Below are 272,983 nucleotides of genomic sequence, written 5' to 3' on the forward strand. Positions count from 1 at the left end.
GGTTTTCTTTGGAACGAAAGCAAGTGAATCTTTTAGAAATGAAAGCAAGTAGGTAGCAAAGTAAGTTCATTAAAATTTCATCCCAAAACTCACTCCAAAAATGTGATGAAGAAGAAAGGGAATGGTTGAAGCAATTAAAAAATTCTTAAATGACAAATTTGCCCTTATTACTCAAAATGATTTTTTAAATTTAAATGGTAATATTGTAACCAACAATCAACAATATGCTTTCCTTCCAACTCCGGAGCACATTAATGAAACTAGTTTAACTCATTAATTCTCTAAACTCAGTAGCAATTTGTTGAAACCAGCTAAGCCCCATTTCCCTAACTTCCATTTTCATCCATTTGCTTACTCGGGAGTAAGGCTTAAAGCACATATGAGCTCATCATATATTGACTAATAAATTGTATGAGAGATCAAAAGGTGTCAACATTGACTCACAAGTTGTAAGCCGATAGGCCTCAACAAACAGAGGAAGATATGTGTAAGTGACTTACAACTGTGGTATTATATCATGTTTTCTTATTTATAGTATTTTTTAACATTTTTTATCATCAATATACACAAACAAGCCCCGTGTCTTTCTCTAAGCAAACAGCCTCTTCTGAATGAAATCAAGGCCCAGACTCGCTTATGATGCGGGAATACTGGGTTGGTTTATTTACGATATAACTAATGATATAACTAAATTCTAATTAAATTTTTTTAGTAAAATACTCACATCCCATCTGACCATGGTAGAAGCCTGACATCCTCAACTGACAATACAGCCCTCAGATCAGGAGTAGAAACCAACTTTAAACGTGGAACTGGAGGCTTATTTGTAAACTTTCCAACAACTGGAAATATGACCTGCACTAAATGTAAAACCCATCTTATATTGAAAAATCAAAAGAGATGGAGAACGAAAATAACATAAATAAACTCTACATAACTAATCATGTATTGTAAAACACATCTTGGTAGCAAATTGTTGGTTTTAACATATCATATAGAAGTAAAAAAATTACTGTAAAAATCTGAATATGCATATTATCCATGATAATGTCAATAGGCTATATATTGAGCAAAACTAGACAACAAACATTATTATCTAATCTCCCTAATAATCTCCTAAAATTCAAAAGTCAATCAAAACTAGGCCTAATTTGACCAACTATTTAGATACTATAAAAAATCAAATTTAAAAATACAAAACATATTTTCAACACTTCACTCATGTCAGAAACAAGTCTACAAGTTTTTTTTTTATACCAGATTGCTCTCACGCGCAGCTAACATTATTCCTATCCTCATTCTTCATATCCACAAAATTCATAATTAAAATGTCATCAAGCTTCAGCAGAGCATTTCCTGCTTCGGAATTCCTCTTGCATATAATTTCAACTAACACAACCATTGCTAAATTGATTCAAATGGGTTGTGCCTCCTTTACTGCTTTACTGCAGGTTTTCTTCGTGTATATTCTAATTGTGCCTGCTACTTATACTTGTTTTCGCATGCAGGCAATTTAACTTTACCATTTTGTGCATAGATCCACGATGTGTACTTCTTTATAACAAGTCTATGTTTCTACTTGAAACAGATTTAGTAAAGTAACCTGTAGGTATATCTTCTGCTGCTGACGCCAAGAGGAACCAATGACAATTTTGTTGATATCCATCCCCAGTAAAGGCACTGCAAATCTTACCTCTTCTGGCTACGCTAAGATATATAGTTGCAGAAAATATAGTCAAAAGTAGCTTCTTATTAATAGTGTTGTACTTTTGGATACTACTCGAGATAATATAAAAATGAGAAGCATGTGCCTCTTTTTAGGTTACCTTTTCTACTCCGGAGCTCATGTACATCTCAAGTCCCTGCAGCATGACACTTCAGGTTTAGAGAGTAACATAAAAGTTTAGTATATGAAGGCAAACGAAGTATATTTCTATACAATAATATAACAGCACAAGAGTGTTGCAGGCCAGGATTATACTAGTTATATGAATAGATAGTCACAGCTAAAATAATATAATTTTACCTAACAGCCTGTGATTTAATGATGGCAAGTATTTAATTTTGAAACGCAAAGCTTATTGCAAGTCAGTTATCCAAATGGACATAATGCTCTCAGCTCTGCTAATTAAACATTAAGAAGGCTTAAATAAGTGTCCATTTAACATGTAATGAATTCCTTGGTTCCAAACTTCCAAATACATATACAAAGAAATATATGAGCCAGATATGCAAACTCATACATTCACCCCAAGCTAACAACAGCCTCTCGCAATAGGCTTTCTGGTTTTTTAGATCCTAATCTTGAATCAAGCCAACAATATGAATTTAGCAAGAACAAAGATTGGCGTTAAGCTCTAAACTCTAAAATATTAAACATAATCTAAAGCTTAGATAGTATTTCATTATATGTCCAGGTCTTAAATGTTTCGAAGAGCAAGTAACAGTGACATAAGATCCGGATTGGTGTATTATTCGTTATCAAGCAAATAATTTCGTATTAAACAATTGTCAAACAGTTACCTCTTTTGAAATAATGGTACCAAGTTCAAACTTCAGCCTCTCATCATCAACCTCCCCCACACGTTGCTTCTGGTAAACCATATACAAGTCCCTACAAAAATTTAACTCTAAATGTTAGCTAAATACAGATTATAATTAGCATGAACAACCAAAAACACAAAACCTTCCAGACAGAAGAAAAAAAACAAAACCCTAACAGATATAATCAAGTAAAAACCTCACCTCAGTTGAAGAATTAAAGTTAGAAGACAAGCAGGATCTTTGTAGTTCCACTCTAACAGACAGTTCTTTTTCGAGTTTGACAAGCTTTCTTCCCTCATTCCGCGGAATGGGTGGAAAGCCTCATCCTCGGGGCCGAATATAACATCAGGTGCAGCTAAGGGGTTTTGTGCATTGTATATAACATCCCCTAAATTTAGAAGACGAGAATTATTTACTAGATTCATGATCGCAGATACATATGCACAAATAAATACAATTAAAGAAATTAACAAAAGAGTAGAAATTATACTGACATTTGATATAGTCAAGGCAGAAGGGAATGGCTAAGGTGAATCGATCAATTAAGCTAGGGTTTCTGCAACCAGACCACATCTGCTCAACCTGTGAATCAGATGAAATAGAATTAGATAATCTATGTAAATGCTGCCCTAATTATGAATTGATTACCTTGATGGAGAAAGGAGCATTGGATCGGAGATAATTCAGCTGTGCGTTGATCAGAGGAGGTATTGTGTCGACAGCCATGTCGTTTCTACTGCTTTGCGCCGATTCGACTCTCGTCTGCTTCTATATACCACAATACTTTGCTGCTTTTTTTTCTAGACCCAAGAATATCCCCAAAGAATACACTACCGTTATATAAATTCAAAAATATTTTTAGGCCCAGAATTTATCAAAAATATTTTATCTAGGCTCAAAATTTATCAAAAATATTTTTATTAATATATAAAATCAAGTAAAAATTATTTTTTATTGTAAATATAATAGTTATAATAATATCACAGGGGCTACTAAAATCTCTACTAAATTTGATACAGGGAGAATGAAAACCAGGAGGGAGGTGGAGAGCATATATTTAGAATTTTTTGGTATAATCTTGCGTGTAAAGTTTTTTAGAGTTCTTATTTTTCAAAATTGGATAAAATATAATTTAATGGTTTCAATTATAAATTTTTTCTTCTAACATTTTTAAACATCCAACAAGTTCAAGATTATGAACACTGAAATTAGGACTCAAAAAAATTTAACTCTAATTTTAACCTTTAACTCCAAAAAATTGAAAACACTAGTTGCATAGTTGTCTTTAACCTTAAACCTGGTCTTGCAACGAAGAACTATTTTAGTATTATATGTCAAGAAAGTTTTTGATTATGTATATTCTGCAAATTGTGAACTTCTGAAAATTTACTGATAAGTAATATAGCGTTACTTCAAGATGTCTGTTGCTGCAACCTAAGGGCAAAAAATTCCACATGCAAATGCATTACAAATTTGCAACAGATATGAGTCTTCAAGAAACCAGGTATAGATCATACTAACAAGAGAATATAAGGTAAATATGAGGTCAACTAAACTACTTCGCTAATACAAAGATGAAGCACGTTTCAGTTACAACAAAAGACCCCCCACCTTCTGCTTACAATCAATCTATGATCAACTCTTAATGCCCTAAGACCTCGTGGCGTGCAAACTTCTTTTGGGGGTGGTTACTCTTTCAAAACAAGAGATGTGATTAAAAAGTAAAATTCCGTATGCGTAATTTAAAGAGAAACACAGAACACGTACAGACTACAACTCATCCTTAACATCTAAATCTTCTTCTTTAGAAGAATCTGCTTCACTTGTTTTAGATTCAGCTTCAGCTTCAGCTTCAACTTCAACATCCTCTTCCTCTTCAGTTGCAGCATCAGGGCTAATATTTAGACTATTTTTCACTTGGCCATATATACGGGATGCAAAGTCCTTTGGGTCACTGAGAACGAAACCACTCTCCATTAATGCTGTTTGATACATGAGCTCTGCTGTTTGCTTTACATTTGCGTCCTAGATAGGAGATCAAACAACTTTAGTATATCATCTAGGAACTAATAAGCGTATAATTAGGAAGAGCAACATAAATCAAATATTAATGTAAATCTCTCCTGGAATATTTACCTCGGGGTCCTTGACAACCCTCTCCTGGAGCTCCTTGATAATAGGGTGCCTTGGATTGATTTCAAGGACCCTTTTGCCCCGCATATATGCCTGTTTGCTAGCATCTGAAAGTGTCTGTGATTGCATGATCCTCTCCATATTTGAACTCCAGCCATATTTTGATGTTACAACTACACAAGGACTGTCTGACAAACGGTTGCTTATCTTCACATCATCTACATTCTCACTAGCAAGAATACCTTTCCACCATTTGGTCAGATCCTTAAAAGATTCCTTCAATTCTTTGCCTTTTGAATCCTTCCCAAGTTTTAGACCCTCCTTCGACACATTCTGAAACTTCTTGTCTTCATAATCCATTAGGTATTGCATGAGGTACTCATCCACGGGATCTGTGAAGAAAATAACCTGCAAATAATATATGTTCAGAATAAAAGATACATGTATACATGCATACATGTATACAGGAACAGATAACACTGTATTCAACAATACACAAAAACAAAAGTGAATATATCTTATTAAGTTAATCTTCGGAAAAAAATAACAGATTTAAGTTCTCTAAAGTATCTGTCAGGAAGAAGTCAGAAATTCGAACTCTTTAGTTAAAAATTTAACAGGTACCTCATAGTTTTTCTTAATAAGTCTCTCTAGGAATGGAGACTTTTCCAACTGTTCCTTGCTCGTTCCTGTAATGTAAAATATATCCTTCTGCCCAGGTTTCATTCTTTTTATGTACTGATCAAGTGAAGTCAATTTTCCTTCTGACTTTGTGCTGTTAAGTGGCAAAAAAATAACTCGTATGACAAAATAAGCAAAACAGCAAAGTAGGACTTGAAGCGACATATATACTAATAAACAAACAAAACAAATATACCTTTCAAATCTTAGAAGTTTGGCCAAGCGGTTTCTGTTGGCTGCATCCTCAATAATACCAAGTTTTATCGATTTGCCAAACTCATTCCAAAACTTTGTGTACTGACCTTTCTTCTCATTATTGTCATCAGATTCTTCAATATCTGGAGTGTAATTGCGTCACAAATTAAATAAATTGGGATGCAAAAAACCGACATATAGCCACAATCAAAAGAACAATGCAGCACAAAACCGATATATAGCCACAATCAAAAGAACAATGCAGCAGAACATACTTTTTTGTACATGTTAGTATGTTACTATGTGTAAACAAGTAACTAATATTTGCAGTTTATGGTCAGCTTGTGCACATCATTTACATACCTTTCTTCTCTGTGTCATTTGATTCATCAGGATCCTCATCAGCAATCTTCCGAATCATATCAAGGGCTTTTCTGATCAACTTTTTCTTGATTGTTTTCAAACTGCTGTGTTGCTGAAGCATTTCTCGTGATACGTTAAGTGGCAAGGTATCTGAATCAACAAGTCCCTATTGAAAGAAACAAATAGTAAGTATAATTTAAAAAGGTCAACTATGAAATGTTATTGAGGCAATTATTACCATCAGGAAACTAAGATACTTTGGCAGGAGTTCGTCAAATTCATCTGATATGAATACCCGTCGAACATATAACTTCAAGTTAGATTTGTTTGCATTATAGTAACTTTCATACAAATCCTGAGGAGCCTTTGGAGGTACAAAGAGGACGGACTTGAACTCAACATCTCCTTCAGCATTAAAGTGACTCCATGCTAGAGGCTTCTCATCACTAAAGTCCTGCTAAAAAAAAATTATATTTCATTAGATGAAACCAGTTACATATAAGTCTTTAAAAAAATAATAAATCATATATAATTTACCTTTGCGAGAGACTTATAAAATTTCGCATACTCTTCATCTGTCACCTCCTTTGGACTTCGTAGCCATATAGCTTTAACATCATTCAGAAGTTCCCACTCATAAGTAGTTTCTTTAACTGTCTTGGTTTTTGATTTTTTTTCATCTTCGTCTTCTCCTTTCTCAGAATCATCATCGTCCCCTTCCTCCTCGGTGGAGGTTTCTTCGGCTGTTTCAGATTAAAGACAAAACGGCAAATTTTAATGGGACCAATTAATATAAATGACTGATAACAATTGAAAAATAATACAGATGCTTTTCTGGTAGTTGTGCTAGAAGCTATGCCTTTAAATTGAAAGTTATGCAAGCTATTACTTAAGGAAATTTTATTATTGCTACAAGTGGTTTTTTCTGTTCTTATGCCTACTTTAATAACAAAAAAAATCACTTTGGATGCACTCTAATGTAGATTACAAACTCCAATAGTCCTAAACATTTCAAAGAAGGTAATATTTGACCAAATACAAAGTACAAACATGACAACTGATACGATGCAATTTGTGGGTCGTGATGTAACTATAATGATGTGATTCCAAATCAAAAAAAAGGGGATAAAATTCATTGCAAAGATATTGGAGGGACGCTTTCTTGAGGTAGGTCATTGAGGACTAACAATTATTATTGTTAAAACTTGGTTTGCTAATTGACTCTTCCAATTATTTTCCGAACAGAACAATAGTCTAGAAAACATTCTTACGTTTCTCCTCTTCATCACTAGAATCATCTTCATCAGCAGGAACTTCTACATCAACCTCTTTGCTTGCCCAAAGGCGTATAGGGAAATTGATAAACTCAGAGTACTTCTTCACCAATTCCTGCAGTCAAAAATTTCCTTAATAGCCATAACTTGTGATGTTGAAAAGAAATTTTAAGGTTGAAGATATAAAATAAGTTGGTACTTGGTGATAATTCTTATTCAGTTCAATTATTACCATAGACAGCAAAAGACATTGATTGACCAAGGAACTACTCCAAGGTTGTGCAGATTAACATATCATATAGACTGACCACAGACAGCAACATATAAAGTAATGTCTCCCAAAGGACTCAAAAACTAAAGAAAGATTAGCAAGTGCAACAAAAAACACTCAATACAAGTAATCACGAGATCTAAGATATAAAAAAACATAACAATGATTAAATTATAAAGTCACGAGAATAAAATTAGAATTTGCATGCATTACTAAACGTGGAGAAAATGATAGGAAAGAATAGGTAATCGTAAGGAAGTAGAGTTACTTCTTATACATATATCAACATTGAAAGAATTGCCAACACTTGGGTATGCTACATTGTATATCTGGCTCTATCCCTTCAGTGGGCGTAAGAACATGTAAAAGTTAATGATGTAGAAACAGTGTCATAGTTGCCAATTTTTTAAAAATTTATCAGTATAACTGTTAAGTTACGCACCTTTAACTTAGACTCTTCTGCATATTCCCCAGCTTCATCTCTTAAGTGCAATCTGATTTCAGTTCCACGTCCAAGTGGTTCATTCCATGTGTCCTCTGAAATTGCAAAAGCCCCATCAGCCTTTGACTCCCACACATGCCTGAAAAGGGAAGGAAACAATTGAGCAAGTGTCAATGCTTTACTAAGTTGCCCGTGATGAGATTGTCTATTGATATTTGAAAATAGAATAAGTTCTAAAGTCGTACTGCTTGTCATCATTATGCTTGCTTATGACTTCTACATAGTCCGCAACAAGATATACTGAGTAAAACCCAACACCGAACTGGCCAATTAAATTAAGGTCTCCGCTTGTCTGCATTTTCTCCACAAAAGCTAGATAGAAATGAAATATTTGATTAGATCATCAGTAGTTGACACTAATACTAATAGTGTGTTGTACTAAATCAAAAGAAGAAAAGTAATATACCAGAAGTCCCGGATTTGGCTATAGTTCCCAAATTCTTGATCAAATCCTCCTTGGTCATGCCTATACCTCGGTCACGAATTGAAAGTATTTTCTTCTCTTTGTCCAATTTGATCTACACATTATACGAATCAAATAATAAGTTGTGAGTCCTTGTCACTGAATATTGCAGATTATAAGTTGAAAATATACCTGAATCTCAAGCGTAGCATCATCACCTTCACCAAGTATCTCTTTATCAGTGAGCGATAGGAACCTAATCTTGTCCAAAGCCTGGAAATACAATAAACGCATATTAGGAGCCGAATAAACGTGTAGAGTGAGTCTAAACTCTAAAGCAGCAAAATGAAAATAATTAACAATTACATCAGAAGCATTCGAGATCAGCTCCCTCAAGAAGATATCCTTGTTACTGTAAAGCGAATTGATAAGGATGTCCATAAGGCGAGACACCTCGGCCTGAAACTCAAACTTCTGCGCATTACTGCGCAGATTTTTCCTCGACATGGACTCAGATTCTCTACAAATCATCAACTCAACAAGTCAAAACACGAAGAAATAAGTCAAAACTCTAAAAACTAAGCATCGACTCAAAAGTCATTCTCCACCTCTTGGCAACATCGGAATCGGTAGATAAACCATGAGGAACAGCACCGAGCTTATCTTCAATCTTAGGAGGATCCACTAACTCTTCTGATTCAGCTTCAGCATTTACATTAAGCTTCCGTGCTGTAGAATCACATCATTTATAAACATTTTGCGAAGAAATTCACGATCTAAAACAAAAGAATTGATTCTAGTGTACCTTGATCTTGCAGGAGAAAAATGAAGCAGAGGAAAAACAGTAGCGTCCACTTGTTCATAGCTGCAGCTCTCGTCGATCTCGTGTAGATCTTAGGGTTTAGCTGCTTTAATTCAGATTTGTTTAGTGTTATTTATATGTGCTCACACTCGAGGATACACTCGATATGCGCCTTGCTATCCTATTGGGTAACTAATGCCACGCTGGACAATCTGACGGGCTCTTCGATACGTGGCGGTGTGTTATTGGTTCGACTCGCCTCACGCGACGTGGTGCTACTTGAATTTTCTCGATCAGAAATGTAACTTGGGCCAACACAACATTTGTAAGAAATTAAGGGGCTCTTTCGCTTGACTTGAACGTGTTTGACAGGGATGGCAAAATTTTTAGAACCGACGGATATCCGATCGAACCGACTCGAATGGTTTTTACCGAACCCGATTTTTATGGTTTGGTTTTGAGTTTGGTTTTTATTTTTAAAAACCGATTGAATTTGGTACGGGTTTGGTTTTTAGGCCAACCGAACCGGTACCGACCCGAATAGCCGAAACCCGATTCGAATCCGAACCAAACCGAAACCCGACCGAACCCGATATACAATATATATATATATAGGGGAGGGTTCTGGTACAAACTTATAAACTTACAAACTTTTTTTGTTCAACGCACATATAACTTGAGTTCAACATTTTTTCAACATTTTTTGTTGAACATTGACTAAAATAGTGATGGAGAAGCACATAAACCAATTTTTAAATGTAAGAACTAAGGTAAACATGTTATATAACTAATATTTATGTTTCTAGACCCTACCCAAACCCTAGAGGTATAGTTTAAACATATTTTTAGATATATTCAACACAATGATAATTAGTGTTCAACACCCGATGTTGAACCCCAGTTATAAATGTGTTGAAAACGCGATTTATTTATGCGTTATTTTTAAAAATTGTGATGTTTTTTGAAAAAATTTCAACATGGATACTTTATATAACTAAGGATTAACACGATGGGAGAATAAAAAAAAGTTTGTAAGTTTGTAACTTAAAAAAGTTTTTATTTGATCCTATCCCTATATATATATATGTTTGTATATATGTATGTATATATGTGTGTGTATATATATCATATTTATATAAAAATAGTCATTATCAAAAGATGAAAAGATATGTGTAAAAAAGAATAATTATATTGTTATCTTTTTTTTAATAATATTTCATCACTTATTCAAATATTGAATATGATACAAAGTTATTTATAAATACTAAATACATATTCTTATAATTAAATAAACATAATCTAGTATTGAATAATATTTGAACAAAAGAAAAGTATCATCAAAAATTTTGTTCAACTAAATAAATAAAAAAAAAATCCATACAATCTTATATTAGAATATAATGTTTTATTTTCTTGTGTATAGCAATTAACTTACATTTATTTTTAATAAGCTGAATTAATAAAAGGATTTTAAAAAGTTGAATTAATAATACTTTACTAATACTTAAAAAAAAATGAAGCTTCTCTTTAATTATGAATTATTGTAATTGTTAATTTAATCATAAATGTTTTGTAACAAATTGAGGATATGTTAATTTTTGAATAAAAGACTTTTTTATGAACCTATATTTTAAATATATTTTTTTAGAATTTTTTTATATAGTTTTCGGTTTTGGTTTAAACTGAACCGAAACCGAAAACCGGTGGTTCGGGTTTGGTTTTTGAACTTCGGGTTTCGATTCGGTTCGGTTCGGGTTCGGTTCTGAAAAACAATATTCGGTTCGGTTTCGGTTTTCTCTAAAACCAAACCATACCGACCGATTGTCATCCCTAGTGTTTGACCAACAACTTATCATAAATATAAGTTTATATTTTTAAAGAATATATTTTTTATAATTGTTTTTGAATATAAATATTAAAAATGTGCTCCTTAATTTGATAAATTATTAAGAGTTTATTTTAGGAAAAGTGAAATTTCATAATTTTTTTCTTCAAAAAAGAAGCCCTTATTTCAGTAAAATATGATTAGCTAAACGCCCTGCTCACTTGCTCTCCTTCTAAGTTTATAATGAATATACTGCAACAAAAATATATAAAATAGTGAAAAACAAACTCAAATTACATAAACCAAGTAAATTGATTGATATTTAAATAACAGATTCAATTAATCTTTATATTATAAATTTTTATCATTTATATAAATATTAAAATATAAAACTTTGGACGGATCCAAATGTAAAAATATTGTAAAGATGGAAAATATATTATATCTTCCTTTATTGATTTATTTTAGCTATAATTTATCATTAAATTTGACAAATAAAAATTTATTTTATCCTTAAAATATTATATAACTTCCTTGACAATTTGCCACTCCAAGTCCACGAGACGACCAAGAAGACTCTGGGCTTTGGGTCACGGCTCCCTCCATGATTGGATTAGAAAGGGACATCAGAGTATGCAGGGTGAGAAAAAAACCGAATTCAAACCGAAACCGAACCCAAAATCGGTAAAAACCGATAAAATCCGAACCGCATAAAATTGATCCGAACCAAAACTGAAAATTTTAAAACCGAACCGATTCTAATGGATGCGGTTTCGGTTTTAAGTGAAAACCGAACCGCAAAAAATCGAACCGAATCAATTATTAAAAAAATAATAAATATTATTTATTTATATAATTTTATAAGTTAAATGTATAGATTAAATTAATATCTCCAAGTGTACAATGGATTATCAAACGATATGTTAATCATATGCAGTAGAATAATATAGTGAGATATAAGTATGATTGATATATTTTCAGTGAATTAGCACAAACAAAGATTTTAATTATTATAAGCATGATATCATTAAGTTCATTTATATGATTAGGTTTTTGTTTATATTTTTGTTTCATTGGATACGATTAAACATATCATAAACAGTTCCTTGTTCGAGTGATCGTCTAAATTTCAAAATTTCTCCTTAACCATTAAACTAGTTAACCAATTTATTTATTAAATTGGAAGTATGTTCCTTGATTTTATTTTTTGCGGTTTTAAAACCGAAACCGAATCGCTTGAAACCGAACCGGGTGTTTTAAAACCGAAACCGACGGTTCGGTTGTGGTTGCGGTTTTCAATTTTTAAAACCGAGCACTTGCGGTTTCGGTTTCTGTTTCACTCAAAAACGGAACCGATCCGAAGTTTGCTCTTCCCTAAGAGTATGTAAGGGACGAGGGCGACATCCAAATACAAAAATTCAAATTTGTATCACCGCCGGTTAAGGTTTGGGTGAGTATATATTGGGAATAAAGTGTAGGAAAATGATGGATCCATTAATTTTTAAAATTGGAAAGGAAATTACTCTAAAAAAAGGATGGGAAAGAATATCACAAGCAATGTTGAAATACTGTTGTAGATGGTTTAGACATAGGGATTATATCGTTCTTCTATTGATTTATTCTAATTATTGTTTGCTAATAAAGTTATTTTCATTAATGGAAAAAAAAACATTTATCTTTTGTCCATATACACTTTCTTACTTAAAAATAATACTCTCAAATTACTTTTCCCTGCACTTTGCTCAAACTCCCCGAGACGACCAAGAAGACTCCGACTTTTGGGCCAGCCTCCATATTTGATACTTCAACTGCCGTGGAATTAACGTCCGTTCGGGGATGACTAGGAATTTGGTTGGTTAGCATTTAAACCGGTTCAAAAATATTTTTAGTTTTATATTACTCCCTCCGTCTCTGTAGGTTGTTACGTTCACTGTTTGCACGCATTTTGAGACTCTTATAAAGTATAGTTCTGTAATTTTTTATCATAATTTTTTTTTGAATAAAAATTTAAATATCAAATTTTTATTCGGAGCAAATAAATTTAAAAAACATATTATGGAACTATATTTTAAATGAGGGTTGAAAAACGTGCCAAAAAATAACGTAAAGAAATGAGGGGGACAGAAGGAGTATATTTTAGTAAAAGAGTTTATTGTAGTAAAAATGTATTTGAATACCTGCATTAAAACACATTTAAATAAAAACTGAGTTTGATTTTATATATTATGTTCTTATTTTGTATTTGATTGTATCTACTGTATTCAACCCCTTCTAAAGTGGTTTAAGGTCTAACACATCATTCACGAGACGGACAAACATAAGTTTTAGATGTCTTGAAAATATATTGAGAAGCTTAGTTGGTCACAACCAACGCCAATGGGATCAGGCCTCAGCTCAAGCTGGGTTTGTATATGTAAATATATTGAGAAGCTTAGTTGGTCACAACCAATGCCAATGAGATCAGGTCTTAGCTCAAGCTGGGTTTGCATATGATCGATCAACAAGTAGACAACATGAAAAATATGAAAAAGTCTTTTGAGATTGTATATGATTAGAATACTTCTAGTTCATCAGACTTAGCTCCCCTACCAGCTATTAATAATTTCAATGGAGATGCATGCAGTTGATGGAGCTGATCATCTCAAGAAACTACATAAGCATGTCAAATTAAAATTAGTAAAATAAAATGAGAAATGCAAGAAACAAGTGAACAAGTTCAGAAAGTCAGTTGTTTCAATGAGGGTGATCTGGTATGGATTCATCTTCATAAAGAACGCTCCCTAGAGGAAGGTGCGGAAAGTTAAGTTCAAGAGCTGATGTACCATTCAAAGTATTTCAAAGGATTGGTGAAATGCCTACAAGATTGAACTACCTGATAATTATGATGTGTCTGCAACATTGAGTGTTTGATCTCATACATTTCTTAGATAATAACAGCAATAAAGACTCGAGAACGAGTCCTTTTCAATCCGAGGAGAATATTATAGAAAAATTAGAATTTTTGGTGTGTTTTGGTGTGATTCAATGTCCAGGACGTTAGATCTGCCATATTTTTGAGGGATTGATTCAGTGGTAAAGATTTATATGGGATTACAGTTACGATCGATAGCTCAAACGAGTTTTGATGAAATTTTGATGAAGGCTATATGTGTATATATCAATTTCAACAAATCGTTTGATTGTGTCTTTATAAAGACTAGATTAATCAGCGATATGATCTATTTTATGTTTGTTCGACTCGATTGTTCTTGTAGATGCCGTATGGCTTTCCATTATTGAATTAATTTCCTTTTTTCAAAAAAAAAAACAGAATTAATGAAAGACTAGTACTTCTATATAGAGCACATAGCATCAATACCACAATTAAGGTTGTGGACTTGTAGCAACACATACACGTACAGGCTAGCTAGGGTACTTGTGGAAACCCTGGTGACATACTAACATCTCAAAACTTAGCACAAACTATTATTTGTGTATATATAATATATATTGCCAATATACATAAACAACTACATGCTAAAACATCATTTTATTTAGATATATGGATACTGCATATATTGTTGATCAGTAGTGATGGCAGAAGCACATAGCCCTGATCAGTTGGGGATGAGCTTGAAAGGAGGCTTCACAAAAGTTGGTGCTGGATCATAGTTTCCGTAGTCCTTGGTGTTAACCCTAAGAAGCCTTCCATGGACAAAACTTATCTCTTCGCCTTGCTGCATATGCTGGTGCCCCTATATATATATATTCAACGAAGAAAAGACATGATTTATTGATTGATTAAATCTGGTTATGAAACCTAAGTAAAAAATATGTGCACAATGATACTAAAAGACCTTATATGTTGAAGTCATGGCCTCCTTCTCCAGCTTGTTTACAGATCTCAATTGTCTGCCTGTAATTAGAAATTTATTATATAATCAGATATTTAAATTTTTTGAGGAAACATGCAGACATGAGACATGTCTGTGTAAAGCTCATGTATCTGGACTGCATCAAAATCACTGTGACAAGAAGAATAATCAATGTAATCCTGATAAGAGGAACACAACACATAGATATATATACTTTGAAATGAAGATTTTAAAAAAGAGGAAACCAAATAGTTGAAAATAACATCATGTCAACTTTGCTTAGCAAACTTTCAAGTATCTTAGTATTGCTATTTCATGCAAGTCAATCAACTACATTATATACAGACAGAGAGAGGGAGAGAGAGGTAGAGGTAGAGAGAGGGAGAGAGAGAGAGAGAGAGAGAGAGAGAGAGAGAGAGAGAGGGAGAGAGAGGGAGAGGGAGAGGGAGAGGGAGAGGGAGAGGGAGAGAGAGAGAGAGAGAAATCTGGAAGCTGCGAGAGAGAGAGAGAGAGAGAGAGAGAAATCTGGAAGCTGCAAGGAGATTTAATTTGATGTTCTAGACACAAAACCTGCAGAACAAGTTGATGAGAGTGAAGCTGCTGATATGATGAGGAAAAGAATCCAACACTTTTTGAGAAACATGAAAGAACTGCCCATGTTCAGAAACTTTGATTGGCTGATCTGTATCTACTTAATCTTTTCTGCTATCTCGCTGCTGCAGCAAATTTCACATTAAGTTATGACTCCTGTCAGAGACTCAGATACTAGTAATGTTGGTACAAGTGATGAAAATAAGGATTGTTTAATATAAAGAATGAAATCCCTGTACATTCTTTTAGGTATTTAAATATTTTCAAGTTGGGTGGAAAGTTGAGAAAAAGCACTTTAGCTGTTGTTGGGGCTCTAAGTCTAAAGAGTTAGTGGAATGACTAATGAACTTAAACAGTTAAACTAACCTAACACCTATTTGGACTCTCTGCTTACTCAGAGGTGGCATCAATTATATCTCTTCATCACAACACCTTTTTTGCTGTTACTACATATTTCATAAGATGCTTAGTGCAAAGCAAGACATGGTGATAAGAACAATCTTTTCTCAATTCATGTGTACTTTAACCTATATTTATACTTCTGTTCCAGCAAATTCTTTACGTTATTTTTTGATACGAATTTTAAGCCTCCTATACATTATAGTTTTATAATTTTTTTTTGAAATTATCTTTACCTGAATAAAAGTTTGACGTTAAATTAATTTTTATAAAAAATAATAATTAGGGTTATGTTAGAAATTAAGAGTAGAAGGGGAGGTGGTAAGTAAGTAGGGTCATGTTTGTGTTTGATTTCATTAGAAGAAGATAAATTATTATATTTGGAGGAGCAGTGGGTTCAAATTGAAGGATAATGACAAAGATAATGGAGCAAATAATAGCATTTGAGAGGACATTGGTGGAAAATAAAAGAGAAGCACTATTGCACATAAAATATCAAACTTGACCTCTTTTCTAATAAAAGAGTGCAGCTTCCCTAATTCAAGTAAATTGTGTTTTCCATGCTAAATGCAGATTAGGCAATCATACTTCCATCAGATACATATATTAATGTATAAGCTATAACATTTCCTCGCCCTCTTTTCTCCATTGTCTGCTGAGAATTTATCATCATCAGGATATTTATCAAACAAAATTAGAATTAGAAGAATAAGCACAAAAATGAGCAAAGACTGCTCTCTTTGCTGTAAACTGTCTTGGCACTGAACTGTTCATGGCATCAAAACAGATAAAAGGAAATGGAAATTTTCATCCAGTTTGCGCAACTTCCATCAGGAACTAACAGTCAATGTTATTAGTTCAAAAATAAGTGTTTAGACGACTACATTTATAAAAATGTGTGGATAAACACACGTGTGTGAATCTCACTAACTTCATGTTCTTCGTTTGTGCCCAAGTTTCATCTTGCAGATTCGGGGTCTAGATCCGATGTTACTAAAACAAAGTGGGGGATCAAAATAATGCAGCTAAAGCGACAAAGACATCAAAGGACCTAGCAACTCAGACATGGCAGGACAAGAGTTCTGGTTTCAGTCACATATTTAGTCTTCTTGGATTGGTTATGTTGTTTTTGTACATGTTTTTGAACAATGTGTGAATATAATTTTTGTTCATATTAACTGTTGCAGAGGTTAACATCCTGTATTTTACATGTCAAAGTCAAAAAACACAAAAACACGAAATGGTACTATTCATAAAAGCCAATAACACAATGATACCATTGATAATTTCCCATTATTTAGAATGCCGCCTTCATCAAGATTCAAACACTGTCCGACTCATGGGAAAGTCGATACTGCCAAAACTCGGAAGTGGCAAATGAGGTAACAAGACTCTGTTACTACCACTTTGCAAGAATAATCATCTAAAACTGAGATCTGAATAGCTAATTTGCAGGTTTTGCCAATGATAAGGAATATAATATATATATAACAAAATAAAAAAAAAATCTATTACTGTTTTCATTAGCTAAAGAACAGGTCGAATAAGTGACACGCTAAGGTGCGTGCTTCTCTGCACACCTACAGTGTAGCTCGTTGCTTGAATGATTTTGACCAGAACCCCATCTTTCGAGAAGAATGGCCCTCAGATAAGCTTTTGGTCCCCTTCAATCCAAATGAAAAGTGTCTCTTTAAGAAATGTGTCGCAGAGTTACTCTTCATGCTGGACTGTGAGCCTGTCTTAGAACTGCTCAGCCCACAACTTTTCTGACGATTAAATGTAGTATCACCGCTATGATCACTATCCACAACCTTCTTTTTTATTATTTTACTAATCTTATTCTTCAGATGAACAAGAGAGATTTCAGATCGCAATGCTTTTTCAGATAATTTTAGGGTCTGCTTCTCTCCTAGTGTACAAACTGGGCAGGGAGGGTCATACTTGCTAATTTCTGGTGGTGTCATATTCTCCAAACACTCGACATGATAAGCATGCCCGCAAACTAGAACAGCAACCACAGCAACTTCATTTATGCCAATAATGCTGTGTCTCGCCCATGAAGATTTTTCAGTTATTGGCCTTAAGCAAACTCCACAAGTTGTAAGATCAGCAGATGAAGAAAAACTTCGACCACTGGACCGAGTCAGCTTGCTTCGAGTGATGCCCAATGACTCACTATTGAAAGACCACCTATCACTACGAGAAGCTGCCATAAGCTCAGGAAAACCCGGAATAAACCAGTTATCCGAAGATCCTCCGTTGGACCCCCCAATTGTTTCATTGCTCCATGCAGGACGCCCAAAAGTAGAACCGTCTTCAGAAATTGAAAAACTTGGTGACCTGTGTCCTGCAATTCGGTTATCTGATACTTGACATAATAACTGGTGTCCTGGAGAACGGCGAGGGCATCTAGACGGAGTTGAGCTAGCAGGAAGAAAGTGATGTTGATATGACAGAGGAGATGTTTGCAATGGTGAAACTGAACGTGTTGAAGGTGACATCTTTGTGGGAGATGGATCTGAGATTGCTGTAGATTCTTTAACCTGCAGTTAAAAAAGAAAACAAAAGAACACAGATGTTAATTAAAAAGACAAAGAAGAACAAGAAACTAGAGACTCTGCCATACTACATGTTTTCATGCCAATGAATGGAACTGGTTTTATTACCTCTGTTGAATCTTTGAAGTTTGGCTGATCTGCAGGAAAAATATGGTTCGGTCATATATCAAACTAAATAGTATGACGGTAGTATATCAGAAGCCAAACTATATAGTGCTATATTAGGATTGCATTATAATAAAAAAAAAAAAAACTCAAAGACCTATAATTAAGGTCCACCACAGAACTTCAACAAAATCTTTTTCAAAAATGTAGAAAAAACAGCAAAATTGGAATCGAAATATTGTATCCTTCTTTGGCATAAACGAATTTTAATATGCCAGGATGTTTATGAACAATGAAGTCCTGTAATTGCAATTGAAAAACTTAGTCAAGATTTGAGGTAAGCATAATATTGAAAGATATATGTTAATCAATTTAGCAGCAAACAAATTTATTTTTAAGGTACACAAATGTCTTTTAAAGAAATTATGGAAACAATATACAACCTGCCCAATACGACCTATCCGGTTCCTTCTATATAACAATTTAATCATAAACCATGCAGGAGTATTCAAGGATACTTATGTGAATCCCCTTGTATTCGGATCAAGTGCTCATTTACAATGAAAATGTCTGAAGGCACAAAAAGTTAAAATCCCAAACTTTTTTTTTTTCCTATTACAATAAGAAGTACCTGAAGGAGGAACACAGAGAAGTCCTGTATCTCTTTCAAGAATCGGGGATTTTTGCCATGTATATGACCGGAAACTATCCAATGGACTTCCTTCTTCGGATACGAAAGCACTTCCTACAGTTGTACGGTATTTAATATCGAATCCATCGTTTCTGTTGACTCCATCAGATAATGAGTTGACAGACATCTCCTCTCCTGCAACTCGCCGTCGGTTATCCCACCGGAAGCTCCATGATGGCGAATAACGAACATTCCTCTGTAATACCTCACTTCCGGATCTGCTGGTTATAGTTCTATCCTTCGCAGCAACGCAACAAGCAGCCCCCATGCTCAGTCACATTTACAGCATAGAACAGTCGAATGCAAGAAGTATAAGCACCAAGAATTTTATCATAAAATCATTCCCAAAAAACAACTCTAGGCCAAGTTATTCCTCTGCAGCGATGTAAAACATTCTCAATCGACCTTTTATATATTTGCAAATACATGTATAATATATACTTAAATAGTTGTCATAGACAAATGAATTGAGAATGTAAAACCAACTGACAGTGCAAACCCAGAAATATCATCCGAATTATAAAAATAAAAGAACCCAAACATGAAATAGAAGTAAGCACGTCCTCAACAAAACAACAATAAGATGAAAATTATCACACTCTAATGTTGTGTTTGGTTGGGGTGAATGGAAATGGAAGAAAAGGAATGAAATTTGAACTATGTTATGGGCAAATATTTTAAAATTTCATTCGTTCCTCCATTCCATTTCTTAGACCCTATACTAGAACTCACAACCCCCCCCACCCCACCCCACCCCCCCAATTTGGGAAAGAATGCTCCATTCCTTCATATACTCATTTTCTTCTCAAATCTCATCATAACAATTCCGCACTTGCTGAATATTTTTTCAAAACTTTCGTCCTACCTCTACTATTTTCATTTATTTTTAGTTGTTCCATTCCATTCTCCCCAACCAAACACAACATAGTCTAATCCCAGAAACAAACAATACAGTTTCAAAACTCTGGTTTTAAACATCCATCAGAGTTATCCAAACAAAAAATCCCAACTAAAATCACACATAATAATCAATAAAAAGCACATAAAAAGTGAAACAACACAAGTTAATTTACAAGTAATAGAACAGTTCCATTGTTTCAACCTTGATTCAATTTCATATGCTACTTTCCAGGACAGACAGTACTCAAAACTCCGCGCGCAAAAGAGCACGCAGATCCTAAATTAGTAGATGTAATTCAACAAATTATAAGAGATCTCACCAATCATATACAATCATACAGTCTGATGAATTCAATTCACAAAATGTAAAATTCATGAATATAATCATAAAATTTGAAGATAATAAAAAGGTTTAGAGTGATGGAAAAGCAAAGCTCACCCTTTTTCACCAACTGAGGAGAAAGAGGAAGAGGTGTGTGTGTATTATATTTGTAGAGATTGAAAGAGAGAGTTGGAGAATCTGGTTAACATGTCAACAGGAAGATTGGGGAAAGATGAACACCACGGTTGTTTAAACGCCGTCAGAGTTTTTCCACATATTTTGTGACGCCGTTACAAACACATGTTTACGTTTATTTTTTATTTTTTCAATTTTTTTTATACAAAGTGCTAACAAAGATGTATTGGAATTTGGATTGACATTTTAAAGTATTTTTTTTATTCATGAAATCCGAAGGTATTCAATCGGGATTGTTTAAAATTCATTAAAATCAGATGGTATTCAATTGAGATTGTTTAAAATCCATTAAATCTGATGGTATTCAATGCTGATGGATTTTTTTTGAATTTCACAAAATGATGGATTTTGTGGTATTCTTCGATGTATTTTAGAGGGGTGTATTGGATTGGGATTTTAAAGCATTTTTTTGCATTCATGAAATCCGAGGGTATTCGATTGGGATTGTCTGAAATCCATTAAAATCTTGAGGTTTTCAATTGGGATTTCAAATTATACTACAAAATCTGGTGGTATTCAATTGGGATTTTAAATTATACTTTAAAATCCGATGGTATTCAATTGGGATTGTTTAAAATCCATTAAAATCTGATGGTATTCAAATGCTAATGGATTTTTTTGCATTTCATAAAATGATGGATTTTGTGGCATTCTTCAGTGTATTTTAAGTTTTTTGAAATCCCATCAAAATCAATGGGATTTTGAAGCATTGTGCTTAAATCCTATCAACTCTGCGACATTTTATCAAGAATCCGCACAAAATCAAAATCAGGCACAATCCATTAAAATCCATAGACTAAAAACAATCTATTAAAATCCCAATCGAATACACCCCTCTTAAGTTTTTTGGAATCCCACCAAAATCCATGATATTTTGAAGTATTGCGCTTAAATCCCATCAACTCTGCGACATTTTATCAAGAATCTGCACAAAATCAAAATTACATACAATCCATTAAGGGGTCGTTTGGTTCGAGGAGTGGTATGGGGTTGGAATGAGGAATCAGGTTAAGCTGGTATGGGTTTGAGGCATCATATCTGATATAATGTGTTTGATTGAGTGCTGGAATCAATATATATAATTTTGTAGAAAATAAGTTATTAATTTATAATAATTAAAAATATATTAATAAAATTATTATTGTTGTATATGTTTGCATAATTGATTTATTTGTGTATAAAATATTAATATTTCATTACTTAAATAGAGACAAAAAATTAAAAATAAATGCATCTCATACCTACATTTCATACCCACCTCCCCACTTGGGTATCAAAAACCGATACTTTCGGAGTTTAAGGTATGCGTTTGAGATTTTATTTTCTCCAACCAAACAACATGTATGGGTTCGGAATGGACAACCCCATACCTAAGTGAACAAACCCTATACCTGATTTCAGATACCCATGAAGGAAACGACCCCTAAAATCCATAGATTAAAAACAATGATTTAAATACTCAATCAAATACACCCCCTAAATCTATTAATAAAAAACAAATTTTATATAACAACTTTTAATTGATGTCATCTTAAAAATATTAACGAGCCCCTTGTATGGACACTAATTTGTCTAACTAAAATTAACCAATTTGATATATAATAATAATTTATGAAATTAGGCAATTTGATATTTAATAATAATTTTATGTTTTTTATTATTATTTTAATACTATTAAAAAATATAAATGATAAGAAAATTCACTAATTATAATACAATGCATGAATGAATGAATAGAATACCAATTTTACCTGATAAATGTGAATATTTGAATTCTTTTATTAATACTACTCTTTTTTCTCAAAATAAAAGTCGTTTTGACTGTTTACAATTTGAATGGTAAAAAAGCATATTTCTACGTATTACTTTTGAAATTAAAAAAAATAAAAGTTAAATTTTTATTCAGAATAAGAAAAATTAGAAAAATATAAAAAATATTTGTTTTACCTCAAACTACAGGTAGGAAGTCAAAACCACCCTTATTTTGCACTGAGTGTCTACAAAATAAATATATATATACTATATATATAATATATATGTTATATATTATAACATATATAACATATATAAATATTATATTTTTTTTCTAAATGTTTTATGTTATGTCTTAAATTCTAAACTAGTGCATGTGTTTTGTTTTTGTGTTTGATATTTCTGCATTGATTGCAACGTCTAGGGGTGAGCATTCGGTTGGTTCGGTCCAAAACTGGACCGAACCGAATAGACCGAGAATCGAAAATTGAATTTTTTTCGGACCGAACCGGACTGAAGTTTTATAATGGGATAAATATCAAGTTGGTGACTCGTTTCGTCCAAATGTATCAATTGAGTGACTGATTCCTAAATTGACTCAAGTGAGCCACTCATTAGAAAAATTTGTATAAAAAATATCACTCTATCGTTAGTCGAAATTTTGAAAGTATTATATATTGAGTTTCGCACATTTTTTATGAATGATATTACATCTAAATGAAAGATTCCGAGTTCTAATATTTTTAGATTAATAAAAATTTATCTCCTATTTATTTTTATTTAAATCAAATAAAACAATCAAAAAATTAAAAATAAATAGTTGATAAAATTTTAAAAATCTAAAAATATTAGCAAAAATAGTAGGAATCGGAATCTTTCATTTGGATGTAACATCATTCATAAAAAATGTGCGGAACTCAATATATAATATTTTCAAAATTTCGACTAACGATAGAGTGATATTTTTGATACAAATTTTTCTAATGAGTGTCTCATTTGAGTCAATTTGGGAATCAGTCACTGAATTGATATATTTGGACGAAACGAGTCACCAATTTGATATTTATCCCGTTTTATAATGGACCGAACCGGACCGAACCAAAATAATTCGGTTCGGTCCGGTCCGGACCAAAAGAACCGAAATTATTTTAAAAATAATTTTTTTTATTATAAATAAAACTAAAATTCATGATTTATTTTAAAATTTGCATATTAATTAATCACCCCCAATTCATTAAAGATAGATTTAATTAAATTCGGGTTTTATAGTGTGTGGCTAATGCTAAGCACCAACTCTCATGAAAATGACTAAATTTGATTGGTGGAATTGGTGTGAATGCAGGGGGGCCATCAACATTTAATATCCATCCACCAATCAAAAGTTAGTATTCTCATGGGAGTTAGTGACTATTGTGTGCCCATGAGCACACCATAGAAAATTCGAATTAAGTTTACTAATTAGATATTGTAATTATAACATATAAGATATACATAATATAAATTAAAATTAAAATTATATATATTTTGGACTATTCGGTCTATTCGGTCCGGACTGAATTTTTTTTTACGGACCGGACCGGACCGAACTTTATTTCAGTCTATTCGGTCCGGATTGAATGGATCGCATTTTCAGAAATTAGGACCAAACCGAACCGAATTTACACAGTTCAGTTCGGTTTTTCGGTTCCGGTTCGGTTTTGCTCACCCCTAGCAACGTCCAAGAGAATAGCTCGAGTCTCGTATTAGCCAATTCATTTGTCGAATGGAACTCGTTTCCTCCCATCCTCTTTCAGATTCCAGTTACCATCAGATTGAATGAAAGGGATGACCAGCAGATAAGAGCATCTCCAGCAGTGTCTTAGTGTCTTCCTTATAAATATTATAAAATATTGAATCCTAGTGATTTAGGACAAGGTTTTGTATTTCAACTCCAACAATGATCCTTATAATTCATTCCTTATTATTATTATAATAATAAATTTGGAAAGAGATTGATAAAAGATGGAAGGAATAGAGAGAAAATAAGTTACAATAAGAGAGAGAAATGATTTTTTTATTAAAGAAATCAAATAAGGCATGGCTAGTGGTGCCTTATTAATAAGGCATGGAAGGAGGATCCTAGTGATTTAAGGCACCTCTAATACACTGCTGGAGCACTAATTTATGTCACATTCCTTATAATTGGACTTAGGACATGAAATAGGGAAGCTGCTGGAGTTGCTCTAAGAGCAAGGCTAAACAGATTTCAGATTCTCGATCAGATGAGCGATAAAATCTAATGTTTAATCAGATTACAAGCAACATAACAGGCAACAACATGTATTAGACAACAATGAAGTAAACCATAAGTACTTCGTATTATGTCTGACTTAATATTTTTATGCAAGTTTATGGTTCAGTTTTTTATAGGGGCCGTTTGGCTTGGTTTAAAAAAAGTGATTAAAAAAGTGGATTAGAAGTGAGAAGTTGATTTGGACTTATAAGCTACCAGAAGTGTTTGGATACCGTAACTTATAAGTTACCAAAAGTTTTTTTAAGTGTTTGGATAACTTAACTTATAAGTTGGTATTAGTTTGGTGATTTTGTAATATAATAATTTGTTTTTTTAATAAATTATAATTATAAAAGATCTTTTATTGTTAATACATGAAATATTTTACAAGTACAAAATTCAAAACTCTGCATATTTGAAATGAGTACTTATTATTTCTGCAATAAGCCAAACAATACCAAATGCATATAAAAAAAATAATAAAATCAGTGCTTATCAGCAAAAAATCCCTATGCATTACGTGGGAATGATAGTCCCTAAATGTCTTCACTGAAATTAATCAGTTCCAGGCGTGGATCAGCAAAACCAAGAGCATAGAGAAGCAATAACGAGAAGTCGCCGCTGAAGTCGTTTTTCCTAATTTTTTCTGGACTTCTTTTCGCTTAATTAAGCACTTCCTCAGATTTTCCAAAAGGACGGAGGCGGAAGGGGGCTTTTCAGGCTTTTAAGTCCATAAGTCACTCTCCTAAACACCCACATACTTTCCGCTTATTTAATTTTTGGTTGGACATATAATTTTTAATTAAGTTTTATAGTTGTTCATGTATAATAATTTTTTTTTTTTTTCTTTTCTCATACGATTTTTGAACCGAAACCGAACCGATAGCAACCAAATCCGAGATTTTGAAACTGAAACTGATGATGTGGTTCCGGTTGCGGTTTTACCCAAAAACCGCACTGAACCCGCATCCGCTCACCCGTACCAGAAAGTGCCACTCTTATTTTGACACAGAGCAAGTAATAAATTGTGTAGAGCTAAGGTGATGTCTGTCCGTTGCCCCAGGTCATAGTTTGACCCTGATCATAGTTTGACTATGTCTCAACTCGGGAATATGTGATAAGAGATACTCAATTGTAAGGTTACAAGCCACCTCTTGTTTTCAATTTTTACTCTAGTTTTTTTTAATCAAAAAGCAGTTGGTATTGTAAATATTTTAATCGTATCTGAAAAGAAAACCAGAGTGGGTACTCTACAGTATGTTATAACCCCGGTGGTGACGACTGACGGCTAAAATTGTAAATGCAGATTCCAACGCAAATGCTCTCTCAAGCTCGATATCTCTCTGTAAACAAGAACACCACACTCTTTTCTCCCTCTACAAATCCCCCTTCAACCAATTTTAAAACCCCAAAATTATCTTTCAAGTTGCGCAACCCAGTTTATAATTTCACCTCAAAGATGGCCACTCTTTCAGATGGAGCTAACACCCTCTTGGATTTTGATTATAATGATGCGGAGCTTGATGGGTTTGCTCTCGTCGGGAATCAAATCGCTGATGCTGCTGGTGAAGTTATTAGGAAGTATTTTCGCAAGACTTTCGATATTGTTGACAAAGAAGATTTAAGTATGTGATTGTGTTTATTTTGTTGGCCTTTCATATAAAGATCGAATCTTTTTGAAATTTTAATTTCGTGTTCCTAGAATTGCTTAGTGTGTATCGAATGTTGATGATTTGTGTTATTGTTGTTTGGATGTTTGATATTAGGTCCAGTGACAATTGCTGATCAAGAAGCTGAGGCAGCTATGACTTTAATATTGCAACAACATTTTCCTCATCATGCAATGTAAGAAGTGTTCAATGTATTAGCCTCTGACTACCAACACCGATTATCGCTTTTGTTTTGCTACAAATTACTATTCATGGCATTACAACGTAAGTTTCGTGAAAAGCTTAATTAAGTAATATGATGAAGATAATTCAGATTTATAATTCAACTGAATGGATTGAATGAGATTCAGTGATCAGATAAGTCAATTAAGATTGTTCGGTTACTTATTATCTAGGGGCTAATGCAACTATGCATACTTAAATTTATCGAGAAAGTACATAAATTGTGCGCTCCAATGTTTTCATATGTCCATGACGATTCTGCAATCTCAATCATTTATGGACCATTCTTGTTTGATAAATAACTCCCAAGTAATCATCTTTGTGTGCTCCAGGGCCCTATTTACATTATCCTATGTAAATTTGCCCTAAATACCACATTTACAGCATTGACACCTGCGACTTATGTATGTTTCTCTGGTGGACTTCATCAGGCGCAAAGGGGTTTCATGTATTATTATTACATGAGTATTCTTACTAATGTAGTATTATGATTCGTGGAAAATTTATGTAAAGCATATTTGATGCCGACACATTTCTTCCATGATAGAGTACATAATAGCTCGTGCAATATACCACCATTTTTTATGTTTTTATCTTACACATTCCAGAATTGCACATGTAAAGTTGTAAAGGGCTCTCTTCTCTTGTTTCTACTATTGATTTAGTTGGTTTATGTAAGAACTATTTTGTCTGCAGTTTTGGAGAGGAGAATGGATGGAGATGTAAGGAAAAGTTTGCAGACTATGTTTGGGTATTAGATCCAATAGATGGCACGAAGAGCTTCATTACCGGTATGCTATCATATTTATTAAGTAATTACAATTAGGTTTAACTTGTGGAAAACTTCATAACTTCTTGAATCTTTCTAGGAAAACCTTTGTTCGGAACACTCATAGCTCTGCTACATAGAGGAAAACCGGTAAGAATCAGATATCACTTAGTTGTAAGTGGTCACAATGGTTAATTGGATGATAAAGCATAATACAATGTTTTTAACAAAATACATTTTATACAAAGAAGCAAACATTATATAGGGAGATGGTCCCTGACAAGTGATTATTGTCAACAACCTATATGCGGTCTTTCCGCTATAAAAAATAGCGGATAGATTGCTGCAACAATCACTTTCCCGGGACTTGAAATCTGTATGTCACAAGGTAACTCAATATATTTGTGTGTGACGTGCCGCGTGCGAGCATAGATGTATTGATTGCTCGTTCACATGACCATTTTCTTTGTCTGATTATGGCTAGCATAGAAACGGGTTTTTTTTTTTTTTTTTATATTAAAATTTTGCTTTGAATTCCAGATATTTGGAATAATTGATCAGCCTATACTAAGGGAAAGATGGATAGGTATTACTGGAAGAACAACAACGTTGAATGGACAAGAAGTCTCTACACGCAAGTGTGCAAAGCTTTCACAAGCCTATCTGTATGTTCACTTGTATAACATAATTCCCTGTTTGCAAGATATAAAGACGGATTGGTTTGAACATCAAAGGATAGAACAGAAAGTAGCGTAGCATACAAAATTATCAAAATGTTCTCCAGATATATGGAGAAAACCTTCAAGTTTATGAATGTACCCAAGTTTTCTAAAGAGAGCATATGCTTCAATAATATTGTTGATTTAGAAACTTTTCTGATATAGGTACACGACCAGTCCTCATCTTTTCAGTGGTGATGCTGAAGTGGCTTTTGGTCAAGTTAGAAGTAAGGTCTGTTATTGTTGCTTATTTATCTTAGTAATGTTTTTTCAAAGTGCATCGACTCAGAAAGCGAGAAGGAAGTGAGAACACAAACTAGTTCAACTCCTCAGCAAACTATTTTGGCTCAGCATAGCGCCAAATAACCAATGTCTGTTGTTTGACTATAATATAGTGATCTTAAAGGGGGTTTTACTAATGAGATATAGCGACAGGGCATATCTTTATGTTACTTTCTACCTCCTTTTTGACAATTTAAGAGTTGAAACTGAACTTCTAATATTCTTCCCATGTTATCTTGTCTTTTTGTTAGTTTCCATATCGATCTTCTAAATATTAGCTTAAACAGGTAAAAGTGCCACTATATGGCTGTGACTGTTATGCCTACGCCCTTTTGGCCTCTGGATTTGTGGATCTTGTGATTGAATCTGGCCTTAAGGTCAGTATATTTTTTCATTCTCTAGTTGCTTTACGGGATTATTAGGCGTTCTACTCCTGTATGTTTTGAAAAATTTATAATTGTATATAAACCTAGACGAGCATAGCTAATCAGTGATCTTTATTGGCTTTGTTCGAATTTCAATATCAAATGGACAGATGTATGACTTGTGGATATGTATGCAATTAAGTTGCAACTACAGAGCCTGTGTTATACATTGTTAAGCTCTTGCGTTTCATAATAATTTTGGAGGAAATTATTTGTATGACACCAACTCTTTTTTTTTTTTAATTATAAAAATGATCCAGTTATTTTTTTTGCAGCCATATGATTTTCTTTCACTTATACCGGTGATAGAAGGCGCTGGCGGAGTTATAACTGATTGGACTGGATGCCATCTGAATTGGGAAGCTTCTTCAGATTCACATGCACCAAGTACAAATCTTATCTAATTCAATTTATTGTCAGGCTTTTGTCATGTAATTTATATGATTAAACTATGTCAGGATCCAGGGTTTAGAAATGCAGAGATAAAGGTATTTTTGGTGTTTTCTGATTTTTATGCAGAGAATTAACAGATTCTAGGTAGAGTTTACAGAGAAACAGGGATTAAGAGAGAGATTTAAGCTACAGAAATAAAGAATTCAGAGAGATTTGCACACACAAAGGACAGAAATCAGTTGTAGAGAAAGTAAACAGAATTCTAGAGAGAGAAAGAGATTGTGGAAACTAATTCCACTTTCTGATAAAATGTTCAACATCACGGAATTACAAACTTAATTACAGACTGAGTTTGGTATTTATACTAGTCTTTCCTCTATGAATTTGTACTGTTTTAGTAATAGACTAAAATTGAGGGCAATTGACAAAAATAAAAGCTCCAACAGTGTCCTAGAAATGCCTTAAATTGCTAGGACATCTTTCATCTGCCTTATTTCTAAGGCTGCCATACTCGAGCCTCATTTTTTTAATAATAAAATATTATTGTTCCCTTGCCCTCCGCACTTACAGTTCAAATATATTAATATTTAATAATAGGGCTTGTGGATAAGGATTCTTGTTGGAATGAATGTACAAAAATGATGCCATAAACTACTAGGACACTATATTTTATTATATTTACGAGCCAATCACTAGGACACTCTTGGACTTGCTCTAATAGAGCAAATAGCAGATAGGTCATACTACTATTACTAATACTTCATACTACTATTACCAATTCTGCAGCCAACTTCCTAACATTCATTCCCCCTTAAAAAGTCACCATGTCTCCTCATCCTCCCATGTGGCTTCAACCACATTGCAGCCCTGCCATTGAACTAGCAGCTGGTACACCACCTCCTGATCATAGACTAGAGTTCTGCTTTCTAGCTTCCATAGGGGCCTCAATTCAAGTTTTCCTTGCTAGTTGCTCATTAACCTGGCAAAGCTGCCTGTGCACTGTCACCTGACCTACTTCTTTCTTCAATTGAGAAACATGGAACACAGGATGCTCCCAGCTTATAGGCCATGTTTCCAATTTTTTTCACTATAAGTATCTGGTAAGGGCCAAAGTATTGGGCAAGCAATTTTAAGTTCTTTCTTATTGCTACAGTCACCTGCCTATAAGGCTCTAAGTCTCAAATAGACCCAGTCACCCACCACAAACTCCCTTTCAGACCTGTGGGTGTCAGCATAGCTTTTCAATCTCACCTGAGCTGCTTCAAGAACTTCTCTTAAAACACTATATTGTTGCTTTTGTACCAGCATTGCCTCCAAAGAAGATATATTAGTATGAGTTCTTGACAATAACTGTAGATGCCTAGGTGAAAGGCCATAGACTAAGGAGAATAATTTACAGCAGTGTGGAAACTAGTGTTGTACCCCCAGTAGGAAGTCAACCAGCCCAGTTCTTAGGTATCTGACTTGTCGTACTCCTCAAATATTGTTGCAAACATTGATTTACTCTTTCAGTAAAACCATCAGAATAGAGGTGATAGGCTGTACTAATACACACACAATCTGGTGCCTGATATTTTGAATAAAGCTCGCCTTCACCTATGGAAAGACTATCTATATCACTCACAATTGTAGTGGGCATTCCATGCAACTTTTATATGCTTTCGAACATATTCTTTGCTGAAATTGGATGTTGAAGGGCTACAAAGTGTGCAACCCTGCTCAACCTATCAAGTACCACCCAAATGACCTCAAATCCTTTGAATTTAGGGAAACCAGTCTTTAAGTCCGTAGCTATGTCCTTGCTAGGCTCACGAGTTATAGCCAATGGCTGCGCCAGTGGCTGCAGCAAGCCTGTTTTATTTAAAGTCTCTCCTTTGACTGCTTGACTAGTGTCACACTCCCTAACCCACCTACCAATGTCCTGCCTAGGCCAATAGAAATAGTTAGTAATCCTTTTTGTAGTAAACCTAATGCCAGAATAGACTCAGACACCATTACTGTGCAGCTCTGTGAAAATTTGCTGTCTCAATTCTTCTTGACTTCTAATAACCCATTTACCTTGATATTGCAATAAGCCTTGAACTAGATAATAATGCTGAGGACCTGTTATGAGTCCGAGAAAAGGATCTTGTCACATGTCTGTGAGCATGAGAAATCCCTTTCATTTTCCTGTTCTTCGAGGAACCTATCCTTGAACCTGCAACTGTGATTTGTTAATTGTGATCTTTAGGAGATCACCAACTCTTCTTTGACACGTAATTTGAGAGAAATCTGAATGAATTTTTATTCCATCAGTTCCTTCCTTTAAATAGGATTACAAATTATTATAACTGACGTACTCCCCAAGGAATAAAGATACTAGTCCTGGACAATAGGAATTATAGATTTACTTTACCTCCTAAAGTTTAGCTAAGATATCTGGTGGTATTTTCTTTGATATTTCTTTCCAATAAAAGCATCCACAACAGGACCCTGTTTGTAGCAGCTTCAATCATAATTTCGTTCACCTCTTCATCACCCTCATAGCTATGAAGACTTTGCCCCATCCAAGTTGGTACTATGGCTATTTGGTAGCATCGACTTTTTATCTCTAACTGGGACTCTTCATTGAACTCTACTGACCTCCCTTTGCCACAAACAGTAAGCTATGAGCGCCATATTTGCACTTCAAGTCTCCTAATTGTGCTGAACACTGTAGACCTAAGATAATATCCCATTCTTGTAGATCTACTATCCTTACTTCAGCCGCGAATTCCACCCCATCTAGCTTCCAATTGAATTCTGCACAATTGGTACCTTCCACATCTAGCTTCCAATTGAATTCTGCAAAATTTGTAACTTCCACTATCTATTAGTAACTTCACCACTTTGTTGTTATATAATGTTTTAAAATGCAATGGTTGCTTGAACCTGAGGTCTTCCCTTTCCAAGGCTGTCAAAACCACCCCTTCCTCTTGTTCAATCTCTTCATCTTCTGGATACACATCACATCATATCTGGGAGGCTCTTTAATTTCCCTTATCCGCACCGGCTACCATCAAGAAATTTTGAGGTCTTTTGCATTTATGTCCTTTTTTTGAAGCTTTCTCATCACAGTAATAGCACAAACCCTTCTGCCTTCTCTCGTCCCTCTGAGTATAAGTGACAGGTTTAGGTTCAGAATGGATCAATTCTGGTGCTTTACTTGGTATTAGTATGGGACTTCGATCAGCAGTTATCTCCTCATGCTGCTTGTGGAATTTTTGGATTCTAAAGGGTTTGAAGCTCCTGTTTTGTAACTGTTTCCGTAGGTAATATACTTCTTTGGCTTTTGGCTGTCTGCTCATAATATCTTGCCAATCTGAGGACTTGTGCCAAGTTGGGTTCGAGCCGCCTTCTCGTTTCCTTTATCTCATTCTGCGATCCTCCCACAAAGGTTCCAAAAAATATTCAGAGGTCAATCTAGGACTTTCCTTAAGAAGTTGACCTTGCATTTCTCAAACTCATTATAGATCCTCAGCTGATTTGGTTTTGGTTTGCTGCAACCTCTTAAAATTTTCAAACCCCAAGCCAGTGTCCAACACATATCTGGCTATGAAAGCCTCTGTGAATTGCTGCCAGCTAGCGCCATCCGTACCAATTATAAAAGATTTATACCAAGATCTGGGAGTACCAGTAAAATGCATTGCTGCTATAGCTGATCTCTTACTGTCTCCTACTTCATATATATTGAAGTACTCTTCACAGTCTCTCAACCACTCCATGGAATCACTGCCTTCCTTGTACACTGGAAAAAATAGTTTCGAGTGCCTTAGACTTTGAGATTTATGGTGAGTTTTCCTTGATCTACCTATGTTCTGGTTTCCTTCTTCAAACTTAAGTTGAGTATGAAATTTCTGCCTTTCATAAGCAGCGTGCAAGGGATCTCTGAAAACCCCTCTTTGTATAGAGGACTGACATTCTCCTTGTAATCAGCCTCTACCCCATCGTTCCACTCTATTCCTTTTTCATATTATCATTCCTGCTGTTCAAACCTGTCACCAACCTCTCAATTTGCTCTTGCAACTTGTCAATCTTGTCTTCGATGTCTATCATGTGGCCTTGTAAATCCTGTTTAATCATGTTTAGGGTTCCCTGGTGAGAAGTCTCCGCACTCCCTGTGTTGTGTTTGTGACTCATTTCTCTCCGACAATTGATCAGACACCTAGAGTTCACACATTATTCACTCCTTACTACACAACTGCTGTAACTACAATCGACTCCAGTTCACCTTCCACACTACAACTGTACAATCGACTCAAGTTCACCTTCCACACCACAACTGTACTACAGCTTACTCCAAGCAACACAACACCACTGCAATTCGCAATCAACTTCACAGTATACACCTTACACAACAATTCACAAGCCAGAACAGAGTACAAGTGCACAGAACTTCACCAAAACAGATGGCAACACTTCAAACTGTACTGTAATCCAAAGTTTCACAACGCACCACAGCCACTACTTTGACTCCTATGAAATTATGAACTCCACGGAACCTTTTTGACTTCAACACAACTTATTCTTTCGGAGCTGACGTAACAAACTATACGAGGCCCCCTACGAAGCCAACAGAAAACCGATCCAAATAAAAAGAAAAAAGAAGACAAGGTTTGATTATGGTAGTATACCAGCCACCTGTTCTAGAACTTCCAGTTCCAATTGGTGCATATAGACGGTAAATGCTTTTGTATGTATAGCCACTCAACAAACTAGTGTAATCGACTACAGATATACTGAAACATCTCCATTAGCACCCAATTTCAACAGAATTTTCACAGATCTGGAAATATAGATTAAGAAACAGAGCACCTTTACTCTAATAACAAATCTCCGCACTTAAAGGTTGCGATTACTGAGATCCTTAGATTGCTCAGCCCGCCTTGAGTTGCACAACACAAACGAAGCAGATCTTAGTTTGCACCTCTGATACCATTTCAGGATCTTGGGTTTAGAAATGCAGAAATAAAGGTATTTTTGGTGTTTTCCGATTTATATGCAGAGAATTAACAGATTCTAGGTAGAGATTACAGAGAAACAGAGATTAAGAGAGAGATTTAAGCCACGGAGATAGAGAATTCAGAGAGATTTTGCACACACAAAACACAGAAATCGGTCATATAGAGAGAAAGTAAACAGAATTCTAGAGAGAGAAAGAGGTGGTGAAAACTAATTCCATTTTTTGATAAAATGTTCTGCATAACAGAATTTGTTATAAACTGAGTTTGGTATTTAACTAGTCTTCCCTCTACTAGCTTGTACTGTTCTAGTGATAGAATAGAAGATTGTACCCTTCCTATTACTATTAGAGCAAATAGAAGATGGTTCATACCACTATTACTAATACTGCAGCCTGACAAACTACTCGACACCGAGGTACCACTGATAAACTAATTATGCACAAAAGTCTTTCACACATTATATGTAACTATAAGGATTGGCATTGAAAGTACTGTTGACATTCCAAAACCTTCATTATTTTAGAAAAGAAAAACATAGTTGGAAATTTCTATTTTGTTGCAGCTTGAGGTTTAGAAATCAAACTGAATGTTTTTATTGGGTCGCGCTCAAAAGAAACCAATGCTTAAAATAGAACCATAGAACCACTGAGGTTCTGCTGCAGAACCCTATATTTTACATAGATTTTCATGATTCAAATTCAAATACATGTTTTTTTGCATCGTTGTGTGTGCTCAAAAATAATTTCAAAATATAATACATAAATAAGACATTTTTTTCATGTGCAGTTCTGCTAGAACCCTGACTAATACTAGAAATAAGGTAAGGGTTTTATGTCTAATGGTTCTGTGTGGAACATGACCCTGTTTTTATTAAACTGCGGCCCTTGGTCATTTATTTGAAACATAAAAACAATGTCCGTCCATCCTTTGCAAATTTGAAATTCCAGCCTCTAAAATGCAAAAACATATAAAATTCGGCCACCATTTTGGATCTTACTCTTAAATAAATGTATTTCTTTTGTGGTTGCCAAGTATAAAATTGTTGTCTTCTGCTGCTGAAAACTGAAAATTATATTAATCTTCTGTTACTGCCATGGTTTTAAATGTAGATCTAAAGTTAGTTCAGGGGTGGAGCACCACCATCGCTCAAAGATCCTTATTATATAGAGTCTAAAAAGTCCATATCATAATATTATTGATTATTCTTTTCTTTCAGGTTTTAATGTGGTAGCAGCTGGGGACAAAGAACTTCACCAGCAAGCATTGGATTCACTTAAATTGTATTAGTTGCATTGAACCTGCGTCACATGTCACAGGATGCCTTGGTCGAACTCGTGCCCGCCAATCTTTACACATGCCCTACAAGCTACATGTTCATATTTGGGTCTTGTATCTGGAATCTGTTGACTGTCATGTCATATCAGCGGTAGAGAAGATAAGAGAAGGCCAAACTATTCAGGCGAGTTGCTTCCTCACAATATACCACAGCCATTGTAGGGGAGCAACTATATTTAAAATGTATAAACTTTGTTGGGCAGCATATAACAACCTTGAGAAGGTCCATCTTTTTAATTATTCAGTCAACTTCTGAACTCGATCTCTTCTAAATAGCCCATCAGAGATAATATGTGAGAATATGTACCATAAATACTTTGTATGATTTAGAAAAGAGTAAAATAGTTTCTTCAAGTTGGGACAAATCGCAAAGCATGTTAGCAGTAACTACAATGTGTATTCACACTAAGTACTGTAGAAATATTTGGTAAACTGGTTGAACAAATTTAGTAAACATGTATTGCTAACATGCTTTGCAATTTGTCCAAACTTAAGAAACTATATGCAATATAGGCTTATAAGGTGAGCCCAAGCTGAAACCGGTGTTGCGGAATAAAACTGAACCCGGGTGTTCCGGAATAACGTAGGAAAAACGACTTAGGCCATCCATCAGTTCGAGCTGTCAATTTTTATTTTTATTTAATCAGTTCAACATATTAATTTTCAAAAATAAAACAAATTTAGTTTTTAAATAAAAATTATTCGTTCCTTGTCCATTTTCGACTTTCAATAATCAAATTGATCCTTTTTGACCAACTATTAAGGATAATTTTTATTATTCTAAAAAACTGAAAGTTACATTTTAAAATAGATTGTATTACTTTATAATGATACTCCCTCCGTCCCATTTTAACTGCTTTTGACTTTTTTACACGTATTTTAAAAAAATCACATTTAAACATAATTATTGTTTATAAAATTTATATCAAATAAAAGTTTAGAATCTAAACTTTTATTTGATATAAGAATTAAATTTTTTTATCGAGTGTATATACTATTTTTTTACATCTCAATATACGTGTCAAAAAGTCAAACATCAGTTAAAATGGAACAGAGGGAGTACAATTTTATATTTTCATTTATAAAAAATATATGTATAAAGTACAGTTAAACTTTAATCAATGTAACTATTAAAAATTAACTGGACAATTAAAAAGATATTGAATGAATATTTAAATTTGACATCATCTCATCCAAATTTAAAAGTAAATATATACGATATACTACATATTTATATACAATTTATGATTCACTTTCGGATGCTTAAATTTGAAAGTTGGAAATGATTTAAAACACGGACTTAAAACGCAAACTTAAAAAACCAAAATCCAGAAAATTACCTCGTAGTTTCAAATACATTGACAACTCAAATACTCATTTGACAGTGTCCAAAATTTTTATTCCCAAGTAAGATTTTCTTTTTCTAAATTCAAAATTATCAAATTTGAAGATAGATTTAAATATAAATTCGACTTGCCAAATTTTCATTGGTCACTTTAAAATATCATTATAGTTTATAAAGCAGAAACTTGGCTCGTAGACCACTTAAGACAAGACAACACTTGGTAATACTTGCACCAACTGCAAAGCAATGTTTCAGAGCATCTAGGGAGGAAATTTTAAAGCAAAACAAATGGCACTTTGTCTTCAAATAAAAGCAATAGATCTCAACACTTGAAACACTCCAATTCTCCATATTGATTTCTTCATCCTTAAAAACAAAAGCACTTGCTTTCAACCTTTACCGAAAGAATAAAAAGCTTACGTAATATGATAAGAAGTTGATGTGAGACAAGTGATTTCCCAACCACAAAGGTGTACAAAAGCAAGCGCAACAAAGAGCCAATCTTCCCCTGGCAATCTGCTACATCAACTGAAATCACCAGTGTTCATTTCTACTCCTTCCCAAAATCAGTACTGTAATGAGCAGTTGACTCAAGTTTCTTTGCTTCATTCAGTTTGCGGACAGCCTGAGATACGTCAACACATTTCCGCTTAGGCAATCAATTCATAAAAGAAGCAATGCACGCACATTTGATACTATGAACATGGAGGCACTATTTGCTGGGGATAGAACTTAAAAACTAATGTTGTGTTCAGTTGGAGTGAATGAATTTGGAAGGAATGAAATGAAATTTGAACTATATAATCAACAATTGTTGAAAATTTCATTCCACTCCATGCACCCTAAACTAGGGGGCACACCCCCAACTTGGAAGGAATGTTCCATTCTCTCATATACCCAATTTCTTTTCAAACTCATCAAAACAATTTTGCACTCCCTAATTTTTTTATTTTTTTAAATCTTCCCTCCTACCTCTATTTTTTACTCATTTCATTCCATTCTCTCCAACCAAACTCAACATAAGGGAAACATCAGGTGTTTTGTGGTGTAAAATTGTTGAATCTCATTTCCAAATCTTATTGTATAAAGTATATAAGAATCAACAATCAAGCCAAGTAGCAAAAGCTTATCAGGTTTATATTTATTTGTTGATTGTCTGTGACATGACATTGATACAAATAACTTGACAACTTTGAAAAGTTTGAAGTGATTATATTAAAACTGGTGTCCAATTAGTAATCATTATGTTCAACTTAAATGCCAATTACCTTCATGAAATCTTCATGGATGACATAATCTCGTTCCGCACGAATAGCTGACATTCCAGCTTCGGTGCAAACATTACGGAGATCAGCTCCATTGAAACCCTAAAAAATGTGGGTTGTAAATAATAATTCAAGCTATTCCAAAAATTATATCAAAAGGCCACTAATATTAAAAAGGCAACTCACCTCAGCCAGCTTAACAACAGCCTCATAATCGATTTCCCCGTGCTTGGCAATTCCAGCAGCATGAATCTTTAAGATTTCCATTCTTGACTGTTCATTTGGTAACGGAATCTCTATTTTCCTGTCTAATCTGCCTGGACGTAGAAGTGCAGGGTCTAGAACATCTGGTCTATTGGTAGCCATGATCATTTTAACCTATGGCATTAAAAAATAAAACATACTTACATATTTTAAATAGACTGTAAAGGTGAAAAAACCAAGTATTTTACGAAAATAACAAGATAAAAAGCAAATTTATTTAATTGGATCAGAACCTTCCCAAGCTGGTCAAACCCATCTAGCTGGTTAAGCAACTCCATAAGTGTTCTTTGAATTTCACGATCAGCACTGGTTCCCTCGCTGAAACGACGCCCCCCAATGGCATCAATCTCATCCATAAAAATGATGCAGGGCTTCACACACACACACACAAAAAAAAATTCAGAAATTTTGAATAACAAACATACTTCTGTAAACAACGTCTTTAATTCTAATTAGTGAGGATATCCATTAATCTTTTCCTCTAGCCTTACTTGGTGATCACGAGCATAACCAAACATTTCCCTGATCAATCTTGCACTCTCACCAATGTATTTATCAATTATCGCACTAGAAACAACCTGTATCAGTTACCACATAGGTAATGTTATTTTCCTACAAAATGAGCTCTGAAACATATAGAAAAACGAAAAAGGAATATAAGATAGCAACAAAATCTAATGGTCATACCTTTAAAAAGTTAGCATCTATATTGCTAGCAATAGCTCTAGCTAATAATGTCTTGCCTGTTCCAGGAGGTCCATATAGAAGAACACCCTGACATATGACGCAAACTTGAGGTAAGCCACCAATTTCAGTTCAGATAAAGCTGAAGCAAAACTTTTTTATATTACTATTTTGTTACAGCATAGCTTACCTTGGGAGGTTTAATGCCAACCCTTAAGAATAGCTCCGGGTTCATGAGAGGCAATTCTATTGATTCCCTCAGTTCTCGGATCTGATCTGAGAGACCTCCAACAGCTGAATAGCTAACATTTCCAGGATCTTCATGAAGCATGTTATACACAACTGGATCGACCTGATGAAAAAAGAAAACTATTAACAAGGAACTCCTTTTGTTTGTAAGCAAACATTAAAATGAAGACATCAGAAGCAATCAAAAACTAGATGATAATGAATTACTAACTTCACGGGGTAAAGCTCGCATAATTGTAAGAGTAGTCATATCAAGAACCACTCGTGTTCCAGCAGTAAGTTTTTCCTTGTCCACCTTACTACGACAGCCAACCACATACCTTGGACCGCTGCTAGCTTTGACTATCACTGGAATTGTAATATGCATGCATAAACAGAGGATTGATCATCATAAAGAACATTTATACAAAAAAAAAAAAAGATTCATTATAATGAACAAATTGATTAAAGACTAACTTTACATGAAAGACATTACTTACATCGCTCATTATCCAAAGGCCTCAAGACTTCACCGATAATTTGTCCAACACTCTGAAGTGACTTGAGATCATCTTCAGTCTTAGCATACTCCTTTTTCACAGTACGCAAACTATCCCTCACTACATCAAAGCCAAACAAAACAAACTAATCAAAAAGCAAAATTACAGCAACCTCATATAAATCATATAATTCATTAGTCTCGTATAATTGTGACTATAAACATTGAACCCCAACTCAAACAAGCTACAGCACACCTCCACAAATTAATAGCCGGACACAGACTAGAAAAATTCATCAAGTAATAGAGATTATTAACTAACCTAGGCAAAAAGCACCGATACCAACAGACAAAATGTAACAGTTAATCAAGGTCAATTAGTAATTAATCGAGGTTTTAGGTAAAATATATGTTTCCAAACTTAAAATTAAAATTCATATATTGATACACACAATCCAATTAAACATAGTATAAGACAGAATCCATTACAAAGAAACAGCAAACAGTATGAATCTAGGTAAAAGAAAAAGCTCATCTAATCTAGAATATACAAGAGATATAAATATGTTTAAAGGAACTAGGGTTTGGATCTGAGAAAGGGACCTCCGCGAACACGGGACTCGAGCTCCTTGTGTTGGAGTAACTTTTTCCGATAATCGGCGGTTGCGACGCGGCGGCGCACGGCTTCTTCAGTCTCGCCTGACATTTTTGATTCGTTTTTTGAGATGAGAGCAGATTGTTAAGTTGAGTATGTATAAACTCAAATTCCCAACTTGCTCAACAAGATAGTAGCCTATTTAAATTCGATGCCTTCGTGGGTCGGGTCGGGTCGGGTTTTTAACCCCAATTATTTTCAGTTATATTTGTTCGGGTTAAGCACGCTTCGTTTATATTTTTTCTTAACAAAGGATGATCAAATCTTATAGTATCAATATTTATGTTTATAAAATATATGGATCTTTTGCTACGTAACAGTCAAATAGTAAAGAATAATCAAAAAAGTATATTGTACCAAATAAAACATAATGATATCGACATAAAAATGTTTCAGATTAATATCAACTAATATAATAGGAAAATACCACAAAAATTTATAATAACCCCAACTAGGACATACTTTATAAATATATATATTAAATATTTGAAATTTAAAAAAAATATACAAGTGATAAAGTATCTATTCATTCTTTTGTAATAGTCATAATTGTGATTAAGTAGATATTGAGTCTATATTAGTTTGGAAGGAAACTGAAATATGACTAGTTAAATTTTAAAAGTTAATTATATTAAATTTAAGAAAAAATAGCTCGACTAGTTTTATATTCTTTGAGGTTAAATTAGTGAAACCTGTAGTTAAGGTTGTACAAAACCGAATCAGATCGAAATAATGAAGTGAACCGCGCAAATTCGGTCAGTTTTGGTCTGGAGGATCGATTAGAGAAAAAGTCAACACATTTACGAATGTTATAATTAAAAATATGAAAATATCATTAAAAAAATTATCAAACAATTATCTGATTTCTAGAACAGCATTTTTTTTATCAACATTTTTTCTGACTACACATGAATTTTTAACAGAAATAGAACCTAAAAAATTAGTGTGCGAATTGATTTTATAAGTACTCTGCATTGAACATGTACTGTAAAACATATTGATTCTTTGTCATTTTTTTCAACTCTAACAATGAAAAACGTAAAAAAAATCTTTGCATTTTTAAGCTTCAACCATTAATATAATAAAATATTTAATATAACGATAACATATCATATCATATTTGGAATAGAAATTATAAGTTTTATGGATCTGTAAGTCATATTATTATGAAAATTTAATAGCAGTAACTTAATACTGTGAATAATACAAGAAACAATAAATAAGTATGATACATGAATCGACATATTGATGAACATATACATATGAAATCAGACAATTAATCAAATTGAATCAATTTCACTAAAAAAACTCATTAATATTAATATTGTTCATTACTATGTTCATTCTATTATGGACTTTGTTCTGAATTCTATAATATCTCATATTAATAATTTGGATGAGTTTGGATGTTAGATTTCATATATTAAGTTTAATTGATACTTAATTGTGTAATTATAATAAATTAAAATTATTTTTCTATGAAAAATGAGTGTTATGTGATGTTCTTTTCTAGAAATGTTTTTTTTTAAGTCTAACTATATGTTGCTGCATGGGTTTATGGAATGCCAATTTTTAAATGAAGAATTATACCTTAATTTTACTATTTCTAAAAAAAGCTATAGATAATTTATCATACTCCCTCCGTCCCATCCAAATATTTATATTTGATTTGGACACAAAGTTTAAGAAAATAAGTAAAATAAGAATGAGAAGTAAATATATTGGAGAAAAGTTGTGGGTAATTAATTTTTAAGAATTTAACAAAATTACCACGTTGACTAAGTTTTTTTTTTTTTTTTTTTTGCGATTTTACTATCTTTTAAAAATATTTGCAAACATACCAGTTTTTAAAAATATATTTGTAAAAATACAATCTGCAACTAGATTTAACTTCACTTAATTGACCCCGTAGGTAGGGACGGAGCTAGACTTTTGAAGTAGTGGGGGCAAGATATACTCCTTTCGTCCCCTTTTACATGTTTATTTTAGTTTTCGAGAAGTCAAATTGACCAATTTTTGACTAAACATTACAAATTATTTATTCATTATTTTTAATGAATAGACTTTTGAAGCAGTGGGGGCAAAATATACTCCCCCCATCCCCTTTTACATGTTTATTTTAGTTTTCGAGAATTCAAATTGACCAATTTTTGACTAAACATTACAAATTATCTATTCATTATTTTTAAAATCCGAAAGTTGCATATTAAAATAGACTAAATATACTTTCTAATGATATAGTTATTATTATTTTTTTCTATTATATAATACATGCAAATTTCAGTTAAAATATAGTCAATTTGACTGGTCAAAAGTCAAAATGGACATATAAAAGGGGATGGAGGGAGTAATAGGGTGAGAAAGAAAGGAAGGGGGCAAAAAATTTGGTATAAAAGAAGGACACCTCCTTGGTTAAGATAAAACACCTCAACCATGGAGGCAAATAAACAATTTGATGAGAATAGTAATATAAATATATCTATATTATGGGAGTCAGTGGGGTAAGTACCCCCACATCCCCTTCTAAATTCGTCCCTTCCCGCAGGTGTTGCAAGTATGATGTATCTGATTGCAAGTATATTTGCATGTGATTGCAACGGTTGCATACAATATTTTTGCAAATATTTTTAAAAGTTTGTTGATTTTGCGAAATTGTTAGAAGCACTTAATTCGTACCGTTTGTGTAAAAAGTCAAGAAGCACTTATAAAAAGTTAGGAATGCTGGCTTTTGTTTCAGGATTTCTACTTATTTTCCAAACACTTTAATCACTTATAAGTATTAACTTGTTTCTAACTTCTACTCTACTTTTTTATTTTAAGCAAGAAACACTTATTTTAATCTCATCCAAACGGCCCCTTAATATTTTTATAAAAACGTATTTTGAAATTATATATTTACGAAAAAATTCCTTAATTTTTTATATTATAAAAATTTATTTTGAAATGTAAAGAATTTGAATAGACGTCTAAAATAAATGTGTAAAGAACTCTTTTGGCGATAGTATGTTCTTAAAGTTATTTTATATTTACTTTGATACAACTTTAACGTGAAAAAAGTCAAAAACATAAAAGAAGCACCGCGTGTATTTTTATTTTTATTTTTGTCACAAAGCACCGCGTGTATTTGATTGTATTGCAACCTGAAACACCCCCTCACCACTCACCAGTGTCGCCGACGGCGTGAATGGTAAATTCTGCTCTTTTAAGCCTATGTCTCAACTTTCAATTTCAAATACTTGCATTTATTATATTGTTATTAAGTCATCACTAAATTTATACATATTAGATTTCTGTGTATATGTTTAGATGCACAATTTAATTGCTTTCTTTCTTAAGTAAATTCTCGTGTTTATCGAAATTTACAGATTAGAGAATTTGATGTGTTACGACTAGAATTTGTGACGCTATAATGTATCAGCTTATTATGAATCAGATGCTACAGTGGAATCAAAATTATCAGATACTAGGTCCAACATCTCTCTGTATCTTGTTGGGAGAGCTTTCGAGTTCTAATCCCGTAATATTCCTCATTTCGACACTTAACACAATTTATTTTGGCCCCAACTGATATACTATTCCATACGAGATGATATGGGCTTTTGAGTTGGGGGGGGGGGGGGGGGTTGTTATGGATAAGAGAACTGCTAACTTAACACATGATGATTCTGGAGTTTTTTCATTTGGATTTCTTAAGTGTTTTGTTAGGCAGCAGACTCTTACCACTTATTTTATTGCACGGCTGCATTTTATGTTGGTTTTTTGGTAAGACGCCAAATTTATTGTTTATCTTATTATCTGGTTAGATGGTTGCTTCACTGAAATATTTTCTTTATTTGCTGATTGAGGACAGTTCTGTTGTATTGTTTTCCTTATATTGTCGAGCAAACTAGTTCAGTTGTTGCAGTAATTTATATAAAGTAACTTTATGTTATTATAAGTGAACGTAGTTACATTTGGTATGTTTTTATCTCTTCCATTTTGTGTCGTAGCTAGCCTGTTCTAAATTGAGAAATGATCTGTTATAGGTCTAACTGACTTGATTTCTAGTGTATGTTTAACAGCATAAGATGGCTTTCTATTCAAGGGAACAGGAAAAAAAAATAAAATCTTGGAAACTTGGTTTTGGTTTTCTTGTTGATGAGGTTGTTTTAAGTCTTCACTGGGACAGCTGATTTTCTTGATTTGCTTTCTATTGTTGTACTGATCATTGCTTTGTCTTCTGTAAAGAAATCCCGACATGGTTCACCCAATTAAGCTTGTGGTTTTGTCACTATGTTTAAATTTGCTACTTGTAAATGTTTTCATATCTTGTCATTCACACAAGATGAATCAGTTATGAACTCTTAAAGAACCTGGTATCTATCTCCTCAAATATATTCCTGTAATTATAGAGCTCAATATGTCTTACACAGGTGCCAAAGTCAAATTCAAACATGAGTACGAATCTGGGCACAGGAAATCCACTGTTGAAGCCAGTTGTAACTAAAACAGGAACAGCCAGTAAAGGAACAGTTGGAGCTTCTCTTGGTAAGGTTGATATCAGCGCAAGTGAAAAAGCCTACAGTTTCCAAGTTGCTTTGGCTGGTGTCTGTGGCAACCAAAGTGAGTAGTTAACCTTATCTCAGTTTTTTTTGCCTCATTTAACCTGAATATCTATGTATACGTAGTACAAACACTATGTTCATGTATTGTTCATTTCAAATTAAGCTTATCTATGTTGTAAATATTAAGTGATATATATTCCGCGTTGATATGATTGAAGTTGGAGAGAACTTTTAATAAATAACAACATAAAGCTGAGACTGAACTTGATACCCCTTCTTAAGGGGGATATCACAAGGTCATGTGTCAAGCGTATGTGTAAGAAGAAATATATATGTAAAATCATTCTAGTTCACATTTGATGGATTGCTGAGTTTATCAGATTTCCTCACCTCCTCACCATGAGGTAGGAAGAGAAACCACTTTCTTTTTTGTGGCTATTACCTCACCATTGACCTTGAAAGAGACAACTTTGGTTCTGTTACATGCTAATGATCTTAAAACATAGATACCAGTTGGGGCTTTGCCCTATTTAGTATAGTACAAGCCAATCAATACCAGCTTTTGCCGAAATAATATAATTTCTGAAACTTACTCACTTCAGAACATAGGTAACAAATAGATGTATTATTTCCTAATTTGTTTTTTACAATTTCTGCAGCTATAAACCATCACATTTATGTGTTTATTTTAGCTCAACAGCTTTGAACTTGTTTTGATCATGATTTAATGGGTAACTCCTGCCTAAACAATAATTTTTTTTAAAGAGCATAATGCCTATTGAGGGGGATTGGTTAATGGAATCAACTTGGTTTTCATAAATTGGAATGTCATTGCCATGTTTAGATGTTTGGTGGGGATTTAATGTCATTACATTCTCATTTCCATTTCCCATTCACGTCTTTGATCCAAATGGCCCTGAAACTGTTGCCAAGTCTAAGCCTCAATCATCAGCATGATCCTCATTCCATATTTCTGATACTTTACTGCCAGAAGTAGCTGATAAACAAATCCCCATCTCGAATATGCGACAGTTCCATTAAAGGAAAACTTAATACTGATGGTTTTTGAAACCATAATCTACTTAGTCCTGAACAACTAATGAATAAACCATGACTACATCTGCGGCTGTGGTACTCGCAATGTTATCAATCTCAATTTCCAGGATTACAGGGCCAGGGCCATGGAATAGCTCCGCTGGTTAAAGGTGTTCAAGAACCCGCTTTAGAGTTAAGATCTGTGAATAGTATTTCTATACAGGGTAGGAATGTTTTTTTTTTTTGGGAGGGAGGGGGGTTGGGTTGTTGCCACCACTCAATTGCCAGCTTTCTGTGGAGAGCTACGTTACCCGGACTCTTCTTTTTGCCTCGAATACCCGTGTCGGACACTCGACCCCGGACATGGGTGTGGACACTCTGACACTTATTTTAGGCCAAAAACATGTAAAATTTTCAAAATATTGCCGAGTCCGACACTCGGACACGTATCCAGTTTGGACACTTTCAGACGAGTCCGGATAACATAGGTGGAGAGAATACAGGACAGCTGGAAAGGATAGGTTTGTGCCAACCCCTAGACCCAATAGTATGCGAAAGCATTTACTTATTGTCTATGGCATATTGTGTGTGTGTATTTGCATGTATTATATGTGCTCCCCAATTTTGTCATATTGGTCATATGCTCTATGATACTGCAGTGGTCATAAATCAGTTATATTTTCATGTAGTGATACATATATGCTTCATTAGCAGACTTGTGAATTTTTTTTCCCCTTCAATACACTAGGTAACATGAAATGTAGTGTCCGGGACGACGGAAGGGTGAAAATAGAAGGCGTTGTCACAGATTCTAGTCTTCGAAGTGACGGGGTCTTGTATGAGGTGAAAGTGCAAGAGTTTTCCCCGCCAGGACCTTTCTCCATTTCCTTTGATTTGCCGGGACCTGTTGATCCCAGGTTGACTGCTTTCGATTTTAAACATGGTATCCTGGATGCTACTGTGATGAAATTCAGAATACCATATTTTCCAAACAACCATTGATTTTCATCTCAACGTAGAAAGCAAACTTGTTAAGCATATTGCAATTAGACCGAGTATCTCATTTAGGATTTTTCTCACATATTTCAGTAGGGATTTTGATAAAGATGCTGATATGATGCATCCTCATCATACTGTCGTCCATGAGTAATTGTCAGGTGTACTTTTGTCAGTTCTGGATCTCAATTGAAGATATTATCATGGTTTTAATCGCTGACAGTTTTATCTTAAAGCATTTGTGTTGGAGCAAATTAGACAATGTCTCGCAATTACTTGGCAGTTGTAATTCAAGATCAAATTTCAACTCTGATTACACACTTTATGGTACAAAAGTGAAAGCAAAAGTAGAGAAAATAGCCGAATTGCCATATTGTGAAGAACAAGCAGGGCAGATAGCAGGAGAAGCAGCAGTGGTAAGAGAAGGTAAGTATTAGCACTTGAGGGTGTGGTTACTTATTTTTTGCAGGAAAAGATCCTAAGCTGTATATTCCACAAATGCCTTCGCTCATGCCAATATTTCTCCTCATTCGAATGTAGCCTTTTTCTCCCCACTTGGGTCCCCATGAGTTCTTAACAATGATGTAGTCCAAATCCTTTGTTGTTCCATACCCAACTGCAGTCACTCCATGGTCCACCCGAAATCCACAAAACCCGTCAAAAACACCCTACAAGAAACAAAGAACCATTGTTACAAGGTCTGACTACTTGACTATGTACGTGTCCGGGTATATGTGTATATGCTTCTATAAATTATGTAGTGTCTTCCAAATGTATGAGTTAGGAGGAGGCTTACTCCTCTGTAAAACTGGAAATCACGTCCAGAAGCCGAGATACCCACACTTATGGGCTGGTGAGCAAGTGCCTTCAACATGCTTTCTTCGTTATTCTTTGGTAACTTATGGTACCCGTTAATACTTACTAGCTCAGTTTGTTCCTGAAATATGATCTATTAGGAAAGACTATAGTTCATATTATCTTCTTACAAATAAAGCATACATCTAGCTAAAATACCTTCTTCTCCTTACAAGTTCCTTCTTTCATGACATAAGGATAGTCTTCCTCTTTACGAAGCCCGCCATGAGTCATGATGTAGGTGAATGCATGTTCCATGAGACCTCCATGGCAACCTTTGTTCAAGGAGGTATCACAATCAACTAGCTCTTGCTCAGATAACGACGTTAAATTTCCGGTCACGATTTGGTTTATTCCCTCAACAGCAGCTACTGCTGAGAAGGCCCAGCAACTTCCTGCATACAATGTTTCAACTTGTAAGTGTTTCTTGGACTAGCCATCTTTCAAGTCATGATTATACAAAGAGTTTGTGACATATATACTTACCACAAGAACCTTGGTTCTTGACATTAGTGACAGCTCCATTCTCCCTCCAGTCAATAGATTTCGGCAAACTCACAACATCCTTGTATACGAAATCTTCAGGACTTGATTCCTCTTGCTTCTCGAGGTAGTCCACATTGAGCCCCAAATACCTGTTTCTGAACTCTTCCTGGCTTAAATCAGCAAACTCATTCAATCCAAGCCAGTAGTTCCTAGTTTTCTTGTTTGTTTCGTCAATGTGCATAAGGTTTTCCTTGAAAATCTCAAACCTATGCAACTTGTCGTCAATACTCTCATAAAACTTGCCATGCTCTGCACCCCATGATTCAAATAAGGTATTCAGTTTTAGAGTGCACTTCAAATCATCTGGTGAGTAACCCAAAATTGAGAAGTCTCGAGCTAATGCGTAGTAGGCAAAATCCGCGCAAGAAAAACACAGAACAAGTAATGACAATGTTGATGAAAAAAGTGTCATCACCCCCCTTCAATTGACTGAATGTTAAGAAGTATAGAAAGAAGAAGATGATATAAAGATGGATGAGGGCATGGGTTTATATATGGTTTTGCACTTGGTAAATACTCTCGCCTGTCCTAATTCTTTTGTCTTGTTTGACTTTTTGCGGTCAAATTGACCAAATTTTGACCGGTAATAAATAATTATTCTTACATGATCTCTATAAATTGAAAAATATATCTTAAAGTAGAATAAATGTAGATTTTAGTAATATATTTTTTATAATTTTTTTAAAATATTGATATATGTAAATTTTAGTTAAAATTTAGTCAATTTGACCACAAAAAGTCAAATAAGACAAAAAAATTGGGACGGATGGAGTAGTAAAGTTGTTGAAATGTACACAACTGAACAATAGGAGGCGTTAAGGTTGGATTTCTTCTGGTTAAACTTTAGGAACAAGCATGTCCTGTTCTGATTGTAATATTATTATAAGATGATTAAACGAAAAAGTTGATGTTGAAATGTACAACTCTCGTAGAGATTAGAAGACTATTGCCGCCTACTTTGTTGCTTATATGAGTTGTGTTGAAAATATGGAACATTGTGGCCACATGTTTATATTATTGTTGCTTATATTTATTTTTATACAATAAATATGTAAATATTTTGAAGTTATGATTAATGTGATAAAATTTGTGTAAAAACTATATTAAAATTATTTATGTAATATACATTTTTTTGATAAAAGATCCCACATTTAAATTTAGCCTAAGAAATATTTTTTTGATTGAGCTGGCGTGTCCTCATCTTTCTCAATCTTTCTCAATCCGGCTTCCTCTGGACTGTTTTTCAACTTATCACCAGTCATTACCTGCTACTACAGTCCAAGTGCTTTTGTTTACTATAATTAGCTCCTGGTGGCACTAGAGAAAATTTGCTCCTCTCATTTCTCTTTTTTCGGCAATTAATTCAAGAACCTCTAATTTGGAGGGGGACTTACCGGTTTTTTCCGTACTATTAATTTAAGAAAATGAGGCTTTGGCAGAGGTTTGATCCAAATCATGAAGTATAACAAAGTTTTTATTATTTTATTATTTAATTTATCTATCGTGAAGATGATAATTATAATTAGTCTTATTTGATTAAAGTTGATTTATAAAAAAAAACTATTTACTAATTAATCAGTACAATAACACCCAACAAATATATATTAACTCAAACACGTTTAGTAATTACTGTATTTAATTATGCACTTGCTTGCATATCTAACTTGGGTTTTTGTTGTTTTAGAAAATTAGTACTTCTATTATATATTTATATCTACTGCTTGATACTCATTTATAGCCTACGAGAGGCTTTACATACTGAGTATATGATTTAGTTGTGACTATCTTTATGCTCTCTTCGATCTTCATTTTGTAGTCCTTGCTGCCAACCTGAACCTGCAATTCTGAAACTTGTGTATTCAGAATTCGGAAGATATATTACTGACAAGCTACAGCAAACTTGTGTATTCAGAATTCCAAATATATAGGAGTATCACTTGACAAGCTAAGAGTTTATGATTTAATGTAATTTAAATAATAAGCTAAGAGTTTAAAATGTCTATGTGCATAATTTAAACTTATTAATGATTTATAAATTATTCATAAAAATAAAAGAAATTTATAAATAATTTATGATTTAGGGATAATTTTTATTATAAAAAAGATGGAAAAAAAATTAAGTTAATAAAAAAAAAACTCCAAACTGATTTCTAACTCTGAAATCTGAATCAATTTTTGACTCGATTACATAGGGGTGACAGACACGACCCGAACCCGAAACCCAACACGAACCCGACCCAACCCAAAATCCAATTTACTAGACAAATGCCCAAAAGTGATCCGAAAATCACCCAATTGACCCAAGATGGACCCAAAATTAGAATTTCATTTCTAATAACTTCAATATTCAGTTTTATTCAATTTTAAGTGATTTTAGCTTGACCCGAAATCGACATGATTGCTGACACAAACATGACCTGTTACCCGAAATTATCACCTCTACGATTACACAATAATTACACAAATAGACATTTTTCGAAATACGTTAAAACTCAGGTTTAGGCCCAGAAAAACATGCTTCTATTAAAACCAACTACAAGAATTATGAAATGAGTTCAAATGGAAAAATAAATAAATTCAGTTTACAAATGAATCCCAAGTCAGATATGGCCGTCTATGCTTTATAGCATTCTCACAGTCTCTTAAAAAAACCCTGCCATATCATCTTTTTTCTTTGCCAAGTCAATATTTATATATTTACAATACAAGACGGAGGAAAAAAAGAACTCTTCACTTTTGTTACAGGATAACCAGCCAATGACATTACCAAGACTTGCATTTACTATTCACATAGAAACATACTTTCATATATCATCTCTTGACTAATCACACTTGAAAATATATTAGCCTCCCATCACAAGTTTATCCTGGGGAACCCAAGCAGTAGATATATAGCAACTACATCCACCAACTAGACAAGCCAAAATACAAGTCACACCAAAGAGAATGTAGTTAGTTTTACCTATCAAAGAAGCCCCCACCAAAAGATACATAAGGAGCATGAACTTTGCATATTAGTAGTACATTACTGTGAACAGTTTCGTTTTTTTATCCATTACTAGTATTGCCATGCAAATTCTCCTCTTCCTTCCCTTAAACTTCTCCCTCTTCTGTAATCAACTTCAGCGTCAGAGCTTGACAAACCCTTTTTATACTTTCGGCTAATTCTGGATGTCCCCATCTTTGAGAAAATGTCTTCACTATCGCTTAGTCCATTGTCATCCTCTCCAAGTAGCCTCCTTGATCCCTGATCTGGATCATAATAATTATTTTTTTATAAAAAGAGGGAACATTAGTGCAAGTAGGAAATAGGACCAGAAAGAAAAGATGCAACTGTTTTAAGTAACTGCAAAATAGTCTTTAGATGCAATGCAATAGTCAATAATGAATAAACACCATCGAAATTCACCTTCAAAATCAGTGCATGGACTTGCTGCATTGGAATGTTTCTCCACATTTATGTATCCATTTGATTTGCATGTTTTCACACTTGGTAAGTTCACATGTATTGTTCCAGCCTTTGGTCTAATCTCTGTTGGAAAATTTGCAAGTGTTTCTTCCCCGTATGACTTATCAGAGGTATAAGGCATGATGGTAAATGAACCATCCATAACATCAGATATTTCATGATACTGAGGTGTAGTGACAAGCTCATCAGCACTGAATCCAAAGGATGCTCGGTAAGCTTCAATTTCCTCAACATCTTGTTTGCTAGCTTTGCTATGTCTATTTTGGTGTCCGTTTCCACCATTAGAGTGAACATCTGTCTCCTTGGAGACACTTAGCCTCCCACCAGACTGAGAAAGCGAAGATTGGTCGAGATAGAATTGTGCAAATGTTTCAGGGCAGAAGAAATTAGAGTCATGAGACAGCTTGGAAGCACTGGCTGTATCAAGTCCATATACTCTGCCTGACTCAGACCTTGGGTGATTCAGTTCTTGAGAAACGGAGGGATCCCACTGAAGCAAGTCACGGTCAGGATAAGGTGATGACAAACCTGAGGTCCTAGAAATAGGCGACCTGAGGCTACTAGCTGGGCTTCCAGGATAAAGAGAATATGATGCATGAAGGTCATTGGCAGCAATGTAATTCCCCTTTTCACGGTTTCTGAAATTGGCTGAAGATGAAAGCAACTTCGCGAAAGGGACATCCGGGGAAGATGGATTGGTCACATGTGCCAATTCAGGTGGAGGGGTGTAAGGAGCAGTTGAGGGTTCAGTTGTGTATGTAGAGAAAACAGGAGGAGATACAAGTTGAGTTTCATGTGCATACGGCCCGGTACGGAACATAGTAGATGAAGGACCACCAGGTGAGTTGGCAGACATAGACAAGAAACAGTTAGGAGACTGAGCTGTTGACTGGAGAGCAGAATTTGAAAATGAAGCTGGAGAAGAAGGTGGAGCTAAAAGAGATGGATGGATTGCTGTAGTTTGATTATTTATCCCGACAGCTTGAGATCCATTTGGCTGATTTGCCTCTTGACGTGATGCAGGTACAACACGCTTTCCGCCCTTTTGTGTACCAAAACAAGACAATCCACCCCAGCATCCTCCCCATCTTTTGCTCTGTCAATACAGTAACAATTATCAGATTTAGTCAGATCAGTTTCCTTATTGCAAATGAAGGTTCCCCCGAGTTATAATAAAGGCAAGCAGATCAATTTAAAGCAGTATGGTGAGTTGGTTACCTATATATATATATATTGCACACTCTCTAGTTCAATGGTTCTACACAATATCTATTAATATCTTTCATTAACTTTGTGACATGATCCTTGTGCTCCATTGGTATTCACATTGTAAGGTTGTCTCATAATCATTCTTACTCACATACCATCAAACAAGTCAACACCGCGCAATTTTGCTTTCAATCACTATCACAAATCTACTAAGCAAAATTGCCTATGCACTATGCAGTATGGAAGCAAGCTAAGAAAGTTCACCAAAAAATAAGTCGAGACAGTTAAATGTGCCTATTATATTAATCCAAAGTGCAGTAATATACTCTGCTTACTTTAATCAAAAATAGTGTTTTATAACTAAAAGAACTAATTTATGTTAGGAAATCTTGTGCAATCTCGTCATATATTAGGTTCCTCAAATTAACATTAAAAAGTCATTTGGCGTCCGGATGGAAAGAGATAGATTCAACCATTTGACTGACCTGTCACACTCAATTCTACATACATGGATTGAGAGAATTGCAATTGCAAGTCCATTTAATTATATGCCCATATAATATATAAAATACACATTATATTGAAATGATAAGATACTAAAGAAAACACCTGAAAGCAAGATCCATGTTATATAGAGTATATGGTTAGATCCAAAGAGAAGCAAGTATTCGTGGTTTACTATGAGCTTAAAAGCAGAAAAGGAAGCAGATCTGAGCAAGCATTGTGAACAACAAGAAGCAATGAAGAAAGTAGCTTCTTCCAATCCAATTGTAAACACTTAAAAGTTGTCATACACACACAATTGCACTCAAATCTTTTACATACAGCAGATCTAAAGCTCGAAGAACAGAGGTGTAAGCATAATGTGGTGCTTACCACTGTGCTTTATGTGCTAGATTAGGTCACAAACAACAACAGGAAGAGATGAAAATGGTATTTATTAATTAAAAAAATAATAAAGAAATGGGCAAGTGTTGCAGATCTGGGGAGAGAGACATACCCTTGGAGCAGGAGGAGGAGGTTGTTGGTGTGGAAATCTGTTCTGCTCAGACCCCATTACCCTTTACCAACTGGGCTCAGTTCAACCCGACCCGACCCGAAATTGGTTGAGGTGGGAGAGATAAGTGAAACTGGAGAGATAAGTGAAATTGATTTGGGTGGGTGGGTTGGAAAGCCTGCGTTAGTTTGTGTCGCAATCGCTTTCCCAAATATGCTAGTGATATGCAGAGAGAGAGAGAGAGAGAGAGAGATTGGAGTAATTAAAGAAAAGAGAGTAGAAGCTGACAGTTAGTAGATTTTACACTAGTAGGGAAAGAGATAGAGAGAGAGAGAGATCTGATTATTAATAAACTAGTTAAATAAATATAAACTAGGGGAGATGGATGGATAATTGGATCCTAATCAATCAAGAAAGACAAAAACTGCTACTATTATACTAGTAGTATATCAGAGAGAGAGAGAGGCTGCTTGTTTTCAACTTATATAATAAAGTATATTTGTAACAATATGTAATTCTAGGGTTGCAGAAAAATGGTGTTGATGAAGAAAGGAGAATATATTATTATTATTATTAATAATTATTATTAAAAATTTATTACAACAATGAACAAACAAGTGTGAATATGGGTTTATGTAAGATGCAGCTGCTTGCTTGCTGTGTGTGTAAAAGTGTGTGTATTTTGGCTGCTCACTAAACTTTATCCGCGCGTCACTGCACTTTTCCTACTTCTTCATCTTTCTTTTCTTCTGCCCTTTTTCTTTTCCTTTTACACCCTCATGATAATAATATTATAATAACAATAATAATATGAAAATGCAATTTTCCTATCCTTTTCTGCCTTTATCTTTTCCCTTTTCTTTTTGTCATCATCTGTCTCCTCGCTGCTTCGTTACTCTGTAGGCTAAACCAGATCGGTTCATGCCCGGCTCGTCCTATGTTTTCGTGAAATAGGAATTATAATTAGGGGTTAAATGACTAATTCATAACTAAGCTAGTTTAAAACTTGCAGTTTGGTCATATTGTTAAAAAAACTCACAGTCAACTAATGAAGTGTTTAAAAACTTGCATATCAGTAATTCTCATGAACTCCGTTAAAAACATTAACGGAAATAAGTCATCTTTCAAAAAGATCACCAGAACAAACACAATAATGCAAAAACATCATCCCAAACATAATAAGCATCACGCTCCTGCAGTTACAAAGGTGGCCACCAACTGCAGTTCAAGCCGCAGCAGCCACACCGCTACTCAACTTCCTTTCCGCCGCGAAACTCAACTCCGTGCCCCCGCCGGAATTTTCAACACCGCTGACCTCCCCAACACAACTCCTTCACGTCTCAATCAAACTCAAGCAAGCATACACCGGTAATATACAGAGATTATAGAAGGAGTGTAGAGCAACAAAATATTAAAGAGTTACCTTTAATTTCGTTTGATTTTCGATTGGCCGCCCTTTGTAATCTTGAACCATAACATAACACGGTCGAACATATACATGACTGTTAGTATGGAACAAACATAAAAAATTTCTCTGATGAAAAGTTATTGTAAAAAAAATGAAAACGGAACGAAGGACGCTATTTTTGTAAAGGAAAATGCTACATGCACAGAATTGGGTATAGAAATATTCACAGAATGAATATGTGTTAACTTGTGATTGGAATGAGCCCCTGCACATGCATTAATAGCACCAATTAAAACTCACCACCTAAATTGCCATGTCATTTTGTGTAAAATTATGTATCGAATTTTGTGCATGTAGCACTACTTTTTTGTAAACTAAACAAGGAGGGTGGCCACGGCCCACACTTGTGAAGAAGCCATAGCTGAGAAATGCATAAACCTACATGTTGGTTTGGATTTATATTACATATACATGGGGATTACCACTTTTCACAGAAAGAAGCAAGTGTAACTTGTCCATATGATGGAACCTACCGCCCTAAAAATGGACTTTCTCCTATCGTGGAAGTAGCCGCAGTCCAGAATAAAAAACCATTAGGTCACAATATAAGTTGGTTAAGGTCAATGTCATGAATATTAGTGACATGCTTGTGGTGTAGCGGCAGCGTCATTTTTCTTGCTGGCCGAAGTACTAATATGCTTGCCTTCGTTGGTTAGATGCTAGCATTCATAAGATACCAAAAGGTTATTAAAGAGCATTCAATCGCGCTTGTAAATTATTATTTAAAATAATGTAATTTATGATTCCCAACAAGTCAATATATTGAATTCGCTAAAATTTTAACCTTGTTTTTTATATTTGCTCTTTGTTCATGTTTTTTATTATTTGATGGAAAAGTTGGAGAAAAATAATTAGATAAAATTAGAAGAAAGTGAATACCGTATTAAATCTATACTATACTATAATAAGCCAACATGGGTATAATTTGTCGTCGTACAAATTTTTGGTTTGGTCATGTTGATTTGGTATTCACTTTATAACTAAAAGTCTGCTACACATAGAGTTCTCATAGTCTTACATCTCTAAACAGTTTGATATAATATAAGATAAAAACTCCACCGTTATTCTTTTAAATATAATTTATAATAAGTTAAAAAATAAAAAAAGTAAATTTACTATTATTAATATATATATATATTACTATTATATAATAATTAATAATTAGTTTAAAATTATATAGCCGTCCGTGCTTTGCACGGGTTTAAGGCTAGTAATAATAAGTTATGAACACCTACATATATTTTAAACTAGAGGAAAAAGAGGAAATTTCTACATCTCAAAGAGCAACTAGGAGTTCACTGCAATACTGATTTTTAGCATTTTTTTTAAATTTTAGAATTAATTAAGTGCATATTCGAAGAGCAGATTGGAACTACTCTAAGGGGTCATTTGTTAAATCTGAACGAAAGATTCTGAATGAGAGAACATCTGGATGATCTGGATGGTCAGTAAATTTGAGTTTCTGGATGAATGATGCTGTTTGTTTGAGTTTCTACTGATTTATATGGATGATGATAATTTACAGATTTATCCTGTTAAATGATTAATATTATATGAAATTATATTTTGATTGAATACATTAGAACAATATATACTTATTTATCGAGGATAAAAAAAATAGCAAACGTCTGTTATTATTAGACTATAATCACCGATTACAAGCATTGTATAATCTTAACACACAGAACAAAACTATAAGTAGTGATAACTCAAGCAATACACATTATGTAAAAACAATAGACAGAGGAAACAAGAATATACTAGCTAGTTTATACAATTTAGGTCGAGAAAGATTCATACCTGCAGATAGAATTAGAAGTGATGAGAAGAGACAAGGATGAGAAGAAGCCAACTGAATACCTAAATAGGAGAGTGATAAGATTAGGCGCCAAAACCCTAAAAATCCCGCGAATGAGTATAAGATAGCAGCGGGTTACCCTAGGAATCGAACGTATGGGGAGAGATCTGGACGATTGAGCGAGATACGTGAGGCTGCCTCGTCCAGCTGTTTTTTGCGTGTCGTCCAGAGAATTTTTCAGTGTCCAGTCCAGATAAAGTGTTACCAAACAATCTTAACAAAGCCCATTCTGGACGAGCCCGTAATATTTGTCATCTAGGGGTTATCAAATGACCCCTAAGTATTTAAACTTACATATCACTATCTTTACTTTATAAACTATGTTCCTTTGTACGAATATAATCCACCGCTTAGGCCGGCTGCACTTGTTTTTCTGTCTAAATTATGTGCTAACGCCAAGTGTTTCCTCACTAAATTTAGTGTAGAAAATTAAGTACTCTTGGATGGAACCTTAATGCCTACTAAATTGCAACTGAAGACCTGATAAGGATTGCTATCAATGTGCTAACTAAACGGAACAATCGTGAATTCATCAACTTTGCTGACAGAGTTAGATGCGGATCCAGAGAGTCGGACATGACCGACATGATACATCCTAACTTATTTCTTAACTTACTTCTCAATATATTAACGGAGGCAGTAGCTAGACGTGAATTATTAGGGCATCTGTCCATGACACACTATAGAAAAACCGTTATTTAAAACATAGATGCACCATGTCCGAGTAACATGCCTAACCAAATATCCCAAGTTAAACGATTCCTCCAATCTCAAAACTTATAATAATAAGACAAAAATTATAGCAAGGCAAGCAAACGATCATAGATCCCAACGCCTATGCTTACTCTTTTATCTATATATACAAGTGAAGTCAAGTGGCATTGCACACCACACTTGAGGCTATAGACTTGTGCAAAAGAATGACGAAAGTTGAGATCATCTCTAGTGAAAACATCAAACCATCTTTCCCCACACCACAACACTTGAAAACCTTCAAGCTTTCTTTGTTGGATCAGCTCATTCCAGCACCTTATGCTCCCATTGTCGTGTTTTATCCCAACACGGATGGTGCTGATCATTCTAAAGTTGAAGAGAGATTAGTACTTCTCAAGGAATCATTATCCGAGACCTTGACAAGGTTTTACCCCTTAGCTGGACTAATACAAGATGATCTTTCCATCAATTGTAATGATCAAGGAGCTTTTTTCACAGTTGCTGTGGTTAATTCTCTGCTGTCTGATTTTTTAGTCAATCCTGATTTGCAGTTCATACAAAAATTCCTTCCCTGTCAAAATAGTTTTGATGGGTCTACTAGAGAGGCCCGGGTGACGAGTATTCAAGTGAATGTTTTTGAGTGCGGTGGCATGGCCATTGGCTTGTGCGTTTCACACAAGATAGTTGATGGCGCTGGATTGAGCACGTTCTTGCAAGCATGGGCTGCAACAAATTCAAGATCCGACGAGGTCATCTACCCTGATTTCATTGCGCCTACTATCTTCCCGGCTGATGACTTATGGCTGCGTGACACGTCAATGGTAGTCTGGGGATCATTGTTCAAGAAAGGCAAGTGTGCTACAAGGAGACTCGTGCTTGGTCCCTCAGCCATAGCCAGCCTCAAGGCTGATGCTAGTGGCTTAAATTTGGAAAACCCTACTCGCGTAGAAGTCGTTTCTGCTTTTCTTTGGAAATGTGCTATGGCTGCCACAGAAAAGAATTCTGGATCCAGGAGACCTTCACTTGTTACTCACATAGTGAACCTCCGAAAAAGATTTTCACCAGCTCTGTCTGGTAATTCTCTAGGAAACTTAATCTGGACAGCAAGTGCAAAGTGCAAAGCAACGTGTGAACCAGTACGACTAGATTCATTGGTGAGCAAAGTAAGAAAAGGAATCCATGAAATCAACAGCGACTTTGTGAAGAAACTGAGGGGTGACAAAGGCCCTGCAACTATGTGCAAATCACTCCAGGGGATTGGGAATTTTGGGTCCAAAACAGGGGTGGACTATTATGGATTTACAAGCTGGTGCAAAATGGGATTTTACGACGCAGATTTTGGATGGGGAAAGCCTGCTTGGGTAAGTAGCATGGCCCTCAATTGTGAGGTGTTTATGAATCTGGTTATTCTGATGGACACAAAATGTGGAGAGGGAATAGAAGCTTGGGTGACGCTGGATGAACCAGAAATGAGAATCTTGGAGCAAGATCCAACGCTTCTTTCTTTGGCTTCTTTGGATCCAAGTCCTACTAATTACTAGCTTTCTTCTTTTGTTTCCTGAGTTTAATTAACAGTCAAGCATATCAAACAGGTTATATATCTTTGCCTGGAATATGTACTCGGTGTATATAGTTGTGTTATTTTACTCAAATGTGTATACATGAATAAAATAACCAGCCGGTTGCAACTTGCAAGCACGTAGATACCTGGCTTTTTTAATTTTCGTAATACTAGCCTGTAACTGCGCCATGCATCGATACATTTTGAAAATTAAAATTTATTTTAATAATTCGTATGATGTTCCGGTTCCTCAACGAGATGCTAGAGACAGAGTGGCCTGGGTGGACTCTATAGATGGGCAGTACAGTGTTAAGACAGGATATAAACACTGGCTCAAGCAACATGGTGAAAACATAAATGTAGTGCAAAGCGAAGGATGGAAGAAGATCTGGAAGTTGGAGTTGCCTCATAAGGTCAGAGTGTTTTTGTGGCGGTTTTGTCGTAGTAATATTCCTGTTAGAATTCGGTTACGATCTAAAGGAGTACGTCCCCCTGTTATTTGTCCTATGTGCAATGTGGATGTCGAGCATGTACTGCATCTATTTTTTGATTGTCCTTTTGCGACCCAATGTTGGAATCATATGGGTGTCTCGTATGATATGCATGATGTAACATATGCCCCTGATTGGCTACTTCAAAAACTTGGTACTGGTTCCAAAGCCGAACTAACAAAGATCGCTATGGTTCTTTGGGGTATTTGGTGTTGGCGAAATAATAGAGTTTGGGAAGACATACACGTACCACCTGGTATAGCTATGGAATGGAGTCAAAGAGTGGTGGCAGACTGGCAGAAGGCTAACAGGAATATCTCCAACAGGAGCACGAATCAAAATATTGCTTTTCAACGATGGAAACCTCCGGAGATGGGGTGTGTTAAGGTCAATGTAGATGCCTCAGTATTTGCAGAAGCTGAATTTTTCTCTATTGGTATGGTATTGCGAGACTGTGAAGGACAATATCTTGAAGCTAAAACTATCAGATTGCCTAAAATTACTTCGGTTTTGGAGGCTGAGACTATGGGAGTTAGTGAGGCTTTGTCCTGGTTGGAATCAAAAGACTTAATGCATGCGATAGTAGAAACAGACTCCTTGAATACAATCCGAGCTTTGAAGAAGCAATGTATAAATCGGCTAGAAGTTGGCCACATTGTGCAGGATTGCAGAGCAAAGCTTCATTCAAATCCGGGGTTCACAGTTTCTTTTTGTCAAAAAGTGTGCTAACAAGGTGGCTCATAAGTTAGCTAGAATACCTCGTATGCTCAACTGCTATATTGTTTTTACATCTCTTCCGCCTTTAGTGTTGGAGAGTCTATTGTATGATTCATCTTTTTAATGGAAAGTTTGCATTATTTCAAAAAAAAAAATTCGTATGATGTATAAGTATTTTTAATATATATATTTGTATTAATATATATTATGTAATATATTATTGTTTGATTTATTTTATAATTATCTTATTTATATCACATACACTGATTTATACACAATTAGAGTCAAGATTTTAATATGAGTGAAAATAAAATAATTTAGTGATAATTTAGTAATTATATATGAATTAGAACAAAAAAAAAGAAATTTGAAAAATGGTTAGATCGCCGATAATTCATCCATGATGCAATCGAGTAAATTTTTTTGAGTTCTCATTTCAGTAGAGTCTTGCGGTGCTCATTTTTCAAAATTGGATAAAATATAATATAGTGGTTTTAATTTTAATTTTTTTCTTACAATATTTTTAAATATCCAACAAGCTAAATATTATGTTTAACAACGTAATCAATATGCACAACAATTCATGACAAAAAAAATACGCACAACAATTAATTTTATAAATTACAGGACATATTAAACATAATGTAGAATATAGTGTCGCGTGATTTAGAAAAACAATTGTTATGCATATTGATTATGTTGTGGAATCCTTAGCTTGACGGATGTTTAAAAGTATCGTGAAACAAAAATAAATAAATTTGAAACCACTAGATTATATTTTATCCAATTTTGAAGAATAAGGACTTCAAGCAATTATGGAACCTGCTAATTCATTTATGATGCAATTATGGAGCTTATGATTACAAATTTAGAATCAATCTGTAAAGACTGTTGTGTCAATTAATATGTCAATGGATATTCCTTCTATTCCATCGACTCATATTTCTCATTAGTTGATTAGTGCAGAACCATTAATAAAAAGTTTAAACAACTGTATGTTAATATTCCATCGACTCATATTTCTCATTAGTTGATATAAGTGTAGAACCATTAATAAATAGTTTAAACAACAACTATACGTTGATAGCTAAAAATAAACCATCAACGACTATCTCACAGCCGTTGATGATGAATGATTCTCTAATAGTAGTTGATGTTCAACTGTTTTTTTTTTTTTTTTTACTAAAATTAATGTTCAACTGTTGATGATGAATGATTCTCTAATAGTAGTTAATACTCAACTTGAACAATTAACTGCTATCGATGAGAATATCATAGTAAAAGGCAAGGAAAAGAGTGAGAGGCTGGGTTTTCTTAAATTTGTCCTCGCGGGGTTTGGTTTTTCTCCTTTTAGTAGAAGAGCATAATTGAATCCGGATCCTTCCAAGGCCAAGCAAAAGGAGGGCCTCAAAAAGCCTATCATAAGGTTTGCGCAGTACTGTAGGAAAAGTTTAAAAGGTTCACACACGACCGTAAGAAAGGTTTTAACATGATCATAGATATTGAAAAAACCATTTTTGTTTCTGTTGGGCAAAGTGTTTCCTATTGCACTTCCTAACTGCGAGGGTACTGCCCAAGATGGTAGAATGCAAGATATAAACAGTAAATTTCTCCGCTATTATATACTGATACCAAGACACTGGGATCTGGAAACACATTTATGTTATTTTGGTTTATGGCAATTAATTGTCCATGCTAGAGTATGCTAGTGCATATAAGCATACAAAAAGGAGACTAGGCTGCATAAAAATATCCCCCACTCCGGTCTATATGATTTCTACTACTGATCTAGTTATTCTTCCAAGCCCTGCGTACACCTTTAAAAAAATATTGATGAGTAATAACAAACAGCAATGCTATCTTTCTTGTGCTCATTGTAGATTCTTTCTAATTGTCATATGCCCCCATGGTGCCAAAATCTCCGTTTCTGTGAAAGCGCTAAATATTCTCACCAGGAGGTAACTCCGCAAATTTTGGTGGAGTTCCAAGTACACGTTCCATGTCAAAACGAACTTCAATATTGCGAATACCATATCCTACCACCATCAGCCAGTAGAGCAATTTGGCAAGTTCTGGTGCACTTGTCTCCGTTACACTAGTCTGCAAAAAATAAAGGGCCAGACATTGTCCATCAGTTTCCCGCAGTTTCAACTACAGATTGATAATCATAATATAAAAAATTCATAACATGAAGTCAGGCAAAAGCCTAACACTCCTCAAGTTCAACAAAAAAGGTTACATATAAATGTCCAACAACCATAAACAAACTAATAAGTTTCAAACAGAAACCATATAATATAAATTCTCTGTCTGCAATCTTTATTTCACGATGGATATGCCAAGAAGAGAGACTCCACTAGTAAATGCTAGAGGTTAGGGTCACAGATTATCACACAAATCATCAACTACAGTCTACATGTAACTTTCAAGGAAATAAACACAATCAGGTTGATACTGGACCTTCATTTTGTCAGGATCAGATACAGCCAAGAGCCTCTTTATAAATGTATTCATTGCCAATACAACATCTTCTCCAGCAGTACTTGTCAAGTCCTGAAATATAATAATATAATAGCTTGGTTTTAGCAACATCATAGTTACTGATCAAGAATAGTAAGGAACTTAGTAGATCAACACTACGTTTCTTGAACAAGTCATATCATATCCATTCTGGCGCAAAATGATATAATGATAATTCTCAGCCCAAAAGTATGTAATAATACAAGCTAAAATTCCTATAAATCATATTATACAATGTACACTCATAGTTCTATTTGTGACAAAAAAGTTAGGACCAAATATGTAAGATTAGCAAACCATATTGTGACAATCCTGAAGAACTCAGCTCCTAACCTTCAGATTCTGAGGCTCTAATGACTTGAGGTATTCCAACAATTCATTCTGTCCATTGGCAGACTTCCTTCCTACTTGTCGGTTGAGTTCCTCAATTTCTGCTTCTAGTAACTCGATATACTTCGCAGCATCTATTGTCTCGGGACCGGAAACATTATTCCATTTAATGACTTCACCACTAACCTTTTTCTGTGTACCTGGTGCATAATCTGGCCAATCCTGTGAATTAGTGAAAAATTAGTCACCGAACCTTTTTAAATCAGTGTTATCAAGTCGATTTGAGGTGTGCTATAACTAAATTGTCAGCAGACAAATTAGTTATCGTCAGGTAGTTTCAGATGTTGAGAACACAACTAAATTTTAAATCAAAGACGTTGAAACTATATGACTAAACACATGGGTAATGATTGAAAATTTTCATGTTATGGCTTTTATTATTCATCTATTCATCATACGAATTACAAAACACATGATCCATTAAAATCAAAAAGCAACTAATGAGATTGTAAAAAGAAAAATAAGAATATATGCAATTGCCTTCTTCTCTTGTGTGTCCGGAAGAGCAACTTGTTCTAAACTTTGCTGCAATTCAAGCCTGTACTGTGCATTCCTGAACATATACCCAGTCATTAAGACACTGTACATGAGCTGTGCAAGATTTTCTGCAACCTAAACGAATGCAGGGAGATTAGGTGCCAAAATTATTGAACCATTCACATGTGGTTAGTAGAGAATATATATACTTACAGTTGTTACTGTAACTGCAAAGAATTGTGGGGGAAGTGTTCCAATCATATTCGTTACCGTTTGACGCATAGCCTCAACTACCTAGAAGAAAATGAGAAGCTACTTCATTCATAAATTCAAATAAACTTCTAAACACACACAGCAATAGCTATATATAAAATAAATTACCTGTGGTGGAGCTCTTTTTACAAACATCTCCATGAATTCGGGCTGTACATTTTTAACATACTCCAACAGAATTTCCTTCCGGCTTTTTTGCTAGTTCAAAGAGAGAATATCAGAAGTGTGCTTACAGAAAAAATAGATTAGCAATAGCTTCATCCGACACTTTAATATCATTATGCAAACCAAACATAGGGAGCATATATGAGTATAATTTGTCCTCAAATCCTACTACCATAACATAACAAAAAATGACTTGACAAGTTGAGCGCAGGCTCGCCAATAGTCTCTAGAGTCCGTGTCTCTGACATACGAATATTACGGCATACGGTGATTTTTTTTCACCTGATGACCTTAACAAAATTTTTGATGTGAATGGAGGAATTACCTTCGGTGTCATCCAGCAAAACAATACTCATTATATGTTTTCTATCACCAAGCGATATAAGTAAGCTGTTTACCACTAAGCGGATTAAGCTAATCATGTTAATTACAGAATTCTTCACTTGGCGAGTAATAATTCTGATAAACTATTAGGTAAATCTCGATAAACTAGTAGTAATATTTTTACTCGAAATGAAAGCAAGCAGAGCATACCAGGGTCCCATTAGGGGGGTTAGAATCACTGGAAGCGTTGTTGTTGTTGTTGTTGTTATCTTGTTGTGATTGAGCTTTCAAAACTAAATTGCCTCCCCTATAAGCTTTTCTTACGGGGATTGCAACACAATTTGAGAATAATTTGTTACTTCCGGACAATTTAAGCAACGACCTCGAAGAATGTGACAGCAGCACCCAGGGTTTTAAGCTTAACGAATACATTTGGTTACTTTTAGGGCTCTTTATAAACCCTAGACTCTTATGTTGTTATTAGCATCATCCATTGACGATGATGAAGGAGAGGGAGGAAGTTTGGTTCACTGAGTGCGGGTGTAGATAATTCATCTGGGCTAGCCCCTAATCAACGGTTCGTACTCCTTTTCACATTTTGATTCATTTTATATTTGGGCCGAGTGGGCTTCTAGCCTTCCAGGGACTATGATGTGCCGCTCAGCCGCTGTGTCGGCCTTAAACTAAATTTAGCTGTCCACGTTCCGGTTTAACTAACAATTTTCTTTTCAATTTGTCGATAATAAAACGACATACAATATTTAAAATTTTATTTGAGTTGAATAAAAATAAAATAAAAATATTATTGATTAATTCAGTCTTCATAGAAATAGTCATACCATTTGTTGAAATAGTGACCGACGGAAAAGGGATGATACAAACCATATTAGTCTACAAACTAAAAACCAGTTTCTGGTCAGTTTTTTATCACTATTTTTAACTATAGAAATCACTAATTTGTACATAACATATCAATAATTTATATATAGCATATCTCGCGAATATAAACACACAAACACACATATGCAACATATATGATCATCATTTTCACTCGAACTGTAATAATGGACGGACCTATTACCACCATTACCAGACGTTTTCATGACTTGCCACCACTGTCTACCATCACCAATAGTCACATGCATTTTCCATCATGACTTACCAAAACTAATGATTACTTACAACTACCATACAACTTCTCTTACGGCTTCTTAACGTCAAGAATCTTCCTACGACTCAAATTGATCATCTATAATCGATTACCAATAATTTAGGTAAGTAGATTTTCTCAATTTTGATGATAAAAAATGTTGTTTATATACTGTATAAAATAGTGATTAATGCATATAAATTAGTGATGCTCGTAGTTATAAATAATGGTTGGGAAACGAGTTTTTAGTTTGTATTTAAGAGTTGGTTTGTATTTGATCACATGCTTATATATATGGGGTGAGTTCCGGTACAAACTTACAAACTTTATGCGTTCAACACATATATAATTTGAGTTCAACATTTTTTTAACATATATTGTTGAACATCGATTAAAATTGTGTTGGAGAAGTACATAAACTAATTTTTCAATGTAAGAACTAAGTTAAATGTATTATATAACTAATATTTATGTTTCTAGATCCTACTCAAACCCCAGAGGTATAGTTTAAGCATTTTTATAGATATCTTCAACATAATGATAATTGTTTTCTACACCCGATGTTGAACCCCAGTTACAAATATGTTGAATGCGCGATTTATTTCTGCGTTTTTTTTAAAAATTGTGATATTTTTTCAAGAATTTTCAACATGGATACTTTCTATAACTAAGGATTAACACAATGGGAGGATAAAAAAATCAAAAAAAAGTTTGTAAGTTTGTAACTTAAAAAAGTTTTTATTTGATCTTATCCCTGTATATATGTATGCCGGTGATTAAATACAAACCAATACTTAAATAAAAACTAAAAGCCAGCTTAATTTAGTGATATTCTCAACATAACTTAGTGATATTCTCTTTAGAATTTAGTGATTTATGTTGCAAAAATTGATGAAAACTTCCAGAAATTGGTGAAAATATGCAGATTTATTTTCGTACTCGATTCTGGTGGTAGTGGAAATAGTAGAGGTGGGGGGGGGGGGATGAAGGTGGTGGACATGGAAAGTAAAGCATGGGAGATGACAGAGGTGAGGACAACGGAGATGACATGTGGAGGTGGTGGAGGGGAGCAGTAGGGGCGGGGTGGATTTGTTGGTGGTAGAGACGATGGAAGCGGACGTGGCGAACATGAAGTTGTCGGAAGTGGAGATGGATGTAGAGGTCGGGATGGAGAAGGTGCGGTTATTGGAGAATTTAGTGATATTTTCTTTAGACTTTAATGATATTCCAGCTGGGATTCTAATTTGTAGGATACGGAGGTTTGAAATAGAATAAGTTTCTATATACCAAATTGAATATAAAAAAATATATAAAATAAAATGATAATTATAATGAACTATTTTAATTAATATTATTAGTTTTAGACGGTAGTCCATCAATCAATATACTTATATAAAGGAGAAGCGAGTGGGCGTGTAGGTGGCGTCTCTCACCTCGCTCCGTTCTAATTTTCTAATTTTCTAGAATTTTTGTATGAAAAATATCAAAAATTACAACTACCTTTTTTAGTTTCGGATATATTAGAAGCAAGTTTCAAAATCTGATTTTGTTTCAGATTATTTATGGAATATAGTAACTTGAAAGTTTTAATCTGATTTTGTTTCTATATAATGGAGAAGCGAGCGGCGTGTAGGTAGCGCCTCTCACATCGCTCTGTTCTATTTTTCTAATTTTCTAATTTTCTGGAATTTTCAGGTGAAAAATATCAAAAATTAGAACTACCTTTTTTAGTTTTGGGTATATTAGAAACAAGTTTCGGAATCTGATTTTGTTTCCAATTATTTATGGAATATAACAGCTTGAAAGTTTTAATCTGATTTTGTTTCAGATTATTTAATTATGGGAAAGAGTAGCACACAAGTCTCTCTGCACCTATAAATACCCTTATAGGTTGTAGGGTTTTGGATCACCTAAACACAACCTACTCTCTCTCTCAATACCACAATACTACCTCTCTCTGGTGATAGTTCTCTTGCGCGTGTAGGTGGAGCCTCTCACATCGCTCCGTTCTATTTTTCTAATTTTCTGGAATTTTTGGATGAAACATATCAAAAATTAGAACTATCTTTTTTAGTTTCAGGTATATTAGAAGCAAGTTTCAGAATCTGATTTTGTTTCAGATTATTTATGGAATATAGTAGCTTGAAAGTTTTAATTTAATTTTGTTTCAGATTATTTAATTATGAGAAATAGTAGCACACAAGTCTCTCTGCCCCTATAAATACCCATATAGATTGTAGGGTGAGATTGGTGATCTTAGTAGTAGCACACACCAAACAGACAGACATACACAAGATTTGACTTGGTTGGTTTAACTTGGTGATGGTTTTTTCTTCGATCAGATATATAGCATACAACAGGTAGAGAATGCTCCTTGAACCTTCGCTTGAGTAAGTATACCGACTTTACAGGTAGACAGTAGATGTGCTTGTCCTTGAACTGTTCGACCGTTTGTGTAAATGATGATATACTTATCACTATATCCATTCTGACTCGTTCAGCTAGTTCTGAAAGTTTCTTTCAATATATCCTAAACTAAAAAAGACAGTTTTTATTTTTGATATTTTTTCATTCAAGAATTTCATAAAATTAGAATAATAGAACAAGGCTCTCTTAGAGGCGCCACCTAAACGGCCCATGCAGAACAGGAAGAGCTGGTTAGATCCTTGGAAAATACTCTAGCCCACCAATCTTTCTTATGGAAGGTATTGTTTGTATTGTTTGATGTTGCCATTTAAATTATGTGGGAAACTTATGATCGAATATAATTTATTTTAAATGAGTTTCCATATTTGTAGAGTCTTATATTTGAAACTTAATTATTACCATTTAAATTAACCAAAGTAGATTCAAAAATGGAGATGAACAAATACTAAAACTTGAGAGTTGGTTAAGAGTGGAACTAAAAGGGGTGTTTGTGGAAGGTTTAGAAGTCTGAGTTCTGGATTTATAAGTTAAAAACACTTAGGGGCCGTTTGGGTGAGCTTAAAATAAGTGCTTTTTGCTTAAAATAAAAAAGTGGAGTAGAAGTCAGAAGCAAGTTAAGACTTATAAGTGATTAAACTGTTTGGGAAATAAGCAGAAGTCCTGAAACAAAAGCTAGTAATCCTAACTTCTTTTAAGTGTTTCTTGACTTTTTACACAAACGGTACAAATAAGTGCTTATAACTTATAAACCAGAAGTCGACTTATAAATGTCATGCCAAACACCACCTTAATTTTCTAGAATTTTTGGATGAAAAATATCAAAACTAAAAATTACCTTTTTTAGTTTCGAATCTAAGCAAGTTTCAGAACTGCCTTTTCAAAATATGGAATTTTTGGATGAATAATATTAAAAATAAAAACTATTTTTTTTTAGTTTCGGATGTATTAGAAGCAAATTTTAGAACTACATTTTTTTTAATTCAAAAAAAAAAGAACTACATTTTTTTAAATATCAAAAAATAAAATCTACTTACTTTTTTTTATTATCAAAATTATTGGAAGAAAATCTCAAATTATGTTTTGATTTTAAAAATATCAAAAATAAACATTACGTTTTGTAGTTTCAGATATATCGGAAGAAAGTCTCAAACTACCATTTTCAATATATCAAAAATAAAACTACCGACCATAATAAATATCAAATCGTAATAACTGAAATTTCTTTTCAATTATTTTGATACCGAAAAAGGCTTACTTTTATTCCAAGACTATGACCATATTTTTGGAAAAGGTGTATATCAAAAATATAAAATATATTTGATAAGCTAGTTCTCAAATCATCCCTATAAATTGAGGCTGGACATTATAAGATTTAATATAAACAATTATTTGTGCCTATTTATCTTCTCCATCTAATACAATAATGAGTCGCACTACTAGATGCTTTGAATGTCGATAGCGATGATTATGTAATAAGAGTATGAGTTTGTTTAATATGGGAGTAAGAGGCTGGACATTTGTCAAATATGGGAGTCGACAAATCCAAATACGGGGGAGAAAAATATAATCTTAACATGATATTGATGGAAGATTGATGTAAGTTTCTTTGTTGATTTTTCTGATGATATGTGAGTTTATTGATTATTTTTTTTGGTTTAGTAACTAATCTTTGAATGCTGTGTTATTTTGAATTGTGATGGGTCCAAAGGAGATAAAGTTTACGAGGTACATAAAATTAATATATGACTCATCGTATTTTGACAAAATGGCTTCGCTGGAGGGCCGCTACTGGTGTGTTGTGTGACAAAAATGTACCTTTGAAGTTGAAAGGTAAATTTTATCGAGTGGCAATCAGACCGTCATTACTATATGATTTTGAGGGTTGATCATTGCGAAAAGCTCAGGAGCGTCGACTAGAGACAACAGAATTGCGCATGTGGCGTTGGATTTGTGGTAACACCATGACAAATTATATACCGAATGTTACTTTTCGACGTCTTTTAGGTGTGGAGTCTATATGTAGAAATATAAGGGAGGGGCGTTTACGTTGGTATTGACATGTTCGACTTAAATGTAATTCAGCCCCAGGTCGAAGAGTTGAACACATATCAGTTCGAGGCAAGAGAAAGAGAGGTCGGCTCCGTCGGACGTGGTCTGATCAATTGAGTTTAGATTTGGGAGCCCTAAATCTAACGGGGATATGACATTAGATAAGAATGATTGGCGACAGTGTATTAGAGTAGTTGAGATGCGGTCTCGTGACTTACAGATGTTTTGAGTTATGGTTTAATGCTTTTAAGAAGAGGTTTGCACCAATCTCTCGTCTCCCACGCCTTTAAACTTGCAATCATTCTTGATTTCTCCATTCATTACCTTCACTGGACTTCGCCACCGACAATGAAGAATCTTTAGGTAAGTCCCATGTGAAGTAGGTCATAATTTAAGGTATTATAGTCATATTGTATCACAGCTATTTTATTTATTGTACATTAAACCGGGTCGTCACGAAAACCGCTTCTCTGCTTGGGCAGGGGCAGGACTGCGTAATTTACATAAATACGAACCTGAGATCTTTGTCGTTATCAAAGTAAGTCGGCAAAGGTAATAAGAAAAAGAAAAAACGTTAGGTAACGTCCGTCAGGTAAGATGAGTGACACAATGGTAAAATTAACCCAATTGATTCACATTAACATCGCCATCCGCTCCCCTCTTTACTTATTCCCTCCCTTTTCTCTCACTTTGATTATTTTTTTTTATTTTGTTTTATACTCACTTGCCTCAATCCTATCACCGCCTTATTATGCCTCCTCACCGGCGGCGCCACCGTCACCACCACCATCACAACCGTTTTCGTTTTGTTATTCCGGCTATCTCTGTACTCTCTGGCATCATACTCCTCCTCTTCGCTTTTATTTCTTTTCTAGCTCCTCCTGCCACTGATCACCGCCAGGTACTCTCTCTCTCTCTCTCTCTCTCTCTCTCTCTCTCCCTCTCTCTCCCTCCCTCCCTCCATAGAAGTGTGTATTTGTTATGTGTTACGCTAAGTTTAAATTTATATATGCAGTTGCGGAATGGTGCTAGTTATGGTGAGAAATTGCAAAGGTTTCGCACTCCGGTTAGGGCTGACTCTATTCTTTTCTATTTGTCTTAGTTGAAGTTATTGTGATATGAAATGCTGTAAAATAGTTCTGATTGGATCTGAGATTTTTCGAATTAAATATGATTGTCGGTTTTTAGAACAATGGCCAGTTAAGTGATCGTGATATCTGGAACTCAAAGATGTCCAAATTCTATTACGGATGCAGTAATGCCAGCAGTAACTTTGCAAGTGAGATATATGCTTTATAATATAATCTAATACTTGTTGATTTACTTGATAACAATATACTCCTTCTCGTTATTCATTTACTTTGGGACTCGTCGAATAACAGAAGCTAAAGAAGTTACACATGCTAATCGGTACTTGTTGATTGCGACCAGTGGTGGCTTAAACCAACAAAGAACGGGGGTAAGGTTTCTCACTGTTTATATTTTATGAAATTATATGAAAAATTAATTGTAATATCCCCTCTGGTATTTTTAATTCATTTTGGTGGTATGATATAATTATACCGTCCTTGAAAACAAACTGAAATCGAGGTCTCCTGCTTTCCCCTGATCTGCAGTGGTGAATTTAAGCTTGTTTAATTACTTCCTAGGAAATTAGTTGTTTTATATTATAATGTCTAGATGCAGGTTACTATATTAATTAGCTTACTCCTTACTATATTAGAATATTTAGTTATTATAGATGTTTTGTGCCTAGTGTTTATGCCAGTAGCATACTTTATCTATAGAAGGAAGCAAATTGGTGGATCGGTTTAAATCCAGAATTCTCCAGCTAGGCTAGATAGTAATGGCAGGCACAGGACAAAGAAATTGTTGATTTCTGCTGTTTCCTAGGGTCTCTCTACCCACCTTTGCTCTCCATGCACACACGAGTGCGGCTCCTGTGCACGCATAGGGGCTGACGTACATACATCCAGGCTTACCCATCAAGTGAGTACCTGGGATTCTGCGACCTTTCATGATATTATAACACATTTACACTGCTCTTCTTCTTTTACCCCTTTTTATGTTTAGTGCAGTTAAGCAGATTATATTTTACTTGCATAAATATGACCTTTTCAAATCAATAATCTTTGTTGATTTGTAATTCATATCCGTTAGTTATTAATAGACATGCAAAGAATTGAAAAAAAAAACACAATAAGATACTTTTGTTAGATAATGAGAATAAGTTTCCTGAAGAAGCAATATCAGGGAACTTTCCTGAGGTAATCTCAGGAAACTTTTGTGGGATAACTTATTAAAATCATGTATATATGAGGCAGTTCTAGTCAGTCTTCTACGATTATCAAACCATGTAATGAGGTTGACAGAATCTTGTCATGTGATGTTGCCAGTTACATCATGAGATAGCTGTCTTCTTTATTCTTCATTGTGATTGTGGAATAATTTCCTTTTGACGTGAGTAGCAAAATTCGAGTATGGTTGACTTTTTGGATACACGATCCATGTTAAGACACAGAACCAACATGCCAATAATATTTAGTTCTCATAAAAGTTATAGCAGATAGGGAATATGTGATTGAGTGAGTTTATTGTAGGTAGGACCTGTTTTTCCGTTTAAGATGTCGACAATCATAAAGCTGTATGGTATCTTTGACGTCTTTAATTTTATAATCTGACGGGAGGTTCCTGGTTCCCTTGACATGAATGATGCTAAGACTTTAGACCTAGTCAACTCTTACATCCCTGATGTGTTCATTGGGCTTGTTAGTTCGCCACACACACACACACACACAAATTAATTTTATTTTGTTTGTTACTTATACAGTTATACTTCCTCTATTAGCTGTTATTTATACTTCCCATATTTGGCTTATTGAATATGATCGATGTGCTGTTGCCGTTACTTTATTTTCTTAGGCAAAATAGGTAATAGGTTATTACAGTTCCTACTATGATAATATCTCTTTAGCATTCGCTGTCATCCTAGTTACATCTATATTTTTTTAAAATTTAATTTCTATTAATGGAGCAGGCTGCCTCACAATTACTCAATTTGGTTCTACTTAACCATCCTGATATTGTCTTTCATCCTCTTAAAATGCTGTTGGTATGTTATTGTCTGGTCTGCACAAGATATGAATAGCAACCAGATCTGTGAACCTAATAATGTGAAAAATATATATTAATCTATGCAAGCGTTGCCTGTATTACATATGCTTTAATCAAATTTTATCATTCTTATAATAAATTATATGTAAACTAATAAATTATGTATATAATGTGTAATTGATGATGAAAATAACATATGTGATTTACTAAATAAGTGCAAATAATATTTTTAATGAAAAATAAAATTTAATCATGTCAAGAAAGTAACACATATTTGCTCATAACTATAAACATAACAATCGTATTAATCAAATATTCATAATCTTTTTACTTCATATATGAAAACAATAAAATGTGAGAATTTATATGTTCGTGTTATACATTCTCTGCTATAAACTTATACATAACACAAATAAAAGTATTTATCTTTATTTGAATGTAATGTATTTATATCGTATATAAAGGTACACACATTTAATATATTACACAATAATAATAATAATTATCATATATAAAATGAAATGAATTAATTAAATACATAACTATGATAAGATAAATCCATGTGATTGTTTATGTAACAAAAAAGTTTAAATTATTAATTTATTTTTAACATATGGATGATACATGATATTTACCCAAGAAATCCATATCGGTTCTTATCTTTAATGTTTCTTACAATATTATGTATAGTAATACAACTCTATGTTCAATTTCATCATACTATGGGACCGTTTGGCTGAGCTTAAAATAAGTGCTTCTTGCTTAAAGTAAAGAAGTGAAGTAGAAGTGAGAAGCAAGTTAAGACTTATAAGTGATTAAATTGTTTGGGAAATAAGTAGAAGCCGTGATACAAAAGCTAACATTCCTAGCTTTTTATAAGTGCTTCTTGACTTTTTACACAAACGGTACAAATAATTGTAGAAGTCCGAATTGCTTCCTTGCAATTATAACTTACCTAACACAGGCTTAACTTAGGTTATGGTTGGTGATTGTAGGAGATGGTTTAGTTGAGGAATTAGATATATATTGATGAGCTACAAGTTAATAAATTAAAGTTATACATAGCTCAAGACAGACACTGCCTTCTTTTTTTTCCTTCCTAAATTCTTGCCTTAATGTGTTCATGTGCCTGTTTGCTATGAATGATGAAGGATGTATCGGACTTCATATGATGTCTTTGTCTTCATTAGAACAAAAGTTTGATGTGAGTTCATATTGGTGAGCTAATGTGAATCGTGTGTTCTAGACTCAAGTGTACAAGTGACTGCTTTGACCTGAGCTTGGTTGTTGTAGAAGTTTTAATGTCTTTATTCTGTTTCAATTAGAGTTAGTTTCCGTGCTAAGATTTTTTAAGTCCCATCTCTTTTTGCTTATCCCCAGATTACAGATGCTGTTGTTGCTGCTCGCATATTGAATGCTACTCTTGTCGTTCCAAAGCTGGATGAAAATTCATTTTGGAAGGATTCTAGGTCAGTCATAAATTTCATTACTCCCTATGCCACATCTTTCTCTATTTCCCAAAGCAACTAAACAGATGGTTATTTTGCAATTGACTGTAGGATGTTAGACTACAATAACATGTGCTGTGTTTTGTGCAGTAACTTCTCGCAGATATTTGATGTTGACTGGTTCATATCTCATCTAGCTAATGATGTCCAAATCATAAAAGAACTACCACTAAAGGGTGGGAAGACATGGATTCCGTACACTATGCGTGTTCCAAGAAAGTGTAGCGACAAATGCTATGTGAATCGTGTTCTACCTAATCTTCTAAAGAAGCACGTAAATTATCTGGTTCCTTGTATTATCACTCTATATTCATATAACTGACATCATTCATAGAGAGAAACATCTGTTATGGCATTTATTCTGTGTGTATATATATATATATATATATATATATATATATTCTATGTAACACATAGTTACCTAATAATTTTCTGGTTGGGGAGGTTATTAAGTTTCCATAATTATAAAAATTACCTATCCCTCAGATATCTGTAAGAGCAAGAAAAGAATTGACTATTTCATCTGTTTTCAGTCCATGTCTATATATTAACATATTTTCGTGTGATGTATGTATCAGCAAAGGACATGTTAGCTTACTGAGGCATGCACATTCTCGGCTATGTTTGTTTTGAGGGTCTTTAATTTTCAGACTCTTATCTTAGAGCATCTCCAATGGGTTCTTTAAACAAGCTCTTAATTCTAAATTTAAAGATGTGAAAAATTAGAGCTCCAATGGGCTTCTAGTGGCTGTTTAAAAGTTTAAGAGTTCCTTCTCTCTCCTCTCTTTTAAAAAGCATCTAGGTGCTCTTAACTTCTTATAATTGAATATAATATTCTCTTGTTTCTTTTTATATTCACTTCTCTCTCATTCTCTCTCCAACTTTTCTCTCAAATGATAATAAAATATGAATAAGGAGCAAGTATATAGAGTAGGGTTGGAGTTTGTCACGATATTCAATGTATTAAATTGCTAAGAGCCTATATTATATTATTTTTTAAAGAATGATTTAAGAACACCACTGGAGATGCTCTTATATGCTAAATTTAAAGAACTGTTATTCATAGGACCAGATATCATTGATTCAAGTTTGAAGGACTGTATTAACTCTGCTTACTAGGTATTATAATCCCATAGAAATGAACTAGAAAGATGTTGAAAATGTAGATATATGGGATAATAATCATTTCAATTTGAGATATATAAGGTAATAGTCCCGGCATAATAATCCCTTGCAGTGAACATGGTCTTCAGTGTAGTTATTGATGAGGTAGTTACTCTCAAACATTACCTTACTGGTGTTGGATGATAATGTTCTTTGTAAGGTTCTATGATCCATTTTGTCATGCTTATCTATCCAAATTCACTACTTTTCCTCTCCCTTGTCATCCCTTGTTCTTTCCAGTCACATACTCTCTTCAATAGCCACCTCCCTTTGGCTCAATCGTTGTCAGTTGTTTCTGTTGTGATGTACGTGACTGGTATATTGGAAACCACTTTAGTATTTTAGTTTTAAGCTTACGTCCTATGCAATACACATTTTTGTATAAAATAATGATAATATAAATAGCTATCATATATGTAATAAAGATAGACTTCATTCAAAAATGCCGCCGCCCCTGGATTTTTGAATCGTCATTAAAATATGTGTAGATGTGAAGTATCTTTTTCTTAATCTGTCATATTACATAGTAGGTCATTTGGTAGTTGTCCACAAAAAAAATAAAATACTAGGTTATTTTTTGTAGTTGTCAACAAGTGAACTCACGACCTTTTAAAATTGTAAACTTTAAATCGAACTCAATGATTTCTTTGAAGTTAATTACAAATATGATCTAACTGTAGCTGATATCATTTTATGGCAGGATCATTCGTTGTAATAACAAATTCCATGATGTCATAACTATAAATACTTCTTAATGATATGGTTTTGGCCTCTGGAACCTAAGAAAATAGTCAGTATTATATAATTTGCTTTATCGTTCAGGATTAGAGGTTTTGAGACTTTTTTCAGTTGGTATGTCATGTAGAATTCTGTAACTGTGTCTGTCATGAGCTGGAATGGATTCAATTCCTTTCTCTATTTACAAAATAATGTTTTACAGGCTGTTCGACTTACCAAGTATGACTACAGACTCTCAAATAGGTTGGAGTCAGATTTACAGAAGCTCAGATGTAGAGTGAATTACCATGCCTTAAAGTTCACGGACCCTATTAATGAAATGGGTGAAAAGTTGGTATTCCATATGAGGTCTATGGGCAAGCAGTATATTGCGCTGCACCTGAGGTAGTTTTGGCTGATCTTTCCTATTGATTATCCTGTGTTTTTGATAAATTAATACTATCCGTGCTCCTTAGTTGCCCCTGTTGCTCTCAGTTAATGTTGCTTTTCTGTGATAATTGGGTAATGCAGAATCTGATTACTAGATTACACTGTATACTTTGTGTGATAATGTGTTGATTACTTGATTGTGGGGTTATTAATTACTAGGGTGTTGGGTAGCCTCACTATTAGACTGACACTTGACTGAAGGATATATTCTGGGGAATAAATTTATCACTCAAGTTTTGGTGAACAGTAATTGTTTGATAAAATCATGATTTATCTGCACTAGTAAGGTAAAGGTTCCTATGAACTAGACACCATCGTACATGGTTAGACAAGGGGAGGTAACGTTGTCTTGCTATACTTGTTGCTTTACTATGCATGGTTCTTCAATCTTTTTCCTTCATGTGCTATTCCCCTGACTACTAATTGTGCAACAATTGTGTTCTTTAATTTGCTACGCACTTATACCGAAGTTCATAAAATCACTAAGATTCACCTGGATACCTGTGCTGCCAGTTTATTTATTCCTTTTACTCCAATCATAATTATAATGTGGAGATTTCCTTATGGGACAGTTTGCTTCTTGTGTCAGGTTTGAACCTGATATGCTTGCATTCTCAGGATGCTACTATGGCGGAGGAGAAAGGGAGAGAAATGAACTGGGTAAATTACGAAGAAGGTGGAAAACATTGCATGTATGTCAATCCTAGTTCTAAAGAATGATTAAAATTTGATTTTCGGCATGTTCAGAAATTTCTTTGAAGAACTTTAAAATTATGTGTTAATCGTAGAGTATATCTATGATGAAAGATAAAGGTGCCGTTCAACTTAGTTTAAAAGAAGTTATATATTGCTCAAAATTAAGAAGTTACTTTTAAGTGGAAAGTAACTTTTAATATATGAGTTTGGATAAGTTTATTCATTTGCAACTCATAGCTTGTTACGTATAAAAATTAGTAAGATGATAACAAATTTTAAAAATTATCTTATAAGTTAATATTATATATATGGCCAAGTTTTATAGAGTATATAAAATATTGGAGTACAAAATTGGATAAAATATAATATAGTCATTTTAATTTTAATATTTTTTGTTCTACAATATTTGTAAACATTCGACAACCTGCAGATTATGTTGTAGTAATCATTGTAATCAAAAGATAGAACAATTACTTTTATAAAAGAGAGGATAATATGTTCAACAATAGGAGTAACTTTTAAGCAGAACAACAATTTTAATGATTGTTAAAGTTGAAAGATGTTAATGATTAATGGATAATTATGTTTAAGACTAATTATAAATGATAAATTATATATAAATTTGGCTAATCAAATATAGTGTTTTGCTATTTTTTTTTTAAATTTTGTATTGTTCTACAACAAAACAATAGTGTTCTCAATGTTTTCACGCTAAAATGTGTTCTTCATAGAGCGCGACCCTATATATACACATGCACACACATATATAGCCTATAGGCAAGTGCTCAAATATAAACTAAATTAGTGTACAAACTACAAACCTTAATATAAGCCTTTGTATTAATCTAATCCAATAACCCCCTCGAAGTCATCACACACAATTAATATGCATCCTCCCATAAATGATCCCACAGAATCCCCTCCGTTTTTAATTTTAATTTTCCCGTCAATCGGTGATTTTTTTTTTGAAATCCGACTTCAATGTATTTTTCTTCATCTCCCAACGATCAATTACATACCACATGTGCTTTATTTCGATTTGATTTAGAGATTTTTTTAATTTAGTTTGTAGTTTGTATTCTAAGAAATTTGAGAGAGTTAGGTTCTACGGAGTCTGCATTTAAGCTAGAATATATATATATATATATATATATATATATATATATATATATATATATATATATATATATATATATATATATATATATATATATATATATATATATATATATATATATATATTAATGAAACCAAATATTAAAAAATCAAAATAAGTCAGTAAACGAAGTTAGCATTTTAACTTACAAATATATTTCACAAACGGACCAATAAGCTGATTACTACTTATAAGTAGGAAGCTAAGACAAAGAACCTTAACGCATCCACAATGTTGATGGAAACCTTTTGCTGCTCTTTGTTATAAAACTTATTCTTTTCATGATAGATAATCTATGGATCTTTTTTCTGAACCTGTCCAAGTAGACCAAAGTAATTTCACGGGTTCACGAGTATTGGATTAAAATCTCATATTTAATATACAGAATAGCAACCCAGAAAAAGTAAGAAGGCAAGGGAGATGCCCACTTACTCCTGAAGAAGTAGGTCTGATGTTAAGAGCACTGGGCTATGGTAAAGATGTCCACATATATGTGGCTTCAGGTGAAGTATATCGAGGAGAAGAAACATTGGCTCCCTTAAAGGCACTTTTTCCAAATTTTTATTCAAAAGAGACAATAGCCAGCAAGAAAGAGATGGAACCATTTACTGGATTTTCCTCTCGCATGGCTGCACTGGATTACATTGTATGTGATAGCAGCAATGTATTTGTTACCAACAATAATGGTAATATGGCAAAAATTTTAGCTGGAAGGAGGTACGCTTAGTAGATTTCTTTTTGGAGAATTTAAGCAACTATTTTTATCACTGACTATTGTGTCAATGTTACTTCGGTGAGTGCAGGCGATATTTCGGGCATAAACGTACTATTCGTCCAAATGGAAAAAAACTCTACAGGTTGTTTTTGAACCGTGAGAACATGACTTGGGATGAATTTGCCTCTGGAATTCGTAAGCATCAGAAGGGATTTATGGGCGAACCTAAGGAAGTGAGGCCAGGCAGGGGTGAGTTTCATGAAAACCCTTCTGCCTGCATATGTGAAGATTCAAAGGCCAAAGCAGTGGCGGAGTCAAATCTGCGAAAATTTGGCATGGGAAAGAGCACAACAAAGGCAGATGTGAGTGCCACGGTTGATGGCCAAAGTAATGACAATGAGCCAGAACTTTCTGAGGAGGAGGAGGAGGAAGATGACATGAGTAGCTCCCAAGATATGAATAGCTCCCAAGATAATACTGAGTTCAATGGAACAAGTACTGATTCTGATGCTTCCACATCCGAAGAACCTGAGTTGGAAGAGTTGCTTTCAGATTGATCACTGCAACCTTTTCTCTAAGAATTCAAGGACTCTTAAGGTAACGATTTAGAGTAATTTTTTTGGGATGATTGTTTTGTGCTGCTGGATGAGTCTGTGAACATGTCAAAGTTGTTGAGGATTAAGGAATTCAAGAATTGAATTTCTTGGCGAGAGTACAATGTGATCTGGGAAGCTATTCCTTCCTATTTCTCAGCATGAAAATTTTGGTTCATTCCCAGACATTTGTCTATGCTTGGAGTTTGAGGTGCCTTTGTAGCAGAATTGTACAGAAGTTTGTAGGAGAAATTCACAGAAACATGATAGAAGATCAGGTAAATTAGTGAGTCCTTGATAAAAATTGGGAGTTGGTTTTCTGAGGCTCCAGACAGTGAGAAGTAAGCTGGTAACTAAATTGCTAGTGGTTGGTTTCAAATATTTTTTCTCGGTCCTCTCTCTGTTGGTTGGATAATGGAATCCTCATGTGGCTGTCTTGCAAAGTTGGTGACAAATATCATGCAACTCTTGATAACATCAATCTGATACAACTATACATTTTTGTCTAGCTGAAATCAAATTAAATAGTTTCTTGTTTTATTTTCCCTTTTTATATGATTTTTTTTACAAGTTCAATGTTCATGAATGCAAGTTGAAACATGATATTTTGATGTACTACATTAGCTAGGCATAAAAACAGTAGGTCTTAATACAATTGACATTTCTCCCTTCTGGGAAAAGCAAGAAGCCTACTGTCGATTTGGGCATATAATTAACATTGTTATAAGCCCCTCATTTGATCTTACATTGAACGTAGCACAACTCCTCAGCGCTACAACCTCAGAGCTTATAATGTAATAGATGCCGAACAGACTATCACATTCTTCTTCAATGTTCTAGAGCGAAACCATTGCAACTCGATCAACTTGAACAGTTCTCATGGAGAGTGTGTACTAAGGGGACATGGTTTAAGATACACAAACTGCGGTCGGATGCAATCAAGTTGTAAACCTGCAGTTGTAAAGATAAAGCTTCATGCCTTGAGATACCTTGATACGAAATTAATTAATAGATGATGAAAGTGGGCTTTAAACTAGGCTTTTATCTTATTTGGGTGAATGGGTCTTCAAAAATCTAATCACAATTAGGATTCATTCGAGACTATCGTATATATCCATATGCAGTGTTGTAAAAAGCGCATTAAGCGGCCGTCTAAGCGGAATCGGTCCTAAAACGCTTCGATTTTGTATTAAGCGGGTTTTTAAACGTTTTTGAAAATTAAGCGGACTATTAAGCGGATTAAGCGGTCGTTAAGCAGATTAAGCGGTACTTAAGCGGTCAAAATGATTTTGACTTGCTAATTTTTCAGTTTTAAAATATTTTTTTATATAATATAACTATAATTATATTAAAAAATTAAAAAATATATATATTATTAAAAATTTTAATTCTTACCACAATATAATATTATTTTTGAATATATTAATATTATAATTAAATATTTAATTATATTTTATTAATCCGCTTATTGGCCCGCTTAAGATTCCGCTTAAGCGTCCGCTTTACCGCTTAAGCGCTAGAAGGTCCTTCCACCGCCTAGAGCCGATTTGCGTTTTTCATAACACTGTCCATATGTGAACTAAAATTTAAAAAATATTCAATCTAAAATTTATACCTTACAAAATGTAATGTAAATTTTACAAAAAGAATAACTAAAATAGGAGGTATCTTCAGTGTATTATTGGTTATATATATCGAAATAATTGTTCATTTTTTTATAGTTGATGTGAAATATATTTCAACTATGAAATCTTATTCTCTTTTAAGCATATAAAATGAAATTATCATCCTTTTTGTAATATAAAGATTCATAGATAAACTATAATGTATCGTAAATAATTTAAGCTAAAATTAAAAATAAGAACACAAAAAGAGAATTCAACGTGACCAAAAGAGACTAGTATTATAATAATCTACAGATCCAGACCTAATTATAGCTTATGATGTGGGTTTTATTTCTAATAATGCATAATTTTTTCAATGCCAGCGCGTCTAGTGAAGCTGTGAAGTGCCTAACGTTTACTATTTTTTTCCATTTCCTGTATAAAGCATAGAGAGCTTTACAACGTTATTCCCACTGGTACTTGTTATCACCTCAACTTTGCTTTCAATTATTTGTAGTTTTGTTCCACCGTAAAACGTTACTCCTTGTGATTCTTTTTTCTTTTCCACCTTCGGCACTGTTCATGACACAGAGAGAAATTACTTATTTACGCCTAATGTATTCATATTTACGAGCACCTTAATTCGATGAAATTTTTATATTTACTCATACTAATACGAAATTAAAAATATTAATAATTAAAAATGTGTATTGGTAAGCGTAACAAAAGCAAACATAAAAAATATTTAGAGATGGAGAAGTACAACTTTACTGCGCATGCACGTAAACTAATTGGAGCAGCCCTGAGTGGGGTGTTTAAAAGTTGAACTCATTTTATGCGGGTTAATAAAATTCTTTTTAAAATTTTCAACATAATTCTAATTCTCCCCCATCCTAGTTTTGCTGATCTTCATTTTTTTCTTGTCCATTTTAAGTTAATATAATAAATTATATATTAAGTTGCTAATTTTTCCGAAAATAATATTTTTTTTGAAATTATATAATTTTTTGATGACAAAGAATTTATTTGTTAAAAAGGGTAAGAAAAAACAAGATGGAGGGTATAGTAAGGGGCCGTTTGGATTAACTTAAAAGAAGTGACTTCTTGCTTATAGTAAAGAAGTGGAGTAGAAGTGAGAAGTAAATAAGTTAATAAAGTGTTTGGAAAAAAAACAGAAGCTGTGAGAGAGAAGCTAGCATTCTCGGCTTCTTAAAAGTGCTTATACTTTTTTACACAAACGGGTCAAGAGAAGCAGAAGCCAGAAGCAGTTTCTGCTTCTCTCAGCCAAACAGGCCCTAAGTTTTCATATAAATATATTAGAACTTGAAATAAATGAGCACATTTAGCTTAGAAATATTGGAAAATTATATTATGGGTATAAATGTTCAGCAATAATTGTACGGATAGATTAAATTGTATAAAAAAAAACTAGCACATGAGTGATTAAATATATTGAAAAGGTCCATAAGCCTCCATAATAATAATAGGTGATGTTAATTTTGTGAGCCAAAAAATTCTGAAACTATTTTTCTCCTGTAAAAACATAAAAATAATATTTTATATGATGAAAATAAATAACACACCATATATATAGGTCAATAACGCACGTTAGTCCACCAGTCTCCCTTTTCTTTCTAGTACGAACTTTAGACTAAAAACTTTTGAACATAGCAACTCTGGTCAAAGAATGCATATTCTTTATATAAAGATACACATACACATACTGAACACTAGGTATATTCTTATATAAAGTTACAATAAAGGAAAAAGATCCCACTTCTCTTCACCTACTGTTTCTCGGAAAATCAATGTGGTTTTAATTAACTTATAAAGAAGTAATATTTTAATTTATTGTTTAGATAAATTTATTATATTTATAACTAATAATGTATAAAATTAATAATATAAAATAAACATTACAATGATTGATTTTTAAAGAGAATTATATACATTTAAATTTCAAAAATTAAAACAATTTAGCATCTCCACCCTCCCATATTCAAAATTATTAATCAAAATTTTTATATATAATCTTGTTAATCAAAAACTAACTTATAAATTTATTCCTACGTAAATAAACAGGCTATAAAATTCGGGATATATATTTTACTTTTTCAATATTTTCCCATCACAAACAAATGATTAGAACTCTAAGGGGTCGTTTGGTTCAAGGGTATCAGGAATCAGGTATGGGGTTTGTCCATTCCAAACTCATACCTGGTGTTTGGTTGGAAAAAATAAAATCTGAAACCCATACCTTAAACCCCAAAGGTATGGGTTTTTGATACCCAAGTGGGGAGGTGGGTATGAGATGGGGTATTAGATTCATTCATTTTTTATTTTTTTGTCTCTGTTTTAGTAATCAAATATTAATATTTAATACAAAATTAAATTAATGATGCAAAAATATATAACTATAATAATTTTATTAATATTTTTAATTAATATAAATTAATAACTTATTTTTTTTACAAAAATTGTATATATTGATTTCAGCACTCAACCAAACACATGATATCAGATATGATACCTCAAACCCATACCGATTTAATCCGATTCCTCATTCCAACCCCATACTACTCCTCGAACCAAACGACCCCTAATACTTCTCGGGCTGACCGGGAGTGGGAAGGATATATTTGCTTTGTTTTACTGGTTACTGGCGTCAACCAGCAGGGCAGCGAGCACTATATATAAAATCTTCCAGGGCAAGGAAGATCTATTATTCTATAAATACTGTGGGAAACTCCCACTCAATATCCCACCCAATTAAGTAAGATCAAATTCAAGGGTACGTAACTTAAATGGCAATGATGGGCATGCAGTGGCCGTTTTCAACACCTTCGCCCTCCATAAAATCCGAACCACCAACACCTTTAAGCCCTCTGTCGATGATGACGAGCCCCATGAAGAAGGCTTTTACAAGCATGCAAGGCTACTTGGAAGAAATAGGGCATCTTACTAAACTGGATCCTCAAGAAGCATGGCTTCCCATTACAGAAGCGAGGAATGGTAATGCGTGTTATGCTGCCTTTCACACATTAAGTTCCGGGATCGGAGTTCAAGCCCTTGTTCTTCCCCTTGCCTTTACTTCCCTTGGCTGGTAAGAATTATATATATTATACTCCTTCAGTCCCAGCACGTTCTCTACGTGCATGCAAATAGTGAACGTAAATAACTGCTGAGACGGAGGGGAGTATACATTTAGTGTGATTATATATATTTACCTCTGTTCTAAAAGTCGGTGATTAATCACGATTAATCACCGATTAATCCCTGTTCCGTAACTCGCCGAACTGATTAAATTTCCGATTAATCACCGATCAATTCGATTAATCCCCGATCAATTCAATTAATCCCCGATTAATCCTTGTTCCGTAACTTCACCGATTAAGTCTGATTTCCACTTTTTACAACACTGGTATTTACACACACATGTAATAATTAATATTAATTGTTTTGCTGTTTGCTCAACAGGATTTGGGGAGTCACATGTTTAACGTTGGTGTTTGTGTGGCAACTTTACACATTGTGGTTACTCACTCAACTCCATGAATCCGTCCCCGGGACACGCTATAGCAGATACTTGTGGCTTTCAATGGCGGCTTTCGGTAAGCTTTATCTCATTCATACAACTTTTCACAACAAATCAATCACTATCAATATCATCTGACTAGTAGTGACCGTTTGGCTAAACTTATTTTTCAGAAATAAAGGCTTATATCTGAAAAAATGTACATGAAACCTACTTTTTTGTGAAATAAGCTCTTATTTTTTCACCTATTATTTATATGGATGATTATTCAAATGAAGGTGACAGACTAGGGAAAGTAATGGCGCTGATTCCAACTATGTATCTCTCTGGAGGAACTTGCGTGACCCTCATTATATTCGGAGGAGGAACCTTAAAACTGCTTTTCCAGACAATTTGGGATGCGACAACGACAGAATGGTACCTCGTATTTATGTGCTCTGCCATCGTCCTGTCACAGCTTCCAAACCTCAATTCCATAGCTGGAGTTTCTCTAATCGGTGCAATCACTGCGGTAACTTACTGTACATTAATATGGATACTGTCCCTCACCAAAGGAAGGACGATTGATGAATCATTTCACCAGCTGGAAGCGAAATCCAACATGGCGAGATTGTGTGACATTCTTAATGCGCTCGGAATCATTGCATTTGCTTTTAGAGGCCATAATTTGGTGCTGGAGATTCAGGTTGGTCTTTGCCGATACATGTTTTTGGCTTTCACTGGATTGTTTGCCATTTCCTTTTTGGGATGTCCCACTCATTTCTTTACGTTACAAAACTTTCAAAAAATAGTAAAGTTTTATAATATAAAACTCAATCTCACCCACTACTTTCATCTATTTTTTCAAATCTATCCTTTAAATATAGATGAGTCCCACCAATTTCTCCACTTTTCTTAAACTTTCTTATCATTTTATCCTATTTTATACATTTTTTTAGTCTCCGTGCCCAACCCCAGTGTAAACAATTCACCGGGACGGAGGGACTATATACTTAATTACCATAACTGATAGAGCCTGATGTGAGTGCAGGGGACAATGCCATCTAGTCCAAAACACCCATCTCATCTGCCAATGTGGAGAGGGGTAACATTATCCTATCTTATCATAGCATTTTGTTTGTTCCCACTAGCACTTGTAGGTTATTGGGCTTATGGAAACCTGGTAAGCATCACATATTCACATTACTTGTCTTGCTTTAGTTGCTACCATAAGCCATGATGAACTCTTCTCATACCAAACTAATCATTTTTCAATTTTAGATACCTGCAAATGGAGGATTGCTTAGTGCCTTGTACAAATATCATAGTCAGGACACATCAAAGGTGATTTTACGGATGACAAGCCTGTTTGTGGTCATCAACTGCCTCACCTCCTTCCAAATATACGCGATGCCTGTTTTCGACAACCTGGAGTTCAGATACACAAGCAACATGAACAAGCCTTGTCCCTGGTGGTTGCGCATAGGATTTCGCGTGTTCTTCGGATGCCTGGCATTCTTCATTGCATTTGCGCTCCCATTCCTTCCGAGCTTGGCTGGACTGATAGGGGGAATGGCCTTGCCAATCACCTTGGCATATCCCTGTTTCATGTGGATAATTCTTAAGAAACCTAAGAAACTTGGCGCAATGTGGGTGCTCAACTGGGCTCTAGGTTTCATGGGGATGATCCTCAGCGTATTACTTGTTTTTGGAGCCATTTGGAATATTGTGACAAAAGGGATTGAGGTTCACTTTCTCAAACCCCAGTGATCCCACCATATTTTGAAGACTCGGAAATGCTGTTAAAGAGACTAAACTTATTAACATGTAATTGCTTTACTAAATATATCTAAATCCAACTTTACACTTGCAGAGACCTCTTAATAATAATACATTGCATACCGCAACACAGAATTTCATATTCGTATATTTCCCCTGTTAACCAAGACAAATAAAAGGTGCAATTTTATAGGCTTATCCGTGTTAAAAGAGATGCAATGACAAGTTATTGGGTAATTTCCAACTCGTAGACGAAACTTATGTTTAAGGGGGTGTTTCGCAGGAGCTTATAAGCCCGACTTCTGCTTTTATAAGTTAGAAGCACTTAGTTGTATCGTTTATATAAAAAGTCAAGAGGTACTTAAAAAGGTGGGAATGCTTTTGTTTCGAAGCTTCTTTTTTTCCAAACACTTTAATCACTTATAAGTCTTAGCTTCTTTTAACTTCTACTTCACTTTTTTACTCATCCAAACGACCCCTAAATATCTTGAACGGATCCATACAGACCTAATTGGTCTAATTGGATTTTACTGAACTTTAATATTTCGGGTTTGGGTTCAAGTTTAATTTTAAACCTGAACTATTTTTGGGTCAGGTTCGGTTTTATGACGTACCGTTTCGAACCCGACCCAAAAACTCGAAACCCATTTTGCTCCGACACCCACACATTTCCTTCCAAACTGGGGCACTCAGGACCATATTTGACCTAAGAGTAACTAAACTCCACATGCCTTAAACTTCTGATTATAAAAGAGGGTTTTTTAATATTAGCTTTTCCCTTTTATTTTTAAGTAAAAATAATTTTAAATCTTTTTCTTTTTCTTTTTTAAGTAAAAGTAATTTGGGGATGACAAAAAAGCATGACCAAACCAATTACAACGATGTTTATTGATGGATGTCTATCATTAAAATGTATGTAAAACAGCCGTCAACACAAAAATTAATCACATCACATACATTCTATAATCAGCTTCTCAGGAACAATTAAATACAACAAAAACCAAAAATACAAATGACCAAAGTGAGATGATCACGACACTCTCGGTGTCTTCTTTGACCAGGTTGAGTTACCCTAGAAAATTGGAAACTTAATAAAGTTTCATATGGACAATGGGAGAAGCATCCTCCGTTTCTTTTTCCTGGAAAGCCGTAATTGCTTTGTAACTTTCATGCATAGAAGTAGTAAGAATGTTATGCATACCAAAATAAAGGCAAGTCTTAAATGCCTGAAATATAAGGAGACTGCAGAAAACACCAAGAAGGCTAGAATGACTAATTCCCATAATACAAAGACCACAACATCAACCCTGCATCCAGATAAAAACCAAAACAGCAGATGAGTATTATAAAGGAAAGTAGTATAATGACTAAAGGGATCCTCAAAAAATGTAAGAAGGATCTTAAGTTTGGGCGAAGTACAAGAAGAAACCAAGTCAATGATATCAAGTGAATCAAAAAACTGTGCCTAGTTTCGGTGTTATGATATTGCATCTAGAGTGTAAAGAAAATATCTATTTATTAACTGTATAGCACGAGGCACCTGAGAGGGTGTTTGGCAACTTGAAAGAAGTTACTTAGAAGTCAAAAAGTAAATGCTGGCTACTTAAATGTTTTGGCTCATTTTCAACTTAAATGTTTACTTGAAAGTATATAACCAGACATACTTATTCTAAGTTAATAACATAACGCACTAGCTTTTAGGAGAGCCAAACAAGCTCCAATTTTCATACCAAATATATAGTTGTGAAAACTTAAGGATCCTATTCCACTTCTCATTTTTCTCTTTCTAGTTTTCGTGTAATTATAGATTTGGATCCTCTTAAGTCTTAACCAGTGTTTCTAACTACCATAAAGTGAGTATATTATAAACTTTGCATTATTACCCAAAAAATGTATAATAGCAAGGCTCGTTTCTAATCTCATTCGCTATTCATGAAACCTTGCAAGTATACCTCAAAGATTATTTCTGATAGGGGAGGCACGGGATGATTAGGGTTTTAGCCCATGCTCGTTTCAAAGAGATTATACTCCCAAGACAACTACATCATTTTTTATAAATTCAAAGGACTATAATCCCATATAATTGTATTGCAATCATCTTTTTGATAAAAAAGATGCTTGATTAAATTATAGGCCTGGATGTTATCAGCTTTGCACCATTAAACCAAGATATATCATAAAAATTTGGTTAATTTTCCGTCACTGACCCAACTTTTTAACAACATCGATTGTTACAACATTGGTGCAACTATTAATATCATTACTAGTCCAATGACCATAGAACACAACTTACGATCACATAACACATATAACTCTAGTGTGAAAGATTTGATGGCGTCGTACATATGGATTATTTACCTCGTGTGTTGCTTGCATTAAGGCTGCACAAAGGTCCAAAACCGGACCGGAGACTAGACCTATAATATTTTGTATTTGGACCGGTTATTTTCAGTCTAGTCCGGTCTTGGACCGATAGATCGGGTCTAGTCCAATTTTTCAAGACCAATTTACAGGTCTTGCAGCACTAGCTTGCATAATTCCAACATTAGATTACTAGCCTTCTCTGCATGTTGCCTTCTCTAAATGTTCCTCCGATTTTAAGTTTTCTCAAGTCATTTCAGCATATAAGATCATCAAGATAGATCTTTTTCCATCACAATGACGCTTTTTGGAGGGTTGTAATATCTAGGAGGACAATCAAATGTTGCATGCCGAAGCATTAATAGTTAAAGCATGTGCCCGAATTACTAGCTTGGGATGAAACTGGAACTAAGGCACAATTATATTTGCTAGTGATTGTTTACTAGCCTTTGAAAACACATGTTCACTCTTCTAAATATAGAGTACGAACTCCTCCCAATGCTTTTACTTGTCAGAATGAGCAATTTGAATAATGATGTGGACCATAAAAAAATTATATTAGCTGTTATTTATTCTATATTATTATTTAAATATAAGTATGTTTTGAAATTGATAGTTATATTATTTAAGTTAGTAAAATATTAAAAATATAGTAGTAACTAATTATGGTCCACGTTTAGTAAATATGATAAATTAAGTATTAATTATGTATCATTTTTGAAAAACACAATTTTTTTTAGTAATTATCAGTTTATTTGATATTAGTGGATAAAAGGTGGATTTCTGATTGTGGACAAAATGAATGGGACAGAGGAAGTATTAGACAATAGTTATCAATAGGGATTTTATGCAATTTCTTAGGATCTTACTTGTATACCGAGTATGAGTATCAAATTATATATATGTATTCAAAATAAAAACATGAAACTATTTTTAAAACATATATTTATTTTCCTTTACTTTAAACAACTAACATTATGCCCCCAAGTTTGCACAATTACTTCACCTGCTTTACAGCTCGCCCCATCGTCACGTCAGCACAACACGGCCACGTCAACACAACAATACAACAAAACAGAATCGTCATAAATTCTAAGGGATTTCAGGTGGATCATTAAATTGTCGAGTTTAATCACCAGAATACTATAAGAGTATCGTAATTTAGCAATTGGTGGGCAAGCAAGTGAGTTAAAGACATATCAACGCATTGCAACAGAGTGGTTTTGGCCCCAGACGCACAAGGAAATTGGCCCCTACGTGCAAGCTTGCTAGGTTTGTCAACAATCATAAACTTCTAAGTTCTAACTTCAAAACTAGCTGGGCTACTTCAATTTCTGCCGGTTCCAACCAAGGTATGGGACGATATAATTTCATTGAGGTTTATGCAAGTTGCGATCACACCATCCTTGTGGTCGAGAGATTCAGTATTACGCCCACTTTATGGGGTTAATACACTTATTCATTACATTGATATACATTGATATTAATATTAAAAATTACATTACAATGTTTGATCAATATTAATAATATCATGTCTTCGTTCCGATCTCAAATAAATTATGCAATTGTTAATATAGTATAAATTTAATTAGAAATAGAGGATTCAAGTCAACATAGTATAATATGACTTTTCCTTTATTGTGATTAGCGAATAGAGTTCCAACTATTATTATTAATAAATCAGTTTAATCAAAAAAATTTATATTTATATTATTTTAACAAAATTAATATGGGAAATCACCTGAAATACGCGTTTTAAACAAACATTTTACAAATTTACGGACTTCCCTATTTCATTTCACTTTTACGATTTTGAAGTTTTGCTATTTCATTTTTACGTTTTGCTCTCTATTACATATTACAGTGTACCATCAGCTCTTTTCTTTTTTTTCCAATCAATCGCCGTCTCTCTTTCTTCTTTCTCACGCCCTTTCTCTCTCTTTTATTAATCGAGTATCTCATTGATTCACACCTTTCGTCAGCTTCATCTAATTAATGGATTATTCGTCAATCACCTTCACCATCCCTCTCTCTTAAACATCCATCTCCATTTTTAACACGCATCTCCACCTCCCTCTTTCACCATCACAGATTTCACCGATTTGCGACTGTTTGGGATTCGAAACGGAAGGGTGTGGTGTACACAAGCGGAAGGGATCGGAAGAGAGTGGTGGACTTTCATTTGAGACTGAAAGTACTGAGGTTGATATAGTTTCCGGTTGCTTTTAGTTGATTTTGTGATTGTTTTTAGTTGATTTTTGGGTTGTTTTTGTCTTATTAATACCGGCCCCGCAGGGGCGCTCATTTTTCATCATTTGCAAGCGCTTGCAACTTATTATGCAACTAAATGTAATTTTCAACTGATTCTTTCGAAGTTGCATTTATGGTTGCATATATGATTGCCAGTAGTTTCAGATATGGTTGCATATGCAACCACCGTATTTTTGCAAATTTTTTTGAAAGATAGTATTTTTGCAATTTGTTTTAAAAAATGACAGTATTTTTGCAAAAATTCTTTTAAACTTAGGTATTTATGAAAAAAGCCCAATTAATATCTCAAATTAATGCAGTATTTTATAATTACATATTTTTATAACTTTGAAAAAAATAATTTAACTTTGAACTTGTATTGACAGAAATAAAGGAAATATAACATCAATATTATATATTTATACAGTAAAAGGATCAAGAGTATCATTATTATTAATTATTATTATTATATACTAAAACAAAAATGAAGAATTCACAAAAAGTTTATAGATCAAAACTGAAAAGTCACTTCTCAATAGTAAACTAAAGGCCATCCTTTTTCCGACACAACTTACTTTAAATACACACTACCTACATACATATTCATCCTAATTTTTAACGATCAAAATCAAAGTAAAATCTCAAGTTTTCAGCAGTATGGCATTTCGAAAGAAGGCATCAGCTTAGAGGGAGACAACACAGTCGACAAACCAAACCCAAAATCAAACTGCAAGTCAAACAGAAAATACAAATTTCATAAATTTGGAGGAGGAAAGCAGAGCCCTGGAGGAATATGATGCAAGTCAGGGGATGAGTTTGAATCAGGGGTACAGTTCAGGTAAGTCGTCATTAAATGAAGTTATAATGCTTGAATCACCAAAGGGTAAGAATGCCGTAAAAACTTAAAGATGGAGGTGTAAACACTGTAACAAGACAATTAGCAGCTCATATTCAAGAATTCATTATCACTTTTTTGGGCCACCGGTAGGAGTGAAGGCTGAAAATTGGTCCTTGTACAGCTATGTTATCAAATCGAACATTGCTTCAACAAATAAAGAATAAAGTCCAGAAGAGTTTTATGTCTACAATTAGCTAAATTTCAAGGGAAATAAGGCATATTTGGGACTCTTGCCGTGGGAATTGACACCACTACAATGAGCCCTATATCTTGGTGGTCTACTTAAGGGGCCGAAACATTAGAGCTAGCTAAAATCGCTATGAAAGTACTGTCACAACCTGTAAGCGGTTCATCGGCAAATAGAATAGTATATACTCTTATTCACAATGTCAAAAGAAATAGATTAAATTATGTGTGAGCTGATAAACTAGTGCTCACAAACTAGTGGATGTACACAGCAACATTAGACTCATCTCGCATTTCACAATGAATTACAATGATGAACCATACAGAAAGCGGGATATTAATCCTGAGAAATCTTATCTAGATGATTCATCAACATGACTAGAGGAATTGAGGTGGGCTGAAGGACCTGAATCAGAAAATAAAACACAAGCAGCTAAACGATAGAAATTCTAGACTCTTGGTACTGGCTTTGATCAATTAGAAAAGTCAGGCATCTTTCTATTTATGCACATGAGCATATGTACTTCTTAAAGTTTTAATATATAAACTATATGGATTCAGAAATCTAAACTCTGAGCCAGTGAGTCTGAACAGCTATTAAACATTTATTTATCTCATGGTTTGGAACTTTGAATGTTTAATTTAGCTATTTATTATGATGATGAAATCTTCTTTTGGAGGGAATTAATAATATTCATAATATTTATAGAATTATATTGTACCCTAATCATAACTTTGGAGAGTCTGTGTTGGTTTGTAAATCACCTAACTTTGATTGCATGTTGGCCAGTGGACAGGCTGTTGTCCCTGGTTTATTCCCCCTAAAACCCCCTGTCTTGAAAAATTCTGTATTACCTTTGTCCTTGGTCTTTAAAGTGAATCATACAGATCCATTTTTAATTGAGATGTCTTACTGTGTGTTTCCTCGTACCCTATGCTCCCTTGTACCCGTGCATTCCCTTGTACCTCGGTGTTCCCTCGTACCGCAAACATTTAAGGTAGCCTTCCACGTCTCCGTTTTTGTACCACATTTTTCATCGAACCCGTCTTATATAATCATGATTGTAACTTGTTAGTGCAAAGTATATTATCTAAATTTTAGACATCATAGATGTTTGGTTCGAAAACTAGAGTCAGCATGCAAAAGATTTTTATTAGGTTTCTGCTAACACATATATGTCTTTTGTTTATTAGTTACATCCAAGATGTTGGATGTTCGATATTTTGTCATTGCACTTACAGTTGGGTCAAACACTCAAAATACTAGAAACACCTTTTTGCTAATTTATATAAGCTATTTACTCTTATATGTGTCATGATAGTTTTAAGTGGTGATATCTATAGTTATAATTAATACAAACTTGTAGCAGATACGGGTCCAACATTCTTTTTTCTATTATCGATTACTAAGAGAAAAGAACAAGACTTTTATTTCCCCGCCAAAAAAAAGTGTTTCCTTTCTATCTGTTCTCTCGTGTCATCTTTCTTTTACGAGACAACTTCAAGAACCCAAAATTTCCTTTGAACTTATTAGTTGGATGAAACTCATGAGCCCATCAAGGACTTCTTTCCAAAGGTGGACAGTTCTCATGTTAAAGAAGCAGGTTATTGTCAAATAGTGTTAATGGGTTACTGAAATCCTAAATAATTTTTTAGATGTTTGTTAGCAATCAAGAGTTTACCTATGGTCAAACGTGAGGAATGTTACTGTAGACTTAATGGTCCATATCCACAAATATACCTATTTAGCTATTTGTTGAGACAATAATCTAGTCCATGTAGATGATAAATTGGTATAGGAATTTACCTGAGAGACTTTCTAACACATCAGCGTAATAATATTGAAAATAAACCCACTTTTGATGCTTGAGAATCCATTTTACATATATTAGAATCCCAAAAAAGTAGTAGAAACATCTCTGAGCTTTAGTTTTGGAAACAGAAAACCGTAAGGCATGTAATTAATCAGTAGAAATTCCATCTCAACACAATTAGCAGCTCAAACTCAGGCGAAAAACACGCAATCCTTTACCAGACAGGAAAACAATATGTATATATAAGGAATTAGCAGGTCCAGAACATATCTAAAGTTTTCGCCTTTTACGGTATCGAAAAACCAGAAACAAGGGAGCGTTAATTGGTCGTGACAGGCCAACACATTGGAAAACATAAAGAGGAACGAACACATGATACAAATTACAAATCATATTGACATTGCGCAAAAATTAGCAATAATTAAAAAAAAAACGGAAAGAAGAAATCATACATACCTGGAAGAAGAAAGATTGGAGGTAGAGGAGAAGAAAGAAACGGAAGCCCAATCATGTTTGGATCGAAGCTGATACTCTCGGAGCTGTTCCGCTAGATTTGAACGCGTTATCATCACGCCCCCTCTTGCGTGGTATAGATCGTGAGTGTATTCAATCGAATCTTATATCCCCCAATTTATCATTTCTTCGTGCCGCCGGAGTTGATGCCGATTATTATTATTGAGATCAAAAGAAAGGCAGCACCGCCGATGTATTGTACGTGCCTTTCTTTTCCGTCTCTCTTCGTTTGTTTCCTTCCCCTGTGTGTGTTCGTCGTTTCTTCTTATGCCTCGTTCCTCATGTTTTCTGGTCACGCACTTTTTTTTCACGCACCCATCAGTTATTTATTACTAAATAAAAAAATAATTATATTTCCATTTTCAATCAAATATATTTGAAAATGATTTTTCTTGACACTCAACTGTTATAGGTTTTAGAAAAATACCGCTCAACTACAAAACCTCTTAAAATTTATGATCAAGTCATAAACATACATATCTCATTGGTATTTGACATAATTAAAATCATTTTGTTATTTTTTTATTCATTTCCTTAATTAATTTTGTCATATACGTGCTTAATAGACAATATCAAGCTTGAGATATATCATGGGGTGAATTCAATACAGGGGAAGGGATATATTACTAAAAAAAAAGATAAATGTGATACCATCGATGGGATTGAGATTAATGACCTATTATTGGAGCGTTACTTAACTTCTTTTAATGATATTGGTAATCGAAATGGTCTTAAAATTTATAACAAGAAACATCAGCCCGTAACAAAGAAGTTTACAAATTTGTTGTGGAATCATGAGTCAACTAAAGAGTTCCATGTTATGCAATAAAATCAGATTTTGTCTAAATACATGATGATCATTGTGTTGAAGAGAAGAAAACAATGTTAGTAACATTATTGAACATGACATAAATTTGTTAGATTACGGTGATGAATTAGATGATCCTGATTATAAAAGGGATGATGATAGTGAATGTAGTACTGATGAGAAATTCTTATTTTATGATGATAATGATGTAGAATCTGATGTTGATGTAGAATTAGAGAAAAATAGAGAGAAGAAAAGAATGTTAAGAGAAAGAAAGATTGATCCTTTAAAGGATGGTAATCTTATTGAAATGTACATTAAGAAATGGTGCACAAAATATGACAGTAGAGTCTTTGGATGATCAAGAAATGAAAAGTGAACTTTGGATGATCAAGAAATGAAAAATGAGCGACATGAGAGGCATGAGACTAAAACTACTACAGAGCATATTGTGTATATTAGTATAATGCCTGGATGTAGGGATTTCGTGCAGCATGAGTATGAAATATTTGAAAAATTATTTCCCAAATATGATGATAATCATGAATTTGGATGTTAGAAGGTAGATATAAATATAGATGACAAAGCTGATAGTGATTCGTTTGATGTAACAAGCCTTCAATATTCCGATTCAAGTGACAATGAAGTAGCTAACAACATTGAGGCAATAATGAAACCAAAAAGGAGCAAGAAGAAGCAAAATCAGCCCCATTACCCAACTTTCAATCCAAACACAAAGATGGAACATATAGAGTACGAACCTGGTATTATTTTCACCTTAGGGGAGCAATTGAGAGCTGTAATCAAAAGTTATGGTGTGGCTAGACAAAGAAGAGTGTTCACAAAAAGAAGTGATTTCATAAGGATGCAAGCCAAATGCATAGAGTGATGCAAGTGGGAATTGTAGGTAGGCAGAATGGTAAATGATCAAGCATTTCAGGTAAAGACTTACAAAGAAGAGCAAAATTGCATTATTGTTATCAGGTAAAGAATGGTTAAAGGTAATTGGTTGACAAAAAAGTTTGGGAGTACAATTAAAAGCAACCCCAGATGGAAACTCAAGAACTTTGTAGAAGCCATAAATGTTAAGTATAAGATGCAATGCGCCTTGAATCAATGTTGGTGGGTGATATGGATTGGAAAACGAAGGGTGAGCTTCATGCTTTTATGAATGTTCTCGTGTGCCAAGATGCCTACATATATTCAGTTGCATGAAGAATCAAGTCAAAAATGTAGTTCTAGTTGTGAGGGGTAGAGCCCTTTATATAGAGACCTCAAGAGTTAGAGATCTATTAGAAGTATGTGTTAGTGTTTGACATAGGATGTAACTGATCTTCGATCATTATCCTGAGTCGTTGATGATTATCTAGGACTCTAGATAGTCATCCTTGAAAAGTTAGAATTCATTTAGAACTAGATAATCTGAAAACCCACAGATTAATAGCGAGGACATAGAGCCACACACCAGTGGCGGAGCCATATTGGGCCCAGGACTGCCTGGGCCCCCCCTGAAATTCTTATAAATACATAGTATATAATATATAATCACAAGTGGCCTGTAGATCAGTTGGTACAAGTTTGGGTATGCTATCGCGGAGAGCCATGTTCGATTCCTTTTGGAGTCATTTTTTCTAAAAAATTTCAATATATTTTCTCCCACTCTGATTTTAGTTATGAGGGAAAAAATTGTAGCATATTTTGGCCCTCCCTGGTGATAAGGTCTGGCTCCGCCACTGCCACACACTATTGTTACATAACCATTTAACCCTTTGAACCACAAGAGATAAGTTGCTGAGAGAGTGGGAGATAGTGCCTCTAGTGCACTAGATAAGGATGATTCTGAATCTACAGTCCTGCCTCCTGACTAAAACTACCTAGGGTGGAATTTACTTACAACAGTGTTGTGCATTCTGCGACAGGGAAGTCACTTTCTCTTTGGTTTATACTTTTGTTCTTAATTATGTTGTTGAATTAGTTTGGTTGCCTAAAGCTTCTGAAGTTAGTGTAGCGGCTAAAAGTATAGCTCAAGAAGTTGTATTGTGGAAGAAAGTGTCAAGGCTAAACTTAAAGCTGCGGAAAAGAAGAACAAAGCTGTTGTAGACAAGCGAAGTTATATTCTGAAAGAAAGTGTCAAGGCTAAACTTGAAACTTCGAGAAAGAAGAACAAAGCTGTTGTAGACAAACGAAGAAGATTCAAAGTCTTCAAAGAGGGGCTTGAGGTTATGGTGTTCTTACGCAATGAGAGGTTTCTAGTCGGCACATATAGCAAGTTATAGCCACGAAAATATGGTCCGTTTAATTGGCTCTTCCTGATTTTATGAACATCTCAAATACATTTAAGAGTAAAGTGCATCTTATGTACTCGTATCTTAATCGTGACACCACTATCTATATTAGAGTTTGAAAACAATCAATTAAAATACCAAACTTTAAATTCGTTACAGAATGTGCAATTCCGTCTATCTCAGTTAACGACGTTAGATTTTTTAAGGTATTTTTGTCTTTTCATTCGTCTAACGACTCTCAACCCTATTTAATAGAGCAGACATCCCTCAAATGTTATACAATATTCTGATATAGCCTAATTATCCTGTTGTTAACACCCATACTAAATAGTTAATGAGAGTTGAAGAAGACTTCGTAATATTTTGGGACTTTCTACTTTATTAAATATGCCAGAACAAAAATATGCAAATACCTAAAAAATTAACGGAGCTAACTGGGATAGATCATTTTGCATATTCTTTGAAGACTTTCAAAATTGATATTTCAATTGATTGTTTTTAAACTATAATATTGAAAGTGGTGTCACGACCAAGTACTGGTACACAAAGTACACTAGACTCTACATTTAATGCGGCTGATATTTTGAGTATTATGCTAATTTTGTTCTATATCCAGATGCATATATACGATGACATGATCATGCTAAAGGCTATCACATAAACATCTGAACATGCCAAAAACTAGTAGGTCTTGACGGATGGAGGCTTTGGTCGCATGATCATGCTCAAAGCGACATGATCACGCTTGCTATATTAATATTTGATTTTAATTAGGATTTTTCTTCTTTTTTGTTATGAGGTTTTATATCATTATATAAATAATATTATGATGGATTTTATTATTAAATACTATTGAAATAAAAAATCCTTTAAGAGTTTTCTCATCTTTCTGTGGATTCCAGAATTATCAATAGAATTTATGCTTGCGGATTCAATTTTGTTCGTAAGAATTAAGGGGCCATTTGGATAACCTTAAAAAAAGTGTTTCTTGCTTAAAGAAAAGAAGTGTATTAGAAGTGAAAAGCAAATTAAGATTTACAAGTGATTAAACTGTTTGAGAAAGAAGTAGAAATACCGAAACAAAAAACTAGTATTCTCAGCTTTTTTATAAATATTTCGGATTTTTTTACACTTCTGACGGGTCAGAAAAATAGAAGCTAATTTCTGACGGGAAACCGAAAGTTGGATTGGCCAAACATGCCCTAACACTTGTGTTTCTGCGCTTCCGTGCTGCGTCACCAAGTCTATCCACTTGCAAGAATCTCAGCAGAATTGAAGGTCAACTCTGCCCCTGGTTATCTACTCCCAAAGACAACTCTCATACCCGATCCCTGAAAGCATAAGAAACTTATCACAAGACATCAGCATATGTAGTAACTAGAAAATTTTGAAAAGCACAAAGTTTTATGGTATAAATTTAACAAATATATTTTTTAACCATAAACATTGGAATGGTTGTGTTTTGTTTGTATGAAATTAGAAGGTTGCTGGAGGCACTGAGGGCCACTTCATATTTCTGGTGCCCTACTGTCCGGTACTTTTGATCACTGAATGATTCTGAGTTCGAAGTCGCAAGTACAGGAGAGTTAGCAGTGGCGGAACCAATATTTTTTTCGACCCCGGGCTAAACTATTATTAAAATTTCAGCAAAAAAATTCAAAGTAAATATGCATACCTTAATTGGTTAAGTGGTGACATCTTTACTGTTAGTAACTAATACCAGACCTGAAATTGTACTATTGCAATACCAGACCTGAGAGTTAGTAACTGTAATACCAGACCTGAAATTGTACTATTGTCTTGATCATATGCAAAGGTTGATAATGAACACATGCTACATTTAATAGGCGGACACTTAGACACTGATGATTCTATGCAACAACTATTCTGCTCTGTTATCAGCCATCAGGGGCGCATAAAGAAGCCGCACTCATAAATCTCAGAATCCATTGTCTTTAAGCAAGAAATAGCTAACATTGTAACAACTTGTTCCAACAAGATTATCAATCTGTCATGAGCGCGTGACAGTTAGATGTTAAGTCTGATATATATATCTTAACACGCTTGATTCGGGTTTATGTCCATGTGCTGAGTTACAGATAAAAATCTGATTAGTCGAAGTAGGGGCACTGCATTAACGGTGATAGGGTGACTTCTAATAAAAACTACTTTATCAAACACTCGGCCTTCATTTTTGTAAGAAACATAAAATTATTTTAACATATAGCTAGAGTTGAAAAGTCCCAGCCAATGCAACCCCGTAAAATGGCTTCTAATGCTACCTCTATTGATCAGAAGAGGTCCAGAAGGACGGAAAAGCTCTCATCTATAACGAATCAGAGGAATGCAATTGAGGAAAGCAAATGTGATGTCTCCGGTTCTCCGTACTCCTACAATTGGTGGCCTTCTATGAGATGTTACTCCGTAAACTTGAGTTAATTCTCTACATATTCTGAGGAATATATCAGAAAAATACACTCAGAGCCCAGCAATGGTACATACGGCCTACCAGTCAAACGTTCACTATGAAAACGTTCCAGGCAAAGACTTTGAGTAGTGTGTATGGTAATTTTGTAGGCCATTTGCAACTGGGAACTTATTGTTTGTTATTTGTATGTGGTTACGGTTCCTTGAAAAGTGAAGATAAACTGAACGTAGAAGGCAAGAAAATCAGTAGGTTGCTTACTTGAGAATGTTAAAGCAATGAAGTGGCCTGGTAATCATTTAACACATAGGAATATCATTACCCATTATGTATAATATATAGGACATTGTAGATTAACTGTATCAGATATTCCGTTAATCACTGGTCCTACTTTGCTGTCATAAAGCTTTCGTTCTGTTAGTGGCCCACCCATTTTAGTTTGTAACAATTGTGTTCCTAAACGTGCTTTTAAAGTGGTTGGTTTATCTTCTGTTGTCCGAGAACACTTGAGTTCTGGTTGGTTTATCTTCTGTTGTCCGAGAACACTTGAGTTCAACTCTTAGAACAGATACTCATTTGTAAGGCATACAAGCCTAATTCCTAAACGAAAGAGGGTGATCATGTTTTTCTATTACGATCGTATGATGGTTAGAAAATGGAGTGAGGGCTGAGGAGCTGCGAGTTGCATAGTGGTACAAAATGGGCGGGACCCAAATAATATAGAAAAAGCGATAGTAGTCGCTGCACTTTGAGAATAAACCACACACATCACCCCATTCATTTTGTTCACAGGACAGCACCACCGCTCAAGCTCCCTTTAAAATTCCTCACCATATACACACTCCCACCGCATTTCCCATTCGAAACACTTTACTTTTCCACTCTGTTTCTGCCAAAAATGCAGCTTAGTTTAGCTGCTGTGTTAGTGAGTGCATTAGTAGTAGCTTCGGTCCAAGCAGAGGATCCTTATCGGTACTTCAACTGGAATGTTACTTATGGTGATATTTATCCCCTCGGTGTTCGTCAACAGGTCATTCTTTGCGTTTTTAACTGGATTTCATGCTAGTAGCTAGTATAAGTTGTCCTCTGATTTTTGTAACTTTTTTTTGTTTAGGGAATATTGATCAATGGACAATTTCCTGGTCCTGATATACATTCAGTCACCAATGATAATCTTATCATTAACGTCTTTAACAGCTTAAACCAGCCTTTTCTAATCTCCTGGCAAGTTCTCTATTTTTCAATTGCAATTATGTATAATGTGCTTAAGTTTTCATTGCAGTTAAATACATTGTGGTTAGACTATAATGTACACTCATTCACTGCACTTTTCTTTATTAAAAGCATATTTCAAAGCATTGTTTTGCAATTAATCCGATGACGAGTTACTAAACAACTGGAATGATGTAGGAATGGCATTCAGCAGAGGAGGAATTCATTTGTGGATGGAGTGTACGGGACTACATGCCCCATTCCTCCGGGAAAGAATTACACATACATTCTACAAGTGAAGGATCAGATCGGAAGCTTTTACTATTTTCCTTCCCTTGCATTCCACAAAGCTGCTGGTGGATTTGGAGGTATTAGAATCCTTAGCCGTCCCAGGATTCCTGTCCCATTCCCTGATCCTTCAGGTGATTACACCGTCTTAATTGGAGACTGGTACAAGTCTAATCACATGGTAAGAAACTTATAAACTGGAACATACTTTATTATCAATTGTTCCATTATTCCATTATGTAAATCATATTTTTTGGAAAGACTCAAGTGAGCTTTTGATAGCGGAATGATAATTTGAATTTATAAATGTCTTAAACAAGTGGCTGCAACCTGTACTCTATTTCCACAGAAATTAAAGGCAATTCTCGACAATGGTAGGAAGTTACCTTTTCCAGATGGCGTTCTGATCAACGGGAGGGGTCCAAATGGAGTCTCTTTTAACGTTGAACAAGGTATATTGTCTAATAGTTTTCTTTCAGTATCGTTAATCTGCTACAATAACTGCTTTAAGTATACGTACTTAAGTCTTAATCATAATTTAAAATGACTCGGTGTTAACTGAGGAATCTGATGATAAAATATTCGGGAGGCTTGCTGGAATTATAGTGGTGGTTGATGACCGCGTACGACGGAGTAGAGTTTGTGGAAGACACCACCTAACAATGTTGATGATGCTGAATTTGGCTATAACACTTAGTATTGTTATTCATTTCAATCTGTTTTCTGCAGGTAAAACATACAGGCTCAGAATATCAAATGTTGGACTAGAGAATTCGCTGAACTTCCGGATTCAAGGCCATAAAATGAAACTGGTTGAGGTGGAGGGAACACACACACTACAGTCCACCTATTCATCACTTGATATTCATGTTGGTCAGTCATACTCAGTACTTGTCACCGCCGACCAACCAGCTAAGGATTACTATATTGTTGTGTCATCCCGATTCACCTCTAAAATTCTCACCACCACTGGTATTCTTAAATATAGCAACTCTGCTGCCCCAGTGTCCGGTCCCCTCCCTGGTGGACCAACTACCCAGATTGACTGGTCTTTGAACCAGGCACGATCTATCAGGTTTGGATCTTGGCCCCTTGATATTCTCTCGTCCCATTTTGACTTTTTGATACAAGGTATAAAAAACAACATCTACATTCGATGAAAAAAATTATTATTATATCATATAAAACTTTAGATTCTAAACTTTTACTTATTTGATAAAATACGTGTAAAAAAAATCAAAAGATGTCTGATAACTTAGTACTTAAGCATATCGTTTGCATTTCAGGAGTAATCTCACAGCTAGCGGACCAAGGCCTAATCCACAGGGCTCTTACCATTATGGCATGATAAAAACCAGCCGAACTATCAGGTTGTCGAGTAGTGCTGGTCAAGTCCATGGCAAACAGAGATATGGAATCAACAGCGTTTCCTTTGTCCTAGCTGACACTCCCCTGAAGCTGGCTGACTACTTCAAAATTGGAGGAGTTTTTCGCATTGGCAGCATATCACCAAATCCCACCGGAGGAGGTTTGTATCTGGACACTTCTGTTATGGGCGCTGATTTCCGAGCTTTTGTTGAAATTGTGTTTGAGAACCCGGAAAACATTGTTCAGAGTTACCACCTCGATGGATACTCTTTCTTTGTAGTAGGGTGAGTACATCATAATCTTTATTATAGGCTTATAGCTTAACTGTGAGTACATCATAATCTTTAATCTGGCTTAATTAACTGTCTTACATGTGAGCCTTGCAAGTTAAATTAGTGATAATAAAAACATTCTCTAATTTTCTGATTGGAAATTACAGAATGGATGGAGGACAGTGGAGTTCAGGAAGCAGAAACAACTACAATCTCCGGGATGCAATTGCACGGTGCACCGTTCAGGTAACTACTACCTCCATCCCAAATTAGAGTAATAAGTAAAACTTTACCTTTACTCCCTTAATTAAACCCATGCAAAGGGCTGATATATACTCCCTCCTTTTGAAATATAGTTTCTGGCGCATATTACTAAGTGTTTTCACCGCATAACTAAAATCATAAATTTTTTTTCCTCAAAAAAAAAATCATAAATTTTATAAATATTTTATAAATATAATATTAATCATATTTTCTTATTTAAATTTATTTTTAAAAATAATGATTTTAATTATGCGGTCAAACAACCTCTGGTATTTCAAAACACCCCGACTAATTCAAAATTTTGTTATTTGTAATTATCATTTTATGATTTTTTTTAATATTAATGAATTGAAATTTTATTAAATTATATCAACCGACTGGTTATATTTTTTTCTTGAAAATTAGCTTTTATAATATTTCTTTTATATTGTAAATGATAGTATAAATAATAAAAATACTATTTATCTTTAAATGTTTTTCTAATATTAATCAGTGATAATATGTTTTCGATTATATTTAAATCATATTTTATATATTTCATATATCTTGATTTGTAAGAGAGAAAAAATTATTTATCACTTCTTGTTTCTTGTTTGTCTGAAATGGACAATGTTAAAGTTAAAAAGGGTATGTGTTTGTATTTAAGCACAACATATACATTATAACTAAGAATACACATGTCGGTAAATCTATCATTGTTATATTTTTATAAAAAATTTATATTTAAAATTTATTTTAACGTCATTGTATTCATTTTTATATGAAAAATTATATGATAATGTATTAAAAATTGATAAAATATTATTGATAGATTGATTATGTTTTCTTTAGAGATATAATTGTTATATATTTATTTATATATTGTAAAAAGGTAGTAAAAATACTATATATATATATGTATATATATATATATATATCATCTATTTATAAGTATATTTTAATATTAAAACATCCTCCGTCCTAATCTACATGTCCATTTTGAAAAAATAACGCATATCAAGAATATGTTAGTTGGGTATTTAATTTTTTCGTCTATTCTTGATAGTTGCACTATATTAAAGTGTATTTTGAGTATATGTATACCAGTCAAACATTGAAAATGGTGTTCAAGAGCAATTTAACAAAAATGATTTAAAACGTTATTTTGAAAGAAGAGAGAGACAAATATTTTTTTCAAAAGAGACGTGTAAATTGGGACGGAGGGCTTATATGTCCTTTTTTTAAAAAAATAATGCATATTAAGAAAATGTTAATTGGGTATTTAATTTTCTTGTCTATTCATGATAGTTGAACTAAATTAAAGTGTGTTGTGAGTGTATACTAGTCAAATATTGAAAATTGTATTTCAAGAGCATTTTAACAAAAATGATTTTAAAAAATTGCAATGAAAAGAGAGAGATGAACAAGTATTTTTGAACAAATATTTTTTTACAAAAAAGATATGTATAGGATAGTGGGAATACCAATTTTCTACTATAATTTTTGTGGCCTTACAGGTGTACCCCAGATCATGGACAGCTATTTATGTCCCACTTGATAACGTGGGAATGTGGAATCTAAGGTCGGAGTTTTGGGCACGCCAATATCTTGGACAACAATTTTATGTGCGTGTTTACACAAATTCCAATTCAATCAGAGACGAGTATCCCATTCCCAAGAATGCACGTCTTTGTGGTCGTGCAGCTGGTCGTCACACACGACCCCTTTGAATGACTAAATTCACCGGTCGCGATCACAAGAGGTTCCCGTTTAGCTCGATGAATTAAGAATTTAAATTTAGAGTTAAATGCATAAGGCATATATCCAGAAAATACTTTTTTTTTTTGTAATAGGTGTATCTTTATTATTTATTTAATATATTGTATACCTCATCTACATGACTTGATGGAATTTGGGTTTGCATTACAAGTATCTCTATGATTCATTTAACACATTGTGTACCTCATCTAAACAATTTGGTGCAATCCGTGTTTGCATATCATATATGTCTATTATTAATTTAACATATAGTGTACACTCATCTAAATAACCTGGTGCAATCTGTATATATTAGCCTTAGAGCAACAACATCTTTAGGATTACTTTTCCAATTTTTTCTACCCCACACACTTGAGCCAAGTAAGTGAAATCAATCCCGAACAATAATTGGCTAATTGCTTCCAGACAGAAGGGTCGTTTCACGCTTTTCAAAATAATAATATATTCATATAATAGTTCATGTTAGATCTATTATAATGAACTTCATTTTGTATAATTGAGTAAAAACAATTTAAATTATTTATTCAAGTTTCTAATAAAAAGAATTTAAATTCTAAAATAAGATGATAATTATGATAATCAAATTAAAGTGTTAAAATTTAAAAAAAGTATTAAAATACAAGTTCATTTTGTAGATGATGATATATCCGTTTATCACGTATCTGCATACTGTTTCGAATTTATTTTTCATATGGGACAAAAAGTTCTTCATCCAAGTTTGGTTCCGGTAAGCCATTTATTGCATCATCATCATAAATAGGTAGTGGACCAAATTGAGTGGCATATGTGTCCCTTTTGTCTTCAACAATCATATTATTATGTATTATGATGCACGGTCTCATGATTCTCCCAAGGTTTGTGTTGTCCCGAAAACATGCTGGACTACGTACAATTCGAAACGGGACTGTAACACACCAAATGCTCGTTCAAAATCTTTCGTTGGCTTTCTTGATATTTTAAAACTAATTTTCTTTTCTCACTTTTTGGACGTGGTATTATTTTAACGAATGTTGACCATTTAGGATATATTCCATCGGTTTTTCATTGATAGTAAAATTTACCTCTGGAGCACGACCTTGTAGTACATCATCAAATAATGATGATCGATCTAAAATATTTATGTCATTATTTGATCAAATAACTCCAACAAATGCATATCATATACATAGATTAGATGAAGCAACCGCTTCCAATATAATTGTTGCAACTCTTTTGTGACCACTCATGAAAATTCTTTTCCATGCTTTTGGACAATTTTTTCATTGCTAGTGCATGCAATCAATAATTCCCATCTTATCTGAAAAACCACTAGCCTCACTCATCTGTAATAGGCGTTGCACGCCATTTGAGTTGGGCTTTCATTAGTATTCACCCTCAAATATCGTAATCACATTGGTGACAAATTTTTTCAAGCATTCAACTTCGCTACTCTCTCCAATATGAACGTAGTCATCAACAGCGTTAGCGGATACACAATTTGACAACACATGCATTGCCGCAGTGCATTTTTGTAAAGGTGATAAACCTTTGTCCATATATTATATGAAAGATCGCGACTCGATGATTGTCTTTAGTGTCATCGCAAAACTCTTCAATAAATTCTTCAATGAATTCGTTAGTGAAGCTTTATGATGTAGGTGTTTGATTGATGTGAATTAAAAGAATTGATACATCTTGTTTATACGGAAAGTAAAAATGAATATATTCCGACGACCAACTTACAAACAAATAAAAACATATACTAGCTTCCAAAGACTAGTTTACAGATAAATAAAAACAAATACTAGCTTCCAACGACTAATTTACAAACAAATTAGAAAAATACTAGCTTGCAACATCTAGTTTACAAACAAATAAAACTAACAAGAAAAGACAAAATTCTAGTTTTTTGCCATAATTTTTTCAAGCAACTTTGCATGAGTCTTCCGCTAAGCATATTTATCCATTATGTCCATTTTTTTTTCGTTATTAACTCATACAAATTCCCATTCATAAACTTCTGCAATTGTGGCCTTGACCTTTCCTTTCCATTTAGTTGCAGCTTTTATACCTTTGGGACGAACTGGTTCATATTCATCAGATGGTGGTGTATCATTATTTTTTTCTGATGAGTACGCTCCGGAACTACTTAATTTAGTTCCTTTAGAACTTGCACTAGTTAGAGGAGTTTTCTACTTGGGATGTCTATGATGCTCGCGCCAATGAAGCTTAAAGTTAGACTTCTTGTAATTAGTTAAATGATCTTGGTAAGCCCTTTTCAATTATTTTGTTGAAGTTTGAAACGCTCTCGATTTTTCACTGAGCCTCATCATAAAACACACCAAATTTCTAAGCACATTCATTTATTCTATGCCACAACTCATTTTTTAATGACACTGGGATTATCTTCTTCACAATATTAATGAATTCGGACCCAAAATACTTCGACTTTTTGATCAATATCGATTAGTGGATCAATTGACACATTCAACCATGCACATATTAAGATTCAACTTCAACGCACCTTCCATGACTGGTATTTTTTTTTTTTTTGCAAATCTTCGATTTCTTCGCAATTATCATTTAGATCAATAATGTTTTCGTGATCAAAAGCCGACTTTTGCGCTTTCGGAGAATTTTGGATATTGATTAGTGTCGAATGTAATTAGATTTTAAACAATAAATCATGACTTTTTAAAGTATTGCTTATTTTAATATACAAGATGACATATATTTTGGAGAAAACATAAAGTTTAGTATAATATATTAATTTATTCATTTAATATTTTTTTGTCAAAGCCTTTTTTTTTTTGAAATTTTTTGTCAAAGGCTTACAGGGGTGTATTGGATTAGGATTTTAAAGTATTTTTTTCATTCATGAAATCTGAGGGTTTTCGATTGGGATTGTTTGAAATCCATTAAAATCTTGGGGTATTCAATTGGGATTTTAAATTATGTTACAAAACCTGGTGGTATTCAATTGAGATTTTAAATTATGCTTTAAAATCTGATGGTATTCAATTGGGATTGTTTAAAATCCATCAAAATCGAATGGTATTCAAGTGCTGATGGATTTTTTTGGATTTAATAAAATGATGGATTTTGTGGCATTCTTCAGTGTGTTTTAAGTTTTTTGAAGTCCCACTAAAATCAATGAGATTTTGAAGCATTGTGCTTAAATCCTATCAACTCTGCGACATTTTATCAAGAATCCGCACAAAATCAAAATCACATGCAATCCATTAAAATCCATAGACTAAAAACAATTCATTAAAATCCCAATCGAATACACCCCTGTTAGTATAGCACATTTGTTAGAATATTTGTTAAAAATGGATAATAATAGTTAATGAGGTAATTGCATATCGCACCCCCTAAGTATCGTTCAAAAACGATAGAGTACCTATACTTTAAGAAACTCAACTCGCACCCCTTATCTTTACTTCTCAAAACCGAGATGCACCCCCTGCCGTTAACTTCCGTTAACTCAGTGCACTCCGTTAAGTCACTATATATATAATTGCAATTTGGACCCCCCCTAACTTACGTTCAAAAACGATATTGTACCCGTACTTTTGGAAACCCAAATCGCACCACCTATATTTACATTTCAAGAACGATACGCACCCCCTCCGTTCCTGAGATGTAAAAATAGGGGGTGCGTATCGTTCCTGAGATGTAAAAATAGGGGGTCCGAATTGCAATTATATATATAGTGACTTAACGGAGTGCATTAAGTTAACGGAAGTTAACGGCAAGGGGTGCATCTCGGTTTTGAGAAGTAAAGATAAGAGGTGCGAGTTGAGTTTCTTAAAGTATAGGTACTCTATCATTTTTGAACGATACTTAGAGCATCTCCAGCAGCATCTTAACCCATTCCTTAAATATAATATAAAATATTGGATCATAATGACTTAAGATAATAATAGCTATTCTCACCTCCAACAATATTCCTTATATTCATTCCTTATATACTATTTTATTATTAAAAGTTACCATTATTGCAATAGGTGAAGAGAGAGAACATGTTTGTATTCAAAATTTATTATAAAATAAGATTTAGGAGAGGAGAGAGGTTACCTAAAAATAAGGCATGGCTAGTGGATCTTAGTGATTTAGGGAATCACTAAGAGCAAGTCCAATAGGTGTGCTAAATCAAGTCTTAAATCCAAAAATAGGGAATATGGGATAAAATTGCACTCACTATGCTAGTGATGTGCTAAATCACTAGCACAAGCCTCCCCTTCCCTATTTTTAGAATATGCTAGCCACTTCTAAACTATTTTTATCATTAAAATATTCATTTCCCTCTCTCCTCCACATCATTTCCCTCTCTCTTTTTCCCTCTCTCCTCCACTATTTAATATTATTATAATAATAGGGAATGGATATAGGGAGTACTATTGGAGCTCATGTGCTAAATCTTGTGCTAAATCACTAAGGGGTCGTTTGGTTCGCGAGACGGTATCGATTTGGAATCAGGAATCGGTTTGAGCTGGTATGGGTTTGAGGTATCATTCCTGATAGCATTTGTTTGGTTCAACGCCGGAATGAATTTATGTTATTTGAAATATTTTTATAAAATAATTAAATAAAACTAATTATTGTTAAATAAAAATATTTATTATTCAGGTGAGATTTACCAATTTTAATTTAAAATATTTTTGTAAAGTTTTATAATACTTTATATTAAAAAATAATTAAACTAAAACTGATACCCATACCCCCTTCTCATACCCACCTCCCCCTAGGGTATGAGAAACTCATTCCTGGTGGGTTTCAGGTATGAGTATCAGATTAAAAAAATTTCAACCAAACATCAGGTATGGGGTTGGAATGAACCAAACCCATACCTGATACCAGAAAGGACCCAACCAAACGACCCCTAAGACATATTATTTTATAATATTTTTAGGGAACTTCTTAGCATAGTGTTGGACTTGCTCTAAGATACTGTTGGAGTGGATTATTTTCCCATATTCCTCATATTTTAAAAGGGATAATTAATTCTTACGTCCCTGAATTATAGGCTGTTTATTATATAGATCCCTATCCTATTATTTGTAATAATGCGATCCTTAAACTTTCAAATTTTTCTGATTCAGGTCCTTCCGTTAAAAGTCAACTAACATCTGTTAGTCAATGCTTACGTGGCAAATACGAAAAATTAAAATTAAAACAGTAATAGCTAATTCATCACAGCAATACTCTCTTCTATCACCATCCTGTCTTCTTGATCTCTCTCTCCCCCTCTCCTCTCTCTCCCTCTCTTTCCCTATAGCTCCCTCCCTAGGATATGCAGCAGAAGAATTGAAGGGAGAAACTAAACACAAAACCCATTAATCAGACCTATTAATACAATAATTTGCATTATACATACACACAAATGTTGTGTGTATCTGTGTGCGAGAATGTAAGTATGTGTGTATATATACTCCACAACCTGTTAATATATGTACACTCCCCCGTTTCTTTAGGTCCAAGATCAAGAAGAGAGGATGGTGATGGTTATGGTGACGAAGGAGAGTATTGCTGTGATGAGTTTCTGATCAGTCAGCTATTATTTTTTTAATTTTTATTTTTTATATTTGCCATGTAAGCATTGACTAACGGATGTTAGTTGACTTTTAACGGAAGGATCCGAATCAGAAAATTATGAAAGTTTAAGGATCGTATTAATGTAAAAAATAGGATAGGGACCCGGATAATAAACGACCTATAGTTCAGGGACCTTAGAATTAATTATCCCTATTTTAAAATTTTGGTTTAAGACTCCAAATAGGGAAGCTGCTGGAGTTGCTTTCAGCGGGTGGGATATGCAATTAGCTCCTCAACAGGCACCTGATTCGGTGATTTTAGGGTTAGAAAGTACTGTAAGTGGATAAAAGAGAAAGTGGCAGTGGGTAAGAAAGAAAGAGTTTGATTACAAAAAAATGGAAAAAGAAGCAGCAGCTACACAAGTAGAAGGAGAAGTGAACCCTAAAAAACAGAAAATGTCCTCCGACGAAGTCAGGCCCAAACGCCGCAAAATCGCAATACTATTCGCCTATTGCGGAGTTGGTTATCAAGGAATGCAAAAGAACCCAGGTGCCAAAACCATCGAAGGCGATTTGGAAGAAGCTCTTTTTCAAGCTGGGGCTGTTCCCGAACACGACCGTGGTATCCCCAAGCGTTTCGATTGGGCTCGCTCTGCTCGTACTGATAAGGGTGTGAGTGCTGTTGGTCAAGTTGTTTCTGGTAAATTCTACATTGACCCAACTGATTCTTTTATTCCCCGCTTGCAATCTCATTTGCCCATTCAGTTTAAGATTTTTGGCTATAAGCGTGTCACGGCCTCGTTTAATGCTAAAAAGTTTTGTGATCGTAGGAGGTATGTTTATATGTTGCCTGTTTTTGCACTTGATCCTACTGCACATCGTGATAGAGAGAGTGTGTTAGCTAGTTTTGGCTCTGATGTTCAGCTTCTCAAGTGTTTCCAGTGTTCCGAGAGAGGCCGCAAGGTGTTTGGTGTGATGGGTAAGAGGAGTTTTGGTGCGGTCACATCTGAGTCGGAGAATTTGTCAAACAGTTTGTCTACGGTGTCTGATTTGGGAAGTGAAGATGTTAAATTGATTGATCTGGCTAATGCTGGCGGTGATAATGTTAATGGTAATGACCTTAATGCTGAGCATGTAAAAGAATTTGGGAATGACCAAAATGAGGCAATAGAGGAAATGAAAATTGATGTTGAATTGAATGAGAGCGGGTTTACTTATGGAGAAAAGGAAAAACAGAGGTTTAATAACATCTTGAAAAGTTATGAAGGAACTCACAATTATCACAACTTCACAACTAGAACAAAAGCTGATGATCCCTCTGCTCACCGGTACATTATTTCGTTCAAAGCTGATACCACAGTTACTGTTGATGGTATTGAATTTATCAAGTGTGAGGTTGTAGGACAAAGCTTCATGCTTCATCAAATTCGGAAGATGATTGGTGTGGCCGTTGCAATTATGAGAAATTGTGCTCCAGAATCCTTTATTGACATTGCTCTGCAGAAGTGAGTATTTCAGTTTTTGTTCATATATTTTTTCGTTTTGTCTTTTCTTTCTCCTTTACTAGAATTAAGATCTAATTGTGTTACTTTGACTTGAATGCGAATTTAGGGATATTAATATTACTGTTCCTATGGCCCCGGAAGTTGGATTATATTTGGATGAGTGCTTCTTCACATCATATAACCAGAAATGGAAAGATAGTCATGAAGAAGTGTCTATGAATGATTATGAGGCTGAAGCAGAGGACTTCAAGATCAAACACATATATTCCCATATTGCATCATCAGAACACAAGGACGGAGCTGTTGGCCTTTGGCTGCATTCTCTAAACTACCGCAATTATCCTGATTTACTTGTAACAACTAATGATAAGAAGCCTGTTATGAAAAATGATGAAGTTGAAATTACAACTAATGGGAGAGGTTCTGAAGCTGAAGTCTCTTCTGCAGAAGTTAAGGTCACAACCGAGAAGGATGCCGAGGTGATTGCCTAATGAAGGCATAGAGATCATCTAGTTACAAGGGTGGTGGAACATTCGAACTGTACGCCGTGTTTTTATTATTTATGTAGATTGCTTATACTCTCTCCAAGAACAGTTTTTGTTGTTTGGATCACATGGAGAGAGTGCCATGAGCTGTGGTTTTGGCTCTCTTAAGTTTTTATCTTAACTTGTTAATCGAAAACTTTGCATTATTCACTCAATGTCTTGCAGTTTGATTCGTAAAATTAAAAGTGTGTTGTTTTTATAGCTGGGTCAAGGTCACTAGCCCATGTATGTCAGGGACCTCTTAAACAGCTTACAATTTCCGGTAGTGAGGATTATAACTTATGTAGCGCCTGTCCAGCGGTGGACTTTTTAACTGCCGGACGGATTGTAGACGGGTTAAGAGCTCCCTGGCATACGTATGCTGGGATCAGGACCTTTTATAGCTATTATCAATGGACTTTTTAACCGCTGGACGGAAATTGCAGGTGTTAAGAGGTCCTTGACATACATATGCCGGGACTAGGACCCTTTATAGCTATTACCAGTGTATTTGCAGAGTTTGTTATTGAAGGGTATTCGTGAAAATGCCCCATCATCAATTGATTTTTTGGGTAGGAGAAGTCTGGGTAGAATAATTAAGTGGTCTAACATTTTCCCATGTGATACGTGTATATATCGAGGACCACAGGATTAGATATCCAAGTGTGCTAGAATTTTGACATAGATGCGGCAATCTCGCACATACTATCTAAATAATACTTACAATCTCCCAACCTAAGGGAAAATTAGTAACTAATAACAGATCCTAAGCAAAGCAAGGAGAGAGAAACAGAGGTGTTGCTTGCATCCTCTTCTTCTCATTCTTCTCTCTCCTCTCCTTGTTTTGATTTCTGTTTATGTTTATAATATCCATCCATGAAAATTTGAAACCTCCGACAAACCAAATCGGTCCTGGCCATACTCATCATAGATATGGCCGTGGACTGGTCTGAACTACCTCCTGAATTACTTTACACCATAGCCACCAATCTCAACCATCTCCATGATCGTATCAGATTTCGTTCCGTTTGTCTCACTTGGCGATCATCGACACCCGAAACCCCATTCAATCTCCCCTGTCAACTCCCCTGGCTCATGCTCCCTGCTGATCATTTCTCTTCCAAACCCTCTCATCTTCGTGGCTTCTATAGCCTCTCCACAAACAAAATTCATGCCTTTTCCCTCCCCAGAATCACTCGTAGGAGCCGTCGTTGTGGTTCTTCCCACGGCTGGCTTGCTTTTCTGGAAGAATCACCGTCTGTTCTTCTTTTGAATCCTTTGACACGTGTGGTTGTAAATCTTCCTCCGTTGTCAGAGTTTCCAAATGTTATGAGCTTTGATTATTCCAAGGTGGGGCGTGAGTATACTCTTCGAACTGGGGACGACGATGTTTATAGCTGTAATTTGAAAGAGATGAGGGATTCATATATCAAAAAGGTGATTCTTTCTGCCTCTCCGGCTTCTTGTTCAGATTATATTGTTGTAGCCATAATTAATCAGACGGGCGATCTTGCTTATTGTAAAAATGATGTTCCTACTTGGAAATTCATCGACGAAGCACATGGATATTGTGAGGATGTTGTTTATCACAATGGAATGTTTATGGCTGTGAATAAGAACGGCGAGATTGCTGTCTGTGATTTAAACAGCGATAAGCCTAATGTTTCATTTATTAATACCCCACATCAGGTTGGTGGTGATATGCAATACCTGGTGGCTTGTGAGGGTGAATTGTTGTTGGTTACTAGGTATTTGGAGCTTGAATTCAATGGTGATTCAAATCAACTTGATATTATATACAAGACAACTGAATTTCAGGTGTATAAGTTGGATATGAAAGGGGTAAAGTGGGAGGCCATGAACAGTTTGGGTGATAAGGCTTTGTTTCTTGGGGAAAATTCGTCGTTGGCATTGTCAGCTTCTGAATTTCCCGAATGTAAGGGGAATAGGATATACTTTACAGATGATTACTCAGAGTGGAATTACGATGGTGTTAATGGGGATCATGATTTAGGTGTTTATGATTTGGAAGATGGGAGCATTGAGGCTTTGCCGTGTTACCCCTTCAATTCGCACTCAACGCGTAGTTGGCCTCCGCCTATCTGGGTTACTCCCAATCCATGCTAGCAAGTAAGATCTTCATAATATTTGTATATTCATGTTTCTGAAGCATGGCATCTAGGGGCTTTCCAATTGAAGCACAGCATTATAAATCTGCAGAATCTGAGTGTCCTGTTAATAGTTGGTACTTGGTGCTATGGTGTGGTTTTGTATCATAGATAATTTCAGCTTTGTTCTCCAGTAATCATGTTGTAATTATAATTAGGCTATATCCATTAAGAATATCTGGTAATGTAACTAGTCACAGTGAAGTTGTAATAAATCTTATGTGATGATGCTGTTGATAGAAAATATGCTGGTATTTGATATTAACAACCACCAATTTTCGAAAGACTTGCCATTTTTTAAGTTTCCGATTTTCTAATGTGTATCCATGGGATACACACTAACAACCACTTTTTAGGCAAATGATGCATTTTTATTGACTACAATCTAATTAGTAATGGCAGTCCTGCATGCACAAAAACCTTGCCCAGAATCAAAAGACAGACCATTTAACAAATAAGAATAGAGAATTACATACAAATTAGAAAAAACCAGGATAAAAGAAGTGCTTCTAACTGTATATAAAAAACCATTTTTATGTGATAGTAGGTAAAATTGAACATACTCATTTATTTCTTTCTCCTTTAGCTTATTGCTTCAAACAGAACAGTTATTGAAACACAACTTATTGTCCATCCATTCTGAACTTGCTAGTAATATTGATATCATCAAGCAAGCGAAAAGATTCAAGTCTAGGTAAACCACTCTTGTCTTGATTCATTTTGAGGCAATTGATTTATCATCATTAGGCACTAGCCAATACGCCTTATGGAGAAAGTAGAAATAGGAGATTCCAAATATGCCGCAACACTGTGAACTTGGTTTTTCCGGTCATGGAATTCCAGGCTATAATCCGCCAATGGAAGTCTACGTCGACGACATGAATCAAGCGCTTTGTCATAGTTGCTAATGAACTCTGGCAATTCCATCTCGTTCCTTCTGATGTGCTTCCACAGAAATTGCAATCGACTCATGTAAATCACTTTGGAGTACAACCTGCATTCATTTAGAGTAGAATATTAAATTTAAATGTATCAAATTCTAACCGTCACAGTATTTGTTCGGTTCGTATGCAATGGGTAAGTGCCTCGAATCACCTCTATTTGTTGTATTCTATAAGATGGAAACATAACACACATTCAAACACCAAGAAGAATTTATTTTTTTAAGAGCGAGTTCAAGAGAAGTCTTGTATGATGTCTTATATGATGTCCTAAATTAGAATTTAGAGCATTTTGATGAAAAAAATTGATCCAACAATGTTATAGTGATATCTTATATGTGGTATCTTATATTTTATACTCCTTTTTGTGTCTCTACTTTATGTTCTCCTTCAATGATGATAAAAATCTTTAATAATAAAATATTAAATATATAATGAGGGTAAGGCATTGTTTGAAATTAGTTAAACATGTCCTAAATCCTAAATCAGTAGGACATAATTTCTTATATTATATTTAGGACTCCAACTAGGACATTGATGGATTTGCTCTAATAATAATGTGATTTTCATGTGCCTCACATAATTATTTAGTATTTTATAGTTGATTATTTGATTTCAGATAATATCTTATATTTATTGTGATATATATAGAATTAGCCTATGTATGGTTTTCTTCTCACAAGGGCAAGGAGGATCTGATCTTGAATCCACATTTAATTTTCTCAGATCACAAAAATCACAATTCAAAGTTGTGTGATTTAGTACCATTACTTACCAGGACAGGCCATAGCTCTCCCACTTTTAACTTTTAAGGAGCTTAGACACAATTCAATTCATGCATGTCAAGAATACATATGGTCATGTAAATCAACTTACTCTTGGGAGAAAAGAAGACGACCGAAGGTTGCTAAAAACACGCGGGACTGCAAGTCAGGATGTACAAAATAGATAGCTTGGAGATTACTTCTGATATTCACCGGAATAGCATTGTTGATTGATCGTGCAGCCATTATTCCCGGAAGGTTTTCCCTCCATTCAACTCCCGTGTGCATGTACACTACACTGAACGGCTTCACCTCATCTCCATCATTGCTTAACCTCGGAAACACTTTTTCATTCATGTACTTTCTCAGTACCTCCGCACTCACTAGCCTTGCTGCAAATTCACACACAAAAAAAAAAAAATAAAATAAAATAAAATCTTAATATAATCTTAATATGATGTTACTAAGCCCGTACTACAGAAAGAAAATTAAAGCCTATATTAATATTGTTACCGGGAAAGAGATTTCCAATTATGCGAAGGAGTTTGTGTCCACGTTTATCCTGACCTTGAATCTTGAAGATACTGAGCTTGTCCATGAGTTTTTCTTGTTCATAGGCAGAGAGGATGCATGTACTTGGGGACTTCATATTTCAAGAGGCTTGTCAAGTTCAATCTTAGTGCATAGCTATAGATTGATTATTTGAACCGATAGATATGATGATAAAGACATAGCTCAATATCTTTAATTCAGAGCTAGCTGGTTTGTTTTTTGTTGGAAATTGTCAAAAGAGAATTTAAGTGCAAAAAGACGAAAGAGTTGAGCTAGGATGTGACGGAGATCGAGTCACTCCGTTGCATAATCGAAATAATGTTTAGGCCGTGGTCCGCTTGCCCCTTACAAGGAGGGATTGCAACGGATCAGATGGGTTCGGACAATAAAATATTCAAATTTAAATTTAAATTATTTTTAAAATTTAAATTCAAATCAAAATCTAATCGGATTTCACATATCAAATCTAAATCGAAATTCACCGGTTTCGAATCGGGTTCAATTTTATCCAAAATCTGAATTTCAAAAAGTAAGTTATATTATAATAATTTTATCTTTGATTTTCTCGTACATTAATTTCATTTTTTTAATTATATTTAAACTACATTGATAATAAAGTATGACACATTAATAAAATCTTAAACCGTATCTAATAGTTTCTAGATAAAAAAATTTATTATATGGAGTCTGAAATTTTAAAAAAATTCATTAAGATTAATAGAAAAAGACACCATCACTCAGGAATATACAAATTCGCACTTATCTATACATCTATATACTCTTAATAGTTGCTAGTGAAGGCCCCAAAATACTCCTAAAAATACCCGCTTTTTGCCTGCCCCGTTAACCCATTCACCCGTTAACCCATTTATTCGTTTCTTTCTGTTAATTGATCGTGCGGGCTTTTCTGTTACGTTATCCACCGCCTTCTAAATCTAAATTTTGAATTCAAGATCCAGCAAGAACATCTTCAACCTTATGGATCATATCTGCAATCTTTTAGCAAGATCGCCAGACATGAACAGTGACAGTTTTACTACACCGGCAGCAGCGGGTACAGGTTTGTGATTATCAGAGATTAGCATGGAAATAGTGTAACTAAATCATTCATTCAGATTTTAAATCTCTCTCTGTCGATTTCTTTCCTTCAATTGTATCATTTATTTTGTTATCATTGATTGTATATCCAAATTCGTTAATTGATCTGTACACTAACTGATGTTGTCTTTTTATTTATTTTTTTTACGTAGAGAGGTGATTTCGATTCCAACTATTTTGATGTGTTCTTCGTTTCTATATCTAATCTGCATCATGGGCAATTATACTTTCATTTTCATACATCTCACCGATTTAATTTCTTGCAGTTAACATGTTTGTTTAAAGAATTAAGAGTTTTTTCTAAAATATTGTTTCGATGATTAATGTTAAAGATGAGCATCCAATTTGTGATTATTGGTTTAGTTGTGGGTTTTGTGATCGAGTTCTTCAATTTGGTGGGTTTTATGTTATTGGTGAATTTGGGATCACTGTTTTCAGATTTTTGCGTTTGTGGATGTTGGTTTGATGTAATTGTAAATGGGTGTTTGTGAAATGTGTAGTGTTCAAATTTTATGTTTTTGTTAGTTCTGAATTGATATTGAATTACGTTGATGTTGCAGGTTTCACATATACAGAATCTTAAGTTTAGATTATAACTTACATTGTAAGCCTCAAAACCCAATTTCAAATCTCTAAGTTTGTATTATCAAATTTTATTACCTTGCTTTCTAAGTGTTTGATAAAAGTCCTGACATATATTTTTGTTTCCTTTATAGATTTAATGTCTTACAAGGTTAGTTTAGATCATATGTTTGCACTCAAATTTTTATTTTCACGATTGATATAAATCATTAACTTTTTAATACTCGGCGTAATGTTTGTTAAGTTCATGCTTAGGAGGAGAAATGTTTTGGGCGTTTGAGGAGATTAAGAAATGACTTTATCATCATCACAAATCTATACACGAGGAGATAGAGAATCATCCCTACGTAACGCAGACTCTGCCTCTAGGGGTAAGCACAGAGCCTGGACTCATTTTCAAATTCATTATAGTCTGTAAACATCATGGTATGTACTAATATTACCTTGCATCCAAGTGTTACCTGTGTTGGTCGCGGTCATGTTAGTGGTAAAACAATCAATGTTAAGTATTAGGAAATTTTAATGTTTTAATGTTTTGATGTTTGTTGGAAGATATCCTAACGAAGCGAAGGAACTCAACTGGTATGAGCGACCTGGAGCTTACTGAAGTCGGCATACAGAATTTTGCTCTTTCAGGTTAGTTATTTAATCAGTTATATGATGTGTATTTGCTGCCATGGTATAGGTCAGTTGCAAGTTGTTAATTATTTCACCAGTTTTATGCTTCAATCTTAAAGTGGTAGTTGTAGATTTGTATATATTTTGGAATAGTGTATTCTGCTTTGCAGGTACATAATTCTCACTTGATTTAGTAAGTGAAAAATCTTATTCTGCTGAGATGATATGAATATAACTATACGGATGTGGTTTCCCTCGAGTAATGTACACCATGGAATGCTTGATTTTGGTCTTCATCTACCTTCTCTTATAATTTTATGCAAACCTCATTTATGATTAGCTTATCTAGGAACCTCAGTGAAGTTAAAGTATTATAGCTAAAAGTGAATTTTAAAAATATATACGTTAGCAGATGGAAGCCAGCTACCTTCATTAAATACTACTGTTGTGTGTACCTTTTGGCTGCACTTTACACTAAAAAGAGTACGATTGTGATAAGTACATGCTATTTGAGTAATTGATGCGCACTTTTCGACATAATGTAGTGTTGCTTCATTGTTGTCGATGTTTCCGTTATGTAATGTGTGTAACAAAAACTTAGAATACTATAGTTACCAAAGTCAATGGATAATGTCCTGTATTTTCTGTTGCAGTCTGTGGCTAAGCTACTGTCACTCTATTTATTTTTTATAATCAAATTTGAAATCATACTATATATAATCATGTCCTCATGTTTTATGTACAAAGATAACATAATTTATTTATATATACCATTCAGAGAATATGAGATTAACAAAATGAGACTCTGTAAATACATTTCCTCAATAGCTATGTGTAATGGCTATAATTGCAAAGGAACAGATGTATGATTCTGTAGAGTCTCATATTAGTGGTTGTCATTTGCATTTCTTCAACCGAGCACCTATAAATATAATAACCCATCAATAGTATATGCACCTCAAATTGAGCTCCACTAAGATGGGAAGCCAGTAGTTCTGTCAAGTCCATTTGATAAGATAAATTATCCATTAAGCAGTGCAAGGTTTAGGTCATTAATCTTAATAAAGCTAATAAATAGACTAAGGAATGAATTTCGAGTCCATCATCCGTTTTATCTATAATTTTATAAGAAGGCTATAAGGCAGGTACCTTTGTATCTTGGAGCCAGCTGTTAGATTAAGGCACCAAGGTTAAAAAATCAGATTGATTTAGGTAGACATTTATAGTTTTATGAAGTTGCTTATGTTTTTTAATTTTATATATAATAACATCCCTATATGTATCCTGGGAAAAAACTGCCAAGGTGTGCAGTAGTACATGAAGTACATCTGCCAAGGTGTGCAGTAGTATATGAAGTACATCAAATCCCAAGATTCACATTCAGTGTATTAGAGTTCACTAGACTGTCTGTATTCATCTTATTGAGAGTTCTATCGTGTAAAATTTAGCAAGATTAGATTATTATGCTCTTTTAAAAAAATTCTATTGCATTTTGGCATTTAAAGGATCATAGTCAGAAATCCATAAAATGAATTAAAAGATGCTGTACCTTTTGGTTAATATTTGGTTTAAGTTTAAGACATTTTGATACACAAAAACATGTTTCCATTGACTAATAATAATAATGCATGATGCACCTCTCTACAACTCTTTGTCCTTTGTTGCTTATAAATATTCAGCATTTATGATCACTTATGTGCAAGTATTTGGAGTCCATCTTTACATACCCAGTTTGGAAGATAAATAAGTATATAACAGGGTTCAAGTACTCTGTTAGTGGCCTTCTCAAGACTTCAGGATTTACATTAATAGAGCTAATAACTAATCTAACATGTAACGGTTCAAATATTATATGTCAATCATATAAGCTTTCTACTAGAAGGGCAGTACAGGGAAGTTTTGAAGCTATCAGTATCTTTAAAATGTGTACAGAATAACACATGGCAAAACATAGGAAAGGGGAAGATCGACATTACAAGATGATGCATAATAGTGGATTTTAGTTCCTGTAGCCCGAGCGCAGATAGTACAAAACAGTATGGTTAAGTGTCTAATTAACCCATATAAGTTGAAAACCTTATTCCACTATAGTTATGCCGTTTCTGTATATTTTTGGTATAAGTTTTTGAGAGTTTGAAACTATGTGGCAATGCAGCGTGCTACCAATAGTATATCAGGTTCATTTACAAATAGCATTTGTCTAATTAACCCATATAAGTTGAAAACCTTATTCCACTATAGGTATGTTGCTTCTGTAAATTTTTGGTATAAATTTTTGATAGTTGGGAACTATGTGGCAGTGCAGCGTGCTTCCAATAGTATGTCAGGTTCATTTAATAATAGCATGTGTAATCAGATGGTATAAGCAGAAATAATTGCTTCTGTCACAATTCCAGGAAAGAACATTCATGATATATGATTTGTGCTTCTGAATTATTAATTATGTGATTCAGCTGCATTTTCCTCTCTTTTTTGCTTATTAATATGAAATCTCTGTGAATCTTATGCATAATCATCTCTGATCTTGGTGTTTAATATAGAATTGTATTTCATCTATTCACAATGTATAGAGTATAGACTGCATGCTGTTATTGTCCAGATGACATTCTAATTCATGTGGCTAGCCATGAATTTATTTCCCCTCTCTAATGTGGATTTCTTGCAGAAATTGAGAGGTAAACAGATATTTTTAATATTGTTTTTTTCTAAAAATTGTGACTGCTACAATAAATAGCATCCACTATGATTTAGACATCATTAATATTAAAAACAAATTAATATCGTGTCATTATATTATTGAAGTATATTAATGTCAATATTTTTAAATATATGATTTTAATTTGTTTGAAATATATATTAATATTTAGGTTTAATTAGTGTATAATGATTTAGCCCTTCTGGGCTCAAATCTTTTGGGTTTGTTAAACAGTACATGTCATTGTGTGACTACTGCTTATCATACATTTGATATAAGTATCTGCAAATAGAGAACAGACTAATGTAAGAAGTCGATGCAGTGATGCAACAATGAACAAATGACAAGCATGCAAACGTGCACAATTTGATGGCTTATCTATTATATTGCGCAGACTGACTCCCACCGGCAGACTTCATAAAGAAAAAGTTCGCATTCAAGACCTATTTTGACATGCGGATATTCCACAAGAGAACTGCTACCTCAGAAGTTATAGTGTCACTCATTGCATTATCACACTATGTGAAAACTAAAACTTAAAACACGCCATTGTCATGGTGAATGGTTAGGCTACATTCATGAAATATGCCCAATGAATTTACAATTAAAATTGACATCTTCACATAGGAATGTCAGGTTTGTCTAAAAGGGAAAATTAAAATCAATGTTTTAATTATTTTCCTTTCCATCATCATCTCAATTCATAGGTAAATAAAGGCATGGAAATTACTATAAACATTTGTCATTGCAGATGCTGCGGTGCTCCTTTTGGAGAGCTGCAAATATTGGAAAGCATCTCAAATCCATCAGGTAAATGTTTACTAAAAGTGTCCGTTTCCATGACTTCTAATTTGCTGATATGTATTTACCTATCTCAGATATCAATTCTTGCACAGGTTCAATGCATGACGATAAAGAAAACAATCCATCTGGCCAAGGTATCTTATTCTTATTATTATCTAATCATCTTTATATTTGTTATATTATAAGATTGGAATGACAATTTAATCTTATATTTATGCTTGCAAATTAAATACATTAATGTTTTATGTAAATTTATGTAACCAGGGTCCTTAGATCCTTGGAAACAATAGATCATATATTATTAGTTAACCAATATAAGTTACTGCATGATTCAAGAGTTCTGTTATTTCTATTGTTATAACTTATTTTTTGTACTTAGGCTTCCAAGAAGGAGATGAAACAACAGATTATGGTTGGAAGGGTTACCTGTAAGTTGGTTCGCCAAAGTGTAGATCTAATAAGTACTATTTGAAGTATTAATTGAAGAGCATATCTGGGATTTGTTTCTGATGCATGGATAAATTAAAAAAAAAATGCATTCAGTGAATGAAAATTATGTTTGCATAAACTCAAGTAAAAAACATGCAATCTCTAAAACAAAAATCTCAAGATAAAAGAAGACTGGTGGAAAGCCTGAATCTCCCTCAAAAGCAGATCCTAACACGAAGTATGCAGTAGATCCTATGAAGTCTCAAGATGTAAGTTTTCTTCCCTCTCCCCTTAACCTGGCTCACATACCACACTCACAGTGATGTTTAACTAATCCTTTTTCTATGGTGGATGAATATAAAAGGAATTTTAATAGTAAGTACTTTTATTATATATTTGTGTCGAGAAACTAATGTCTATATATACTATATACACTTGGTTAAACAAAAGTCGCAGTGTTGCATAATGAATCCTATTTTTTTAATCATTAAGTATAGGATTCATGCGTATCCCTCTCTTTCCATGCTTTGATGTGTCAGCTTTTTGACATCATAAATCTTGGCAGTTACGAAATGGTTAGAAAATGGCTTCAAACCCTCTGTCTCTTTCATTCAATCATCACACCCTCCTCTCTTTCTCTATAAATTCATCTTCTAAGTCTTCTAACATGTTATTCACACACAGGAGTTTGTCTCGCATATGATACTCACACGGTTTTACTCAATTTTACTGCGTACACATGGATGGCGTTTGGATTGATTCTCAAATATAATTACTAAAAAACAACAACGCCAGAGAGAGGGGGGAAGAGAGGGAGAGGGAGAGAAAGAGAGAGAACAAGGAGGGAGAGAGAGGGGGAGAGAGAGAGAGAGAGAGAGAGGGAGAGAGGGAGGGAGGGAGGGATTCCGGTGGTAATGGAAAGTCTCATCAGCGGCATTGCATCAGGAGTTGGTTCAGTTATTTCAAAAATATTTGGGTCTCCCCTTGATTTCCTTTCAGAAAATTTTGCAGATACCCCTTACTGATCAAACATTTATGCTACAAAATATTTGCTTCCTTCTTTATCTAAACTATATTGTATTAATTTGTACGGACGCAAAGTTATGTACATCATTGATTGGGCGTTCTGATGAAAAAGATAGTTTATGTATCATTTAGACGCTTTGTAAAATTTCATGTTCATGGTTTGTGGTTCGGCTCAGTATTTGCCCCCAACATGTGATTTCATTTGTTATGTCGAAAATTTCTGCATTTCCCAGTAATTAATAACTAATTATTAGGAAGTAATTGAAGTAATAATCTTAGGAAAACTATTGACAAGGATTAAAGGCACTATGCATGTTCAACTGAAATGGTAGCAAGAACAGCATGTATATAATCAAATACTATGTCTTCGCCTCGCTCTTACAGAAGAAAGAGATAAACCAGAACATGAAACATAAAAGAGCTGAATATAGTGGACATTGGCGCTCATTTGTATAATCAGAAAACAAATATGAAAATTAAATTTGTATTAAAGTTTTAAAATATGCATGTCCTACTCAATTATGATGATATTTTTCAGCATAATTTCAATTTTTTGTGATTTAACTTTTCTGTAATGATCATATTAATTTCTAATTACTCTTTATTATTTGGAATATGTTCGATTCTCCCATATTACTACTCTGTGCCCCAATTCATTCCTTACGGTATGTTTCTCTCTTGGTTGAACTAACAATCATTGTAAAAGCAATTCAATTCTAGATTTTGTATTTTCTTATCATTTATGTCGAGATTCTAGATTTTAATCTCTGGTTTGTCAAAATGATTTTACAGGTCATGGAATGGATATAATCTCAATTCTTGGCTTAAACAACTAAGGTAATTAACAATTATTTGAAAATCAGCTATAATATTATTCGAGTTTGTAATATTAATTGATAAGTCTTAATTTTTAGTACAAGGGATCCGTCTCAAAATTCAGAATTGTAACCTTTATTTCTTGAAGTGCACCATATGCTAGAAACAATCAGATTTGTTTAATATGCTACCACTGTTCTGCAGGTAGAAAAGGATATGGAGGTCAAACCAACAGTTGTCGTTAGGTCTTATACTGGAAGTAGGCAATACTGCATTTGAAAAGATTGGTGTGATGAAAGATGCAGGTGTTATGATCAACTGTGGTATGGTCAGTTTAACTAGGTTGCCTGAAGTAATTTGTCATGTATGGCACTGATTTAATGTTTATGTTCTTGCTTGGGCGATATCTGCAAATAGTCAAGTGACATTGTGCATTGAATGATTGAAGTCCGCCTGCTAATAATTTTTTTATTAGTGCAGTGTTTGAGAGAGAAGTATGTGTACATTATTGGAGAATGCAGTATTCATGCCAGTAAGCAGTTCACATTTTATCTAATATTTTTCAATATAAGGCTAATTTGAGGATCACAAGCTGATTAAATCCAGAGACCTTACTCCATCACGAAAAGTGAGGCAAATAACATGGCCAGGAATGGAATGAACCCAGAGCACTTTATGCATCAGAGATTAAATATGTTGTCGGGAAAAATTCACACTCTAGCATATAGCAGGATCAAGATTATTAAGTATTAATGATGTTGAGGGATTAATCAAGCTAATTACTGAGGATGAGAGACAAATAAGGTATTTGACAGCAAGAGAGGATATTGCATTCACATGCCATGCACATATTAACAAAGGATGAGTCCTTGAGATTTAAGGATCAATCACAACATCTCTAATATATATCTTGCATATTTGACTGTAACTAGGATTATGTAAGCAAGGACTCACCTAATTTTGTCATAACATCAATTTTAATTTTCGAAAATCTTTCATGATAATAAGTTTTTTTTTCATGATAATAATTTTAAGATATAAGTACTGAAAATAATGTTAAAATTGTATATGTAAAAGGATTTGGGAATAGAGCAGACGATTGTTTAGCTCACTCATCTAATTCAAGTCCGGGTAGTATAGTCAGAGGGATCCGGGATCCTGGATCATCATTTCATATTAGATCAAACTTGCTTTGATAAAACTTATACAATTCTTAGAAAAAGTATTACCCATAATGTATTCTTTTGTCTGTTTTTGATTGAAATTTACTAAAACTTGCATAAAATTAATATTTGATAACCTTGAAAGACATTCTCCGAGAGTAGATAATGTTGGTCGGGAAATAACCAAGAGTGACACGATCACACTAATGTTACATAAAAATGATTTAAACATGAGGCTGTTTTTTAATTTTTCAACCAATTTTCCTTGAACCCAATAATTTGCCATCCAACATAGTTTCATCAAAAAAAAATTATTAAAAAATAATAATGTTTAAATATCAGATATGAAAATAACGATAATTTTTAAATAATGGATATGAATTTATAAGCAAAATGTGTTAAGTAAATTTTTGCGTCAATACTACGAATAAGTATAAACCTTTAGTTTTTCTCAATAATATTTTTGCCTGTCAGATCAATATGGATAAATATGAATTATACATAGTAAGGAGTGTAATCATAGTCATCGTTGCTGATGTAATTATTCTTAATAATATTATAAATTCGCATACGCTTCATTTTTATAAAACAAATTCGTCATGCATCAATTTTAATCAATTATTAAACAATTTTGATGGGAGCTCGCGAAGCGCGGGCATAATTCCCTAGTATTATAAACAAAAGAGATTTTTGCACTTTCTATCCTTGGACTTTAGTTCATTAGCAAATGAGTACCCACACTTTAAAACGTGGTAGTTCGTGACCCATAGTTTGTCGTAGCTTTCAGTTTATAACCATGATCAACCATTCTGTTAAAAACCAACGTTAACGTTAAGTATTTCAGAGGTAACAGTGTGTATATTAGTTTCTAACAGCTATTTCACCCCTTGTGACCCCTCAAAGTTTATGTATTATATTTTGAAATTAATTCTGAACACACACAACGTTCGGGTCTAAAAATCAAATTCAAATCCAAAATATCAGGTTCGGTAAAAATCCATTCGGGTCGAAAACGGTCGGGTATTCATTTAGAACGGATTTTTCTGCCATCGCTACTTGGAAAAAACCAATTTGTTCAACTCGAAATCAATGGGATATCCTCAAGCATCTTCTTAGTTTTGCTTTCTAATTTTGATAAAAATCACCTTCACAGGCCAATAAATTGTATCAAAATATAATATACATAAGAACATGAAATTTTTTTTATATAAAAATACTTAACATCTCACAGAAAGACATGTAAAATTATCCTTGTCATTTTACATAATAAAAATTTCATATCTGAAAATAGAACAAACCGAAATAGAGAAGACAGATATTATCATCAGTTTCTAAAATACAAATTAATATCTTATATATAACATATGTACACAAGTGTTCAAACACAAAACTATATTAAAATACAAATTACAGACTAATACGAGCGCTTGGATCAATTTGCATACTATATATATGCTATATTTCGACGTGATTTCGAGATTTTTTTATTTAAATTGGTAGTGTTTATTTTAGAAAAGGTTTGTAGTGGAGTATGATCATGTATGTATATATTGATTGTGTCTTATTCTACTTTCCCAAACTAAAAACCGAACAGAATATCAATAAAAGATTATGTTGAAGAGAGAACCATTAGAAAAAGAATCATGGAAGCCTTACCTTATTTCTAGTGTTAGGTAGGGTTCTGCTGCAGAACTTAATTATTAGTTGGGGTTCTGCAGCAGATATTCACATGCAAAAAAATGTCAATATCTATGTATTATATTTTAAAATTATTTTTGAACACGCACAACGATGAAAAAACATGAAAAAAAAAACATGTATTTAAATTTAGATCCTAAAAATCTATTTAAAATTTAGGGTTCTGCAGCAGAACCTTAGTGGTTCTATGGTTCTATTTTAAGGACTGGTTCTCTCTTGAGCGCGACCCTATCAATAATTATAAAGCGAATATAACTAATTTATAAAATGAATATTATTTCTTAAATATTATGGATTTAATCAGCTATAAATGTCTGTCTTATTATATTTAAATAAAATATATAGTAAATCATATATTAGTTTTAATCAAATAATATATAAATATCGACTATCGTTTCGAAAATCACAAAATGCAATTCCGGATCCCAATTTCTGAACAAAAAATCTGAACAATTTGAGTTTAGTATCATCGAAATTTGTATCAATTTCGATCTGATCTTGTTTATGAGTATTGCATAATATAATAATTAAATTATATCAATTATTTATTTGTATTATATGCTAAAAAATTATGATTGTTATTTCATGGTTAACTGGTGGTTAATACCTTTTATTAAAATTTAATAGAAGAAAAGGTAAATAATGAATATTATTGGTCTACAATTTTGGGGTAGCATCTAATTGATTATAATTCCTATTTTCTTATTGATTTAGTAACAATTTTTAACTAAATTTATACCTAAAAATATTGTGAAATTGGAAATTTGGGGTACTTAATTGTCAATGGTAGGGTTGTCCCGTGCATAATATGATAAATAGTTAAGTACTCCGTCGGTCTCAGCAGGTTTTTTATATTATTTTTGACATGCATTTTGAGACTCCTATAAAATATAGTTTCATAATATTTTGTAAAATTTTATTTTCCTACATAAAAGTTTGATGTTTAATTTTTTATTAAGCTTATTGCCAAAAAACCCATCAATCTTTTCACTATTTTGCTAATTAACCAACAACGTTTTTTTACTAACAAGTTTAACCAACAATCTTTTCAAAATTAAGTAAATTTTAATCATGGTTAATTTAAAATCTCACATGGCTGATGTTTACCACATCACTACTCCACCTACTTGCCACATGCAAATTATAAAAAATAACAATAAAATCAATAATTCATTAAAATTAAAATCAAAATATCAAAAGAACATCTGAAACCTCTATTGCCCTCTCATTCTCCCACAACTCTCTTATTCTACTGTTGAAACCCTACCCAATGACCACCTTACTGCACTCATTTTAATCGTTGCTCTTCGATTGATACGGTAATTTATCTTCGATTCTTCCTTTCATCTGGTTTATATACTCATCTTGTAATTAGAGTTTTTGAATTCGATTAGTGTTCTTCTGATTTGGGTTAATTTGGGTTTCTGAATTCGATTAGTGCCATATATTATGGAAATAGTCATCCAGATGATTTTGTGCATGAGTGCTATATGAAGGACAAATATAAGAAGATTTTAGTGGTTACTTGCAACCAATGGAAGGCTCCAACTCCTGACAAAAAAAAAAAGAAGGCTCCAACATATGGCCTAAAAGTAGCATACAATCTGTACTTCCACATGTGGAGAGAAGACTACCAGGCGGACCAAAGAAAGCTAGAAGAAAGGAATTCGATGAAGATGGAAAAAGCAGTGCCAAACCAACTACAGATACGCTCAAAGTCAGCAAAAGAAATCTACAAATAACATGTAGTCACTGTGGAGTCCCTGGACACAAAAAAAAAACATGTAAAAATCCACCGAAAGTGGTGAACCCTCAACTAAATAAGAAACCTAGCAGGCCAAGAGTGGAGAAGCCTACAACATCTGTTGCTCCAAAGATAAAACAAGTAAGAAAGTTTACAAACATAGGAGCTGGCTTGTACATTGATCCAAGGACCGGAAAAACATATTTGAATGTAAGTTTGTATGCCTTGTTTTTTTGTCTTCAATCTGTCTTTATTTGTGTCTATGTGTCTTGCATAGTTTTTAGACATGTAATGTATTCTTTCACATGTTATTCTAACAGGGTTATTTGATACCAAGTGGAGAAACTAATGTCGGAGAAGCTCAATCTCAAATTTCGAATCCTGCCATTGTTATTTAATCGGAAGATGGTCCTTCAGCTTTACAACCCAATTAGTAGAATATTTGATTTGTTGATTATCACCGGAAACAGCTTATTTTATCTTTTAATCTGAATGTAAAAATTTGTCCTAATGATAAGTTTTTGGTTCAAATATGAATGATTTGAAGGAATTTGTGGATTTTATGTTCAAATGATTGAAATGAATTTATGATTTTTATGTCCGGATGATTCGAAAAATTCATGAATTTTGTCTTATTAATTTTGTTTTATGAATTTATAACATACAATAGAATTTGTTGTACTGTAATTATGCTCGTACTCAGTTACTCAAATTGAATAAAATTGTTTTTGACAATATCATGTTGTTTGTTGGTTATTTTCACAAACTAACGGGTCTAATTAATCTTCCGTGCCACGTGGACTATCTTGGTTTGCCACATCAGTTGTCATTAACCATGATTAGTCCATTAACCGTTTTTTGCATGATTTTGAAAAGATTGTTGGTTAAACTTGTTAGTAAAAAACATTGTTGAAGTTAATCATTAATGGGTTTTTTGGCAATAAGCTCATTTTTTTTAATAAACATGATTAAAAAAATCGTTATGGAACTATATACTTTACAGGAATCTCAAAATACATGCAAACAGTGAATCGTGAACGTAAACAACCTGGTGGGACAGAGGGATAATAATCTTCTAACTAAATTTTTGTTAAGTTTTTAAAGAACGAAATATAAGTATAAATTAACCTAAATTAAAATTAAATAAATATTGATTAATCATGTTCTGATAGAGTCAGATGTTAGTCTTTTAACTTGTTTATGAAACAGTATAAATTATTAAATTTAACAATATTGATTTATATTTTCTAATTCGATATTTGCACATGTGATTAATATTTTGGTTAAAATTAAATATAAAAAAAAGTTGAATAATGAATATCATTGATGTAAAATTTAGGGATGGCCTAGAATTGGTGCTTACATAATCCATTTTCGATTAATTAACTGCATATGGTAGACTCATTTATTTAATAAATAATTCAAGATATTATGCGTGTTGACAGAGTCAAATTATTTTACCTAAAAAATGAAAATATTTTTATTTTTAAAAAACTTATTTTTTATTTCGAGAAATTAAATACTTCCTCAATCTCTTAATACTTTTCATGTTTGGCTTTATCACGTATGCCAACACATCAAAATATCATATAAATCTGTCTTTCTTTTTTTAATATATCAAAATTACATTTTCATTCGAATAAAATCATTAATTACCAATAGCCGTGGGCCCGTGGCCTTTTAGCCCAAGCAAATTACTGTAATATACAAGCAGATGCTAGTAATAATATTATCGGCTGATTGTCTCTACAGCTACTGCAGGAAGAACATAGATAGAGAAGCTGGTTTGGCAGGGGGATAGAGATAGACAGAGAGTGATTATAATAAATAAGAATGCAACAAGCAATGGTGTTCTTCAAGTCCTCCTTTGTTTCACCTCCATCCCCTTTTCATTTCAGGTTCATCTTTTCCCACTTGGGTTTGTATAAGCTCATTCTATATGTTCATATACACAACACACACACACACATATTTTCTATTTATCTGGGTATGTATAAATAACCTGACTTTGGGCTTGATTTTTATGACCAAACCCCTTTTTAGTGTTTGATTTTGAATTGGTGAAGTTTATATAATTTCGATTCCTAATTTAGTTTTGTTATATTGCTTAAATCTGTGCTGGTTACTAATATAAAATTAATTTAAAATTGTGGTTTGGTTCTCATTTACCATATTATCTGCCTTGGAATTGTCCAGTTAATTTATGTTACTGTTAAGTCGGAAGACGGGGTTTATTAAATAATTGAGTGTTGTTTATATAGTTGAGCAGAGGAATAGCCACAATGCTGCGTAAATTCAGGATATAAATTAATTAATCACGCGGGGTTGTTTTGTTTTTGGTATTCTGAGGTTGAAATTCCTGCCATTAATCTAATTAAAAAATACCTGATAGAATAAATGTTTATATGTACTTGTGAGTTCAAATTGGTCAATTAATCTCACCTTGACTGTTTTGGTATGCGAATATGGTAATAATATGTGTTTGTGTCCCAGCAAACAGAATATGGTTGGTAGTTCTGTTGATTCCTGTGTCAAAATTCATAAAAGAGTGGAGATAGTTTGTCTTGGTATGCTGGCCCCTCGAAAATTCATGCAGAAGAGGAAGAAAATAGAAGTATTCAAGGATGCTAATGATGAAGCAGATCAGAAGAACTGGAGGAAGTTGATGACTGAGATTGAAGAGTCTGACTCTGCAGTTTCTGTACTCAGAAGTAAAAGGATCAGGAATGAGGCTCTTCCAAAACATCTAATTCTTGGTACTTTGGTTAGATTTAAGCAGCTGAAGAAATGGAAACTTGTTGGTGAGGTATGTAGGACTTCTGTTTCCTGTCTTCTCTTGTACAGAGTAATTAAACTTACAGAGGACTTCAGGGACGCATCAGCTCATCTTGGTCAACGGCGTGATTTTTTTTATTGTTAATCTTTTTCATTTAAATGTGAGGACATATTAACGGTGGTGCTAATGTGGAGTTACAAATTGTATCAAATATATTTCTAATAAACTTTTCAATTTCTTGCATCACCAAAAAAATGATATGATAAAACAAGTGAAGCATAGATAATGAGAATGCAAATATTTTCTTGCCCTTGTGATAAAAATATATGTTAAATTTCTTGAGGATTGCTCTAACTAATTAGGTTCAGATTTCCAAGTTTTTTCAATATATTTAGTTTCTAAAAGAAATAGTCTTTATTCACCAACTTCTCATGTTTCGAGTTTAATTTTCATTTCACTTGCTTTTGCTAATACTTTTTTTTGTTGCGTGAACCTGCTTCTCCAGATTCTTGAATGGCTGCGATCTCAACATTGGTGGGATTTCAATGAGATGGATTCTCTGATGCTCATTACATCATATGGAAAGCAGGGGGACTTTAACAAGGCTGAAAGAATTTTAGGGTACATGAGTAAAAGAGGGTATCCTTCTGGTGTGATATCACACACAGCACTTATGGAAGCATATGGGAAAGGAGGTCAATATAAGAAGGCAGAAGCAATTTTCCGAAGGATGCAATCTTCAGGACCTGAACCTTCTGCTGTAACATATCAAATAATTCTTAAAACGTTTGTGGAGGTAACTAGGTTTTCCTATATCATTCTTCCATAAATAAAGTTGGCAGAGACGATGCATTCAAGATATCAGACAACAGTATATGTCCAAAGTCTAAACGAATTTGTTCATCAAATCCTAACTTAAGGTGTATGAATGAGAATGTGGCCTAGAATTGTGTTAATATTCTCTGTACATATCACTTCCCATTAGTAATATTTTTCTGTGCTTCGCTAACACTACTTGTATTAGAAAATCAGTTGCAATTAAGCCTCATAGGCAAGACTCAGTTTATAAGAAATTAAAAATATCTCTCAATTTAAGTTCTTTGGATAGGAAATCAGAGGTAGCAAAGAAAATTCTGTTTGAGGTCATTTTTCAAGGTTATGATTCAACATGCGAAGTACTCTTTAATAAAAATTATGTTGCAAAGGTAAAACAATACCATATATAAAACCTGGTGGTTATACACCCGTGGATGCATTGTCTTGTGGAATTACTAACTTTGCCAACATAACCTCTTAAACATATCATACACATAAGTGGTATTCTAAATTTTAGAGGGTATGCTAAAGGTACCTCTTGGTTCTCTCTGACTACGGCCCTCCTCACCCCAGCAAAGGAAATTCTGTTTGAGGTCATTTTTCAAGGTTATGATGCAACCTGCGAAGTACTCTTTAAAAAAAATTATGTTGCAAAGGTAAAACAACACCATATATAAAACCTGGTGGTTATACACCCGTGGATGCATTGTCTTGTGGAATTACTAACTTTGCCAACATAACCTCTTAAACATATCATACACGTAAGTGGTATTCTAACTTTTAGAGGGTATGCCAAAGGTACCTCTTGGTTCTCTCTGACTACGCCCCCCCCCCCCCCCCCCCCCCCCCCCCCCCCCCCCCCAAAAGCAAAGAAAATCTAATTATCTGCATGAGTTATATTGCTGATCCACATGATGATTTATATGTCTGTTGCCCACAGAACCTGTCTGCTTATAGTTTATAATGGTTGCGAAGTAGCTTATTAACTTAGCTTTGCTGCTTTGTCTGATTTTGAAAGTTGAACCTCATTATTGCAACCGGTCATATTGCAGGGAGACAAGTTCAAAGAAGCCGAAGAGATCTTTGAAACCCTTCTGAACAAGGATGAATCACCTTGTAAACCGGATCAGAAAATGTTCCACATGATGATTTATATGCATAAGAAGGCTGGGCACTACGATAAAGCTCGTAAGTTATTTGCACTAATGGCTGATCGAGGCATTCAGCATACTACGGTTACATATAATAGCTTGATGTCATATGAAACTAATTACAAGGAGGTTGCAAATATATATGATCAGGTAAACTAATTATATTATGCGGTTGTCTCTTCTTCTTTTCAATATATAAAGTCTTAACGCATAGCCATTTAGAAAATGGCAGTCATAATTTCAATGGCCTGAAAGGAGTTGACATGAACCTGCATCATCAGCGCACTATTTTAAACACAAATTAAAATTACAGCAGCAGTTCATTGATACAATGTAACTACACAAGTCACCACATTATGGCCAACAGTTAGAAACATAGACAACTTAATTAGAAGTCATTACAAAGCTAGTCTTTGGACTCCTCGTCCTCGGGTCGTACTAGCTACAAACTCATATCCGCTAAAACTGGGTCTGGATATACTTAAATACCTGTAATATTAATTTAAAAGAAAATACATAATCCTGGAAGATGATTGAATGTGTATCTGAAACAATATATGTGTGTATTGTAAGAAAGCTTCATTATTTATTTGAAATATCATCAAATCACATTGAAAACACATGATGCTGTTCCTTACACTTACACCCCCACAAATAGATTCATCAACTTTTAACTTATCACTTCGACAAAGGTCATGTTGTAGTACACATGACAAACAAATTAGCACTCACTCCTGTCAAATTCCTTGCAGTCCAGGTCTAGTGATACGAAGCACCATTAGTCAAGGCCCTTGCGCAAAATATTATATCAATTTAAACCGGGAACTTAATATATGTGATATTATTAATTCAAAGATAGACACGGTATATCTGCATGAATAAATGATTATGATTTAAATATGTTTAAAATAATATTTCATATTTAAAAATCTGAGTATTTAGAATTCTCGGCAAGCTCACAGTATAAAATATTTTACTAATAAATTATGAATTTGAAATATAACAAAATAGTAATCAAATACAGACTTTTAGAAATGGAGGTGGAGCACTTCCGCTCACCCTTCACTGGGTTACTAGGAGAATTTTGATTATCATGAATCTGTGAGGTGTTAGAGACCTTAATATAACCATAATTTTCCTTACTATTACAACAACTTAATATATATAAAACAGAAAGGTAAAAAGGTGACTAAAAAGAAGAAAAGGAACGTGATATTAATACCTTAGAGAATTCTCTAAACTTAGAGAATTCTCTAAACTTAGAAAATACAATTTACTGACAAGGGGTGGCTATGATAGGAGTAGTGCACCGCCTCTTGGGTCATTATCATTTAATATAACTCAATAATATTTTTTTCTAGTTACAACAAGTAATAAATATCTCTGGGATACATGTCTGCCTAGTAGTCTCTTCAACTGCCACGTTACAGTACTTAGGCCCATCACCTTCTACAACATTTCATCAACTGACTTGTATATAATTAATGTAGAAATTAGATTCTTAAAATAATATGTAAATAATTTACTTGCTAATTACTTGTACTCAGGTTATATGTACGTATTCATTTGCACACATATTATATAAGAATATTCTTTTTGCCTATTATTTCTTACAATACAATAGCATAGATCAATTACGTAAATAAGAAGACTAATAAAAAATAAAACTAGATGGCAACTCCCTATAGAATTTCCCCATTATCTGCTGATAAGATTATAGATGTCTCTATTACATCCACTGACAAGTCTTTCTATTGTACTTAGATTTGTTAATGACCTGATCTTCAGTAGCATCATATCTAGGAGGGTACCTTCATGAAAATTGATGAGAACTGTAATGTGGCCAAATTGCTATGCACAACTATTGTGTAATAACCTTTTCAGTTGCGACTTAATCTGGTTCTTGGTTACGCTCTTTAATGTAATATGTACCCAACTAAACAGCAGCTGTACATGGTAAACCTTGGGTAATCAGTATATGTTCTGCATTTCAATTCCTTTTCATTTGAACCGACTATGATTTCATCATAGTAATATCCTAATTTCAGATGCAAAGAGCTGGTCATCGACCTGATGTTGTGAGTTATGCATTACTTATTAGTGCCTATGGGAAGGCTAGAAGAGAAGAGGAGGCATTGGCTGTTTTTGAGGAAATGCTCGATGCTGGTGTAAGGTTAGTTAACTTGGCACAACCTTTATCACTGCATTAGAAAAGAACACAAGTTATTCTCTTTTTTCTATTTACAGGCCAACACAAAAGGCTTACAATATTTTACTGGATGCATTCGCAATATCGGGAATGGTGGATCAAGCTCGGATTATCTTCAAGAGCATGCGAAGAGACAGGTATTATATATTTGCCTGATTAAGAATCCCTTTGCGGTGCGAATTTGTGATTATCTAGTATGTCAGTTCAGAGATTTCAGTTTTGATCTTAACTAGCTCACACACAGCGCACAACTACAAGATTCATTACAATAAAAAAAAATGACCATTTTAACTGGGTCGGGTAACAAAGTAAGATACCTAACCTTTTCATTTTTCAATAAAGTTTAGTTTGGGAGGAATGTTATGAAAATTCTTGCAAGATATCTGAAGTAGCAATAAAGAATCTTGTACCTTTTTATAAGTAATTATAGAAATCATGCACTTTATTTTATTGAAGGGATTGGGAGTTACAATTGTTAATACACTTTATTTTATTGAAAGGTGGAGGGCAGATACTGGAAGTAGAATAGAGTTCTCGGACCATGAATATTTTTCTTTGTTTTTTAGAACATCCTGTACATAAAGCTCACATGCAAAACTTACTTTTTACATCTGATAGGTGTACACCAGATCTTTGCTCTTACACAACAATGTTATCAGCATATGTCAATGCATCTGATATGGATGGTGCTGAGAAATTCTTCAAAAGAATAAAACATGATGGCTTTGATCCAAGTGTTGTTACATACGGAAATCTTATCAAAGGGTATGCTAAGATCAATGATTTAGAAAAAATGATGATGAAATATGAAGAAATGTGTGTACACGGCATTAAAGCTAACCAGACTGTCTTCACTACCATCATGGATGCATATGGTAAGAACAAGGACTTTGGAAGTGCTGTAATTTGGTTCAAAGAAATGGAATCTTCTGGGGTTCCTCCAGATCAGAAAGCCAAGAATATACTTCTTTCTTTAGCATCAACACCAGAAGAACAAAGGGAAGCTTATCAGCTGGTAGGGCAAGACGACCATCTCCTCAACTATGGAAAGAGTGTTAAATTTTCAAATAATATTGATGATTTTGATGATGATGATGATGATGATGATGATGATGAAGATGACAACGAAGATGATGATTTAATTGAAGATGTTGATTACGGTGATGCTGACAATATAGATCAGATCTCAGCTGGTATAACAGAAGACGGTTTAATAGTTTCTGGCAGTGTTAATGAAGAAAACCATGAAGCCTCAATTCTGAATTTATAGTCACTAGTTTTTATGTTTGTACTTGTATTATTCTTTCTTGTAAGTTATGCAAATGCTCAGAATATCTTTGATATGGAATTGCATCTTCCGCAAATACATACATGGTTATATATAAAATATATAATTAGTTAGAGTCAAGTTCTATGGAGTACAAAAAATATTGGAGTATTGGAGTACAAAATTGATACAATATAATCTAGTCACTTTAATCTTATTTTTTTTGTTCTACAATATTTGTAAACATCCGACAACCTGCAGATTATGTTCTACAACATAAATATTGTAACCAAAAGATAAAACAGTGACTTTTATAAATCGTAGGACATTATGTTCTGCAATATAACTTATAAGCAGAACAACAATCTTAATGCTTGTTAAAGTTGAAAGATATTAATGATTAATTGACAATTATGTTTAATACTACATATAAATGATAAATTATATATAAATTTGGGTAATCATAGATATTATTTATAATTAAACCAAAAAATTATTATTTGTACTCCAATACTCCAATGTTTTAATGTACTCCATAGAACTTAACTCTAATTAGTTAATATTTTAATATATACAAATAAATATCATATCATATTTTGTTATATAACATAAAAAATATATTTCAAATTTGGACTTATATGAATAAATTATGCATATATATCTTTTAGTGGATGTTTTTTCTCGTAATAATTAATACTTAAAACAAAATGTTGAATATTTTTTACAACTAAATTTATTTACTTTTTAATTTCCAACATTAATTTGTGGTCGATTCACTATATATCACAATATCTATGTTTTCTTGTAAAATTCAAATGTCCAATTATTTTTTATATATACTAATGACCGTGAAATTCTAAGTACATACATATATCTATTATTTACTTAATATTTATTTATTGAGCAATATTTTATCATTAACGGATAAATGCAAGAAATAATTAAGCGATTTATTTAATTATTTACAATTGATGATGAAAGATATTTAAATGTATGAACATATGTTTAAATAAATAAATATGATATTCCATCGTTTCCAAGACATTGACTAAAGATATCGAAATAAAAAATTTATAGAACTAAATAAATCTTGGTATGTGCACCTTTTTTAAATTGAACATAAAACAAAAGGAATACCTATTCATATAACTAGCTAAATTCCCTCCAAAACTCTATTGTTTCACGCAGAATCTACAAACAACTAAATTTTGGATAGAAGATCACAACCCTAACTTGGGATCCAGACAAAACTGTCACAAGACCATATATATGACACATGGAAAATGAACATAACTTACAACTTAGACTGCTCAATTTCAATAACCTTGAGAGGAGTGTGCTCCACTCCCTCTTTCAATAGTCTAATATCTTCATCTGTCAAATTACTTTTTATGTGGTGGGGTGCAATCTTGGCCTTCTTTTCCAGCTCAACTGCCCAACTGTATATTACCATTCCCGCAACAGCAATAACCATTCCCATTACGTTCTTCAATGTCAGCACCGAATCGAATAACACCCATCCCAGTATTAGAACACATACTGTTTTCATGTGACCAAGAACCTGGAATGAAACTGCTGAGAAACGCCCGATGCAGAGATACTGACTTATGTTGCAGAACACTGCCAAGGAGCATGAAAGGAATAGACATGCCTGCAATTTTTGTTATATATGTAAGTAGAAGCAGCAGCGGTGAGTAACTTTCTGTGTTACACTGGGGACAGAAGAGTGCTTACAAAAAAACCGTAAGAGAGGCTGTAATTAAGTATAACGTTGCCACTAAGAGAGTAATCAATGAAGGGGCCTAAAATTAACAGAGAAACTGCTTGAATTGGAGCTGTCTTGCTCAACAGTTCGAAAGATCCTACTGAGTATTTCTTCTGCAAGGAACCTATAGACTGCATCACAAACGAGCAGAATTGTCAGAGTTTCAGGAACTCAGCTCGTGTTACATAACAGACTGGAAATTGAAATCAAAAGGGATTGAATAATGAAGCATAGATCCCTACTAAATTCATTCATTATTGGAAAAAATGTAATGTCTTCGGAGCAAATAATTTAAGGTTTTTGCATTTTTAAGTGTCAAAAAAGTGGGCATTAATCTGTCAATCAACATCTCCATCTTTCAATAATATTACAAGCACAAGTATAACATAATTTGAGGAGAACTATAGCATGTACTCACAATTTGTTGTAATGATGTCGACAGAACAGCTACACAAGCACATACAAAACCTTTGGCATTAACCTTGACATCAGTCACCGTGCAAACACCCACACCTATTACAACAACAAGAACGGACAGCTTAACTTCCCTTGTGTAGTTTTTACTGTGAAGAATCCATTCCATCACGCAGACAACTGGAATCATGCTCAGTTTTGAAATCTACACCAAAAGTGGTTATATTATCAGTTGACTTCAATGGAACAATAAGAAAAAGAACAGGGGAAAAAGCATCTAAACATTTAGGTTTTTAAATCTTTCTGGCACATAAAAGATTTTACTCTGGTCGTCAAAAGTGAAGGAGCAAATTCCAAAGTATTCACTTAAACAAAATATCATATAATTATGTGTTCTGTTGATTTAGTATATCTTTGTCCCTAGTGTATGCATGCTCACCCAACATCTTATTTGAGTTATCATATATGAAATAAGCACATTCTTATTATTGGTTTATCAAAACTAAAGTAATATTTGATTTTCTGAGATGATCCTTTCATAACTAAGAAAAAGTTTGGCTCATACGGTCCAGAGGAACACGATTCTAATAACTTGTTGTTTCAAAAGACGAATTAGTTTCTCCTCTACTGTTCCACTTCCACATATCTTGCCTACAACATATAGAGTGCCAATGCACTAGACTAACTATATGAGGCATTTAATCAAAATTACAGTTTCTGAGACTTCCACATCCCTACCTCTCTTCTTATGTAGCAAGCATTATGACATTTGAGACATTTTTCTGTGTTTCTTTTATGAGATGAAACATAATACTAGGCATTATTTCAAATAATTCAAGTCCAACTCTAAAAGGGGAGTAAGGGCTTTCTATAATGTGCATCCATGCCAAATTATTGATAATTTAGATGATCGGGGTGATGGCAGATAGTAATAATAGTGAATTTTTAATCTGTCGCCAAGACCAAAAACAAATTACAGGCAATGTACTCAGCTCAAACCCAAGCAGCATAATATATAGGGAAATGATTTTGATACTTGACACAATAAAGATGAACTAAGGGCAAACTTGTAAATAAAAAAAAACAAGGGCACAACTAGTAGATGGCATACTTGGTAAAAACCAACAGAGTTTAGCATGAGACTGAAGTTCATCCCTGTGATAGACATGTTGGCAACAACTGAAAACCAGAGGAGTTCCCACAGAGGAACATGCTTCGAGGCAGATAAGCCAGCAGCATTTGACACTGCCCCAACCAGCGCGGTTACGAGGAAGTGAAACCCAGTTAATGTTGTTGCTGGACAAGTCAAATGAAAAGTAAGCTTCGGTTTCAGATTATGATAATTATCAATCATGGGGAAGCAGATACGAGCAGTTTTGTACTAACCAAAGGTGAAAGCATAGCCATTAGAAGACATGAGTTGCTTATTAGCCATAATAATACCCACAGAACTCACAACATTCATACCCCATGCGCCCACGTTCGACACACCTCCTGATTTCCTATCCATCTCCATCCTCTGATCAGGAAGTTGCAAACGCAAATCCCGAAGTCGGTTTGTTTTAATACTTTTCGGGATGAGCGAGAATCAATTCACGTATCCCAGAATCCCAGAACAACAGAGGATGAACCCGCGAGTTTTAATCGTGTTAATATATAATAATTATAATAAATTGTCACGTACAGACTCCTGCACAAAGGAAGATTATGATATATGGAAAAGTTAATATACAAACACGAGAAAGAGAAAGAAATGATGCGTCAGAGAGCGACAGGGGAAGAAGATGCAGAAAATGTGTTGTAAACCCAGAAACAATGACTTCTCCCCCCACAAGCGTCTCTCCCATTTCAAAAAAATTATCTTCCCCTTTTTATATCCTGTTTATCATTACCTAAAAATATCCCCCTTTCCTTCTGCTTCCTATTTGCGGGCCTAATATTCAGCTCTTCCGCCCCCCTTAATTTTACTTGCATAATATTTTCGGAATCATAATATTCTCGATTTAAATTATTATTATTATTAGGTGCAGGTATGATGGAAATTGCATTGAAAATGTGTAAATAGTCCTATTAATGGAAGGAGTTCTTGTCATATTAATTTAACATATCTAATAATAATGTAATTATATATAAAATTTTAAAATCAGACAGCTTTGTTGCTCCAATCCAGAGGTAATTTCTTCAGGAGCTTAAAACACACACAGTTGAACCACCTAGAAATGGATGCTGTGAACCAAACTGTACAGCTGAGAGCTACCAAGCTTAATTCAGTTACAAGCACTTTATTTGACGCGCAAACATTACGACTATCTTCCACATGGACTCCTTATCTGTGAAGAACCACCAGGAAGCTCTGAAATGCTCTGATAAAATGCTCTAACCTCGAATGTCTCTGCTAAAACATTCTTGTTGATTACCTTGCAAATCGACGTGTCCACTCTGCAGCTAATTCATTATGTTTAGCTTTGTCTTCCAAGTACAAGTGAGCAATACCAGGAACAAGAGGTTTATCTGCAATAATCAATTTCAATTTCAGTTTCAACAAGAGGCGGAAATTTAAAGAAAAGAACTAAGAGAATCTCCAATAGTGTTGGCTACAATGATTGACTAAAATAATAAAAAATACCAATTATGTCAAATTTGTTGAACCTGTAAGGCTTTGCATTCCCATAATATTGGCTATAATGGTTGGCTATATATTGAAAATAATATGTTATTATTATTTCAACTCGTTATAAATAAAATATATTATTTTATTATTGTACTAGATTATGTGGAATCTTCCTGCATGTATCTAAATTAATGTTCGACAAATATAGACAACATCACAGGGTGGGCTAAATTAATTTTTGGACAGGGGGAATGCATGGTTGGAGTATGGAACTTTTTACATATTCTTTCTTACTTTCATTTATGGTATTATTTATCCGATTTTAGCTTAGAAATTTAGAGGGTGGAGATGCTCTAATACATGTGTTGTTTGGCTCAGCACATGCATAAGTATTAACGCAGTCACAAATTCCGTAATCCCCAATACAAAACACGGAATAATAAAATCAATTTGTGTGTATTTTACTTTTTACATCATTATTCAGATTAAAATTAATGATAACTGATCAAGTATTATAACTATATTAAGTATATATTGAAAGATTTATTCAAAAAAAAAAGTATATATTGAAAGATTCTAGATTATAGCAGAAGGATTTGTCTACATTAATGGTCGGAGCTACCGAAAAAATTTAGCGATTTTTTTCATGAAATTACTTGGATCCAAGGTAACTAAGAGCATCTCCTATACCGCCCGGCTAATATGATATAAAATTCTGATTTTTAGCTAAGGGTCTCCCCCTCGGAGATGCTCTAGTTATCTATATAAACTCTTGTAATCTTTAATTATTAAACATATTTGAGATTTATCCTATGCGATTCTATGCAAAGGGAGATTATATCCCTGTTACCTTTTTTTCCAGCATTAAGTAGTTTCAAAAGCCACCATTCGTTAACCAAAACCTTTCATTAAACATTGTGCCTACAATCCAACAAAAAGAGAACAAAAAAAAACATGCTTCAACATGTGGTATCAACGACCACCATTCCTCAACCTAAACCTTTCATCACACCTTCCCCACAATCCAATAAAAAAGAAAACCACAAAAAGAAAAAAACATCCCAAAAGCCACAAGCAACCTCCAATAACCACGGACAGCCATATTCAGCCGCCTGCAGCCAGGGACGTATTCAGCATGGGGGCGGTGGGGGTACTTGCCCCCACTGACCTTCATAATACATATATGTTACTGCTATAATTCTCATCAAATAGTTTGTTTGCCATCATGGTTCAGGTGTTCTATGTTATCCTAGAAAGTAGAGGTTTGATTCTTTCTGGCAGATTTATAGCAAATTTTTTGCCCTCTTTCTTTCTTTCCCTCTATGTTATATTTTGCCCAAAAAGTCTGGCTCCGTCCCTGCCTGCAGCCACCATAAGCACCCGCCAACAGCCCCTATCCAGCCCCACCAGTTTGTCAAAATATCAAGATTATGTCTTCTTATACAAATACTCAAGTACTTAGTGTTCAAGTTTCGGAACTTGGTTAATTACTTAACAGGCACATCCACATAATATGACTATTAGGCAGCTGTTGATAGATACGAAGAATTGGAGATAGACAATGAACAATTGTAACGAATGCTAAAAATCTATGAGGAATCAAGTGGAGCTCTTTAAAGAATCATGCATCAAAGTTGATAAAGCCTATTATGGAGAAATTAAATGTGACGACTCTAACTATTATGATACAAAAGAACACTTTTGGAGATGATTCAGATGTACAAGTTGATGATGAAGAACTAGTTTGTCCTGAAATTGACACACCAAATATACAAGGAACAAACAAGATGAGGTTGTGAAGATTACACATGTGGACATTAAAGATTCAAAGTTACGAGTTAACTCATGAAGACGTCAAAAGAGCTTTCAACCAGCTCAGATTGAAATCATTATTTCTCAATGGTTTTACGAAGTGAAAGATGCTCAGTTGCTTCCGGAGTACATGGTCAACACCTTCGAAGTCATGTATAAAGATAATGAATTCTTCTTCACTATAAAATCGTGGTTGAGAATGGAAAGGAGAATGATAAAATTAATTTTTGATTATTTTACATTATTATTGAAATTAAAATTAATTATATTTGAATAAACATTATAGTTATATTAAATATATTTAGGAAGATTTTAGATTATAATAAAAGGTTCGTTCCCGCTAATCTAGTATGGCAGTAGCTATGGGTTAAGTATCAATTCGACCACTATATAATTAGCAAAGTTTTAAATTTGTCGCTAATAAAATCGGAGTCTCAAATTGGCCACTATCAAGCCCATGGGTCTCAAATTGGCCACTTTTTAAGTCTATCATAAACTAATAAAATATCAAATTTATCCCCGAAAATCAGCAATTTTGTGTGAAAAGTGGCCAATTTGAGACCCCGAATTTGTGAGTGGTAAATTTGAAACTTTGCTGATTATATAGCGGCCAATTTGATGCTTAACCCCAGTAGCTATTGACAGAGATTTAGTTATCTTAGGAGATGACTTGGCTTGGCTCCCAAATAACTAATTATGTGTATAAACACTTGTAGTGATCTTTAATTACTGAATAGAGTTGGACTAAATGTGAGGATTAATTGAGATAGAGTGTTTGCAATATGAAAAACAAATATGCGGTAATTAAATAAATCCTAAGAAAAGAGAGAGGGAAAGAACACATACAGGGATCAGGATTAGAGAGAAGCGATGTTAGAGCCAACAAAAGCTTCGAAATAGTGAGAGCAGGGCTCCAACCATCCTTGAGGATATCGAGAGCGACATTGCCAGCAGAATCAACATTGCAGTGGAAGATGCGAGTTTTGAAAAGCACCTGGGGAGGTCTGAAGGGATAATCAACGGGAAAAGCTATGTCAAGAAAGAAGATCCCACCCTGATAAGGGGTTCCCTGGGGGGCGATGAGAGTGGCGACCCAGTGATAGAGATTATCGCCTTTAGGGCCAGCAGAGGAGTGAGGAGGTGCCTCGAGGTTGAGTTCCCTCATCTCCTTTTGTATTCTCTTGCCTGAACATGATACGGTCGCTGTGGATTGCCAGCTTCTTCCCACTCCTCCCGTGCTGCTGCTCTTCATCCCCGCCCAACTCTGTCTCTCACTACTAAGCTTATTATCAAGGGTCCAGGTCCCCAGCAATCGGTTGCTGGGGGAACTTTAACCAACACACCCCTCGCGAGCCGTCCGATGGCGAGATCAACGGCCACGATTTAAAAAACGTCCAGCGCTTTTTTACCGCTGGACGGACGAGTGATTATTTTTTAGACGTCCAGCGCTAAAAAAGCGCTGTACGAGTGAGATATTTTAACTCGTCCAGCGCTAAAAAACCGCTGGAAACACAGAGAAGTGATCATATACTCACGTACTAGGTCACTTTAGGTTAATGATCTAAAAGCATAAAAATTTATTCGAGAGCTAAAAAACCAAGTGGAGAGCTAGGTTGATCTTTTGGAGCTAAAATAGCAAGTGCATACTCAAGTTTGTGGTAATTTCTAAGTCTAATCTAGTTGTTTACTTCATTTCTGTTGTTCTTATTATGGCGGATTCTTTGTTTGATGATTTTGTTCCAAGAAAAAGAGTTAAAAAAGTTGATAATAACGATTACGTAGATGTAGATGATGTTGTTAAGGTTGATAGTGTTGTAGATCGTGTATTTATTGATTTGAAAGATGATGAAAATGTTGATGGTAAAGAATATGTTAGTGTTGATGAAGATTGTATTGATGCTCGAAATGTTGTTAGTGGTGATGATGAGGTTGATGAGAACGTAGAGAGTGATGATAAAGGAGTGGATAATAAATTTGATGATGAGAATGAAAAAAATAAAAATGTTCAAGTCCCGTATTTGAATCAGAGATTTGATAGTTTAGAAGACGCGGATGGATTTATTAGGTCATATGCCCTTAAGAACGGGTTTGCTGTGAAAATACAACAAACAAATAAACGGGCTAAAGTTGATGAAATATATGCCCGAATGTTTGTTTGTAGACTCGCGGGTGAAAATCAAGACAAAAATGTTGTGGATGAAGAAGTATGTGTAGGCAGTAGTAAGGGCACACGTCGTCGGGATAAACTTTCTAGAAGTGGTTGTAAGGTAAGGATGTTTGTTGTGAAAAAGAAGAAAAAAGATTATTGGGAGTTAACAACAGTTGAATTAGAACACAATCATGATCTTGTATCTCTTAGTAAGATGACTTTGATTCAACGGGAAAGACATGTGACGAGTGCGGCAAGAAATCTTATAAATGTGTTAAATGTGTCGGGTATTCGCCCTAGCCAAACCATGAGTCTTTTTAGCAATATGCAAGGTGGAGTAAGTAATGTTGGTTTTGGAAGCCAAAATATTAGGAATGTAGTGCGAGATGAGCGGAAGAAAAAGATACAAGTGAGTGATGCTCAAGCGGGTTTGGATTTGTTAAGTCGTCTTAAAGAGGAAGGCGGTGGGAAGTTTTTTGTGAAAACTCAAGTGGATGGAGAAAACCGTTTGAAAAATCTAGTATGGGTGGATCCTAAATGTTTGATGGCCTATAGTAATTTTGGAGATGTTGTTGCTTTTGATACGACATACCGAACGAATAGGTATGCCATGCCATTTGTGCCTTTTACAGGGGTCAATCATCATTACCAATCTGTTCTTTTTGGATTTGCACTCATGAGGGATGAAGTAAAAAGTAGTTTCGAATGGGTGCTAAGAACATGGCTTGAAGCGGTTGGCGATAAACACCCGAACGCTATAATCACGGACCAAGATCAAGCTATGGCGGGGGCAATTGCATCCATACTACCCCAAACCCGACATTTGTTATGTTCTTGGCATATAAGCCAGAAGTTCCCCGAAAAATTGAACACCCTTTATATTAAGCATCCGGGAACATTCAAAGTAGATTTCAACAAATGCATATACCATTCATTGACGGAGGATATTTTTGAGGAGAAGTGGAAAGATTTAGTGGTGAAGTATGATTTGAAAGATCATTCATGGTTGCAAGGATTGTATTTGTTGAAGGAGAAATGGATCTCGGCCTATACTAAGAGTACATTCTCTGCGGGTCAGACCACGACATCGAGGAGCGAGGGAATGAATGCATTCTTTGATAGCTATGTTAGTTCTAGTACAGGATTGAAGCAATTTGTTGAGAATGCACAAAAAGCAATTGAAAGACAATTTATGCGGGAGAAGGAGGAGGACAATGACACGAAGAATAAAACCCGTTACTTGAGGTTGAAGACGGCTTTGGAACAAGAAGGGGCTTCCATGTATACCAAGGAGATGTTTCGCCAATTTCAAGTTCAATTGGTGGAAGCCTCTAAATACTTTGTCGAGAAGGATAAAGATCAGTTGACGTTAGGGGATGAAGTCACACATTATAGGTGTTTTAGACCCCTGACCGAAGTCGACAAAAGAACAATGTATGAAGTGAAATTCAACAAAGTGGCCCTAACAGGAAGATGTGTGTGTCGGATGTATGAACATTTAGGAATCCCGTGTCGACACATCATTGCCGTTTTAAACAAGAAAAATGTTGCCCAAATTCCAGTAACATTTATTCAACGTCGTTGGACTAGAGATACTAATAGGGTAGATGGTATGCTACCTTATGCTATGGGTTGCGATGATCCAACATCTACAGAATTGACACCAAGTCAAAGATTCAACCATATGACTTTGTTAACAATGAGTTTTTGTCATAGCAGCATGGTTTCGAAAGAAAGATATGAGTATGCCCTAGAGGTGATGAATCGAGAAATTGCAAATCTTGAGAAAATGGCTGTTGATGATGTTGATGCTGCTCCTAATACAAATACTGAGAATCCCATTGAAGAGAATATTGGTGACGAGTTGAACGAGCCGGTACTTGATCCTATAGTGTCTCAAACGAAGGGTAGGAAGAAGCCACAACGTTTCAAAAATCCAATTGAAGGCCTTAGTAAGAAAAAGAGAAAATGCAAGCAATGTCATGAAGAAGGCCATGATATAAGGACTTGCAAAAAATTTGGAGACCAAAATAACAGTTCTTAGATGTAACTTTTTTAGGTGATTTTATAGGATTTTATGTGAATTTATGTGATTTTATGTGATTTTATATGATTTTATATGATTTTATGTCATCTTGTCACATATGATTTTATGTGCTTTTATATGATTTTATGTGATTTTATATGATTTTATGTGATCTTGGCACATATGATTGTATGTGATTTTGCATGATTTTAGATGATTTAATGTCATTTCGTTTGATTTTATGTGATTTAAAGTGATTTTTTATGATTTTATTTCATATTTATTTGTAGGTGAAAAATGGAAAATGGCCATCAATCTGACAGTAGTGACACACTTACTCATTTTAGTGATTCGCTTTCACCCTCGGAGGAGGCTCTTAGTGAAAGTTGGTTCCGTTCTTGGTCCACCCCGTTGGACAATGAGATGCTTGACATTATTGACCGGTTGCCGTTAGATGGTCCATCGTATGCAAATGGATTCTTGATTGATGCTCCCGTAGTTGAAGAAGAGGATTTCAACTTAGATCCTATGGAGGAAGATATTGAACCCCGTGAATGGGTTGCTAGTGGAGAAATGGAGGCATTAGATTGTCCATCGTATGCAAACGGGTTCTTCATAGATGCTCCCGTAGTTGAAGAAGAAGATTTCAACTTGTACCCTATGGAGGAAGAAATTGAAAGGGAGAGGAGATGGAGTGAAGCGTGTGGATGGTTTGCAAGTGGAGAAATGGAGGCAAAGGCGAGGAGATGCCCGCCACCGTATTTCATTCACATTAGGCTTTTGGGAGCAGACGCTTTGGACAGAGACAAGCGTTTTGTGCTACGTCCTTGGGATGGAGGCGAACTTGTCAATGTCGAGCGAATTGCTGAGATAAACAATTTGAGGCCCCGCGAGACACGTTTCCAAAAAGATCAATTTCGTATCGCATATGTGAAGGGGTTCGTACATAATTTGCAAACGGACAATCTTGATGATAATCCTAATCCGTTTCTTCTTGCAAAGTTTAGATTGTATGACGGGTCCGAGTCTATTCAAGTTTCGCTTGGTGATGACACGAAAGATCATCCAATGATCACGACGGGAGAGGTTCGCGAGGGAAGTGTTTTGGTGTTGTATCAAGCGACTTGTTTCATTAGCATGGACGAAACCCCTCACCATCAACTTTCCATTGGCTACTCCAATATTCTAGGCATTTTCAATTAATTTAACGAATTTGTATGAATTTGTAAGAATTTATTAATTTGTATGAATTTGTAAGAATTTCTTATTTTGTATGAATTTGTAAGAATTGCCTAATTTCCTAATCTGTATTAAATTATATGAATTTTTAGAAGTTTAATACAATTTTTATGAATTTTCATGATTTTGGAGTAATGGTGCAAAAAACAGGTTTCCATGGTACCAAAATGGGCAAAAAACAGGTCAGGGGAGCCAAAATTGTTCCTGCGTTTCCAGCGCTTTTTAAGCGCTGGACACAAAAAACAGTCTCAGACGTCCAGCGGTTTTTAAGCGCTGGACGGCTGAGACTCGTTTTTGTGTCCAGCGCTTAAAAAGCGCTGGAAACACATGAACAATTTTGGCCATATCTCCCCTGTTTTGTCATGCCTGCCTGTAAACCAAAACCAACCAAAATCCAAAATGAAACTCAATCCAAAATCATAACTAAAACTCAATCCAAAATCATAATTGAAACTTGAAAAATGAAACTCAATCCAAAATCATAACTAAAACTCAATCCAAAATCATAACTGAAACTTGAAAAATGAAACTCAAACCAAAATCAAAACTAAAACTCAATCCAAAATCAAAACCAATAATTAACAAGAATAATCACAACTGAATTTCGGGGAAGGGAATAGGACACGGTTGTTAAACAACCGATATAAATGAAGGTTGCATTATATAGATAACTGAATGAGGTTCTACAAAAGGCAATAGAATTGAAGTTCTAAGTACAAAATTATTCCTACAACTGAAAAAGAACATAACAAAACAACTAAGCCCTAGAAGCATTCTCCAGCCTTTGCTTCATGATGAACCCCGGGATCATTCTTGCTTTTCCCCTTTGAATCTCCTTCGCAATCCTATACCGGAAAGTCTCAACATCAGAACTCGTCCAAGTCATTGACTGTAAATGGAATCCTTGCAACATATAGTCCATATACTTCATGACAAAAATACCGCAGTCAGTGTGGTTGCTTTGCTTTGGCCTTCTCATCAAGGCACTAATTTGAGCCGGGCCCTCTGGAAAAACCTCTTGCCGCCTCTCGCAGAATCTAATCAAATCGGGCAACATCTCCGTCTGAAATATGTTTAATCAAGTCAGTACTAATTATAAACATACTCGAAAACATATTCAATAATGACATAAGTGGGTGCATTAAGTGTATACGTACCACTATTTCTTCCTCCTCCGGGTAACTTGAGTCATCATATAAAGGATCCAATATGACAACGCCCCATGTCTTCACGGAGAAGACAAATAGAATCCAGTGATTCTCCTCTACGCAAGTCGGGAGGAAGATGAAATCAACTTTGTTGATCGTCGGCCCCACTTCAGCACTTCCATAATCGCAGTAGAAGTTATGCAACTTCACGTAGGACTCGGGGTTCTTCCAATTCTTCGTCTTCGCAAGGGGAATGAAGAATGGATCCATAAAATAGTATGTTGGCTTCCTATCATGAAGCCTAGCAATTTCCTCCTCCCTATCACGTAACAACATCTGTGGCATGAACAGAGTTAGTAAGCAGAAATATGTACAGAAACCACATTACTTAACACACGTAACATAATTGTTTTGAATTACATAATAATTCAAAACGGAATACACATAGAGGTCTAGGAACGTACCATATACGCATAAATAATCCGGTCATCTATCCAAGATCCCGGAGCCAGTGTCTGCAAATTGACAGGCTTCAACTCGTACAATGCATTCTTCACCCCCCCCCCCCCCCGTCTAGCTTCACCACACCATCTTTCCAACCCCATTCTGTAGCTATTGTATCTTGCTTTGTGGGAGAAAGGGGCTTGTTCATCTTCCATTTCCCCTTCCTCAGACTAACAAGTGCCAGCTTGTCTGGACGGGACGAAGATGCTGGTTGTTCAGGGATATGCTGCGAAGGCTGAGTCATGGGAATGATGTCCTGCTCAGCGACACCTGCCAACCCTGTCCCAGACAAGTCTTCCCGATCTAGATGCTCGAAGACTGGAGGGGTGAATCCCGGCCCCTTCACAGTCTTCATGAAGCGAGTGTATCGGTCGACAAACTTAGGTGCAAGTTGTCGAAACTCGGGGACAAAACTAGAAGGCATACGCGCATCCAACTGCCTGACTAGGTCCATAGCTGACTCAATCTGCAAATAACCAAAAGTCAATACAACATGGATGTACCAAACAAATAATACAGTAATTGCAAAAACTTGAGATAACTAAACACTTACAAGCTGGAAGGCCTCGTAGTTGTCAAACAACTCACGACTCGAATAATCTGATTGAGGCTTGGGCTTTGGCTTCCCTACTCGCCTCCTGGACACCTCCATGTACCAATCCATGTACGCAGCCTCCGAAGTGTACCCTAAATCATCACACAGGGCTATGTCAGGCCGGTCACAAAAGCGCCTCCACCGCCCAATCTCTGCGAACCACACAGCCATCCAATTCTCTGCACGGAATCTCTGCTTCGGCGTCCTATACGCAGTCATGTCTACAGGTGCCCTCGGAATGCACGGCCTCAATCCAAATTGCCTCAAAACCCTGTCAGAATGCTGGAACTCACAAATGTCGAAGCAGAGAAGTGGAAGCCTGGACTGTCCGGCAAACTGTGCCTCAATGTGATCCCAATCAAGATGTGGAATCACAGGGGGCTCATTCTCGTCTCCATAAACCTCCTCTGGCTCCTCATCATAAGGTGTCCACCTCACTCGATCAGACCCGACTCCATCAAACTCAGCCCTATAGTATGGCAAGTTGTGATGAGGACCCTTAGAACCCCGGCGCCGCTTCCCAAGCACCGGCTTCACCACAACCTCTTCTGCCTTTCCACCTTCCTTATCCTCGAGTAGAACACTCTTCGTCTTTGGATAAGCCCAATAAAGCGCAGCCGGAAATCTCACAGCCTGAGGAAAAGGACAAGGCAACCCGATATCAAACCGCTCATAACTCCAAATCTGAAGTAGCAGCATACAACCGGCAATGTGTGTGTTATCCTTCCTGACAGCCATCCCCAAAGCCCTATACAGATATGCCAAGACACCAGAACCCCAGGAGTACGTATGAATCTGTGAAATATCACGAAGGAGCCCAATGTACCTCGGGTGAACAACACTCCTACTCCTCGTAGGGAACAGAACAGCCCCAAGAACCAGCATAAGGTAAGCCTGCGTGTGAATTGCAATCCACTCAGGGTCACCCTCCACACCTGCCCGTCCATATCTATGATAAAGCCATGTGAACTTGATGTCTGACTTATTCCAACCAGCCTCATAATCTTCATCACTCAGTGGCTCGAACCAAAATCTTCGAAACCACGGCCCCGGGCACTGTATGGCTGGCCCTCCCAAGGGTTGCCCAAGAATAGGCAGGCCCAGAATATAACTCACATCCTTGAGAGTAATAGTCATCTCACCCTGGCGCATGAAGAAGGTGTTGGTCTCAGGCCTCCACCGCTCCACGAGTGCAGAGACTAATGCCGTGTCATTCTGTACCCCCACATCCTGGTTAGCAAACAATCCAAAACCCACGACGTGCAACAACTCCTTCTGTGCCTCAGACAAAACCCAAACATGAAGTAGACGGCTCGCACCAAAGCACTCTAGAGGCCCCCTATCTGTACCTCTCCATACATTATCACTGACATGGTAAGCATTGTCAGTGATAACCACCCGGCTGCTCGGTCCTGGCAATATGTCCTCCATCTCTGCAGATCCCAAACACAAAAAATCACTTACAAATTCATAAATTACCCTTACAAATTCAGTGCAAATTCACTTACAAATTCATACATTACACAACAGATAACATATATCGACAATAAATCAGTGACGCTTAATGACAATACAACACAACAGATATCGACAAATAAATCAGCATCACTCAAACAGCCTAAATTCACTTACAAATTCATACATTATAACCGTACAAAATCAGTGCAAATTCAAGTATATACTAACTTAAACTAAAGCATACAACACATTGCAATGAACCATAACATAAATTCATGACAACAAAGCATTGCATAACATAAATCAGAGTTTGCAATCAACCTGTTCTAAGAGGCATTTAAACAAACAGCAACCAGCATATTCAAAGGGGCATTTTATCAAACAAGTTGCATTCACTACGAAAAAGCAAGGTTTTTATTCACTACAAAGTATAATCGAAGCCATACAAACATCCTAAACCTAACAGCAACCAAATAGGTACGAGGTTGAAGGGGTGAGATTACCCGATAGAGTAGGTCTCCTTCGACTCCACTGCCTTCAATCCAACGCACTGGTAAAGCACGATAATCAACTGGTAAAGCACGATTCTACAGATATTCTACTGGTAAAGCACGATTCGATCGAAGAAGGGGTGATTGCAGTGGTAAAGCACGATTGAAATCGCTCCGCTCGCTCCGTTTTTCAAATGTTTGCAGTGGTATACGTTATGTCTGTGTTTTCACGCTTATATATGTGTCTCTGTCTTTCCAGCGCTTTTTTAGCGCTGGACGTCTAAAAAATAGTCACTCGTCCAGCGTTTTTTTAGCGTTGGACGGTAGTCGTCCAGCGGTAAAAAAGCGCTGGACGTTTTTTAAATCGTGGCCGTTGATCTCGCCATCGGACGGCTCGTGAGGGGTGTGTTGGTTAAAGGTCCCCCAACAACCGATTGCTGGGGACCTGGACCCTATTATCAATTTCATTTCTTTTTATCTTTGAACTTTATCTTGTTTTCGTTTAACATAAATCATTTTTTTTTGTCACAAGATATTTTCTCATATGAAGAAGAGTCATGTTCCCTAGCAACCGCGTGTTAGATAAGGGTTATCTAACTCACCGTACGAGGGCCGTTAGATTTATATTTCAAGGGCTCAGATCCAATCATGGGTTTTTAATGTATCCGCGAATATTTTACGCAGAAGGGAAAACTCCTTATCCGCGGATATTTTCCGCGGAAGGTAGTTTTCCCTATCCGCGGATATTTATAGCGGATACATTAAAATCTCAAATTGGATCTGAGCCCTTGAAATATAGATCTAACGGCTCCCGTAGTTAGATAACCCTTATCTAACACGCGGTTGCTAGGGAACAGGACCCTATAAAGAATTGTTCCAGAATTGGATAGCTGCTGTCAGAAGTCCTTTTCGTTTAAGAAAGTTTATCATGTTACACTCAGACATGCAGTGATGATCGAGTATACTAAACAATAAAATTTTGATGTTCGATATGAAAACACCCATAAGAAGTTCCCGCTTACAATTTCCTTCCACTCGCGTATCCTGAAAAAATACAATACAAAAGTAGACCTAATAAGTTCAAACAAACAAGAAAGTAATAAAACTTTCTAAAACTATAGAGGAAAGAGTCGGCAAACTCATAATTAAAAAAGATATAAATATAATATAATTTTGTAAGAATAATCTTTTAGTCATTTTTTTTTGAAAGTATCTTTTAGTCAATTTTTGTAATATAAAAAACCTTTGATTAAACCGATTAATAATTTTAACACATTTCAATTATTAATTAATATAAATTATGCGTTGAGAGATACTTTTTGTATGTATATTACTAATTAATTTAACTTTTAAATTAGATAAAGTCTAATATGAGATTTGATATATAATCAAAATATATTATTCTTTATTTGAAAGAATATCAATACATATTTTTTTTTAGAAATTTGCATAATAATTTCATATAATAAACTATCAATTATCAAAGTAAGGTTTAGTGAAGGCAACACAAGCGCATCTGGCTATATAATGATGAAGATATATATTACATATATAAATATAAAATTACGTTGACCTTGGTTAATCCTCTTGCTCATATATATAGTATATAAAAAACTATTATATTTAAAACAAATATCAAATATTTTAATTATTTCTTCGATAATACTTTTGATTAATCCACAATCGATGTTTTAATCAATTGAGTCCAAATTTTAAGTCAGAGTCATGTATTCTGGAAACTACATCAACAAGTGGCTAACATAATAAATTACAATATGATGTGTGTTATTTACATTCAAAATATAATTTATATCATTATTCATGCTTTGATGTTTATAGTGATAATTCAACACCGTAGCAAGACAGGAAATAATAAATAAGTTTGATGTTGGAATCAACAAATCGCGGAATAGGTATGTTACGTAGGAAGATTCATCCATGCATCAGTAGATCATCATAATGAAGCGACAAAAAAACAATACAGTTGACAAAACTGATATCCGCATCACAAACTGATGGAACCTTGTTAGTATGCGGATACTTGGTCAGTATCAAGTATTATCAGTATCTGGAGATCGAGTTTGACAAGGAAAGAAAGAAAATTAATACTAAAGAGCTTATTTATAGAGAGGTATTCTATCACGTATGATATATATTGAAACGGATTGTTATTGATAGAATATATCTTGTTAGTAATTGTAGTAGCTGTGTATAATATAAACACAGAGATTAGTTTGCTAAAAGCAAGAAAATACACAACACGAGTAATATATGTGTAACCTAGAAGCTCTTGAGAACGGTTGTGTTTTCTTGAGAGAGTTTTGTAACAGTTCTTGTATGATCAATAAGAGCTGAGTTGATTTGAATCTTTTTGGTTTTTTATATTCATAAATCAGACATTCGATTAAACAATAGATTAATTTCGCTTAAGTCTATTGTGTAAATCGCGACCTAACAAGTTACATACAGAATTAGACGATCAATGAAATTGAAGTAATCACGAAGTCACTGGAAAAAATTCATTAATACATTAAGAGGCCTCAGTGAAGAATAAAGTTCAAGTTGTTTCAGGGTTCAGAAGTTGTCAACTAATTCATTATGAAGTCCCAGTTAATTCTAGTATCGTCAACTTGATTAATCGTAATGAAATATAAAACATTTTTAACCTGGAATGAAATGATCTATACTAGTTGATAGACGTTACGAAGTTCAATTTCAGTATTAGCCATTTATAAACCAGACCAGTACACTAAACGTCAACATGTATGAAGTTGTTTGTCGTATCTATTAATCGAATAATTAATCAAGTCAACTGAAATCGATACTTGTTCCAAGACAAGCTTATGATTTTATTTCTAGGAGGCAACAGGTTCAAACCTCTGATCAATATATGAAATGGCGCCAAAAAAATAAACACACACATATATACACACACCCACTTCGATATGACGCCAAGTGCCATGAACCTAGAAATTTCTCTGAGTTAATCGTTCTCGACTATACCAACATTCTGTATACTAATATGATTTACAGTGTACTGATATGATTCATAAGTGATTAACACTAATATATTAAAGTTTAAAATCTAATATTCGGAGACTCAACCTTCAAGATCAAACAAACAACACTGCTAATAAGAACTTCAGACTACGAAGATATTTTATGTTAGACACCTACTACAAATTTGAATCTTAATATTTATCAGTGGATAGTGTATTTTTGATAGCGAGTTAGAATACAAAATCAATAGATCAGAACTCATCAGACTTTAAAATTGTCGATTCATTAAAATTTGTATATATTCTCTATCACAGGCTCTACATGATTGTACCCAGATCAAGCAACTATATAAATTGTGGATCTTCACCTAGTTTATCACATAAAAATGAGTTTGCTGGAATTATTATTGTAACATCCCACATCGATTAGTTGAAGAGTATTTGGGCCTTTTATAAGGGCAAACAAATAACTAATGTATACCAATTTGCTAGCACTTTTGGGCCGACCTGTGGTGGGTTGTTGGGTCCGGTGTGCATCTAGTTGTGGGCTTATGTGACAACCCGGGTCAAATCCCGAGTCTTTTTCGAAAATCGGGTCAAGTCTCGAATTCCGAATCCGAATATAAGCTGAAATAAACTGGCCCAACTGCAACAACTTGGGTAATCCACAAGCCCACCACAGGCCCCAAAAGATGATGATTTGTTGGTAGTAGTACTTATGCTTATAAACTGAACAAATGTCTCCGATCTCCTCGACGTGGGACTGGGCCTCACCATTATATATACAATTATATTCTATTATATACACATGTAAGTGAATATACTCTATATTTATATATATAATTAATATAAAGATATCTCGTAAGTGAGGTAATTAAAAAAAATTGGTGACTAAATAAGTATTGAGGATGTTCCATGTTTTTCAATCCATAAGCACTTACCCATTATTCCCTGTATACTTAAATGCAAAAAGGAAAGCGAGAAAAAAGAAAAGAAAGTGTGCTCCGCCGTACTGTACAGCTCAGCTGTTGATATAAAAAAAATAAAAATGACAATAATAAAACGGTTTGTCTAGTGTGTGCCCATGAGCACATGCTAAGCGCGGAAATTTTTGTATTTTGGAGATTTTGATTGGGGTGGTTAGTGTATTTGCAGGGGGTCCACCATTATCAAGAGAGAAAAACCAATCAAAATGATCTAAGCACAAAATTTTCCGCGCTTAGCACGTGCCCATGGCACAAAAACCGATAATAAAAATATAATAGTGTAACCTACCCCCAAAACACAAAGCACAGCCAGTAACGAGCCTTTCGTCAACTCTCATTCTTCTTCGCCGTCCCTTGTCCTTTCTCTTTGTCACTCACCATTCTCATCTCTTTTCACAACTCTCGCGCTTTTAATCTTTTTATTATTATAATTATTATTATTATTATTTTCACCTCATTTTCTTGGTGCTTGTTGAACTAAAAATATATTAATCCCCATCCACTTCCAGTACAATGCTTTTCTAGGTCTAATTATTTAACTGCTCTGCCCATATCTCAGTAGCTTCAATTACTTGGGGTCTCAGCTTGATTAGGGTTTGTTTGGCTTAGAGCTATGGTGAGAAAACATGGATGGCAATTACCAGCTCATACATTTCAGGTCAATTCTTGACTTTCTCTTTTCCTTCTTGTGTTTGATATGTTGTTTCACTTGTACTGTTAAGATTTAGTACAATTTTTTCTAATTCATTTGGTAAAAATGTAGTCTTTTTACAGTGGTTACTTCTAAAGTTCCGATTTTTATGATTGGAATCTGCTGGAAATCTTGGCTGCTGTTTTTGGATCCGGACTTGTGCATACAAATTTCGATTTTCTTGGTTTTATTTTTTGCTTGTGCAATACTGAATTACTGATATTAGCAGTATATAGTGTATACACATTACTCTTTGTGCTGTTTCTACCTATGCCGATCTTGGCATTACAGGGTTCTACATGATCTCGTAGTGGTTCCAAATCCATAACTTTTCTCTAACTCTGGTACAAGTTTAGATAGAATGTGTTCATAATGGCTGCTAATAAAACCGGAGTTAAACTCTTATATAGGCTTGTGCTTTTGTCCTGCTATATTTGTGGTGTTTTTCCATAGCACATGATTGAAACTGATTTATTGTTATGTGACAAAAGAAGGGTTACAAGGGGTTTTTGTTTTTGCTAAAAACAAGCACTTTAGTTTTAAAAGAAGTACCAAGACAGGTGCTTATCCAATAGACAAGTGTTTAATATTTGAAATTTAGCTAAAACTAGAACCTTCATATGTGTACTTATAGGTAATGGGTTCACAATTAAATATTTACAATTTGTCGGATATAAGATGTTTTTGCAGTTCTTGGTATGTGTTTATATAACGTAATTTGACATGTACACTTTTCTGAATAATATACCTTTTTCTTGATAGGTTGTCGCCATTACAGTATATTGCCTGTTGGTTGTTGCATTCTATGCATTTTTTGCTCCTTTTCTTGGAGGCCGGATCTGGGAATATAGTTTGATTGGCACGTATTCTGCAGTGGTAAGTGTATCAACTTGATAAAAACAACTGCTTTTGTACTGGTTATGTTAATGGATTGCATACATTGTTGATAAAATTTAGGGCTCAAAACTGAGACGTACTTTCCACAATATGATCTTTAACGTATTAAAAAATAATATCTACAGAACTACTAAAAAAGTGTATATTAACTGTGATGAACATATATTTGGTTTGTGAACAGCGATTTAAACATGCTTAGAGTGATGTTGTACTAAATTAAGTTGGCTCACTCAATGAAAAGTCAGTTTCAAAATAGTTGGGAAGCTTAAGTTAGTTGACTTGGACGCAATGCAAAGGAACCCATGCTGAAACACTCCGCACCCCCTCCTCTTCTGCATGGATTTATGTAGCACCTAAATCTTTTTATTTTCCACTGTAACGAACTCTAAACTAGGTTCTTGTTCCGCATACTCCGATTGTGAAATACATCATCCTTCTCAACTTTCTCTGGGCAATATGATTTTGGTCGGTCGGTATTTTAATTATAACAAGGTGGAGTTGCCATGTAGTTGGAAATTGCCTTCCTTTATAAGGTTTAATGATTTTCTTGTCCACTTTGCTACTCTGCCGTGTTCTTTTTTGGTCTAAGCAAACCTGATCTAGATTACTGGAGTAATTACTAGGTTACAACAAAGTGCTGCTTTACATTGTTCCTAGCTGAGGTGTTACCAAGTTCTTGTGAGAGTAAATCACTTATCTGCCTGCTATTGAATCCCTCGTAATGGTGCCACTAGGTCACAAACTGCATTATCCTCTTTACCCACTTGTCTTTTCCAAAATTACTACCTCATCTTTGTTCATGGTATTATCTGCAGAGTAATTTACCTATAATCTTATCAGAATATGATTTTATTTCAGGCACTGCTTGTTTTCGTTCTGTATGTTCGTAGTACTGCAATTAATCCTGCAGATCCTGGTATTATGTTTAAGTTTGACTCAAAGATAGTAAATCAGTATGATCAGAAACATGGTTTGTTGGCTAAGGATCAGGCAAAAAATTATGATGAACATAGTGCCGGGGGACATTCTTCTGTATCATCAGCTTCAATCAGTTCATTACCTGTACCAAACTCCTCCCGAAAAGGTTCAGTTGGAGGAAGTGGTAGAACTGGTACACAGGTGGAAATTCGGAAAACATTTTGCAGTTTTGGATGGATATTCTGTGCCTTGTTTGTTTATGAAGATTGTCGAAAAGAGGAGGGCACAGCTGAGCAGGATGGCACAGCTGAGGAAGCATTGTTCTGCACATTATGCAATTCTGAGGTATAACTGAATCCCACATGCATTATTTAAGTATATGATACTCCTTTCGCTCTGAAAAATGTTAGCTCCATACTACATTTACTAATTAAGGAGCACAACTAATCCTTATTTAGTTATATTATATAAAACTTGTTTAGCCGTCCCTTTCATGAGAACATTTTTGGAGTGTAAGCCAACTTCCATAAACCGAAGGCGACGATGGATATAATTACGAATGATACTATTTGTTTTTTAGTTTGCTGTGCATGTATCTCAGATAAATCAGACGCTAGACTATGTACAGTGTCAATTGTCAAATTACATTTAACATACAGTTCACCCATAAAGTGTGTGAAGCACCAAAAATTAGTTTTCCAACTTTGCACTTACTATTTTGGAGTATGTAACAACTTCAATGAAGTGATATAAGACTGGGAGGTGAAACCTCATCTCCTTTAATTGATTAAAGTGCCTTATAATGTATAAGAATAATAATTTTTCAGTACTTTGCTTGTGGCAACCCGGTGGAGTGCCAATGTCATATAGCCTAGAATCTCCAGCCTCCCTTTAGTTTCCTGCTTCTACATGTTGTACCTTAAATTTTCATTTTCCTTTCTATATATGTATCAGCTTCATAGCCACTGGATCTTTAATACCAATTACTCTAACAGCAAACCATGGAACTCGCATAATTTTATTAGTTAATAATATACTGAATACAAAATAAGATAAAAAAAGAGGTGGTGCTGTGCATATTGGCATAAACTTTCACCCATCTCTAGTTGGTTAGTTGTCCTGATCCACCGAGGATAAGACACCAATGCGTTGTTAGAAGTAATTATCCAAAGTTGTTTCCTGCAATGCATAGACATTTTCATGAGCTGGGCGTTTCCTGTGAAGCTAGCATATTTGATATCAATACTATAAAAAGGTGAAAATGAAACTTAGTTGAAAGCTCAACTATTTTGCATTGCTTTGCATTACTGGCACAACTTCGAAAAAGTTTAGTGCCATATGGATTTAATAATTGATTATTATAAATAAATGCAACTCGTAGGAGATTCACAACAAATTTGGGTATAAGTTTGTTCTGAAAATGCACTGAGAATTTCTAGCAAGGAGCAGAATGGAAATACATTGTATTAGTAAATATTTTGGCATCTGTCATACATATATTTTATGGGATTTGTCCTTGCATAATTCGATAAGATACATTTTACTTCTTAGTGGAGAGTCCATCTGACTTTAGGGCTTCTCGATGACTGCAAATCTTCTAATGCAGGTCCGCAAGTTTAGCAAACATTGTAGAAGTTGTGACAAATGTGTCGATGGGTTTGATCATCATTGCCGGGTATATATTTTTGTGATACTACAGTATAAAAATAATTGTTATTTAATAATTTGAAGATGATAATATTTTATAAATGCAGCTAACGTTTTATATCTGATTTGCAGTGGCTTAACAACTGTGTTGGCCGGAAAAATTATCTGACTTTTATATCTCTTATGGCCACAAGTGTCCTTTGGGTATGTTTAGAAATAAATCACCCGTTTATCAGCAATGCTTGAGTAGCTAATAATTCGATCTCTTTCTTTCTCAGCTCCTTATAGAGGCTGGAGTCGGTATTGCTGTTTTAGTGCGTTGCTTTGTCAGTAAGCATAGCATGGAGGCCGAGATAGTTGATAGATTAGGAAATGGTTTCTCTCGTGCTCCATTTGCAGCCGTTGTGGTAAGCTCATGTCAGTTTGTCTATATCAACATGAATAAAGTTCTTACGTGGTTGATTGAGCTTCTTTTTTGCAGGCTGTATGTACAGCAGTTTCTTTGCTAGCATGTGTACCCTTGGGTGAACTTTTCTTTTTCCACATGATACTAATTAGGAAGGTTGGTTATGGTTCCGTATATTGCTGTTCATTTAATGTGCTTTATATAGTTAGACTTTAGTACCAGTGTTTCAAGCAAGAATATAGTTCATATTTCTTGGTCCTGAGTACAGAACACAGTAATTATGTAAAGCAATTAGTTAGATTTGAACATATCTTCTGTTAAATACACTATCAAGAAGAGTCCAACAATTCCTCTTCAAGGTTGTTCAGTTTTTTCTTTAAGAAAAAGGCTTTTTTTTTTGCCCAATTACAAACTTTTGGGCTAAATACATAATTTTATGCAAGTGACATTGTTAATTTGGCATTGCCTCATCACTGCTTTATCTTGACTATGTTGAATCTTCCAGGACCCTCTTTACAAAAAGATGCAATTGTGATACGGACATGTGTTTACTATATTTATAAGATTTGCCTAAGGGAAATTGTCTAAGATTTTGTGACCAGTGCATATTTTCTGTACAGTTTGTTCCTCGGTTAAATATTTGCTACGAAATGCCATTAAAAAATGTTTTATGCAAGAGAATGCACATTTAAGCTTGGATCTCAGTTATAACTGACGAGCTATCCCATTTGGCAATTGGCATCCATGAATTGGTTTTAGAACTTATGTCGTTCGTATATTGGAGCCTTCAATTGTATTTGAGTTAGAACCTAACTTTTCTGTTTTGGTTCTGGCTTCTATCGTCTTTCTCAGGGTATAACAACCTATGAGTATGTTGTTGCTATGAGGGCAATGAGTGAGGCCCCTGCTGGAGCATCTGTAGACGAGGATTTGCCTAATGTATTATATTCCCCATCTGGATCTGCTACAACTGGTTACAGTGGTGGGAGTTCTATTGGTCTACAATACAAAGGAGCATGGTGCACTCCTCCTAGAGTTTTCGTTGATTATCAGGTTAGTTTAAATGTTTGTTGCAACTTCAATACAGTTTGTAATGGACAGGCCATCTTTAATGTGTTCTATTGGGAGGGTCTTGTATTTGCAACTTTGCACCAACTTCTCCTTGCAGAGTAGAGCTTTGAACAGTGATGTTTTTTTATCTTTCTTAGCCATAATTGCTGATTGTTAATTCTCAGGCCTCATTACGAATTTGAATTCTGATTTAAGACATTTAGTGAATTACTATATGAAATTGCCTTATCTCCTTGATACTTGTCTGTTGTAGAGGTGAGAGTAAGATATATATTTAGACATTAACACTTTTTTCGTTCCACCCCTTGATATATTTTAAAAAAGGGGCTCTAAAAGAAAAAAGCTATCCCCAGAATCCTGATACCTTAGCATGTAGACTTGCCAGTTGGTTTATCTAGATACTCAACAGTTAGTAACCAGCATAGCTGGACCAGGTAGTTGAGTGAAATGAACTTTGCAAGATACACCATATGTGTGTATGCACATAAAATTTCTTTTTTCTTATTATTGTAATAGGTGTAATATAGTTTTGATCAATGTCATACAGCCAATTCATATTATTGCGTGTCTATCTATGCTATATTGCCTTGTTTTGTTGATATTGAAGTTTTAAAAGTTACTCATTTGCAGACCTGGCATTCTGTATAGCTGAATCGATGAATAATACACCTCTATTGCATTTTTTATTTATGTTAGTAGCGATCTGATATAAATATATGTTTTTTTAATACTCTAAAGCCGCTGCCAAATACTTGCAAGTTCTGTTGGTTGCTTCCAGTTTATTTCTAATATGTGGAAAAATATAGCTGGCTGCACTAGTGTTCCATTGATGAGTTTCCATCATGTCTTTTATGTCATTTGGTTGACTTTTATAAAAGCAATGAGGTTATATTTCGAATAAAACATATTGATAGTTTTTATTACTAATCTTAAATCAGGAAGAAGTTGCACCTCAGTTAGAACCTGGAGTGTTACCGTCAACAGTTGATCCTGATGCAGTTGGATTTGCAGAAAGGGGCAACAAAATGCCCAAAAGGCCTGTTCGGATCAGTGCTTGGAAGCTTGCAAAGTTAGATTCAAATGAGGCTGCGAGAGTAGCAGCAAAAGCTAGGGCATCTTCTTCTATTCTACGTCCTGTGGATAACCGTCGCATTCCTGATGTTGAAATGAGCTCTAGCGGAAACATGAGCGTCAGAAGTAGTTTGAGTGCTGATACCGGAGCGAACAGAGATTTAAAAAATGAAATGGGAATATCTTCTATGAGAAACTCTTTTGCTCCAAGCCAGGGGAGCAGAGATGAATACGAAACAGGCACGCAGAGTGCAAGTAGCTTCAGTAGTCCAGGTCATGTTCATGAGTCTGTCACCTTAAGTCCTCTCCCACATGCACATGGGTTGACCCAGATCAAAGCATCTAATCCTGTTTCTGGCCTATTCCAAAATCAGTCCATAGTTCCAAAGGCAACTTTCCCTACAAACAAGAATCCAGTAATGCACACTTCCTCTGGATTTGATGATATGGTACAAAAGGGTGCCAGTGCTGATCATGTTATACAGTCTGCCCCAGGTCAAGCTCAATCAAGTTCTCTTTTTAGAGATGTTAAAAAGACCTCTGTTGTGTGGGACCAAGAAGCTGGAAGATATGTGTCAGTTCCTGTATCTGCTTCAGAAACTCGACCAAAATCATCCATGCAGATAGGATTAGCAAACTCCAATGCAGGAAATAATGATAGAAGGTCAGCTGCTTTTCCATCTCGAGAGCCTTCTCAAGTAGAGCAAGGAGAGAAGCTAATGTACACGGGAGAATCTATTTTCTTTGGGGGGCCGCTATTTAGCCAGCCTAGTAAAGATGGTTTAAGAAATGAGAGGGGTTCAGGCTCACGAGATGGCCAGGATAGGTTACCATGGAATCTACCTCGGGATTCAAGATTTAAAAGGGATGCTACGTCAAACCAGCTTCCTGTCTTTATCCCTGGCGGCTTTGAGCAGAGTACCCCATCTAAATCAGGTCCCTCGTAGTTACTTGCATTTGGTAGTTATTAATATAGCAGTATAACTTGAAATGTACTCTTTTTGAGGTGTTGTATGAGCAGCAGGGCTAAGCAACTTCATATTTGAGCTGCTTTCGACCCCTCAGGAACCTCACTGTCAGAAAGAGCTACTAGCACTTTCCAAATTGACTGAGGTTCCTATGGGTTCTTCTAGACCAGATGTATGGTATCTGTGTATATTTGAGACACTTTCCTCACTCAGTTGTAGCTGTAAGAGTTTAGCAAGCAAGTTTTTTAATCTGTTTTGTACAACTAAGCTTCCACTAAAGTGCTGAAAATATTGCAAGCTAGCCAGGGGCAAAGCTTCTTATATTTCCATTTTTTTTATTTTTTTTGACTAATATGGCTTGTAACCTTGAGCATCCGTTCTAAGATATTCTCGAGGCAGTTAGAGTCTAACCTAGGATTTGGGCCAACAGAGGATAACATTTGGATAACATTGTACCTGCAACTAAATAGCATTGTTGTAGAACAGTTAATCAGTTCTCACTTCTAATTCATGTGATGACCTCATAACAATTAATTGGGAAATACATTAATGAATGTACTAATTCATTGGATTATACCCAGTGACTCGGTGTTAATAAATTTAAAATTTTATTGGTTGCATTAACAACTCCATCTCACTGGGGTTTTCTAAAGTGTTTTGAAATATAAGTAATTGCGAGGAACTTTTTTAAAAAAATGTATAAAAAGATAACATGCAACATATGAAGTTTATAATTTAAATTTTTACTCAAGATGAAATTATAAAAATTATTTGTAAAATTATATTCATTGAATATGTAACATCCCACATCGATTAGTTAAAAGAGTATTTGGGACCTTTATAGGTACAATCAAATAATCAATATATACCAATTTGCTAGCATTTTTGGCCTACCTGGGTCCGGTATGCATCCATGCAAACGAGTCGATTATTCAGGGCCCGGTATGCATCCATTATAAATGCTATCAAAACTGTACATGGCCGAAAGCTCAAAACTCAACCTGGCGTGAAGTGCAAGGCACTGCCCGGGTTTTATAAATTTGATTGTGGGCTCATCGATTAGATAAGAGAGTATTTGGGCCTTTATAAGTTGAAATACATATTTGGGCCTTTATAAGTTGGAAGACATATGTTCCTCAATGCACTAATAATCTTTTGTGGCATGTTCAGGAGTTCAAAAGATATAAAATTTCTATACTTTATGTTGATGGAGGAATTTGGTAATCAACAAAGATGAGGTTCATGGTCGGAATCAAAATCTGTGACGGTGGTTTTAGCTGTCGGAGTGTGGTGGTTGTGTGTTTCAGGGGGTGGCTGAGATTAGGGTTTTGAGTTGCCTCCTTGTGCTCTCAACTCATGATCCCCCAATGTGCCTACGTACCCCTATATTTATAGGGGATCAAGCCATACGTAGTTCTGTTGAACCAAGACTCCTAGTTTGATCAGGACTAGGCCTCTTGGGGATAAGATCAACCTTGAGCCGGTGACTTATCACTTAGAATCCTACTCTAGTTAGAATCAAGCCTTGAGGCAACTACCTTAGATTCCTAGTCCAAGTACATCACGGATACAGCATTATCTCCGCTGCGAGAGATAACACTAACCGCTACTTTTCGTAGCATGGAGGAGACGTCCGATAGAGCCGTGACCTATTCCTTGAGGTGTAGGGACGCGCCCTTACCCCCTAGTGAAGGTTTTCACTAAGAGGTAAGACCATTGAGGAGCCAAGTTACACGATCGTCTCAATCCTCCAATGAGGGCTAACTCACCAGAATACAGGATTCAGACATATGACCGGCCTTCGTGTCACCCCTGAGGGCCTTCAACAATCATGATCACCTCAAGCCCCCACACGAGGGTAACTCGGCAGATAGCAGGATTGAGGATTATAGATCATGCCCGGATTTAGCCCGGTAACTACCAGATGAGCCTGATAACTACCAGATGAGCCCGGCACTAGTCTTCATGTCCCTCGGAAGAGTAAGTTTTTGTATCCCTCGGAAGGGTCGTCATCAAGACTCACTCATCCTCCCACACAATGGATTTACCTGTGGACGCGACCCCGGAGGGCGCGCCCTTTGTCTTCGTTGTCTTGTCCCATTAGTCGTTTCAACAACACGTCTGACCTGTCTTCCAATACCAGAAGGCCGCACCCCCGGGGACGCCCCGTGATGGGCACACCCTTGTCTTCACCTCGTGCCCAATTTCCACTATAACATGGGATGAGCCATCTGAGGGCCGCGCCCTATCACATAGGCCGAGCCCTCCGAGGGCTACGCTCTTTTATAGAGGTCAAGCCTTCCGAGGGCTACGCCCTCTCATAGAGGTCAAGCCTTCCGAGGGCTATGCCCTCTCATAGAGGTCACACCTCTCATAGAGGTCAAGCCCTCCGAGGGCCGCGCACTCTCATAGAGGTCAAGCCTCTCATAGAGGTCACATCTCCGAGGGCCGCGCCCTCTCATAGAGTTCACACCTCCGAGGGTTGCGCCCTCTCATAGAGGTCACACCTCCGAGGGCCGCGCCTTCTCATAGAGGTCACACCTCTCATAGAGGTCAAGCCTCTCATAGAGGTCACACCTCCGAGGGTCGCGCCCTCTCATAGAGGTCACACCTCTCATAGAGGTCGCACCTCCGAGGGTTGCGCCCTCTCATAGAGGTCACACCTCCGAGGGTTGCGCCCTCTCATAGAGGTCAAGCCCTTAGAGGGTCGTACCTTTTCATATATACTCATAGTCAAGTTTTGGGCATAACACTTTATTTATTCAAAATATTCCATTTTATGATGAAGAACTTACAAGACGAAGACTCGACGAACAAGCAACATTTGAATTGTTTAATTGTCGAAGAATATTTGATTCAACTAGATACAGATAAACCAGACAGTAAATCTGTGTATTAGCTACTCTGATTAAATATTCAACGTCATGTAAAGGTGGTAGTTCAGTCGATTGACAATTCAAGACGAAGATATTAAAAGTTTAAAGAAGACGAAGGCCTCTCTGCTCAAGAAAAGATGGTTGAGTATTTAATAGATTATCATTTCACTCATCCTATAATTATATTAAATGTATAATGTATTTTTTGGATTATTTCACTCTCGAATTAATTTAATTTATGAATCTATGCGATTAGTTTAATTAAGAGAATGATTTTCTATTTCAATATTTAAATCAATTGGCTTATAAATCATTTAATCTACTCGGCAAGACAAACCACTGAGCTGTTGGTATGACTCAAGAGAACACAGCAAGACAAACAAATTCATTGTCCTACTGTGTCCTCTCTAGCAGCCAAGACAATGTAATATATTGCCCTAACGACGCATTGTGTAATGGCCAAGTCAACAGCAAGACAAAGTGTTACTTCGTCCTACCGAAGCAATGCAAGTGGATGATGGAAGCTTCCAAGACAAACTTTGAGTTTGTCCTGCCGAATGAAAGCCTCCAAGACAAACTTTGTGTTTGTCCTACCGACGATGGGATGCTTCTAAGACAAAGTGGTTTATTGTCCAACCGAATGAACTAGTGGCTTCCAAGACATTCTCTTTGATTGTCTTACTGTTGTGAGGTGTAACTTGGTAGACAATCTTGTGGGTTGTCCTACCTTGCCATCATTTGTCTTGCCCATGTAATATTTGTCTTAGCCTTGTCGTTTTTGTCTTTGCAAACATTATTTTGTCTTTCCCACGCTTGTCATTATCTTTTTTTTAGTTGTATTACAAGTTCAAGTGGTTACCTATATATATGGCTTTCATTCTTCATTTCTAAGTGTTCATTCACTTTGCAATCTTAGATCAAGTTGCTATATTTGTTTGTTATATCCACAGTTTTCTGTGCTTGATCACTCGGTTGTTTTAATCATTAGTCTAGAATACATACTGTCGAATTTATTCTACGATCATTAGTGGACATTAAAACTGAACCCCTTTAATTATATACAATCGCTTCCGGACCTAACATAAGTACAATCAAATAACTAATGTTTGTTGGGTCCGCTATGCATCTTGGGCTTATCGATTAGATAAGAAAGTATTTGTGCCTTTATAGATACAAGCAAATAACTAATGTATACCCAATAGTCCTAGCAAATTGGTATACATTAGTTATTTGCTTGTACCTATAAAGAGTCCAAATACTCTTCAACTAATTGATGTGAGATGTTACATAATATATTTAAATTCTAATAGAAAATGAAAAAAACAATTCGAACTTTGTTATGATACTGCTAAATTAGACAACCTTTTGAACCAATAATACTGAAGCTAATATTGTTGGGATCACACAATTTACACAATTTTGTAATTTACATATACATATATATATAGACACACACACACACACACACACACACACACACACACACACACACACACACACGGGGTTCTACAGGGTGGGTTCCACAGGGTCTCTCTCTGATGGTTCTTTGTTGAACATGACCCATGTACATATACATCATTATGTAGTGACATTGAGACACAGATCTAAAATAAATGACATTTCCTTGGTCGGACAAATCTTTATAGCAACATATTTTTAAGAAAATATGTTGTATCCTTGTTACACATCAATTGAATACGCACCCGAATATCATCCCTATGCAATCATAGTATCATCCATCATACATTCCGACTCAATTGGTTCACATACTGACACGAGAGGTACTAATGTTTTTTAGTTTGTCCAAGAAAGTACCCATGACACTTCCCTTAAAATGCAGTCATCAACCAGTGCAACTGATAATGCATTGGCAAACAATGAACTTATTAACCTAAATAACCTAGGGATCTACACCCTTAAAACTATATTCGGGATATCTGAAGGGGGACAAACGCTGGCGTGTCCTCACCCATAACTGGCTGGAATAGATCAACCTCCCCATACCTCTCCAAAACATGCATTCGGCAGTCCTCAGCAGCCAATACTCCAGTGGCGTACGCACCATGTACAGAGCCTGGGTAGTCCATACTTGTAGCTTCCCCCGCAAAGAATAAGTTATCTACAGGAATCCTTAACCTCTCATATAGATCATGGGGTTTTCCTACTATATCGTAGCTATAGGATCCAAGTGAGTCCACATCTGTGCCCCAATGAGAAACAAGATACTGAATCTGCATAATTGTTTACAAGGAAAAATTGAAGGCCGAAATGTGAGTAGACGATCCAAGCTAATATAGAAAAAAGCTAGCATTGCACAAATAAAACGAGCAACTAACAGGATCAGATGCATCTGGAAGGATTTTCTTGAGTTGTGCAAAAGCAAAATTAGCTGCAGCCTCATCTGACATTTTCTCAATGTCACGGGCTAGCTGTCCTGCAGGCATATAGACAAGAACAGCATGACCAGTAGCCTTGTGAAGATTCAAGAAGTAGCTGCATTCATAAGATGTCTCTGCAACCACTCCCAGGAACTCCACATTTGGCCAAAATACCTCTCTGAAGTGCAATATTATTTTGTTCTCAATCCCCACCCCAAGGTCCGCGATAGCTGCTTCCTTCCATTCAGGTAGTCTTGGCTCAAACTTGATGCAATTTGATTTTAAAACACCGAGAGGGACTGCAACAATGGCAGCATCAGCAACGAATGCTCTTCCATCCTCAACAGTTACTTTTACACCATTGTACCGTCTAACTATGTTTGTAACCCTTAAGAAAAGAAATAATGGAATGTAATCACACAATCAGACATGAAAAACACATAAGAAGCCACTATAGCAGTTAACTATATTTACCTGTGACCCAAGCGTATGTCAAGGCCTTTGGCAATTGTATTTATAACAGGAGAATAACCACGGACCATAAGCCCATGCCCACCAGGAAGCAGCTCTTCCTAAGTACCAAAACAAACAAATTAAGAAAACAAGTAGTCTATGTATTTAAATCTCTAATATTTTTTCATTTTACAGCAAATAAAACAAAGATGTGGTAGAAGACAAGTTCTTGCAATTTATATTCATAAAAAACAGGAAGTGTCTAACAACATAACTGGAGATGCAGTTTCATCTCTTTAGAGTTTGCTTGTGCTCTATTCATATCATAGCACATGCAGAAGCTTCTCTTATAATGCAAAAGCAGAAAAAGAGTACCAAACACAGAACATCTTATACTTGGTAATGAAGAAACCTTACAGCTCATCAGGTTTTAGCCTGTTCATGACACGATTTGTAAAGAAAAGGTGCACCTCATGATATTGTGGACTATATAATACTAATATTGTTGACTACAGTTAAGGTTACCAGGGGGGGAAAAACTTGCCTGATCCCAACATTTCAGTGAGATAGTATCAGCATCAGCAGCAAACCAGCCTTCCATTCTGCATAGGTACCACTGCAACACTTTATGAGGCAGTCCATCAAGCCTGCAACAAGACTCTCTTCATATTTCAGAAAAACAAATAGAAAGCAGAATAACAAATCATCATATCATTTGTAAAACCTCAGGTCAGGCCTTCTTTCAAACACAACTGATATTGCACGAGATACGGACATGTCCTCCCTGTTCTCTGCTCTTACTTGGTTTGCCTGAACGAAAAGAGGGTAATATCACAGATTTATAAAATGAATAAAAAAATTAGAATACCAGATTATATGGACAGCAAAACCAAGAGAGAAGACATGCCTCATCCATCATGCTCTTAAAAGCTTCGCCAACCTTCGTCACTAATTCTTGAGGAACTTTATTTCCAGCCATGTCATAGAGAGCATAACTGATTAAAAAAAATAATGTGTTATGAGATATCCCTTATACAAGCATATGTAAAAGCCTGTGAAAGCACGTACTTGATTAATAAAAATTAACATTGTTATATAAGATAACATGTTTTGTAAAACAATCTATATATATTGTAAAATCTATATCTTTTAGAGTTTTGATAATCCTTTGAATCAAAGTTCGAATGACATTGTTATAAACTATTAATATGACAATAAATGGTCATTTTTTTCATCAACAAAGGAATTTACATTAAGGAACTCTGCTTACAAAATTTTAAGCATAAAAACCCCAAGTAATACACCTATGAAAACTGAAAGAAACAAAAGAATTATGATTACCTCTCCAAATCATGGTCATACAATACTGAGTTGTCCCCGCTTGTACGATATAGAGGTAATCCTAATCTTCCGATAATAGGCGCCAAGGGGTTCTCCTCAGAAACCCCATGCAACCTAAAGAAGAGTTTATATTACAGATTTAGGGATCATGTAGTATATTGTAATAAGTTCTTCCAAGATAAACCTTTGACGTCTATATTACCATGAGGCACCCAGATCAACAGGAAACCCAAATGAGTAGTCCGTACAAACTCGACCACCAATTCTATTCCGTGATTCCAAAAGGGTAACCTGAAAAAGAACAAATTCTTAATATATCAGTGTTTTTATAATAATTACTGGTTTGAATAACAATTAATAAGAAACTATTTTCTTGCAGTAGCCAAATGTAGTAAGTTGAGATTATCTTTAACACAGAATGAAATTTTACCAGACACTAGAAATTATCCTTGGATGACATTAACAACATGTATCTAACATATAATTTTCACATTAAAGCACAATATAGGTAGGATATACTAACATAGCATACTCTTCGCTAGCTATTATCTGTGAAGAAAGGTACAGCTGTACACAAATTGTATATATATAGCTAAAATAGGTATTCTACCTTAAATGAAGCATCGTGGAGAGCTCGAGCAGCTGCAATGCCTGCCATGCCACCACCTATGATTATCACAGATGGCGAGGCTGCACCGGTATTTGAATAGCAAAGAACTACAAGTCAAGTATTACTCAGATTAAATTCCAAGTAGTTACAAAATGACAAAACACAAAACATATATCCATATAAAAACATACCAGCCAAATAATATGTAAACGGACAGAGAAAATTATAGTTTAGTTCAAGTAATAGATATAGGTAATTTGGATACATAGGACGCCATTATTATAAAGGCACTAACAGACACAACATACCGAGTTACCTAGTTTACGCGAGAATCCTCGCTTTTGATAGCTTAGAATTGACACCCGATCCTTGTTAAAATTTTAGTTAGTTCTTGATGTTTTAAAAACTTTAGAATTTCACTAAAGTTAAGTAGAAACTGACGCAAACATTTGTCTCCACTACAACTCGAACCCCTCGGTATCTACAAGTAAATTGCACTTTGAGCTGCTGAGTTACATACTTGCATCTCATGAGCTGTGTTGATTTAGCTTTACAAATTTACAAGAACATTTTCGAAACATTATGAAAACAGCAAGATTACAAGGTTCCCAATTTATTTAAAATTTAATACTACAAATTAGTTACAAACATTACTGCTAATTAAGCTAAATCAAGTTCCCATACAAAACAAAAATTTGCATATCACACAAAAAGCTTTAAACTTTGCACAGTACACGCAAAGATTCTAACTAACCTCGATTCAATTGACGATTAGTTTGATCAGCTCTGGATGCCATAATGATTGAGATACAGAAAAGTAAATAAATAGAAATGAAAAATAGGGTTTAAAATTACAAAATAATAACAAGAGCAACAATAATAAATTATTGTTGAACAAGTGAATTGAATTAGAAGAAATCCCCAAACAGCTCATGCGTGGTATTAAGACCCGATCCAATCTTCTTAACAATCCGATCTCTCTCTTCTTCTGCGTAAACACCAGCTTAATCAGATGTATTATCGAAAATAAGATGGATATTTATTCCGATGATAACAAGGTCACACTAACATAAAAGAGGTTAGGCGCTGCTTCAACCTAACAACAGAAACAGTTTCCTTGTGATTTTTATTACGGGTTTGTTTATCGGACCTCAGCAGATGATTATCTCGGTCTTCTTTGTATACAGAGTTACGAGTATAATTGCGTATTGGGATTTTTATTGCTCCCTCCGTTTCATTTTAACTATTTTTGATTTTTTCACACGTATTTTAAAGTGTTAAAACAATCACATCTAAACATATTTATTTTTTATAAAATTTATATCAGATAAAAGTTTAGAATCTAAATTATTATTTGATATAAAAATTGATTTTTTTTACTGAGTGTAGATATTATTTTTTTTCATCTCAGTATACGTGTTAAAAAGTCAAACATCAATTATAATAGGACAGAGCAGAGATGATTTTATTGTTCACATCCTCTTTATACACACATTATGAGGATAATTACAAAATAATCTGATCCGACAAATATCTCCATTCACATCGATTAGATATAACTAAATATAATATTTTGAATATTTTATGTTTAAACACATTTTAAATGCGATCTAAACAAGAAACTGGATGAAATTAATCAATATATTATACTCTCTTTGTTTTGAAATATAATTCGTTGATTTTTTGTCACAAATCTCTAAATTCTTTGACTGTATAATTATAATTATTATTTTTATAAAATTTTAAAATAAAAATATACGATTAATATAATAATTCAAAAGAGAAAATTTTTAATAATAATAATTTTTACGAGATGAAAAAAAATTAAAAATATGTATAAAAAAGTCGAACAATCAATATTTCAAAATAGACAGAGTATATTCTTATTCAAATACAAATCACTTTGATCTGCAAACTAAAAAACTCTGGCCGAGCCCATCACGTGCAAACAAAACTAAAGTCATCGCTAATTTTAAGTTAAATAAAAATATATAAAAAATAATATTACTTGATATATATTAAATAAACTTGATAAAATCTAATATATTATTATAATATTAGAAGTCATAATATTTACATAATTATTTTTATTTTTTAAACTCATGTTTAGAATTACTTATCTCATATTTATTGTCACTTTAATGACTATAATGATGTAAATGATGTTCGTCAAGATCGGTGAATAGAGTGACATATGACATCCACGTGGACCAAAATAAGTACCGCTGCTGCTAGTATCAAAACATTTTGCTACCAAATATTCTACTAGTACCAAAACATTCTGTTATCTAATATTCAAAGTATTGCTTCTGCCTTCTAGCTAGCCACTTGAAATTCAGCCAACCAACAATAATAATGTTCTAACACGTAATTAACAGATTTAGTTACATGAAGTCTTCGATAAATTCAATAGTCTCCAAACACTCTTCATTCTATTCTGCACCTCTTCCTCACCTCACCCGAAGCCTCATCTCCTGCAACCAAAGAATCATGAGAGTTATGTCCATCAAAATCAAGACTCCTCAAAGAGCCTGCAACATGTATCTAATACTGTTTCAGAAATATATAATAGTCGCCAAGCATACTACTTACTTTTATTGTTTCCCTTGATAATAATCCATTTTTTTAGTTGAAACATGCTCTACAAAATTTATGGATGGACCTAACTGTATGTCTTATAGATACTCTTGTCTCTTGCAATAGCGCTATAATTCCACTTGAGATAGATGAGAATTATCAATTCAAACAGATGTTATTCGTACAGCTTTCCTCCCCGTATTCTAGTTTTTGAAGATTATTGAGTCCGACCCTCGGATACGTGTCATATCCGTCACTCTGTATCCAAGTCTGAGTAACATAGGTTCTTATCACTGCACCAATGTGCCTGTTGCTTTGGAGTCTTGATCATTAAATAATTTGTATAGCGCATGTAGCACAGATCTTTTATTTTGATCCAATACTATGCAAGGCAGTAGATAAGACTGCATAAGACTACACTTTGTCTAAATTATCAGTTTGAATTTGCTTCCTATATCCTTCACCGAAAATTATTTTTATCTAACACAAGGTATTTGCCATACTTGGCAATAAACTATCAGCTTTAACTTCTCAGAGAAATCATGCAGGACCGTCGAGTATGACATTCTTATTGACAATAACAAGAGAGGATGACGTGGATGACGCCAATACTGAGAAAACTGATTTAACAAAAAGTATCTCCTCCTGCCCTTCTAATTCTCTGCGTACGAAACTATCCTCAGCAAGTGGGCGCGCCCAAAAGATAGGGCGCGCCCAAAAGATAGGGCGCGCCCTATCTTTTGACAGGGTCACATCGAAATCGTGTTGATCTTGACTCTCCTGGCCCAAATAGACCTTCTTCTGTGGGTCCGGCCCATTTAGTTAATCTTCATAATTTTGCATATAACAACTACCCCCCAGATCTTGGTGGCATTGAAAATGTCGAAGAGATCTTGATGTCCCTCATCCCCTGAGATGTTCAATCTTGGTTGTTCGTCGTTGATGCTGAAGATGTTGACGTTCTTTAACTAGGCGCACCATATGTTGAAGGAGATTCCTCTGAAGCCGACGTTGAAGAAGTTGTTTGAAGATGATGATTATTCTGTTTGACGGAGGTGAAGGCAGTGTTTGCTTGATAGAGACAATTTCAAGGTTGCTGAGGATGAGACCGCGGAAGTCGAGGATGAGTCGATGAAGATGAGGCCGCGAAAGCCGAGGCTGAAGGGGAGATGAAGATGAGGCCGCGGAAGCCGAGACAGATGGAGAGATGAAGAGGAGGCCGCGGAAGCCCAGGATGAAGATGAGCGTGCATTCTACCATGTCTTAGATGAGGATGTGGCGCGCCCTGATGGTGAAGCAAATTCTTCCAATTGTTGCTGACTACGACCTCAGTCCTTGTGATGTTTGATTCATAATCGAACTGGGTGCGCCCTATGTCTTGAAGATGCAGGTTGTTGACGGTTGACAATGATGGATGAAGATGTTGACAAGATGAATGGAGTATGACTGGGTAGATGTGCCGTTTGAAAATTGAAGATTTGTCTAGAGATTGTTGGAGAAGACAGTGTTGCAAAGATGTGTTGTGACATATATTTACTCTGAATCTCATAGCGCGCCCTGTTAGGAGAAGGTGTGCCTCTCGCGAATTTCAAGAGAACTTCCAAAAATTCTTTTTGATTAGACACGTCTTTATCGATAAGGGTATTTCAAGCATGCACGCCCTGTTTTACGACCTGCTACCTCCTGCATCTTCAACCTCTACGATGGATGATATTTCTACAGCGACATCTGCGACGGTGGGACATCACTTCAACGACATTACTCCTTTGACCTTCTTAATTATTATAATTTAATAATAACTTCCTACATGTCCACAGTTGTTTAGTATTTATTAAACTTTCTACCCGGAGGCGCGCCCTCTTTTTAGAAAAATCTTGCTCGTCCGACTCCTTTTTATATTTTCTTGGCAAAGCAACAAACTGCTTGCATCTCTAAGACTTTCTGGTTTTCATTTAAGTTTGCATCATTCTTTCTATTATATGTCGTGTCGCCTTAATCCTCGTTGAGACCCAGACGTTGGCTCATATATCCTTGCCAAACCATCATCTTTATCTTCACCATTACACGTAGTTATACTGTATGCTGCTTTTTCATCTTTGACTTCATATAAACATTTATATTTGCTTGACTCCGGTCTAGGCGCGCATTAGACATTTTCGACTAGGGAAGTGACGATAAGAAGTAAATAAAAGAACAGTCCAACGCAAGTTGATATTGACTTGTCACAGACGACAACATCGCTGATAATAATGATGGGCAGCAACTGGACCTTGATACACGACTATGATCTGAAGGAAGTAGGTGGATTTTCCTGCATTTGTTTGTCTGAAACTCTGAAGCTTTTTTCTCCTGTTGCTTTTCAACATATGACTTCATGTAAATGCTCTCTCGTTTGATTGGTTCGACTCTTAATTCAGGCGCGCCACAGGTCACATGCTTTGAGCTTACTCCCATCAATTACAAGAAGTTTTGGATTATATATATATTAGTTACTTCCAGGGGACATCTTATTAAATATAGAAAATGTTAGAACTCTTCTCTGATAACCATGTCTTGCTACGTTTCCTGTAACCACCAGGCTGCAATCCTCATATTTAAACTGAATAGAGACTGTAGAAATTTTTAGATTTAAATCTTCGTCCGCAATATTATAATAAACTCTTTCATGCACGTGATTGTATGATTTTTATATCCGAGGACGCGCTTCATCTTGAAAAATCTGGCTCTGTCCTCTTTTTGTTTTGCTTGCTTTAACTCTGAGAATCACTTTGCGGGAGATATTATAGTTTTGACTAATTGGATTGTCGCACCCTCACTTGGTGGCTGATAAATTTTCTTCTATCATCTTTTCTTCCTGACTCGACCTTAATAAGTCTCTCTTTTAAATTGATTCGGCTCTTGATTTAAATTCCATGCAAAAACCGACGTTGAACCAGCTTTCTTTTCCATTTAACACTCGAGCAAACATGAGCTTGTACTGATCTCTCTTGTCTTTAGACAACGGGCCCTGTCAACTTGCATGTTAGTCATTAAATGCACCACATAATATTTTCTCTCATATATTCACGGGCATCATGGCTCTTAATACATATATTCAATAGTATCAATCTGTGCTTCATCTTTTCCCGTGGCACCCACACATCACATGCATCTTCAAATATTATTCCATCACCAAGTACCAACCCCACAAGCACAAGTTTTTCACTTTTGTTCACTTATTGCAAGCGGAGCCTACCAGAATCATGGCCATCCTTATAGTCGACATAAAACTTCCTTTCCTGGTTTAGTTCTTCTTGCGCGAGCAAATTCTTATATTTTTTCTTATTAATTCTTCCGAAAGCTCATGTATGACTACATGCTTGTTTTCACACCAGGCGCTCCCTGCTACAACATTCTTCTCAATCTTGTATTGGAGTCTTGTTTCAATGGCTTTTGTCGTAAATTACCGTACAAGCTTCACGTCCTTATTTATTTGTTTTTTTTTAACGAGACGCGCCTTCAGCTCTCTCTTTTTGTTCAATGCTACAGCTCATGCATCATTCTGGTCTCTTCACACACTTGTAGTTCAACTCGCATATTTTCTCAGTTTGCCTCGCAATCACCATGTACACACCGGCACCAGCAATGTAAGAAATATTATAATAATAATAGAGCCCAACACCTCATTTTCATTTGTAATTTATTATTTTTAATAATAACTTCCTGCAACGTGTCCATGGTTGTTTAGTTTAATTTATTCAACTTTGCGTCTTGAATTATTATCTCATGTAGGTAGGTAGATAAGCAAAGCTTATGTCGGCTTCTCTCTATTATTTTTGCACTCTAAAGCCTGCTTCTTATGAGTAGCCCATTTATGCATGTAGTTACGTAATAGTTTGACACATCCTTTCGTATTTCTTTGTTTTAACTCTGTAGAATCACTACTCATAAGTTGAACTGAAGCTGAAACTTCGGGTCTTTCGGTTTGATACTTGACGATGACTGCTTCATATTTTGAAATAAATTCCTACTTTGCTTCAACTACTTTTCGCCTTATTGTCGTAGGCATGCTTTATTGCTTCTCTGCTTCTTCTGATTTATAATATCACTATCGTCATCCTTCATGTCACTTTTCAATTTGACATAGTTCAACTTTTTCATTTGATTAAACCGACTCTTAACTTATAAGGCGCGTTGTAGGTTATAAGCTTCGAACTCACTCCCATAAACTACAAGCAATTTCAGATTTATGTATGTATACTAGTTACTTTCAGGAGACATCTTGAGTAAGGCGCGTCTCATCTTCTTTCGTCGACCAAACTCATCTTCATATATAAATTTTCTCCTTTGCGTGGCTTCACTATATAATCACTGCTTTGTCCTTATATAATTTTTTGAAGCTGGCGCGCCGTATATATTATGTTCCTTTGCTTCGCATCGTATTTATCAAGACTTTTTAAACCCCATGTTCTCCCGGATAAGATTATTCTGCCCTCTCAGACATCACTAGCATGAATAAAATTAAACTCCATGCAAACTCAAAGTTGAAAACTTGAAAAATGATTCCTCTTCCCTTGGCCCTAGTTATTTATTTATCCTCCATCAATATTTCTTGTCACGTCATTCTACTTTGTCAACTTGTTTTAAGTTTCAAATGATTATGTCAATCTGCGGGCCCACCAATGTGTATGTGCATGTTCATCTTTAAATGCACAAGTGTATCTTTCATGCTCCTTTTCTATTTCCGTAGCACACTTTGGTGTCTACCATAATACCACACTTGATGCACATCCCTTGAATCTAATAACTTTTGTCTCATCCTTTAGTGGTCCCCGCACATCACATGTATCATGAATAATATGATTTCACCATCAATGCTTGCATGTTACTTCAACCAAAATTCCTCCGCCCAGTGTCTTAATATATTCACCATTCACCAACCAAGTATATATATTCTTGTACGACTGAGAGTTCATGTTTTCATCTTTTATAATCAAACTTCTCTTGAAGCCAACCTTGTGCGTAAACATGCGTTTGAACGTTAGGCGCGCCCAGCTGCAAAACTTCATGTGCTCAAATTGTTTTTCCGACCCGTCTAGTTTTGTCAAGATGCGTCGAAGTTTGAGATCAAGAACAACTTTCAATTTTGACATTGATTATAGGCGCGTCTGGATCATGATTCTTCGGCATTTTACATCCCGTAATTTGTGTTTAGTAACTTGTTAGGTCTCCGACCTGTACGCGGAACTTGTTCTGCGTCTTCGATCTGCATCTCGGAGCTTGTCATGGATCTTCGGTCTTCGACCTGTATCATCGGGCTTGCCTTGCGTCTTCGCCCTTGATCATCGGGCTTAAGTCTTCGACCTGTATCCCGAGACTTGTCCTGTACTCGGAGCTTACCCTCGTTCTCCGATCTGTACCCCGGAGCATGTCCAGGGTCTTCAGCCCTCAACCTGTATCTTGGAGCTTGCCCTAGGTCTTCTCTCATAATCCTCCAGAGTATATACCTCCGAGACGAGGCTTTCCCTGCAAATGCTCCAAGTGATGTGTCCTTCCAAAGATTTCGCATCTGATTCGATAGGGTTCTTCCCAGTTAGCACTAAACACTCCATGACTTGGCAAGTTCATTTTTGGCATCATCCTGCATAACACTAAGTCCCCCACCTTCAAAGGCTTGACATTCGCCTTACTATTGTGGAATTGAGATGTTCTCTATTGATATGCCGTCTACTAGATTTGTGACTCTCTTCTTACTTCTTCAACCATATCAGGGTGAAGCCTCTGATTAACTTCGTTTGCTCATGCTCGAAGTTATCTCTCCTTAAAGAACCTGCTTCGACCTCGACTAGAACAATTACCTCAAGATCTTTAGAGCAAGTGAACTATGAAAGGATATCTTCGATATAAATTTATTTATATTTGTTTTGGTATTTGTGATAAACATTAAATTTAAATTCACCTAGTAATCCTCCCAATAGGTCATTGATTTAATTGATTAATCAAAGGTTAAGAGTTATTTTTGGCAAGTCATTTTAAAATACTTGTTTATTCCTTCATACTAAAAATACATTTATTTTTAAAGGAATATATTTATTTCGCAATATGCGTGTTGAGGAATCGTAAAATATGATGTCCTTCATCTTCCTATTGCAACATTAAAATACATGAAGCTCGAAAAAGGATTATCCTTGTGTGATATTCTTTAGACCACTCATGTGACATTAAAACAAAAATTTCAATTTAAAGTAATTTATTCCATATTTAAATGTTTTATCTTCTCTCGGAATAAATTATTTTAAATCTTTTAAAATCATAAATCCTTTGATCTTCAATGATTTAACTTTTCTAAATAAAGGATTTATTTTCTCCATATTAATATCGTTTTAAATATACCTTTGGAATATTTTCTCCCAGTCTCTCAAATTCTTTATTTTTCGGAGAAAAATATTCACAATACTTAGAAAGGCTTTTCAATATATCAAAATCATGATTTATCATGAACATTTTATTTCTAAGTATTTTGGTATCAAAGTATTCGTCAAAAGGTCTTCTCGAGTATTTAAAAGACGAATTGTTTCGGTTTTTCATAAACCAGTTTAAATCTTAGAAAATCGGTTTAAATACCTTAAAATAGTTCTCAACCCACTAAAGTATTTTATCTTTATGGGAATATATTTTAAGTATTTATTCAAGTTTTAAGTTTGGCCTAAATCTCTCTTCGGATATTTCAAAAGAATTGTCGTATTTTATTAGAAACCCGAAAGGCTGATTTAATCGTTTTAAATCCAAATAAAATACTTCCACTTGCCAAATTGACTTGAAACTTGAGATTAGCCAGTTATATATTATTCTTAATGCATGGTAAAAGTTTCGGAATTTTTCGAGAACTTTCATTTTTCTGCGTTTTCTGGCTATTTATCCGAACTTCGGCTGAACGTTTGACCAAGCTAGGGTTGACCAAAAATCACCAAAATTTCCAGAGTGCCATTTTCCATTATTCTAAGATTTATCATAATTTTTCTGGAATTTATTTCGCACGTTCGAAAAATCACATTATTTAAGTGTAACGGATTTATTACCGTTATCTCGATTTGCGTGCAACTTCTAGAAGCTTTTTAAAGTGCTGAGAATTCAAAAGGAAGGTGCTAGGTTGCTTCCTTAATTGAGCACATGGGATAAAGGAAGTACTTGGTGGCCAAGTTGCTTGTGTCATGGATGACTTCATCCTTTAATTATGTCATGCATGACATCATCCCCCACCATTTGCCTATAAATACCAAGCCTCCCCCCACCCATTTTCTTCAAGCTAAGAGCCAAATATATGCTGAGATTTTGAAGTGAAAATACTCTCCCAAAGTTTATTCAAGCACCCACCATATTTACTTCATCTTTAAAACCTTCGATTCTTCATATACTTCGTTATATACACAAGGTTTTAAACCCCGAGGCTTCGTTCCACCCAACCTAGCCAAATCTCGCCTAGCTCATTTTCATACCACTCTTGTTGTCCTCCCGAAGGGCTCTCCAAAGTTCGTGTGCAAAGCCAAAATCCGGTCGAACCTCCGACGAATTTTTCCGGCGAACTTTTTGTAAGTGGTTATATTAGCTTCGTTTTTACTCGTGTCTTAACCGACCATTTTTGACAAAGGGTTTTTGAACAAAAATATTCTCTTCATCTTTAAAGCTCTCTTTGTTTACAAAACACACGAGTTAGCCACTCGTTATATATTTGTGTGTGTGTTTTGTCCCGGAACCTAACTCGTATCCTTTGAGATTTCCTCACCAAACTTTGGAGGGATCTTTGCCTTGGCACGGAAAGCCGGATATAAGGCCAAAGGTAATAAGTTAGTTATTGTTGTGCGTGTTATCTGTGCTTAACTGATTATATCCCTACGCCCAACATACCCTTTCTCGTTTGGTGAACGTTTCCATATGTGCTGTGCTTCGTGGAAATACTAACCTTACGAGTTTAGCGGTTCCCGATCCCGTGTGTGTGAGTGTGATTATCGACTGCGTATTATATTTATAAATCACTCCACACTAATTAATATAACTCTCGTAGCTTGCCCGTACGCGGTTTGCTCAGGTTATTAAAATCAATCCGACTTAAAATCAACTATTTATATTTTCCGCGCAATATAAATTGTTGGACTGTTGTTGGACACTTGTTGGACTAATCACCGTTGGACTTGTTTTAATTGACAAACCTTATACCCGACCGTGATTATTGGACTTAATTAGCGGACTAAAATCTTATTAAAACAAGGACATATTTTCGTAGATATTGTGTTCTAACTTTTGCAGTGAGGTGAAGTGAAGTGAGGTGATCTTCGTTCTAAGACCCAAGTCCTTGACGTATTGACGGGGAGTTAATAGTCATTGCACCGTGAAGAAGAGGAAAGACCCGAGATCTAACACCTAAGACCCGAGACCGGCAAAAGGTGTAGAAGTACAAAGACTACACAAGGTTCTACATCGACTTTGAGGAAGTAACGGGGAGTTACGTTCCGAGACAAGCTTTGTAGGTGTTTTTACATTTATAGTGAGGAGGTAACGGGAAGTTACGCTCCAAGATATATATTTGTAAAGGCTTCTCCGCCTACTTTAAAGGAGTATCTTTTTAGTAGAGAAAATCTCGAGTCCGGGGAGGAGCTCGGGGACTGGACTAGGGGTGAGTGGACTCCATCGGTTGAGTTAGCCACCGCGAACCAGGATAAAATCCCTCGTGTGGTATTTTTCTTTCTTTGCTTTTTGCTTCCGCATTTACAACTGCCATTACTCTAGATACAAGCTTTTAAAAAGGGGATAAACTTTTTAAAACGCCATAAAGTTTTTAAACTGGTGATTAAGCTATTCAACCCCCCCTTCTAGCTTAATTATCCCTATATACGAACCTAACAGTTGGTATCAGAGCAGTTGCTTTTATTTGTGCTATTTGATTTTTAAGCACTACAAAAAGTAGATCCGATATGGCTTTTATCAATGCCATCGGTTGTAGTGAAGGTCTCTCAAATTCTAGACCTCCTTTATTTGATGGCACAAACTTTGCCACATGGAAAACAAGATTTCGCATTTATGCTAGAAGTCAAGGTGTCAAAGTTTGGATGGCCATAGAAGATGGTACAATTATTCCGACTAAAATAGTCGACGATATTACTATCGAAAAGAAAGTAAGTGAATATACTCACGATGAGGAAGATAGAATGAATATCGCCGCTAAAGCGGAAATGGTTCTCACAAGTGCACTTGCAGAAAAAGAATATAAACGAGTAAACAATTGCAAGTCCGCACAAGAAATGTGGAACAAGTTAGTAGTAACCTATGAAGGAACTACCGACATAAAAGATTCTCGAATGGATACTTTGATCCAAGAATACGAGAACTTCAAACTCCAAGATGGAGAAAATATCATCGACATGGAAACAAGATTTACTCGTATAGTCGATGAATTAGCTCAACTCGGAAAGAACTATACTCGAAATGAGAAGAATCGTAGAGTTCTTAAATCTTTACCTCCGAGTTGGAAAGTTAAAGTTACAACTATCAAAGAGATGCACAATCTCAATGATTACCACATCGATAACTTATTCGGAAATCTTCGTGCTTACGAAGAAGATAATGTTCCGGATATTGTCGTTCCTAAAGTGGAAGACAAAAAGAAAAATATGGCTTTAAAGTCCATATTAATCGATGAGGATGAAAACGACGAGGAGTTGAATGAAGAACTCCAAAATCTCGATGAAAGCGAGATCGCTCTCTTAACGAGACAACTTCGTCGTGTACTTCAAAGTAAAGCTCAAAGGTATGGAAAAGGCTTCCTTAAATCGAACAATCAACAAAGAGTTTTTAACTCTAATGGAAGGCCTAATTACTCTCAAAACTACACTCCTAATTATAAGAGTAATTTTCCTACTACGGGCTATAACAAAGGCAAAGTCAATCAAAGCCCTAATGCTTATAATCATGCAAATAACAACCATACTTACACTCCTCCTAAACCAAAAGAACAAAATCCGGAGGAAGCACAGGATGTGTGTTTCGAGTGTAAGCAACCCGGTCACTTTAAACGGGAATGTCCTAAACTTTCTAAAGGAAGGATTCTCGTGGCCGAAAATGGTTGGGATTTAAGTGAAGATGAAGAGATCTCGGAAACTAATGAAGAAGTGGTCAACTTGTGCTTGATGGCTCTCGAGGATGATTCTTCGTCATCGGATGTCTCCACTTCAAATGATGAGGTAAGTTCTCGATCTAAAGTTTTACATAACTTACATCTCTTTAGTGAATCTTCATTGCATTTATTGGATTTGAGTAAAAGTGATTTGATTGATTTGGTGATTGAAATAAATAAAATAAGTAGTAGTGCTAATCAACGTACTCTCTCACTATGGTCCGAGAAGGAAAATATTGAAAAGATGAATAAAACTCAAGAAGAAGAGTTATCTCGGATTAAGGAGTTAAATCTTAAAAATGAGGAAGAAATCTCATCTCTTTGTGAACAAAATGATATCTTGAAAAATGAGCATAATAAGAGTAAAGATATTATTATGAGATTGGAAGTTGAAAATGTTTCCTTAGTTCTACAAACCGAGGAATTGGAAAATGAGAAGCTACAATTAAATGGAGATAATACTAAGCTTCATATTGACTTGTTGAATTTGAAAATCCAAAATGAGTCATTAACTCAAGAAAAATCAACCTCGGTTTGTCAAAAAGATAACCTTGAATTAGTTCATGCCTTTAAAGAAAAAGACAAGATATTTGAGTTAGAAACTCACAAGTTGAAGGATGAACATTCCAAGATTTTAACTCATGCCTTAGATCAAGAAAGGATTCTTAATGATAAATTAAATGTCTTGATCAAGGAAAATGAAAATCTTGAAGTTGTAGTTCAAAGGTTCACTAAGGGTAATAAGATGTTAGATAGAATGGTACATTCTAAGACATCATATAATCATGAAGGATTAGGATATGATAAAAATGCTCAACCTAAAAAGTTTGTACAAGACAAGAAACAAACTACCTTTGTTCCCGCTTCACCTAGATATAAATGTTCATATTGCAATAAAGATGGACATACGGTTGAATATTGTAGAATCAAGAATGGTGAGATTAAGGGGAAGTATGTATGGGTTCGTAAAGGAACAAAACCATATCATAAGGTTGATCAAAAAGTGAGAAATAAAAACGTCGATAATGCTCAAAGACAACCACGGTTTAGTTATGTTCAACAACCTATTTCGTATCAACATAGAAACACAAGGTATAATTCAAATGGACAAACTTCTAGAAGTCGTTCTATTCCTAGTCAACATTTCTATCCACAAAATACCATGTATTATCCAAATGATAGAAATAACATGTATCAAGGTGTAAACTTTCAAAGAAACAATCCTTTAAGAAACACAAGATACTATGACTATTCTAGGAATGTTGCATCTAGAAACTCCTATGTGCCTAATCATGATTATGCTATGCCTAGTTTCTATCGTACGAACTCGAATGCTTATAATGATACACTAACCCGAGGACCCTTAAGACGAAAGGGTACCTATAAATTTAATTGATTTGTTTTGTAGGTGTGCCTTGTTACTAAGCATGATATGTGGTACCTTGATAGTGGTTGTTCAAGACACATGACCGGTAATAAGTCTCTCTTGAATGGCATTAGAAAGGTTGCTGCTGGAAGTGTCACGTTTGGAGATAGTAGCAAGGGTAGTATCATTGGTATTGGAGATATTGGTAATGAACATTTCAAGATTGCTAATGTACAACTAGTTACGGGACTTAAGTATAATCTTCTCTCCATTAGTCAACTTTGTGATAATGGATATAAGGTAATTTTCTATCCTACTCATTGTTCTATTTTAAATAAGGATGGAAAATTGATGCTTACTTGTCCTCGTAGCAAAAATGTGTACACATGTGATATTAGCAAACATTCAAATGTGTGTCTATTTTCTACTCTTGATGATCCATGGTTGTGGCATCGTAGATTAGGACATGCGAATATGAAATTAATTAAAAGTATTTCAACTAATGATCATGTTAGGGGTATACCAAAGTTAAACTTTAAAAAGGATCATATTTGTGAAGCTTGTGAAATTGGAAAGCAAATTCGAGCATCTCACAAAGCTAAGTTTATGGTATCTACCTCTAGACCTCTCGAACTATTACATATGGATTTAATTGGACCGGTTCCGGTACAAAGTCTTGGAGGTTGTTCATATACCTTGGTCATTGTTGATGATTTTTCACGATATACGTGGACAGAATTTCTCAAAGCTAAAAGCGATGCTTTTGAATCATTCTCTTCTTTATGCAAAAAGATTCAAAATCAACAAAATAATACCATTGTCTATATAAGGACTGACCATGGTAAGGAATTTGAGAATTCTAGTTTTACTACGTTTTGTGAGTCTAATGGAATCACACATAACTTTTCTGCACCTTATACTCCTCAATCTAATGGAGTTGTAGAAAGGAAAAATAGGACTTTACAAGAAATGGCAAGTACTATGCTTAATGAATATCGTCGTCCTAAATATTTTTGGGCCGAAGCTATGTCTACCGCTTGTCATATCTTAAATCGAGTATTATTACGTCCTATGACTCAAAAGACTCCCTATGAATTGTATTATGGTAAAACTCCTAAAGTTAGTTATTTTAGAGTTTTCGGGAGCAAATGCTTTATTTTAAATTCTAAAGAATACCTTACAAAATTTGATCCTAAATCAAATGAAGGTATATTTCTTGGTTATTCTACCAATAGTAAAGCATATCGTGTATTTAATCTTAAAACTCTTGTGGTGGAAGAATCTATGAATGTTGCTTTTGATGAATCAAAACCACCCTCGAAGTATATTGATCTTGTGGATAAAGAAGATGCCGAACAAGATGGTGTCGAAGATGTTATCCGTCAATTCGAAAATATGGATATAGGAATTTCCCCTCCTAATAATCCATTAGAATTGTTACAAACCGATGAAGAACTTCCTAAAGAAATCCCGGTTATTAGAAGTCATCCTTTGGATAATGTTTTAGGGGATTTGACTAAAGGAGTTCAAACTCGGTCACAAGTTCAAAATGTTGTAAATCATCTTAGTTTTCTTTCGCAAATTGAGCCTAAAACTGCTAAAGAGGCTTTGCTTGACGAGGATTGGATATCCGCAATGCAAGATGAATTAACACAATTCTCTCGTAGCAAAGTATGGGAACTCGTTCCACTACCCGAAAATACTTCCATAATTGGAACTAAATGGGTATTTAGAAATAAATTAGATGAGAATGGAACGGTTGTTCGAAACAAAGCACGTTTAGTGGCTCAAGGATATACTCAAATGGAAGGTATTGATTTTGATGAAACTTATGCACCCGTAGCTAGAATCGAGTCTATTCGTATGTTTTTAGCTTTTGCATGTCATAAGGATTTCAAAGTATATCAAATGGATGTTAAATCTGCATTCTTAAACGGGATATTAGAAGAAGAAGTTTATGTTAAACAACCTCCCGGTTTTGAAGATGCAACTAATCCCGAGTATGTATACAAGCTATATAAGGCTTTATACGGATTAAAACAAGCTCCGAGAGCTTGGTATGAAAGGCTTAGTAAGTTCCTATTAGAGAATAATTTTAAGATGGGAACGGCCGATAAAACTCTATTTACGCGACAAGAAAAAGATGATATATTACTTGTCCAAATTTACGTAGATGACATTATTTTTGGATCAACAAATAATGATCTATGTAAAGAATTCTCTGAAAATATGAGTAAAGAATTCGAGATGAGTATGATGGGTGAATTAAATTTCTTTTTGGGTTTGCAAATTAGGCAATCCGATGAGGGCATTCATATTTCTCAATCTAAATATTGCAAAGAGATGCTCAAGAAATTTGAAATGGAAAATGCTAGACCCATATCATCTCCTATGTCTACTTCCGATAAATTAACGGAAGATCCTAAAGGGATTCCTGTCGACACTAAGAAATATCGGGGAATGATTGGAAGTTTATTGTATATTACTGCAAGTAGACCCGATATTCAATATAGTGTTTGTAAGTGTGCTAGATTTCAAGTTGCACCAAAGGAATCTCATTTATCTGCTGTTAAAAGAATTTTACGATACTTAAAAGGCACTGTTGATCTAGGCCTTTGGTATCCAAAAGGAGTACCTTTTGATCTAGTATGCTTTTCTGATTCGGATTATGCCGGACATTTGGTTGATAGAAAAAGTACTAGTGGTACGTGTCAATTTCTTGGTGGATGTTTAGTTTCGTGGTTTTCAAAGAAACAAAATTCCGTATCTATTTCTACCACTGAAGCTGAATATATTGCCGCCGCAAAATGTTGTGCACAAATATTATGGATGAAGCAAACATTAGAGGATTACAATGTTAAATTTGATGTTATATCTATTTTATGCGATAACACGAGTGCAATTGATTTAAGTAAAAATCCCGTGTTACATTCAAGATCTAAGCATATAGATATAAGACATCACTTTTTGCGTGATCATGTCAATAAAGGCGACATAAAAATGACTCATATCGAAACTGAGTATAATATCGCAGACATTTTCACAAAGCCTTTAGGTTCCGAAAGATTCGCTAAACTCCGATTGGATTTAGGAATGCTGGAACACAATAAGTAATATTTTGGCCTATTATTCATTAAATATTCTTGGTAGAATATTTATCATGTTTTTAGTCATCTTACGTGTAAGAAATATTGTCAATTAATTTTCTTGTGTGCACTCTGAAAATTCAGATTTGTCAATAAAGAAATTTATTGATCGGATGTTCATGAGCTATCACTAGAGAATTTTAAGTATTGATGATCATTCTTAGGCGAGCGAATACTTTTGATTTATCAAAAATATTTTTAAGATACTAATTATATGGCATTTGTTCTATTTATAAAAGAATTATCTTTTGCCAAAATATTTGCTTTTTATATTTAAATATACCATATTTAATATATTTATCCGGATATTCAATTATTTATTTCAAGAGGATAAATATTTTTTATGGATATATATATGAGAAGGAGAATTAATATTAGTTTTGCTAGCAAGTTTATCCAATAATATTTTAAATATATTATCTTTCGAGAATTGGATAAATTTGTACTGTAATGCAAAATATTATTTATTCCTGTAATTAATTGTTTTAGATATTTAGGATTAATATCTATAGACTATTGCTCTTTATAATATTTTATCCAGTATTTTCTTCAAAATACATCATTCTTCAAAATTGGATAATTTATTACAATAAGAGGATAGTTTATTATTTATTAATATTTTTGAGTTATATATATTTTATTCCGAAAATCTTCAAATATATATCTTTCGAAATCGGGTGGAATATTGCTTTTGGACTGTGAATAAAAGTCTTCAAAATTTCAATTTCATTAAAACTAAAGCCCAGGAGATTTTTTTTCAGTCCAAATCTTATTCACTCGGTCCAAATCTGTACCAACCCAGCTCAAAATTCGTTTAACCCGGCCCAGCTTTTACTTTCTGATCTCAGCCGTGCAAACTAACCCTACTTCATCCTAGCCATCGATTTGTGTTTATATATATATTAACAGTGTTACTCCACTGTACACACAAAACCCTCGCCTCATTTTCTTTATTTTTCTCTCGGCTTTGCTCGATGACTCGAGAACTCCTTTGAGTCTCCGATCAAAATCCGATGGGATCTTTCGGTGTTTTCTCCTAAAACTCTTCAGATATACACTCCCTCTCTTGAGTTTTATCATCAGTTTCGATAAACCTCTTCAATTTGTTATGGGTTTGGTAAGAGAAAAAGTGGTCTTCAACCTCCGTACTCGCCGGCGTCGTAATCGACGGCGAGATAAGGTTGGAGCCAGACAGCTATATATATATATAGTCCCGCTTTGATGATCTATAGTTCGATTTTTGAAACCCTGTTTTGAGGGTTTGACTCTTGGATGTATACTAATGTTTTTCTTGAGTGTTTTTGCAGGAAATCACTCGATCTAAAGCTTTGGAGCTCGCGTAAACGTTAATCTTTGAGTTTTTGCAGATTTTAATTTTTAGGGTTTTCAAACCCTAATCGGAGACGAGTCTAATTGATGCTTTGTTGGTGTTTTCTGGGCTTAATGATGCCTCGTATCGAACTCGAGAAGCAATTCAGATGTCTTTGAGAGTTAGGGTTTTCACTCCCTAACTCGATCTCGAGTCGACGACGAGTATTTGATGTGTGTTTGATCGTTTAAGCCTCTGACTCGGCCCTATCATCTCTCTCGAGGGCGATTTAATCGCGTTGAGAGTTTGGGGTTTTCAAACCCTAACTCGATCTTGAGTTGAGTTTGATAGCTGTGCAAAGATTCTTGACTCGGCGAAGCGATTTGGAACGAATCTGAGCCTGTCGATGCTTGTAGCTCGCTTAAAGATTTCAACCTCTCCATCTAACTTAAATCAGTCCACTGGTAAGTCCAAGAGATTCGATGCCTTGGCTCAGGTAAGTCAATCTTACTCCATATCTGTGTATGTTATCTGTTTTATATGATGTATGCCACAACATGCTAATATATACATCTGATCCGATTTATATGTTATATGCGACTTATACTGAGATATGTATTTTGAAATATAAAACAACAAAATATCCATAATTTTGCTTGCTGGTATTTTGATTCGACTTGTGAATTACAGTTTTATGCATATTCGATGTTTGTATGCTTGTAGCTTGCTGATACATGTCTGGTTGGGCGTATGAGATGACTTGACTAAACTGGTTCTGTAATCATAATGTAATATGTGGTTGGCTTGGGTATAGAGAATTGATTACGGGCATGCTTAAATTAATTGAATTTGTTCTTAATATTGATAAATCTGTGATATTCTGTTTATTGACTGAGAAAATTGTATGCATGACACTCGCAAGTTTTCTTGAAGATTAAAACATGGTTGATTTTTGGTAACAATTTGTTATGTGCAAATTTTGTTTTTAAGCCGCTTAATTTGGTACGTGACTTTGTCTGTTTGAAACTTGCTTAGAACATAGGGGTGCCACTATCTATTCTGCAGATTTGCTACTTTGGAAACTGTAAATTTGGGTTTATGTGTGACAATTGGTTTCTACCTGATAAATTGAATCGTGATAATATCGATCTTTGCATATTAACATGGATTTTCTGCTCAATCTGTTACTCAAATCTGTGATAACCATGATTTGTTATGCCATGTCTCTTGAATCTTGCTTGTTAGAAATTTATGAAAGCTGTCATGGTCTATATGATAAAATTCTGGAAAACTCTTTGTAAAACGTTGATAAAATGAAATTTTGCATGAGACAGTTAGATATGACCGACTAATTCCTTTTAATCTGTTTCAAAATGGTTAAAAATCTAGTGTCCACTATCTAACTTATGTGTTGAGAGTTTTTGCAGGTGGTGAATTTTCGGGAAGGATGGATTTTATTGGGATTTATGCATGACAAGCATATTTTTAAAATTGTGATGGACTGTTCGAATTTATGCTGTATGCTGCTTTATTGTTTGAAAAATCGATTTCATGAAAACTTAAACGTTTTTTTTCGACTTTTTCATAAAACTCTATTCGACTGATTTTGATAAATTGAATAAACTGTTTTTACAAAATGTCGAACAAGATATGCCTTAAGCTTTCCAATCTCAATATATTAAGAAATTGGAATTTCGTTAAAACTGGATTGGCTACTAAACTTGCATGTTAAAATGAAAATCTTCGATTTCTGCTTAATCTGTTGCCTGAACTTGCTAGTTGTAATGTCAGTCTGTGATTTTTGAAAATCTTGTCCCTAAGGTGCATGAAATCTCTGACTTGTATTAATTGCATTTCAAAATGGTTGTATGAAAATTTTGTGACAAGCTGAATGTGTTAAAACTTTGTGTATTCTGGCTTAATAAATCGATGCATGATTAAAATCAAATACACAAAACACACACTTGCCTAGCACTCTAAGACTTGGCTGGGAATCCCTGAGATTTCCAGTATCTGGAACACTGGGGTGTAACATGGCCACATAGATTTAGGAGTTTTCCCAAGAGATTTGAGCGAACGGATTTTAATTAAAATGGATGGACAAGTGTTTAACATTTTTTAAAAACTGGAATTATGTGCTTCGATTCTTATGTGCAAAAGTGGAGTTTTCAAAAGTCTTGATGCTTATCACATCAGTCAGTCCAATTGATTTTCAAAAACTTAATCAGAAGATTTTTTAATACTAAAAATGGCTAAGTGGCGCCTTGACTTGGAGAAGTTTCTCCTCTGAACCTTGCCAGAGATGTCCTTTGTGCATCTCTTGCTTACCTCACCTTGTCCTTTGCCAGTTGGAGCATTTAAGAAGAGTTAATGCTTCACTTTTGGATATGACCCCACACACACAAAGGAACAAATTTAAACCAACACACACATTCACAGACACTCGGCAGTGTCTTTTTCAACTTATTCCCTTATTCCCTTACCCAAACAGCACCTTATTTATTGCCTATTTAAGGCAACTGCCCAATCACTTTCACCTTTACACCAAAAACCATACACTATCACTATCACCTTTCCCCTAACCATGGAGTTTAAACAACTCTCCAACCCTAACCCTAACCGTGACCCTGTCTACCACCCTGATTTACTTGAACCTCAACCTCATTCCCTTAACCATAACAGAAACTACCACCAAACCCAATCCTCACACCCTAAAAGACACAAAACCAACCACCACCTTAACCCAAATGCCAAACCCTACCACCCTATCACTAACCCTAATCCACTACACAATCATCCTTTTCCCAACTTTTATCCCACGGGATATAATGTCGGGACTCCACCAGCCCCTGCATTTCCCTACTACCCCAACCAAAAACCTCACAAACACAACTATCCTAACCCTCCTGCCCCTACCTTAACCTATCAGAGGAGGAAAAATAATCTGAGTCACATGGTGCCGCGTTTGGTGAATCTGTCTAACGTTGGGAAATTAGGAAAAATGATGAAGGCTATCCAGCCCGGGATGATGGCTTACGTGCCTAAGCAGTGTCCTGCCTTCAACATACTGATGAATAGTAAGTGGGGTAATATTATTTTTTATCGGGGACAGAGTTACCATCCACATTTAATGGGTGAATTTTATGCTAATATGGTAACTAAAAAGGATGATAATGGGATATTTGATATAAGTTCAGTGGTTAATAATCAAGAAATACACGTGAACTTTCATGTTATGTGTAGGGCTTTACAACTTAGTCCCGAACTATTCCCCCAAACATGCTCAAATATCTATGAATTATTTAAATTCAATCAAACTGAATTTGAAAAATTTATTAGCTTTTTCTGTGGGGAGCTTGTGCCAACTGGACTAAGTGTTGCTGATTGTGGGATACCCTTTAAGCATTTTTTGCCCGAATATCAACAACTTGCTATGATTATTAGGGCTAATATTCTGCCGAAACCGGATAATGATCAATATTTCGACTTTGCTGATTTAAAAGTGATGTATCAGTTAGTTACTAACAAAGTTGAGTTCAACATTATCTATGTGCTTATCTTGCATATGTTTCTGGCTTATCAATTGGATTTTATGCCTTACGGGTTGCTGTTAACTGCGGTTTTTGAGCTGTATAGTATACCTATGCCTAGGGGACATGCTAATAGGATTGACTACTGTAATGTTGAAAAGATAGTAGTTCCTAAGGTCCCACTTGAGGAAATTAAACCGTATAGGAGCATTCCTGTAGGTAGAGCTAAGGAAGAAATCACGCATGATTACATGAGGGAAAATGAAATCCTTAAAATAATGCTAAAAGATTCAAATGATAAGATTAAGGATTTAAAGACTAAATATTTGGAAGTAACTACTGAGCTAGATAAGGCTAAGGGAAAAAGAGTAGCACAAGAAATTACTTATGAGGAAGTTAACTCTGAGATTAATAAAATGATTAAGGAAAAAGAGTTAATTGCCTCTACTGTTGTAGATGATACTGGGTCCCTGCCTGAGATAACTGATTTCTCATCTGAGCTTGGAGTGGTTACTGATGTTCCCTAAAGTTGTTATGTGCACGTGGCTGTTGGGTGACTGGATGTTTGTTACTGTTGGTTGACTCTCTTTTGGTACTGTTGGTTCAAGAAAAGTTCTGTCTGTCTGCTTTTGTTTCTGTATCAGGATATTATCAGCTCGTGGAGCATTGTATCTATATAACCCATGCAGGTTATTTATTCTTCTTAAATCAGTGAACCACACTGATCTAGAAGAATTAATTTTGGTACTATATATTAAAAATCCTGCTTTATATATTCTGTCTCGTTATTTATACTTTACACATGCACACACATTTACTTTATGCGTGTGGGAATATAATGGATGGATTTTTTAATTCGATTGATAGAGAAATATTATATAAAATTCAAATTCTCTCAATCTTAAATATTGAATATTATTCGAAAATCGATTGATTTCCAAAAGAAAAGGAAAATTCGTAATAGAGAAAACGGAAAAGGAAAGTCGAATCCCTTATACAAATTCGAATATGTTCAAGAAAAAGGATCATTGGAATATTCTGAAAATTCGAGATTCGAATCTTTAATTCGAATAAAAGAAAAAGGAAAAGAAATTCGAATACGTTATTCATATTTTGTTTTTCGAATCAGCAATCTCCTCGAATTATTCCAACAAATATACAGTCAGCTCATATGACTTCAAGCATATGCATAGAATCTTTTATCCTATGGAAATTCGAGTTAAGTTCTATGTAGTCCACATATTTACTGTAGTACCGTAGACCACGTATGTTCTGCAACTATAAAATGGCATAAAAACATTGCAAAATGTATGAAATTTGTTATTTTGTGAAGTACATTCTATAAATATCATCATTTCATGAAAAATATTGAAAATCATTTATGTTCGACAAGTAGAACATATATGTTCTGTAATATGTAGATATGTTCTGCAAACTTAACATGTTTTGCAGAATAATGTGTTTTTCACTATTTAACTTGTAGAATGTTTAGGATTGTCAAAATTTTTAACAAAATAATGATGTTTATAGAACATGATTTGCAAAATAACACATTTTGCAATGTTTTTATGACATTCTATAGTTGCAGAACATACGTGGTCTACGGTACTACAGTAAATATGTGGACTACATGGAACTTTGTTCATGGAAATTCAAATATATGTTTTAAACTTATATTTGGGACTTATTTCAAAGGGACGGATGTTTTAAGATATGTTTTTGGTACCTTTATCAAATAAAAGGGGAAGAGAAAACGTCAACATTATTACAGAAAAAGAAGATATGTTGAACGTTCAAAATTTAAAATTTTGATACTTCCAAAAATAACGATCTATTTTAAATGCACTAATCAATGTTTTTTTTTCAGAAATTGTCCTAAATGCCTTGAAGGATTACTTGCTCCTATTTGTGTAGATAAAAATGTTTTTATTCATGCATACACGCAGGGGAAGCACACACTTTTAAAATTTAAATTTTATGTTTATTTGACAAGTACCAAAAAGGGGAAGATTGAAAGGATATCTTCGATATAAATTTATTTATATTTGTTTTGGTATTTGTGATAAACATTAAATTTAAATTCACCTAGTAATCCTCCCAATAGGTCATTGATTTAATTGATTAATCAAAGGTTAAGAGTTATTTTTGGCAAGTCATTTTAAAATACTTGTTTATTCCTTCATACTAAAAATACATTTATTTTTAAAGGAATATATTTATTTCGCAATATGCGTGTTGAGGAATCGTAAAATATGATGTCCTTCATCTTCCTATTGCAACATTAAAATACATGAAGCTCGAAAAAGGATTATCCTTGTGTGATATTCTTTAGACCACTCATGTGACATTAAAACAAAAATTTCAATTTAAAGTAATTTATTCCATATTTAAATGTTTTATCTTCTCTCGGAATAAATTATTTTAAATCTTTTAAAATCATAAATCCTTTGATCTTCAATGATTTAACTTTTCTAAATAAAGGATTTATTTTCTCCATATTAATATCGTTTTAAATATACCTTTGGAATATTTTCTCCCAGTCTCTCAAATTCTTTATTTTTCGGAGAAAAATATTCACAATACTTAGAAAGGCTTTTCAATATATCAAAATCATGATTTATCATGAACATTTTATTTCTAAGTATTTTGGTATCAAAGTATTCGTCAAAAGGTCTTCTCGAGTATTTAAAAGACGAATTGTTTCGGTTTTTCATAAACCAGTTTAAATCTTAGAAAATCGGTTTAAATACCTTAAAATAGTTCTCAACCCACTAAAGTATTTTATCTTTATGGGAATATATTTTAAGTATTTATTCAAGTTTTAAGTTTGGCCTAAATCTCTCTTCGGATATTTCAAAAGAATTGTCGTATTTTATTAGAAACCCGAAAGGCTGATTTAATCGTTTTAAATCCAAATAAAATACTTCCACTTGCCAAATTGACTTGAAACTTGAGATTAGCCAGTTATATATTATTCTTAATGCATGGTAAAAGTTTCGGAATTTTTCGAGAACTTTCATTTTTCTGCGTTTTCTGGCTATTTATCCGAACTTCGGCTGAACGTTTGACCAAGCTAGGGTTGACCAAAAATCACCAAAATTTCCAGAGTGCCATTTTCCATTATTCTAAGATTTATCATAATTTTTCTGGAATTTATTTCGCACGTTCGAAAAATCACATTATTTAAGTGTAACGGATTTATTACCGTTATCTCGATTTGCGTGCAACTTCTAGAAGCTTTTTAAAGTGCTGAGAATTCAAAAGGAAGGTGCTAGGTTGCTTCCTTAATTGAGCACATGGGATAAAGGAAGTACTTGGTGGCCAAGTTGCTTGTGTCATGGATGACTTCATCCTTTAATTATGTCATGCATGACATCATCCCCCACCATTTGCCTATAAATACCAAGCCTCCCCCCACCCATTTTCTTCAAGCTAAGAGCCAAATATATGCTGAGATTTTGAAGTGAAAATACTCTCCCAAAGTTTATTCAAGCACCCACCATATTTACTTCATCTTTAAAACCTTCGATTCTTCATATACTTCGTTATATACACAAGGTTTTAAACCCCGAGGCTTCGTTCCACCCAACCTAGCCAAATCTCGCCTAGCTCATTTTCATACCACTCTTGTTGTCCTCCCGAAGGGCTCTCCAAAGTTCGTGTGCAAAGCCAAAATCCGGTCGAACCTCCGACGAATTTTTCCGGCGAACTTTTTGTAAGTGGTTATATTAGCTTCGTTTTTACTCGTGTCTTAACCGACCATTTTTGACAAAGGGTTTTTGAACAAAAATATTCTCTTCATCTTTAAAGCTCTCTTTGTTTACAAAACACACGAGTTAGCCACTCGTTATATATTTGTGCGTGTGTTTTGTCCCGGAACCTAACTCGTATCCTTTGAGATTTCCTCACCAAACTTTGGAGGGATCTTTGCCTTGGCACGGAAAGCCGGATATAAGGCCAAAGGTAATAAGTTAGTTATTGTTGTGCGTGTTATCTGTGCTTAACTGATTATATCCCTACGCCCAACATACCCTTTCTCGTTTGGTGAACGTTTCCATATGTGCTGTGCTTCGTGGAAATACTAACCTTACGAGTTTAGCGGTTCCCGATCCCGTGTGTGTGAGTGTGATTATCGACTGCGTATTATATTTATAAATCACTCCACACTAATTAATATAACTCTCGTAGCTTGCCCGTACGCGGTTTGCTCAGGTTATTAAAATCAATCCGACTTAAAATCAACTATTTATATTTTCCGCGCAATATAAATTGTTGGACTGTTGTTGGACACTTGTTGGACTAATCACCGTTGGACTTGTTTTAATTGACAAACCTTATACCCGACCGTGATTATTGGACTTAATTAGCGGACTAAAATCTTATTAAAACAAGGACATATTTTCGTAGATATTGTGTTCTAACTTTTGCAGTGAGGTGAAGTGAAGTGAGGTGATCTTCGTTCTAAGACCCAAGTCCTTGACGTATTGACGGGGAGTTAATAGTCATTGCACCGTGAAGAAGAGGAAAGACCCGAGATCTAACACCTAAGACCCGAGACCGGCAAAAGGTGTAGAAGTACAAAGACTACACAAGGTTCTACATCGACTTTGAGGAAGTAACGGGGAGTTACGTTCCGAGACAAGCTTTGTAGGTGTTTTTACATTTATAGTGAGGAGGTAACGGGAAGTTACGCTCCAAGATATATATTTGTAAAGGCTTCTCCGCCTACTTTAAAGGAGTATCTTTTTAGTAGAGAAAATCTCGAGTCCGGGGAGGAGCTCGGGGACTGGACTAGGGGTGAGTGGACTCCATCGGTTGAGTTAGCCACCGCGAACCAGGATAAAATCCCTCGTGTGGTATTTTTCTTTCTTTGCTTTTTGCTTCCGCATTTACAACTGCCATTACTCTAGATACAAGCTTTTAAAAAGGGGATAAACTTTTTAAAACGCCATAAAGTTTTTAAACTGGTGATTAAGCTATTCAACCCCCCCTTCTAGCTTAATTATCCCTATATACGGACCTAACAAACTACCCCCCGAGTGATTGTCATATATTTCTTCATGAACTTCTCTCGTCTACCAAGAAGACAATGGTACTGGTCCTCGGAAAAATCCTTTGTTGTGGTTGACTTCAAAGATTTGTTCATGAAGAGTCTCTCTTTCCTATTGTTTGATGTTAGCCAAAGTCGTGACAGGTGGAGCGTATTTGACCGTGGCCTGGAACTGAGTGAGGAACCATTGATAAGCGCTATTTCTGGAAGTGGCTGCGGGAAGTCGACATCGAACAAGATCGGGTATCTGGTAGACCCCCATCTCGACATTGAACCTGCCAAGAAACTCAACAACATCGGAGTTGCCATGAAATTTAGGATATGGTGTCGTGTTTCTGTAGTTGGTGGGTAGAGGAGCTTCGATTACTTCAGCGGAGAATGGTAAGAAGGCCTGACTTAGAAGTGACGTCTGATCTCCTTCGAAGTGTGCCAAGATTTTCCTAAGGTTGTTGATATTGACATCACCGATCCCTGAATGTTCTGGATATTAGGTTGGACATGCGTTGTAGATGGGATTCCTCCTGTAGCTATGAGGTCGCTTGGCGGCGGAGCAAGGAGATTCGACGTGGCAAGATTTGATGATGGAGCATGAGTTGATGATGGAGCGAGAGAATTGGCCGATGAAGAAGCTAGAAGAGTTGACAGTGTCAGAGCTTGCTGATGATGAGGCGTGAAGAACTGATGGTGTCGGAGCGAGATGATTTGCTGATGTCTGTTCTCGAGTTGTTTGTTGATCTGAGCATCCATGAAATTGAAGTGAAGCAAGTCTGTGCCTTAGGGCGTGCCCTATCAGGGGGATGCGCGCTTCTCGATATATTATTCCTTCTTGCAAGGGATAGAACCAACACAATATACGGTATACAAGTATCAAGGAGAACGTTTACCTTAAGGCGCGCCCTGTTAGGGGCAGGCGCGCTTATACTAACATTCTTCCTCCCTGCAAAGGATCCAATCAACACAACATGTCGTATACAAGTAATAAGAAGAATGTTTACCTTAAGGCGCGCCCAGTCAGGGGAAGGCGCGCTCCTCGATATCTTGTGTCAGCCATGGGACTTGCTTCCTTTCGAAACCCTTAAAAAGTCTCCAGATCCGAAAATCACGCTTCCCTCATGTGTTGACCTCTGGAACCTTCGCTCCGATCTTGCCTTCATCTTTCGCCCTCACAACCTTGCCTTGTTCAATATCGATAACAAACAACCATGTTTACCGTCGTCTTTCCTCTCTGAACATACTTCTCCATCGAACCCGTCTTCTTTTCCCTCGTAACGGACTTCTCCTTCGATCCCGTCTTCTTCTCTTTTGAACAGACTTCTCAGATAATTCATCGTTACTCACCATGATTGCCGGCGACTAGGCGATCGTCCGTCGTAGACTGACGTTGTCTCCATCTGTTATCACAATTGCCTGTTCCTGGGGAGTGCTTCCGACCGGTGTATAATCGACGGGAGTATTATTGCCTCCTCCTGATCTTGGATCGGGCGGTTGGTTCCCGTCGGGCGTCGTCTCGCCGTGGTTCGACATCTTTCTCCTTGATGGAAAATCTTGAACTACCCCTCCTTCTAGCGCCAATTTGTTAACGGAGAAAACTGGTAGGTTAACGAAGATGAGGTTCGCGGCGTGGATCAAGATTCTTGTTGGCGAGAATGTAGGAAGCGGTTGGTTGTTTGTTATAGTGGTGGCTGCAATTGTAAGCAAAGGGTTCAAGATTGCTAATTGGAATAGCTCTCAAGAATGGTCGATGCCTACAATCTGCCTACGTACCCCTATTTATAGGGGATCAAGCCGGCACGTAGTTCTTTCTCCTAAGAGACCCATGTGGGCTGGGCCTCCCCTTCTAGAATCTTCCTCCCGAAAGGAGCCCAATACGATGAGGCCTAGCTCTAAAGCTTACCCCAAATGCATGGGCACTACCCTACTCCCCGACAGGGACAACCCGCCAGACTACAGAGATAGGACCCTTCAGGGTGTGTCTTCTCTTCATCCTCTACCTCCCAAGGGGGACAACCCCTCAGACTACAAGGTAGGGCTTTCATATTTCAACAGTAGGATCTACTTATACTTAAGGGCGTCCTCCTAAACAAAAAGTATCTCTTCCTGCCCTTATAATTCTCTGCGTACGAAACTATCCTCAGCAAGTGGGCGCGCCCAAAAGATAGGGCGCGCCCTATCTTTTGACAGGGTCACTTCGAAATCGTGTTGATCTTGACTCTCCTGGCCCAAATAGACCTTCTTCTGTGGGCCCGACCCATTTAGTTAATCTTCATAATTTTGCATATAACAAGAGGCATAAGCAAAAGCAACAAAATGAATCATTGTTTTTTTAAATCAAAATTTTAGCAGAATCAAGTCTCTTACAATACAATTGATAAAAACCAAGACATATCAACATAAGAACTATGCTTTTTTATATCTTTAAAAAGAAAAACTTGCATAGAATTCAATCAGAAAAGTATAACAAACTCATATTGCAGCAAGAACGATACTACAAACAAGAAGTTTCAGTCACCCAGATTATAAAAGTTTACCTGTAAATTTATATTTAACATGTCTCGTCCACAGCCATTGAGTCATGCAGCACGAAGAAAGACAACCTAAACAATCTGAACGAGTGACTTGTCCAGTAAAAGCCATTCAGATCCTCATTTACTTGTTAACAAATGAGGCCTTACTGGTGTAATGCACACTTTGCCTGAAATTTAAACTTTTAGCATTTAAAAATAATAAAAAGTCGCTCATCGAGAAGGAAAAAAGAGGTTATTTCGAATATTGCGTCTCTTATACAGAAATAAGTACACGTTATATGATATTTTTGTACCAACTGCACTTGAAAGATGCCAAAATCTTCAGGTTCACCTTGTTATATTCTAACACTATTGTGCAATGTAATTTTACATTTTACCTGTATACATCGCTATACATGTATCTGAAAATGTGTACAGTATATATAGGCAGAACTGGTAAGTTCTACAATTTCTCAACTGGAAATCCTATCACGGGTTTTGTTTCAGTTGCCAATGCGCGAAGCTCATCAATCTCTTCTGTGTTGAGTATCCACCCGAGTGCTCCACCAAACTCTTTCGCCTGCTCTGCGTTTTTAGCCCCTGGAATAGGGATAACATTCTCCTGGGCTATGAGCCAATTTAGGGCTACCTGTCGAGGGCATTCGATTTATTAGCAAATTTTTATCTCAGAATGTGTGTGTGTGTGTGTGTGTGTGTGTGTGTGTGTGTGTGTGTGTGTGTATTAACATTAAATTTGGCACATTACTTAAGATACGAAAGATTTTGTTTGTGTATACCATTGAAATAGCTGTTAAAGTATTTAAAATGTCTACTCAACTCAGTGTTACACAATAGATTCACGCAAAATAAATTTTTGGGGCCAAAATTTTATTCAATTTAACATCAGCAAGCATGTCAAGCATTTTTATTCATAACACCACCAAAATAGTTCTTATGAATACATGGGAAGAGTATCCCAAAAAAATGAGCTACTACCCAATGGCATCACAGTTGTTTCAAATGATTATTTGAACAACTTTATAATTAAAGCATTTTTCCCCTTCTAATATATCACAGTATAACAAATATGCTGAACTGAAGTTTTGTGATATGGTAATAGTAATAGTTAGTAATGGCACAAGAGGGAACCTGTGTAGGGGTCTTATTATATTTCTCCCCGATCTCCTTTATTCTGCTTACTAGAGGTTGGAGCTGCATAGCGCAAATATACTCTCAGACATTGAATTAGGAAGCTGGACTGCTGGATGCCTATATTCTTATACATTAAAATCATCTTACCTTCGTTAAAAATTCGGGTGTATAAATCCTTCCTCGGGGACCACTTGGAGGATTATCTGGTGTATACTTTCCTGTCAGCGCACCTGCATGGTAGGAAGGGCTATGAATATACTATAAATAGTCTTGAAAAGAATATATTGTCTGTGCATGAACGATTCATATATCATAAGTATGTAGTTTAACTTTTCACCTTGAGCAATAGGTGAATAGGCAATTAAACTGACCCCAAGTTCATCACAGGTAGCCTTCACACCATTCTCCTCTGGTATCCTGTATATGAGACTGTAATTTACTTGATTGGAAGCAAGTGGGATGCCTCTCTTTTTAAGCTGCTCATATGCACCCCGAAGACGCTTTTCTAGATTCAGCATTAATTTTGAAAGTATTTAGCACACGTTTCATAATATACCATGGGATAAGTTGTGCCGTGTAGAGACAAGAGCAGTAAAGAAAAAATGCTCAAGGGTGATACCAAAGTAGATCTGACTAGTAAAATACGAGAGCTATCTAAAGATCTCCAGTTTGAAGGATAATATACCACTATAGTTCGATACGCCAACAGCCTTCACAAGACCCTGCTCCACAGCATCTCCAAGACCATCAAGATATCCTGAGGTTCATACTCCAACATAATATGCCACTTTATATCTATTCATGTCTTTGCATTAAAATAATTGCTAAATAGCATATAGAAAATAACCTTCATTTCCCCATATTCCTGGCCTGAAAATCAGAATAAAGACACTGGGATGAGTTACTGTTTAATATATAGTCTATCTGAGGAGATTGAGTACAAACCAATGCAATTGATAGAGCTCCACTGAAGAAAGCTCTAGCCTGGAGAGAGAATCTTTTAGAGCAGCTAGGACACTCTGACGACCAAGTCTCCATGGCAATGCTGCAAATTTAGTAGCAACAGCTACATCAACTCCTGGATCCCGTTCCTTCCTCTCCTTAATAAATCTTCAGCAGAATGATTAATTTATAAAACAAGGAAAGACCGAAGCGAGTTCAAGCGTAATTAAATTATAGGTTTTCAGGTATCCAAAAAAAGTGAGAGAATTCTTGAATTACCTTCCTAGCAATGTTTCAGAATTTATTGCACCAAAAGAGAACTGAAAGCACAGAACATAAATAGATTTTATTTTCAGAGACCTTTTACATAGAAAATTGTATAAATGCGAGAAGCACTGTCATGAAAATTTCTCACCCGTAATTAGGAAAAAAACAAAAGAAAAGGAGAATCATTTCTCACCCTTGATCCATAAACTTCAGCAGTATCAAAGAACGTAATACCAGAATCCACACTGACATCAAAAGCAGCTTTGGCTGCTTTCATCATTCTATCTGCCATAATAAGAAAGAACGGAATAAGCAGCGTGCAACTAAAGTATTACAGGCTACTTGCAAAAATAAAGGAAAGTATTTTAGCATGTCCAACATCACTCCCAGCTTAAGTTTGATTTTAGAGTAAAAAGGAAAAAAATAAGAGCAAGTCCAATAGGTGTGCTAAATCAAGTCTTAAATCCGAAAATAGGGAATATGGGATAAAATTGTATTCCAACACTATGCTAGTGATGTGCTAAATCACTAGCACAAGCCTCCCCTTCCCTATTTTTAGAATATGCTAGCCACTTCTAAACTATTTTTATCATTAAAATATTCATTTCCCTCTCTCCTCCACATCATTTCCCTCTCTCTTTTTTCCTCTTTCCCTCTTTTTTAATATTATTATAATAATAGGGAATGGATATAGGGAGTACTATTGGAGCTCATGTACTAAATCTTGTGCTAAATCACTAAGACATATTATTTTATAATATTTTTAGGGAACCTCTTAGCATAGTGTTGGACTTGCTCTAATGTAGGGCATTCCTTCCCAAAAGTGTGAAAACTTGGAGAAAGAGAGAAGCATGAAAATAGTTCAGACACAATAAACACTGTCCATCATAGTAAAAAGTGTATGTCTCCTTTATGTCTGAAACTTTTATATTGTCTATTTCGAATAGTTAAGAGACAAAGGAAACACTACTTCCAAGTTCTTACCCTTCATTTTCTGTTAGGTGGTTTACTTTTCATTTATCTACCTTCAAGACTTGGATGATATTATATTATATCGTTAAGCACACACGAAAAATTGATGTCATGTTTAAATAGAATCTAAGCCATTACAGTTAGAGCTTAACATTTTTTTTCAATCCTAATGACCCCATTATTTATGTCTGGCATTCACCCTACGATGCCTAAGTAGAAGTATGATGATACTTCCATATTTAATCCACGAGGAAAACAGTAATAACTCCTACTATGGCATGAACAAGCTGGATCTTCATGCATTGAACTTATTGCGATGTGAAGATATTATAAGAAATCATAGACTACACTCTCTACTTTGATTGTTATCAACAGATCCAACACATAAGCATGATCCACATTTTAAGCAAGCAGAACTATTCCGACCCATGGCTCTAAAGTTTAAATGATGAAGGCCCAATATTTGCAGCAACGAGAAAAGAAAGAATTTGAACACTATGGAAAGTTGGTAACATATATCAAAGTTAATTAACCTGGATAAAACAGAAAGAAGGTATTATTAATTGAAAAAGACTAAAATATAGCACTGTGATTTAAAAAAAAAAAAAAGGAGTGAACGAGAAAGGGAGAGGGAGAGGGTGAGAGGGAGAGGGAGGGGGAGGGGGAGGGGGAGAGAGAGAGAGAGAGAGAGAGAGAGAGAGGGGGGGGGGAGAGAGGGAGAGGGGGAGAGGGGGAGGGGGAGGGGGAGAGGGGGTGCCGAGAGAGAGAGAGACCATCCCATTCAAAGTTGTTCCAGTAGCTAGTATCACCCCAAGACCAAGCACCAATCCCAAGCTTTGTGACCTTCAAATCAGAATTACCCAACTTGACTTTATCTTGGTTCACTGTACTGGTGGTAGCAGCGTATTCTTCGGAAGCAACTGCTCTGATTCTTTGGTGAAATTTTCTTTGGCTACTCAAAGCATGAAAGCAAGCACTGCTGCTCATGTACATAGCCATTGAAACAAAATTTTCAAGTGAATGTGTGATTACATATCCAGAGACATAGAGATATGCTCAACAACTCGTTGGTCTCGGACTCGACACGTTTAGACACCAAAATTTATATCAAAATGGTTTCGGCCACAAATAATATACTACGACACTGCTATTGTTTCTCGGGTCCGGGTCTCGGTCCGCCAGGATTATATTAAAACTTTAATATTTCCAACGAAAGCGCTGGACGACTAGCGCTGGATATGAGAATCTCCGTTCAGCGCTAAAAAAGCGCTAGACATGTTAAACTTTTAGTATGATCCTAATCGCTTAGATATTCATCAAACGACCCAAAGCCTATATGTTGGTTAACTGCTCCACAGCAATTAATGGCTGTGGACCGCTGCCCTTGTTTCTCTAATCTCTAACTAGATGGATGTACTTCCCGCACATTAAAATTGAGTTAATAGGCAAAATGATCACTGAATTCTTGACCAACTTGCAATTGGGTCACTAAACTCAAAAAGTTTGCAAACGGATCATAGAACTAAATTTAAATTGCAGTCAACTCACTGAACCAATAAAATGCTGCATTTAGGTCACTGCGTCGTTAAGTATCAGTTGACTTTAACGGAATCCGTTAGAAAAATTAAAAATAACTTTGAAAAAAAAGTATAAAATTTTGATTTTTATAAAAAAAATTGAAAACTTAAAAAAATCTGAAATTTTTGAAAAAACTTTCGAAAATATGTAATTTTTTAAAAAATATGAAAAAATGTAAAAACTTCAAAAAAATCTTGAAAATTTGAAAATTTAAAACTTCGATAAAATTTGAAATATTGGAAAAAATTCTGAATTTTTTTTAATTTCAAAATTTTTTTAAAATTCGATAAACTTTCATATTTTTTAAAAGTTTCATATTTTTAAAGTTTTTTCAAAATTTTCAGACTTTCTTTTAAGTTTTCAGAATTTTTAAGAAAATAAATTTTTAATATTTTTTCCAGAGTTTTTTCAATATTTTTTAACGGATTCCGTTAAAGTCAACCGATACTTAACGGCGTAGTGACCTAAATGCAAACTTTATTAGTTCAGTGAGTTGACTGCAAATTAAATTTAGCTCTGTGACCCGTTTGCAAATTTTTTGAGTTCAATGACCCGACTGCAAATTGGCCATGAGTGCAGTTACCTTTTTGCCTATTAACCCCATTAAAATTTAAAGGTTTGCAATTTTTTTTTTACACTGAAATTCCCAAATAACTTATTAAGGCTATCGTCCCCTATTTCAAAAAAAAAAAAAAAAAAAAGGCTATTGTTCCTATTGGTATTGATAGTGCTCCCAAAGTTGATTTTGCTTTTTGGTAAAATCTTTTATTTATAAAAAAAAGATAGACCGAAATATACTCATCTATCATCAATATTTTAACTCAGTTGATTTAATCCTCGATTTATTGATTATGTATCAAGTAACCTCGTACGTGCATAAATGATAAAACGGTATATAAAAGGAGGGCATGCTTGACATTTTATAATAAGGTAAATAATTTCTCCCTTTTAAAATCTGAAAAACTGTTAATACATCGAGCATATTATTATAAGCATTTGCAGAAGAAAGTATGGTCCAACTCGTGCAAAACAATATATGTGTTTGTGTGTATAGTCGAAGTAACAGAATAAGAATGAAAGGAGACAGATTAAACGAATGATATAAACGAAAATCTGAGTCCAGTGCGAAACTGTCTCCTTAAAGCGTATTCGCCTCCTCACCGTATGTGTGGAACGAAAGCTTCCCATGATAAAACGGATTACGATGCTGTGCAGCACCTGCAGCGAGCGTGAACAGGTTAGGAACTATCACTAACAAAGAACGAGAAGATGAGAGGCAGGAAGAGTAGGATTTTTTGATGTGTGGCTGTATTATTTTTCGATAATCCTAATGACTCTATAATATCGTATTATATAGAGACGCTGGAAGACTTGTGCGCTACTCCTCGTAATTAATTAAACGCGTTAATTAATCGAGGCGTTTACGAATTAAATTCGTAATCAAAATGAATTAATTTAAACCAAACAATTAATCCGAAATCAAATCAGAATTAGTTTCTATCAATTTAATTGAGCACAAACCAAGTGAAAAATAAAAATCAACAAAACTAGTTCGTGATTATTCGGGCCTAGATTAGATTTTACTGCATTCGTGTCCACAGGACACACACACGGAAAGCCCGAAGCCTCATAATGGTCCTCCGGAATCCCCTGATTCAGGCGTGGGTATTGGAGCAGTATGTTGGTAACACATGTGAACACTCCATAAGTGTTTTGTTGTATAAAGCCAATTACTCTCCTTTGCAATATCAATTTGGGACTTCTAACACATTCCTCATTTTTCCACTTCTAACTTCTAAGAGACCAACGTTGGATACTATTATCTCATTCATCTCTTAGTCATTTTGAGTGATTCAAAGTGTCTTGGAAAGATACTCCGATAGAGAACGCGCTCCAAGCGTCACTCGTTGTGCGCACATAACAATCGTTACTCAAAATGTGACTCAAAATCGACAAATTCGACAAGTTAATCAAAAATTTAATCAGTTCGACAAGTTACGATTAAATTTCCTTTTTTTAATCAGTGTTATAAAGTCTGCGATTAATCGTTGTTCGGACGGAATACGTCTGGATTAATCGTTAATCGGATGAAAAATCATTTTTAAATAAAAAAATCAGTGAAAATCGGTAAAACCGATCAAATGTCCGCAAAAAATCGGTAAATTATAAAAAAAATATTTTTTAATTAAAATTTATTCATATAAAAATTATAAAATAATTAAAAATTACTCACTATGTCCTAACCATTTATTTACACTTTCGTTTTTGCGATGTTTCGTACAATTATTTACACTTCAAAACTTACCGAAAATTGTCAATAAGTCTCACTACTTGTTCACTTTTCTTCGCTTTTCACGCTACTTTTACTCCACTGTCTTTTTTTTAGGGTTTTATATCAAATTGCCCACCGCACTCAACAAAATATATCAAATAGCTACCCGATCTCCACGGCGACTCATTTAAACCACTATAATACTGCTATATATCACTTCGTTAACTTATAAAAAAAACCGAACGGCAGAGTTGACAGAAATGCTGATGTAGCATAGTAGTGTGGATTATTCCTTTATACATGCCAATATATATAATATTAGCTTAACAGTAAGTACCATGCAATCTATAACTTTGATATTGAAAATAGAATACACAACAGACTTTTGTTTTTGTATAGATAAAGCTACGACTTATTTTATTTACACATACATGGCTACGGCCTTTTTCTCACAATCCAGGACACAGAGCTTCTTCTCTTGTTTTGTTTCAACTATTTAAGTGTAATATCTGAGACCAAATGTGCGGTGCTGGTGTTTGAAACCTTTACTCCTGAGACCTCCACGAACCCCTCCCCTTTCCACACACAAGGGCCTCAGAATGCCTCAGACACTGATATTTATCTCGCAGAGGATTTCCTTGGGACTTGTATCCTGGAAGACACTCACAACCTTGAGCACCAACATCGGCCGGATTGCAAGTACTGAATGCACCAAAATGCCTATAAAAGTCACAGGAATCTTCTGACCCTGTCCAGAATGGATACCATTTTTGCGTGACTGGATCCCAATTAAACCTTTGCGCTAGGCCTCTTGTCTCATTCAGTACAAATATTGAAATATTTGCAGGATTATTTATAGTATAGTACCAAAAGATCTCTTCTTCATTGTCAGTATATATCAGCTTGGAGACTTGATCAGCACCACTTACTGTAAATTCTGGATAACCACTAAAGGTAACGCCATTCCAGGGTCCCATTCGCATCAACCTTTCAGCACCACTGTAAATGAACACTTGGGGATTATTTTCTACGGTCTTTTTGTTCCACCCTATCCTCATTCCTGGAAGATGTGTATTCGTCGGATGGTCAAATCCTTGCCAGATGACATTCTTTTCGCTGTATTCATCCTTGAACAAAACAAAATTTCACGTATTCAGTATCTTAGCTGAGAACCGGCTATCTCCGGATCCTGAAACACTACTTGACCAGATTAAAACTTGTTGTAAAATAGAACAAGCTGTCCTGTTCCATCTATAGACGGAACACCAGAAGTGTTTTTCACAGGATTATCTCTATTAGCCACCCAGACAACATTTTTTTCCAGAATCTGGTAAAACAACAAAGTACACCAGTACGTTCTTTCCAGTGTACATGCTCTGTTTACAAAATAAAATTCAACATTGTCGTAGCAAATTAAATGCCAACATTGTTTTGGCAAAATAAACCACATAGTCAAGACGAAATAGAAAAGTTTAGACAAAAATTGCAGAGCACAGTTTACATGAGCAAAAAGGAAATACTGATAACTTAAAATTGACGTCAATAGTCATCTAGATTAAGAGCATATTCTGAGCCTGTTGATGCTCTTCCTTGAAGGGTTAGAAGCTGCTTTAGTTGTTGTAGATTAAGGCAGTTTCGGAGCATTTGGAGGCACTTTTGCTGGGGCCGGTAATGTTCTAATCTCTACAATTTTTGAACTTAACGTTTGTTGTTAGGGCTTTTTTTGAAGTTAACGGAATGATATATAGCAGTATTATAGTTGTTTAAATGAGTCGTCATGGAGATCGGGTAGCTATTTAATATATTTTGCTGAGTTCGGTGGGCAATTTGATATAAAACCCCTTTTTTTATACATTAAAAATCAGTGGGTCCACCACTTCATCCACTTTTCTTTTTTTTTCACTACTTTATACATATTTTTTAATCTCCGTACTCAACCCATTTTATATAAATGGGAGGGACGGGAGTATAAAATATCAAAATTATTCAATTATAACTTTATTGATTATGAAAAAATATAGTTACGTATTATATACAATTTTTTATTAGATTATGTCATGTTATTATGCAACATACTTTAACATATATATTTTTTGTATGTGCTAATTATACATGTGTGTGTTTTTTATTTGTAGTATATAAATATTTGCTATTCTGTTCATATAAAATTACAAATCTATAATTTATACACATATTATTAAAAATAATATTAAATTAATTCCGATTATTGATCCAATTAATCATTCTGATTATTCCCAATTATTCGATTAATCCCTGGATAGTGCTTCCACCAACTCTGATTCCCGCTTTTTATAACACTGTTTGAAACAGAGTAAAAAAGTGAGATTCATTTCTTATCTTTTTCCATCCACTCATTTCCGCCTACTTCACTTTTTGATCTCACCATTTACCTCAACTGTGTTCAAATATATTGTTCACTATTACATCATATTTTATTATATTTATAAAGATTATATTTTCACGGAATACACTACATATTTTTTATCTTTGCCCTAAACATATATATATATAGATAGGCAAGTGCTCAAATACAAACTCTTTAGTGTACAAACGTACAAACAATCACTAAATGACTTGAACAGAATCACTAAATGATTGAACAAAATCACTAAATCTATCAGGGGGTCTGATGGAGAGATAAGGGGAGGGGAGCACTTACAGGGCGACATAGCCGAGTGCTGGTGCAGCGCGGCGCGAGGGTAGTGCTAGAAACACGATTGAGACAGAGAGACACGATTGTGTGTATAGCACAGGTAGGTGAGCGAACAACCAGAGTGAGCTGCTGGCAGTGGTGGTGGTGGTGGGTGGTGAGAGAAAGAGGCGCTGGGCAGTGGTGGTTGATGGTGACTGGTGGAGAGAGAGAGGCGCAGTGGTGGTTGGCGGTGGTGGTGATGGATGTATGTATTTGTTATATTAAAATCTGCTAATCACAAAATATTATTGCCATAATCACTGGTTTGTACGTTTGTACAGTAAAGAGTTTGTACTGGAGTAAGACCCTAGATAGATATATAAGGGTCTTTGTTCCAATGAAAATGAGAACCAATCCTTAGAATTAATCATGCTGCAAAATAAATTTATAGGTGCAGTATACACAGTTCGAGACACCGTACCAAAATAAATATTTGGTTTGTCTGGTCAAGTTTTTCCCCGGTTCTATTATTCTGGATAGGACTGATTGAAGATATACGTATCTAGGGATGGCAAACGGGTCGGTCGAAACGGGTTTTGTAAAAACCAAACCCGAACCCGATTTTATATCATAAACCCGAAACCGAATCCGAACCCGAAAAACCCGAATTATGTAAACCCAAACCCGAACCCGTCGGGTTTTATTCGGGTTCGGGTTTACCCGAAACCCGAAAAATATATTTATTTAAAAAAATGAAAATTCAGCAGATTAAAATAAAAATACCAAAAATCCTGAATATTTGAAAGCAAATTATTATTTAAGCACGGCAAAAGCATATGGCACATTCGTTGCAAGGCAGCAACATTACCTGTATGCAGTCTGCCTCTGATATATAGTTTGTAAACAGAGGGAATGAAGCGCTAATCAGATTAATGACTTAATAAATACTAATAAAGAATAAATATTAAAAATTAGTAATATTATGGTATACTATATATGTACATGTTACTAATAAATATTAATAATATAAAAAAATATATATACACACACACGGGTTTCGGGTCGGATTCGGGTTCGGGTTCGGTTTGAAACGGGTTTCGGGTTTTCGGGTCGGGTTCGAAACGGTATGCCATAAACCCGAACCCGACCCGAAAATAGTTCGGGTTTAAAAATTAAACCCGAACCCGAACCCAAACCCGAATATTTCGGGTTCGCTAAAACCCAATCGGATCGGTATGGATCGGGTATCCATCGGTTCGGTACAAATTGCCATCCCTGTAACGTATCATAAAGAAAAACATCAACTTTCTATACGAATGAGAACTTATATATAAAACAACATAGTGCCAAAAAGAATTCAAACTGCATATCTCAAAGAACACAACTATTGCCAGCATTAAATTCAAACAAGTTTCTAGTCGCTCATTCCCCTCTCAACCCCGGGGTTGAGAACACATCTCCACTCTCCAGCGGATCTTGCACCTGAGTAACTAGCAATCAGGCTTTTCTTTCCCCTGCATAAAGATTAAACGTTTTAGTTTTATTATATTTTATATTTGAGGGCAATTGAAAGGTTAATTGCTACAAGTAACAACATAAACATGCGACACAGAGGTAATGGTTAGTCACACAATTTAGTGGCACACACTGATAACACATCTGCAGTTCCTTGCATGCACAATTGCATATATATACACACACAAAACCCTCATGTCTACACATCAAATATGCACAGATACACCAACAATAAAACTGTACTTATGTCTACACATCACAAATATGGAGGCAACTTTTGTGCTTTGGCGTCTCTCAAACTTTTCCTAACCCAGGGCCGAGCACCCTATTTGAGGAAAAATAGAATAGCAGGAACTTATTTTACCACTTGGTAACTGGCTGAGATGAATTTTCATGCATGGTTTTGAATGAGAGAGACCGCTTGCACACGGGGCAAGGCTGCATAGGGAAGGGGGCTGCCCATGTAACTCTCCTTTCTCAAGGTAAGCTTCCTATGAGGTAATTATCTATCTGCCAAAAATCTGCAGTTCCTATTGGAATAGGCAGTTAGACACAGTCTAACTTTAGTTCCATATACACAACTCCCAGTCTCATCGAAATGCTAATCTTCAGCAAGAATAATAAACGGAGCACACCGCCGAAAGATTCTAAATAGCAGAAGTCCCCTTTGGATTCGAGAAGAAGGGCGACACATAAACAAACAAAAATATGTAATAAATATATGATAAACCAAGTACCATACATCAGCTTAACAGAGGTATATCATTAGATTTCATGCATTATTATGATCTAAAAGTGCAGCATATATAGAATGTAATTTGCTATAAAAAAAAATTGTACACTGACTAATATTTATGTAATCTTTCCGTATGTACGGTTGGATTTTCAAAAAAAATGTTAAAAAATATCAATTTGAGGTGCTTCAGTAGAGAATTTTTCTACAAATGACTGGTAGAATCCCATAGCCATTACATATCACTATACAGTAGAACCCCTATAAATTAATAATCTCTTAAGTGATGAACTCTCTAAACTGATAAAAAGTTGGTCCCAACCAGTATCAAAATTTAATAACCCCTCTAATGTGATAATTAATAAACTTTAAGAAAATCTTAATGTTAAATATCGATCCCAACTTTCCCATAAAGTGACATTTTTTACTATATACATATTTTTAGACTCTCTTTTAACACGGAAATTATTTTAATACAGATTTGTAAAATTATTTCTTCTTGAATAACTTTCACCATTCCACTCCATTTATTATCATCCAAGTTGCCTCCAATTCGTCTTTGTGATATCTTTTATGCTATGTTGCAACAATTTTATTAATGTAGGGAATGATATCAAATTTAAATGTGTTATTTTGAACCTGAAAGTGTTAATCCACATAGATGTTAGTATATCACTTGAAAATATGTATATGATATGTATTAGTATGTGACATATTAATTATAATAATTTTAATTATTGTGATGAGACCTCTCTTATATGAAACCTCTTTAAAGTGATAAGTTTCTTATATAAATCTATTTTTGAAGTGATAAATTTTTATGGTCTCACTTTAGAGGACTCCTACTGTAGTTGTTCTAGACTTCTAGTTATCTATTTTATAACTCTCTCCGTCCCCTTTTACATGTCCCTTTTGAAGAAATAACTTATCCCAAAACTTGTTCCTTTCTCTTTTCAAAACAACTTTTTGAATATTTTTTCAAAGAATACCCTTCAGATACATGTTCCAATGTTTGACTAATATACTCAATTAATTTATCACAATTATTAGGGGTGGACAAGTAAACAAGAAACTCAACTAACATTTTCTTAATATGCGTAATTTTTTTAAAAAGGAACATGTAAAAGGAGACAGAGGGAGTATAACACAAAATACATGAAAATATTATTACAAATATATATAGTTGAACACTTAAACGTATAATCTGCCTAGTGGTCGCTTAACGAGTGCCTAACTACGGTTGGGGTGATGCAATGGCAATGCCTCTTGAAATGTATCAATCAGTTTGTGTGAACATAAATAAGCTCTCTTTTCTTCTCTCTTTCATAAACTAGTCTATTCAAGTATTTTTACTATATACGCCCAACTCAAGAAATTTTGATACATGAATTTAAATACACATAAAATCAACTTAATACCATACTGGATTTGGACTGGTTGGACCATATACTGATAGTGATATTTCGCCAAATTGTCAATAAAATGTTCTGCAATACAAAAAGAAGGGTTTAAGCATGGTCTCTTTCTTCTCTTTATTTTTCTAAAAGTTTTATTTTATGATATGTCATTATTGTGACTTACTCAATAAGGAGTAATAAACTTATAAATCATTTCAGGTTCTTTAAAGCTCCTTCCTATGGGAGCCGTTCAACATTTCGATATTCAAATTTAAAAGGACTCTGCGAATCTTTGGTCCTATCTAAAAATGGATACACAAATCAGAGGGCAATACTCCTTATAGGATCAACCACGTAGACAGATGTTAACCACAAAATTTATCTTCTCACAGGAAACCAATCTTACGAACAAAAACACAAAACATTCTTTTAAGGATCTATTTTGAGGCTCTTGGTACCTTTCATAAGCGGAAATTCTGCAGGTAGTCCAACACAATGGTGGGGATGGATAATAGTAGTTCACAACTCCCACATCAGAAGGATTTAGGCAGGTTCCAACATACGCAACCTCGCCTTTATTGTCCATAAATAGGCCGCTTTAACACATTGGCCTAAGGGATAACAAGTAAGCACTTGACTTATCAAGAAAAGCTCTACATTTTTAATAGAGTAGACAGATACTGGCCTAGATTGCAAAATGTATGATACAAGTTTTATTTAAAACAATTCACCTTAAATTTCAAACAACAAGATCACTGACCAATGCATACATTCACTAATTTGGATGAAACACTGATCCTATAGATGAATAGATACACAACCTTCTTCATTAATAGAACACATACCAGTGAGTTCCAGAAAAAGAGAGTGCAGTTGCATGAATCTATTAGAGTCTACTTAACCACTGCATAGTCGCATAACAAAATGGCTCAAAAAACATTTATTGTAATTTCAAAACATACACAAAAAAAAAAAAAACAGATTCAGATATCTGAGAGAAGTACAGAATACTCAAAACTAATGTTAATATAAGTCACCAGCTTATATTGTGCTCGTAAAGCTAAGGTCAGGGCAACATAAAAGATTAGTTGCAAGAATGATAGCACCACTCTTGAAGGTTAATGAAAAAATAGTTGCAGAGAAAAAGCTAACCTCAAATGATAGCATCATCAATCTTATAAATATTATAATCTTCTGCAGCTTATAGTCTGTGTAACAGTGAATCATTGATAATCATAATCAGAAACACCATTTGAGTTGGAAATTTAACGTCGCCTTGAAATAGAACGATTGTGCAGCTCAGGAAGCTGGTCAAGTGACACCAAGGACCACTTCTCTTCAGTTTGTGCAAACACCTTCTGGTTAAGAGAATCAATTATAATGCTAACATTACCAAAGCCATATATCTGATGACCATCTTGAGTTCTGCCAGGTTTAGGCTTAAACAATAATCCATTCTGCTGCGCATAAAACTCAATAACATCTTTCAAACTCATCTCATTCCCACCGCCTATACCCCCCATCTGTGTTGCACTAACTGGGGTGGCAGAAGCTTGTTGAGCATTATAGGCTGCTGTTTGCGGAGCCCCAAACGGTCTTTGCTCTGGCGGCCTGCGATAATTAATGTTCTCCCTCATACCAGGTTGTACCACCTCTATACCCTCAAAAGCTCTGTTCATCATCTCCAGACCCACATTAAGGCGGTATCGGATATGTTCATTTGCCAGAAGTTCAGGAGGAATAAGCTCCTTCCAACCAACATACCAGCTGGTAACTTCTTCAAAGTTCGGGCGTGAGCATAACCAGTGGTACAGAACTTCTTGCCACTTATTGAAAAACACATCCATTAAATGAAGCATGTGTGAAATTGGAATAGCAGTAGCCCAAGTCCTAACCAGGTAGAACTTATCAAGATTTTGGTTAGCTGGATTTACTTGAAATTCATGCATGACGGTCAACAACTTTGGGATAATATATCGGACCATTAGTTGCTCCCAGCTGGCTGAATCAAATACAGTCTTCCAAGGGGACAATATACAGAATGCAGAAATATCATCAGGCTGCCAAGCATGAAGCACACTTTCCAAACGGATGCGAATTGTGTGGTAGAAAATCTCCAACTTCTGACGTAACCATGGTAACCATGGATGCACCCAAAGATGAATCGGTATTGTTTCCCTGCGGGGATCCCACGAATCAATAGCAGCTGACAACTTGGGCATGACTACATTGTCTAATATGGTCTGCCTAACAGGAATAGGCAGCAGCTCCTCCCATGACTCCAAAAATCGAAGCATCGGCTCTGGTTCCCTTGCTTGCCAAGTATTAGTGCCCGATATCCTAACAGCTGGGAAAACAACTTCCATTATTAGCTGTGTATAAGGTGAACCAGGATCAGTGAGATCACCTTGCAATAGGTTTTTCCACAAGGATATAACTTCCAACCCATGTGCGGGATTCTGGAGTGGGTCCCATCCCTGAAACACCCTTATGAACAAAGGCATAGCAAACGAACAGGCAATGCACGACAAGTTGCACAATTTGTAATCATCAGCATATTGCTTTTGCAAGTTCCCAAATGAGTTTGCAAGAGAGGTCAATGTCAATGTTCCTGACAAGTTTTCATTGCCTATAGTGTCCAAGACAGAAACTATCTCCTCCATATTATCAAGCTGCTGCTTCTGGTTCACTACCTCTTTGTTAAGCCTTTCCTTCTCCTGCTGCAAACTGACCACTGTTTCCCTCTCATTTCTCAAATCTCGATCTAACTTCTGTATATCAAGCTCAGCTAAATCGACAATTAATCTGACATTATGCTGAAGTTCAGGCATTGGGATATCATTTTCCCTAGCCTTCTCTTCAGCATTCAAGTTCTCCAAGTTTGTCAAGATTCGAACCTGCGGTCCCCTCATATCAAACACCTTTTGAACAACTTCCAGTCCCTGCTCTTCTTTCTTCGCCAGCAATTCTTCAGCAGTAACATAATTCATCTTCTTCTTCTTAGATCGTGCTTGCTTAGACCAGAGTTTCTCTTTCGATCGATTTTCTGAGGACTGCACTGCATTGGGGATAGACTTTTTTTCTTCCAGTTCCTTCAATGTAGGCAGAGTAGCTTCCTTGTATTCATTATAACCCATTCCCATTTTCTGAGGCCGCAACTTTGCCTCAACAGGTGCCACAATACCTTGTTCATTTTTTCCAAGCCCGCCTCCTTTGTAACCCATCTTTTCAAGCAACTTCATTCCTATCCCTTTGGTGTGTTGTTCGAATCCACCAATATTGCCATGGTTACTTGATTCCTTCCTTGCCCCTTGGGACGACTTGAGATTAATTTTTGACTTCTCCTTTTCCTTCTCTTGCCGGCGCAATAGTGCACCTTTCTTAATCTTCTCTCCGAAAGATGTCGGCAAATAATCATCTTCCGTTTCAACTTGCACTTCTTCAGCTGGCTTTCCTTTTCCGTCGGAACTAAAACCAAGGCCAGATGAACCAAATCGAGACGCACCTAGCCCTAAACCAGAAGGGGTATCATCATACTGATCTTTATCTTCCTCCTCGGAATTTTTATCAATTTCCTGATTAGGCATGACAACGCCAGTGGACACAAAACTAACAGGCTTAGTGAGGTCAGCTTTTCTAGACAGGTCATTTTTCCGCTTCTTCTTCTTCTTGGAAGAGTAATCATCTGAATCACTATCGTCAGACGCAAAGACGCCATAGAGCACATCATCTTTCGTCTGGGTTCTCTTGTCCTTACGCCTAGCATAATAAAATTCAGCACCTACATACTGCCCCCCCTCAAAATCATTATCCATTCCAAACTTCTCCATCTCCTGATCATCATCCATGTTCCAAGCTATAGAAATTGCAAACTTCTACAAATAAATCGAAAACGCAACACAATTAAAACCCCTATAATCTTAGTAGCTTTACTTAATAGAGGTTGTGGATTAATTACTAAGCTATCAATTACTAGTAACTAAGCATCTACAATAATCTCTTGTTACAAACTCAATCCAAGGATTGTACAAAACAATAACAACGGGAACTACTGCAACATATATATAATAAAACGGGGAGGTAGGAATTACCTGAACTCAAGATGGAAGAATTCGATTTTGAATCCGATGTTCGCCAAAACTAGGGTTTCACAGGTCTTTATATTTCTCTTCCCAAATAAAATTCCCTGTTTGTTTACCAGAAGCAGAAGCTGCTTCTGGCTTCTGCTTTTCTTGACCCGTTTGTGTAAAGAAGTAGAAGCACTTTTAAGAAGCTGAGAATCCTAGCTTCTCTCTCACAACTTCTGCTTCTTTTCCAAAGACTTAATTCACTTATTTACTTCTCACTTCTGCTCCACTTCTCTAGTTTAAGCAAGAAGTCACTTTTTTAAGCTTGCCCAAACGGCCCCTTAATCTCCCCCACCTTCCCTCTCCGCTCTTTTTATTATCTTTTGCTTATGATGATTTCATTCCTTATTATTTACTCCCTCCATTTTTTAATATTTTTTAATATTTGACGTTTTGATTTTTGACACACATCTTTAGATGAGTTGACCGGATAATAAAAATTATTATTTTTAATTGAGTTTTTTTGTGAATTAAAATTTTGATTATATATTTTTATTCAGAAAAAGAAAATTTAAAAAATAATATGTTTAACTACTCGATCAAAGCATTTAAAGATACGTACCCAAAGTCAAAGCGTCTAATATAAAAAACAAAGGGAGTAATTATTTTACTTTAAAAATACAAATATTTAATTTGAAAATACGTTCATCTATATTTATTATTATATTGTATATATATTTATATATGATAAGCAAAGAAATATAATTTAATCGTATGCTCTCAATACTTCAAAAAGTTTATCAACTAATATTTACTTGCATATTTATGATTCTTTTTCCTAATCCAAAACAAATTCTGCCTTTTACATGTTTATGATTTCTTTCTTGAATCCAAATTAAATATTAACCACCAATTTTAATTCTAGAAGCATCAAAATCATACCATTACAAAGTTAATTTTATCTAATATATATTTTTAAACAACATAATAGACAAAATAATATTATTCATAATATTAAATTAATAAAGCGAATTTAATCCTCACATAATAAATATAAAAAAATATGCTTGATTGGCACGTGCGGGAAAAAGCGAATGTGTTCATAAATGTGATTATAAGAAATAAAAATAAATAAATTAAGAGAAAGACGTACCGTGATGAAAGTTGATGTTACATATAAATCCTCCCGTACAAATACAAATCAGCCAAAAAAATTATAGTGAGCAGGATCTTCAACTTCCGTTATAATATCAAAATCTTCCAAACGTAAATGTGGTCAAGATCTTGAACATAAACCGCATCACATTAGGCTCGTAAACTTTGCCTCTCATTTTTATAAAAATTATTATAGAATTTTTTGTTAATATCAAAATATGAATGAGTTGGAGGGATAAAAACAAGCATACGATTTCATGAATAATATATATCAAAAATACATAATAAGATCAGCAAAGAGTTTACTATAATAAACGATATCGCGAATAATACAACAATGCTACCAAACAAGCACGAGTCAAAGATCAAAATTAAGATGTGGTCAAAGGACAAGACAAGAGTTACTAGAGTACAAGTAATTATGACTTAAAAAAATGTTTTTTCATATTTTATTTTTATTTAATTAAAACTTATATTATATTATTGTTAAATATCTTTTCCAACTTTTTCAATATATTAAAAATACAATTTTATAAATTTATTAAAGAGCCCATGTCCATTGCATGGGTTATAAGCTAGTCCTTAGTCTTTAGAGTAGCTCCAATAAGGTTTGTTATAATCGTTAGCTAAATTGGACATTTAAGGCATTATGTAAAATTTGTTGATCATGTGAAACATTGTGCTTTGATGGTATTGATTATATTGGTTGGTTATAATTTAAAAATAGCATGTTATTGATATTTTAGATTGTTATAAATTGAATAGATGAGTTCATTATGGTAATAAATGATGCGTAAACTACAGACTACTTACATGCCGGTAGAGAATTAACAAATATAGTCATCGAGAGGAGGCTAATTATAATTATAGATAAGGGGGAGTATAGTTGGAGTGAGTTTTTTTATAAATAATTTCTATATTTTTTTTATTTATATTATATATTAATGATTTTTAACTAAGGGTTTTATATTGTTGGAGATGATCTTATATATACTTAAACGCTATTTGTTAAATACGAATACTTATTTCTGGATGAGTATAAAATTGAATATAAAAACTTTCACAAGTGACATTTGCTAAGTTTTGATTGAAATGGACCTATTTATATATGGATGTATATTCGGTTGGTTGGGTCCAAAATTGGACCCAAAACCAAAATTTTATTATTTTTCAAACCAAATCAGATCGAGATTATAATATAGACCGGACCGTATCAAATCGAAATAATTCGATTTGGAAGACATTAGGTAAAATTTGTTGAACCCGTAAAACACTATGATTCGACGACATTAACTATATTGGTTGGTTATAATTTAAAAATAACATGTTATTAATATTTAGATTGTTATAAATTAAATAAATGAGTTCAATATGGTAATAAATGATGTGTAATCTTACTACAGATTTCTTACAGGCCTGCAGAAGATTGACAAATATAGTCATCCATTGGGGCTTGACTATAATTATATACTAGGGGAGAGTATGACTGGAGTGAGTTTTTTTTACATAATTTCTATATTTTGTATTTATAGTATATAACTATATAATTTCTATTTTTTGTATTTATAATATATAACTATATATTAATGATTTTTAGCTAAGGGTTTTTCATTGTTGAAGATGCTATATATATATATATATATATATATATATATATATATATATATATACTTAAACTCTATTTGTTAAATACGAATACTTATTTTCGAAGAGTATAAAATTGAATATAAAATCTCACAAATGAAGTGTGCTAAATTTTGGTTGAAATGGGCCTATTTATATCAGGGTGTATATTCGGTTGGTTCGGTCCAAAATTGATCCGAAAACCAAAATTTTATTTTTTTTTAAAACCAAATCATACTGTAATTTTATTATAGACCAGACCGTATCAAACCGAAATAATCCGGTTTCGGTCCGGACCGGACCAAAATAACCAAATTTTTTTTAAAAAAAGCAAAATATTATATTATAAATTAAATTAAAATTCATAAATTATTAATAAATAATATTATCACTCATCACCGGTTCATCTATTTAAATTTATAAATTAGATATTATAGTTATAGCATATATGTATGTATGTATGTATGTATGTATGTATATATATATATATATATATATATTATTTATATATTATATATATTGTTTGGGTTATTCGTTCAAGACAGAATTATTATTATTTTTAAATCAGACTGAACCTAACCGAATTTTCAGAAAAATTGGACCAAACCAAATTTGCAGTTCAGTTTTCAATTCCGGTTCAGTTTTACTCGCTCCTAGCTACCGGTATAATAACATTAATTAAAACGCTCCACCTCAATTGACACGTCAATTGTGCATAATTTTGTATAAACTTCAGCTGACATATCATTTTATACAAAATTTTGTATAAAACTTCAACAACATGTCATCATGTAAAATTTTAGGAAAATGCTTGGTGCACATAATTGTGTAAAAAAACATGTACATAATGACATATGGCAGGTTTTAATTGGAATAGATCCCTGCATTTACATCAACAACCCTCAAACCAGGCAAGTAACATGTTACAAGACATCAGTGACACAAATATTACACATCACACTTTAACGTTAATCACTGTCCCTCCAACCGCCGAATACCACGCAATAATACAGAGTGGGGAGGAGATAAATATATAGCAAAACCATGAAACAGAGCATGCCATTAGCATGCTATTATTATGCTATTACAATATCAGGGGCGCATTTTATTCTACTAGTCTCTTGAGAAGAACCAACGTTTGTTTTGCTATTCCAGAAGAGTAGGAGCACATTGTGGTGGATTTGTGAGCATGTGAACAACTTCCCTCATGGTAGGCCTGGAGGCACTCTCATCCTCCACGCACATCATCGCAATTTTGAACAGATAAACCACACCACTCAGCGGGTAAGCATTTAACCTGGAGTCCAGGATTGCTAGCACAGAAGCTGCATTAGATGGTTGGGACAATTCTGATGTTGTTTTCTTTATCCACCTCACTATGTCGACGCCGTCGCCAAATTCACCAACTGGCTTCCGCCCTGCTATTAGCTCCAGAAGTACTACTCCGAAGCTGTAGACATCGCTTTTCTCATCCACTTTCAGGGTGTAAGCGTATTCTGTGTTTATTCAAGAGACTTGGTTAGAACATTAGAAATTCATTTTAAAGCGTAATGTTTAGGCATTTAACAAGTTATGAGGTGATTACCAGGAGCAATGTAACCGTAGGATCCAGCGATGGAGGACATGCACTCGGATGCACCAGCATCCTGCAAAAACTTTGCTAGTCCAAAATCAGCAACATGAGCTTCGTAATCAGAATCCAGCAGTATGTTATTCGACTTGACATCCCTGTGGATGATTAATGGCGAACAATCATGATGCAAATAACACAATCCCTTGGCAGCCTCCACAGCAATTCTGTACCTTGTTTCCCACTGCAGATAAGCTCCTTTAGAACCATGTAATATCTCCCCCAAGCTCCCATTCGACATGTACTCGTACAACAACAAATTGGCATCTTTGTTGGAAACGTACCCCAGCAACCTAACAATGTGCCTGTGGCGAATTCTCCCAAGGGTCTGAATCTCAGCTGAGAATCCGTGATCATTGTGTCGGCTCCCAACTAGTCGCTTAATTGCCACGTCAATGCCATCTGGCATGGAACCGCGATAAACAACTCCAGCTCCACCTTTGCCTATTATGTTCTCTTCCTTGAGGCATTCGACAACATCTTCAACTTTAAAATCAAGCCTTTGGAATGCAGTGAGCTTCCATGCTTTTGATTTCTCGAGCCTCCTCTTTCTTATTCTTAGAAACGTAACCACCAACAGTAATCCCAGAAAAACTAATACGATTATGACAATAACAAGATTCGAAGTGCTAAATCTGTGGCCTCTATGAGAGGCGTCAGATGAATTAGTGACTACAGGACAATACTTCTTGTTGGGGGTACAAAGGTTTGGATTTCCGGCCAAGATTCCGTCACTGAAGTCCTTCAATTGCCAATCAACCGGAATCCTGCCAGAAAAATTGTTGTATGAAAGATCCAAGATTGTTAAGCTCTTCATGTATCCCAATTGACGCGGAATTGCACCACTGAGTTGATTTTGAGATAGATTAAGAGAATTCAAATCCGGCAACATTGTAAGTTGAGCGGGAAGTTCAGAATTCAAACTATTCCGACTCAAATCAATAGAGATCAGCTTCGTGCAACGAGCAATTGACGCGGGGATACCACCCGTCAAGTTGTTGGCACTGATATTGATCTTCAAGAGCATCTTCAAATTAGAAATTTCTTTCGGAAACCCCCCTGAAAAGTTGTTCACTTGCAGCTCCAACCGCTCTAACTTGACCAAATTGCCAATACCACTTGGAATTTCCCCCGAAATCAAATTATTAGAAATAACAAGACTCTGAAGTGAATTCCCCGAAATACTGGCAGGAAGTTGTCCCGAAAAGTAGTTACCATTGACTTCCAGTATCTCTAGCTTGGGCATGTTAAAGAACCCTGCAGGAATGCTACCATTGAAGTAGTTATTCTGAATTCGTATCCGAATCAACGACTTACACTCCCCCAGCTCACTCGGAATCGATCCAAGGAAATAATTCTGCATCAAAATCAAAGTCACTAATCTCCCTCCTTTGCACAAATCCCTGGGAATCATCCCAGTAAGATGATTTCCAGTAACATCCACCTGCTTCAACTTGCCATTACTCCCGAGATTCGGAGGTAATTCGAAAGTGAAATTATTCTCCCAAACAGCCAGCACTTCTAAATTAGGAAAATCACCCACAAACTCCGGAATAGGCCCAACAAAGTGATTATCAAACAGATTGAGAAGCGTCAAATTAGTTAAACCAACAAAACTCATCGGAATTTCGCCGGTAAGCTTATTAATCGACAAATCCAAGGACATGAGACTGATCAAACCTGAAAGCTCCCAAGGAATATGACCTGTGAGATTGTTGTACTGAAGGAACAGAGTGTGCAAGAGCTTCAAATTTCCCAGGCTGGCCGGAATCTCGCCTGTTAGATTACAACCACCGAGATCGAGAAGACGAAGATCACTCAGAGTTCCCAGCTCCGACGGAATCCCTCCCAGATACATATTATAATAACCCAAACGCAGAATTTGAAGCTTGGATAACTTGGATAGGCTCCGCGGGATAATCCCGCGGAGACTATTTCCTTGTAAACTCAAGTTCTCTAAGTACTTAAGTTGTGTGTATTCTTCCGGAATGTCGCCGGAGAAATAGTTTCCTCCGAGCGACAGACATTTGAGACTACTCAACCGGCCGAACTCCAGCGGAAGATTGCCGGAGAAGTTGTTGTTGTACGCGTCGAAAGCTTCCAGCTGCGTCATGTTGACGACGATTGCACCGGGGAACTCGCCGGTAAACACATTATACGAGATGTTAATGTGTTTGACGGCGGTTAAGTGGGCCATCTCCGGCGGCAAGGTGCCGGTGAGATTGTCGGAGAAGAGAACGAGAGTGAGGAGGCTGGTGAGCAGGCCGATATGCGGCGAGATGGTGCCGAAGAGAGGCACGTCGGAGATGTTGAGCGCGATGACTCGTGAGTCATCGTCGCATGTGATTCCGGTGAATGAGCAGTGTGATGTGTTGGCAGTCCAGTCAGCAAGGCCTGAGCTGTTGGGCCCCACCAGCGAATCCTTGAGGCTTAGCAAAGCTTCAAGATCTGAAGAAGATGATGATAATTGTATTAAAAGAAGAAGAAGAAGGAGAAGTGTACATGAAAGAAGATGAAATGTTTTCATGGTTGTGTGTGTGTGTTTTTCAGAGACAGAGCGGCGGCATGGGTGGATTTAAAGAGAATCGATATGTTGGAGCATGGAATCGTATACTCCTTCCGTCCCCTCAATTGTTTACATTGGAGGGGGATGCGGAGACCAAGACCATGTATGAAAAATGAGTAAAGTTAGATGAAAAGTGGGTAAAGTGGTGGGACCTATCAATATTTAATAGGGTTAATGCTCTATTTAGTCACTGTACTGGATCAAAACTTTCAGTTAGCCTACCGAGTCAAAAAAGTTTTCATTCAAATAACAAAGCATCTAAAAACTTTCAATTACAAGATTAAACTTAAAAAATATTTCAGCTCCGTTAAATGATCTTTGACTTTAACAGATAAACGTTAATTTTAACGGAATTGCATTTTTTTAACAGATTTGCATAGTTTTTTTGATTAAAAACCCTAAAATCTAACACCCAGCTCCTAAACATATACATACCCACTTCTCTCTGCTTCGATCTGAACAGAATAGTATGGATGCTCGAAGAGCTTTGCTATATGAACTCATGGATGCCGCTATTGCCCTTCTTTCATCCCCCACACAACAGTGGCGGCATCGCCGCCTCCCCCATATGAGCGACAACCTCCGCAGCGACTATCCTTCTCCGCCGCAAAACCTCGATACAGTCACCACCAGAAATCTGTCGCTCCGCCATCCTTATTCCTCCAGCCAAACAATCGCCGCCGTACAATACCCACTCTTCTCCGACACCAACAATCAACCAACACAATAGATGAACACCCATATATAAACACAAACTCATATATGTATATATATATACATCCTTACATGATTCAAGTTTAAAATCAGACCGAAAGAAAGCAACAAAAGTGAAAACCCTAGCCATCTGATTTTCCCCCAAAATTAATTTCTCCTCACCAATGCTGCTGTATACAAACTGATGGCATCGTTTTGTTTTAAAAAGAAAGGACGAGGAGAGAGAATATCTCTGTTAAGAAACTAACGGAATGACCCATTTGAAAGTTTTAAATGGTACAATTAGTTGACTGAAAGCTTTTTTGACTCGGTAGGCCACTTGAAAGTTTTGATCCAGTACAATGACCAAATAGAACATTAACCCATATTTAATAATAGATTTGAGATAGTGGAGGAAAGTAGGGGGTGTAATAGTAGTTTTATTGTTAAATATGAAATAGTGGGGAAGATAATGGGTGTAATGATGAGAAAAACATACTATTTATAGTAACGTAAACAAATGAGAAGGACATCCCAAAATAGTAACTGTAAAGAAATGAGAGGGACAGAGGGAGTACTACTTAGTAGAGATATAAAAGAAGACGAGATTCGGGGGGAGGCTTTTGAGTAACGGAGAGTTACGAAGTGTGCAAAAGAGGCGTTAATATAGACGGAGAGTACGGGCTACATGGTCTACGAGTAATGACTAGTGCTATGAGTAGGCAAGGGGATGAGAGTGGCAGGAGGCTACGTGATGTGTTTTGACGGCGTTTTCTGAGAGCAAAATGACACAACTCATTATGGCTATTGCAGGACCCTTTTGGAGACCGGTCAGTCATGTTCATGACGTGGCTTTACCCTTCTCGCCCGGGAGCATGGGTGTCTTTCATAAACGGGTTTAAACTAATCCAAACGGTCCAATAAAATGTTCGGAAAAGAAGTGGAAGTTGAGAGAGAAAAGTTAGTATTTTCAATTTAATAAAAGTGCTTCTACTTATTTATACAAAGGGGTTAAAAAAAACATAAGGTAAACGCAGCTTCTATTTCTGCTAAAACAAACACCCCCTAAATCACATTATCGAAATAATCCTAACTTATAAATCACCGCCTAATTATTACATATAAATTTACAACAATAACTAACTTTTTGAGTTTCATCAAAACACACCTAAATCAAAATTCTTAAATACTAAATCGTAAAAGATTGAATATGGAAAAATTAAAATAATCGAAACAAGAAATAACAATTGATGGCAAGTGATCATATAGAAACCAATGTTATTCTGAAAACTAGAAACCACTCCCATCATCATTGTTTATAACTACAGATATCACTCATTTATACGCTATTAACCACTGTTTTATGCAGTCAAATTAGCAATTTTTAATGTTGATAATTGAGAAAATTTGCTTATGTTTGCTATTGTTGATCGATTATTGATGATCAATTATAATTGTATGAGGTCTATGATGGTAAAAAAATGACGATATGAGGTGTATGTTGGTCGTAAATAATCACCAGTAATAGCAAGTTATAATGACAAGCGGTGATAAGTCAATCGTGGTTATAAGTGACGGCGTTAACAGTGAAATGGGTTGATAATGATGCTCGGAGGTTCATCAATGTAATATGAGTGAAGATGATGATGATGATGATATATGTATATTTATATATCAATATTTCTGAGATTTTTTGTTGTAGGAAATAGTGATTTGTGAAGTACAAACAAGTGATATTTGCAATTAAAAATAGTGATAAAAAATTGGTCAGATACTAGCTTCTAGTTTCCATGCTAATTTAGTTTCTAATGGGGTATGCCCATATATATATATACACACACTTCATTGAGATATATATCTTTTATTAACTCCAAATTTTCCGTCGGAGAATATAGAACTCTCATAGAACTGGGTTTTCGCAGACTCTACAAACTCGAAGGAACTAGTAGCCGATTTGTTTAAATTTAAAACTGAGCTTAAAACTGTTTCTAACTTTCAACTGAAAATGTTTGATTGTGTAATAAGTCAGAAGTCGGATTATAGTCAGGAATACGTTGGAAACTGAATTAAAGTTAGGAGTTAGTTAGAGTACATTTTTCAGTGACTTGTTTTTTTTAAACTTTTTTTGATAAAAGATAACCATAAGTCATAAATTACTCATAAATCATTTTTATTTTTATTATTATATTTTTAATAACCCATAAATCATTAATAAGTCAAAATTACTCAAACAGACATTTTAAGCTCCTAGATTATCAAATAAGTCACATTAAGTCATAAGTCATAAGCTTAGCCAAACGGAATGGATCAGTTTAAGAGAAAATTCAATGTTGTGCTATATCTTGTTCTATATTAATATCTTGTTGTATATATATATATATATTATATTCCCTCCAACCTAGTCATTTGTTTACAAATGGTTTGGCACGAAGGTTAAGAAATATGTACAGAGTAGTGGAAAAAGAAAAAAAAAGGGTGAAATGGTGGGATCCATTGATTTTTAATATATAAAAACGAGATAGTGGAGTAAAGGTAGTGTGAAAAGTAAAGAAATGTGAGAAAGTGGTGGGACTCATTACCTATTTCTAGTAAGTTACAAAATGCAAAAAAAGAGGATAACACGCCCTAAAAAGAAAAGTGTAAGAAAATGATTAGGGGAGAAGGAGTAGAGCAACTAAAGATCACTATTACAATAGTTTTATATATTTTCTAGTAAGATAGAATAATATTACAGCTTGTTCTAAATATAGAATAAAAGATAGATAGAGTTATAATTGTAAAATGGACCAAAAAATGAAGAAAGTTATATGCTTGTGGTGTTTTGGATCGGTTTAGGACTTGTATTTATTATGAGATAGATTTTTAGTGTTGTAATTTATTTAAAACTTGTACTTATAAGAGATAGATTTTTAGTCTGATAATTGTTTAAGACTTGTACCTATTATGAGATAGATTTCTAGTGTGATTTTTTTTTGTTTTTAGCAAGATAATAATATAAGAATGACTAAAAGAACATGACCAAAGTAAAAAAACATGAACAAAATTTATACAAATTATACTCATGTTAGCTTATTACTCCCTCCGTCCTATTTTAGTTGTCACATTTCTATTTTTGTTGGTCAAATTGACTACTCTTTGACCAAAGATTATAAGTCGCTCTTTCATTATTTTAAAAAACTGAAAATTACATCTTAAAGTAGATTAAAAGTTATTTCTGGTGACATATTTTTTTTTATTTTTTTAATTAATAAAATATTAATAAATTTCAGTCAAACTTTGGTCAATTTGACCGGCACAAACCCAAAGGTGACAACTAAAATGGGACGGAGGGAGTATAATATACTCCCTCCATTCCAAAATGATAGCCGCTTTGACTTTGTGCACGTATTTTGAGGTGTAAAAAAAGCGTATTTTTACACATTATTTTTAAAAATTTCTTTTTCTGAATAAAAATAGAGATGTTAAATTTTTATTTAGAAAAAGAAAATTTCAACAATAATGTGTGGAAGTATGTTTTTTTTACAACTCAAAACACGTGCACAAAGTCAAAGCGACTATTATTTTGGAATGGAGGGAGTAATATAGATTTCATAATTTTATAAAAACGATATCAACAGTATCTACTCCCTCCGTCCCATTTTATGTGAGCTGGTTTGACTTTCACGGAGATTAAGAAAAAAGTAGTAAATGTAGTTGAAAAGTGGGTAAAGTGGTGGGACCTATCAATATTTAATAATAAATTTGAGATGGTGGAGGAAGGTAGTGGGTGTAATAATGTTTATTTAATAAAAAGAGAGTATATCATCTGTCGTCCCAGGTCCTAGGTTCGACACTGGCTCACCCCGAGAGTTTCGTAGAACAGATACTCATTTGTAAGGTTATAAGTCATATTTGTCAAAAAATAAAAAAAGAGTATAAAATATAAAAATAATGGGTGTAATAGCGAAAAGTAATGTTAAAAATAATAAGTATTATGAGTTCATTTTTTTTGAGACATTCCAAAAAAGAAATGAGATCACATAAAATGGGACAAGGGAATAGTATATCTTAGGGAGTAATCCAGAAGGCCAGGCCAAACGCCCCGTAATAATGTAAAGAGGGTCATGTGAAATGGGATAGGACCCTCGATTTAAAGGCGCAGCATGTCTTTTTCCCACACGAACAAGTGAGCATAAAAAAGTCCACTCTCGGAATCAAAGACCCCTCTCACTTTCTCAGCTCTTTTTGTAACCTTGTGAAATCTTCTCCCAGCTGCAGGTTCGTCAAACTGTGGGCCCAGATCTCTTATCTTCCTTCAGTTTCGACTAGTTCCAGTACTAGTAATAATGGTACCAGCACTCTTTAGCTAGCCACCCAGCAATCCTAGAGAGTAGAGAAATGTACTGGTACTCCTAATTTACTCCATTTATTTAGATTTACTGCTGCTGCTCCTACGATCGTCCTTGCCATAGCCTATACAATATGGAGTAGTACTCACTGTATTTATCGAAATCTCACGCATAGTCAGTGTAAGGCTCTGTATGTACTTTAATGGAGTTAGTTTTTTCCTAAGGTTTCGGGTTGTGCAACTTCTACTCCCTCCGTCCCCCTGAGTTATATACATTGGGAGACGAAGATTCGGCACGGACTTTAATACTCTTGGAAAGTATAGTTCTATAACTTATTTTTAAGATTTTCTTTTTCTGAATAAAAGTTTGAATGTTATATTTTTATTCAAGAAAAAAAAAATTTTAAAAATATGTTATAGAACTATATTTTATAAGAGCATTGAAGTGCGTGTCGAGCAGTGAAAAAAAACGTATAGAATTAAATGGGACAAAGAGAGTAAATAATTTAAAAAGGTAACTGCATATCGTCCCTCGTAATTTTATTCAAAAACAATTTTGTATTATAATTATGAACAATTCAAATGGCGTCCTATTATTTTAACTCGCGAAAACAAGAACCGACTCAGCAATAAAGTAAAATAAGCGGTCGTTTAGGTACCTACACATACAACATGTCTATACAAATCAAATGATCAAAACACAGGTTTTTAAAGTTCCATATTAACTCACGAGTTCATACTCGCTTTACGAGAGAATGAGCATAAAGAAAGAGCGTCCAATGGGTGATGCTCAATTCATGCACAAGTACAAGCGTGGACTTTAACAACATTGGTATATATATTACTCCCTCCGCCCCTGAGTAGTATCCATTGCGGTCCGAGGACGCGGCACGGATTTTAATACTCTTGCAAAGTATACTTGCGCAATCTATTTTTAAAATTTTTCTTTTCTGAATTAAAGTTTGGATGTTATATTTTTATACAGAAAAAGAAAATCTTAAAAATAAGTTACGGAACTATATTTTATCAAAGCACTGAAATGCGCGTCGAGCAGTTAAAAAAAACGTATACAATTAAATGGGAAAGAGGGAGTAATAATGTCTGTTTGAAGGAGTGAAGACTAGTGACAGAAAAGATGAAAGCCACAGAAGTTGCGATACTGATTCTGTTTTGGCAAACAATAAACAGTCCACTAACGAAGAAAGCTGGAGGGGAACATATTCAGATTCTTTACTCAACGTAAAGTATATTGGAAGTGGAGACAAGAACTAAAATTGGAATAACATGCAATAGAGAATTAAAAAAAAAAAAAAAAGGCTACCACTTTCCATGCACTAAATGCAACTTGGATGATTGTAATTCATTGACAATTAGTATAATACAAGTTTGTGAACTATTTGGGAATAAGCATCTTCTCCAATGAGATGAGTGCGAAGCTGTTTGCCTCGTATTTTTACCTAACATTCTCAGATTTCTCATTCCACATGCTCTATGCATCGGCTTTCATCATGCGGCAGCACAATATTAGCAATAGCAAAAGTGTGCTAATTCTAGAAAAAGAAAAAAATCCCTGAAAACAGCGATCCCTCCGTCCCACCCATTTCTTATCAAATGGGTTGAGCACGGAGGTTAGGAAATATGTATAAAACAGTGGAAAAGAGGAAGAAAAGTTGGTAAAATGGTGGGACCCATTGATTTTTAATGTATAAAAAAAAGATAGTGGAGTAAAAGTAGTGTGAAAAGGAAAGAAAAGTGGAGAAGTGGTGGGACCCATTGACTATTTTTGGTAAGTTTTGAAATGTAAAGAATTGGGTGGGACACCCCAAAAAGGAAAGTGTAAAGAAATGGGTAGGACGGAGGGAGTAATTTTGATTAACTTCTGAAATCCGAATTCTAGAATTGAAAAGCTCTCTATATTCTCTCTATAAATTTATTGTTGTGACCAAATTTCCATTGGGGATGGTCCTCTGAGAAATTCCGGGTCCAATACACAAAGATTTGCAGTCTTTTAATGGGCTAACCAAGGGAGCCCCTGGTAGCTAGCAAGGATGGACCAACGCTAAGGCAGGGAAAATAAGGGTTGAAGATATATCTTGCAGAGCATGTCTTCAAGCTTATAATAACAATAACTAGGCACCTTCCCTAGCATGGTTGATGAGTGCGGGTGCCAGCGGCGGATCTAGAGACGGAATTTTGGGGAGCACCAATAATTTTGTAAAATTTAGAATGGTGAAAAAATGTAAAAAAAATTTTAGGGGGGGGGGGGACACGTGTTCCCGTGCCTCTTACTAGATCCGCCCCTGGCGGCTGCATGGTACGTGAATACGGAAATTCGTCAAATTTCAAAATATGGGGATAGGGGTGCGGGAAGATACGGCAAATATTAATAATAATATATATAATATACAATATATATATATATAATTTATAAAATTTTCGTAACAATTAAACCATTTATTGCACATTTGTGAATTCAGACCTTTTATTAGTTACTAAAATTAATTTTGGTGCCGGTAGTACTGATCAAATTAATCCTACATGGAATTGAAAGAACCAAAACCCATTAAGTCATTAAGAGTAAATAAAATATTAAAAATTAAATGTGGATATCCTTCAATCCAGGTTCATTTTACATTTACCAAAAGTTATATATACATATACATAAAATACACATATGTATAGATAGGAAAATTCCGATCTCCCTCCTTCGTCTCCCCTCTTCTTCTCCCTCCTTCGTCCCCTACCACACTTCATCGATGTGTGAGTCTGCAACAATATACAACTATTATTTATAGTACCACCTCCCCCTTTCGTCCCCGCCATCATCTGTGAATCTCCGATCATATACAACTATGCAACCATATACAACTATCATTTACGACACCACCTCCATGACTTAGTTAGTCTCGAGTGTATCACATATCTTATACAATATATATATATATATATATATATATATATATATATATATATACACACATACACTGTATCAAGGTGCAGTCAACTCCTTTTTGTTATTTAACAATACTATAAAAAAGATTGTTGAAAGAAAGTCGAATACAACTAAAATTGAAAGTAATTTCATGAAATTAAAGTCTTTGAACACTTAAAAGTCAATCACAAACACTTGATTATATATCTCAAGTTTACAACTTTTTTTAAGCGGAAAATAACATAACTTTCAGTCTGTTGAAAAAGATACATTGATTCCTTATGTTTACTAACTTGAAAAATATTTGTCTTGGTTGACAGAATATTTTGTTAAATACTCTCATATTGTGTAGTTCAAAACATTGGACTTCAAGTTTTTCATTATAGTAGCAGGCCTTTATTTGGCTCAACTTCCAAAACAAATTAAATTTTATCAGATCAACCCATATGATTGTTGACCTTTTTCTTTGTTGTAGTTGTCAACTAATAATGCTTCATTTAGCAATTTATAAGCCAATGTGATAGTCGTTGATAGTTTTCATAACTTAACTTAGCCGTTGATAATTTCTTATTATCACTTGATAGCTTATCTTCATGGTTGAATAACAGTTGATGAAGCTTTATCACTCATCCGTTGATAGTTTAAATTTACATGTTCATCTTCACTTCACCCGCGTAGTTTACATAACTTAAAATATTAACAACTTGACTACCAAACTACACATCATTGATAGATAAAAACAATATCCGTCGATCGACTTATTTATCAAATACTAACTTGTAAATTACCTATTTTGTTAAGATACTTCATCTGTTGATGGACTACATGATCAACAGATACTACAGATAGCATGTTATATGTTGATCATTTTTAATTTACTTAAGTAAAATTATAACAAGTGTTTTCACGGCTAACAAGACTAACTATGACAAAAAAAATAAAAAATTGGGGCTAACAAGGCTAACAGAAACCTTCCAAAATTTATATCCGATGGAATTTCTAATATAAATTGGATCCTTGATGAGAACAAAACACTCTAAGAACATTTACACCATGAGACAACATAATTTAATTTGTATTAAGCTACAGAACAACATTTACATTGAAAATTGGATAACTTGGAATAAGATTGAGTTGAGAAAGTACAGATTTGTGAAGTGGCTCCTCTAGACTGAGCTGATTAATGTATTTTTCTTTCCTTTCGTATTCCTCACTTTCTCTGACTCCTTTTCTTTCCTTGCTCGTCAAGAATGATGTTAATGAATCTCAGCAAGCCTCTTATGAAAACATTTTCTTCCTTATCATCTGCATCCAACTTTGTTTGAAGATATCTAAGAGTATTAATAGCAGCTTTAGAAATAGTACATTTACTGACTGTACAAGATTGGAGCTTTGGAGTTTCAATTTCTTCAACCCTAAATAAACAACAAAGCACATCAAAGATGGCCAGTGAATCAATAAACGCTGAAGACCTCCAATATAAGCTAACAACTTTTCAATATTTGACCTAAAAAATATGAACCTTTTGTTCTTGCAACATATTATGCAAATAAAATCTGTTTGGATAACTTTTATTGTTATGAGAAATAGAGTTGTTAGAAACATAATATAAAATGAGGTTGAATATGTGAATAGTGATATTAATTTTAATTGAATGAAATTATAAAAATTGAATAAGATGTTCAAAAAAAAGAAAGAACCTTCTTCCGACTTTTGACGACAATTTTTTTTTTTTTTTAAATTTAGGTAACTTTCTAACTTAATACACAAACACACTTTCAATTAATTTATATGCGGCATACAGAAAATGTAACATACATTACTTAAACTGAAATAGGCAACACAACAAAAACAGTATTTCAAATCCTTCCATTTTCAACATATCAATTACAACTATGCACACACAGTTGGCTGATCACACAATTAGTGATCCTTTTACTGATAACTAATCCATACTCTCTACAAAAGAATGCAATATGGGTTATGTGATTAATATACTTCCACTTCATATAATATATTGCATACATAAATTTTATGTACACTACTCCGAATTTACTAATATTTTAGCATTTGCTACTAATATTTAGCACTCAAACAAGATTCAAAATATGGAGCCGGAAAGCACTAATTAAGGGCCTTGATATAATAAAACTAAAAACTTTTCCATTCAGAAGGTAACTGACACAATACCTTTACAGCTCTGATATACTGTTGAGGAAAGATGTAGCTCAAGTATGCTGTATATCATCAGTATTTGTGTTGCTTCCAAGAGAATTGCGGGTACAATCTGACTGGGTATGCCTAGATGGACCATTAGAGAGTTTTTCTTCTACCTGATCATCAGGCTTTAATTGTGTTCTAAAGGGCCTCTCAAAATTTTTAGCATTTCCGGCATCGATTGTCAATTTGCTGAATTTCTGGTCCTGCAAATACATATATAGATAATCTTAAGACTTCTGTGTTTTAATAGGTACACAGTCACATCCTAAAAACAAGTACAAATGAACGCCCAGGTTCATGTCAAATGCATAAACAACCCGGTATCTTTCATCCTCATTATTATATATGTTTCAGTTATACAAGTGCAATAATTTAAAAATTTCTAATAGTCGATACTAAGTGCAACTGGTACTTATTGATCACACACACATATAAGGGAGCTGGTACATGGTTGACCTCTGGTCAAATTAGTTAGAGGAAACTATAATCTCAATCCACAAGATGAAAACAGAGATAGCCTTTCATTGAATCTTCCAGAATTATTATGGGCTGAAGAATAATTCCAATTTGTGTCTAAGAAGTGGTGGGGGAATTTATATGTAATGTGTAGTTCAATATGAATATCACGACCATGATGAAGGAGATTTGTCACCGAGTAAGACCTGTATATATTTATATATATATAGGCTCATGATCAAATAGAAACCACTCTTAAAATAAAAACTAGAAACCAGTTTCCCTGCCACTATTTATAATTACGGATATCACTAATTTATACTACACTAATCACTGTTTTTATACAATATGTAAACAACGATTTTTATTATCAAAATTGAGAAAATCTACTTATCTAAACTATTGATAATCGATTATAGATGATCAATTTCATCCGTAAGAAGGTTCTTGACGGTAGGAAGCGGCAAGAGAAGTTGTATGATGATGGGAAGTAGGCGTTAGTTTTGTAAGTTATGATGGAAAGTGTATGTGACTATTGGTGATGATAGATAATGGTGGCAAGTCATAGAAACGTCTGGTAATGGTGGTAAGAGGTCCATTATCACGATTTGGGTGAAGATGATGGTCATATGCGTTGCATATATGTATAATTGTATGTATGTATATATATATATATATATATATATATATATATATATAGAAGAAACTTCTATGGAGACTGGATTATTTGGAGACTGTAGAGACTTAATCCTGGCCATCCAATCATTAAACATCCAACGGCTGCATATATTTTGTCCTGCACGTTTGTTTTCTCTCCCTATCATGTCCTGCACTTCTAAATCGATGAACAACAAGCAGTATTTCTAAATCTTGCATAACATAAAATAATAATTCCATAATATTGGTGTTCAATCACCGAAATCCTAACAAATAAAAATAATAATTGCATACAAAACAAAGATGTGGTTGGACACTGCTATGATTGACACTGAACTCATTGTCATTGTCCTGCAACGAATTGAATTTGTTGCAAGACAAAATAACACTTAGATATATCACAAATATGCGGGGCAAATTATTAATATTACATTACTAGAAATGCAGGACAAGAATAGTGTAAATTACAAACATAGTTTTGAATTAAAATTAAAAACAAGAAATGCAGGACAAGAATATTAATAATACATTACTAGAAATGCAGGATAAGAATAGTGTAAATTATTAATATTACAAAACTAGAAATGCAGGACAAGAAATGCAGGACAAAAAATATTTAATCATGTCCATTAATTGCCATATTATTTAACGGTAGATCCTGTAGTCTCTAATGACTCCAAAATTTTTGGTCTCCATTGAGCCCAACTCTATATATATATATATATATATATATTTATATTCGCGAGATATGCTATATATAAATTAGTGATATGTTATGTACAAATTAGTGATTTCTATAGTTAAAAATAGTGATAAAAAACTGTCCAGAATCTGGTTTTTAGTTTTTAGGCTAATTTGGTTTCTATTGGAGTAGGACTATATATATATATATATAGAGAGAGAGAGAGAGTTTTACTCCAATAAAAACCTCTTTATCCTAGAAACTAAAAACCAAACTGAAATATCACTAAATCCTAAAGCAAATACCACTAAATTTTTAAACAACCCCATCTCCACCTCCATCTTCACCAAACCCACCTCCATCTTCACCAACCCCACCTCCACCGCCACCACCTCCGTCGTCGCCTCCTTCATAATCACTACCACCACTATGCCGCCCGCTCCTTCCATAACCACCACCTCCATCTCCACCTCCACCTCCACCTCCACCTCCATTATTTCTTTAACAACACAACCTCCACCTCCATCTTCACCAGCCCCATCTTAATCGATGTTTCAACCTCCTTCAGCCCCGTTCATACTTCTTTCTCCACCTCGACTCATCTTCAAACGCGGAGCCGCCACTATTCCGGCAACGCTCCAACCCCCTACTTCAAGCCGCCCAAACCTCCGCTACAATCATCTTTCCTCCATCTCCACCTTCACCTCCACCATCTCCACCACTATCACCATCATCTGAATCAAAAACGTGAACAGATCTGGAGATTCTAAGCTGGAACAGATCTGGAGATTAAGTTATCACTAATTTCTGCAACACATATCACTAAATCCTAAAGAGAATATCACTAAATTGTACTGAGAATATCACTAACTTGTATTGGTTTCTAGTTTTTATTTTAAGATTGGTTTCTATTTGATCATGAGCCTATATATATATATGCACATGTACACACACTTCAGTAAATGCAACTTTAAAAAAAAAGCATTCCATGTGTATGAAGATTATCCCTCACAGCATGGACATCATACACTGTTTGGCTCTCAATGAAAATACTTGACCCATAGTCAGGGAGCTCAGGGCCACTCGCTTAGACCCCAAGACTCAAAAATAATTCAGCCCATGCCCACAAACATGTCAAGAAAAAGGGCTAAAAGAACTTACATTTTGTAGTGATTCTAGCTTTTTCTGCAGTGCCTCATGCTCAGCTTTTATACGGAATGGAACACCGTGCTTCTGATACACATTGGTCTGCGCCATATCTTCATCAATGTCACTGACAGTTGTGGCAAATGGGTGATTTGCAGGAATCCACCTAATTGTATCAGGGTCTACGTCAGAGGGTACTGCATCTCCTTCTTTAAGAAATATTGTGGGTCTTTTCCACTGGTAAGCTCGTGACCTCCTTTTTATATGGACATTTTGTTGCTCCCTGGTAAGAGTAACTGGTGCTAATCGATAAACCTTTCCGCACATCTCAACAGTTGAATTAGTCATGCTGATCTTCACCATTGGGTTATTAAACGGATCTTCATATTTGAGAGTACTTGAGCTGGAGAAGTAAAATATAAAGCCAAAATCAAACCAAATGTGTGCGAAACGCGCATTCTAGAGTAAGAAGAATGTGGTAACCCCCAACCAGTTAGAAACAATGTACTTGTTATACATTGAATACTTTTTAAACTCCATAGTACAATTAGAGAAGAAGTCTATCTAAATTTTATTTATAATTTCAGCAAAGCATAGCTAAACACACACTATGCCAAAAGAGAAATGGTTAAGGCTCATACATGCCTCTTCTATCTGATCGCAGCTGCCCACGCCTAACAAGATCAGCTACAGAACCAGGACGACTAGGCCTTGAAATCCTTGACTTATAAACTCGCATTACAATGACTAGAAACATCGTCACAACACATATTCCAACAGCAACATACGAAGTAGATGTTCTCTTTGTCTAGAAAACACACAAAAACAACATAAAGTTATTAACTCAACCACACAAAACCAAATCACATTCACGAAATCTTTCAAATCAGCTTACACTACAACGACTCAAAACAAAACAAAACGCTTGAAACCGAATTTCAACATAGTTAAGAAGGATACATTACCACGAAAATGTGAGGTCGAGAGCAAACGGATTCTCGAAACTTGACAAGAGTGTTTCGGGTATTAACAAACACTATATCTTGAATTGATTTGTCCTGCTTGTCACTATCTCCACTAAGAGCAAGTCGTATAACAAACTTTTTAGCTTTCCGTTGGTCATTTCTAAGATTCAATCGACACGAATCAAACCCCAATTCGGCCCTCCTTAATCCCGTTAAATTTGGTTGAATTAGTCGCTAGACAAGAGCACAATAAGAAACGGCTTACACATACGTAGAAACAATAAACAAAATCGACATAAGTTGAAGCCAGCAGAGTAGTAGTTAATTACCTGATACGAAGATGGGGAAAGTCGAAGAGTCAAAATAGAAGCCATTGCAAGTGGATAGAACAATGTGTTAAAGTAAAGCTGTAGATTTAGGAATATGTAATGACTAGCAATCTGTTACAATCATATACGATTATACAGACATTGATACTAGGTTTACTTTCAATCTTCTTGCCCCAAATTTATATTTTAAATAAAAGATTTTCTTAACTTGAGCTATCACATTTTCATTAATAACGACGATTTTATACATTCCCAAAAAATTTCCTCAATCAAACTTTTTATTTAAATAAAAAATACTGTAATTATTAGCGTGGGTTCATGACACACAAATATTCCTGAAATACGTGAAATTTTTTCCTTTTTTGATTTCCTACATCAGAGCATCTCCAACCATGAAAACCTTTTATCTAAAATTTGCGCTCCAACCATCCTCACCTGTTATCTATAATTATAGCCAACCTCTTATAAATGATTATATTTGTCGATCCGCCACAGGTCTATAAGAAAATCTGTATGAATATTATACATCACTTATTATTACATACTACTTTTAAATTATAACCAACCAATATAGTCAATATCATCGAAGCAAAATGTCTTACCAATTCAGCAAATTTTACATAATGTCTTACTGGTCCAATTTAGCCAACCATTGTAACGCAGTTGGAGATGCTCTTAGAGCATATACATCATCTTACTTATATGTGTCCTAAATTATTATAACAGAGAATATGACATAAAACACGCAAAATCCTAATAATTCTTTTAAAAAACGAGGATACCAACGTTATTCCTTATATTTAAGGATTGCGGAACCATTACTCGTACTATTTTGAATAATAAAATATTTATCTCTCTCTTATTTTCCTCCTTTCTCTCTCCTTATTATAAATTAAATATAATGTTATGATAATAATAGGGAATATAAATAGGGAATGCTGTTAAAGTTCCAATTCAATAAAATATAATAATCTTTTAAAAAAATTCATATTTTATTACTCTATATATTTAGGGAAATAGTTAGGATTGTGCTAGAGATGCTCTTATAGCTTAGGATATTTGATATAAAAAAAGTTATCCACAACAATATCCTAGTGTTAGCATTGTATCCCTAGGACGAACTCTTTGAAACTTATTTTTAAGACAATTTTTCCTTTGCTATATCTTATCTTTTATAATAAATCAATATACACACTCTGTTACGGCTCTACACTCTTCCATTTTCTAAGAAGTCAGCTTCCATTTCTTCTCATCTCCATCAAATAAATCTATCAGGATTTGTATAGATATGACCCAGTCAAGATGTTTATGGCAAGTGCTTCTCAAGAACCTTAGTTAAACTCTACACGAATAAGATGAATTCAGCTTTATTACTTGCCAAGTTGCCATCCAACATTTTTTTTGTTTGTAAGTATTAGTTCTTTCACTGCTGTATTCTGAATATACAAATTCTATAGTTTTTCAAAGGAAAATGTAGAACCATATGAATCTTTAATTATTTCTTGTCGACCAGACTGTCGTGTTTCATGATTCGATGCCTCAAGATCTTCATGATGAATCTCTGACAAGCAGGGCAATGCATTATGAACAATGCTTTCACTTTGATCCGTGCTACTACATTTGTGATTGTGAAGTAAATGAACCGGTGATGAACCTCGACTTGGCGTGTTATTTTCACTACAAGCATATCCTGATGATGCTGCTTCCCTGGCTTTCCTTAGCTTCTTTTGATTGTCTTTTGCAGACTGATGCCACTTCTTAAGAGCCTTTGATGTCTGTTCTTCGAAGATTGATTTTTTCATTTGTGATCCCATCTGCAAATATTCGTAACAGAGTTTATTGCAAGTGCTGACAGATGATACATGAATAGTTTATATATTGGATTTGTGAAATGCTCACTTGGGTGACTAAAGCGTAAAGAGGGAAAGTAATGTAGCTGCACAAAATTTGAAGCCCCACACCGAGCACAACTCTGGTCACAACGGAAGGTAATTTCTGGTGAAAACATGTTTTGTGTCGAAATTCAATCTGCATTGTGTATTTACTTAAATGATTAGGCTTGTAATCTTGAGAATTCAGGGCTGCAGGCTGATCTTTGTAAATCGGGCTCAGAGTCGCTTACCAAAGTGAATAGAAAGAATGCTATCTGAAATGCATTCTGCAAAAGAGGCATGTAGAATTTTTGTTAAAGTTTAATATCATGAACATTTAATATAATACAAAGAGATTTAAGTACCTGAAACAAGGTAAAATGAATCAAGAAGAGAATCCACTTAGGCCGATTAAACCAGAAGAACTGGTTGCTTTGTTGTACCACAGGCGCTCCTCTTACAATGACTGTCCGATCTTGGATTTGTTGTGCCATTTCCATGATCACTAGTTCTAGTTTTGTACCCACTACCAGAAGTATCTTCAAATAAAATGAAATTATGTCTTAGTTAGAAAGATTGATCATGGTGGCTTGGCTGGCTTCAAGATTCAAGAAAATAATATTATACGTTTTAGAGCAGAGAGAGTTAATTTAGTTATACCAGAAGCGGCAACATGGAGAGCCAAACTAGTGTATGCCATTCTGAAGCAACATTCATACATGGATCATTAGTGGTTTAACAACTCAGAAACAGCAATAAGGTTAGAATATGTGGTGTGCCTGTGTGAGAGGAAGGTTACTAACTGTAGACATTTAGAAGCAAGAATACAAGTGCAAAACCCCACAATGGTAAACTGCATCAGCCACATGACAGAATGAGTTAGTAACATGGAGACTAGGAAATTAAAATCACTTAAGAGCCTTTTACCTTATACCCAAAACTTTCTTGAAGTCGTCTTCCATGGATCTTTTGACGTATTTATGGAAATTAAATTGGCCATTTGGAGCAACATTTGCCTGCATTTAGCTGTAAGATTAGTTGAAGATACTAACAAATTACACAAAAAAGCTGAACAATGATATTGATTCTACAAGGATGCCAGAAGTCACACTTGCATTGATAAATCCAGTGCGAATGGCCATGTAATCCACCTTTGATATAGAACCGAAAAATTGTCTGAAGAATGCCACCTGAAACATAACATATATTTTCTTAATAATAGATTATGAACGTGTGTGTCGATAGTAACCTGGCTGCATGAAGATGTAAGTTTTGTACGAAAACGAGGCAGCTCTTTTCAAGAGCAGAGCAGTTCAGTGTACAGAACAACCTGTTTAACCTATAGGTTATCGTTGAAGATAAGATTAAAAGGTGCAAAGCATAACTCACAATCCATTTAGCACCTGGCATTAAAAAGAATATAGCATGACGTTTAACAAAGGATGTCTGGTGACTGAACCTAAATCTTTCTGGATCTGAAACATGTGAACAAGATTATTACTTAAAGATTATTAAGCATTTATTTATGGCTACTGTATGCTTTGATTGTATTGTGGGAACCAACAAGAAAAAGATTATATACCAGTTGTAAACTGGTATTCCAAAGAGGCAGTCTCAGCCTCCCAGCTCTTCCATTTCTTCATCTGCGCAATCTCAAGGAAAATTTTAGCGGACTTTCAAAATGGAAAGCGCAATTTTATGAGTTTTTCATAATTTAGTCGTACTTACTTTAGCTTGGCCTAGAACCACAAGGATAACGCTGTAGAGCACATGTAATAGCGCAAGGATGAATATGAATATATGCAATTGGTGCACCCCCTTGTACGAAATTAATGATACTTTACCCTGAATTGAATCCCCATGAAATAAATGAAAAATTAAGGTTTGCTATTCGGCACATAATTGATGTCAAAGCTGAGGAACACACAAATAGTTTAAAAGGTGGAAATTAGGTAGTTTCCTTACTCTAGCAGCACAATAGTCCTCTCCCTCATCCTCAGATGCTAGAGCTCGACGCCACATAATCTCCTCAGCAAACGAAAGTAGCTTTCTTCGGTCACCCCCTCCATCTCCGCTGCCTCCTTTATTGGAGCTTTTCTTCGTATAGTCCTCACACGGGAGAAAGGTGTCTCCAAGCTTGATTGGGATGCATATTTTAACAACATAAGTTGTTCCAACAGTTAGCAGTAGTGATATGAATCCCAATAGCATCAGTTCTGCATATCAATCACTCACCCCCTTGAAAATCACTTGAATAAAAAAAAAAATTCACACACAAATTCTGTACCTGCTTTGATTTTCTCCAAGGCTTCATTCAAAGCCTTTTTCTTTCGCTTGATGAATAACTGCCCAAGTAGTACAAACCATCAGCAAGTCATTCACAATATACATTATGATAATTCCCCGTCCCCGTGAACCAAACGACCCCTAACATACGATAAACGTACCTTTCCCAGAGAGTGTATTCCATGTTCAATAATAATAGAAATGATCACAAAAACTCCACACACAATTGCAACAGCCCATGTTGGAGTTTCTTGTAGTGACCTATCTTCTGAACCTCCTGCCATAACACGGATTCACTGCTAATCCAAACCAAAACAATTATAAAATTTTGGCAAATCAATGAACCAGCTTCTAGCACTTAATTAGACAGTTTTTTTAAAACAGAATTTAGACAAAGTCTTTGTTTGAATGTAAATTTTAAACTGTGTATACGCGTTATATCTGCATTGTTTTCCCCTACCAATAGTTCATATAGTATATAACGCTGCTAATATTTTCTTTGTCAGCTTTATATATGCCAAATATAGAGATCCGCAACATCTGCGCGGTGGTGACAAAATTTTTTGACTTGTTTTCTTTGAGCATGTACAAATTATTAAAAAAAAAAATATCACTGAAACCTGGACAGTATAGCCTCTGTGCACAAATCATTGTGATATCAGATACTATTGCTTTTACTTTGCTTATTTGTAAACATCATCCATATTAAATTGTGAGAATTCCGGGGGTGACGAAGAGTCGAACATGAGACCTCCGTCAAACTCTGGTACCATGTTGACAACCAGTTCATCTAAAACCTTGAGATATTAGAGGAAGGTCCCAAACAGATCTTATGCTATATTTCAACATGTATGTACTCTGATTAGAATTCCACGTGGCATGTTATTTGCTTCAGTTTCATGCAGAGCGATAAACCAGATATGAGCCACCCGTATTAAAGATTGAGAAATGGGTGGAGAAAGCGTTCTGTGATTCAGATTATCCAGGACCAGAGCCAAAATGTAATCTTATCTACTGTCTGTCCATTCACCACACATTCCTTTACCCAAATTAGATAGATGAGAACTGATTTGAAACCACACTATATAGTGAGGAGGTAATTGTTTATGCAGTCTTTAGTTGCAGCCATGGCCTCGAATGCAGCTATTGCTTCCTCAAGAATTCCCACCACGGCCAGGCTTCCTTCCAAAACCTCGCATTCTTACCCTACTCAATGCTTCTCCAAGGTTCTCTCTTTTCTATACTAATGCATAAAGCAATTTGGGATTTATTTGTTTTCTTGATTTTATAGTTGTATCTTAATTGTGTAGAGACTCGATGTAGCTGAATTTTCTGGCCTTCGATCCAGTGTCTCCCTGACATACTCCAGGAGTGCTAGGGAAGGGTCTTTCTTTGATGTGGTGGCGGCTCAACTTACACCTAAGGTCAGCCTGTTCTGTAGGCGTATATAAATTAGTTATAATAAAATAATTCTCTTCTAAAATCACTACATCGATAATTTTTGCTTTTGCTTTTCTGGAATACTAGACTACAGGAACATTGGCTGTTAAAGGAGAGACAGTTGCCAAATTGAAAGTTGCCATCAATGGTTTTGGCCGCATAGGCAGAAACTTTCTCCGCTGCTGGCATGGGCGCAAAGACTCTCCACTTGAAGTCATCGTTGTCAATGACAGTGGCGGTGTCAAGAATGTGAGTGGTTTTATTGAGTTTTAGTACTAGGATAATCCCTGAAACTCAATTTTTTTTATTTGGTGAAAGTAAAATCTCTTACAAGTTGATGATTGAATAATTTGTTTTGCAAGTGCAGGCATCACACTTGCTCAAGTATGACTCTATGTTGGGTACTTTCAAGGCCGATGTTAAAATAGTAGACAATCAAACGATCAGTGTTGATGGAAAGCTCATCAAAGTTGTCTCTAACAGAGACCCTCTCCAGCTTCCATGGGCAGAGCTCGGAATTGACATTGTCATCGAGGTATGAGTTTAATTTACAGAACACCCTATTAATTTTCATTCACTATCCCTGCTTTAGATATTAAGCGGTTACTAAAATAAAATACGACGTGTAGGGGACAGGTGTGTTTGTGGATGGCCCTGGCGCGGGGAAGCACATCCAAGCAGGCGCCAAGAAAGTTATTATCACCGCACCAGCCAAAGGAGCTGATATTCCAACATATGTTATTGGAGTTAACGAAACGGAATATGACCATGATGTTGCAAATATTGTCAGGTCAGCAAATTTCAAAATCATTAACTTACATAAAAATCACTAGTCAGAAATATTATGACTCTGTGCTTTGTCATCTGTGTAATTCTTGCTAGTTTGCTATTTCATAGTTGATTCTAATGCATTGCCATCTGCCACTGTGCGATTGCAGCAACGCTTCTTGCACAACCAACTGTCTGGCTCCATTTGCAAAGGTCCTTGATGAAGAATTCGGTGAGCCTTCTTTTCTGATGATGATTTTTCAAATAAAGAGGAAAGTTAGACTCAGCAAAAAAAATGATCATACTTTTATTTAGTTTTTAAATCAAAGTACTTCTGATATGCAGGTATTGTCAAGGGTACAATGACTACTACTCATTCCTACACCGGTGACCAGGTATGAATACATAGCAGTGTATAACGACATATTGTTGTCGATTTAGATACACGAAATTTATGTTTTGGTTTATATACAGAGACTTCTGGATGCTTCACACAGAGACCTGAGAAGAGCCAGAGCTGCAGCTCTGAATATAGTCCCAACAAGTACTGGTGCAGCCAAGGCAGTGTCCTTGGTGCTTCCCCAGCTCAAGGGAAAGCTCAATGGTATTGCTCTGCGGGTGCCTACCCCAAATGTATCCGTTGTAGACCTTGTTGTGAATGTTGCAAAGAAAGGAATTTCAGCCGAAGATGTCAATGCTGCCTTTAGAAAGGCAGCTGATGGACCAATGAAGGGGATTCTAGCTGTGTGCGATGAGCCTCTCGTTTCTGTAGACTTTCGGTGCTCTGATGTTTCTACCACCATTGACTCATCATTGTCGATGGTCATGGGAGATGACATGGTGAAGGTTGTAGCCTGGTACGATAACGAATGGGGTTACAGGTATGATAAAATTTCATCTCCTTTAGGGTGTTTTCGCTTATATTGTTGCATATATGTTTATATTTGTAACTGTGGTTTTAATAGAGTGATCATGTTTTGTGCAGCCAAAGAGTTGTAGATTTGGCACATCTTGTAGCAAGTAAATGGCCAGGTGTGGCAACAGGAGGAAGTGGAGACCCTCTGGAGGATTACTGCAAGTCAAACCCTGCTGAAGAGGAGTGCAAAGTTTTTGAATAAATTCTCTTGTATATTTATACTCCAAGGACACAAGTTCTGAGTCATTTTATTGGGCAGGAACCAAGAATGCTGTTATAGAGTTAAAATAATATTACACAATGCTGTGTTGTTCATAGATATCAGTATTTTCTTGAGTATATTCAATCATAACTGCATCTATAACTCAAATTATTTAACTATGAACATAACAAGTATATTTGTTCTGTATATATCTTTTGATTCTTGGCTGACCAAGGAAACATATCAGAAAACAAGAGGCCTGTAGAAATAAATGTATGGCTTTATTTTTGGGAGGGAAAGAAGAGGAGACAGACAGAGAATGTGGTTCAGATTAATATTTGTATCTCAGGCTCAGCATTTCTTCTATCATCATCAGGAACTGATGACTATCTCTACCTTTCTTCTTTTACTCTGTCGCCTTGCCGGATCTTCCTTCTCGTCCATTATTGACAATAGTTTTTGAAGACGCGTAGAACGTGAAGTACTCTGCCCATCTGACACAGAATCAGCATGAGAAGAAACCCGAAATTGGCGTATAATCTGAAAGAAGTATATGACAAGAGCAATGAAGCAAGATATTCCACAAATAAGAAAGACTCCCCAGAAGCTTCGGAGGTGAAGACGATTAGACTCAATTTCAGCAGTATCTAGTCTGCATGTGCTTCTCGACAGCCACTTGTCATAAATTCTCTGTAAATCTCCATTCTCTGATAGTGTTAGTATTGCAGTTGATAAGTCCACTGCCAAGGGAGAGTCTCGCGGAAATGCCTGAAAAATAGATGCAGCAAATTGTCTATAAGATATTGAAAAAGGGCCTTTGCTTGGAGAAAATTTAAACACGGACTTAAATACCATATGTATCTTCCAAATCCCATATTATACGAGTTAAGTAGTATAGAAACTTACAAATCCCCAGCCGGCTTTGGTGAATTCCTGACCTATAACCCTGAATTTGCATTGGCTAGACATGAAAAGATCTACATATGGACGTTCATCAACCACTGCAGCAACACCTCCATTCTTCGGACCAAGTTGGAGCTGTGCAGAATATTCTTCTGGTGTACCGAGGGATTTAAGCATTGATTCATTTAGACCAATTTCTTCAACCAAATAACGCCGAGCATAAGAGCCCACTTGATATCCAATAGGTTGGTTAATTTTTTTCAAACTTTCAATCCCTTTAATTGGAGAATACATCTGTTGCACTGTTAATATAGATGTTAAGCTTGCAGTGTAACTTGAACTGACTATCAGTACAACAAACAGCCATGTAATCAGCACTAGACGCCCAAGGGTACTCATAGTATTCTCTCCTGCATGGAATAGACAGACAAGTAAACTCCATGCTTTTTTATTTTTTACCTCAACCAATATGCATGCATATCTACAAGCACAAGGCATTATAAAATACAAGAGAGAAGAACGATGGCACTTACTGTGGGCGAAAAACAGAGTAGAGAAGCTAAACCTGAGAAAATAGTGTAAAAGATAATTAACAAGCAATTAAAAAAGTTGAGCAAAGAAGTCACCAGCACAAGCATACTACGATCATATCAATGTAATTATGTTATGCATAATGTAATTAAGAATATTGTTTAGTTGATGTAGCATTATTTTCCAATCTTACTAGAGGAACTCACCATAGAACGGTTATTAGCTGTGTCTTAGGCGTCCCTCTGAACTCGTCATTTATCCTATGCTCCAAAGTCCAAACAACGACGCCAATAAAAAGAAAAAAAGCAGCAGTTACACCCCAGAGTGATGGAGAGAATGGTCTAAGAAATGTCCAAGCACCACTGTTTAACTTCTTAAATGGAGCAACTACAACAAGACCAGATGCAGCAAAAGGTTGTGTGAAATCCACAACTTTAGTTCGATTTGTGACTATGGCAATGTCACCAACTGCACCATCAAAAACCTGGACACGAAAAAGCAAAGAAAAGACAAGTTACATTAGTATAAAGTTTCAATATTATTATTTTAACCAACTTTTCTCTTGTCGCTTTTGTTAAGTAACAAATTCATCTAAAACCTTAAAGGTGTTGAGGAAGACCTTAATCGATTCAAGTACTAAATTCAACAACTTTGGTACTTACCCCTGCAGCAACTTCATTTACTAGCCCGGTGTAGCTTGGGTTTTCCTTGCCATCTCCATAGGAGATAAATTCGTATGGAACTGCATACGGCAATAAATTCACAGCTGCTGTAAACACATCAATACAAAACCCTTTAAAAGTATTAGTGTTTCGCACTTTCGATACAAATTCACGGTAACTCACACGATCAGGTACTCCAATTCTTAGTAGCTTCCCGTAATTTGGGAAAACCCATCCTCGAGGTTTTTTTACTGTGTTTCCTGGCCAAACAACACTGTACAAGTTTTGCTTCGTATTGGAGAGATTAGCTGGCTTTGAGTAGAATGTCTCAGGAGGAAATATTGATAAACCAGAATAGTTAGACCAATAACCAATCTGACGGAAACCAGTCCCAATAACATTAATAACATCATACGCAGGATTAACAAGAGACTTATCAGCATTGAATTTAATTTGTCCGGTCAATCCGACTAGGTCACTCTGCAATATATCTCTCAACAGAAGCTTTCCTCCATCAAAAACGCTCATGGCTTCAAGGTGAAGATTGCCTCCTCCAGGATGCAATTCAGAATGGTTAGAAAAAGAAATTATGCCCCCCTGGTTCAAAAATGAATCAATAGCATGAGCAACAAGCCAAACACTATCATACGCATAAAGAGCGTAAGTATTAAGCCCAACAGAACCATCAGTCAAGTTGGTCCACCGAGAGATAAATGTTTTCTTTCTATCTGAATCTGGTGTGTGCTGACGCAAAACTAAAACTCCTTGCATTGAATCCATCTTCTCTGTAGGAAGGTGCAGAGAGGAGTCTAAGACGGATGAAAGCCAATCCGTAGCTATCCACACATATCCATCATTCATCATTCCTAGATACTGTGCAACAGAAAACACTGTGAATCCCAGCGCAGGGTAAACATGCAAAACTATGATCCGGGACTCCATCACTGCCACTTTAACAAGAATGTCCATAATATCACCCCTGCTGACACCATGTCCAGGAGGAATCCCTGCCTTGTGTGAGATTTTGCAGCGCCTTGCTTCAAGTGCATCATTCAAGGCTGCTACGCCATTCCTCCCATAATCATCATCAATAAAGATAGCAATCACCTGCTTCCACTCATAGTGATCAATAATATCAGCGACTGCAGTCATCTGGTACAGATCGCTCTGCGTCGTCCTGACAAGAAAAGGAAACTGGAGAGCGGAGAGACTGGGGTCTGTGGCACCAAATGACAAAATTGGTACTTGGAGTTCATTGGCAACAATTGTCATAACATTGGCTACTTCAGAAGATTGTGGGCCTATAACAGCAACGATATCGGCCTCCATAAATTGCACAGCTGTAAGCAACAGAAAAATTAAAAGTAACTTTATTAAGGTTTATGTAGTCTTAGATAGAACAGATCATGTCATATATGAAGAGCATATGAACACCTATTCCATGCTCTTCTTAAAGAGATATCATCTCAGTTAAATAATAGTCATAGTTCGATATTCCATGGCCATTTCAAAGTTAAAATTAATTGAAAAATCATCATATATTTATTGCATATGAGGTACCTCCAATGATGCCATGGAAGCCACTGCAATTGGAATTCCGCATCTCTACTTGAAGTTTGGTTCCATGAAGAACACTTGAATTGGAGTTGACATCTTCTACAGCTTGCTTAATCGCAAAATATGAGGCTGCACCTATAGTAGAATCAAAAGTGAATACAGCTCCAATATTAACAACAGCAGGCCTCGATGAAACATTGCAGCTATTAAGCCCATTCGACACAACCCCAAATAGGACTAAAACCAGCAAAGGAGAAACACAAACCACATTCATGTTAAATGAATATCTGTACCATCCAACAGAATCCTAAACATGAGAGCTTTTTAACAACTAATGAATATGGGTTATATTTCATCATATAATAACCCTACTTGATCAAAATGTAAACATTCTTTGAGCAATTTAAGGAAAGCCTGTGTACCCATTTTTGACTATGCTATACAGAGGAGATCATTTGTAAACAAGAAAAAAATAGCATCATGTCATAAAAAGCAATATACAAGCCAAGAAAACATAATAATAATAATACTAATTGAAAATAAAAGAATCAGATGCTGCCCTGACTTGGAAACTAATGTCACTCTGTTCAACGAATCTACTCAAATAAATACTAATTTACAACGCATAAGTGCATAACTAGTTCAAGAAAAGAGCAAAACTCAAATGAAGAGAAAGCTCCAATGTAGAAATAATGAATAGCATGCAATAATGGCATCAGGGTTTTGTATGTATCCATAAAGTTACATCTCTGCTGAAATTGGGTTTATCCTCTTTTGTTCCAAGATATTCGGGTTCGACTCTCGCTCAATCTCGAGAAGTATCAGAACAGATGCTGAAAAATATAATATTAAGTGAGGCACTGATATAATGTTGTTCACACAAATAAAATCTTGGGAAAGTGAAAAAATGAAAGGTGAGTTTATCTGACCTCACCTATAAAATGGGGAACATGTAAAGAACATGAAAAACTTAAAACTCCGGTCTGGCTGAGCGGTCCTTCTCACACTCAACTTCATGTTTGACTAAAATTGGGTGGTTCGTCAAAACAATACAGATTGAATTTCATTTTGACAAGTAAAAATATCAGTGGTTTGCAATTTAAATAGGTGTAGTTCTGAGAATGCGAAGAAAGAAATGCAAGTAGCCAAGATGGTTGGATATGAAACTTGAAGTGGTAAACCAACAGAATCTAACCCATTTTTATACAGACACGATACATTTATGTTTCATGTAATCTCACAGCCGATGTGTTTTTTATATTAACAAGTTTGCTTTAGTGTTCTTTTGCACGTGGGTCTTTACTTGCACCCCATGCTCCTGATCCCCAGTTGTAGCAGGTAAAGTGGATGCGGATTCAAATCTGTTTTGGGCTCGTGCAACAGAAGATTGTCGTACATGCTTGTTTTTTTTTTACCATATTCTCTATGTTAAATACTACTCCCTCCGTCTCTCTATCTCTGGACACTTTCATACAATTTTTTTTTCCCCACTTAGGGGCGGTTTGGTTAGGTGTACTGAGGAAAGGGAGAGGTAATCAGCCTGATTGATTCTCTTTGTTTTGTAAAAATCATCATTCCCTATGCTCATAGCTCATTCCCCACCCCCAAGTAGGTATTTGGATTCCCTTTCCTCACATTTTTCTATTTTGAGTTATAATTTATATTTTAAACAATTTAAATAAAAGATTATCATATAAGATATTTTTAAGAATTAAAAAGAGTTTTTAATTTAGTTTTTTAAATTAAATATAATTGTGACATAATTCACATGTTAATTTATTTTAAAAAAATAATAGTATGGTTAAATAAATTATATTAATTTATTAGAATGTAAATAAATTTTCTTGTTATAGATATGAATACATTTAACTCTTTTGAAATTATATAATATTAAAAAAATCAAATATAAAATTAATCACACAAATTTTCATTCCGTTTCTGCAACAAAACCAAACAGGTAAAACAATTCAGGATCGTTCCTTTCCTTTCTCCGCGTTTCCCTTTCTGGATTCCATTCCGTTTCCCTGAAGCGAACCAAACGGCCCCTTGATACTATACATTCTAAAACCTTCACAAAGTAACCTTTTATAATATAAAAATCCCAACCGCCCACTACTTTCATCCACTTAATTATATATTGATGGGTCCCACTTAATTATATATTGATGGGTCCCATCATTTTACTCACTTTTCTTTCTCTTTTATCTCATTTTATATTACTTTATACGCTTTTCTTAATCTCCGTGTCCAATCCAAACATATACATGTCAAAGGGACGGAGGGAGTAACATGAATTAATCTAAACAAAGTATAAATGACATCGAAAACTGATGATACGGAAAATTATGTTAAAGGATAAAAACTGCGGACGAGATTGTATATCCGGCTTAAAGAAAATCCACTAGATAAAATGTTTGTGCAAGAATGTAAAGTAAGGATGACAATTATGGTTAGTGAAAATGAACCATCCTCTTTATGATGTATTTTCTCATTATATGCACCGTTTGGATGAGCTTAAAATAAGTGCTTCTTGATTAAAGTAAAAAAGTGAAGTGGAAGTTAGAAGCAAATAAGTAATTAAAGTGTTTGGCAAAGAAGTAGAAGTTTTGAGAGAAAAACTAGTATTTGTAACTTCTAAAAAGTGCTTCTGCTTTTTTACATAAACGGGTCAAGAAAAGCAGAAGCCAACTTCTTCGGAAAAGTAGCACTTCTCCCCTCGTCCCAAACAGGCACTATATCTCTCGTGATGTTCAAAAAATCAATTCATATATCTGTTAACCTCCCTAACATATCCACATTCTCAGTTTGCGTTATGTCCAAAATATATGGCCAGTTCACAGTTGACAACCTGGTCTTTATCCTTATCTACTTAAGTATCATCTCGTCAGTCTAGTTTCCCGTCGTATCGATAATTTTCCCATCATGTCCTTATTCTGTAAAAGATCCGGTTAGAAGAAGTATTCCTTAAAAGTATATGAAGGCCTAGAGCAAAGTTGGAATAGAAGGGATCTATCACATATAATGTCTACAATCAGCTATTCATAAGAAAACCTTGTGGTGTAATTACTTCTCTAAACATGGCTTCAGATGAGAACTCGGGAATGGGGAAAACATTTTCTTCTTGGAAGATATTTGGTGCAAGGAGGAGTCATTATCAATCATCTTCCAAGGCTATATAGCTTAACTCCTTTTAGAAATTGTACGACCAAAGAAGTAAAAGAAAGATAAAGGATTGAAATGGACTAGAGCCCTAAGAGCTTGGGAGGATAGAGATGAGAAAGAGATTATAGATATACTTAATTCTTCAACTCTAGTGGCCGGAGAGGATAAAGTAGTTTGGTCATGCAGCAAGGGAACTCAAGGAGGAACAAATTAAAACAATTTATGGCAACTCATCAAAGTACCTCCAAAAATCGCTATATTCCTATGAAAAATGATACATGGTATCTTACAACAAATAAACTCTTAAATGAAAGAATTCTAACATTCCAGAACATGACGTGTACCATATGTTACAGATGGGAAGAATCAGTTAGGCATTTACTGTGGGAATGTGATTTTGTAGTTAAAATATAGAAAGAAGTGGTTGCATGGTAGAGTATGGATACTTAGAGATTAGTAGGAGTAAACAACATATGGCAAGCTACGAAGATTTATAAAGGGGCTAGAATAAAAGGTGCATATTGTGCATGTGTTTAGACAATGTGGTTAGGAAGGAATGAAATGGCAATCATCAAAATTTGGAAATAAACAACTCAATTTGGAGTAAGAGCTTTTAAATGGTCGGTGGCATCAAATAAACTGTATGAAAGTCTTAAACTACTTGGAGAGTAAATCCTATAAAAGCACTGTTAACCCAAACTAAAAAGGGACAAGACTTGGGGGTCTTACGTGATTATTGTAACTATATTGATTTCACGGATGGCTCCTAGAAAAAGTTAGAACCCAACTATCCAATGTGGCATAGGAGGTTGCTTAACGGACTTTGGGTCATGCAAAGTTATCAACTCTCTAAAAACTGAAAGACAAGCAGTTCTTTATTTGTATTCTCATATTATGACACATTCAACACTGGATGGCTTCTTTACACTCTACAATGACTCAAAACTCCTAGAAGAAGCCTTCATAAAGGAACATGCTGATATTCAAAAGGAGGAATTTTTTTGAAGAAAGTGAGTTATGGGAGATACTAATAAGAGATAATCACTATAAGAAAAAATATATTTCTAGAGATCATTTATGGGGTGCAGATAAGCTAGCAAAGGACGATAGAGGTAGAACAGAAGTTTAAGTGCATGATGTTAATGGTCAAACTAGAAGATCAAAATAAGGGTGGTGGGTCAAGAGGTTATAGTTTTACTGACAACCCGAGAATTAACAAATATTAATCATTATAAAAGCCCAACCCAAGAAGATCTTCAAGTGACTTTTGGGGAGATAGAGAAAATTTGTTATTGGAAATCCAAATGTCTACATTAGCTGAATAAATACAGCAGTATGCATCATGTCGTTACATTGGGCAGTTAATCAATTATAATGGCTTGGACACTTAACATGCACGTCTCACTGATATAATACAAGTCTTACGGGGCTTTTCAAATCATTTCAGGATAATAGGAAAAAAGACACGCATAAACATAGTCTTCAGTAATACAAGAAGCTTTACATATGGATAAGTCTTGGGTCTTTTCTTTTAAGGGCTATATCAAAGTGAACATGCATGCTTTCACTCTTGAGCAGCCTATGTCCAATGAAAATGACTCAAGGATAGGGGTGGTGCTGCGAGATCACAGAGTAACAATAATCAAAATGTATCCAAACACCATGCATAAGATTTCTCACAAGATGTGTAAACAAATTGTGGGTTATGCTGGTGGGATTGAAAGTGGCTTTTTCTATAGGATGAGAATAAAGTCGAGCTGGAATCACACAACATGGAGGATATTAAAGAATTAGAGGATTGAAGGTGGTTCGTGGACCCACCATACAAAGGTCATCCAATAGTTTGAGCAAAAGAAAAGTGACTTGATTGTAAGGTATGTGGAGGTGAGCCACAATGCCTTGGCTCGATATCTAACTAGGTTGGGGATCAGCTGAGGACAAGGTTTGTGGTTATAATTAACGTTTCTTCGGCAAAGTAAAGAAACTCTGGATGCTGGACATGAGTTTGGAAACCTGTCAAATAGACTTTGGGGCCGTTTGAGTTAGTTTAAAAGAAGTGTCTTCTTGCTTAAATTAAAAAATAGAATAGAATTGAGAAGTAAATAAGTTAATAAAGTGTTTACACAAACGGGTCAAGAACAAGAAGCACAGAAGCTAGAAGTAGAAGCTGATTATTCAAAACAAACAAGCTCTTTTAGATTATGTCGAAAGAGGAGTGAATAAAAATAAATAGTTTATACATGGATATTGAGCTTATAAATGTTAAGTAAATATACAAAAATAAATATTCCTTTTGAAATAAAAATTAATGGGACTAGATCTATATTATCTTGTTATTAATATATATATATATATATATATATATATATATATAAAATCTAAAATTATTTGTTTTGAATGATGTGAACGAAATGTGAAAATTGTTAGATCTAATATTAGAAAGAAAATTATTAAATATTTAAATTTTTACTAATAAACAGGATTGAGATTTCAATAATTATATATTTAAAATTATCTAAAAGTATCTATATCAAATTATGTATATAAATTATTAAATTTATTGAAAAATATAATATTATATTAATATCATGGTCTGTCATCTTAAAATGTTACGTGGACTGGTTATTTATGATGATATCATAACTTCAAATTTTTAAAAAGTTCGAGTCCATCATCGTCAATAATTGTACAACTAAAAGGTTATATTAATAATATATTATTATATTATATTATAATTTTAATATAATATTAATGTTTAATTAAAATTATAATTTTTGTTACATGAAAATTAAACAAAAATATGTAAACGAAAATTGAAAAAGTGAGGTTTGAAATGTTTAGACTAAAAAAGCACTAGAGTGGAGGCGAATTGAAGGAGAAGACAGGAGGAGCTGGGGGCGTTGGCTTGGCGGCATCCGCATGAAGCGTGCCTTTTGATTTTTTGTGTCGTCTTTCAACCTCAACGCCCCTTCTTTCATCCAAACCCTTGTTTTCCGCAATGTGTATGTTTTCTTTTTCTTTTTCTTTTCTTTTTTATTTCTTATTCTGATTTTATGTATAAAACCCTAATTTCCTCCACAATCCCTATCCACTTTCTCTCTCAAGCGCTCCACTCTCCCCTCGGTAACACTCCGATGATACTTGTCACTCGTGTTTAAGCATTTTTATGATTTCTCATTTTATTGTTTGTTCATACTCTGACTTGATTCTTCTGATTTTCGTTTTTATTTTACTGGAATTTGTTGTTATCGTTGATTTTGGTGTCGGATCTATGCACAATTCTGATTTTATGGACTGTGGATTTTTAATGCTGATTTTCTTCTCGACTTGTGTTGTTTAATTCTGTTTGTGACTTGTGCTGTTCAATTCTGCTTGTTGCAGCCCCGTGTGTGTTTTCGTGTTTCAGTACCTTTGATTTGCGTTCGTTTGTGTAGGTTTATCAGTGTATGAACACTTGTTGCGTCGGTTTGACATTTTATATCTTACACAAATTTCATTACTACTGTACACTTGCTAACTTACTCTGAGTTGGATGCTTGTCTCGACTACTCTGCACTATCGTTATGATCTTGATGAGAAGAAAACTCAAGGCAACTTCACCGTATTTTATTACTGTAGTTGACTAGACTAGATAGCTACACAATACTTGCCTACTTGCTGTATTCTGATTGACTTTTGTGTCAATTTCAACGTTTCCGCTTCTTGGTAGGTGGTCACTTGTTTCTCAGTATTTTAGACAAAGGATAATGTAGGTAGAGGACATTTGACTTGTTTTTCTTGTTAATGAAATTATTGTCTTAAAATGGGAAAACTAATTTCGTCTATCCAGTTCAAAATCTCGTGAAATCGACAGTGTTGTTTTCCATCATTAAATGTTAAATAGTTTGACCGTGTTTGGATTTTTGCATCTTTACCGTATCTTTTTGTAGTATATAGCCTTTTTTTTAGAGCGAGGTTCCGGTTTTGACTTGCTATATTTTCAACCAAGTTTTGACTATTGAGTTAAGAAACGTGTTCAATTTGAAAACCTTTTATGTCTTCCATAATTCCTCTTACAGTAATTAAGAAATAGACTTTATGTTCCATTCAAGAATGAACCCATGTCATGCTTTGCTATCTGGTTCATAAATTTGTAATGTTCGATGTTTCCAATAAATCTATTCTAGTGAATAAATTATTATTGTTATTTTTGGTCAACCATGCTTTGAATTATACTGTAATATTCATCGTCAACCCTTTGCTCTAGCCTGTAGTCACTTTAGTTATCTACGTTTTGGTATTTATGTCTATATAGAGACAGAAAACGTATTTCTGATCGCTAAGTCCACACGAGCACACATTTGCTGTTGACTCGCAATATTTGTAAATGTTTGGAGCCCAACTTTTATTTGTTTGTTTCCAAAGAAATAGTTTTCTATTTCGCTTTAGATCTTGCATCATATCTATGCTGTCGGATCTGTAACTTCTTTTCTTTTTTGTGTTTAAATAATAGTTACAGTTACTTTGTTTTTTTAAGAAAAATAGTGAAGTATGATATGTGGCTTGCTTGCTCTCACATCAAAATGTTTAACAACTTTGATTAGAATTTCGCACATTGGATCACTTAAGCAGATAAATCCCTGTTAGTTATTGTATCAAATCTGGGCACTGGTAAAACATGAACATTTTTTTTCCTTTATTTAATTAGCCTGGGAATCTGGATTTATTGATCTACCTCGTGTTTCCATATTTAAAGCAATCTTTGTTTTTTGTTTCCTATTTCACTATGAGTTTTCTGCTATAGTTATTACACAAATTTATGCCACGTTGACTTGTCTATTCTTTATAGTCAACTTACTTGAACTAATTCAATTTTGTTTGAGTTTCAGGCTTCTTTATACCCTGTCAGAAGTCGGTCTAATAGGTATAATTTCAACTTATCAACATTTAACGTCGCTCACTGCCGACCTTCTGCTACACTTATGGCTAGTGAAACTCTCACGAACCCTACCAATGGAAGTGTCATTACAAGTTCCAATCCACAGAGGACTTATCAAGTTGTTGTTGCTGCGACCCAGAATATGGGCATTGGCAAGGATGGTAGTTTGCCCTGGAGTTTACCTTCTGACCTGAAATTTTTCAAAGATGTCACCATGACCACATCAGATCCTTTGAAAAGGAATGCAGTTATAATGGGCAGGAAAACATGGGAAAGCATTCCGCTTCAGCATCGCCCTCTGCCTGGACGCTTTAATGTTGTTCTGACTCGTTCAGGAAGCTTTGACATTGCAACTGCCGAAAATGTTGTGATATGTGGAAGCCTGCTTTCTGCTCTGGAATTATTAGCAGAATCTCCTTACTGTGTTTCGATCGAAAAGGTGTTTGTCATAGGGGGTGGCCAGATATATAGGTGACTACACTTGGCTTTTTACTTCTTTATAAAGGAGATTTCCTTTTGACATTTTTGATGTGCTGTTTTATTGATGCAGGGAAGCTCTTAATGCTCCTGGATGTGACGCAGTCCACATCACCGAAATCGGAAAACACATCGAATGTGATACCTTCATCCCTGCGCTCGATGAATCTGTTTTTCAGCCGTGGTACTCATCATTTCCAGTGGTGGAAAACAACATCCGTTACTGTTTTACAACTTACGTTCGTGTGAGGAATTCTGGTGTGGAGCTTGCAAGTGAGGCAAATGGTCTGTTGTCTGATGGTAACTCAGATTCTGGTAAGTTTGAAGTTCAGAGGTTCTCTTTTCTCCCAAAGCCAGTTTTTGAGAAACATCAGGAGTATTTGTATCTGAGGCTGGTTGAGAATATCATTTTAAATGGTGTGGAAAAGAATGACAGGACTCGTACTGGTACTGTCTCTATGTTTGGTTGCCAGGTAATGCTAGCAGTAATAAAGACCTATTGCCCTTTTCTAATAATATCTAAAGCTTTCACAAATCATATTATGTAATAATAGGTATGGTCTGACTCGTTATATGGTTCTCCTATTCACTTTTTTACAGATGAGGTTCAATTTGCGCAAATCTTTTCCACTCCTTACAACCAAGGCATGTCTGTGCTAATTTTTGTTCTTCTTCTTGAAGTAAGTATATGAGTATTTGAATTGAGATTCAGCTGTTTGTAATCGGACAGAAAGTGTTTTGGAGAGGAGTTGTGGAAGAACTGCTTTGGTTCATCAGTGGTTCAACTAATGCGAAGGTAATAAACAATTTCTGTTTTGCAGGATGCAAACTTTTTCGTTTTATTTGTTAGTATTAAATTCGGATTTTATCTGCAACCACTGCATATATAGGATTGCACTTGCAGTGGCTTTTGGGAAATTGTATTTAATATAAAGCTCATGTCTTTTTCCTGAAGCATCAGTTAGATAATCGTTTCTCACATATGTAGATGTGTTAATCATACATCCCAGCTCTGCTCAATAATGTTGTTTTTGGTTGGGGACTATGCATTTAGAAGGATTGGAAAGAGATTTGAAGTATATTGTTGATAACTGTTCAAAAATTTCATTATTCCCCCATTCCATTCGTTACAACTAAAACTAGAGCTCAAACGCCCCAATTTGAGAAGGAATTCTCCATTCTCTTCTACACATTTTATCTTCTTAAATCTCATGATAACAATTTTGCATGCACTCATTTTTTTCTTAAATCTTCCCTCCCACCTTTATTTTTCTTTAATTCCACTCATTTCATTCCATTCTCCCCAACCAAACACAATGTCAATGTCAACTTGAGAAAGTTTTATTAATTAATCTAATGTTGAATACAGGTTCTAAAGGAGAAGGGCATCAATATTTGGGAAGGCAATGGATCCAGGGACTATCTTGACAGGTAGTTGGCTGTTTCATGGTTCAGATACGAGGCTACTTCTCATTAATTTCTGTTTAATAATATAGTTCTTATTGCGTCCCAGTATTGGTTTGACGCATAGGGAAGAAGGTGACTTGGGTCCTATATATGGTTTTCAGTGGAGACACTTTGGTGCAAGGTGTAATCTCCTTTCCTACTAGTAATGGCTTAATTGAATTTAATGCAGAAGTTTAGCTGTTTGTTGATCTGTAGAACTTGTCATATACAGGTATACTGATATGCATGCTGACTACACTGGCCAAGGATTTGATCAGTTACAGGATGTTATTTCAAAGATAAAAGAGAATCCTGATGACAGGAGGATTATCCTTTCAGCTTGGAACCCATCCGATCTAAAGTTAATGGCACTTCCACCCTGCCACATGTTTGCCCAGGTTATTGTTACAACAGTTTTTAAATGTTTACACTTTATCCAGTCCTTTTTGTGTTTTAATAATAAATTTTCTTTTTATTCAGTTCTATGTAGCAAATGGCGAGTTATCTTGTCAGATGTACCAGCGCTCTGCTGATATGGGTCTTGGCGTGCCATTCAATATTGCATCCTATGCGCTTTTAACATGCATGATTGCTCATGTTTGTGGTATGTACTTGGTACCAACTGACTAGCTTTCTGATTGCTTTAATTGTTGCTATAGTTGTCAGTTGCTTTGTGCAAAGTGCAACTATGTACCATGATGTTTTAATAATTAGAGAGCTAGCATTCTGTATACAAATATTATTACCATGTGGATTATTCCAGTGACCCGTCACAGTTGATTTCTTGGCCTATAGTGCTCTTAAAAACACTTAAAAAAAATTTCTGTTTATCTTTTGCAGATCTTGTGCCTGGTGATTTTGTTCATACCATTGGAGATGCTCATATCTACCTCAACCATGTAAGGCCTCTTCAAGACCAGCTCCAGAAGCTGCCTAAGCCATTTCCAGTAAGTATCAATTTAGAAGACATGGACTGTAGTCTGCCAAAAGCTTTGATGAATTATGAGCTGGATTTGGTCATTTTTTTGTAATCTAGCTCCCTATATTAGATGAAACTAAAATTTTATTTTTGTGTAGGTCTTGAAGATCAATTCTGAGAAGAGGAACATAGACTCATTTGAGGCTGCTGATTTCAAACTCGTTGGTTATGATCCCCACCAGAAAATCGAAATGAAAATGGCAGTATAACATGATGACTATTGAAAAGTTTGGACTCTAACCTGCTTACATGCAGTTGTTTTTCAGGCAAGTAACCTATCTGTTATGTGGCGATTTTCTAAGATCAACTGTCAAGTATGTCAATTGTTTGCACACTTGTCACGCAAAGAGATCTATACATAGCCAGGGTATACAATTAATAATTTCAGAATTTTTTTGGAATTTTGTACATTTTATTAATGTTATCTCTGATGACCACTCTGCAAAAGATATTTTACAATCATTATCTGCTGGTGACCTAAGTTCTTGTAGTGTCATTGTCAAATTTTTTTGAATGCCTTCATTTCTTTTCAATTGCCATAACCTTCTTGCCGTCCTGTGGGATCATGTTGTCAAGTATAGACTATAGAGTTGTGATGGAGCATATTATATGAGCATTTGGTCCTGAAATTCACGAGTCCTGATTAAATTCATGAGTTCATCACCCGTGTATCCTTAAATTCACGAGTCCTGATTAAATTCATGAATTCATCACCCGTGTATTATAGAGAACCATGTGTTACATATCATCATTACACTACTGTGTTTGAGTAATGAGTAATCTTTCTGTTTCTCTAGTGGTGTCTGCTTGTCTTTACAATTTGGATTGTAAGAATGTCCTTGGCTGTAGACTGCATAGTAAATTGTATATACTGTTATTCTAGTAGAGGTATCTAGAGCTTTTGCTAATAAGATGCAATGTCCTCACTGGTTTCTCCATTTAAAATATAAATATTTCACGTCCGAAGAGCAATTTAACTAGTACTGAACATGTTTATTCTTTGTGATCCAGGAACAGCTACCGGAAGCTTTTGCAGCGATCTCTATCATGACATAAATATAAAAAGAAATATCTGATGAATATAGTTATAATCATATGTAGAAAATGAAAATCCTTTAGGTCCACAGATGATCAGTGGTTCTAAGGTGATTTAGGATATGTTTTTTACCTGACTTTCTGGCTTGGTCAGTGTCAGTCCCTGGAGCTTTTGGTTTATATTTGTGTTTAACCCCTCCTCTGGAAATGTTTAACTTGGTAAAGACTTTTTGTTGAATGTTGTAACAGATTAAGGCTTTTTTTCCCCCAAGTTTAACTGTCTTCATAGTCAATATCCGTTAATTAGTTTGTTTCAGATAATGAACTTAATGCCAATCAATTTTTTTGGTTGAACTGTGCTACCCATTTGCCAATTCTGTACAATGACTTCTCGCGTCTATTGCTTTCCAATTTCTAGAAACTGACCTTTGAAAAATCTTGCACAGTTAACCCCAGCAAGGAATTAGAATTTAAGAGCTGGAATGAACTGTTGACCTCATCACTAGGACTCTAGGAGTAGGGTTGACCTCATATTTCATTAGTGTTGTGTGTGGTAGGGATGAATAGATCTGAAAGGAATGAAATGAATTTTGAGCCCCATTTTGAGAAGGAATGTCTCGTCTCTCCTATTCTCAAATCTCGCTGTAACAGTTTTTTTCAATTGTTAATTTTTTTTAAACAAAAACTTCCCTCCTATTTTCTTTTATGTTTGCTTATTCCATTGTGTTCCATTCTTTCCGATCAAACACAAAGTAAGAGACATTTGATTGACTTCTGATTCTCCTTTTCATGATCTTTTTTTTTTGGTCTTTTAAATGCATCCACTTCACTCGAACCCTCCAGTCAATTTCTTTGGTCGAATTGCTACTTTCGTGCTTCTCGCCGTACATGACTTCTCAGGTCCATTGCTTTCAGATCTCTATTCTTAATTTCTTATGTACACTGAATTTCGAAAAATTTAGTCTTAATCTCTGCAAGGCACTAGCTTCACTGCTAGAGGCCGTGCTTCTAGGAGACCCCTCCCTCCGGGAAATTGTCCCTGTGGAATGCGTATAATAGACCTCCACAAAAATAGTAGTAAACAGAACACAACGGGGTTGTCAATATATTATGGGGCTGTAGGCTAAGGTTAAAGTGGATTACAAAAGATAAATGGATTAAGATTTATAAGTTATAAAGGGTTCAGATATTGTGACTTTTTTTTTTTTTTTTTTTGACGGATAGATATTGTGACTTATATAAGTTATTTAAGTGTGTAGATGATTTTAGTTATAAAATTTAGTAACGTGAAGTAGAGAAAAGTTGCCTAAAAATTCCAGCTGAGAGCTTTTTACTTATCTTCCCCCAGCTTCTTAAAAGTTGTTGGAGACTAGAATATTTTGTATCATATTTTTCGAAATTATGATTTAGAACATCGTACAAATAATATTATAAATCTTTATTGAGGCACTGGTCTGATTCTGGTCCACAAGTTCAAATCAACATTTAGGTTACATGTTTCCCCTTGTTTCTAGAACTCTATTAAATAATCTTCAGTAGTGCTAACAGACTTTGGTGGAGTTCCTTTATACATCCTAAAATCAAATCTTTGAAAATTTCAATATTCAGTGGCAAATTGCATTATGCTACTAATCTTTATAAAAAGAATGTAGAATATAGAACTATTCTTCATATTCTGTCCACAATATAACCAGTCTCTCTGGATTCCTAATGTCTTTCTTTCACAAATCTGAATCTCTGATCTATTAATACAAATAATTCTTATTCTGGGAATATATTTGCTAACAATTTTCATTTGGCATCTAACAAGTTGCTGTTCAACCCATTCAAGAGTTTACAATGTTACAACTTCTTTAGTTGTCCCCTGAAACTGTGTTACATAATTTTTTCAAGAAAAGAGAAGGAAATAAACCAAATGTCAAAATTATATAGATTTATGGAGAAGTTTTTTTATATATATTGGTCTCAAATATGTTTTCCCAGAAAAAAATTAGAGAACTTGTCTGTCATTCATCAAATGACCTGTAAGGTACGATGCATCTAAAAACAGGGACGGATCCAGCAGGAGGCTCGAGGGACATGACGCTGGACTGGAGTATCATGATTAATTACATAATTAAGATAAAACCATGGGTGATCTAAGTTCCATAAGTTACTATAGATGAACATTCTTCCCTCAGAGATCTCTGTTGTCGCGCAATAAAAGCTTCTACTGCATGCCTGAACTCTTCGCCACTCATTTCATCCTCCGCGTAATATTTAGGTTTAGAGCTTTGTTCCCCAGTCTTGTGCACAGATGGTGTGCTGCCATTTTCTGTCACAGTTCGCCTCAGCTTCCTGCAGGAATCTTGAGGCTCGTATTTCATGAAATTCTCCGATTGACTCCTACGCATCGTTCTATCCTCAAAACTACACAAATCTAGTACAACTTCGTTTTCTTCACAGTTCCCCTGTTTTTTCCCCTGCTTTCTCCTCTGTTTCTTGACTTTGATATTCATTTTGTTCTCACACCCTTCAACATACTCATTACAAAACTCAATGGCAGGGTTCAGGTTCTTGGTTTCTTGAGCAGAGAGGTGTCCAGATTTCATGAAGAGAACGACAACGATTGCATTTCCAAGGACGAAGAGGAATCCGGGACTAGAAATAGTGATGGAGAGAGCTTGTATGCAATCGCGGCATACTTTGAAAGCCAATGGCAAATGAGTGGAAATCCTTGAAACAATGAAGAGAAACATGCATACCTCTATAAACCTGAAGAGAGTTGTGATCTTTTGATGCCTGTTGTACCTCAAGATTGCATTGGCTTTTTCGACTTTAATGTCAAAGCAATCCATTTTTCTGGAGGCTTAGGCTTGTGGAATGATTTTACTCGATAGAGAATTGGTTTATGATGATCAAAAAGCTGGCAGATACAGAGGTTGGAGTGAACATAGTAAGAAAACAGAACAAGATGCTTAAGTTCTCTTCTTGTTGTCTTTGTTTGGTTTTGGAATGGGTGTGGTTGAGAGAGGCTAGCCTTGTATTTATAGTCATAAATAAATATTACTACTCTCTCTGTCCCATTTTAACTGATGTTCGACTTTTTAACACGTATATTGAGGCGTAAAAAAACAATAGTTACGCTCAATAAAAAAGTTCAATTCTTATATCAAATAAAAATTTAGATTCTAAACTTTTATTTGATATAAATTTGATAAAGAATAACTATGTTTAGATATGATTTTTTTAACATCTTAAAATACGTGTAAAAAAGTCAAAAGCAGTTAAAATGGGACGGAGGGACGGAGGGAGTATTTACTAATAGTAATAGTTTCTTTGTTATTCTCCTCCACTTTCTTCCTTCATACTTTTGTTAGGGATTTTTAACTTCGTTACTTTGTTAGCAGTAACAGCTATCAAATTACACACCAATCTATTAGCAAGGAAGATAAGATTAGAGAAGATATAGGGCCGGTTTGGTTGAGAGAAGCAGAAGCTGACTTCTGCTTCTCTTGACCCGTTTGTGTAAAGAATTAGAAGCACTTTTAAGAAGCTGAGAATGCTAGCTTCTCTCTCACAGCTTCTGCTTTTTTTCCAAACATTTTATTAACTTATTACTTCTCACTTCTACTCCACTTCTTTACTATAAACAAGAAGTCACTTCTTTTAAGCTAATCCAAACGGCCCCATTATATACAAAAGTATAAAAATTTTGTATGTGCATATCATATAATATATTCTTATTCCGTTCTGCTCATTTCTATACAATTGTTTTCATTGCTTTTATAGAATATGGTTTTATAACTAATTTTAAAAAAAAAAAATTGTTTCTAACTAAAAGTTTAAACATTATATTTTATTCAGACTTTTAAAATAATTTATGAAGAGATAATAATTTATTAATAACTTAAAATATGTGGCGAGTCTTGTATCTCGAACATAAACTATCCGCAGAGACAAAAAGAGTATTCGATAATCATATAATTTTTTTATTTTTTTTTAACGCATGAACCCGCAACCGCTATCCTTCGGGTGCGCACTGTGTAAACCATATAATTTAGTAAATAGCTGCCTGTAGTAATTGCCAGGATTGAAGGATGAAAATGGGTATGGTAGTATAAAACATAGTTTCTGCAAGAATACGCCTGAACAGCATTTTGAGATAATGATGGAGAAAGAGGGTTCTTGTTGTATGAATATTGGGAATAAACTCTCTCTTATTATATGAACGAATATATCCAATTTATTCCCATCAGAATATAGAACAACCTTGTCATGCCAAATGTATATTATTATAGTTATCCAGAGCATCTACCCATCTGCTGCTGTTTTCTTGGGGTATATGCCATTGTTTAAAGATGAAATCAGATACTGCTTTCTTCTCAACTATCAGTAATCTTACATGACCTCAGTTGGATTATTTTAGAGCTTATTGCACTTTTCAATCCTCTTCTTTTCGCGAAAAACACATCAGTACTCATACTTTAAGTCGTGTCAGTTTGCCGTCCCGACTTCTAATCTGTTAGCAGTTTGCCCCATGCCGTTAAAATTTTCGTTAACTTTGATGTTAAAAACAGTTTACAGCAATTTGCACCCCTAACTTTATATTTCGTTTTAGTTTGCATCCTTGAAACGTTTTTTCATTAAAATCAATCATATTTCGTTAAAAACAGAATCAAGTATATTTTAATTTAATAATTTGTATCTATAAAAAGAATTTTTATAATACAATAATATCAAAAAAATAATATGCTTAAGTTTGCTAGTTAACTAATTGAATAACTGAGCAAAATATTTGAAGCAAAAAATCGTCACTAAAATTACGAAATAAAGACTAAACTTTATTTTATTATTTTTTTGACAATGCAGACTAAACTGTATATGTTCTTATACTTTTCGGATGAGACAGATTCGAACCCGGGGTCTCCCGGGACAACAAAGGATAAACCCACCACTTGAGCTATCCAATCGTGCTCAACTTTATTTTGTTATTAGATTAGCAACAAATAAAAATTTAAAATGTCAAATACAATATTTTATGTATAAAAATATTTAATTTTTCACTTGTTTTTCAGCTCATCAATTTTTAAATTTTAATATTACCCATGTCTTGCTTGTTATATAGTGTTTTTTAATCATGTAAAACATGTAGGTTCGTGTACATTTTCTCAAATCGTCTTTTTAGTGATCAATTTGTGCTGCAAATAATATGCCCAGTTATTCAATAAGTTAATTAGCAAAATTATGCATATTAACTTTTTGATATTATTGTATTACAATTTTTTTTATAAATACAAACTATTAAATTAAAATATACTTGATTATGTTTTTAACGAAATATGATTGATTTTAATGAAAAAATGTTTCAAGGATGCAAACTAAAGCGAAATATAAAGTTAGAGGTGCAAACTGCCGTAAAATCTTTTTAACATTAGAGTTAACAGAAATTTTAACGGCATGGGGTAAACTGACGGATTAGAAGTTGGGACGGCAAACTGACACGACGGATTAGAAGTTGGGACGGCAAACTGACACGACTTAAAGTATGAGTACTCATGTGTTTTTTGCGAAAAGAAGAGGGTTGCAAAGTGCAATAAGCTCATTATTTTAATATCTGGAAATGCATCAATCTTATATAACTTGGAATTAATTCAACTAGTACTAAATATTATTAATTATGTCCACATACATTTGTGAAATCTATGAATAAATCTCATAACATAAATACTTATATATGACACAAACTCAAATACAATTGGAGAGAATGGATATTTTATTGTAAAAAAATAAGTTAAGAGTTTCGTAGTGACTTTTAACTTTGAGAAGAGAGGAGAGAAACAAAAGACTCTTAGTGATATAAAGAGCTACTAAAGAGCATCTCCAATAGTCTCCTAAATATAATATAAAAAATATGACTCTTAGTAATATAGTGTAATTTTAAGAGTGACAACTCCAAGTCTCCAACAATGCTCTCTATAACCTCCCACTATTGTATATTTTATTCATATCCAAACCCACTATGTCAAAGATTCAAATTCATATAATGAGGGAATGAATTTTTTATTATTAAAAATAAGCTAAGAGCCACTACATGGCTCTTAAAATAGAGGAGAGAGAAGAGGCTCTTAAGCTTTTTAAGAGCCACTAAGAGCCTCTTGGAGCTCAATTTTTGAGCATCCTCCTTATATCTTAAATTAAGAGCCTATTTAAGTCTATTAAAAATGCTCTAAGAGTTTCTTGGAGCAAAAATTTCTTTCTCCATCAAATTTCAATTTAAAAGTCTGTTGAAGATTCATTCAGAAAACTCCAAGTGACAAAAAGTGGACCAAGCTGAAAAATCTTTAGAAACGTCCAGGTGGACCAAATGGGGGACGATGATTGGCTTTTCAAAGCTTTCCTTACTAAGCAAGGAAGTGCCACATAACCACCAATGTCTTGGCCTTTCAAATTTCAATTTAATTGTTTTTTTAACACCAATATTAAATTTCGATTCAAACTTTTTGGTATACTTGAGATTACCTGATATGTTTAGTTCATTCAACATCCAAAATTTGATTATAATTTGTCAAATAATTTCATTAATATGAA

At 34.9% G+C, this 272,983-nt stretch overlaps 36 protein-coding genes and 1 long non-coding RNA gene across 69 annotated transcripts in view; 16 read left to right on the top strand and 21 right to left on the bottom strand.

Annotated features, from left to right (window-relative positions):
• LOC108224480 (uncharacterized) overlaps positions 1-3,371 on the bottom strand; it is a 9,226-nt gene extending 5,855 nt beyond the window's left edge. Inside the window, exons 1-7 of the mRNA XM_017399118.2 lie at positions 3,193-3,371; positions 3,039-3,126; positions 2,746-2,932; positions 2,524-2,614; positions 1,827-1,862; positions 1,604-1,702; positions 725-855 (exon numbers count right to left, since the gene is read on the bottom strand). Of these exons, the coding sequence (XP_017254607.1) occupies positions 725-855; positions 1,604-1,702; positions 1,827-1,862; positions 2,524-2,614; positions 2,746-2,932; positions 3,039-3,126; positions 3,193-3,270 (710 nt within the window). The 5' untranslated portion in view covers positions 3,271-3,371. The remainder of the gene's footprint in view (positions 1-724; positions 856-1,603; positions 1,703-1,826; positions 1,863-2,523; positions 2,615-2,745; positions 2,933-3,038; positions 3,127-3,192) is intronic.
• A 658-nt stretch (positions 3,372-4,029) lies between these two features.
• On the bottom strand, positions 4,030-9,463 carry LOC108227534 (endoplasmin homolog). Of its 2 annotated transcripts, none has more exons than XM_017402730.2 (15): positions 9,172-9,463; positions 8,975-9,095; positions 8,733-8,886; positions 8,559-8,639; positions 8,370-8,481; positions 8,149-8,275; positions 7,904-8,042; positions 7,188-7,305; positions 6,454-6,659; positions 6,155-6,370; positions 5,917-6,082; positions 5,555-5,696; positions 5,302-5,452; positions 4,681-5,085; positions 4,030-4,569 (listed from the first exon to the last, which is right to left on the bottom strand). In XM_017402730.2, exons 1-15 carry the CDS (start codon positions 9,227-9,229, stop codon positions 4,315-4,317), a joined length of 2,451 nt encoding a protein of 816 aa, XP_017258219.1. In that variant the 5' UTR covers positions 9,230-9,463; the 3' UTR covers positions 4,030-4,314. The 2 variants fall into 2 exon arrangements, with proteins under 2 accessions (XP_017258219.1, XP_063935348.1); XM_064079278.1 differs by having other exon boundaries at positions 6,155-6,373.
• Positions 9,464-14,305: 4,842 nt separating this feature from the next.
• LOC108225585 (protein CASPARIAN STRIP INTEGRITY FACTOR 1-like) lies at positions 14,306-15,631 on the bottom strand. The gene is made up of 3 exons (XM_017400488.2): positions 15,418-15,631; positions 14,830-14,888; positions 14,306-14,727 (listed from the first exon to the last, which is right to left on the bottom strand). The coding sequence occupies exons 1-3, from the start codon at positions 15,503-15,505 to the stop codon at positions 14,590-14,592; spliced, it is 285 nt and encodes a 94-aa protein (XP_017255977.1). The 5' UTR covers positions 15,506-15,631; the 3' UTR covers positions 14,306-14,589.
• Positions 15,632-17,274: 1,643 nt separating this feature from the next.
• LOC108227606 (uncharacterized) lies at positions 17,275-20,689 on the bottom strand. Its single transcript, XM_017402848.2, has 4 exons — positions 20,531-20,689; positions 19,132-19,566; positions 18,504-18,532; positions 17,275-18,380 (listed from the first exon to the last, which is right to left on the bottom strand). The coding sequence occupies exons 2-4, from the start codon at positions 19,457-19,459 to the stop codon at positions 17,418-17,420; spliced, it is 1,320 nt and encodes a 439-aa protein (XP_017258337.1). The 5' UTR covers positions 19,460-19,566; positions 20,531-20,689; the 3' UTR covers positions 17,275-17,417.
• Positions 20,690-25,834: 5,145 nt separating this feature from the next.
• Positions 25,835-35,689, top strand: LOC108227607 (bifunctional phosphatase IMPL2, chloroplastic). The gene is made up of 9 exons (XM_017402850.2): positions 25,835-26,257; positions 26,399-26,477; positions 27,221-27,315; positions 27,394-27,443; positions 27,834-27,958; positions 28,178-28,244; positions 28,582-28,671; positions 28,995-29,106; positions 35,311-35,689. Exons 1-9 carry the CDS (start codon positions 25,933-25,935, stop codon positions 35,379-35,381), a joined length of 1,014 nt encoding a protein of 337 aa, XP_017258339.1. The 5' UTR covers positions 25,835-25,932; the 3' UTR covers positions 35,382-35,689.
• Positions 35,690-36,974: 1,285 nt separating this feature from the next.
• On the bottom strand, positions 36,975-40,485 carry LOC108192915 (26S proteasome regulatory subunit 10B homolog A). The gene is made up of 10 exons (XM_017359451.2): positions 40,318-40,485; positions 39,716-39,835; positions 39,448-39,584; positions 39,178-39,339; positions 38,991-39,077; positions 38,795-38,881; positions 38,537-38,674; positions 38,226-38,417; positions 38,043-38,141; positions 36,975-37,399 (listed from the first exon to the last, which is right to left on the bottom strand). The coding sequence occupies exons 1-10, from the start codon at positions 40,418-40,420 to the stop codon at positions 37,325-37,327; spliced, it is 1,200 nt and encodes a 399-aa protein (XP_017214940.1). The 5' UTR covers positions 40,421-40,485; the 3' UTR covers positions 36,975-37,324.
• Positions 40,486-43,418: 2,933 nt separating this feature from the next.
• Positions 43,419-47,179, top strand: LOC108224529 (increased DNA methylation 3-like). The gene is made up of 3 exons (XM_017399177.2): positions 43,419-43,556; positions 44,782-44,971; positions 46,697-47,179. The coding sequence occupies exons 1-3, from the start codon at positions 43,554-43,556 to the stop codon at positions 46,948-46,950; spliced, it is 447 nt and encodes a 148-aa protein (XP_017254666.1). The 5' UTR covers positions 43,419-43,553; the 3' UTR covers positions 46,951-47,179.
• A 29-nt stretch (positions 47,180-47,208) lies between these two features.
• On the bottom strand, positions 47,209-48,821 carry LOC108224526 (cysteine protease XCP2-like). Its single transcript, XM_017399176.2, has 4 exons — positions 48,286-48,821; positions 47,959-48,194; positions 47,741-47,881; positions 47,209-47,612 (listed from the first exon to the last, which is right to left on the bottom strand). The coding sequence occupies exons 1-4, from the start codon at positions 48,755-48,757 to the stop codon at positions 47,397-47,399; spliced, it is 1,065 nt and encodes a 354-aa protein (XP_017254665.1). The 5' UTR covers positions 48,758-48,821; the 3' UTR covers positions 47,209-47,396.
• A 2,239-nt stretch (positions 48,822-51,060) lies between these two features.
• On the bottom strand, positions 51,061-54,491 carry LOC108227816 (uncharacterized protein At1g76660). Its single transcript, XM_017403173.2, has 3 exons — positions 54,024-54,491; positions 51,755-52,910; positions 51,061-51,597 (listed from the first exon to the last, which is right to left on the bottom strand). The coding sequence occupies exons 1-3, from the start codon at positions 54,078-54,080 to the stop codon at positions 51,404-51,406; spliced, it is 1,407 nt and encodes a 468-aa protein (XP_017258662.1). The 5' UTR covers positions 54,081-54,491; the 3' UTR covers positions 51,061-51,403.
• A 3,694-nt stretch (positions 54,492-58,185) lies between these two features.
• On the top strand, positions 58,186-59,748 carry LOC108225671 (stemmadenine O-acetyltransferase). Its single transcript, XM_017400598.2, has one exon. It carries the CDS (start codon positions 58,267-58,269, stop codon positions 59,599-59,601), a length of 1,335 nt encoding a protein of 444 aa, XP_017256087.1. The 5' UTR covers positions 58,186-58,266; the 3' UTR covers positions 59,602-59,748.
• Positions 59,749-62,425: 2,677 nt separating this feature from the next.
• LOC108192924 (uncharacterized) lies at positions 62,426-65,561 on the bottom strand. The gene is made up of 7 exons (XM_017359463.2): positions 65,189-65,561; positions 64,598-64,687; positions 64,430-64,510; positions 64,220-64,351; positions 63,683-63,901; positions 63,290-63,382; positions 62,426-62,929 (listed from the first exon to the last, which is right to left on the bottom strand). Exons 1-7 carry the CDS (start codon positions 65,408-65,410, stop codon positions 62,768-62,770), a joined length of 999 nt encoding a protein of 332 aa, XP_017214952.1. The 5' UTR covers positions 65,411-65,561; the 3' UTR covers positions 62,426-62,767.
• Positions 65,562-71,224: 5,663 nt separating this feature from the next.
• Positions 71,225-81,317, top strand: LOC108224283 (O-fucosyltransferase 16). Its single transcript, XM_017398814.2, has 10 exons — positions 71,225-71,505; positions 71,620-71,670; positions 71,793-71,883; positions 71,987-72,063; positions 75,099-75,187; positions 75,317-75,500; positions 77,331-77,512; positions 78,147-78,249; positions 79,795-80,126; positions 80,213-81,317. Exons 1-10 carry the CDS (start codon positions 71,356-71,358, stop codon positions 80,679-80,681), a joined length of 1,728 nt encoding a protein of 575 aa, XP_017254303.1. The 5' UTR covers positions 71,225-71,355; the 3' UTR covers positions 80,682-81,317.
• A 3,723-nt stretch (positions 81,318-85,040) lies between these two features.
• LOC108226556 (lysine histidine transporter-like 8) lies at positions 85,041-87,709 on the top strand. The gene is made up of 5 exons (XM_017401530.2): positions 85,041-85,424; positions 85,799-85,932; positions 86,135-86,541; positions 86,887-87,018; positions 87,117-87,709. Exons 1-5 carry the CDS (start codon positions 85,126-85,128, stop codon positions 87,603-87,605), a joined length of 1,461 nt encoding a protein of 486 aa, XP_017257019.1. The 5' UTR covers positions 85,041-85,125; the 3' UTR covers positions 87,606-87,709.
• An 833-nt stretch (positions 87,710-88,542) lies between these two features.
• Positions 88,543-95,944, bottom strand: LOC108225019 (uncharacterized). Its single transcript, XM_017399811.2, has 2 exons — positions 95,580-95,944; positions 88,543-88,921 (listed from the first exon to the last, which is right to left on the bottom strand). Exons 1-2 carry the CDS (start codon positions 95,690-95,692, stop codon positions 88,714-88,716), a joined length of 321 nt encoding a protein of 106 aa, XP_017255300.1. The 5' UTR covers positions 95,693-95,944; the 3' UTR covers positions 88,543-88,713.
• A 5,948-nt stretch (positions 95,945-101,892) lies between these two features.
• On the top strand, positions 101,893-106,429 carry LOC108224943 (L-ascorbate oxidase homolog). Its single transcript, XM_017399712.2, has 8 exons — positions 101,893-102,184; positions 102,269-102,378; positions 102,565-102,835; positions 103,004-103,106; positions 103,384-103,729; positions 103,941-104,306; positions 104,462-104,540; positions 106,055-106,429. Exons 1-8 carry the CDS (start codon positions 102,053-102,055, stop codon positions 106,265-106,267), a joined length of 1,620 nt encoding a protein of 539 aa, XP_017255201.1. The 5' UTR covers positions 101,893-102,052; the 3' UTR covers positions 106,268-106,429.
• Positions 106,430-112,107: 5,678 nt separating this feature from the next.
• LOC108224746 (uncharacterized) lies at positions 112,108-114,037 on the top strand. The gene is made up of 2 exons (XM_017399463.2): positions 112,108-113,337; positions 113,444-114,037. Exons 1-2 carry the CDS (start codon positions 112,229-112,231, stop codon positions 113,826-113,828), a joined length of 1,494 nt encoding a protein of 497 aa, XP_017254952.1. The 5' UTR covers positions 112,108-112,228; the 3' UTR covers positions 113,829-114,037.
• A 490-nt stretch (positions 114,038-114,527) lies between these two features.
• On the top strand, positions 114,528-116,254 carry LOC108224851 (F-box protein SKIP23). Its single transcript, XM_017399589.2, has one exon. The coding sequence runs from the start codon at positions 114,795-114,797 to the stop codon at positions 115,986-115,988; it is 1,194 nt and encodes a 397-aa protein (XP_017255078.1). The 5' UTR covers positions 114,528-114,794; the 3' UTR covers positions 115,989-116,254.
• Positions 116,255-116,640: 386 nt separating this feature from the next.
• On the bottom strand, positions 116,641-118,493 carry LOC108226737 (uncharacterized). The gene is made up of 3 exons (XM_017401731.2): positions 118,248-118,493; positions 117,847-118,126; positions 116,641-117,023 (listed from the first exon to the last, which is right to left on the bottom strand). The coding sequence occupies exons 1-3, from the start codon at positions 118,381-118,383 to the stop codon at positions 116,780-116,782; spliced, it is 660 nt and encodes a 219-aa protein (XP_017257220.1). The 5' UTR covers positions 118,384-118,493; the 3' UTR covers positions 116,641-116,779.
• Positions 118,494-119,052: 559 nt separating this feature from the next.
• On the top strand, positions 119,053-127,241 carry LOC108227875 (uncharacterized). Of its 17 annotated transcripts, none has more exons than XR_010284868.1 (10): positions 119,053-119,346; positions 119,945-119,988; positions 120,101-120,117; positions 120,211-120,337; positions 120,519-120,602; positions 124,031-124,089; positions 124,158-124,217; positions 124,463-126,375; positions 126,559-126,677; positions 126,835-127,241. XR_010284868.1 is itself a non-coding variant. In XM_017403246.2 (10 exons), exons 4-9 carry the CDS (start codon positions 120,259-120,261, stop codon positions 126,372-126,374), a joined length of 375 nt encoding a protein of 124 aa, XP_017258735.1. In that variant the 5' UTR covers positions 119,053-119,346; positions 119,945-119,988; positions 120,101-120,117; positions 120,211-120,258; the 3' UTR covers position 126,375; positions 126,559-127,241. The 17 variants fall into 17 exon arrangements, 1 of the variants encoding a protein (XP_017258735.1); XR_010284869.1 differs by having other exon boundaries at positions 124,463-126,203; positions 126,331-126,375; positions 126,559-127,241; XR_010284870.1 differs by having other exon boundaries at positions 124,463-125,087; positions 125,197-126,375; positions 126,559-127,241.
• A 5,426-nt stretch (positions 127,242-132,667) lies between these two features.
• Positions 132,668-139,319, top strand: LOC108192809 (pentatricopeptide repeat-containing protein At3g59040). The gene is made up of 7 exons (XM_017359303.2): positions 132,668-132,857; positions 133,453-133,765; positions 134,241-134,531; positions 135,604-135,852; positions 137,751-137,875; positions 137,950-138,048; positions 138,530-139,319. Exons 1-7 carry the CDS (start codon positions 132,793-132,795, stop codon positions 139,179-139,181), a joined length of 1,794 nt encoding a protein of 597 aa, XP_017214792.1. The 5' UTR covers positions 132,668-132,792; the 3' UTR covers positions 139,182-139,319.
• A 909-nt stretch (positions 139,320-140,228) lies between these two features.
• LOC108224890 (UDP-rhamnose/UDP-galactose transporter 2) lies at positions 140,229-143,202 on the bottom strand. The gene is made up of 5 exons (XM_017399644.2): positions 142,744-143,202; positions 142,469-142,653; positions 141,362-141,562; positions 140,913-141,074; positions 140,229-140,829 (listed from the first exon to the last, which is right to left on the bottom strand). The coding sequence occupies exons 1-5, from the start codon at positions 142,871-142,873 to the stop codon at positions 140,473-140,475; spliced, it is 1,035 nt and encodes a 344-aa protein (XP_017255133.1). The 5' UTR covers positions 142,874-143,202; the 3' UTR covers positions 140,229-140,472.
• A 262-nt stretch (positions 143,203-143,464) lies between these two features.
• Positions 143,465-147,094, bottom strand: LOC108224891 (constitutive photomorphogenesis protein 10). The gene is made up of 2 exons (XM_017399646.2): positions 146,627-147,094; positions 143,465-143,868 (listed from the first exon to the last, which is right to left on the bottom strand). The coding sequence occupies exons 1-2, from the start codon at positions 147,030-147,032 to the stop codon at positions 143,771-143,773; spliced, it is 504 nt and encodes a 167-aa protein (XP_017255135.1). The 5' UTR covers positions 147,033-147,094; the 3' UTR covers positions 143,465-143,770.
• Positions 147,095-147,489: 395 nt separating this feature from the next.
• LOC108225673 (protein FAR1-RELATED SEQUENCE 5-like) lies at positions 147,490-149,973 on the top strand. The gene has a single exon (XM_017400600.2). It carries the CDS (start codon positions 147,490-147,492, stop codon positions 149,971-149,973), a length of 2,484 nt encoding a protein of 827 aa, XP_017256089.2.
• Positions 149,974-159,675: 9,702 nt separating this feature from the next.
• LOC108227729 (probable protein S-acyltransferase 19) lies at positions 159,676-167,367 on the top strand. The gene is made up of 9 exons (XM_064079563.1): positions 159,676-160,033; positions 160,829-160,942; positions 161,822-162,226; positions 163,488-163,556; positions 163,661-163,732; positions 163,807-163,935; positions 164,010-164,090; positions 164,787-164,987; positions 165,944-167,367. Exons 1-9 carry the CDS (start codon positions 159,989-159,991, stop codon positions 167,021-167,023), a joined length of 2,196 nt encoding a protein of 731 aa, XP_063935633.1. The 5' UTR covers positions 159,676-159,988; the 3' UTR covers positions 167,024-167,367.
• A 4,158-nt stretch (positions 167,368-171,525) lies between these two features.
• On the bottom strand, positions 171,526-175,908 carry LOC108192953 (polyamine oxidase 2). Of its 3 annotated transcripts, XM_017359502.2 has the most exons (11): positions 175,772-175,908; positions 175,457-175,690; positions 174,703-174,809; positions 174,295-174,383; positions 174,093-174,206; positions 173,659-173,746; positions 173,476-173,561; positions 173,296-173,398; positions 172,773-172,870; positions 172,257-172,686; positions 171,526-172,151 (listed from the first exon to the last, which is right to left on the bottom strand). In XM_017359502.2, the coding sequence occupies exons 2-11, from the start codon at positions 175,497-175,499 to the stop codon at positions 171,843-171,845; spliced, it is 1,467 nt and encodes a 488-aa protein (XP_017214991.1). In that variant the 5' UTR covers positions 175,500-175,690; positions 175,772-175,908; the 3' UTR covers positions 171,526-171,842. The 3 variants fall into 3 exon arrangements, with proteins under 3 accessions (XP_017214991.1, XP_017214990.1, XP_063935929.1); XM_017359501.2 differs by having other exon boundaries at positions 175,457-175,886; XM_064079859.1 differs by having other exon boundaries at positions 172,773-172,866; positions 173,292-173,398; positions 175,457-175,800.
• An 8,627-nt stretch (positions 175,909-184,535) lies between these two features.
• On the top strand, positions 184,536-189,130 carry LOC135146967 (uncharacterized). Its single transcript, XM_064078973.1, has 2 exons — positions 184,536-184,847; positions 185,563-189,130. Exon 2 carries the CDS (start codon positions 186,228-186,230, stop codon positions 188,820-188,822), a length of 2,595 nt encoding a protein of 864 aa, XP_063935043.1. The 5' UTR covers positions 184,536-184,847; positions 185,563-186,227; the 3' UTR covers positions 188,823-189,130.
• Positions 189,131-199,883: 10,753 nt separating this feature from the next.
• Positions 199,884-201,646, top strand: LOC135147128 (uncharacterized). The gene is made up of 2 exons (XR_010284638.1): positions 199,884-200,492; positions 201,208-201,646. It is a non-coding gene; the product is annotated as an uncharacterized LOC135147128 (long non-coding RNA).
• A 2,921-nt stretch (positions 201,647-204,567) lies between these two features.
• Positions 204,568-208,779, bottom strand: LOC108228026 (uncharacterized oxidoreductase At1g06690, chloroplastic). Its single transcript, XM_017403484.2, has 10 exons — positions 208,438-208,779; positions 206,886-206,977; positions 206,705-206,745; positions 206,429-206,593; positions 206,331-206,353; positions 206,169-206,240; positions 205,821-205,988; positions 205,631-205,713; positions 205,481-205,543; positions 204,568-204,980 (listed from the first exon to the last, which is right to left on the bottom strand). The coding sequence occupies exons 1-10, from the start codon at positions 208,661-208,663 to the stop codon at positions 204,795-204,797; spliced, it is 1,119 nt and encodes a 372-aa protein (XP_017258973.1). The 5' UTR covers positions 208,664-208,779; the 3' UTR covers positions 204,568-204,794.
• A 3,280-nt stretch (positions 208,780-212,059) lies between these two features.
• Positions 212,060-212,572, bottom strand: LOC108225674 (G-type lectin S-receptor-like serine/threonine-protein kinase At1g11410). The gene has a single exon (XM_017400601.1). It carries the CDS (start codon positions 212,570-212,572, stop codon positions 212,060-212,062), a length of 513 nt encoding a protein of 170 aa, XP_017256090.1.
• Positions 212,573-215,455: 2,883 nt separating this feature from the next.
• On the bottom strand, positions 215,456-222,264 carry LOC108227762 (septin and tuftelin-interacting protein 1 homolog 1). 7 transcript variants are annotated; one of them, XR_010284408.1, is made up of 6 exons: positions 222,221-222,264; positions 221,904-221,995; positions 218,965-221,687; positions 218,271-218,423; positions 217,834-217,902; positions 215,456-215,681 (listed from the first exon to the last, which is right to left on the bottom strand). XR_010284408.1 is itself a non-coding variant. In XM_064079349.1 (3 exons), exon 3 carries the CDS (start codon positions 221,658-221,660, stop codon positions 219,078-219,080), a length of 2,583 nt encoding a protein of 860 aa, XP_063935419.1. In that variant the 5' UTR covers positions 221,661-221,687; positions 221,904-221,995; positions 222,221-222,264; the 3' UTR covers positions 218,738-219,077. The 7 variants fall into 7 exon arrangements, 1 of the variants encoding a protein (XP_063935419.1); XR_010284407.1 differs by lacking the exon at positions 217,834-217,902 and adding an exon at positions 218,658-218,716; XR_010284406.1 differs by lacking the exon at positions 217,834-217,902.
• A 3,217-nt stretch (positions 222,265-225,481) lies between these two features.
• On the bottom strand, positions 225,482-228,926 carry LOC108224466 (receptor protein kinase CLAVATA1). Its single transcript, XM_017399103.2, has 2 exons — positions 226,243-228,926; positions 225,482-226,153 (listed from the first exon to the last, which is right to left on the bottom strand). The coding sequence occupies exons 1-2, from the start codon at positions 228,812-228,814 to the stop codon at positions 225,804-225,806; spliced, it is 2,922 nt and encodes a 973-aa protein (XP_017254592.1). The 5' UTR covers positions 228,815-228,926; the 3' UTR covers positions 225,482-225,803.
• An 8,840-nt stretch (positions 228,927-237,766) lies between these two features.
• On the bottom strand, positions 237,767-243,421 carry LOC108227330 (protein MULTIPLE CHLOROPLAST DIVISION SITE 1). Of its 3 annotated transcripts, none has more exons than XM_017402415.2 (6): positions 243,261-243,421; positions 242,932-243,165; positions 242,608-242,774; positions 241,982-242,369; positions 238,996-239,228; positions 237,767-238,120 (listed from the first exon to the last, which is right to left on the bottom strand). In XM_017402415.2, the coding sequence occupies exons 1-5, from the start codon at positions 243,303-243,305 to the stop codon at positions 239,034-239,036; spliced, it is 1,029 nt and encodes a 342-aa protein (XP_017257904.1). In that variant the 5' UTR covers positions 243,306-243,421; the 3' UTR covers positions 237,767-238,120; positions 238,996-239,033. The 3 variants fall into 3 exon arrangements, with proteins under 3 accessions (XP_017257904.1, XP_017257903.1, XP_017257902.1); XM_017402414.2 differs by having other exon boundaries at positions 237,767-238,136; XM_017402413.2 differs by having other exon boundaries at positions 237,767-238,220.
• Positions 243,422-244,593: 1,172 nt separating this feature from the next.
• LOC108227331 (MLO protein homolog 1-like) lies at positions 244,594-247,997 on the bottom strand. Its single transcript, XM_017402416.2, has 14 exons — positions 247,579-247,997; positions 247,419-247,476; positions 247,097-247,347; positions 246,860-246,976; positions 246,714-246,774; positions 246,521-246,606; positions 246,247-246,321; positions 246,059-246,147; positions 245,935-245,984; positions 245,792-245,832; positions 245,497-245,670; positions 245,383-245,418; positions 245,160-245,288; positions 244,594-245,074 (listed from the first exon to the last, which is right to left on the bottom strand). Exons 1-14 carry the CDS (start codon positions 247,699-247,701, stop codon positions 244,712-244,714), a joined length of 1,653 nt encoding a protein of 550 aa, XP_017257905.1. The 5' UTR covers positions 247,702-247,997; the 3' UTR covers positions 244,594-244,711.
• Positions 247,998-248,373: 376 nt separating this feature from the next.
• Positions 248,374-250,860, top strand: LOC108227329 (glyceraldehyde-3-phosphate dehydrogenase B, chloroplastic). The gene is made up of 9 exons (XM_017402411.2): positions 248,374-248,643; positions 248,728-248,841; positions 248,945-249,106; positions 249,225-249,392; positions 249,487-249,647; positions 249,796-249,857; positions 249,971-250,020; positions 250,100-250,506; positions 250,611-250,860. The coding sequence occupies exons 1-9, from the start codon at positions 248,524-248,526 to the stop codon at positions 250,741-250,743; spliced, it is 1,377 nt and encodes a 458-aa protein (XP_017257900.1). The 5' UTR covers positions 248,374-248,523; the 3' UTR covers positions 250,744-250,860.
• A 34-nt stretch (positions 250,861-250,894) lies between these two features.
• LOC108227328 (glutamate receptor 3.3) lies at positions 250,895-255,572 on the bottom strand. Of its 3 annotated transcripts, none has more exons than XM_017402409.2 (8): positions 255,331-255,572; positions 255,142-255,229; positions 254,400-254,531; positions 252,840-254,179; positions 252,384-252,661; positions 252,180-252,211; positions 251,650-252,056; positions 250,895-251,511 (listed from the first exon to the last, which is right to left on the bottom strand). In XM_017402409.2, the coding sequence occupies exons 3-8, from the start codon at positions 254,440-254,442 to the stop codon at positions 251,116-251,118; spliced, it is 2,496 nt and encodes an 831-aa protein (XP_017257898.1). In that variant the 5' UTR covers positions 254,443-254,531; positions 255,142-255,229; positions 255,331-255,572; the 3' UTR covers positions 250,895-251,115. The 3 variants fall into 3 exon arrangements, with proteins under 3 accessions (XP_017257898.1, XP_017257899.1, XP_017257897.1); XM_017402410.2 differs by having other exon boundaries at positions 255,326-255,572; XM_017402408.2 differs by lacking the exons at positions 255,142-255,229; positions 255,331-255,572 and having other exon boundaries at positions 254,400-255,128.
• A 4,849-nt stretch (positions 255,573-260,421) lies between these two features.
• LOC108193031 (bifunctional dihydrofolate reductase-thymidylate synthase) lies at positions 260,422-266,684 on the top strand. 4 transcript variants are annotated; one of them, XR_010284678.1, is made up of 12 exons: positions 260,422-260,560; positions 262,427-262,947; positions 263,027-263,426; positions 263,554-263,602; positions 263,688-263,749; positions 264,323-264,384; positions 264,467-264,541; positions 264,632-264,797; positions 264,880-265,003; positions 265,240-265,346; positions 265,477-265,644; positions 266,390-266,684. XR_010284678.1 is itself a non-coding variant. In XM_064079955.1 (11 exons), exons 2-11 carry the CDS (start codon positions 262,520-262,522, stop codon positions 265,585-265,587), a joined length of 1,584 nt encoding a protein of 527 aa, XP_063936025.1. In that variant the 5' UTR covers positions 260,422-260,560; positions 262,427-262,519; the 3' UTR covers positions 265,588-265,645. The 4 variants fall into 4 exon arrangements, 1 of the variants encoding a protein (XP_063936025.1); XR_010284680.1 differs by having other exon boundaries at positions 266,396-266,532; XR_010284679.1 differs by having other exon boundaries at positions 260,538-260,681.
• A 1,867-nt stretch (positions 266,685-268,551) lies between these two features.
• LOC108225675 (uncharacterized) lies at positions 268,552-269,250 on the bottom strand. Its single transcript, XM_017400603.1, has one exon. The coding sequence runs from the start codon at positions 269,248-269,250 to the stop codon at positions 268,552-268,554; it is 699 nt and encodes a 232-aa protein (XP_017256092.1).
• Between the last annotated feature and the right edge of the window lie 3,733 nt (positions 269,251-272,983).

This window comes from Daucus carota, chromosome 6 (assembly GCF_001625215.2).
Source record: "Daucus carota subsp. sativus chromosome 6, DH1 v3.0, whole genome shotgun sequence".
NCBI lineage: Eukaryota > Viridiplantae > Streptophyta > Magnoliopsida > Apiales > Apiaceae > Daucus > Daucus carota.

Coding starts and splice junctions, on each gene's coding strand:
- LOC108227534 (XM_064079278.1), bottom strand. CDS start 9,229: ATGAACAAGTGGACGCTACTGTTTTTCCTCTGCTTCATTTTTCTCCTG. Junction 9,096..9,171: donor TTTTCTCCTGCAAGATCAAG/GTACACTAGAAT, acceptor GTGATTCTACAG/CACGGAAGCTTAATGTAAAT. Junction 8,640..8,732: donor TGATCTCGAATGCTTCTGAT/GTAATTGTTAAT, acceptor TTGTATTTCCAG/GCTTTGGACAAGATTAGGTT.
- LOC108225585 (XM_017400488.2), bottom strand. CDS start 15,505: ATGGGCAGTTCTTTCATGTTTCTCAAAAAGTGTTGGATTCTTTTCCTC. Junction 14,889..15,417: donor CTCATCAACTTGTTCTGCAG/GTTTTGTGTCTA, acceptor TTCTAATTACAG/GCAGACAATTGAGATCTGTA. Junction 14,728..14,829: donor CCATGACTTCAACATATAAG/GTCTTTTAGTAT, acceptor ATATATATATAG/GGGCACCAGCATATGCAGCA.
- LOC108227606 (XM_017402848.2), bottom strand. CDS start 19,459: ATGGGGGCTGCTTGTTGCGTTGCTGCGAAGGATAGAACTATAACCAGC. Junction 18,533..19,131: donor TCTCTGTGTTCCTCCTTCAG/GTACTTCTTATT, acceptor TTTTTCCTGCAG/ATCAGCCAAACTTCAAAGAT. Junction 18,381..18,503: donor ACTTCAAAGATTCAACAGAG/GTAATAAAACCA, acceptor TTTTAACTGCAG/GTTAAAGAATCTACAGCAAT.
- LOC108227607 (XM_017402850.2), top strand. CDS start 25,933: ATGCAGATTCCAACGCAAATGCTCTCTCAAGCTCGATATCTCTCTGTA. Junction 26,258..26,398: donor TGTTGACAAAGAAGATTTAA/GTATGTGATTGT, acceptor GTTTGATATTAG/GTCCAGTGACAATTGCTGAT. Junction 27,959..28,177: donor AAGCTTTCACAAGCCTATCT/GTATGTTCACTT, acceptor TTTCTGATATAG/GTACACGACCAGTCCTCATC.
- LOC108192915 (XM_017359451.2), bottom strand. CDS start 40,420: ATGTCAGGCGAGACTGAAGAAGCCGTGCGCCGCCGCGTCGCAACCGCC. Junction 38,882..38,990: donor TAGATGCTAACTTTTTAAAG/GTATGACCATTA, acceptor TAACTGATACAG/GTTGTTTCTAGTGCGATAAT. Junction 38,418..38,536: donor GGTTTGACCAGCTTGGGAAG/GTTCTGATCCAA, acceptor TTAATGCCATAG/GTTAAAATGATCATGGCTAC.
- LOC108224529 (XM_017399177.2), top strand. Junction 44,972..46,696: donor TGGTGTCTGTGGCAACCAAA/GTGAGTAGTTAA, acceptor TCAATACACTAG/GTAACATGAAATGTAGTGTC.
- LOC108224526 (XM_017399176.2), bottom strand. CDS start 48,757: ATGACACTTTTTTCATCAACATTGTCATTACTTGTTCTGTGTTTTTCT. Junction 48,195..48,285: donor CAAGAACCAAGGTTCTTGTG/GTAAGTATATAT, acceptor CATTGTATGCAG/GAAGTTGCTGGGCCTTCTCA. Junction 47,613..47,740: donor ATTTCCAGTTTTACAGAGGA/GTAAGCCTCCTC, acceptor TGTTTCTTGTAG/GGTGTTTTTGACGGGTTTTG.
- LOC108227816 (XM_017403173.2), bottom strand. CDS start 54,080: ATGGGGTCTGAGCAGAACAGATTTCCACACCAACAACCTCCTCCTCCT. Junction 52,911..54,023: donor CTCCTCCTCCTGCTCCAAGG/GTATGTCTCTCT, acceptor CTGTATTGACAG/AGCAAAAGATGGGGAGGATG. Junction 51,598..51,754: donor TCCATGCACTGATTTTGAAG/GTGAATTTCGAT, acceptor ATTATGATCCAG/ATCAGGGATCAAGGAGGCTA.
- LOC108225671 (XM_017400598.2), top strand. CDS start 58,267: ATGACGAAAGTTGAGATCATCTCTAGTGAAAACATCAAACCATCTTTC.
- LOC108192924 (XM_017359463.2), bottom strand. CDS start 65,410: ATGTATTCGTTAAGCTTAAAACCCTGGGTGCTGCTGTCACATTCTTCG. Junction 64,352..64,429: donor TTGCAGTTACAGTAACAACT/GTAAGTATATAT, acceptor GCATTCGTTTAG/GTTGCAGAAAATCTTGCACA. Junction 63,902..64,219: donor CGGACACACAAGAGAAGAAG/GCAATTGCATAT, acceptor ACTAATTCACAG/GATTGGCCAGATTATGCACC.
- LOC108224283 (XM_017398814.2), top strand. CDS start 71,356: ATGCCTCCTCACCGGCGGCGCCACCGTCACCACCACCATCACAACCGT. Junction 71,884..71,986: donor TGCCAGCAGTAACTTTGCAA/GTGAGATATATG, acceptor GTCGAATAACAG/AAGCTAAAGAAGTTACACAT. Junction 78,250..79,794: donor GAAGGTGGAAAACATTGCAT/GTATGTCAATCC, acceptor TTTAATATACAG/AATAGCAACCCAGAAAAAGT.
- LOC108226556 (XM_017401530.2), top strand. CDS start 85,126: ATGGCAATGATGGGCATGCAGTGGCCGTTTTCAACACCTTCGCCCTCC. Junction 85,933..86,134: donor GCTTTCAATGGCGGCTTTCG/GTAAGCTTTATC, acceptor ATTCAAATGAAG/GTGACAGACTAGGGAAAGTA. Junction 87,019..87,116: donor ATTGGGCTTATGGAAACCTG/GTAAGCATCACA, acceptor TTTCAATTTTAG/ATACCTGCAAATGGAGGATT.
- LOC108225019 (XM_017399811.2), bottom strand. CDS start 95,692: ATGATAACGCGTTCAAATCTAGCGGAACAGCTCCGAGAGTATCAGCTT. Junction 88,922..95,579: donor TCCAATCTTTCTTCTTCCAG/GTATGTATGATT, acceptor ATCTGGATGCAG/GGTTGATGTTGTGGTCTTTG.
- LOC108224943 (XM_017399712.2), top strand. CDS start 102,053: ATGCAGCTTAGTTTAGCTGCTGTGTTAGTGAGTGCATTAGTAGTAGCT. Junction 102,379..102,564: donor CAGCCTTTTCTAATCTCCTG/GCAAGTTCTCTA, acceptor GGAATGATGTAG/GAATGGCATTCAGCAGAGGA. Junction 103,107..103,383: donor CTCTTTTAACGTTGAACAAG/GTATATTGTCTA, acceptor TGTTTTCTGCAG/GTAAAACATACAGGCTCAGA.
- LOC108224746 (XM_017399463.2), top strand. CDS start 112,229: ATGGAAAAAGAAGCAGCAGCTACACAAGTAGAAGGAGAAGTGAACCCT. Junction 113,338..113,443: donor ATTGACATTGCTCTGCAGAA/GTGAGTATTTCA, acceptor ATGCGAATTTAG/GGATATTAATATTACTGTTC.
- LOC108224851 (XM_017399589.2), top strand. CDS start 114,795: ATGGCCGTGGACTGGTCTGAACTACCTCCTGAATTACTTTACACCATA.
- LOC108226737 (XM_017401731.2), bottom strand. CDS start 118,383: ATGAAGTCCCCAAGTACATGCATCCTCTCTGCCTATGAACAAGAAAAA. Junction 118,127..118,247: donor AATTGGAAATCTCTTTCCCG/GTAACAATATTA, acceptor GTGAATTTGCAG/CAAGGCTAGTGAGTGCGGAG. Junction 117,024..117,846: donor CGTCTTCTTTTCTCCCAAGA/GTAAGTTGATTT, acceptor AAATGAATGCAG/GTTGTACTCCAAAGTGATTT.
- LOC108227875 (XM_017403246.2), top strand. CDS start 120,259: ATGACTTTATCATCATCACAAATCTATACACGAGGAGATAGAGAATCA. Junction 120,603..124,030: donor ACAGAATTTTGCTCTTTCAG/GTTAGTTATTTA, acceptor TTGTCATTGCAG/ATGCTGCGGTGCTCCTTTTG. Junction 124,090..124,157: donor AAGCATCTCAAATCCATCAG/GTAAATGTTTAC, acceptor TACCTATCTCAG/ATATCAATTCTTGCACAGGT.
- LOC108192809 (XM_017359303.2), top strand. CDS start 132,793: ATGCAACAAGCAATGGTGTTCTTCAAGTCCTCCTTTGTTTCACCTCCA. Junction 132,858..133,452: donor CCATCCCCTTTTCATTTCAG/GTTCATCTTTTC, acceptor TTTGTGTCCCAG/CAAACAGAATATGGTTGGTA. Junction 137,876..137,949: donor ATGCTCGATGCTGGTGTAAG/GTTAGTTAACTT, acceptor TTCTATTTACAG/GCCAACACAAAAGGCTTACA.
- LOC108224890 (XM_017399644.2), bottom strand. CDS start 142,873: ATGGAGATGGATAGGAAATCAGGAGGTGTGTCGAACGTGGGCGCATGG. Junction 142,654..142,743: donor TGGCTATGCTTTCACCTTTG/GTTAGTACAAAA, acceptor TGACTTGTCCAG/CAACAACATTAACTGGGTTT. Junction 141,563..142,468: donor ACTCTGTTGGTTTTTACCAA/GTATGCCATCTA, acceptor CTTTTGGTGTAG/ATTTCAAAACTGAGCATGAT.
- LOC108224891 (XM_017399646.2), bottom strand. CDS start 147,032: ATGAAGAGCAGCAGCACGGGAGGAGTGGGAAGAAGCTGGCAATCCACA. Junction 143,869..146,626: donor TCTCTCTAATCCTGATCCCT/GTATGTGTTCTT, acceptor TGATTATTGCAG/ATAAACCTCTTGTTCCTGGT.
- LOC108225673 (XM_017400600.2), top strand. CDS start 147,490: ATGGCGGATTCTTTGTTTGATGATTTTGTTCCAAGAAAAAGAGTTAAA.
- LOC108227729 (XM_064079563.1), top strand. CDS start 159,989: ATGGTGAGAAAACATGGATGGCAATTACCAGCTCATACATTTCAG. Junction 160,943..161,821: donor TTGGCACGTATTCTGCAGTG/GTAAGTGTATCA, acceptor ATTTTATTTCAG/GCACTGCTTGTTTTCGTTCT. Junction 163,733..163,806: donor TGGCCACAAGTGTCCTTTGG/GTATGTTTAGAA, acceptor TTTCTTTCTCAG/CTCCTTATAGAGGCTGGAGT.
- LOC108192953 (XM_017359502.2), bottom strand. CDS start 175,499: ATGGCATCCAGAGCTGATCAAACTAATCGTCAATTGAATCGAG. Junction 174,384..174,702: donor TCCACGATGCTTCATTTAAG/GTAGAATACCTA, acceptor GTTCTTTTTCAG/GTTACCCTTTTGGAATCACG. Junction 172,152..172,256: donor TTCCAGATGCATCTGATCCT/GTTAGTTGCTCG, acceptor ACAATTATGCAG/ATTCAGTATCTTGTTTCTCA.
- LOC135146967 (XM_064078973.1), top strand. CDS start 186,228: ATGGCTTTTATCAATGCCATCGGTTGTAGTGAAGGTCTCTCAAATTCT.
- LOC108228026 (XM_017403484.2), bottom strand. CDS start 208,663: ATGGCTATGTACATGAGCAGCAGTGCTTGCTTTCATGCTTTGAGTAGC. Junction 206,746..206,885: donor CTGAAGTTTATGGATCAAGG/GTGAGAAATGAT, acceptor CTGTGCTTTCAG/TTCTCTTTTGGTGCAATAAA. Junction 206,354..206,428: donor GAGCTCTATCAATTGCATTG/GTTTGTACTCAA, acceptor TCTGATTTTCAG/GCCAGGAATATGGGGAAATG.
- LOC108225674 (XM_017400601.1), bottom strand. CDS start 212,572: ATGAGGATAGGGTGGAACAAAAAGACCGTAGAAAATAATCCCCAAGTG.
- LOC108227762 (XM_064079349.1), bottom strand. CDS start 221,660: ATGGATGATGATCAGGAGATGGAGAAGTTTGGAATGGATAATGATTTT.
- LOC108224466 (XM_017399103.2), bottom strand. CDS start 228,814: ATGAAAACATTTCATCTTCTTTCATGTACACTTCTCCTTCTTCTTCTT. Junction 226,154..226,242: donor CTACGGTTACATTGCTCCTG/GTAATCACCTCA, acceptor GAATAAACACAG/AATACGCTTACACCCTGAAA.
- LOC108227330 (XM_017402415.2), bottom strand. CDS start 243,305: ATGGCTTCTATTTTGACTCTTCGACTTTCCCCATCTTCGTATCAG. Junction 242,775..242,931: donor CTCGACCTCACATTTTCGTG/GTAATGTATCCT, acceptor TGTGTTTTCTAG/ACAAAGAGAACATCTACTTC. Junction 242,370..242,607: donor CGATCAGATAGAAGAGGCAT/GTATGAGCCTTA, acceptor TTACTTCTCCAG/CTCAAGTACTCTCAAATATG.
- LOC108227331 (XM_017402416.2), bottom strand. CDS start 247,701: ATGGCAGGAGGTTCAGAAGATAGGTCACTACAAGAAACTCCAACATGG. Junction 247,348..247,418: donor CTTGGAGAAAATCAAAGCAG/GTACAGAATTTG, acceptor ATTGATATGCAG/AACTGATGCTATTGGGATTC. Junction 245,075..245,159: donor TTTACGCTTTAGTCACCCAA/GTGAGCATTTCA, acceptor GAATATTTGCAG/ATGGGATCACAAATGAAAAA.
- LOC108227329 (XM_017402411.2), top strand. CDS start 248,524: ATGCAGTCTTTAGTTGCAGCCATGGCCTCGAATGCAGCTATTGCTTCC. Junction 249,107..249,224: donor ACAGTGGCGGTGTCAAGAAT/GTGAGTGGTTTT, acceptor TTGCAAGTGCAG/GCATCACACTTGCTCAAGTA. Junction 250,021..250,099: donor ATTCCTACACCGGTGACCAG/GTATGAATACAT, acceptor GTTTATATACAG/AGACTTCTGGATGCTTCACA.
- LOC108227328 (XM_017402408.2), bottom strand. CDS start 254,670: ATGAATGTGGTTTGTGTTTCTCCTTTGCTGGTTTTAGTCCTATTTGGG. Junction 252,212..252,383: donor CAGCTAATAACCGTTCTATG/GTGAGTTCCTCT, acceptor CTATTTTCTCAG/GTTTAGCTTCTCTACTCTGT. Junction 252,057..252,179: donor TACTCTGTTTTTCGCCCACA/GTAAGTGCCATC, acceptor TATTCCATGCAG/GAGAGAATACTATGAGTACC.
- LOC108193031 (XM_064079955.1), top strand. CDS start 262,520: ATGGCTAGTGAAACTCTCACGAACCCTACCAATGGAAGTGTCATTACA. Junction 264,798..264,879: donor CCTGCCACATGTTTGCCCAG/GTTATTGTTACA, acceptor CTTTTTATTCAG/TTCTATGTAGCAAATGGCGA. Junction 265,347..265,476: donor AGCTGCCTAAGCCATTTCCA/GTAAGTATCAAT, acceptor ATTTTTGTGTAG/GTCTTGAAGATCAATTCTGA.
- LOC108225675 (XM_017400603.1), bottom strand. CDS start 269,250: ATGGATTGCTTTGACATTAAAGTCGAAAAAGCCAATGCAATCTTGAGG.